The 288358-nt window shown below is 35.7% G+C and overlaps 3 protein-coding genes and 2 long non-coding RNA genes across 16 annotated transcripts; 3 read left to right on the top strand and 2 right to left on the bottom strand.

Moving 5' to 3' along the window:
* The first annotated feature begins 48864 nt into the window (after window positions 1–48864).
* Window positions 48865–88552, top strand: LOC123541113 (uncharacterized). Its single transcript, XM_045326511.2, has 2 exons — window positions 48865–48982; window positions 82846–88552. Exons 1-2 carry the CDS (start codon window positions 48895–48897, stop codon window positions 84381–84383), a joined length of 1626 nt encoding a protein of 541 aa, XP_045182446.2. The 5' UTR covers window positions 48865–48894; the 3' UTR covers window positions 84384–88552.
* A 581-nt stretch (window positions 88553–89133) lies between these two features.
* On the top strand, window positions 89134–130505 carry LOC123541011 (uncharacterized). 3 transcript variants are annotated; one of them, XR_008367945.1, is made up of 13 exons: window positions 89134–91295; window positions 91596–91770; window positions 92839–92897; window positions 93140–93388; window positions 103861–103947; window positions 107320–107487; window positions 108062–108240; window positions 109338–109489; window positions 111820–112113; window positions 112512–112790; window positions 115768–115951; window positions 121188–121403; window positions 121891–130505. It is a non-coding gene; the product is annotated as an uncharacterized LOC123541011 (long non-coding RNA). The 3 variants fall into 3 exon arrangements; XR_008367943.1 differs by having other exon boundaries at window positions 107320–107492; XR_008367944.1 differs by lacking the exon at window positions 103861–103947 and having other exon boundaries at window positions 107320–107492.
* Window positions 130506–138251: 7746 nt separating this feature from the next.
* On the bottom strand, window positions 138252–242436 carry LOC123541529 (transcription factor Ken-like). Of its 8 annotated transcripts, none has more exons than XR_008367942.1 (6): window positions 242271–242436; window positions 227040–227213; window positions 223466–223622; window positions 221670–222485; window positions 194773–195744; window positions 190044–191557 (listed from the first exon to the last, which is right to left on the bottom strand). XR_008367942.1 is itself a non-coding variant. In XM_053527349.1 (6 exons), the coding sequence occupies exons 2-5, from the start codon at window positions 227127–227129 to the stop codon at window positions 203636–203638; spliced, it is 1413 nt and encodes a 470-aa protein (XP_053383324.1). In that variant the 5' UTR covers window positions 227130–227213; window positions 242271–242436; the 3' UTR covers window positions 195608–195744; window positions 203589–203635. The 8 variants fall into 8 exon arrangements, 7 of the variants coding, with proteins under 7 accessions (XP_053383328.1, XP_053383329.1, XP_053383327.1 ...); XM_053527349.1 differs by lacking the exon at window positions 190044–191557 and adding an exon at window positions 203589–203985 and having other exon boundaries at window positions 195608–195744; XM_053527353.1 differs by lacking the exons at window positions 190044–191557; window positions 194773–195744 and adding an exon at window positions 138252–139019.
* Window positions 242437–242459: 23 nt separating this feature from the next.
* LOC123540642 (uncharacterized) lies at window positions 242460–257417 on the top strand. Its single transcript, XR_008367946.1, has 2 exons — window positions 242460–242513; window positions 257126–257417. It is a non-coding gene; the product is annotated as an uncharacterized LOC123540642 (long non-coding RNA).
* On the bottom strand, window positions 250516–283039 carry LOC123540640 (uncharacterized). Of its 3 annotated transcripts, XM_045325852.2 has the most exons (9): window positions 282895–283039; window positions 282699–282788; window positions 274354–274465; window positions 271143–272916; window positions 269422–269623; window positions 268183–268392; window positions 267720–267791; window positions 264747–264814; window positions 250516–257339 (listed from the first exon to the last, which is right to left on the bottom strand). In XM_045325852.2, exons 4-9 carry the CDS (start codon window positions 272847–272849, stop codon window positions 256434–256436), a joined length of 3165 nt encoding a protein of 1054 aa, XP_045181787.2. In that variant the 5' UTR covers window positions 272850–272916; window positions 274354–274465; window positions 282699–282788; window positions 282895–283039; the 3' UTR covers window positions 250516–256433. The 3 variants fall into 3 exon arrangements, with proteins under 3 accessions (XP_045181787.2, XP_053383322.1, XP_045181788.2); XM_053527347.1 differs by having other exon boundaries at window positions 282699–283014; XM_045325853.2 differs by having other exon boundaries at window positions 267738–267791; window positions 282699–283014.
* Between the last annotated feature and the right edge of the window lie 5319 nt (window positions 283040–288358).

Here is a 288358-nt window from a genome sequence, read left to right as displayed (position 1 = left end):
AATGTTAAGAAATAAAGCTTGAAAAGCTGGGTGTTAATGAGCTCAAATCTGGCCAGCAGCAAGTATGCAGTCCAGGGCTGGTCTTCATATTTTGCAACCTTGGAATCTGGTGTTTATTATAGTGCATTTTATTTGACCTGGCGGGGCGTGGTTTCGCGACGGTCCACTACATTTTTGTGCAGGGTATGTAGCGTTGAATTTTAGTCGTTGGTAACCGAAGATTACAGAATGAAACAATTATATTGCTCTACCTATTTTGCTCGTTTTTTGAGATTACCATTATTTGCATATGTCAGAGATTAGCTCTGCCCCGCCAGGTCAAATAAAACGGACTATACTTGAGATACTGACTTCCATCTTGACAAAAAGGTTCTTTCTATTCAACAATAGCATTCCATATGAAATGACATGATATTAACAGTCCTATGCACAAGGTACAATGTTCCTGAAAATATCTCTTTCCCAGCATTAAATCAGGATTTCATGGTACTGAGAAGATTATGAAAAATCTAATTAATAAGGGCCATACATTAACTGGTACCACATGGTCCATACAGTAGATTATAGACATCAGTTTGCTCACACATCTCATTTCATATCTATATAACATATTGCCATGCAGTTTTGATACTGGAGAAATAGTAGGCTTATATCTGTTGGACATGTTAGAAAAAAATTTACATTACTTAATATATAAGTACAAAGAGTTTGAATAATATGTAATGAAGAAAAACTATAATAATGATTAATATTTTTGCAGGCTGTATATTAATAAACATAATTTTTAAAATGTGGAAAGATGTGCAAAGTGTTTATAATTTGGCCTAGTAACCAGTTCTAATTCATATAATAAAAATAATTAACCCTAAACCCTAGAGGGCGTGGACAGTAGCATATGACATTTCCACTACCTTCAATGAAAGGGCTCGATTAAACCGAGCCTGCAACATTTTCATTTTTGTCATGTTGAGTAACATGTGGAGTTCCACTTCTTCTATTTATTTTATGTTTTCCAGTGAATTATATAGAGGATAATTGTTGGTTTCGGTGTAATATCACGTTATAATTTCACCGAGTGGGCACCAAAAGTGATATTTTCACGAGTGGCGCAGCCACGAGTGAAAATAACAACTTTTGGTGTTCACGAGTGAAATTACCGTGATATTACATCGATACCAACAATTTTTCTGTTTATTTTATGTCTAAAACTCTACTTTTGTTGTGTTTATTTCAATAAAATGTCGAAATTTGCGGGAAACTTTATCAGGAAGCATCGCAAAGATGACGTCATTTTAACGACGTCATCGTCATATTGTTTCCGGCTTTCAGTACCCTCGGTAAACTTTTTGACGTTAATCCGGGTATCAGATTTGATAATTTTCACTGAGTGGCCAGTGAGTTTATCAGGATATAATTCACCGTTATATTTCGATAAACCAGCGAAAAACATAAAATAAAGAATTTTCTCAGTGAAATAAAAGTGATAATCCACAGTTTTGAAACAGTAGTTATCATTTTTATTTTTCACTGTTTTTGCGAAACTAGTTCCGGTCCTCCGTCGCGACTGAAGTCAAATTGTATACCGACCGTTATGAATACTGGGGACCATAATGATGATGATGTCGTTAAAATGACGTCATTTGTGTTATGCTTTCTGTTGATCTTTCCCGCTATTTTCGACATTTTATAAATTACGCAACAAAATAAGAATTTAACACATGAAATAAAAAGAAAATTTGTTTGTGTCAGTGAAATATCAATTTTATTCCATTTGTGAGCACCAAAAAAGGTCATTTTCACTCGTGACTACACCACTCGTGAAAATATCAGTTTTTGATGCTCACTTGTGAAATAAAATTGGTATTTCACTGAAACAAACAAATATCCTCTATTTCTTTATATGAGTTATTTTGTGGAAAGTAATGAAACCTGGTATTTTTAATCATGTTTTGCACTATTTAATTACGTAAATGTGTGGAAGTGAAGTATTTGAATGTTTGTGTTTCTTTAAAGATACTATAAGAGAGATGGGTCAATTTAAAGTAATGTTAAAATCAAATGAATAGCTTTCAATCAGTTAGTAAAATGATTGTTAGGGGACGAAAATCATGTATGTGGACAGTGGCAGAAAAGTTAGCTAATATTCTAGCTCCAGCATGACAACAGCTCTGAGAAAAAGTCCGCAAAATGAATTCTCTATATTTCACTAGAGGAAACTTTAAATTTGTTATGCATTTGAATGCCTATCATAAAACTTGAAAAAAGTCTTAAAAGTAATATAATTGGATGAAAAACTCACAATTTACTTGATACTTTTTCCCCAATTTTGACAATTCGCCATGTAGAAAATTTCCAGTTTGACCAGGAGCCTTTTTTATCGGGAATTATTCCATGAGCGTATAACTCTTTGTCCTGTTGTTTAAATAAATCAAAACTGGTTCTGCTAAATATCATTTCTTTAATAACACTTATTTATACATTTGATGTTTAGATGGGTAGGCATTTTTAGCTCCACTATTTGGAGAATAGGGGTGGGGGGGGGGGGGGGGGGGGGGGGGGTCTATTCTACTCGCCCCGGCGTCGGCGTTGGCGTGAGCTTTCTTGGTTAAAGTTTTTCGGCAACCTTTGTTTTTCTGTCATATCTCTGTTACTATTGCTTATATCTTACTGTAACTTCACATAAACAATGTCCATACAAACAAAGTATATCAGGGGCTTGGTCCATTATACCCAAGGTCAAGGTCACCAAGGTGTTATACTTAGGTTATATTTAAGGTTAAAGTTTTTCGGCAACCTTTGTTTCTGTGTCATATCTTTGTTGCTATTGCTTAAATCTTACTGTAAGTTTACATAAACATAGTCCAGCATACAAGCAAAGTATATGCAAGGGCTTGGCCCATTATACCAAGGGTCAAGGTCACCAAGGTGTTATACTTAGGTTATTTTTAAGGTTAAAGTTTTTCGGCAACCTTGTATTTCTGTAATATCTTTGTTAATATTGCTTATATCTTACAGTAAGTTCACATAAACATTGTCGAGCATACAAACAAAGTATGTGCAGGGGCTGGGCCCATAATTCCCAAGGTCAAGGTCATCAAGGTGTTATACTAAGGTTATTTTTAAGGTTAAAGTTTTTCGGCAACCTTTGTTTTTCTGTCATATCTTTTTTACTATTACTTATATCTTACTGTAAGTTCAAATACACATGGTCCACCATACAAACAAAGTATGTGCAGGGGCTGGGCCCATTATACCCAAGGTCAAGGTTACAAAGTTGTTATACTTGGAATTATTTTCATGTTAATTTTTTTTTTTTTGAAAGCTTTGTTTATAGACATATCTTTGGTTCCTTTAAAAGATAATGACTTGAAATTATGTCTTTATAATGTGTGTTACAATCCCCATAACTCTAATTGTATTTTTGACAGAATTATGTCCCTTTCTTACTTAAAACATTTTCTTCGCTTTCTTGATGTTACTTTAGTACAGTATAAGATAAAGACTTGAAATGTATCTTTATCATCATCATCTGTATGAGTGCTAACAATCCCCATAACTCTGATTTGTATTTTAACCAAATTATGCCCCTTTGTTTTCTGGACATAACTTTGAAACTATATAAGGTTATGACTTGAAACTCAAAATATGTTTTTACCATCATCATCTGCATGTGTGGTAACAATCCCAATAACTCTTGTTTGTGTTCTTGACAGAATTATGCCCCTTGGTGTATCTTCCTTTTAAAGTAGAGGTCTCTTATATCGCCGAATAGTGGAGCGCACTGTCTTATGGACAGCTCTTGTTTATTTCATAGAAAAATACTGGATTGTGTCTTGGACATGCTGAGGAAGGTGAAAAGCAAATTTAATGTGCAACAGATATACCATTACTTTACTTTGTGGCTCAAATGACTTGAACAATATGACTTATATACAGAATATTTCTTTGTTATATTGTAAGATAGAAATAAATAAAGTGTATGCTCTGTTCTGTTCAACCAGATGCAAAATTTTAAAACTATATTAAAATAAATAACCAGTGAAAGCTATTTTGATCATGTTAAACAAATTTTCTTTAATTTTTATGTTTTAACTAAATTTTACACACGCTGTATCGGCTATAGTTTCTTATGGGGAAAAGTTATAATGATATTTTTACTATATTCACAGTAAGAACTGAAAACATACAAATGTGGCAGTTAATTAAAAGCAGTAGGGTAAACAGTATCACAACTTTCCACAGTCTACCCAGTGGGAGATCATTCATCTGCAAGTGTTTTATTGCCTGTTAATTATTAATCCCTTATTATCAGTTATTATGCATATTGGTTACACTTGCTATTTTTTAGCAAGGCAGTGAACCTTGTGCAAAGGGGTATTAAGTAAAATATCTGATCAAATTTTGAGCCTCTATTTTTAGACTAAATATCACGTCGATGTGACGTCAACATATCATCATTGTTATTATTTAATCATTGCTAGTTATATAAGAATTAAATACCTTTTTATACATGGATCCAGCCTAAAACAGGTCACTTAACTACACTTTTATTTGAAGAACCAGGAGCAGAAACAAAGTTTTGTTCCAATATATTATCATATCATATCTTCAAGATATTTGTGCATGTATTTGTCTTTTTACCCAAATAAGAAAACAAGAGGGCCATGATGGCCCTGTATCGCTCACCTGAGTACCACTGCTCAAAAAGATATGATCAAGTTTTGACAAAGAGCACATAGGCATACACATTAAATATCATCAGGATAAACATTTTCTTGCAACAGTCCCTTTTGACCTAGTCTGGGCCAATTTCCATACCAAGTTTGAGGGTCCTAGGCTCAAATGCTGCATTTTTGTAACATGACTATTCCTTACCCTGGACGACTTAAATAATATTTAAAACCAATTTTTAGATGCTGCTGATATATATTCGTTTACATAGAATAAAGGGAGGTAATCTGTCATATATTCAGTCAAAAGTTATCTACCCTGATTGTCCGAGTCCATCTGATGGCACAAATGACATTTCAAATCTGTATCTTCATTGGTTACCCATTTTAATTTGAAACAAAGGGAGGTAATTTAACATAAAATCAGTCCATAGCTATCTACCCTGATTGCCTCAGTCCAACTAAAGACAATAATGAAATTTCAAATGAGTTCTATAAATATTTACCGAGATAAATCCATTTTTATTAAAATCAGGGGAGGTACTCATGCATTGGTATATGCATGTCGAAGATACAGAGTACAAGCCTATTCAACAATATATTAGTAAAGTATTCATATCGATAAATGTTCAATCAAGAGTTATCTAATATGACTATTTCTTACCATGGAAGACATAAATAACGTTTCAATCCAATCTCATTAGAAGCTGCTAAGGTGTATTCATTTAGATAAAAAACAAGAAACGCGGCAATGCCACGAAACCAGGTTTTCAACACTTTTCATAAGAATAAACAAGAGTGCCAGAATGTCACAATATACGCCTGTCACAGCAAATTTCTTTACTCTAGCACCTGTATTTGCAGATGTAATTTTAATTTTGTGGTTGTTTAGTAATCATTGTAATTCTTTTGTTTTTCTAAGTCCACAAAAAACTCCTTACCAGGTAGAGATACCTTAAAATACACCTAAAATTAGAAAGTAACAACTATGTTGTACCACAGAAAAGTGGTCTTGGTTTTTCCCTACGGTCAATTATAAAAAAGTTACAATATAAGTTATTTATAGTAACAACTAAGGGAAGTTAATCTTAAAAAAAAAAAAAAAAAAAATACAAAAAAAAAAAATTGTAAGTCCACACAGAAATCCTTACCAGGTAGAGATTGGTCAAAATACACCTCAAAATTGGATGTAACATGCATGTTGTATTACAGAAAAGTGGTCTCGATTTTTCCCTACGTCTAGTAATGAAAAAGTTACAAATAAGCTATTTATAGTAACAACAAAGGGAAGTAATTCTAAAGAAGGGAACTGCGCAAGACACTTCGTCTCATGATGGTGTATAATTGTGCCAAGTTACATCAAAATCCCTCTATGCATGAAAGAAGATATGCTCCGGACAAAGTTTTCATTCTTGTATCCTTTGACCTCTAAGTGTGACCTTGACCTTAGACCTAGGGACCTGGTTCTTGCGCATGACACTCCGTCTCATGATGGTGAACAATTGTGCCAACTTTCATCAAAATCCCTCCATGCATGTAGAAGATATGCTAACCCTAACCCTAACCTAACCCTAACCCTATTTTTAGTAACAATGACCTTGACCTTGATCCCAGAAACCCCAAAATCAATCCCAAGCTACAACTTTATATAGGTTTTCTATACACCAAGTTTCATCATGATAGCTCATTCCTAAATTAAGTTATTGACCGGAAACCCTATTTCTATTTTAAGTAACAGTGACCTTGACCTTGACCCCAGAAACCCCAAAATCAATCCCAGCCTTTGTCTTGATATAAGCTACATACAAACCAAGTTTTATTCAAATATCTTTACCGAAACAAAAGTTATTGACCGGAAACCCTTTTTCTATTTTAAGTAACAGTGACCTTGACCTTGACCCCAGAAACCCCAAAATCAATCCCAGCCTTTGTCTTGATATAAGCTACATACATACCATGTTTTATTCAAATATCTTTACCGAAACAAAAGTTATTGACCGGAAACACCAGTTTGACGCCGCCGCCCGCCCGCCCGACCGACATCTACCCCAATCTAATAACTCAGGTTTTCGTTGAAAACCTGGTTAATAAAGGGAGGTAATTTGTCAAAAATTCAGTCAATATGTATCTTTACTGATTGTCCAAGTCCATCTGTTGACATTATTGAAATTTCAGATCAGTATCTTCATTAGTTACGGAGATATACCCATTTTAATTTGAAATAAAGGGAGGTAATTTGACATAAAATCAGTCCATAGTTATCTACCCTGATTGTCTCAGTCCAACTAATGAAAAAAATGAAATTTCAAATAAGTCCTATAAGTACTTACTGATATAAATCCATTTTGATTACAATCAGGGGAGATAATCAGATATAAAATAACTCTGGAACCTATGATTGGATCTGACAGATTCGTCATGGAATCCAAGATTTATTGTTGTTGAAGATATTTTTGAAGTTTGTACCAAATCAAACCATAAATGAAGTCTCTGTATGGCTGCAAAAGCCAAAATAGCAAATTTTGGACCTTTTAGGGGCCATAACTCTGGAACCCATAATGGAATCTGGCCAGTTGAAGAAAGGAACCAAGATCTTATGGTGATACAAGTTGTGTGCAAGTTTGGTTAAAATCAAATCATAAATGAAGCTGCTATTGTGCAGACAAGGTCAAAATAGTGAATTCTGGCCCTTTCAGAGGCCATAACTCTGGAACCCATAAAGGAATCTGGCCAGTTCAAGAAAGGAAGCAAGATCTTATAATGATACAAGTTGTGTGCAAGTTTGGTAAAAATCAAATCATAAATAAAGCTGCTATTGTGCAGACAAGGTCAAAATAGCTAATTTTGGCCCTTTCAGGGGCCATAACTCTGGAACCCATGATGGGATCTGGCCAGTTAAAAAAAAGGAACTGAGATCTTATGGTGATACAAGTTGTGTGCAAAATTGGTTAAAATCAAATCATAAATGAAGCTGCTATTGTGCAGACAAGGTCAAAATAGCTAATTCTGGACCTTTCAGGGGCTATAACTCTGGAACCCGTAAAAGAATCTGGCCAGTTCAAGAAAGGAACCAAGATCTTACAGTGATACAAGTTGTGTGCAAGTTTGGTAAAAATCAAATCATAAATAATGCTGCTATTGTGCAGACAAGGTCAAAATAGCTAATTTTGGCCCTTTCAGGGGCCATAACTCTGGAACCCATGATGGGATCTGGCCAGTTCAAGAAAGGAACCAAGATCTTATGGTGATACAAGTTGTGTGCAAGTTAAAATAAAATCATAAATGAAACCTCTATCGTGCAGACAAGAAATTGTTGACAGACACACGGACGCACAGACGACCGACAAAGGGTGACCACAAAAGCTCACCTTGTCACTATGTGACAGGTGAGCTAAAAACAAGAGCTGTCCATTAGATAGCCAATGCTGGACTATTCGAAATATTGTCCCAGAAGCAGGAAAATATTACCCAAAATATTAAAATATCAAAAGAGTTTTAAGTTCAAAAGGGGACATAATTTGACCAAAATGCGCGTCAGAGTTATGGGACTTGATGCAATCAACTAGTTTTATAACCCCAAAGGCACATGTGAAGTTTCAACATAATATCTACATTTTGTTCTGCAGATAGTAACTTGCATGTGAAACTTTAACCAGAATTTTCTAAGTCCAAGAGGCATAATTTGCCCAAAATACATCTCAGAGTTATGGGACTATAATAATGACTTTATTTATTGAGGCAACACTATTAGGCATGTCCAATCTTCCAAGTGGGCCTCAAAGTTACTGGTATGTACAATATTTACAAATAGATTTCAAATACAAATTTGACAATAGCATGATTACAACATTCTAAGCATATGTTATGTTGTTTCCAGTTTGTTAAATAGGATCTTTTGAACTGCTCAAGACTGTTAGAATTTTTTACTTCAAGAGGTAATGAGTTCCAGATTTTTGGTCCTGAGTATTCAAGGGATTTTCTGTACAGTTCTAAGTTTGGTTTAGGTACTTCAAGACATTTATTTGATTCTGATCTTAAATTAATGTAAGGATTATGTACAAATTTAAATTTACTTTGAAGATAGGATGGACTAAGATTGTTAATTGATTTAAAGACTAAAATTGCTTTCTTATAATGCAGTCGTTCATAGAATTTCATCCAGTTCAGCTCTTTAAACAAATCTTCAGATGGAAAATCAAAACATTTATCAAGGATGATTCGAGCTGCTCTTTGAAATTTTGTAATTTTTCCATTGAATCTCTGTTGCAATTACCCCAAATCGTGCAGCAATAATCCAAGTAGGGTAAAATATAAGCATTAAAGAAAAGTTTTCTCTGGGGAATATCTAGGTAGCATTTAATTCGTTGTAAAAGATAAAGTAAGGAATTGCATTTCTTTAGTGTGTTATCAATAATTATGATCTTTCCAGCTTAAGTTATTACTGACATGTACACCTAATAGCTTTTCTGATTCTGTATATTCGACAGTTTCATTGTTGAATGTAAGAGGCGATGGGTTCAAAGTATCTTTATTAGTCCCTCTTGATGAGATAAACATTGCTTTGGTTTTTTGTACATTAGCTGTCATATAATTATGCTTGCACCAGTCCTCAATTTTAGAGAGTAGAGATTGCAATTCAGAACTGATTTCTTGTTTGGTGTTTCCAATGACAGTTAAGGTTGTATCATCTGCAAAAATATCAGTGGAACAGTCTTTCAGATGTTGGGGCAGATCATTTATAAAAAAAAAAAAAGCAGAGGGCCAAGCACAGAGCCTTGAGGGACGCCAGACATTATTGGCTTTGATTCAGATATTTTTCCAGAAATACATACTTTCTGAAATCTATTACTTAAATATGATTTAAACCAATCTAGTGATTCTTGACTAAAGTTATATATTTTTAGTTTTTGCAGCAGTACCGAATGGTTGACTAGGTCGAATGCTTTATATAAGTCTAAGAATATTGTACCAACTAGCTGTCCATTGTTAATTGCATTTATCCATTTATCAGCTATAGATGTAAGGGCTGTTTCACAGGAATGGTGACTCCTAAATCCTGATTGATATTCATATAAAAACTTATTGCTTTCAAGGTAGGCTTTCAAACTGTCACTGACATGACGTTCAATGACCTTTGATAATACAGGCAAAACTGATATTGGGCGATAGTTTTCTTTTTCTGATTTAGACCCTTTTTTGAATATTGGAGTTATTTTAGCTAGTTTAAATTGATCTGGGAAAATACCAGTATTAATGCTAAGATTTATTATAGTCTTCAGTGGTGCTGCAATTATTTTGTAAGATGACTTTAGAAATCGAGCACTTATGCCATCTAGCCCTGTTGCTTTTCTAAGGTTAAGAGTTTATAATACGCAAATTAGACTGACCTTATATGGATTTTGAATTTAAGTTGAAGTAACAAGATTAGAAAAGACTACTAAGATAACTATAGTGTTACTTTTGTTTGTTTGTTTTGGGTTTAACGCCATTTTTCAACAGTATTTCAGTCATGTAACGCCGGGCAGTTAACCTAACCAGTGTTCCTGGATTCTGTACCAGTACAAACCTGTTCTCCGCAAGTAACTGCCAACTTCCCCACATGAATTATCAGAGGTTGAGGACGAATGATGTCAGACACAATGTCTTTTATCAAATCGTCATGGAGAACATATGTCCCTCACAGGGACTTAACTTGCGGCACTGTGATCCATACAAAAACACTCTTCCTACTGAGCTAAGCGGACTATAGTGTTACTAAAAAGTGTATATGTCAAAAAAAAATTTATGTTCCTCCTCTTTGTATACCTTTTAACCTGGCGACCATTTTGTGCAGGGAATTTGGAACATGTTCATGATATGCTCAACTAGGCTTGGTATTCATCACTTCTGTACAGTTTCCTTGAAATCTGACCAACAGTTTAACCTGATAAAGATGGACAAGATTTTTCTATTTGTTTAGGTCTGGTTGCCAATTTGTGCAAAGAAGCAGAACGTGCCAGTAATTCGCACAACTAAGCTTGGTACTGATCGCTCTAGTAAGTTTAAGATTAATCTAGCTAGTAATATGACCGGTGAAAGCCGAACAAGACTTTTCCATTTCTAGCTCTGGCAAACATTTTGTGCAGGGAAGCAGAACGTGTTGGCGATATGTTTAACTGAGCTTGGTACTGATCAATCCTATAAAATTTCATCAAATTCAAGCTAGCAGTCTGAACTGTGAAAACCAGACAAGAGTTTTCTCTTTTTAGCTCTTGTAGTCATTTTATGCAGGCAGTATACACAACTACTTCAGCAGCTATTTCCCCAGCCAATTTTTTTTTATGGTTTTTGGTGGAACCATTCAACATTCCAGTTGTGAACTTACCTTAACCTGGCACAACTGAATTTTGAATTACACACATTGTCTTGATAAATATAATACTACTAATATAAGTATAATACTACAGCCAAGTCAAATTAAAATCCTACAAGGGGTTTAAGGATACAGAACAAACATAAAATGGATGGTTCAAACCTCTGACATAGAGTTGTGACCTTAACCTTAAACTGACTAGGCTGACTCAATAATTCTGCCTATTGTGTAGATGAAATGATAAATTCACGCAAGTCTCATATAATTCCTTTGACCTTTATTTATAACTTTAATCTTAAACCCATATGTACATGGTCTTCATGAAGTTATCATTTCACCAAACTTTCATAAAATTCCTTCAAGAGAACTAGGACGCATACAGCAGCCATTAAATAGAAGGCTCAAACCTTTGACCTCAACTTGTGACTTTCACCTTGAGTCAACATAGTTACCCAGTAGGCTCTGCACATTGCCTTGATAAAGTAATTAATTAACAGAAGTTTCATGATTATTCTTCAAGGACTTTTGAGAATACACAGTGGACAAGAAAAAAACCCAGATGAAACCTTTCACCTTGACTTGTGACCTTGAGCTTGAACTGACATGGTGGACTTACAGGATCTGCACATCCCCTTGATGAGTTGATCATTTGACATAATTTTCAGGATTATCATTCAAAGGCTTAAGGAGATACAGAGCAAACACAAAATGTTAACAGACAGACAGACAGAAGAATGGACAGAAATTTTTCCTGTAACACCCCAAAATTAATGGCGGGGTATTAATAAAAGAGATATAGTAAAAATGTTTCAAAATTTAAGTAAACAAAGGGGCGTACTTTATGAAAAATTGGTGCCAGACTAATCCACATTTTGTCAATTCATCTGTTGGTAATATGAAAACTTTTAACTTTGAATAAAATTTAAATTGTAATAACTATGATTGTCTGAAAGTACATGAAAACAGAAGTGGGGATAATTAATGAAATATTTGTACAAGAGTTATGACCCTTGTGGCATATGAAGTGAGTGATGATGATGTTGAACAACTAATTCATGTTTGATTCTATTTCATTTTGTAATGACTAAGATATAGTAAAACTGCATCAAAACTACGCCCTAAAGCTCTCTGTATAAGGGGTGATAATTAGTAAATATTGATAACGGGGTTATGGGCATTAGGGCATATAATACCAGGATTATGGGCATTATGTAATATAATGATATGGTGTAGACTGACTGCTTTCGTTTTGAATAAAATTGATTTAGGAAAACTGAGATAAGTGAAAGTGTATCAAAACTAAGTGGAAAAAGGGATGATTTATAAAAAAGTGGTAAGAGAGTAATAGCCTTTTTGCCAAATGATGTGGTTGTTGATGAGGAATAACTATTCTAATTCAATTAAAACCATAAGGAGAAAAAAGATAATTTAAAAGTGAAAATAAATTAAGGAAGGTGGGGACAAACAGGAAGATGGCAAAGTCGGTGCTGGGGTGAGTATGACATATCTCCACTTACTTCAACAAGAGGGCCATGAAGGCCCTGTATTGCTCACCTGACCTACTGACCTAAAGATTATCAAGATAACATTCTGACCAAGTTTCATTAAGATATGATCATAAATGTGGCCTCTAAAGTGTTAAATAGCTTTTCCTTTGATTTGGCCCGGTGACCTAGTTTTTGACCCCACATGACCCAGATCGGCCCTGATCTAAAGATCATCAAGAGTAACATTCTGACTAGTTTCATGAAGATACAGTCATAAATGTGGCCTCTAGAGTGTTAACAAGCTTTTCCTTGATTTGACCAACTAACCTAGTTTTTGACCCCACCTGACACAGATTTGAGTATGACCAATAGATTATCAAGATTAACACTCTGACCAAGTTTTATTAAGAAATGGACATAAATGTGGTCTCTACTGTGTAAACTAGCTTTTCCTTTGATTTGACCCGGTGACCTAGTTTTTTACCCCACATGACCCAGATTCCAACTTGACCTAAAGATCATAAAGATTAAAATTCTGACTATATTTCATGAAGATACAGTCATAAATATGACCTCTACAGTGTTATCAAGCTTTCCCTTGATTTGACCTGGTGACCAAGTTTTTGACCCTAGATGACCCAATATCAAACTCATCCAAGATTTTATTGAGGGTAACATTCTGACCAAGTTTCATTAAGATTGGGCCAAAATTGTGACCTCAAGAGTGTCAACAAGCTTTTCCTTTGATCTGACCTGGTGACCTAGTTTTTGACCCCAGATAACCCAATATCAAACTCGTCCAAGATTTTATTGAGGGTAACATTCTGACCATGTTTCATTAAGATAAGGTCAAAATTGTGACCTCTAGAGTGTTAACAGTCAAATTGTTGACGACGGACGGACGACGGACACAGGGCGATCACAAAAGCTCACCTTTGAGCACTTTGTGCTCAGCTATGCTAACAAGAGCTGTCAGTGGACAGGGCACTCGACTATTCTAAGTGCTTGATATAAAACTTTTACATTTCAATAAGCATATTCTAAGTCGAAAAGAGTCATAATGCTTGATAGAGTTGCCTCCTCCTTTTCACAGACTGAGGTCATGATGGTTAACAAGTATGCAAAATTATGAAAGCAATATCTCGATGGACTTTGACAATATTTGGGGTGGTACGAAAACTTTAACATTTATTCTAAGTCAAAAAGGGGCCATAATTCAGTCAATATGCTTGACAGAGTTGTCTTCTCCTTTTCACAGACTGGGGTCATGATGGTAAACAAGTATGCAAAATATGAAAACAATATCTCAATGGACTTTGAAAATATTTGGGGTGGTACACAAACTTTTAACATTTGTGTGACACTCACGCTAATGCCAATGCTCATGCCGACGCTGGAGTAGGATAGCTTCCCTATTCTTTGAGTAGTTTAGCTAAAAACTGAGATAAAGTAAAAGTGCACAATAACTATAACCTGAAATTCTAAGTAAAAAGGCAGAGGTAATTCATCAAATATTGGTCAAGAGTTATGTCCCTTGTGCCAGATGATGTGGGTGATTATGAGGGTTAATTTTTAAGTTTGAAGCAAATCCATCATGTGCATCAATACTTTAACTAAGGAATAAAGGTGGAAGGACGGCAACGTCGGCAAAAGGGTGATTTTGATAGTTTTCCATATACTTTTTATAGTAAAGCTAAAAATGTCACTGAAAATGTTGCCTATATAGAACACATTTACAAAACTTACATTCTGGTGTTGACGATACAGTTGACAGTGATGGTGGGAAGAATGTGGATCCTGAATGTGTTGAAACCCCTACTGCATACTAACAGTGGAACCAGCCGGTGTTGGGGAAATTGTCATTTCTGATAGTTGTAAAGATAAAGGAAATACTGTTAATCCTGTAGACAGAGATGGTCACACATCATTAACAACACCTGTTGGTAAAGTTGGTGGTGTAATGAAGGCAGTAGTATCATTGGCTGTATGGGTAACATGGGTAACAAGAGCTGTCTGTATGACAGCGTACTCCACTTTTTGGTGATTTGGCAGTAAAACTAACCTAAATATAACACCTTGGTGACCTAGACTTTGGATATAATGGGCCCTGCCCCTGCACATACTTTGTTTGCATGCTATTAATTGTAATGTGAAGTTTCAGTAATATATAAGCAATAGTAACAAAGAACAAGAGGGTCATGATGACCCTGGATCGCTCACCTGAGTAATATGAGCTACATGTTTCAAATGTCAAACTGATGATAAAATATTAAGAAAGTCAGTAGGTCACATTCATGGTCAATGAAATTCAGTTTTACGATTTGTGTACAAACAGGTGTAAGTCATCAATATTTTAAGGCTGTTTCTTAAAAAACAAAAAAGTAAGTCAGTAGTTCAAGGTCACAATCAAGTGACATCATATTACTTGGGGTCGTCAGGTAATTATAATTAAATAGTCTTGGAAATAGCATCAGATGATTTTTTAAGTATTTTTCCTATATAAATCACTAAGTGACCACAGGGTGGACCTCTTTTAACCCCAGGTGCATAATTTGAACAATTTTGGTAGAGGACTACTAGAAAATGCATCATACCAAATATCAAAAGCCTAGGTCGTATGGTTTCTGACAAGAAGATTTTTAAAGCTTTTTCCTATATAAGTCTATATAAACTTGGGACCCTCAGGGAGTTGTGGTTTCAGTCTATGTAAAACTTGCGACCCCCGGGGCCATATTTAACCCTATGGGAATAATTTGAACAATCTTGGTAGAGGACCATTAGATGATGCTACATACCAAATATCAATGCCCTAGGCCATGTGGTTTTGTACAAAATTTTCAAAATTTTCGCCATATAACTCTATATAAACCATGTGACCCCCGGGGCAGGACCATATTTGATCCTAGGGGGATAATTTGAATAATTTTGGTAGAGGACCACTAGATGATGCTACATACCAAATATCAAAGCCCTAGGCCATGTGGTTTTGTACAAGAAGATTTTCAACGTTTTCCCTATATAACACTTTATATAAACCATGTGACCCCCAGGGCAGGGCCATATTTCACCCTAGGGGAATAATTTGAACAATCTTGGTAGAGGACCACTAGATGATGCTACACATCAGATATCAAAGCCCTAGGCCCTGTGATTTTAGACAAGAAGATTTTTAAAGTTTTTCCTTTCAGTTGCCATGGCAACCACAGTTCTGCATGGAATTCAATTCTTTGAACAATTTTGAAAGGGGGCCACCCAGGGATCATTCCTGTGAAGTTTGGTGTAATTCTACCCAGTGGTTTTCAAGAAGAAGATTTTTTTAGGAAATGTTGACGGACGGGGAAGACGCACGCCAGACATTGAGCAGTCACAATAGCTCACCTAGTCTAACCATGAGCCTTTGGCTCAGGTGAGCTAAAATCAAAGGTTGCTGAAAAACTTTAACCAAGAAAGCTCATGCTGGGGCGAGTAGAAAAGCACCCCTATTCTCAGTGGAGCTAAAAATACAGTTTGGTTCCTTGCAGCATAATGTGCTACTTAGGCTAGGTACCAACATATATTCTGCAGGCAGAGCTGGAAAACTGGTACAACTGATAAACAAACTGATCATAGAAATTATTAAATATCATAACTGCGTATGTCTGTCAACTAATGTCACATACTACACCATCTCAATTTTTCATATATATTGCATAAGTCCCTGACATTTTATTATATACAAGGCAGTCTGAAAGACAGCTAAGTCCCCTACCACTGTTATGGATAGTGAAAGGGTACACCTTTGACCTTGAGCTATGACCTTACCTTGAACTGACATGGCTAACTCATGAATTCTGCACATTGTCTTGATGAGGTGATCATTTGACACAAAATTCATGAAAATCCTTCAAGTGGTTTAGGAGACATAGAGCTCAAACCTTTGACCTTGTGTTGTGACTTTGACCTTGAGTTGACATAGCTGAAGCATGAGTTCTTGATAAAGTGGTCATTTGACCAAAGTATGATAAAAATCCTTCAAGGGGTTTAGGAGATACAGAGTGAACACAAAATGGTAGGCTCAAACAACTGATCCAAAGTTGTGACCTTCACCTTGAGTCAACATGACTGACTCATGAGTTCTGCACATCATCTTGATAAGGTAATCATTTGACCCAAGTTTCATGAAAATCCTTCAAAGGGTTTAGAAGATACAGAGCAGACACAAAATGGAAAGCTCAAACCTTGGACCCTTAGTTGTAACCTTGACCAGCCAGAGCTGCCTCATGAGTTCTGCACATCGTCTTGATTGGGTGATTGTTTGACCCAGGTTTCATATGGATCCTACAGAGCAGACACAAAATGGAAGGCTCAAACCTTTGACCCCCGAGTTGTGAAAAACATGGCAGACTCATGAGTTCTGCATATCGTCTTGATAAGGTAATCATTTGACCCAAATTTCATGAAATCCTTCAAGGGGTTTAGGAGATACAGAGTAAAATGTAAGGCTCAAACCTTTGACCCTAAATTGTGACCTTGACCTTGGGCTGCCACAGCTGACTCACAAGCTCTGCACATTGTCTTGATAAGGCAATCATTTGACCAAAGTTTAATAAAATTCCTTAAAGGGATTTAGGCGATACAGAGCAGACACGAAATGGAAGGCTAAAACCTATGACCTTCAGCTGTGACCTTGACCTTGAGCCAACATGGCTGACTCATGAGATCTGCACATCGTCTTGATAAGGTAATCATTTGACCCAAGTTTCATGAAAATCCTTCAAGGGGTAAAGGAGATACAGAGCAAAATGGAAGGCTTGGGCCACCAAAGCTGATTCATAAGCTTAGCACATTGTCATGATGAGGCAATCATTTGACCAAAGTTTTATAAAATTCCTTCAAGGTCTTTAGGAGATACAGAGCAGACACGAAATGCGAAATGGAAGGCTAAAACCTATGACCTTGAGATGTGACCTTGACCATGAGTTCTGCACATCGTTTTGAGGTGATCATTTGACCGAAGTTTCATGAAAATCCTTCAAGGGGTTTAGAAGATATGGAGCGGACATGAAAGTGTTACAGATGAACGGATGGACAGCAGAACAGATGGGGACTATTCCTATAATTATAGTTATGAGAATTGTGTCTCTGTGTGTAGACTTTGATAGTAAATAACTATTTTGAGTTTCAAGTCAAAAGCTTTAATAGTAACAGAGATATTTGACTTTATCAAAACTTTTTAACAAAAAAATCTAAGTTAAAAGGGGCATAATTCTGTCAAAATTTAAATCAGAGTTATTGGGATTGTTTCTCCTGGTGTAGACTTTGATGGTAAATAAGTATTTTAAGTTTCAAGTCAAAAACTTTGATAGTAACAGAGATATTTGACTTTATCAAAAAACTTTAACTAAAAATTCTATGTCAAAAAGGGGCATAATTCTGTCAAAATTCAAACAAGAGTTATAGGAATTGTGTCTCCTGGTGTAGATTTTGATAGTTAATAACTAATTTGAGTTTCAAGTCAAAAGCTTTAATAGTAACAGAGATATTTGACTTTATCAAAAATTTTAACAAAATTTCTAAGTTAAAAAGGGGCATAATTCTGTCAAAATCAAATCGGAGTTATGGGGATTGTTTCTCCTGGTGTAGACTTTGATAGTAAAAAGGTACTTTAAGTTTCAAGTCAATGGCTTTGATAGTAACTGAGATATTTGACTTTATCAAAAACTTTAACCAAAAATTCTAAGTTAAAAAGGGGCATAATTCTGTCAAAATTCAAATCAGAGTTATGGGGATTTTTTTCTTCTGGTGAAAACTTTGATGGTAAATAAATATTTTAAGTTTCAAGTCAATAGCTTTGATAGTAACAGAGATCATTGACTTTATCAAAAACTTTAACCAAAAATTCTAAGTTAAAAAGGGGCATAATTATATAGTAATAATTATAGTTATGGGGATTGTTTCTCCTGGTGTAGACTTTGATAGTAAATAAGTATTTTAAGTTTCAAGTCAATAGCTTTGATAGTAACAGAGATATATGACTTTATCAAAAACTTTAACCAACGGCGACGCCAACACTGGGGCAAGTGCAATAGCTCTACATTTTCTTCGAAAAGTCGAGCTAAAAAGCCAATATTTCTTATTACATCATATTATGTCAATCTAGACTATATGTTCAATTGACTAAATGAGAAACATACTCTTGTCATTCTGAAACAAATGAAGATACTATTTTGTAAGTAAACATCACAGTGTACAGACTCTCTGTAGGCCCAAACGGAAGTCGCCAATAACTGGGCATTCACATTCGTTTTTCAAATTTTTGGAATCTATCAGTAGTGAGCATTTTTATGTGTTTCTGTGGCTATTTGAAATAAATATTCTTGTTGTATATATTTTTCAATGTATGATAAATGTCTCTACAACAAACTGCCGTTAAAGAGACATCAACACATGAAATTAAAACGTATTTTCATCCAAAACCCAGCAGGTTGAAGCAAAAGACGATGTATTTAGGCTAAAAATGCCCATTATTTAGGAACTGCGAGTGAAATACGTGTCAGAACCGCTTCTGAATGTTAAATTATAAATCCATGCAAATGAGTTTATACCTACAAATATGAATTTACAATCCTGAATAGTTTAAATATTGTTTAATTCAACATGCATCTGAATTATGCACTGACCGCCTAGTCGCAAAACTTTATAAAAAAACTGTCCCACTATCCGCCAAAACACTACGCCTATTCAATAAAGAAATGACAATGTGTTTGGGCTTGTAGGCTCTATACACTGTACTTACTGAATTTATAAATATAAGTTTTGTATTGTATTTTACTTGCGACAGTGAAATTGATCTGTTTCACCAAACGATGCCCTTGTCTTGGACAAGAAATAGAATCTGTATACGAGTTTACGTTAACATATGAGAAAAATATATATTTATTCAGCTCAGCTTGACAGGACACTTTGTTTTGTTTTTGTTTTTTCTTTGTATTTTAGCTCGATGATTCAGGGAATAGTGGTGCTATTCTACTAGCCCCGGCTTCGGTTAAAGTTAAGTTTTTCGGCTGCTTAGAGATTGTTGAGTATCTAATGGGTAATAATGAATAATTTAAATGTTCTATCTTACAATTGCCGTGGATTAAATGACATTAAAAAAAGATGTGATATTTTAAACTAATTAAAGGGTCAGAATGCTGATATCTGTTGTTTACAAGACACGCATTTTACTAAAGAAATGGAGAAAAATATATAAAACTAGAAAATGCTTTTGTAAAAAAGCGCATGTCTCCCCCAATGCAAAGTCCTATAGGCACGAAGTCAATAGGGGTCAGGAGCGAAAGTCAAAGAGACACTGATGGTTGGCTGCAATAGGGATCATCTACTTGGCATGTCCAGTCATCCCGCTAAATTTCAACACTAGTGGCCTAGTGGTTCTCAAGTCACTGTTCAGGCTCCTGTGACCTTGACCTTTGATCAAGTGACCTCAAAATAAATGGGGTCATCTACTCTGCATGTCCAATCATCCTATTAAGTTTCAACATTGTAGGTCAAGTGGTTCTCAAGTTATTTCCAAAAAATGATTTTACATGAACAGGCCACTGTGACCTTGACCTTTATCAGACTGACCCCAAAATCAATAGGGGTAATCTACTCTGCATGTTCAATCATCCTATGAAGTTTCAACATTCTGGGTCAAGTGGTTCTCAAGTTATTGATCAGAACTGGTTATTAATGTTCAGGCCCCTGTGACCTTGACCTTAAACGGAGTGACCCCAAAAACAATAAGGGTCATTTACTCTGCATGAACAATCATCCTATGAAGTTTCAACATTCTGGGTCGAGAGGTTCTCAAGTTATTGATTGGAAATGGTTTTCCATGTTCAGGCCCCTGTGGCCTTGACTTTTAACAGAATGACCCTAAAATCGTTAGGGTTCATCTACTCTGCATGACCAATCATCCTATGAAGTTTCATCATTCTGGGTCAAGTGGTTCTCAAGTTCCTGACCGGAAATGGTTTTCAATGTTCGGTCCCCTGTGACCTTGACCTTTCACAGAGTGACCCCAAAATCATTAGGGGTCATCTACTCTTTATGACCAATTATCCTATTAAGTTTCAACATTCTTGGTCAAGTGGTTCTCAAGTTACTGACCGGAAATGGTTTTCAATGTTCAGGCCCCTGTGACCTTGACCTTTAATGGAGTGACCCCAAAATCGATAGGGGTCATCTACTTTGCATGTACAATCATCCTATGAAGTTTCAACATTCTGGGTCAAGTGGTTCTCTAGTTATTGATCAGAAATGGTTTTCAATGTTCAGGCCCCTGTGTCCTTGACCTTTGACGGAGTGACCCCAAAACAATAGGGGTCGTCTACTCTTTATGACCAATCACCCTATCAAGTTTCAACATTCTGGGTCAGGTGGTTCTCTAGTTACTGATTGGAAATGGTTTTCAATGTTCAGGCCCCTGTGACCTTGACCTTTGACGGAGTGACCCCAAAAAAAATAGGGGTCATCTACTCTTTATGACCAATCATCCTATGAAGTTTCAACATTCTGGGTCAGGTGATTCTCTAGTTATTGATTGGAAATGGTTTTCAATGTTCAGGCCACTGTGACCTAGACCTTTGATGGAGTGACCCCAAAATCAATAGGGGTCATCTACTCTTCATGAGCAATCATCCTATGAAGTTTCAACATTCTGGGTTAAGTGGTTCTCTAGTTATTGATCGGAAATGGTTTTCAATGTTCAGGCCCCTGTGACCTTGACCTTGACCTTTGATGGAGTGACCCCAAAATCAATAGGGGTCATCTACTCTTCATGATCAATCATCCTATGAAGTTTCAACATTCTGGGTCAAGTGGTTCTCTAGTTATTGATCGGAAATGGTTTTCAATGTTCAGGCCCCTGTGACCTTGACCTTTGATGGAGTGACTCCAAAACCAATAGGGGTCGTCTACTCCAGCAGCCCTACAACCCTAAGAAGTTTGAAGGTTCTAGGTCAAATGGTTCTCCACTTACTGCTCGGAAATGAAGTGTGACGTACGTACGGACCGACGGACAGGGCAGAAACAATATGTCTCCTGGGGGAGACATAATTATGCAGTTTGGGAAGGGGAATGTTTTTATAGTCATGGCAAATCAAATGCTAGGGGTGTTTGTATATCAGTTAGAAAAAATTTAAATATCAAAGTAAACAGTATAGAAAAAGATAGCAATGGTAATTTGCTGGCTTTAGATATTTCATTTGAAAATAATAGATTTACTTTAGTTACACTATATGGGCCAAATATAGATAGTCCAGACTTTTATAACTATGTTTTTAATGTTATAGATAAAATTGGAAATGATTCTTATGTAGTATGTGGAGACTATAATTTAGTTTTAAATCATGAGCTAGACTATTGCAATTACAAATCTAGAAATCATAATGTAAAGGCTAGAAAATTATCGTTAACACATATTGAAAACAGAAATTTGGTAGATCCTTTTAGAATATTACATTGAGAGAGTAGAAGATTTTAATCCTTTACAACAAGCCAGACTAGATTTTTTTCTAACAAGGCAGTCTGAAAGACAGCTAAATCCCCCGCCACTGCTATGGATAGTGAAAGGGTAAACCTTTGATTTTAGCTGTGACCTTGGCCTTGAACTGACATGGCTGACTCATGAATTCTGCACAACGTCTTGATGAGGTGATCATTTGACCAAAGTTTCGTGAAAATCTTTCAAGGGGTTTAGGAGATACAGAGCTGAAACCTTTAGCCTTCAGTTGTGACCTTGACCTTGAGTTGACATGGCTGACTCATGAGTTCTTGATGAGGTGATCATTTGACCCAAGTTTGATGAAAATCCTTCAAGGGGTTAAGGAGATACAGAGTGGACACCAAATGGAAGGCTCAAACCTTCGACCCTTAGTTGTGACCTTGACCTTGAGCTGGCATGGTTGACTCATAATTTCTGCATATCATTCTGATGAGGTAATCATTTGACCAAAGTTTTATAAAATTCCTTCAAGGGGTTTAGGAGATATAGAGCGGATACGAAATGGAAGGCTCAAACCTTTGACCTTCAGTTGTGACCTTGACCTTGAGCCGACATGACTGACTTATAGGTTCTGCATATTGTCTTGATGAGGTGATCATTTGACCCAAGTTTTATAAAATTCCTTCAAGGGGTTTAAGAGATATAGAGCAGACACAAAATGGAAGGCTCAAACATTTGACCCTAAGTTGTGACCTTGACCTTGAGCCGGCATGGCTGACTCATGGGTTCTGCACATCGTCTTGATGAGGTGATCATTTGATCCAAGTTTTATAAAATTCCTTCAAGGGGTTTAGGAGATATAGAGTGGACACAAAATGGCAGGCTCAAACCTTTGACCTTGAGTTGTGACCTTGACCTTGAACCGACAAGGCTGACTCATGGGTTCTGCACATCGTCTTGATGAGGTGATCATTTCACCCAAGTTTCATGAAAATCCTTCAAAGGGGGTTTAGGAGATATGGACCGGACACGATTTTGTTACAGACGGAAGGACGGACGGAGACCATTCCTATAATCCCTTTGCCACGGCGGGGGATTAATTACTGAAAATATGTTGAATTTTGTTAGAAGTTCAGATATTTATATTAGTTACAGATCAGATCATTCTACTGTAAATACTTCTTTATGCTTTGAGGATGTCAAACATGGTAAAGGTCTGTGGAAGTTTTAACAATTCATTGTTGCATGATATAGAATACTTAGAGTGTATAAATAATAAAATAGAAGAAATAAAGAAACAATACTGTGTACCAATATATAATTTTGAAAAATTGTCAGACATAGATGATAAGAACTTACATTTTACCATTAATGACCAATTATTTCTAGAGACACTTTTAATGGAAATACGTGGTAAAACAATATCATATGACAGTTTTAGAACTAAAAATAACAAGAGGGCCATGATGGCCCTATATCACTCACCTGTTATCATTGCACTTGAGGACAAGAAGGTCCTCAGAAAAAATATCTAAGTCCGAAGGACAGGAACAACAAAGGGAAGAAAGTTAACCAAAAAGAAAAAAAAATCTTACAAGGTACAGATATGTCAAAATACACCTAAAAATTGGAGGTACCATCCATATTGTACCACACAAAAGTGGTCTCGGTTTTCCCCTATGGCCAATAATAAAAAAGTTACTAAAAATAAGCTATTTATAGTAACGTAAAAGGGAAGTAATTAAAACAAAAAAAATTATTGTAAGTGAACAAAAGAAGGATCTGCCAAATAAATCTGTTGACATAAATGAAATTTCAGATCAGTATCTTCATTAGTTACGGAGATATACCCATTTTAATTTGAAATAAAGGGAGGTAATTTGACATAAAATCAGTCCATAGTTATCTACCCTGATTGGCTCAGTCCAACTAATGACAATAATGAAATTTCAAATAAGTCCTATAAGTACTTACTGATATAAATCCATTTTGATTACAATCAGGGGAGGTAACCTGATATAAAATAACTCTGGAACCTATGATTGAATCTGATTTGTCATGGAATCCAAGATTTATTGTTGTTGAAGATATTTTGGAAGTTTGTATCAAATAAAACCATAAATGAAGTCTTTATATGGTTTCAAAAGCCAAAATAGCCAATTTTGGACCTTTAAGGGGCCATAACTCTGGAACCCATGATGGAATCTGGCCAGTTCAAGAAAGGAAGCAAGATCTTGTGGTGATACAAGTTGTGTGCAAGTTTGGTTAAAATCAAGTCATAAATGAAGCTGCTATTGTGCAGACAAGGTCAAAATAGCTCATTTTGGCCCTTTCAGGGACCATAACTCTGGAACCCATTATGGGATCTAGCCGGTTCAACAAAAGAACCAAGATCTTATGGTGACACAAGTTTTGTGCAAGTTTGATTAAATTCAAATCATAAATGAAGCTGCTATTGTGCAGACAAGGTCAAAATAGCTAATTCTGGCCCTTTCAGGGGCCATCACTCTGGAACCCATAAAGGAATCTCGCCAGTTAAATAAAGGAAGCAAGATCTTATGGTGATACAAGTTGTATGCAAGTTTGGTTAAAATAAAATCATAAATGAAGCTGCTATTGTGCAGACAAGGTCAAAATAGCTAATTTTGACCCTTTCAGGGGCCATAACTCTGGAACCTATGATGGAATCTGGCCAGTTCAAGAAAGGAACCAAGATCTTATGGTGATACAAGTTGTGTGCCAATTTGGTACCAATCAAGTCATAAATAAAGCTGCTATTGTGCAGACAAGGTCAAAATAGCTAATTTTGGCCCTTTCAGGGGCTATAACTCTGGAACCCATAAAGGGATCTGGCCAGTTCAAGAAAGGAACCGAGATCTTATGGTGATACAAGTTGTGTACAAGTTTGGTTAAAATAAAATGATAAATGAAACCACTATCGTGCAGACAAGAAATTGTTGACGCACGGACGGACGCACGGACGTGCGGACTGACGACGGACGAAGGGTGATCACAAAAGCTCACCTTGTCACTATGTGACAGGTGAGCTAAAAATAAACAAGAACAAATATTGTTAGAGGAAATAAAGAAATTGGAAAACAATTTAACAACTGAAAACAAAGAAACATATTTAAATTTACAAGATAGATTAAATACACTAAGAAATGAAAAAATAAGAGGATACATGATTAGATCACGTTCTGTTTGGATTGAAGATGGTGAAAAAGCTTCTAACTTTTTTTGTAATTTAGAAAAGTATAACTATACAAGTAAAGTAATTCCCTTTATTGAAACAGAAGATGGTTCATATATATATAACCAGGAGAAAATTTTGAAAGAAACTAGTAACTTTTACAAAACACTGTATTCTCAGTTTAATACGTTAGACAACTATAATATGGATGAAGATCTAGATAAATGTAATGTTCCTAAGCTGTCACCAGAACAGTCTTCAGCATTAGAAGGTTTATTGTCATATGAAGAAGTCTCTAACACTTTGAAAAACATGAAAAATGATAAAAGTCCAGGCTCCGATGGTTTTACAACAAATTTCTTTAAAGTGTTTTGGAAGAAGTTAGGTATATTTGTAGTGAGAGCTTTAAATTATGCTTTTCACACCAGCAGTTTTTCAGTTACACAAAAGCAAGTTATAATAACATGTATTCCGAAAGAAAATAAACCAAAACAGTTCCTGAAAAATTGGAGACCGATTACATTGTTAAACATTGTTAAACATTGTTTATAAACTGGCTTCCGAATAAGACTAAGATAGTATTGCTAACAGAATAAAATCTACGTTAGATAATCTAGTTGCTAGAGGTCAAACTGGCTTTGTTAAAGGACGTTATATTGGGGAAAATACCAGACTTTTGTATGATGTAATTAAGTACACTGAAGATAATAATATCCCAGGTCTAGTTATGTTAATCGACTTGAAAAAGCCTTCGATACTTCATACAGAAGACTTTTTCCTTTTTTAATTTTGGTCCAATGATTAGAAAATGGATCACAATGTTCTTAAATAATACACAATTATCAGTACAGTTAAATGGATTTTTTATCAAATTTTTTCAGCTGCGGCCGTGGTTGCCAACAGGGTGAGCCAATCTCATCTTATATTTTTATTCTCTGTGCTGAAATACTGGCTATAAAAATTAGAAATTGTTCAAATATTAAAGGTATAGTTATTGATGGAACAGAATATAAGATTTCTCAATTTGCAGATGACACCTCATTATTATTAGATGGTTCGGAGAAATCTTTGAAATTAGCACTTGACTTATTGCATGATTTTTCTCTTCACTCAGGATTAAAGGTTAATTTTGATAAAACTAATGTTATTTGGATAGGCACAAGCACAAGGTCAATAAAAAGAAAATGGAAACTTTTGTGGGGTACAACTAGGTTTAAACTTCTGGGTATTATATTTGATGTTGATTTAAACAAAATAGTAGATCTTAATTTTCAAGATAAAATCAGTAAAATTGTAGAAAGTATATCATATTGGAAGAGAAGAAAACTAACTCCCATTGGTAAAATTATAGTTGTTAAATCATTGTTACTTCCCTTGTTGACACATTGATATTGTGATCAAGTCTTACAGGAAATTAATAATATTTTTTATGATTTTGTATGGGAAGGTAGAGTAAAAATCAAGAAAACAGTTATCATTAAAGACTATAAAGAAGGAGGTCTGAAAATGATAGACATATTTTCATATACATACAGCTTGAAAGTCTCATGGTTCAAGAAATGTGTTAATGGAAGTGAGAGTAATTGCTTTAGATTAGTTAGAACCTTGTTTGATATAGACAAATTATTTAATACTGGTAAACTGTATGCAGAATATACTATAAGAAAACTCACAAATAAATTTTGGATTGATGTTTTAAAATGTTTTATTAAATTAATAGAGTGTACACCAATTGATACAGCTGAACAATTGTTAAATATGCCACTATTCTATAATCATGAAATTCTCTCTGGTGGAAATGGTATCTTTATAAAACCACTCTATGATAGAGGGATTCAATTTGTTAGTGATATTATGTCAGATTCTGTGTCTTTTCTTAGTTTGCAGTATTTGGAAACAATTGCTGGAAGTAAAATAAACTTTTTACATTATGAGATATTAAAAAGAAGTGTAAAAAGTTTTATATTAAGTAAAAATAACAACTTTGTTATTGATTACAATGTGATACATCCTTGTATCACATGCTATTTAATGCCTGTAATTCTGAAAAACAATAAAACTATTTATAGTATATTTATAAAAAATAATGAAAAACCAACAAGTCAACTAAAATGGAACACTTTGTTTAATATTAGTCTTTTAGACTGGGAATATATATATAGCTTACCTTTCAAATATACAAGAGATTCATATATTCAGTGGTTTCAAACTAGAATAGTACATAGAACTTTAGGTACAAACTTTTTGTTGTATAAAATGAATATGAGAAACGCTAATTTATGTACATTTTGCAGAATGGAAGAAGAAACTTTATTACATTTATTTTGGAATTGTCATGTAGTTCAAGAATTACTTAGCAGAATAAAAGACATATGTACAAATGTTAATATAAAAATGGAATGTATGAAAAAAGAATGTTTTTTACTTGGATCCTTCAGTTGTAAACCCAGAAATGTTGAATATGATATTTTGTTTCTGGAGATAAAAAGATATATATATATTTGTGCAAAAGAAAAGGAATTATACCAACTGTTACTGGAGTTAAGAAGAGCCTTTCATTAGCATGGGAAATTTATAAGAATTTGAACATTACAGATTTAGAAAAACAAAACTGGTCAATTGTAAGATTATTCATCAGATAAATGTTTGTAATTAGATATTATTACAATTATACTTCATAATACTAATCCTCAGTTTGTGCAAGCTCGCTCTGCATCATTATATATCATACATGTATAACTGCTTTTTCTTTTTTTCACCTTTTTGATATGGTTTTGATAAAAATAATGTTCCTTGGGTACCCGTTTATGACTTTTTATATCATACTTGTAATAGTATTGATAGTATTGTAATATGAAAATATTGATGTTTAAAATAAGTACAATATTATAATATGTTGTGATATGTTGTGTGTAAGGTTAATTAGGGATGGTTCTCCGACCCTATTTATACCTATGATGGGGAAAATAAACAGGGTTACCCATTTGGGGCCTCAAAAAAAAAACAAGAGGACCATGATGGTCCTGAATCGCTCACCTCTTCCCACATGACCCAGTTTTGAGTATGACGTCGTTTTTTCTATTATTTGACATAGTGACCTAGTTTTTGAGCTCATGTGATCCAGTTTTGAACTTGACCTAGATATTATCAAGATAAAAATTCTGACCAATTTTCATGAAGATCCATTGAAAAATATGGTCTCTAGAGAGGTCACAAGGTTTTTCTATTATTTGACCTATTGACCTAGTTTTCGAAGGTACGTGACCCTGTTTTGAATTTTGCTTAGATATCATCAAGGTGAACATTCTCACTAATTTTCATGAAGATCTCATAAAAAAATATGGCCTCTAGAGAGGTCACAAGGTTTTTCTATTTTTATACCTACTGGCCTAGTTTTTGATTGCACGTGACCCAGTTTGGAAAATGACCTAGATATCATCAAGGTGAACATTCAGATCAATTTTCATGAAGATCCATTGAAAAATATGGCCTCTAGAGAGGTCAAAAGATTTTAATAATTTTAGACCTACTGACCTAGTTTTTGACCGCAGTTCACCCAGTTTCAAACTTGACCTAGATATCATCATGGTGCACATTCAGACCAACTTTCATACAGATCCCATGAAAAGTATGGCCTCTAGAGAGGTCACAATGTTTTTTTTATTATTTGACCTACTGACCTAGTTTTTTAAGGCATGTGACCCAGTTTCAAACTTGACCTAGATACCATCAAGGTAAACATTCTGACCAAGTTTTATGGAGATCCATTCACAAGTATGGCCTCTAGAGAGGTCACAAGGTTTTTCTATTTTTAGACCTACTGACCTAGTTTTTGACCGCACATGACCCTGTTTCAACCTTGACCTAGATATCATCAAGATGAACATTCAGACCAATTTTCATACAGATCCCATGAAAAATATGGCCTTTAGAGAGGTCACAACGTTTTTCTATTATTTGACCTACTGACCTAGTTTTTGAAGGCACGTGACCCAGTTTCGAACTTGACCTAAATATCATCAAGATGAACATTCAGACCAACTTTCATACAGATCCCATGAAAAATATGGCCTCTAGAGAGGTCACAAGGTTTTTCTATTATTTGACCTACTGACCTTGTTTTTGAAGGCACGTGACCCACTTTCGAACTTGACCTAGATATCATCAAGGTGAACATTTTGACTAATTTTCATGAAGATCTCATGAAATATATGGCCTCTAGAGAGGTCACAATTTTTTTCTATTTTTAGACCTACTGACCTAGTTTTTGACCGCACGTGACCCAGTTTCAAACCTAACCTAGATATCATCAAGATGAACATTCAGATCAACTTTCATACAGATCCCATGAAAAATATGGCCTTTAGAGAGGTCACAAGGTTTTTCTATTATTTGACCTACTGACCTAGTTTTTGATGGCACGTGACCCAGTTTCAAACTTGACCTAGATATCATCAAGGTGAACGTTCTGACCAATTTTCATAAAGATCTTGTGAAATATTTGGCCTCTAGAGAGGTCACAAGGTTTTTCTATTTTTAGACCTACTGACCTAGTTTTTGACGGCACGTGACCCAGTTTAGAACTTGACCTAGATATTATCAAGGTGAACATTCTGTTGAATTTTCATGAAGATCTTGTGAAATATATGGCCTCTAGAGAGGTCACAAGGTTTTTCTATTTTTAGACCTACTGACCTAGTTTTTGAAGGCACGTGACCCAGTTTCGAACTTGACCTAGATATCATCAAGGTGAACATTCTGACCAATTTTCATGAAGATCTTGTGAAATATATGGCCTCTAGAGAGGTCACAAGGTTTTTCTATTTTTAGACCTACTGACCTAGTTTTTAAAGGCACGTGACCCAGTTTCGAACTTAACCTAGATATCATCAAGATGAACATTCTGACCAACTTTCATAAAGATCCCATGAAAAATGTGACCTCTAGAGTGGTCACAAGCAAAAGTTTACGCACGGACGGATGGACGCACGCACGGACGACGGACACCGCACGATCACAAAAGCTCACCTTGTCACTTTGTGACAGGTGAGCTAAAAGAAAAAAAAAGTTTTTCGGCAACCTTTTTTCTGTCACAACTTTTTTTTAACTTTTGCTTATACCTTACTGTAACTTCACATAAACATTGTGCAAACAAAGCCTTTTTATGCAGGGACTGCCCATTATACCCAAATACCCAAGGCGAAGGTCACTCAAGGTGTTGTACTTGCAATTATTTTTTGAATTTAAGCTCCGCAAACAGACAAACACGCTGTTTACATGAAAACTTTGTACAATCAAAGTGTCCAAAACGACTCCGCTAATCTATCTTCCAAGACGGTGGTTAGTTATATGTGTAGAACAACTGATGTAAACGTTAGGAGCCAGGTCATTTTCCGCTTATTCTGTAGCGATTACTGCAATAATTTTTAATGCAAACGAACAAGAATTGGATACTAGCTTCGATCTGCTTGATTTTGACTGATATCAGCGGTTATTTGGAGCCGGATATTAAAATAAACAGAAATTACAAATAACTGCGCCAAAGGCAGCTGTTTCTTCTGTGAATGATAATAAAGTCCCCGTCATAAAGTCCGAACAAGTCTCCGAGATGCCAGAAATGGATCAAACACTGAGTTGTGCCACGTAACGATTATATGAATGATGCCTTAGTGTAAAGAATCTAGTCATTTTATTACAAAAATAATTTCAAACATTATGCAGGTTAGAGTTTATTAGTACGCATTTACTGCAGCTGAGCCGTGCTAGACTAATTAATTTGATAATTACTAACTAGTAAACACTAACCTTTACAAAAAGTGGATTCGAAACTGCAATAATAACATATAAACTGGTCCGTGACTGTTACGAAAACGAAAGAAATTATAACTAGAAAATGCTTTTGTAAAAAAGCGCATGTCTCCCCCAATGCAAAGTCCTATAGGCAAGAAGTCAATAGGGGTCAGGAGCGAAAGTCAAAGAGACACTGATGGTTGGCTGCAATAGGGATCATCTACTTGGCATGTCCAGTCATCCCGCTAAATTTCAACACTCGTGGCCTAGTGGTTCTCAAGTCACTGTTCAGGCTCCTGTGACTTTGACCTTTGATCAAGTGACTCAAAAAAATAGGGTCATCTACTCTGCATGTCCAATCATCCTATTAAGTTTCAACATTGTAGGTCAAGTGGTTCTCAAGTTATTTCCAAAAGATTTTAATAAGCCACTGTGACTTGACCTTTATAACTGACCCAAACAATAGGGTCATCTACTTGCATGTCAATCTCCATGAAGTTTCAACATTCGGTCAAGTGGTTCTCAAGTATGATCAGAACTGTTTCAATTCAGGCCCTGAGACTTGACCTTTAACGAGTGACCCCAAAAACAAAAAGGGTCATCTACTCTGCATGTCAATCATCCTATAAGTTTCAACATTCTGGGTCAGTGGTTCTCAAGTTATTGATCGAAATGGTTTTCATGTTCAGGCCCCTGTGACCTTGACCTTTAACAGAGTGACCCAAAATCATTAGGGTCATCTACTCTTTCATGATCAATCATCCTATAAGTTTCAACATTCTGGGTCAAGGGGTTCTCAAGTTATTGCCCGAAATGGTTTTCAATATTCAGGCCCTGTGACCTTGACCTTTAATGGAGTGACCCAAAACAATAGGGGTCATCTACTTTCATGTACAATCATCCTATGAAGTTTCAACATTCTGGGTCAAGTGGTTCTCAAGTTATTGATCAGAAATGGTTTTCAATGTTCAGGCCCCTGTGCCTTGACCTTTAGACAGAGTGACCCAAATCAATAAGGGGTCATCTACTCTTATGACAATCATCCTATAAGTTTCAACATTCTGGGTCAGTGGTTCTCAAGTTATTGATCGGAAATGGTTTTCAATGTTCAGGCCCCTGTGACCTTGACCTTTGACAGAGTGACCCCAAAATCAATAGGGGTCATCTACTCTTCATGACCAATCATCCTATGAAGTTTCAACATTCTGGGTCAGGTGGTTCTCAAGTTATTGATCGGAAATGGTTTTCAATGTTCAGGCCCCTGTGACCTTGACCTTTGACAGAGTGACCCCAAAATCAATAGGGGTCATCTACTCTTCATGACCAATCATCCTATGAAGTTTCAACATTCTGGGTCAAGTGGTTCTCAGTTATTGATCGGAAATGGTTTTCAATGTTCAGGCCCCTGTGACCTTGACCTTTACAGAGTGACCCCAAAATCAATAGGGGTCATCTACTCTTCATGACCAATCATCCTATGAAGTTTCAACATTCTGGGTCAGGTGGTTCTCAAGTTATTGATCGGAAATGGTTTTCAATGTTCAGGCCCCTGTGACCTTGACCTTTGACAGAGTGACCCCAAAATCAATAGGGGTCATCTACTCTGCATGACCAATCATCCTATGAAGTTTCAACATTCTGGGTCAAGTGGTTCTCAAGTTATTGATCGGAAATGGTTTTCAATGTTCAGGCCCCTGTGACCTTGACCTTTGACGGAGTGACCCCAAAATCAATAGGGTTCATCTACTCTTCATGACCAATCATCCTATGAAGTTTCAACATTCTTGGTCAAGTGGTTCTCTAGTTATTGATCGGAAATGGTTTTCAATGTTCAGGCCCCTGTGACCTTGACCTTTGACGGAGTGACCCCAAAATCAATAGGGGTCATCTACTCTTCATGACCAATCATCCTATGAAGTTTCAACATTCTGGGTCAAGTGGTTCTCTAGTTACTGATCGGAAATGGTTTTCAATGTTCAGGCCCCTGTGACCTTGACCTTTGACGGAGTAACCCCAAAAACAATAGGGGTCGTCTACTCCAGCAGCCCTACAACCCTATGAAGTTTGAAGGTTCTAGGTCAAATGGTTCTCCAGTTATTGCTCGGAAATGAAGTGTGACGTACGGACAGACGGACGGAAGGACGGACGGACGGACAGGGCAAAAACAATATGTCTCCTAGGGGAGACATAACTATTACTTTTTAACTGTCGGTTGTCATAAAACAAAGTCAAATTATGGAAATATATGAATGAAAAGAAGTTCTGAATAGGCGTACAGTTTTTCGACTAAGCGTTCAGTCTGGATTTTAGAAATTGCGATTAGTGGGCCAGCAATGTATGGACTAGTGGGGCAGTGTAATCGGCATATATGTCTCAGAAAAACACATTTTCCTAAAAATGCATTTGTTACCATAGAGCCATGCTAGTATTTATCGATGCGTAAGATATTTATCTACGAAGTAGCAAAGGTTTCAATTCTTTGCAAAAGCTCAATATACATGTATTTCAAAGAATTGATAGTTTCATTACAAAATCGAACAAATACCCACACGTGATTTGACTTGAAATGAAGTATAATAAGAGTTTTAATAGGCGTGTTTGGTATCTACGTAAACAGTAGCTCACAAACAATATGTAGATAAAAAATACACTTACTTTATGCCATATTAACAAAATAAACAATGAAAATCTAAGCCATCCGCGACAGCAAAAATTTGTGTTTTGATTTCTGAATGCCTAATTTTTGGCGACTTCCGGTTGGGCGTACAGAGAGTCTATACACTGTGAACATGACTTTTATAATAATATTATCTCACTGCCAATTCAAAAAGTTTTACCAAGTTTGTAATAACAATTAATGTTTATAAGAAAGTAGTTCTGGATTGATTTTAATTACAATATCATAGGAATTTTTGCTGATACATTACTTTGTGGTCTCTGTGTTGGTACTGTAGTCATGGGCAGAAGTCCTGGTCCCTTTTCTGTTGTTAGGGGAGATGGTGTGGGGCTACAGGTCGGGATTTTACAGCAGGGTTCGGCAGTGTTATTATTATTATTATCATCTCTTACCAGCTGACAGTTTGATGGCAAGTGGTGGGCATCTGAAATGAAACATAAAATTACATACAGTACAGGAGATAAGATCTTGCAACATTATGGGAGTTACTTCCCTTGGTCCAAATCAGTTAATGTAACTTTACACAAGTTCATTTCTCTGTGGCCAAATACTACATACAATTTGCCAACAACATATGTCAAAGAAAAGTGGGGGGTTCAGTTTCTTTTGTTTCTACTAAAACACGTTAAAAAAGACTTTTTTCCAAACTTATCAACCAGCTCAACATGGGCTAAAAGGATGAACTTTAAGAATTCCTAATAGTTACTGAGACTGCAACTTTTAAGTTCAGATATTTGTAAATTTAGGAATATTCCAAAGATTCTGTTCATTCTTCTGGTTTCCATTGAACACACCTCAATTTTATTTCAGCAATTTGTTTATTTAGATGACTACAAAATTTCAAACAGATTCAAAACAAAAATATGCAATATAAATGTATGTCACTTACAAAATTTATGAAACATGTAACAAAAACAGAGTGAAAGTCGTGTTAAAATGCAAGCATATTTTCCTAAAAAGGGCTTATTTATTATAGTGTCAGACCTACTGAAAGGAAAGGGTCAGCCAGTTATAAGAAACCTTTATTGTGCATACCAATTAACTCCAAACTCTTACCACTATGCCAGGCACTAGGCAGATAGAAGTCAGTAACCATTCATTTAACTAGCTCGCGGCTCACAAACCGGCCTTTTTGGAATGAGTCCCATGACAAATATCCCCTGGACAAAAGCTCCCCATGGGGTTTGAACCTTCGGTCTCCCGATCCTCAGAGGGATGCCTTAACCACTGGACTGCGGTGACCTATCTTGTCATCAACACACTCACAAGTCCATTCACAACTATCATCCCATTTCTCAGTGCAGTTTGTACTTGTGACCTTTGAACTCCCAGAATTCTAAAAATAAAATGCATTATCATACAATATGCCATAAAAACAATTTTGAGACTTTGATTATGTATAAATTGTAATGCTATAAACAAACAGTGTTGGGATAAAAGGATTTTGTTGTTTTAGAGTTTTCATGTTTATTAAGGGCAAAGACCTATTAAAATAAATAGATCGGCAAGTTCACTTGAAAGGCATATAGAGCAAATTTAGCAAACATCCCGTGACAACTGAATGAGATCTCGTTTACCGGAAGTGATGCATTCTCCACGCGCCATTTTGTATGAGAAAGCAATTATTCATCGGTAAATTAATTATCACCGTATGACTACACTTCTTTTGATGGCAAGAAACATGTACTTTGTGTCTTAAGACTATTTCACATTAAGCTAATTGTTGTTTTAGAAGCTAACACGTATTTTAAATGTAGTTTTAAAGGTACAAATTGTAATTCCATGCTCGCCAATGTTTGTTTTTGTACTAAGATAACGCCGATTCGCGCTCTGACACGAGATCACATGAGATTAGCCAGTTGCCATTCTGTGTATTTTATACTTCTTTGTTAAGGGTTAAAGTACAAGACAACAGTTTACTCTGAGAGGGGTTTCTACTTCTTAAAGGCCATAAATCATATTCAAGCAACAGTTTATGTCACTTTCTAGCCTTCCAGTATTGCCTTGCAAAAAAATGTAGATGAAAAGAAGAAGGTCCCTGCACAAAAAGTAGTAAAAAAAAAAACTGGTTTGTGGACAAAATAGTAGGAAAAACAGGAGGTAATTAAGGCCTAAAAAATTCATTGTTTCTGGTAACATACTAAAAAAGATAATGGTGCTAAAGGTAGGTCGAATTTTTTTTAATTTTATTTTTACGTTCCGGCTACCTAAACTAAAGGTCTAGGTAGCCAGCTCTATATACAGATATCTTATATGAACATGTAAGTCAAGGTAGCCGGATTCAATAAACTGTATTATAAAGAATCATAATATTAGTTAAACGAATTACATTTCTTGTAATTTATTATTTATTATTTGTGTTTTTAAAACCTGTACATTTCGTATTTACGCGCTCAAATCATATCAGGCGACATTTTGTTATGTTAAAACGTACTCGATACATATTTGAGATACCGTGATTCATTCTTAAAACAAAACAAAAGTAATAAAGGGCAAAACAAAGAGCATCAATGTACATTTAATGATGCGGCTCAACTGAACATACTGGCATTTGATCGTTCCCTTTGCCCGTTTAAGTGATAATTGTAAGTGATCATCACTTTGCACCTCTATGTGCGTCTTTAATTAATTAATTACTACATAATTTCTCCGCCACTTTCTTTATTAGTCAATAATCTTGATTGGTTCTATTTGTTTGTTTGAACATATGAGCTCTTTATCTAAGGCAACATAATATACTAAATACGAAAGATAATTAATAACTGATGACCTAATGCTAAAGGATCACGGACAGTTGACATCATCATTCCAAAATGTTTTTCAATATATAACAAATTATGTACAAAAAATCATTAAAAATGATTTAAGAATTAATGAAGCGCCATTTAAACTCGCCAATGACAATAATGACATGATAAAACAAGAGGACCATGATAGTCCTGAATCGCTCACCTGTCCCAACATGACCCAGTTTTGAACTGAGTATGACGTTTTTTTTTATTATTTGACATAGTGACCTAGTATTTGAACTCATGTGACCCAGTTTTGAACTTGACCTAGATACCGAGATAAAAATTCTGACCAAGTTTCATGAAGATCCATTGAAAAATATTGGCCTCTAGAGAGGTCACAAGGTTTTTCCATTATCTGACCTAATGACCTAGTTTTTGAAGGCAATTGGCCCAGTTTCGAACTTGACCTAGATACCATCAAGGTAAACATTCTCACCAATTTTCATGAAGATCTCATGAAAAGTACGGCCTCTAGAGAGGTCTAAAGGTTTTTCTATTAATAGACCTAAGGACCTAGTTTTTAAAGGCACGTGACCCAGTGTCGAACCTGACCTAGATATCATCAAGGAGAACATTCTGACCAATTTTCATGAAGATCTCATGAAAAGTATGGCCTCTGGAGAGGTCACAAGGTTTTTCTATTTTTAGACCTAATGACCTAGTTTTTGACCATACGTCATCCACTTTCGAACTTGACCAAGATATCATCAAGGTGAACATTCTGACTAATTTTCATGAAGATCCATTGAAAAATAAGGCCTTTAGAGAGGTCACAAGGTTTTCCTATTTTTAGACCTAATGACCTAGTTTTTGACCGCACGTGACCCAGTTTTGATCTTGACCTAGATATCATCAAAGTGAACATTCAGACCAACTTTCATGAAGATTCATGGAAAAATATGGCCTCTAGAGAGGTCACAAGGTTTTTCTATTTTTAGACCTACTGACCTAGTTTTTGAAAGCACGTGACCCAGTTTCAAACTTGATCTAGATATCATCAAGATGAACATTCTGACCAATTTTCATGAATATCCATTTAAAAATATGGCCTCTAGGGAGGTCACAAGGTTTTTTTTATTTTTAGACCTACTGACCTAGTTTTTGACCGCACGTGACCCACTTTCGAACATGGCCTAGATATCATCAAGATGAACATTCTGACCAATTTTCATTAAGATCCATTGAAAAATATGGCCTCTAGGGAGGTCACAAGGTTTTTCTATTTTTAGACCTACTGACCTAGTTTTTGACCGCACATGACCCACTTTTGAACATGGCCTAGCTATCATCAAGATGAACATTCTGACCAATTTTCATGAAGATCCATTGAAAAATATGGCCTCTAGGGAGGTCACAAGGTTTTTCTATTTTTAGACCTAATGACCTAGTTTTTGACCGCACGTGATCCAGTTTCGAACTTGACCTAGATATCATCAAGATGAACATTCTGACCAATTTTCATGAAGATCCATTGAAAAATATGGCCTCTAGAGAGGTCACAAGGTTTTTCTATTTTTAGACCTACTGACCTAGTTTTTGACAGCACGTGACCCAGTTTCAAACTTGACCTAGATATCATCAAGATAAACATTCAGACCAACTTTCATACAGATCCCATGAAAAATATGCCCTCTAGAGAGGTCACAAGGTTTTTCTATTATTTGACCTACTGACCTAGTTTTTGATTGCACGTGACCCAGTTTCGAACTTGACCTAGATATCATCATGATGAACATTCTGACTAACTTTCATGAAGATCCATTGAAAAATATGGCCTCTAGAGAGGTCACAAGGTTTTTCTATTTTTAGACCTACTGACCTAGTTTTTGACCGCACATGACCCAGTTTCGAACTTGACCTAGATATCATCAAGATGAACATTCTGACCAATTTTCATGAAGATCCATTGAAAAATATGGCCTCTAGAGAGGTCACAAGGTTTTTCTATTTTTAGACCTACTGACCTAGTTTTTGACAGCACGTGACCCAGTTTCGAACTTGACCTAGATATCATCAAGATGAACATTCAGACCAACTTTCATACAGATCCCATGAAAAATGTGACCTCTAGAGTGGTCACAAGCAAAAGTTTACGCACGGACGGACGACGGACGCTGCGCGATCACAAAAGCTCACACTGTCACTTTGTGACATGTGAGCTAATAACAAAGTATCGACTGATACAGGGGCTTCGGAAGGTGTTTGATATTGGGGCCACAAGGGGGGGGGTAGGTACGGGAGGGGGCATCCCCCTCCCGAAAGGGGGGTAAGGGGGACCTCCTCCTGAGTTTTTTTAAAACAGGATCATAAATGGCGAGTTCTGGTGCATTTTAAGGGTACTGAATCGCATCTCAAGTCTCCAGTATTTTCTTACTATTTACATGACTATAAGCAAAATAAAATTCAATAAACTCTTATCAGAATTAATAATGTATAACGCAATACAAAAAATGCATGTATGTTTTTTGGGGATTTTTTTAGTTTTTTTTGTATTTAATGTATTGAACAATAATCATTCATGTTACATTCATTTCTTATTTTTGTTTGAAATATCCTTTTTTGAGTAAAAACAATTTATGTAATTAAATCCTTACATCTTAACAGTGTGATAAATCTTAACACTTACCTCTTTCATTAAATAAAAACATGATAATTTTTCTTCTGAATTTTATAAGTTAATACCTTAGATCTTTGCGGCTGGGTTAACATATTCCATTGACTAAAGACATGCCAATTAAAAACATGCTGATTTGTTCATGCGTAATTAAGTCCAATCACGGACACGTGTGTATGACTCCAGTTAACACCCCCGATCGTGTCACCATCACCACGATAACACACTAATCTGGACAGCGTGTATTGTTTAACGCGAAGCAAAATTTAATATACTATACAAAATATTGGGTCCACGGACCTGCAACTCCAACTTATGAATTTACAAAAAATCGTTTTTGGGCAAATTATTGGGGCCCCCTGCGGCCCCACTTCCGACGCCCCTGCGATATGATATAAACTTACACTTTTGCGAAATAAACAAGTAAATCACAAATAGTATATATACTTTATGTATTTACAGAACCAGCTACCTAGACCTTTAGTCTAGGTAGCCGGAACCGGCTATGTAGACTAAAGGTCTAGGGAACCGGCTACCTAGCCACTACCATCTGACCATTCCGGAAAGGAGCTGCATGAAGGGGCCACAATTCTGGACAGTTCAGCGCCTTTAAAAACTCTACAGTTTTAAAAAGCTGTTACATGTCTTCGTTTTGATGCATTTGCAACATCGTGCCGGTGTACAGTACAGTGCTTTAGGGTATAGCGGATTTTAGGGTATTGAGGAGAGAATGAGAAATTTTATATTTAGACTTGAATTATTGTCTAAATTTTCATATCATTCTTTTACTGGCATGCAAACAGACATTCTGATATACATTTTAAATATTTGCTTGTTGTGTTATTTTTCATATGTCATCAGATGTAAAATAAAGCTATCCCCTATAGACTGAATCAGTGTATATGTTAAAAACGTCAGTGCATGAAAAGTATTTGATAGAAGCTGAATGTTTTTGAAACGAGAATACATTATTATTCTGATTTATAGTAAATCAATTTTGGAAAGTTTGTTAAGATGTGGATTTTAAACTAATAATGGAAAAAATGACCAGAGCTATACTGTACGCCCTAAATCTGCGCATATGTAAACAATGGCATGGAGAGAAAATACACAAGAATTTCTATAAAAGCTGAATGTTTTAAGGAGGTAAGTTACCTTGTTACCAGAGTAAATTCAAATTAGTTGAACCGCAGTGATTTTTTGTATTTCGTGTAATTTAATGTTTTAACTGCTACAATCTCAGTTCCGTTTATCTCTGTCCCTTCAAGTACAATTTTTATCCAGGTTTGAAGTACATGACCCTCTTAAGGTATTTTATATAGAAAGAAGAAGGAAAATACGGATATTTAACACTTTTCAGTGTATTTTGGTTTCATTGTTATCCGTAGAAGTCTGGATAATTAATAGTTTTACTAGTATGCGCATTTGCTTTCTAATAAAAGCTTAAAATGTAGATGTCGCGGGGCTCATGTTTCCATGGTAACGCATTTTCTCTCAGTTTTCAACAATTATGTATGAAAACGGGTTTTTCGACGGCTTCAGTGCCATTCTGTTATTGACCAACATGGAATATTTGGGTAATATGATTAGCAAAATACCAAGAACTTTACATGGTACTATATTTTTCTTAAAGTTTAGAGTAACCATGGCAACAGAGATGTTTAAAATAGCTTATATGTTGCTTTTTATCGAAATTTCTTATAAAAAAATATTATATAAAATTATTTTTCTTGTTAATGTAGCTTTAAAACATCTTATTTCTAACGTTAGTAATATTTTCGTATGAACTGCAGTTAATTTAACAAATTTTACAGCTTAAAATACTTACAGCAGTGCCCGTCGTCTGACATTTTTATTGAAAAATCGTTCTGCATGCTGCTATTATTCTCATGGATATTGTTGAAATGAAAATAAAAAGCCGAAGCTGTGTTTCTTAAATAGACCAGTGTCAACGCTTTTGAATTTTACAATTAGACATATAGGTCACGGGCTTTGTTTCCATGGTAACATCAATTAAATTCAAGACACCACAATTTTATACTGAAATTTGAACAATTTTAGAGCTTAGTTTTAGTATTTAAGTAACAAATTATCAACGGAAACTGGGAAATAGATATAACAAATCAAACTGCCCAATTTTTATTTGTAAATGACCGTAATAAGTTACCTTTCAGCCAACTATATTCCCAATCACATCAGTTACCATCATCCATTTTCTTACATTCCGCATAACATTTCAATATAATTACATAAAAGAAGCAAAATATTGATCATTTTTCAGAGCAAAAGACTAATAAAAAGTATTTCAGCAAATAACGGCTGTTTAAAAATAGTTCAAATAAAGAAAAAGCACAGAATAACGCACTTTCAAAATAAAAGCTATTAATTTTGCGCGGTAACTGACATGTAACGTCATGACGTCAATGACGTCATTTTAAGGCAACAATGTTTTGAAGCGTTTCTGTGGCAATTCATTCATTATTTCTGCATTATTAAACCATTAAACATAAGATCGGAGGCAGGTTCAAGATTTATTTCCAGATAAATGGATATACAAACACATTTAGTTTGTCGTAAACGTCGTCGTAAATCGTCACGTTAGCTTCCGGTTGGACATGCGCACTTACAAATATCAAGGTAACCTACCTCCTTAAGAAGAATAGATGTTTTCTGTCTGATATACTGAAAAAAAAACTATTATTTTCATTTCTTTTTAAAAACTGGAATGCAGGAAAAATTAGTTAGCTATCCGCTATACCCTAAAGCACTGTACTGTATGAAGAACGTTTAGATCTTTTGAATATGTACAGTTTGAAACAAAGGCGTTTAAGAGGCGACTTGATTGAAACATATAAGTTTTTGACTGGTAAATACAATTCTTATCCTGACAAGTTTTTCAAGTTATCAGATATTTCATCTACTAGAGGACATTCACTCAAGCTTTATAAACCAACTCTTAAGAAAGGGCTCCTTCTTCGAAAAATTTTTTTCTCCATCAGAATAGTAAATGCATAGAATGGATTGCCGGAAAGGGTTGTAAGTGCTCAGACAGTTGAAACATTCAAAAAGATTAGACCACCACTGGAATGTAACTAAGAGACATGGGACACAAGAGACTTTGCCTAAACCTTAAACTCCCATCAAAACTGTAAATGTAAACGTAAATGTAAATATTTGACTTGACGACTGTTTACATTTATTTCTTTACAAATGGCATTCTTATTTAAAGGGGAACAACTCATTGTACTGTACACCCTAAATGACCATATGTGAAAAAAAACACATGAATTTCTGTCAAAAGCTGAATGTTTCGTCTATGTGCCCCGATTATGACCAGCCACTGGGTCAGTTGTTTACTGGAAATGCATGGTGAAATCATATGTTCACGAGTGTAGACTACAGTACAGTAATCACGAAAATCCCCGTAATTCACGTGCAGAACTATAAACCGATTCTCCTAAACATTTAAAACAAATATTTCAAATATCATCCATCTAAATGTAACATAACTGATACAGCTGTAACTTTTTTTCATAATTGTAATATGTTTACAGCGTTTTCATAGAATATTAATATAGATCTAGATACATTCAGAATAAAGGTACTACTTTTCGCAGCGAATTGATTGTGAGGTTCGGTTTGGGTTACATTACAGGTGCGTATATATAACGCACCCTTATACTAAATTACTAAATGTCCCCCTGATAGACATATCCTTTTTTGATGACAATTTTAGACACATCCTTTTTTGATGACAATTTTTAGTAGATGTAGTGATCGATGTACACGCTCTTTCTAACTATTTATTAGTAAATGAACCCTTACCCTCCATTTATGCATCGATAATTGTTATCATTTAACATTGTTTCTTGTGTCTGAACCATTCTATTGTTTATGTTGCATTTATACTATGACATAAGAGCTATACCCATGTGGTATTGCAAAATGCCTGGATGAAATAAAAGAATATGTTCTGTTTTGTTTTTGTTCAGTCAACACTGTTTCATTCGCTGATGGGTAACGCTCAAATCTTTCATCTATGATTCAACTCTATTATGTAATATAATGTACTCTTCTAGCCACTAGGTGTTATAATGTAGGTGAATATAAAGTAGACAAAACTATATATGTACAACAAACACACAAGTATGAGAGTGGTCAGTGGGTGCTTTTCAGTGGATCTGACAGCTGTGATTCACGAAAGGACGAGTCTATAATGCAACAGCCACAGAGTCTTGTTCAATGCAAGTTTTTTTTAATTAATGCGCATATTTTGATTACTATAAGGACTTCTGATTTTAAAGAATTTCGATCAATTTTGTGGACGACCCTCGATTACGTTTGCATATAGCGTAAGTATGACACAATCAAACAACAACTTCAAGTGCCAAACGTTTGGCACAATTTAATTAAAGATGTGCTTTCTAAGTTCAAATACTCTGATATAACAGGATCTCTTCTTATCTGTTTCAAACAGATACTAACGTGAGCTAAATCCTCATGTGCTCTCCTACGGACAGGCGTTCCTCAGGGATCAATTCTTGTCCGTTTAATCTTTCTTGTCTTTATAAATGACAACATCGGTGAAATCAGGTATTATATTATTATATTAGTCTGTTTTCGGACGATACAAGTCTCTAACGAACTGTTAACCCCACCCTCCTCTCAATCAGCATATAAGATACTCCAACATAAACATCTTGGAATCTTTCTGTCAAGTAACTGTTGCTGGCACTTCTTTGCAGAAAAAATATGGAAGAGGGTTAGGTTAATATTATGCGCAAACTAAAATTCTCAGTAGACCGTCGATCTCTTGAAACAATATAAACCTCTTTCATAAGACCTATCCTCAAATACGCTGATATGGTATTGAGTAACTGTGCTTAATATACGATCAAAACACAAACTGAATATGCACGCAACGCCTCAGGTACTACCGGACTTGTTTCCTTGGAAAATCTATGTATGGAGAAGTAACTTGGGAAACTCTCTCAGACAGACGATACAAAAATATACTAATTATGTTGTTTAGGATGAAGTCTAATATTACACATACTTGCCTATCATCTTTCGTCCCTGAGAAGGAGGACTCAAGTTTCTGTTAGAACAACTTTAGATAATAATTCCTTTCTACCCAAAGCTGTTCGAGAGAGAAACTATGGCACCACCAATCCGCATCACCGTTTAAAAACAACTTAGATAAACATAAACAACTTCGCACTAAATGCAATTCACTTAAATCTCTTCTTAAAAACATAGAATAGAATAGTGTAGAAAGATCATGAATTGTATATCATGCTATGCTCATGAATCTTGTCATGTTTATGGCATAATAAAATTATTCCATTCTATTGATTTTCTTTATCGTTCATTCTCTCTCTTCTTTTTTCCGTTTTTCATTTTTTTTTGTTCTTCTCTTTTACAATTTTATCAACTCATTATTTTTTCTAGGACCGTATTCCTTGGAATTATCAGCAAAATCAACACTGAGGGAGTATAAACCTTGTAGTACACAAGTCATACACTAAACGAGTCGTCGCTTGAGGTGTGCAATGTTCAGTGTCTGACTTTATGGAAATCTGGCGACTAAATGTTTACAATTTTCATGTCATCTGGTATCCATGTCAAAAATCTTGAAAAGACTGTCTTCTAAACTGGCAGTTAAAATCTTGGTTTGATTAAATACACAAGTACAATTAACTGCTCATATTGGTCAAAATATGAGTATTATTTTGAAAGTAAACATTTCTGTTTTATTTAAAAAAAAAAAAAAAAAAAAACAGCATATATTTATATAAATCTAACATAAAGGGATTGATGGTCATGCTAACTTTGTCGGAAGATATATTTGAACATGTACCGGCACTAACCCATTATCACACCCGTTAACCGGTTGCGAGCAAAACAGTTTATTACTGACAAAACAGTTATGGCGAGTTAAAAGTGTGATTTGCTTAAAAAAAATGCGAAAACAAAAGTTTATCTTTTGATATTCCAATATGTCTTCCTTTCTCAATCATCAGTTGATGATAAGAAGACCTAAAGGCTGCAATACTACGCCTGAATTTCACAGTATCAATACAATCTAGGTATATTTCAAAATCAAAACTGCTTTTAAAGTTTCTATATAATATTAATTTCCTGTTTTCAAAACATTTATTACTCCCAACTTTTCATATACAGTATTGGTCTTTTAATCTAATAACGTAAATTGAAATAAATAGATTTGGGTTTTCTACTTTTTGTCTCTCCCATATATAACCAAAACCATTCTTATATAGATTTAATGTAGTCACCCAATTTTTATATCCATGTTCATCTAAGCGCTGAAGCATAAGATAGCATTTCTTAACATATCTATCATTAATCATAAACAACATTCTTATCCAAAATTTAATACATCTTTTATATATATATATACTGGGTATCTATCGCAATCACCTATGACAGCTGCATTGCATGAATTCAACAAAGAAACATTCATGAATCTCTTGCAATATATATAATACATTCATCCGTTCAATACAATCTCTTACTTCCAGGCGCCATATATCTGACACGTATAACAACATTAAACATACCTTCAAGTCAAAAATCTTGAAATATGTTTTATGTGACATTGCTAGTAAATTATATATATTTTTCAAAAGCATTACTAATACCTTTTTAGTCTTATAGCCATTTGTTCAGACAATGTTAATTTACAAGTAAAATAGAGACCAACATACGTAAAAGCATTTGTAGTTTCAATAAGTTGATCATTATAAAACCACTTTTCCCTTCTAGAGAGCTGACCACCATTTTTAAAGACAACAATTTTTGTTTTATCAATGTTTACATTTAACTTCCATTCCAGACAATATCGCTGTTGAGAATTTAACTGAGACTGCAAGCCACCAATGGTGTCAAAAATTAATCCTACATCATCAGCAAACATCAAAAGGAATATTTCAACTTCGCCTTGTGCTTTTCGTACTACATGCTTTACTCGCGTTCTTATAAAGAAATCTAGTTCATTTATAAATAAACAAAACAGTATAGATCTTAGTTTACAGCCCTGTCTCAGCCCAATAGGACATTCAAAAGTATCTGTATTTGTGATATTATATCTTATACATTTTTTTACTGTTTTATGTGCACTTTGTATAGACATAAGCAATTTACCTTGATTCCCTGATGGAACAATGCATTTAAAGTTTAGATCTATTTACAGAATCATAGGCCTTCTTGAAATCTATAAAGGCGACATACCCTTTTTTCCTTTTCATACATAAATATTTACTTACTATAGAATGCAATACAAATCCACTGTCAATGGTTGAATACCCAGAACGAAATCCAGCCTGAGCCTCTGTAATTTTAGAAAATCCCTCGGAATAAAAAGTTACACATGTAGTTAATATGCTTATGTACAGTTTACTAAAAAATCTGCAAGTGCAATGCCTTTGTACTTATCACAGTTATTAACATGCAAAAATAACACTCCCCTAAGTTAAAACATTTTTTATCAACGCGGAAAAATGTTCCATACTCATGACATTTACAAAAAACGGCTAAATAGTGCTGAAAGGCTACTTTCAATATAGAAACTATAATAAAATCTGTAAAAAGATCCTTTGAAAGCAAAGAATACAACCAAGAAGAATAATAGCAGACTCGGTTTGATTGAGTCTGTAACTGTTCATGAGAGGTAATGAAATGTTGAATGGATTCCATGATCACAAAAGACCAGAAAATATAACAATACTGAATCCATGTACGGGGAGACTTTTTACAGCCGCCTATTTTTCTGCCACCTTTTTCGACATCTTTGCATTGCAAACATAACAAGTATAGTTATTCAAATAATACTGGCTTGAATCTGCATCATTAACCCAACTTTCTATTAGACAGATTCTGTCAAATGTTTTTAGATACTCAATAAAGTCAAATTTATTTACCTTTTCTACGAAACCACATATATTTCAGAATAAAATGTTCAAGTTATTATAGAAACGTGCAGAGCTTTGACCTCCTCCCTAGTCATTTTTTGAAGAACTCCATTTCTGTAAAACATTTTTCCGTCTGAGTTTAAACTTCCGTAATTCTAGCTTCCATGCTAGCTTCTGCTCTGTTTCAATGCCATCGACTTTTAACTTAATTTCAAACACTTGATTTTTTACCTCCACTGGTTCAGATCTAACAGCCAACACTTCACTTCTCACCTGTTCAGTTTTGTAGTTTGATTCGTTAATTGCATCAAGTATTTACTGGGTTTCAGTTGCGGGTCCGGATTACGCTCAATATATCAGAGGATAAAAGTAATAACCTCTGTATATATTAAGAATATATAAAGATTCTGACTGGGGCCAAACAACTGATGACATCGTTAAAAACCCAATATATAACAATTTAGTTTATCACCGATAGCAGACCTAAACTCCCCAAAAGCATAATGATTATTACAACACATCATGCAAAGACACGATCTAAGGAATAACATTACCATCTCATAGCTTACTGTCTTTTATATAATTTCTGACATTTGCTGTCCGTGACAATATAAAACAGACTGTACGATTAGTTCACTTATGCATAGTCATTCAGCGCATTTGTTAGGTCAATAATGATGCTATATACTATTTAAAAAAATAACAACATTTACAGACAGTCCAGGACCCCAAAATAATTCCAGCACCTATTTGCTAGAGCTAGAGTATATACAGATTGATTGCTTCAATCAGCCCATCCAGTTTCCTTATAAGTTACATGGTCAAACATCATCCTAAGTTAAGGTTGCAAAATAGCTTGGTGTCAATATCAGCAACAACCTCAACTGGAACATACATTTCAACAAATGCAAACAGAACACTAGGTTTTCTCAAACGCAACATCAAAACAAAACACGAAAAGGTCAAAGCACTTTCATACAAAACACTGGTCAGATCACAATATCACAATAAGAATATGCATCATCCCCCCTCCCCCCGACACACACACACACACACACACACACACACACACACACACAGAGGTTAACATACATAAGCTGGAAATGGCCCAGTGACGTCCAGTGAGATGGGTCAAAAATGATTATTCACGATGCACAAGCGTAACGAACCTACAGAACACTATAGACTGGAGAACACTTGAGAAGAGAGGTATAGACTCCAAACTGATCATGTTTTACAAGATTTATCACCATCTTGTAGCCATCCCCTCCCAACTTACTTAGAAGTCCCAACCAAGTTAACCAGACAGATGCATCCTCTCAGACTCCGCAAAATTCACGTCAACTCGGACTTTTTTTTAATTCTCCTTCTTCCCCCACACCACAGTCCTGTGGAACCGGTTACCCCCGCATACTGCGACTCTGTCTGATATTGAATCCTTCTTGAAAGCAGGCAGTGGTCCTGTTCCAGTATTAAATTGAGTATTAAATATAGCAGCTGTTTTTAACCTTCGTTTATTCTACTGTTTTTAACGTTTTAACAATCATGCTAGATCTATGTCTTATATTCATAGATCTACTATGCCTGGAAGTCTACTTCCAGTTTTACTTTTATCTTCACAAACACCCGGCGTGATTCCTGCCTATAATACTCACAACAGGGTGAGGCAGTAAACATAGATAAGATCAGCATAATTGACCAATTTAAAGTTTATACGCTCTGTTCAGCTCACGGTTTTGTTTGCCAGTGACATTGTTGCGAAAGTCTGCTTCTGACTTCTTCAAAGGGGTGAATTTATCCATATAACCCGTGCCGCCACTGCTAATCTGGTCACGTGATGGTGCCTATATATAAGGGGCTTGTCGACCGGAAATCTTTGAATGATACGAGCTTATAAAGTCGGTTACGCATTCAATTTGAAAATGGCTTGCATGAGTTTTTTGAGTCGTGCTTTTCGTTTTCTTTGTTGTGGCTTCGTGCCTTCTACGCAGGAAGAGCTTACGGACCTCAGTAAGATTGATATGGTTTCTTTTTTTCAGCTGCCAGAAATCTCTTAAATTTTTTTACCCCAACACCCCACCCACCTGTAACGATGTTCCCGCCCAAAGTGGTCAGCCCATTGCCACCTTCTGAAGCAGTCATGCACTGGGTATATCAATAGTTCTGGATGTGGCAGGGTCGATGTTGCTAGTGATCTAGTTCAGAGATTGTGATTGAATTTTATTTAAGCAAATTTTGTTTTGCCAATATCGCACTATGTACCCAGATAATCGCAACTCTGTTCAGCGACCCAAACTCAGTGCCAACATGGCGAAAGTAAAGCTGATACAGCTTTGTTTTCTGTGTGACTTTGATGTAAAAAGGAATATTTTGGTTGTTATATCTGTTGGTTAATGGTCGGTTAAAAAGCTCATCAGAGCTTATCAGGTCTAGGAAAGTGGAGTATTTACAGATAATCTATAAATTTACAGATTGTGTGTATAGAAACTGATTAAATTTCATTTATCCTCAAAACCGCAGCTTGGAATTAATTGGTTTATTTACAGCCTGCATAAATTAAGGTCATTTGTGGGTTTCAGCCATTTTTGTTGACTTTGAGTTTTTGGCATTTTAAGAAAAATCAAAGTCAACATAAATGACTGAAAGTTACAATTGACCTTAATTTATACATACCATAAGTAAATCAATTAATTTCAAGCTGCGATTTTGTGTCAAAGTATAATTTTAGCAGTTTTCAAACTGTGAATTTACAGACTGGATAATCTGTAAATACTCCACTTTCCTAGACCTGCTTATGTTTCATATGTTTGTGTCTTGCCGACTTGAAATAAAACTTATTGTATTGTATTGTCCCATTGATCAAGTGTATTAAAGAGGGTGCTCATATTTCCAACCAGTATCTTATACCGAACAATTTTCTAAACTTATTGATATTGGCTAAATTTCAATTGATTTCAATTAAATAATACCATCACTTTCTCCACAAATCCTGCCTCTTGTCTAAAAGTCATTTTTAATTGGCAACACGTTATCTATCCGTGAAACATACGTCTGACTTGTGGCAGCGAGTTCAGGTATGTAAATTTACAAGTTTGCTAATTTTCGCTGCAAATTGTTGGAAGATTGTAGTGCCATTTTATTTAATACAAAATGCTGTCCAAACACAATTTTGGCATATAAATACATATCTTTCACTATTCATAAACAGGTAATGATGCTCTGACATCAAATTACTGAGAGACCAAGGTGGTCGGATTTAGATACAAAGTCCTGATCAGTGAATCTATTTCCGAACATATGCAAAACCTTTTTGCCTCTTTTAAACTGTCCTGGCCCTTGTCTGTTTGGGACTGCCAATATTGGTCAGTTTGAAAATTTTGAACACAAAAGAACATTTTCTAGAATATTTAAATGTCTGGCTAAGCAGAAACACCAAAGCAAAACCTGACAAAATTTTATAAGCCAGTCTGCCCCGACCCGCCTCTCAATCCTGGAACCAATTAAAATAGAACCAAATTAATACAAATTTTATCCCAACAACTCAAATGGCTATGCTTGCCCTACTCCAACTGCTTATCAAGTTCAGCATTTATGCATTATTTTGTTTCAATAGCAAATTTAGCCTCCTGTACTGTAATACCCGACCACACTACCTCCATTATTGCATGTCCAAATGCATCCAGTATCCTGTTGCCACAAATTCCTTTTCTCTTGTACTGCAATAGTCCGCTGCAGCATTAATTACATTCAATTCTCCCTGATACCATTCGACCCTTTTACAATAGGAAGTTCTGTCAGCTCTATGAAGTTAACTGCTTTTTCCAGTTCCTTGTTAACTGCTTTTCTAACAACCATATTACCTGTTGTATCATATCCCGTGTTATTCCGGTGGCGCGTGTTACATCCACTGCTGCCATGAGCACTGAGCCCGCCTTTGTTGCTACCATACCTACTGAATTAAGCACTTGGGTGTCAACTGCTTGTGTTACTATGGTACAACTTTTCGTGTGTGCTGCATTACAACTTAACATTAATTTAGTGAAAGACTCGAGTCCGACATTTTTCTCTGCTCCTGTGTTTCTGTTAGCATATTTCCTCCAACTAGTTTGGAAGTAGCATTCACTCTGGATGATATGGTATCGCATGCAGTGAGTTCAAAAATTTCTGTTGTATAAAAGCAAGGATGAATATCTAACAGGGAAATGTTCTAAACAAGCAGCCTCTAAAGTCTGGCAAAAATCGCTGTTTTGCAAATTTTTGTGAAAAAGGTACATAAAATAATTCTGCAAAAGCTAAATGATGTGCTAGGGTATAGGCAATTTATATCGAGGGATAATGAGCCAAATACTTCCAAGAAGTAAAGGATAATCATATGTCCATGTTTTTCACTCTTTTTAAAAAAATCTGTAATGTTCGGAATTTGAAACACATTTGTTCGGAATCTAAATCACTGTTCGGAATAACAAACATCAGGTCTTTTGATATTTTTTTGCTATATTTTTGTAACTAAAAGGCCCCTATAGTTTGTTAATACATTAAAGCATTGCTGAATAACAGTTTTACCAAATACAATCAAAATAATAATAAGTGAATCTTTTTCCGAACAGTGTTACATTACGCTTAAGTGGTCGATAATATATTAGCACCCGCTCTACATTTATTTCAATGAATCATGTGTAATTCAGTAACCAGGTAAAATTTTAAAATAATTTCCTGAGACTTTGCTCTTCATGGTCTGCTTTACAATTGGTTATAATATCTTTTAAATGTATTGAATATATTTGAGTTTGACTGCACGTAAAATTGCAAACTTTTGTCATTTTGACCAGAGAAAAATCAAATAAAGGCATAATACAGGTAGTGAAATGCACATCCTTTTACTTAACATATTTTCACATAGATATTTTGAACATAATTATGCAGGGTTTCAGAAATCCCATGTCCGGAGCTCGGGGGCTCCCAGAAAATTCTTTTGGGGCTACTAAATTTTTTCAGAGCGTGCCCGCCGGATTACCTTGAAACTCCGTATCGGGTAGCCCGGAAATCAATAATTTAGTCTTCAAATATAGTTTTGATAGTTGTCTATAATCCCCTTGTTTATCAAGAGATACACGCCCGAGGCTTTAAAAATCTTACCACCTACTGTCACAATTGGCAAACAATTAACCGTTTAATCGTACCTGCAGGCAAATGTTTGCAAAAACATGTGCACAAGTGATTTTAGACTGATCCAATAACATCAAAGTAGCTGATCAGGTATTGTTTAAAACAATATGCAAACCAGTCTTAAAATTGCGTCATTTTAGTGTTATATATGCGCTTCTAGTCTGTTTATTAAACCAGACAGATGTTTATAAATTTGCAGATTTCTGAAACCCTGAATTATGACAAAATAATTGACTTTATTGTTACCACTAAGTAATCTTTTATTTTTATGAAAATTTGCATGTAAAATTTTGAGTAAAATGACCGCCACTGTGGTGATGTCTTAATTGAAAAAAGTCGGCAATTTCTTTCAGAATATGTGAGTCTTAGGCAATTTCTTACGGAATATGTGAGTCTATTCCAGTTTGTTTAGTTCTGCTCAAGGTGTGAAGAGGTTCTTGCAGTTTTGTATATATAATTTTTGTGGTTCATTACCGTTTTTTTTTTTGTCTTCTAAAGAACGAACAACCATGTTGCAGCAGATTTCTTCAAATGAACATTGTTGGGATCTTTATGAAAGTTGGTCAGAATGTTCATCTTGATGATATCTATGTCACTTTTAAAACTAAGTCACGTTCTGTCCAAAACTAGGTTATTAGGTCTAAAAATAGAAAAACCTTGTGACATCCCAAGAGGCCATATTTATCAATGGATTTTCATGAAAATTGGTCAGAAAGTTTATCTTGATGATGTCTTGGTCAAGTTCGGAACTGGGTCTCGTGCGATCCAAAACTAGGTCAGTAGGTCTAAAAATAGAAAATCCTTGTGACCTCCCTAGAGGCCATTTTTTTCAATAGATCTCCATGAAAATGGTCAGAAAGTTCATCTTGATGATTTCTAGGTCAAGTTCGAAACTGGGTCACTAGTGGTCAAAAACTAGGTCAGTAGGTCTAAAAATAAAAAAACTGACCTCTCTAGACGCCATATTTTTCAATGGATCATCATGAAAGTTGGTCTGAATGTTCACCTTGATGATATCTAGGTCAAGTTAGAAAGTAGGTCAAGTGCGCATGGCATCCATCCAAGGCTTTCAAGTAGTCCTACTTTTTCCTACTTTTCCTACTTTTTAGGTCTGTTCCTACTTTTTTTTTAAAAAAAAAAACACTACTATTCCTACTTTTTATGCCCCCCTTTGAAGAAGGAGGGGTATATTGTTTTGCAGATGCCGGTTGGAATGTAGACCAATCTGTTTCTAGATGATAACTCAAGAACGCTTGGGCCTAGGATCATGGAAGTTGATAGGAAGGTTTGTCATCACCAGCAGATGACCCCTATTGATTCTGAGATCTGTATATCAAAGGTCAAGGTCACAGTGATACTGTAAGGCAGAATAACCTTCGGCATACGCTTCGATTTGACAACAGCATAAGATAAGATAAATGCCGCATTCCAGTCTCAGGGTTCGCACAGGCCTTGAAAAGTCCTTGAATTCGATGGTAGTCCTTGAAAACTCCTTGAAAATAACAAAAACCCTAAAAAACCTGGAAAAGTACTTATTTTGAAAAAAACTCCTTCAATTTGACCTTTCACTCCTTGAAAATATTCTTTCCGTAACTTTGCTTTGCAAAAAGAATTTAAGGCTTAAAATAAATTGGAGAAAATGAAAATAAATTCGTGAAATTGCAGGATCGGGTCACTCGTTTGCTATTAGAGTGGTCTATGGCCACACTTTATCGATATTTACAGAGTGCTATTTCTGCTGTATCACCATTTGCATGTTTCCGTTTCCGTTTAAAAAAATACAGGGAATAATAACACACAATTTTTAGCTATTTGCGAGTGTTTCCAGTGAATTAAAATGAGTAAGAAAAATGTGACAAAATTTTGAGGTGTCATTAGTAGGAGTGCACTAAAAATCACAAGAAAAGCGTTAAACCTCAGCAAAGTAGTGGATCACATCAATCTAATAATTGAATTACGTCATTTTCAAAGGTGTGACAAGTGATGGTTGTTTTATTTTTGCATTACATAATAAAAGTTGTTCAGATTAGGTCGTGGTTTTGAAAAAAAAATAGTGCTTGAAAAATTGTAAAAAGTCCTTGAAAAGTACTTGAATTTTGTCTCTGATATTCTGTATGAACCATGAGTCCCCGTATTAGATGCTCCATCCATGAGTCAAAGAAATATAAAAAAACACAGAATGGCAACTGGCTGTAATGATCTCACGTGATCTTGTGTCAGAGTAAGAACAAACATTAAGTATGGAGTTACAATTTGTACCTTTAAAACTACATTTAAAATAGGAGAGATCGTGTTTGTAAACAAACCGACGCTTTTCCGGGCATGCGCACTATGCTGGTGGGCAAAACAAACAACAATGGATGACCTTCTGTTGACACATAAAAGAATCGATCCATTATCTGATGAAATTAATCTGTCAGATTATGTAAAAAAGTTACCCCTGGAGGCAAGACAGAGATATAGTCAGATATGGTATTAAATTACTTTATGATTTCGGTCAGTGTATGCTTCCAGAACCATTGCTTAAATTTGTTTGTAGTATACTTGTACAATTTATTATGTTGACTCGCCAGTGCTATCGGTGTATTGATTTTCTGCCCACCAGCGGTGTTTACATAAATAAATCGGGTGCGCGTGATGTCACGGTGATCTCTCCTATACATGTTAACTTCTAAAACAACATTAGTTTAATGTGAAATAGTCTTTAAGACTTAGTATAAACCAAACCAATTGCTTTTGCATACAAAATGGCGCATGGAGAAAGCCTCACTTCCCGTAAACAAGATCTCATTCAGTTATCCCGTGATATTGGTGAGATTTGCTCTATAAGCCTTTCAAATTGCCAGTCTATTTGTTTTTAGCTTGACTATTCGAAAAATAAGTAGAGCTTTCCTACTCACCACGGCGTCGGCGTCACACCTTGGTTAAGTTTTTCGTACCAGTCCACAGTTTGACAAAGTCTTTTGAGATAAAGCTTTGAAACTTTTAACACTTGTTTACCATCATCATGGCCAGTTATAGGCAAGAGTACTTAACTCCATCAAGGATTTTGGCTGAATTATGGCCCCTTTTGACTTAGAAATCTTGGTTAAGTTTTTCGTACCAGTTCATTTTTTGACAAAGTCTTTTAAGATAAAGCTTTGAAACTTTCAATACTTGTTTACCATCACAATGGCCAGTTATAGGCAAGAGTACATAACTCTATCAGGGATTTTGGCTGAATTATGGCCCCTTTCCACTTAGAAATCTTGGTTAAGTTTTTCGTACCAGTTCATATTTAGACAAAGTCTTTTGCGATAAAGCTTTGAAACTTTCAACACTTGTTTACCATCACCATGTCCAGTTATAGGCAAGAGCATATAACTCCATCAAGGATTTTGGCTGAATTATGGCCCTTTTTGACTTAGAAATCTGAGTTAATATTCCGTACCAGTTCATATTTTGACAAAGTCTTTTAAGATAAAGCTTTGAAACTTTCAACACCTGTTTACCATCACCATGTCCAGTTATAGGCAAGAGTACATAACTCCATCAAGGATTTTGGCTGAATTATGGCTCCTTTTGACTTAGAAATCTTGGTTAAGTTTTTCGTACCAGTTCATATTTTTTGTAAAGTGTTTGACATATGGCTTTGAAACTTTTATCACTTGTTTAGTGTAATACAGTCTAACCTGTCTTAAGCAGCCAGCCAAGGGAAGCAGAAAATTTGGCCGCTTAAGCCAGGTGACCGCTGATCGGAGGTGCAGCCAGTATATGTATTTTTCAGACTTCTGACCAGTCTATAGCCTTTAGACCCATTTCTTTTGGGTTTTCTATTATTATTTTACCAGGATACAATGACGTGCATTTGCCTTCGCAATACGAATGGTATTCTTAGCAATCTAAAACTCCGGCGTGGTTTTTTTACTAAAAAAATTGTTACAGACAATTTTCCAACTTCAAAACAAGTTTGTTTACAATTTTCGCCATTTTGGTAAGGGAAGCTACTCTCGGCGCTTATTGTCTACGCTAAATCTAAGATTGCCGTTACGTTCCGTAAAAGATAGAGTGGTTTATATTTTTTTAAAACACATTTTCATATAAATTTAATAGTATTTTGATGACAAAAGTATAAAAAATCACAAATATTATGCTACTTATTAGTTATCGAGTATTATCTTTAACCGAGGTCAAACTGTGAACAACAAATTTGACACGAGGTGACACGTTAATTGCCGATAATTATACTGGCCATTTGATCATAACAAAAGGGGATTACACCTTTGGTTATCAGTTTTAATTGAGAAGCTCATGTCATTTTGTTGTTCTTGTGGTGAAGTCACGCGAAACTTAGCAACCACGTGCTCCTCAAAATCGGGTATCTTCGGCGATTATTGCCTAAAAATAATTGGTTTTGGAAGAAAAATGGCCGCTGAAAGGGGTCAAATACGGCGGTCGGGAGGCAATTTCGGTGGCCGCTGGCCGCGGACAGCAGGTGGCCGCTGAATAAAGTGATAAAATAGAGGAAAATCCGTCGGGGGCGTCATAAAATGGCCGCTGAACGGAGGTGACCGCTGATCGGAGGTGACCGTTAGTACAGGTTAGACTGTAGTCTCTATTCTGTAGGAAAGAGAACATTACTCTGTCATCTGTTTTGGCTGAATTATGGCCCTTTTTGGACTTTGAAATTGGTTCTGTTTTCATACAAGTCCATGTTTTGTTAAAACTGTTTGACATATGGCTTTTAAACTTTGAACACTTGTTTATCATTATGATTTCCATCTGTAGGCAAGAGTACATAACTATTTTGACTGAATTATGGCCCGTTTTGGACTTTGAAATTGGCTCATACATTGCCATTTAGTGCAAGACTGATCGAAATACAGGAACATTGTTTGTCTAATCTATTTATTTCTTTTGTCTGAATATCCGTGGATATATTTTGACCACATTCTTCAATCAATGCTTCGAATAGTCGAGCACGCTGTCATGAGACAGCTCTTGTTATAGCTTTTTGTCTGAGGGTCAAAAATGCTGATTTAGCTTTAAGACAATTCGATTTAGTATGACCCAGGTTTGGACATACTCCAGTTAGTATGACCATGGTTGAGAATTAGCTTAAAGCTATTTCATTTTGTACGACCCAGGGTCAGACAGTTTCAATTAGTATGATACTAAATTGAATTAGTACAACCCTGAATTAAGATAAATCTATTTAGCTCTTAAGACAATTCAAATTAGTATGACCATGGGTCAGACATATTCCAATCAGTATGACCCTGGGTCATTCATATTTACAATTTGTATGACTCTGGGTTGGACATATTCCAATTAGTTCTAAGACAATTTTGAATTAGTACAACCCTCAGTTATAGCAGCCATCTTTAGTATGGCCCTGGGTCAGATATATTCAAATTAGTATGACCCTGGGTCGGATATATTCTATAAGGCTAGCTTTAAGACAATTCCAATTTAGTATGACCCTCAGCAGTTACAGCAGCCATCTTTAGTGCGACCCAGGGTTGGACATATTCCAATTAGTATGACCCTGGGTCGTACTAAATTGAAATAACTTAAAGACATATTATTTAATTTTAAAACAATTGAATTAGTATGACTCTAAATACCAGAATGTAAGAAATTCACTGAACAGTCAGGTGTTACATTTTCTTGTACATAATCGTCTATATTTAGAGGCCACCTTAGGTAAAATGAAATAAAATCTTGAAATCTTGAAAACAGTTATCATAAAATGTCGCTTTCAGGTTTATTTGATCGTGTGAGGAATATAGTATATGGTGTACTTTTAATATGCATACACAAAATGGTGTAATTGATCAATCTATTGATTATTTGCTAATGAGGCTTAATTAGCTGCTTTAAAACATAAATGCGCATATGTACCAGGTTCCAAGCTTATCAGATGGCCAGGTTATCTGATCCTTAAGCAGTGTCCGACAAATTTATAATTTTACTGGTAGCCCACTGTGCTACCAGAATTTTTTTCTGGTAGCCCAGCATTTTCTTGTAGTTGCCCAGAAAATTAACCATGAAAGTACTAACTTGCTCTATCCGTACCCGACTTACTGAGATGTGAGAATAAGATTGGTCTTTAAGGTAACTTGACAGAGAAAACCAAGATGGCGTCACGAAATTAGGGTTGGTCACATTATTTACTCTTATAGACGATATGCTGCTACAGGGGTCTAAAGATGCATTTTAATCATTTAACACACACAAAAACACTTGTGAAAATGCTTTTAACTTATAAAAATATATAATCAAATGTTCTGAAACTCACCATGAAATCTAGTCAATTTTTGTGCGCATTTTGCAGAAAAGTTATGTATCCAAATTGAAAAAAAATTATATCCTCATATCTTAGAATGTGTCCTTCAGGTGCTCCACCTATGAACAAAAGAACTTATCCACTGAGTTTTATGCTATTTGCTCTGGAATTTCATCAGTAAATTATAAATTTCTATATTTTACACCCTAAAAAGTTGAAACCTGCTTGCAGTATGAGGGTCGTTAAAAAAATTCAAAGTACATGTAAGTTTACTTTGTCCCTATTTCTGAGACTTTACATCCTCACATATTAAGAGTTTTGAGTGATATGTTCATTTCTTAGTAATTCTACATTGTTTGTATTTAAATTTTATAAAACGTTTACAATTTTTTCAACCTTTGTCCTAGTTGAAATGTGTTTGCTACTGTTTGAATAACCCTCAATGTCAAAACTTTACTGACTTGCATGGAAATCTCATGGAAAGTGTGGATCTTAGGCCATACTAAATTAATGTATGTTTAATCTAATTGATAAAGTACATTTTCTTGATTTTCTGTTGCCTCCAAAAAGTACAGAGACAGTTTAGATAAGGATTTTTTTTCATTTGAGCATAAAAGGGTAATAAAGTATAATGTAATATACCCAAAATCAGCTATGTTTAGGTTAATTTTCCATTCATAGGACTGGGTGAGTTTTACAATAAACATATTTTTGGAATTGCATAGCCCCTTGTTACTGAATTTATTTGCAACAAAACATTGAAATTTATAATTTACTGATGAAATTCCAGAGCAAATAGCATAAAACTCAGTGGATAAGTTCTTTTGTTCATAGGTGGAGCACCTGAAGGACACATTCAAAGATATGAGGATATAAATTTTTTTCAGTTTGGATACATAACTTTTCTGCAAAATACGCACAAAAATTGACTAGTTTTCATGGTGAGTTTCAGAACATTTGAATTTATAATTTTATAAATAAATGCATTTTTAAATTGTTTATGTGTGTGTTAAATGATTAAAATGCATCTTTAGACCTCTATAGCAGCATACTGTCTATAGGGGTAAATAATGTGACCAACCCTAATTTTGTGACGCCATCTTGGTTGTTCATGTCAAGTTACCTTAACAATATTTTGTTAATAACAGAAATCTAAAAACACAAAGATAAACATTTCATTCTCTTTAATCATAATATAGAAGTACAAGTTGAAGTTAATACAACATCTTATTAAAGAAACATTTTCACACAAGTATCTCTTAGTTTACAACTTAAAAGTCTTAAAATTGTAAATTTCTGTCAGTATTGAGATCAACTTGAGTATTTATACTTTCTATACCGATAATCACAAATATTATTAGATGTTCACAAAATGTATTTAAATTGCAAGTCACTGTCAATATTCACAGGTGGCAGTATCATTGATTGGTCACCCCTTCCCCACCCTAAGACCCCTGATACAACCCGGAAAAAAATTCTGACATTCTCAGGTGTTCCTTAATATCCCCACCCTACAAGACCCCTGATACAACCCTGCAATTTTTTTTTTCAACTATCAAACTACTGTTTTGATAGTTAATTTTTTTTCAGGATTGTATCAGGGGTCTTGTAGGGTGGGAATATTAAGGAACATCTGAGAATGTCAGAATTTTTTTCAGGGTGGTATCAGGGGTCTTAGGGTGGGGAAGGGGTGACCAATCAATGATACTGCCACCTGTGTCAATATTGAGAACAACTTGAATACTTGCTAATTCTATAAACATTCTATAATCTCTAGTTAAACGTTCACATAATCATGAACTGGTATTGACCAAAGAAATCGGCATTATACAAAAGACTCGTGTAGTAAATTGACAGTTTTTATGTTTTACGTGTTTTTCGCACATGCTGACAGACATGTTACTAATGACTCATTTTACGCTGGTTCCCAGCCTTTGAACTGTCGAAGCAGTGAAAGCGTGGTACCTATCATAATCAGTCGTCGGTAATGTACGAGAGGATCCGATTGAATTTAGAGATTTTGACTGGTACATCGGTCATAATTAACTATCGTTAAATCGGTCGGCTTTGATTAGTCCAGCGGAGACCAGCCCACGATAGTTTGCATATTTGATATTGGTAGGCGGAGACTACTTCTGCAGCCACAGTCGAAATTATCGATAAATGGGCGGGGTTTAACTAATAGGACGGTTTAAGACCCGTTAATCAGTACACTTGGAAAGTTGTTTATTGCAAGTTACAATCGAGTAAACGACCGGATGTTGATGATTTTGTTGGGGAGTTTTGTAAAATATACAATTACCGGGCTACTGATGCTTCAAATTTCTGGTTGCCCGGCGGGCTTCCGCCAGTATTTTTTTGGTAGCCTGACGAAAATTTCTGGTAGCCCGCGGGCTCCGGGCAATTGATTTGTCGGACACTGCTTAAGGTAGTTCTGCATCAACATTTTTTCTACAATGTAGAATTTGATTAAACGCTGATTTTTCAAAACTTCAGAATATACCTAGAAAATTTAGCAAATAAAAAAGATAGGGTCGTGTGCATGATTTTTTGCTAGACTGATTTGAAACTTGCACAGTATTTCATAATGGGAGTCTGTGGGAAAATCATAAATTTCATAACATTTTCGAGAAGAGAAATTTTTCTACAATGTAGATTTTGATGAAACTTCTCACAGTTCTAAATAAACACATGATCTATAATTTGGTGAGATAAAATGTATATGTCTATGTGGTTATTTTGGAGACATTTGACCAAGATTAATGTGAACCAGACATTTCACGCTAATTTTAAGACATTTTTTTTTAATTTTTAGCTCGACTATCCATAGAATAGTAGAGCTATTGGACTCGCCCATGCGCTGGCTGCCGCGTCCGCGTCCCGATTTGATTAAGTTTTTGTATGTAAGCTGGTATCTCAGCAACCACTTGTGGGAATGGATTGAAACTTCACACACTTATTCACTGTGATAAACTGACCTACATTGCACAGGTTCCATAACTCTATTTTGCTTTTTTACAAAATTATGCCCCTTTTTCGACTTACAAATTTTTGGTTAAGGTTTTGTATGTAAGCTGGTATCTCAGTAACCACTTGTGGGAATGGATTGAAACTTCACACAGTTATTTACTGTGATAAACGGACTTACACTGCACAGGTTCCATAACTCTATTTTGCTTTTTTACAAAATTATGCCCCTTTTTCGACTTAGAATTTTTTGGTTAAGGTTTTGTATGTAAGCTGGTATCTCAGTACTCACTAATTGGAATGAATTGAAACTTCACACACTTATTCACTGTCCTGATCTGACATGCACAAAGCAGGTCCCATAACTTTATTTTGCTTTTTTTCAAAATTATGCCCCTTTTTCAACATGGAAATTTTTGGTTAAGTTTTTGTATGTAAGCTGGTATCTCAGTATCCACTAATGGGAAAGGATTGAAATTTCACACACTTGTTCACTGTCATGATATGACATGCAATGCAAAGGGTTAATAACTCAACATCGCATTTTACAAAATTATGCCCCTTCTTCAACTTAGGAGTTTTTGGTTAAATTCCTATATGTTAGCTGGTATCTCAGTACCCACTAATGGGAATGGATTGAAACTTCACACACTTGTCCACTGTCATGAGCTGATAAGCACTATGTAGGCATAACCCTATTTTGCTTTTTTACTAAATTATGTCCCTTTTTCGACTTCCGTATTCATTCAGTCGACAAGGCTGTTGAATAGTCGAGCATTGCTGTCCTCTGACAGCTCTTGTTTAACATGTCCTGTCAACAAGCCTGAAATTTCCAAATTAAAATTGATTCTCCAGCTGTAGACCCTTGTCCTAGAACTGGAAAGGTTAAATGACTTAAGCCAGTATCTGAAGAGAATGCATATATAGCCGTGTACCTGATTACTGCAACAAAATTTATCACTATAAAGATTAAGATTATCATTGGTTGCAAAAAAGGAAAAATGTTACATAAGCAAGATCAAATTAATAGCATGGAATACAAATACAAAAAAATTATATATAATAAAACATAACGTTTGTTATAATACACTGAAAAGAAAAAAATGCATTATTTACTTAATATTTAGTTTGATGTCTTTTCATCAAATTATTCTAGAATATAGCGGTATTACATCTTTCATTCTTTTTGAAATTGAAATGAATTAAGAAAAAAACTTAATTTCATCTTTTTTGTCAATTTGAAATCTGGTTTTATATTTGTTATGCAATGACCTGGGGTCTTGTCCTCCACCATCAAAGCTGGACAGTACGACCTATAATTGTGTTGGTGCGATGTTAAACTCATCAAAAAAAAAACATTCTGTAGTCATGCGGCCAAATTTGTTTACTTCAACTATAAAACAATTGCATGTATTTTATGCTTATCAGTAAACAAGAGGGCCATGAAGGCCCTGTATCGCTTACCTGACCTATTGACCTAAAGATCTCTGACCAAGTTTCTTTAAGTTATGGTCAGAAATGTGATCTCTAAAATGTTGACTAGCTTTTCCTTTGATTTGACCAGGTGACCTAGTTTCTGACCCCACCTTACCCAGATTTGAACTAACCTAGAGATCATCAGAGCTCCAGATAAGCTTTTGGTGCAGTTGGGTATCTACCCATTACTTTCTGTCCGAATTGGGTATTGGGAATCTGAATTGGGTAAAATAATATCTTTACCAAGCCTTTTCAGAAGAAATTGGGTATTTGCTATATCCAGTTGGGTATTTCACCAGTCTTGCACAAACAGTTGTCAGAGTATCTTTTCTTGTGGCTTAAATTAAGTTGTGTACGCTTACTGTATACATGGTATATATCACAAACCATGAGGTTTAACTAACAACATTAGTAGTTTAATGGCACCCTTCAATGTTTAATACGAAAATTTTTTAAAATTGTAATGAAATTTGATTAATTATATGTAAAACGGTATATCTACTCTCTATTAAAATTGGTTTCTAGCACCACTATTTGGAGAATTGAGGGCTATACTACTTGCCCTGATGTCAGCATCGGCATGACCCTTCTTGGTTAAAGTTTTTTGGCAGCCTATGTTTTTCTGTCATATCTTTGTTACTATTGCTTAATATCTTACTGTAACTTCACCTAAACATTGTTCAGTATACAAACAATGGATGTGTAGGGGTGGAGCCCATTATACCCAAGGTCAAGATCACCAATTTGAAACTGTTATACTTAGGTTATTTTTATGTTTAAAGTTTTTTGGCAACCTGTTTTTCTGTCTTTTTCTTTGTTGCTATTGCTTATATCTTACTGTAACTTCACATAAATATTGTCCAGTATGCAAACAAAGTATTTCTAGGGGCTGAGCCCCTTATACCTAAGGTCAAGGTCACCTAGGTGTTATACTTGGGTTATTTTTAAGGTTTAAGTTTTTTGGCAACCTTTGTTTTTCTGTCATATCTTTGTTACTATTGCTTGTATTGTTCTGTAACTTCACATAAACATTGTCCAGTATGCAAACAAAGTATGTGTAGTGGCTGAGCCCATTATACCCAAGATCAAGGTCTTATACTTGGGTTATTTTAAAGGTTAAAGTTTTTTGGCAACCTTTGTTTTTCTGTCATATCTTTGTTACTATTGCGTGGATTGTTCTGTAACTTCACATAAACATTGTCCAGTATGCAAACAAAATATGTGTAGTGGCTGAGCCCATTATAGCCAAGGTCAAGGTCATCAAGGTCTTATACTTGGGTTATTTTTAAGGTTAAAGTTTTCGACAACCTCTGTTTTTCTGTCATAACTTTGTTACTTTTGCTTATATGTTACTATTAATTCTCATAAACATTGTCCAGCATACAAACATAGTATATGCAGGGGCTGGGCCCATTATACCCAAGGTCAAAGTCACTGAGGAGTTATATTTGGAATTATTTTCAATTTAAATTGTTTTGAAAGCTTAATTAATAGACATATCTTTGGTACTTTAAAAGATAATGACTTGAAATAAAAAATATTTGTTTATAATCATCAAATGCATATGTGGTAACATACCTCATAACTCTAATTGTATTTTTGACAGAATTATGCCCCTTTTGTACTTTTTTTCCCACTTTTCGCTTCCTAGGATATTACTTTAATGCAATATAAGATAAAGACTTGTAACTTAAAATGTATCTTTATCACCATCATCTGCATGTGTGGTAACAATCCCCAGAACTCTGATTTGTATTTTTGACCAAATTTTATTTCATACTTAATTTTTTTTTAACAAACTTTGTTTTCTTGACATAACTTTAGTGCTATATAAGATAGTGAGATAGTGACTTGAAACTCAAAACATATCTTTACCACCATCATCTGCATTTGTTGTAACAATCCTAATAACTCTAATTTGTGTATTTGATGGAATTATGCCCCTTTGTGTATCTTCCTTTTCAGACATATATTCATTTTACTGTCAAATCCCTGAAAAGTAGAGCGCGCTGTCTTACGGACAGCTCTTGTTTACATGCTTGTAAGCAGTGTAAACATTTGTATTTTAATTTGTAGTACCAGAAATGCTGGATTTTTTTCTTTCACTTTAAATGCAGCCGGAGATCAATATCCCGATGTGTTCACCTGTTCACAGCAATATGCTGTTCTCCCATAAGATGTCATCCAGTATCTGTGACACATCGTCACTAACAGATAACTCTCTTTGTTGAACTGCAAAATATCCCACTTGTGCTGCAGCAATGCTTTTTGCGACCTCTTTTATCCCCTCTTAAATCACTCTATCAAGCATTTTGACTGAATTATGGCCCCTTTTCGACTTAGAATATGCATATTATAATGTTAAAGTTTGTGTACCACCCCAAATATTTTCAAAGTCCATTTAGATATTGCATTAATATTTTGCATACTTATTTACCATCATGACCCCAGTCTGTAAGAAGGAGGAGGCAACTCTATCATGCATTTGACTGAATTATGGCCCCTTTTCGACTTAGAATATGCTTATAAATTGTAATGTTAAAGTTTTACTCATAGCTTATATTATATTAGGTATTAAATAGTAGTTTATTTTTGCCTTAAACAAAATTAATTTTATATAAAGTTATGTATTTTGTGGAAATAAATATGAAAGATTGTATATAATATAATACTAATAAAAGATCAACTGTCGTCTTTAACTGTTATCAAATTGTGAACAACAAAACTGGCAGGAGGTGTCACGCTTATTGCCCATGATTACTGGCCATTTGATCTGTAAGTTTAACAGATTGTAACAAAAGATGATCACACCTTTTGTTATAGGTTGATGTCATTTTTTGTCTATTTCATTTTCAAGTTGGTCGCTTGATAACAGGTAAATGTAATGAATGGGAAGTAAAATAAATGGTGGCTGGTCGCATTTTACGGGAGGTCGCTTGTCTAGGGTACATTATTGTTGAAATTGTAAGGGAGGAATTTAAAGTGGTCGCTTAGGTCAGGAAGTCACTGTACTCTGGTTGTTGCAAGGGCAGGTCCCACTGTAGTGCGCTTGATATGTATAGTATCAAAACAAAAACTTATTAAAGACTGTTGAAAAGGTCAGGCTTGTGTTTCATGTCAGTACGCCATCGTACACCTGCATCATCGGGATTCCTGGTTAAACAAAAGAAATATTCTTGCATCTTAGTATTTTTCGTTCAACATAAATCTTTTACTTATTTTAAGATACAAAATGTGGTAGTATTATGACGTGTTATTGGTACTGTTTAGTTTCTCAACATGACCATTTCGGCCTGGGTGATTCCAATACTCCCGCTTTCATAGCCCTTGGTATTGTATAATCACCCCTTGGATATGGTGCCTGCTTTTTAGCTCGACTATTCGAAGAATAGGGGAGCTATCCTACTCGCCCCGGCGTTGGCATGAGCGTTAGCGTGGGCGTCACACAAATGTTAACGTTTGGGTACCACCCCAAATATTTTCAAAGTCCATTGAGATATTGCTTTCATATTTTGCATACTTGTTTACAATCATGACCCCAGTCTGTAAAAAGGAGGAGGCAACTCTATTGAGCATTTTGACTGAATTATGGCCCCTTTTCGACTTAGAATAAATGTTAAAGTTTGCGTACCACCCCAAATATTTTCAAAGTCCATTGAGATATTGCTTTCATATGTTGCATACTTGTTAACCATCATGACCCCAGTCTGTAAAAAGGAGGAGGCAACTCTATCAAGCATTTTGACTGAATTATGGCCCCTTTTCGGCTTAGAATAAATGTTAAAGTTTGTGTACCACCCCAAATATTTTCAAAGTCCATTGAGGTATTGCTTTCATATTTTGCATAATTGTTTACCATCATGACCACAGTCTGTAAAAAGGAGGAGGCAACTCTATCAAGCATTTTGACTGAATTATGGCCCCTTTTTGACTTAGAATATGCTTATTGTAATGTTAAAGTTTTACTCATTGCTTATATTATACTATCAAGTGCTGTCCACTGACAGCTCTTGTTAATTTTGTCTTTTGACAGTTCCTGTGATACGCAGGCTCCATAACCTCAGATCCCCATCCTAAATTCCAGTTTGTTTAGTTCTGCCTATTGTTTTCTCGTTTTGGGCAAACCCATTATTTTATCTGGGGACAAACGCCGCTCTTTATGGAATTACACGCCTCAACACATGTATCATTGAAGGTTCCATGTTCACCCCCATTTGAATACATCTGTGGATGTCTCTGAATTGCTTTTTGTACTTTTAGCGTGTGTAAATGTTGAGTTCTGCTCAACCTGGGGCTAGAGGGCATAGACGGTAGCATGCAATTACACTACCGTCCATGAACAGGCTCAATCAAACCGAGCCTGCAACATTTTTGTTTTTGTCATATTGTGTGACCTGTGAAGTTTCCACTTTTTTCTATTTTGATAGTAAACTAATTTTCAGCTTGATTGTTGACAGTTATAATTAGTCACACACCCAAGTAAATAAGCTGTAATGTGTCAAAATGGTCATTAGCATACAGCCTGTCTGTGCATAATGCAGAGAGCCTGCCTGTGCATCAAAAACTGATATGCAGAGAGTCCGCTGGTGCCCCCAACAAAACGGAAAGTGAAGGGGTTTTGAATAATTCCATTTACATTTTTGGCCTATTTGTCAGTTTTTATGCAAGAATATTGAAAATGAATATGAATTATGCGCTTGATATGTTTGATATCAAAAAAAACTTGTTAAAGACTGTGGAGAAGGTTGAGCTAATGTTCCATGTTGGTACACCATCAATTAATTTCATCTAGTTTCCGAGCAAAATCACTGATAATTAAAAAGTAAACACTATAATACATTGTGAAGACATTCTAATGTTCTGTGACTTACTTATTTTTGGGCAGCATACCTATAATCATGAATGGTAGTTAGATTTTTCACCTCATCTACTGGCCTGGACATTGTTTATTCCAAAGAATAGTCGAGGCAAACGCAAAGAAACTGCTGAAATAATAGAATTCGTAAAGTGTCCGCCGATTTTGATATGCACCGTGATTTATGTCCTTTAAAAATAGGCGTAAATGAAACAAGGCAGTCTGAAAGACAGCTAAATCCCCCGCCACTGCTATGGATAGTGAAAGGGTAAAACCTTTGATTTTAGCTGTGACCTTGACCTTGAACTGACATAGCTGACTCATGAATTCTGCACAACGTCTTGATGAGGTGATCATTTGACCAAAGTTTCATGAAAATCCTTCAAGGGGTTTAGGAGATACAGAGCTGAAACCTTTGACCTTCAGTTGTGACCTTGACCTTGAGTTGACATGGCTGACTCATGAGTTCTTGATGAGGTGATCATTTGACCCAAGTTGGATGAAAATCCTTCAAGGGGTTAAGGAGATACAGAGTGGACACCAAATGGAAGGCTCAAACCTTCGACCCTTAGTTGTGACCGTGGCCTTGAGCTGGCATGGTTGACTCATAATTTCTGCACATCGTTCTGATGAGGTAATCATTTGACCCAAGTTTTATAAAATTCCTTCAAGGGGTTTAGGAGATATAGAGCGGACACAAAATGGAAGGCTCAAACCTTTGACCTTCAGTTGTGACCTTGACCTTGAGCAGACATGGCTGACTCATAAGTTCTGCACATCGCCTTGATGAGGTGATCATTTGACCCAAGTTTGATGAAAATCCTTCAAGGGGTTTAGGAGATATAGAGCGGGCACAAAATGGAAGGTTCAAACCTTTGACCCTAAGTTGTGACCTTGAACTTGAGCTGGCATGACTGACTCATGGTTCTGCACATCGTCTTGAGGAGGTGATCACTTGACCCAAGTTTTATAAAATTCCTTCAAGGGGTTTAAGAGATATAGAGCGGACACAAAATTGAAGGCTCAAACCTTTGATCTTGCTTTGTGACCTTGACCTTGAGCCGGCATGGCTGACTCATGGGTTCTGCACATCGTCTTGATGAGGTGATCATTTGACCCAAGTTTTATAAAATTCCTTCAAGGGGTTTAGGAGATATAGAGCGGACAGAAAATGGCAGGCTCAAACCTTTGACCTTGAGTTGTGACCTTGACCTTGAACCGACAAGGCTGACTCATGGGTTCTGCACATCGTCTTGATGAGGTGATCATTTGACCCAAGTTTCATGAAAATCCTTCAAGGGGTTTAGGAGATATGGACCGGACACGATTTTGTTACGGACGGAAGGACGGACGGGACGGAAGGACAGACGGACGCAGACCATTCCTATAATCCCTCCGCCACGGCGGGGGATTAATAAAAAGAAATAGGCGTAAATGAAATAAAAAGTATCTACTGATCAGTCTTTGCGTCTAATAATTAATCCCCCGCCGTGGCGGAGGGATTATAGGAATGGTCTGTGTCCGTCCGTCCTTCCGTCCGTAACAAAATCGTGTCCGGTCCATATCTCCTAAACCCCTTGAAGGATTTTCATGAAACTTGGGTCAAATGATCACCTCATCAAGACGATGTGCAGAACCCATGAGTCAGCCATGCCAGCTCAAGATCAAGGTCACAACTCAAGGTCAAAGGTTTAAGCCTTCCATTTTGTGTCCGCTTTATATCTCTTAAACCCCTTGAAGGAATTTTATAAAACTTGGATTAAATGACCACCTCATCAAGACGATGTGCAGAACCCATGAGTCAGTCATGCCGGCTCAAGGTCAAGGTCACAACTTAGGGTCAAAGGTTTGAGCCTTCCATTTTGTGTCCGCTCTATATCACCTAAACCCCTGGAAGGATTTTCATCAAACTTGGGTCAAACGATCACCTCATCAAGGTGATGTGCAGAACTTATGAGTCAGCCATGTCGGCTCAAGGTCAAGGTCACAACTGGAGGTCAAAGGTTTGAGCCTTCCATTTCGTGTCCGCTCTATATCTCCTAAACCCCTTGAAGGAATTTTATAAAACTTGGGTCAAATGATTACCTCATCAGAATGATGTGCAGAAATTATGAGTCAACCATGCCAGCTCAAGGTCAAGGTCACAACTAAGGGTCGAAGGTTTGAGCCTTCCATTTGGTGTCCACTCTGTATCTCCTTAACCCCTTGAAGGATTTTCATCAAACTTGGGTCAAATGATCACCTCATCAAGAACTCATGAGTCAGCCATGTCAACTCAAGGTCAAGGTCACAACTGAAGGTCAAAGGTTTCAGCTCTGTATCTCCTAAACCCCTTGAAGGATTTTCATGAAACTTTGGTCAAATGATCACCTCATCAAGACGTTGTGCAGAATTCATGAGTCAGCCATGTCAGTTCAAGGTCAAGGTCACAGCTAAAATCAAAGGTTTTACCCTTTCACTATCCATAGCAGTGGCGGGGGATTTAGCTGTCATTCAGACTGCCTTGTGTCATTTAATGTTGAACCCTTTGTGCTAATATGTTTTTAGTATTCCATTAGAAGGAAAAGGAGGGGGCTGTGTTGGGGTGTGTAACTCGCTATCCAACCTAATTCTATAATAAATTGGCCATCTCTTGGTTTTACCAAATGGGACCGTTCTGTCTAGCATCAATACACTTTACTAGAATGACTTGATACTAATGCAGATATAACCTTAGACTAGCCACTAGACTGATAATAACTATATTTCTATATTTTTCCTTTTTTGACAAATTCAATTTCATAGAGACAAAAGCCAGTCTATTTTAGAGATTTTCACACAGGACTGATGTTGAAATTATCATGATATTGGACATAGGATATAGACTGGCTCAGTTCACTACATTCAATCATAAAAATGTAAAAAGATATATCATAGTCTAGGAGCTAGTCTAATATAACCTGTAACCATTCCTCATCTTCAGACATCACCTAAACTCGGTTTGACCTTGACCTTGACCTCATTTTGGACTTCGGTTGCTTTATATGGGCCGCCTCTTGGTTAACCAAATCGGACTGTTTCGTCAAGCATCAATACCCCTTACTACAAAGACTTGATACTAATGCAGATGTAACCTATTACCATTCCTCATCTGCAGACATCACCTGGCCTCAGTTTGACCTTGACCTTGTTTTGGACTTAGGTTGCTTTGTATCGACAAGGATGCCACCGGGGGCATCAAGTGTTTATTGAACGTAGCTTCTTCAACGGTTTTTAGCTCGACTATTCGAAGAATAGCTAGTCTACTCACCCTGGCATCGGCGTCGGCGATGGCGACGGCGTCACACCTTGGTTAAGTTTTTGCATGCAAGTACATACAGCTATTTCTAAAAGACATATAGATTTGAAACTTATTTTTTCTTTTTCTAGATCAATTACCAACCTTACTGGGTCAAGACCCATAACTCTGACATGTATTTTGAGCAAATTATGCCCCCTTTTAGACTTAGAAAATTTTGGTAAAAGTTTTACATGCAAGTTACTATCTCCAAAACTAATGCAGATATTGATTTGAAACTTCACATGTGTCTTCGGGGTTATAAAACTAGTTGATAGCAGCAAGTCCCATAACTCTGACCTTCATTTTGGCCAAATTATGCCCCCTTTTGGACTTAGAAAATTCTGGTTAAAGTTTTGCGTGCAAGTACATACAGCTACTTCTAAAAGGCATATAGATTTGAAACTCATTTTTTCTTTTTCTAGGTCAATTACCAACCTCACTGGGTCAAGTCTCATAACTCTGACATGTTTTTTGAGCAAATTATGCCCCCTTTTAGACTTAGAAAAGTTTGGTTAATGTTTTACATGCAAATTATTATCTCCAAAACTAATGCAGATATTGATTTGAAACTTCACATGTGTCTCCGGGGTTATAAAACTAGTTGATAGCAGCAAGTCCCATAACTCTGACCTTCATTTTGGCCAAATTATGTCCCCTTTTGGACTTAGAAAATTCTGGTTAAAGTTTTGCGTGCAAGTACATACAGCTCCAAAACTAATGCAGATATTGAATTGAAACTTCACATGTGCCTTCGGGGTTATAAAACTAGTTTATAGCAGCAAGTCCCATAACTGATTATTCCCTCTTTTGATATTTAACCTTTTTGGGTAATATTTTCTTGCTTCTCGGACAATATTTCGAATAGTCGAGCTTGGCTGTCTTACGGACAGCTCTTGTTACTTAAGACTTTGATTAAGATTTTATTTAAAACCCAATATTTCGGATGCTATCAAAGGTATTGACTTGAAACTAGGAATATTTCGCTTCTGTCAACACCTACATAAGCAGGTCAGTCCTCGTAACTATTTTTTGATCTTTGAAATTTTTGTTTGCAAGTTTATATCTACTAATAAACTTTGATAATGTGGCAGTTGACCTAAATACAATCAACACTGTTTAATTTCCAATACAGGTAAATCCAATATTTGCTTTACAAAGATCTATGATGGATTATCATTGAATACCCCTGGACTGATAGGACTCAACTGCCACATTATCAAAGTTTATATAAATGTATGTACAATACTATAGTAAGTATGGGATTGAAACATCGCACATGGTCTTCCATGTAAATAGTCAGTGTCATTATAATAAGACCCATAACTCTCTCATGCAAGTTTCCTAAATTATCCTGAGTTTGTTTTGACAGCAGCTATTGAAGCTATTTTAAATATCAGTTACAAAATTAATGTCATTCACTTGTTCAATGGCTGGGAAATAATTTTTGTCCATGGGACAATGGCCCATCATACACAATAAATTATGAGATATTTAAAAAATTCATGTGACATTCAGAAATTTCTATGGGACAGTTTTGACTTTCGTACCAGGAATTGGCACTGTAGTATGTATTTACTTCAAATTAAAGAAGCTCTTAATTAAATACAAGTGTATAACTGTAATAGCTCACAGCGTTAATGTCAATAAAGTTCAAAGCAGTTTACATTCCCTTGATACTGGGTGATTCGGAGTTCGTTTACTCTACTTTCCTGGTAGAACTGAACAGTACTCCATTATACCACTGATAATAAATGTAAGTCTTTCAAACAATGCTCTAATCATACACTGGATAACATTCTTAACCCATACCCTGCTAAATTTCTACAATGAGCTCATCCATCTTTCAATTTGGACAGTACCATTAACTGTGAAAAGGAGTGCTTACCAAAATATACTGACTGAATGGCAAACAGTGTAGATCATGATCAAACTGCAAGGATGTGCAGGCTGATCAGTGCAGGCTGATCATGATATACACTGGTCACAAAGGCAAAATCAGTTGGTTACATTTCTTTACATATGTTTTGCACTATTAAATAGTTGCAACCTTTTGCATATAATACAATTCAGCCATGTGACACAGGGCTCATCAGCACTTAAAACATATGTGACTTTTATTTTTATGTGACTATGGCTCATGTCTCCTGGGTTTCCCAGTCACTGCTTGTTCCAGTTATTTGTTTCCCTATTAGAAAAAATTATTTGTTTCCCTATTAGAAAATCAAAGCGCTGATAGCACAGAAAGGTTGAAACCCGCAAACCACTCCGCTGTAACAGTTCAAGTTACTTTCATGAAACAGTATAACATTCAAACATACTAGAAATTCTGCTCTGACTAAAACCATCAAGTGTCTTGAAACACACTGACAAGTTGGGTAAGGCAACTCTTCATCGGCGTAATTAAAATTTACAATAATGATACCAATGAGAAATACAGTGACTGTTTCATTGAAAACACAAATATTCATAGAGAATATAGATAACAGAAATATTAGATATTCTAACACAACTCCGATTCATTTTCCTATTAAACAAAGAAGGTTGAAAACAGTGAATTATTATACAACAAATCACTGTTCTGACGTCACAATTATTACGTCATGACGTCAAACGGCATAGTGGCGTGCTGGAAAAGAAACCGATTGAAAACGGGCAAATATTTAATGAATGTCGTCAAGGATGTATTTAAAAATCCTTGGTAACTTGTTAGAATCAGAATAATAAATCATTGTTTGTCGTTCAGGTGCGTATTATTATATCACTTGGGCTGCACCTTCATGATATAATTCCTTCGCATCTGAACTCCAAACAATGATTTATTCAACGACAAATCACTGGATGAGATATATTATTTCTTAAGTAAATTGCTAACAATTTTCTGACGTCATAATTATTACGTCAGAGCGTTAGACGGCATAGTGGCGCGCTGGGAAAGAAATGAACACATATCAGGCACATATTTAACGGATATCGTCAAGGACGTACATTATAATCCTCAATAACTTGTAAGAATAGAAATAATATATCTTAAACAGTGATTTGCTCATGAATAAAATCATTGTCGTTTAGATGCATATTATCATAGGCTTTGCCCTCGCCGGCGATATAATTCCTTCGCATCTAAACCGCAGACAATGATTTTATTTAATTACAAATCACTGTTTGGGCTATATTACTTTTTAATTCAAATTTAACAGTTAAAGGCACTGGCTTCCAGATTGTTAGACAACAACAAAAAAAGAAAAAATTTTAGATATCTGAAAATAAATGCTATATTTCTTAAGAATGCTTTGAAACTTGGTTACTGACAGACTACTAGTATATGTTACGGAAACAGATGAGAATAAATTGTTTTTTACTACTTTTTACGATGAAAATTGAGAAGCGTTTATAGCGCTCTACTCCATGTCTATTGTCAGTAAACAATCTTCTCAGTGGAAACGACAGGCTTTCATCTCGTAATCGTTGATGTTCAGCTTATCATTCTCGCAACAAAAAGTCTTAATATTTCGGAAAGTTTTAATACTTCCTGCTCTGTTGTTTTGCATCCCCCGCGAGTACATAATCGGTTCATGCAACACTCTGTTTCATTTTACAAAATTTAATTGAAACAAATAACATTGCAATTATGTTATACTATCCTTATTTGCCACATAAAAGTTATCACTAGCCATGATTCCTGACAATGTGGTTTTTGATGAATTGTAATTATTTCCAACATGGAGAGGCTTTTATATAAGTTTTAAATAACTTGTTTTCCAATTCATTAATTTCGTGCAGTTATTGTTGTATACCATGTATGTCAAGTTTGTTGAAGTAAAGTTTAAACTAACGCTTTACTCGGAGTAAACTGTCTTGATTATAAATATCTATATTTAACACGCATTAAACACTAAAGCCTCCATAGCTCTATTGGTAACGACAGCCGGAAAACGTCTTTATTGCGCGGCGGTCCAGGTTCGATTCCCGACGCTTTTTCTTGATTTTGGCATTTTTAAAATAGTTTAGAAACAAAAACTCATATTCTGATGTTCATATTATGACAAAGAAACATATACTTTTTAGCTAAAATCTGGAAGTCAATGCCTTTAACAGTTTGAAAGATATAAATGTTACTTTACGCTAAAATTCTACAGAAAATGCTATTTTTTAACTGCCAGTGTGTCATAGTTTCTCTTTCAATTTTCTAAAGTTATACACCATAAGAAAGCTTGTGATCTGAGCTTGTCAAAGATGTTTAATTTGGTATATTTTCTTTTATCATTTGCATTGAAATGATTGTTAAACCTGACCAGGAACTTTTACATAGAAATTATGTAGAGAGATAAGCGGTCGGTATACTCGTAAATAATCAATACAAGAGGACCATGATGGTCCTGAATCGCTCACCTGTCCCCATATGACTCAGTTTTGAACTGAGTATGACGTCGTTTTTTTCTATTATTTGACATAGTGACCTAGTATTTGAGCTCATGCGACCCAGTTTTGAACTTGACCTAGATACCGAGATAAAAATTCTGACCAAGTTTCATGAAGATCCATTGAAAAATATGGCCTGTAAAGAGGTCACAAGGTTTTTCCATTATCTGACCTAATGACCTAGTTTTTGAAGGCACTTGACCCAGTTTCGAACTTGACCTAGATACCATCAAGGTGAACATTCCCACCAATTTTCATGAAGATCTCCTGAAAAGTACGGCCTCTAGAGAGGTCACAAGGTTTTTCTATTAATTGACCTAAGGACCTTGTTTTTTAAAGGCACGTGACCCAGTTTCGAACTTGACTTAGATATCATCAAGGTGAACATTCTGACCAATTTTCATGAAGATCTCATGAAAAGTATGGCCTCTAGAGAGGTCACAAGGTTTTTCTATTTTTAGACCTAATGACCTAGTTTTTGACCACACGTCATCCACTTTCGAACTTGACCTAGATATCATCAAGGTGAACATTCTGACTAATTTTCATGAAGATCCATTGAAAAATAAGGCCTCTAGAGAGGTCACAAGGTTTTTCTATTTTTAGACCTAATGACCTAGTTTTTGACCGCATGTGACCCACTTTCGAACTTGACCTAGATATCATCAAGATGAACATTCTGACCAACTTTCATGAAGATCCATGGAAAAATATGGCCTCTAGAGAGGTCACAAGGTTTTTCTATTTTTAGACCTAATGACCTAGTTTTGGACCGCACATGACCCAGTTTCGAACTTGACCTAGATATCATCAAGGTGAACATTCTGACCAATTTTCATGAAGATCCATTGAAAAATATGGCCTCTAGAGAGGTCACAAAGTTTTTCTATTTTTAGACCTACTGACCTAGTTTTTGAAGGCACGAGACCCAGTTTCGAACTTGATCTAGATATCATCAAGATGAACATTCTGACCAATTTTCATGAATATCCATTTAAAAATATGGCCTTTAGGGAGGTCACAAGGTTTTTCTATTTTTAGATCTACTGACCTAGTTTTTGACCACACGTGACCCACTTTCAAACATGGCCTAGATATCATCAAGATGAACATTCTGACCAATTTTCATGAAGATCCATTGAAAAATATGGCCTCTAGGGAGGTCACAAGGTTTTTCTATTTTTAGACCTACTGACCTAGTTTTTAACTGCACGTGACCCACTTTCAAACATGGCCTAGATATCATCAAGATAAACATTCTGACCAATTTTCATGAAGATCCATTGAAAAATATGGCCTCTAGGGAGGTCACAAGGTTTTTCTATTTTTAGACCTACTGACCTAGTTTTGGACCGCAGGTGACCCAGTTTCGAACTTGACCTATATATAATCAAGATGAACATTCTGACCAGTTTTCATGAAGATCCATTGAAAAATATGGCCTCTAGAGAGGTCACAAGATTTTCCTATTTTTAGACCTACGGACCTAGTTTTGGACAGCACGTGACCCAGTTTCAAACTTGACCTAGATATCATGAAGATGAACATTCTGACCAACTTAGATACAGATCCATTGAAAAATATCACGGGTGGTAAACGCGCAATCCAATTCCCGCCGGGAATACGCTTAAAATGGGTTGCGCAACGTCCGGTGCTGGTGTTGCGCGTAAAAAAAGACGAAATTGAGGTATGTGAAGTTATGATTTTGCTTAGTATGAGACAAGAATAAATTTTCTCGAAAAAAGCAAAATGCTATTCGACACAGATATGATAATACATCATATGTGTAAAATATCTGGTTTGTAATTTATGATTCGGCTCTATTATCACAAAAACTCTGGCGACACGAAACGTGAAAAAAGTATGAAATCAACAAAAATGGCAGTTTCTGACCTCATATGCCTAATCTGAGGACATTGATGCTTTTTATGATAACTCAACTGTTATAAAGTAACGAATATCCAAATTATTTGTTTCAAATCCTGCTTACGGGGACATAATTGACAAAATAATCATCGGGAATGGGGTTGGGCACCGGGAATGGAGTTGCTCATATACATCATAATGTGTATAATGTTTACGCGCAACTCCATTCCCGGGGCGCAATCCCATTCCCGGTTATTTTTTTGCCAGTCTTTCCCCAAAAGCAACATTTCATTCAAGTGTATGTAATATTCATGACTGTTTTACACGTGTTTGATTATTCGAAGCGTCACATTTCCAGAAAGAAGGCACAAGAGTTAGAAAATTTGCATTTTTCATGTTTCCATGCTTTTTTGACAGCTCGAGCCATCAGAGTTTTCGTGATAACAGAGCTGATTCTTAAATTAATAAGTTGGTATTTCACACATATGATCCTTATTCATTTTTGTGTCGAATAGCATTTTGCTTTTTTTCGAAAGCACTCGTAAATGTGTAATTATTTACAAAAACAAAAACCCACCTACCTTGATTTTGTATGTATTGATGCGCAACACCAGCACCGGAAGTCGCGCAACCCATTTTTAGCGTATTCCCAGTGGGAACTGGATTGCGCGTTTACCACCCGTGAATATGGCCTCTAGAGAGGTCACAAGGTTTTTCTATTATTTGACCTACTGACCTAGTTTTTGATGGCACCTGACCCAGTTTCGAACTTGACCTAGATATCATCAAGGTGAACATTCTGACTAACTTTCATGAAGATCTATTGAAAAATATGGCCTCTAGAGAGGTCACAAGGTTTTTCTATTTTTAGACCTACTGACCTAGTTTTTAACCGCAGTTGACCCAGTTTCGAACTTGACCTAGATATCATCAAGATGAACATTCTGACTAAATTTTATAAAGATCCCATGAAAAATGTGACCACTACAGTGGTCAAAAGCAAAAGTTTACTCACAGACGCACGCACGCACGGACGACGGACGCAGCGCGATCACAAAAGCTCACACTGTCACTTTGTGACATGTGAGCTAAAAAGTAGTGCGGAAATAGAAAGGCGGATTAATCTGCGTTCAGTGAAAACTGACAGTATTAGATTTTTGCAGTATCCAGAATACGGTCATAATAGGTTTCAACCGCTTCGCGGTTTCAACCTAAAAATGCATGTGCATGCCTATACTCCAACAAGTGTAGCTCTTGACAAAAATTTTAGACCTGGAAACCAGTATGCTATATTAAAATAGATAATAATAATTTTCAAACATTCGTGAAGATCACTGTATTTAAGCATAATATGGTAAATTAAAAGAACCTTTGACAATTCAAATAGGTTTTTGACACTAGAAATGACCGCACTACATAAAAAGATCTTTGACATTGGCACTGAATGCTTCACTCTTTGTGGCTGTGCTGTACAGCCCAGGAAAAGACTTAAAATTCAAACTCTGACACTTTTTCATCGTGTCAAAATTTATCACACAGTTCTACACCAAAAGTGAAAGTATAAGATTATTTTAACTCTACACCACTGCCTTGATATGTCCTGAGATTTTCTTTCACTCTGCAAATCTGCAATACAAACACATTTCTATTCCCAGTTCATTTGTTTATGTCATATGATATACTTCACTGACCCCAATATCACTCAGGTGGGTGATACAGGGCCATCTTGGCCCTGTGGTTTCCATTTGTCTAAAATTCCATGGTAATATTTTGACCCCATACTTCACCTCTTGTTTCATAGACATTAAAGTGCCGGCTTGAATTCAGTATTTATTAGCTCACCTGAGCCAAAGGCTCAAGGTAAGCTTATGTGACTGCTCAGTGTCTGTCGTCCGTTATGCGGTGTCCATCATCAGTCGTCCTTCTGTCAACAATTTCTAAATAAATTTTCTTCTTAAAAATCACTGGGCAGAATTACACTAAACTTCATAGGAATGATCCTTGGGTGGTCCTTTTTCAACATTGTTCAAAGAATTGAATTCCATACAGAACTCTGGTTGCCATGGCAACGGAAAGGAAAAACCGCAGGTCATAGGACTTTGATATTTGGTATGTAGCATCATCTAGTGGTCCTCTACCAAGATTGTTCAAATTATTCCCCTAGGGTCACTCGTTATATGAGTTATATAGAAAAAAATACTTCAAAAATTATCTGATCATATGTCCTAGTCTGTTTAATTAAAATTACATGATGACCCAAAGTAGGGGTCGTTTGACTGTGACCTTGACCTAATGACCTACTTTTTTTTTTCAAGATACAGCCTTGAAGTTTGGATGACATACACAGTTTTGCGCACCAATCTTAAAACTGACTTTTAGCGACCATGAATGTGATCTACTGACCTAATTTTTAGCTCACCTGAGCCTAAGGCTCATGGTGAGCTTTTGTGACCACTCAATGTCTGTTGTCCGCCGTGGAAGGCTCATGGTGAGCTTTTGTGACTGTTCAGTGTCCATCGTGCGGTGCGTTTCCCGTCAGCAATTACAAAATTACACCAAACTTCGCAGGAATGATCCAGGTGGACCCTTTCAAAATTGTTCAAAGAATTAAATTCCATGCAGAACTCTTGTTGCCATGGCAACTGAAAGGAAAAATTTTAAAGATGTCTTGATCAAAACCATAAGGCGTAGAGCCTTGATATTTGGCTTGTGACATCATCTTATGGTCCTCTATGAAGATTGTTAAAATTATGTCCCTGGGGTGAAAAGAGGCCCCTCCCTTAGACTTGTATAAGAAAAACATTTAAAAATCTTCTTGTCTAAAACCACAAGACCTAACCTTTATTATTTGGTATGTAGCATTACCTTATGGTCCTCTACCATAATTACTCAAATTCTGCCCCTGGGGTGAAAAGAGGCTCAGCCCCTAGGGGTCTCAAGTTTTACATAGATTTATATAGGAGAAATTTTAAAAATCTTGTCTAAAACCAAAAGACCTAGGCCTTCAATATTTGGTATGAAACATTACCTTGTGGTCCTGTACCAAAATTGTTCAAATTATGCCCCTGGCGTGAAAAGGCCCAGCTGCGGGGGTCTCAAATTTTACATAGACTTATACTTGAAAAAACTTTAAAGATCTTCTTGCCTTAAACTGCAAGGCCTAGGCTTTTGATATTTGGTATATTGCATTGCCGTGTGGTCCTCTACCAATATTGTTCAAATTACGCCACTGAGGTGAAAAGAGACCCTGCCCTGGGGGTCCCAAATTTAACACAGACTTGAGAAACATTTTTATTTTTATTTGACAGATCCTTCTTTTGTTGACCTACAATAATTTTTTTCAGTTACTTCCCTTTTATCTTACTATAAATAGCTTACTGTAAAGTCATTAATATTCGTGGGGGACTAATTTTCATGGTTGAGTCAATCCACGAAATTTAATCCCAACGAACAAGTAAAATTCCCATTCATTTTATGTTCAAAAGTTGAAATCCACAAATTCATATCCCCACGAAATTACCGTTTTGACCAAAACCACGAAATTTCGTGCCCACAAAATTAAATGATTTCAGAGTATTAAGTAACTTTATTGTTATTATTAGCCGACCGAAAAACCGAGACCACTTTTCTGTGGTACAACATGGATGGTACCCCCAATTGTTAGGTGTATTTTGACATATCTGTACCTTGTAAGAATTTTTATAATTTATTTCTTTTTGGTTAAATTTTGCACTTTGTTGTTCCAGTTCTTTGGACTTAGATATTTTTTCTGAGGACTTAGATTTATTTTTAGCTCACCTGAGCAATGAGTTTTTGTGATCGCTCGATGTCCGTAGTCTGTCAACATTTAGCTTGTGTATGCGATAGAGGCTGTATTTTTCAACTGATCTTAATGAAATTTGGTCAGAATGATTACCTTGATGAAATCTAGGCCGAGTTCTAAAATGGGTCATCTGGGGTCAAAAACTAGGTCATTAGGTCAAATCAAAGAAAAACCTTGTGTATGCGATAGAGGCTGTATTTTTCAATTAATCTTCAAAAATTTTTCTCAGAATGATAACCTTGATGAAATCTAGGCCAAGTTCGAAAATGGGTTATCTGGGTTAAAAAACTAGGTCACTAGATCAAATCAAAGAAAAACCTTGTGTATGCGATAGAGGCTGTACTTTTCAATTAAGCTTCATGAATTTTAATCAGAATGATTATCTTGATGAAATCTAGGCCAAGTTTAAATATGGGTTAACTGTGGTCTAAAACTAGGTCACTAGGTCAAATAAAAGAAAAATCTTGTGTATGCGATAGAGGCTGTATTTTTCAATTAATCTTCATGAATTTTGGTCAGAATGATTACCTTGATGAAATCTAGGCCGAATTTGAAAATGGGTCATCTGGGGTCAAAAACTAGGTCACTAGGTCAAATCAAAGAAAAACCTTGTGTATGTTATAGAGGCTGTATTTTTCAATTAATCTTCATGAATTTTGGTCAGAATGATTGCCTTGATGAAATCTAGGTCAAGTTCGAATATGGGTCATCTGGGATCAAAAACTAGGTCACTAGGTCAAATCAAAGGAAAAGCTTGTATATGCGATAGAGGCTGTATTTTTCAATTGCTCTTCCTGAAATTAAGTCAAAATGATAACCTTAATGAAATCTAGGCCGATTTTGAAAAGAGTCATCTTAGGTCAAAAAGTAGGTCACTAGGTCAAATCAAAGGAAAACCTTGTGTATGCGATAGAGGCTGTATTTTCAGTTGAACTTCATGAAATTTGGTCAGAATGATAGCCTTGATGAAATCTAGGTCAAGTTCGAATATGGGTCATCTGGGGTCAAAAACTAGGTCACTAGGTCAAATCAAAGAAAATACTTACTTATACTCTAGATTTTTGCTCCAATTTTAATGATAGTTGGTCAGAATATTTTCTTCCATGAAATCACTAGGTCAAACATGTTTACTCTGTTTAATATGTTGTGTTATGGTGTGTTTCTCAGGTGAGCGACCTAGGGCCATCTTGGCCCTCTTGTTAATTTCTTCCCTTTATTGTTCCTGTCCTTCTGGCTTCATCAGTCAAAATTTTGCTCGATGTAATCCTTCGGGCATGAAACTACTGGCCTGATTTGAAAATAATTTTATTTGAAGTAACTTTAAGAAAATTTCAACTATATTTTCTCATGATTCTTTTGATTGATCTTGATTATGATTTTTTAACCTTCTTGTCCTTAAGTGCAATGATAACAGGTGAGCGATATAGGGCCATTTTGGCCCTCTTGTTTAAGATACAGCCTTGAATTTGCACATCAGTCTTAAAACTGACATTTAGTGACCATGAATCTGACCTACTTTCTAATATTTTAGCATCAGTTTGGCATTTTCAACATGTGGCTCTTATTACTCAGGTGAGCGATTCAGGGTCATCATGACCCTCTTGTTTGATATTTTAGTATCAGTTTGACATGTAGCTTATATTACTCAGGTGAGTGATCCAGCATCATCATGACACTCTTGTTCATAGTTCAAGGCTGTGTTTTATCTTTTCAGGCTCTGAGCCGGTGCCTGTCATCGTGACTCGAAGTGAGATCCAGGATGAGGATGAGGAGCCCACTCCTTCCATGGCTGTGGAGTGGATGACAGATGATGAGCCAGCAGAGGTTGTGTCCTTGGTGCAGCGGGTGCCAAGTTGTGTGGGGATGGTATTTTCTTTTTCTAATCCTATGGTTGAGACCTCTTCTCCGGTGGCTGTTGAGGTCCAGCCACAGGATGTTGGTCAGGCTGTGGTGGAGAAGACTTGCCCCGCTTTCCTGTCTGTGAGTGAGCCACAGCCCCTAGAGTACATTCTACCTAGAACCACCGATCAGCTCTTGATGGTGCAAGAGCAGCCAGGTCCCGTGTTTGTTGCGGAGTTGCTCCCAACACTGGCTGTTAGTTTCCTTGGCCCAGATAAGGAACTAGTTGGTGCGGACAAGGATGGGAACGGGGACCGTGGCAGGTATGGTGTAGGTGAGACATTTTCTTCTTCTTATCCTACGGTTGAGACCTCTTCTCCAGTGGCTGTTGAGGTCGAGTCGCAGGATGTTGGTCAGGCTGTGGTGGAGGAGACATGTCCCGTTTTCCCGTCTGTGAGTGAGCCACAGCCCATAGAGAACGCTCTACCTAGAACCACAGACCAGCTCTTGATGGTGCAAGAGCAGCCAGGTCCTGTGTTTGTTGCGGAGTTGCTCCCAACACTGACCGTTAGTTTCCTTGGCCCAGATAAGGAACTAGTTGGTGTGGACGAGGAAGGAAACGGGGACTGTGGCAGGTATGAAGGTGTAGGTGAGACATTTTCTTCTTATCCTACGGTTGAGACTTCTTCTCCGGTGGCTGTTGAGGTCGAGTCGCAGGATGTTGGTCAGGCTGTGGTGGAGGAGACATGCCCCGTTTTCCCGTCTGTGAGTGAGCCACAGCCCATAGAGAACGCTCTACCTAGAACCACAGACCAGCTCTTGATGGTGCAAGAGCAGCCAGGTCCCGTGTTTGTTGTGGAGTTGCTCCCAACATTGACTTTCAGCTTCCTTGGCCCATATAAGGAGCAAGTTGATGTTAAGGAGCACGGACACGGGGACTCTGGCAGGTATACAGGTAAAACTGACTTGGAGCAGGATGATGGTAAGAGTTGTGTTGGGTATGAAGGTACAGCTACAGCAGAGGATGACCAGGTTGTTTGGGATCGAACCAATGTCTCGGAGCTGCTTGATGTAGGAGATGACAGCAGATTGGACACTACGTACGTGATAGAGTCGACAAACGAGGACTCTGTGGAGGAGAGTCTGAACACCACGTACACGTTAGTGTCGTTGGAGGACAGATTAGATAGGACGTTCACTGTTGACACTTGGGAGTGTTTGAACAGAACGTTCATTAATGATGAGTATACTGTGTATTTCTCAACAGATGGTGATGAACCTCCAGTGTTTCCACCAGTTGTTGATCAGGTCTCTGATTTTGATGATTTGCTTAGGTGGTATCTTAGGGAATGGAACGGTGATGTGCTCAGAATGTATCCGTCAAGAACAAGACAAAGAAGGGTTATGTGTTAAGATACTGATTTACTCTTCAGACTTGGTATGCCAGATATGTATACTCAGATCAAAGGTGTCATAACTTTTTAATTGATATTTCAAGGTTAATTAGGGACTCTAATATACAAATATGTTCTACGTTCTACTCTTCCTCCACAAACCTAGACATGACTATATCTAGATGACCAGGGTACAATCACTAACCTGCTATAAGCCAACTGGATGTCTTCCTCATATATCTTTAATGTTCATCATTTAAATATCATTATTCTTCCAATCACATTTATCCATTCTCTCATTATTTTTACTTTTGAATTTTGAATTACTGTTAGAAATAAAATTCAGAAATTAATAAGTACATTTGTTTCTATCATTAAATTTTTGAATTTTTAATATTATTGAAAATTTTAGGGTTTTTGTTGGGTTGATTCGATGCCTTTTCCTTTGTTATTATCTATTAATTGGATGTATGCCCCCACATGCATTGTTTTAATAGATAATTTCTGACTGTGAGTCACCCATCATTAATCCATTCTATTATTTTTAAACTGTTAGAGCATTAGGACTAAGTTTCAGAAATTAATTAAGTACATTCATGTTTATCTTTAAATTTTTGGTATGTTTGAATTAATTTTTATAGGCAAGACTCGGAAATTAATAAGTACATTTGTTTCTTCATTAAATTTTTGTATTTCCAGTATTATTTAAAATTTTGGGTTTTTTGTTGGGTTGATTCGATGCCTTTTCCTTTGTTATTATCTATTAATTGGATGTATGCCCCCACATGCATTGTTTATTAGATAATTTCTGACTGTGAGTCACCCATCATTAATCCATTCTTTATTTTTAAACTGCTAGAGCATTAGGACTAAGTTTCAGATATAAATTAAGTACATTCATGTTTATCTTTAAATTTTTGGTATGTTTGAATTAATAATTTTTATAGGCAAGACTCAGAAATTAATAAGTACTTTTGTTTCTATCATTTAATTTTTGAATTTCCAGTATTTAAAATTTTAGGGTTTTTTGTTGGGTTGATTCGATGCCTTTTCCTTTGTTATTATCTATTAATTGGATGTATGCCCCCACATGCATTGTTTAATAGATAATTTCTGACTGTGAGTCGCCCATCATTAATCCATTCTTTATTTTTGAACTGCTAGAGCATTAGGACTAAGTTTCAGAAATTAATTAAGTACATTCATGTTTATCTTTAAATTTTTGGTATGTTTGAATTAATAATTTTTATAGGCAAGACTCAGAAATTAGTAAGTACATTTGTTTCTATCATTAAATTTTTGAATTTCTAATATTATTGAAAATTTTTGGGTTTTTGTTGGGTTGATTCGATGCCTTTTCCTTTGTTATTATCTATTAATTGGATGTTTGCCCCCACATGCATTGTTTAATAGATAATTTCTGACTGTGAGTCACCCATCATTAATCCATTCTTTATTTTTGAACTGCTAGAGCATTAGGACTAAGTTTCAGAAATTAATTAAGTACATTCATGTTTATCTTTAAATTTTTGGTATGTTTGAATTAATAATTTTTATAGGCAAGACTCAGAAATTAGTAAGTACATTTGTTTCTATCATTAAATTTTTGAATTTCTAATATTATTGAAAATTTTTGGGTTTTTGTTGGGTTGATTCGATGCCTTTTCCTTTGTTATTATCTATTAATTGGATGTTTGCCCCCACATGCATTGTTTAATAGATAATTTCTGACTGTGAGTCACCCATCATTAATCCATTCTTTATTTTTGAACTGCTAGAGCATTAGGACTAAGTTTCAGAAATTAATTAAGTACATTCATGTTTATCTTTAAATTTTTGGTATGTTTGAATTAATAATTTTTATAGGCAAGACTCAGAAATTAGTAAGTACAATTGTTTCTATCATTAAATTTTTTAATTTCCAGTATTATTTAAAATTTTGGGTTTTTTTGTTGGGTTGATTCGATGCCTTTTTCTTTGTTATTATCTATTAATTGGATGTTTGCCCCCACATGCATTGTTTAATAGATAATTTCTGACTGTGAGTCACCCATCATTAATCCATTCTTTATTTTTGAACTGCTAGAGCATTAGGACTAAGTTTCAGAAATTAATTATGTACATTCATGTTTATCTTTAAATTTTTGGTATGTTTGAATTAATAATTTTTATAGGCAAGACTCAGAAATTAATAAGTACATTTGTTTCTATCATTAAATTTTTGAATTTCTAATATTATTGAAAATTTTTGGGTTTCTGTTGGGTTGATTCGATGCCTTTTCCTTTGTTATTATCTATTAAATGGATGTATGCCCCCACATGCATTGTTTAATAGATAATTTCTGACTGTGAGTCACCCATCATTAATCCATTCTTTATTTTTGAACTGCTAGAGCATTAGGACTAAGTTTCAGAAATTAATTAAGTACTTTAAATTTTGCTATGTTTGAATTAAATAATTTTTATAGGCAAGACTCAGAAATTAATAAGTACATTTGTTTCTATCATTAAATTTTTTAATTTCTAATATTATTGAAAATTTTTGGGTTTTTGTTGGATTGATTCAATGCCTTTTCCTTTGTTATTATCTATTAATTGGATGTTTGCCCCCACATGCATTGTTTAATAGATAATTTCTGACTGTGAGTCACCCATCATTAATCCATTCTTTATTTTTGAACTGCTAGAGCATTAGGACCAAGTTTCAGAAATTAATTAAGTACATTCATGTTTATCTTTTAATTTTTGGTATGTTTGAATTAATAATTTTTATAGGCAAGACTCAGAAATTAATAAGTACTTTTGTTTCTATCATTAAATTTTTGAATTTCCAGTATTATTTAAAATTTTAGGGTTTTTTGTTGGGTTGATTCAATGCCTTTTCCTTTGTTATTATCTATTAATTGGATGTTTGCCCCCACATGCATTGTTTATTAGATAATTTCTGACTGTGAGTCACCCATCATTAATCCATTCTTTATTTTTGAACTGCTAGAGCATTAGGACTAAGTTTCTGAAATTAATTAAGTACATTCATGTTTGTCTTTAAATTTTTGTTATGTTTGATTTAATAAGTTTTATAGGCAAGACTCAGAAATTAATAAGTACATTAAATTTAAATTAAATTAAATTTAAATTAAATCACATTTATCCATTCTCTCATTATTTTTACTTTTGAATTTTGAATTACTGTTAGAAATAAAATTCAGAAATTAATAAGTACATTTGTTTCTATCATTAAATTTTTGAATTTCTAATATTATTGAAAATTTTTGGGTTTTTGTTGGGTTGATTCGATGCCTTTTCCTTTGTTATTATCTATTAATTGGATGTTTGCCCCCACATGCATTGTTTAATAGATAATTTCTGACTGCGAGTCACCCATCATTAATCCATTCTTTATTTTTGAACTGCTAGAGCATTAGGACTAAGTTTCAGAAATTAATTAAGTACATTCATGTTTATCTTTTAATTTTTGGTATGTTTGAGTTAATAATTTTTATAGGCAAGACTTGCATATCTAGCAATAAGTAAGTAAGAAAACCTGAGTCTACTAGGTATACACGTTCTGGACAAAACAACTTGACAGGTCTCCTACATCACACTGACCTTGGGCTACTAGACTGTAATTTCCAAACCAAAAAAGATAACTGCATGAATTGTTGTTTATAAATATATATGCATAGGTTTCTTACATATATGTTTGTTTGATTTCAGCAACATTTTTAATCCCCCGCTACTAAAGGTGAAAGGTTTACCCTTTTACTATCCATAACAGTGGCGGGGGATTAAGCTGTTTTTCAGACTGTCTTGTCCTGTGTAGCCATGCAGAGAACCTACCATGTGCTGGGATCAAATATGTGACCGTAGCCAGGCAGAGAACCTACCGCTTGGGCTGGAATCAAATCTACCATTTGTGCTGGAATGGAACCTATGACGCCCACCCACTTAGCTAAATAGATATAGCGTTGGTCTATGGATCACGGGGTCGTGAGTTCGATCCTCGGGTGGGGTGTATATGTTCTCCGTGACTATTTGATAAACGACATTGTGTCTGAAATCATTTGTCCCCCACCTCTGATAATTCATGTGGGGAAGTTGGCAGTTACTTGCGGAGAACAGGTTTGTACTGGTACAGAATCCAGGAACACTGGTTACGTTAACTGCCCGCCATTACATGACTGAAATACTGTTAAAAAAACGGTGTTCAACCCAAAATAAAACAAACAAACAAATAATTCCAGTTGTAGGTGTTTTTTTATTGGTTATGTCAATATTCCTCTTTCTTGCTGTTCCCCCAGAATGTGAAGCCTAGGATAAGTATTAGCTCACCTGTCACATCATCACCTCAACGCAACGGTCATATCTTATTATAAATTTATAATAAGATACAACTTAGTTGCGTTGAGGTGACGACATAATGACAAGGTGAGCTTTTGTGATCACCCTATGTCCGTGTCCTTTGGATAGGGAACTCTGCATTTGCAGAGCCATTCTTAGGTGCCCTTTTCTCTTTCAGCTAGATAGGGAACTAAATTATGTAGATAAGGGAAGATCTCTCAAGTATAAGGTTATGTAAGTATGCAGGCGGATAATGCGTCTCCTTTGGAATGGCATTTGAAGCCTGCTAAAAAATAATATAACTGGTCTCTAGAATCAAATGGGTGGTGTCAAGAGCAGTAAGTAATTGCAAGTTGTGAAAGAGGATTAGGACATTACATTGGACAGGCTCACATTTTGGCGGACAGTGAAAATTGTTTAAGCTAAATCTCAAGCTACTGGGTGTTTGGGTGCCTGGCAGAGAACCTACCACTTGGGCAGAGATCAAACCTACCACTTGCGCTGGAATCGAACCTGTGACCGTAGCCGGAGAGAGGAACTACCACTTGCGCTGGGATCGAACTTGTGAGCGTAGCCTGGCAGATTTGTTTGTTTGTTTGTTTTGAGTTTAACGCCGTTTTTCAACAGTATTTCAGTCATGTAACGGCAGGCTGTTAACCAAGGGAGAAACTACCACTTGTGCTGGGATAGAACCTACCACTTGCGCTGGGATCAAACCTGTGACCGTAGCCCGGCAGAGAACCTACCACTTGTGCTGGGATTGAACCTGTGACCATAGCCCGGCCTAGAACCTACCACTTTGGCTGGGATCGAACCTACCACTTGTGCTGGGATCGAACCTACCACTTGTGCTGGGATCGAACCTACCACTTGCGCTGGGATCAAACCTGTGACCATAGCCCGGCAGAGAACCTTCCACTTTGGCTGGGATCGAACCTACCACTTGTGCTGGGATCAAACCTACCACTTGCGCTGGAATCAAACCTGTGACCATAGCCCGGCCGAGAACCTACCACTTGGACTGGGATCAAACTTGCCACTTTCGCTGGGATTGAACCTGTGACTGTAGCCTGGCAGAGAACCAACCACTTTGGCTGGGATCGAACCTACCACTTGTGCTGGGATCAAACCTACCACTTGCACTGGGATCGAACCTGTGATCGTAGCCCGGCAGAGAACCTACCACTTGCACTGGGATCGAACCTACCACTTGTACTGGGATCAAACCTGTGACTGTAGCCTGGCAGAGAGCCTACCACTTTGGCTGGGATTGAACCTACCACTTGCGCTGGGATCGAACCTGTGAACGTAGCCAGGCAGAGAACCTACCACTTTGGCTGGGATCGAACCTACCACTTGTGCTGGGATTGATCCTGCAACTTGTGCTGGGATCGAACCTGTGATCGTAGCCCAGCAGAGAACCTACCACTTGAACTGGGATCGAACCTACCACTTCTACTGGGATCGAACCTGTGACCGTAGCCCAGCAGAGAACCTACCACTTGGCTGGGATCGAACCTACCACTTGCGCTGGGACCAAACCTGTGAACGTAGCCCTGCAGAGAGCTAAGAACTTAGGCTGGGATATAACCTACCACTTGCGCTGGGACCAAACCTGTGACCGTAGCTGGGCAGAGAACCTACCACTTGGGCAGGGATCGAACCTACCACTTGCGCTGGGATCGAACCTGTGACTGTAGCCCGGCAGAGAGCACAGCACTTGGGCTGGGATTGAACCTACCTCTCGCTGGGATCGAACCTGTGACTGTAGCCCGGCAGAGAACCTACCACTTGGGTAGGGATCGAACCTACCACTTGCGCTGGGATCGAACCTGTGACCGTAGCCCGGCAAAGAACCTTACACTTGCGCTGGGATTGAACCTACCGCTTGTGCTGTGATCGAACCTGTGACCGTAGCCCGGCAGGGAACCTACCACTTGGGCCAGGATCGAACCTGTGACCGTAGCCCGGTAGAGAGCCTACCACTTGCGCTGAGATTGAACCTACCATTTGCGCTGGGATCGAACCTGTGACCGTTTGATCTTGCTGTCCTTCAAAGTGTGAAACTAAAGCTACAAGAAAGTATTGTTTTTAGTTTGGATTGGAACTCTGCATTGACTTAGCCATTGTTAGATAGATGCCCCTAGATAGGGAACTCTGCTTTGCCAGATCCATTCTTAGATGCCCCCTTCTCTTTCAGGTAGATAGGGAATTAAATTGTAGTCTAGAGAGTGGTTTGTGAGTGAGTTACCAGTATGATAGAAGCTTGGCCAAGCTAATATTTTGGTGTGTGAATTTTATGTTACAGGCATCTGGTGATTACAGGGAAGCAGAGAACCAACTAGTCATGTTACTGTTTGGATTCTGGCTCTGATTGGTTAATGTTTGAATTGTATATTACAGGCATCTGGTGATTACAGAGAATCAGCTAGTCATGTTACTGTTTGGATTCTGGCTCTGATTGGTTAATGTTTGAATTTTATATTACAGGCATCTGGTTATTACAGGGGAGCAGAGAACCAACTAGTCATGCTGCAGGATGTGGATGCCTTTGTTATCATTGAAGTCCTCAGACAGTACAGAGCAATGAGTAAGTGACCATAATCTAATTTTCTTGGTATTTCATTCATTACTGGAATTGCTTAATTGCTGCAATAACAGTGCATCTGGTGTATACCAGTTGTGCGAGTATTTCTGTCACATTAATTGGTCTGCCAGTTGCAAGAAAAATGAGTAGATTGAAATGATGGACTGAGCTGATTACAGGCATCTAGGTTCTTAATTTTGTTATGGAAATGTTAATGATGATTTGTCATCATTAGATTAAAGTTCACATTGTCCCTTGGCTCAGAATTGTTTTCTTACGGAGATTGAAACAATTCTTTTTCAGTCCTTGGCTGTTCATGACTGGCTGAGGCACAGAATGAGAAAGAGAAGATTGAGAATAAAGAAGAGTCTACAAGCCCTTCAGGCAAGAGATAAAGAGGGAGAGGTCAAGGAGAGATCATGGAAGGAAAAGTCAAGTCGCAGCAGACATAGAGGCCATGGATACAGATGACACATAGGTAAGAGGTTAATGATCGATATGTTCGCAGAGCAGTGGGAAGTATTAAGAGCTTATATGTGTAAATCAAACGGAATGAGCAGGTGATACAATGAAGGGCAAGCTTAGGAGAGGACAGACTGTTTGGTCATCGAAATACAAAGGTTTGGTTTGATATTTGCATCTGCCATGATCATTTGATGCATTGAATTATTAGTCCCCTACCAGTTTCAGGGACTATAGGAATGCACTTTTCCATACGTCTGTCCATTCAAAATTTCATGTCTGGTCCATAACTCTGTCATTCGGAAAGGGATTTTAATATTACTTGGAACAAGTGTTCCCCATGATGAGACAATATATCATGCATATGACCCGTACCCCTGGCTCAGAAGTCAAGATCACAATAGGAGGTCAAAGGTCAGCAGGGCCTTTTTCCTGTCCAGTCCATAACTCTGCTATCCATGAAAGGATTACTTGACACAAATATACCTCATAATAAGACGATGTTTCATACAAAACTTTGAGACCCCTAGCTCACACTTGGCAGTCAAATGTTTACATGGCATAAACAGGGTCTGTTTCGTGTCCAGTTCATAACATTCATGAAGGAATTTAAGTATTACTTGGCACAAATATTTCACATGATGAGACGATGTGTCATGTGCAAAACCTGAAGCCCTAGCTCAAAGGCAAAGGTCAAGGTCACAATTGGGGGTCAAAGGTCGACCGTCATAAATATGTAGGTCTTATAAAATACTACTACGATTTCTTGCAGTGAGAAATACAGTGGAAAGCATTTTTGGAAAACAAGGGATTTCCTTGTTTTTCATTAGATGAAATTAAATCCACTCAAACAAATAATGGTCACATTGCTCCTATCCATAAAATTTTAAAGCTACCTATCAGTGTTTCAGAAATTAGTTGTATTGGTCAAAACAAGCAATTGTGAATGGGGAACAGTGCAGACCATGATCGAACTGCACAGATGTTCAGACTGATCTTGATCTGCACTGGTTGCAAAGTTGGAACAACTTGCCGCCAGCAGGCTTAGGGTTTAACGATAATTGAATACCAACTTCTGTTTCAGGACGAGGTTCATTTATTGTCTGATGAAAGAGGACCATTTTTAGAATCTCCTATTGACAGGTATGTTACTCCAGCTGGTAACACTGATTGTTCTATAAAAGAAGTGGCAAAATAGAATTCAGGTGCTGCAAATGATTACATGTTCGAGATTCATGTAAAAAGTGCTACTGATAAGCATTATATATGGCGGACTTCTAAGCAGAAAGTTTATGTAAAAGCTGAAAATGTGCAGAAATTTTTAAGAAAATATCTCATTTAAAAAAAATGAATGAATTTTAAAACTTGTAAATTTCAACCTTCAGAAAGATGGAAACTACACAAGAAGATGTACGACTTGTTGGTCTCGGTGCCATCTACCAAACTACGAGGATGCAGCAACCTTCCTGAGCTTGGAACCGTCTGAAAGTCTGCACTTGTCCGACAACAGTTTCCGGCCTGTACCACTAGAACAACAGTTTATCGATAAAACAGTGTAGAAACCAGTGAAGAGATTCCAGATAAGGAATGAGATTGTATATGAAAAGGTTATGGAGCATGCAGGCAATAATCAGGTAATAATACAGTGTTTTGGGGGCAATTTTAGGGACCCAGATTTGATATCATTCCCCTCTCCAAAAAGTATGTTTTTCCCCATTAATCATATTGTGATGGAAAACATTATGCAGGACATTTGTTTTGATGTGCACTGATAAGAAGTTTAGAGAATTAGTTACAAAAAAAAGTTGCTTCTTACAGCAAATTAAAAAAAATAAAAATTAAAAATAATAAAAAATAATAATAAAAAAATGTACATGTATTAGTAGGGTGACTTTCAAGGCAAAAATGGACATGGAGTGGTCACAGACGTACGACAAAGGATGTTATACACCAAAGTGTTGCAAAATGTCTGAATTGTATGATTTTGGCAAAAACATATTTCTTAAGCTAGTGTGGGCCATGAAATCGAAGATGACGTCCAAGATGGCTGCCATTTTTGTCCGATATGATCAAATTATTCTTAAAGGTCCATTACTGAGGGAAAGTGAGTTGGCAATTTTTTTCATAGCCAGTGCATAGACTTCAGCAAGACACTAAATAATGAAGATTGGCAGGTCAAAATTTACAGAAGGTCTTTGGAACTCAAAGAAATGTAGGTGTATTATGTTGAAATTTCAATGAATCGACAGAATGACCCCCCAGGTCTTTTTAACTTTCTTCATACTTCATAGAAAAATAATTGTACATATACTGCGATTTATTTCGAATTTCTACATACCAACTTTCATTTTCCAATAAAATGAAATAGTTTCTGTGCTTTTTAAAAGAAATTAAAATGTTCACTTTCCTTAGTATTGGACCTTTAAAGTATTTTTTCTTTTAAATATAATAAATAGCTTTTATTATATACCTATATAAATTCTGTAAAAAATCGGCTTGTATTTTACAATTAAATATGAACAGACAGACAAAAATTCTTTAATGTACCTTTTAAATTCCGTATTGTACCTTCCGTATTGCATGCTACCGGACTATTTTCATTAATATGCATGACCTGACAAATTTCTATAAATAGCGCACATAAAAACTTCACTAAGTTCCATTTATTATCGATAAATATTGAAGATTTCGTTCAAGAACAAAACAAGGATCAAAACGGTAAAGGTATATAATAAAAGGGTCATTATAACAGTAGCTGGATCTGGGACTTTGTATTCGGCTCTCGTGGATTTTGCAAGGTTGGATCACACTTGGCGCTTGCGCACCTCGTGAGATCCGATCCGGCAAAATCCACTCGAGTCGAATACTGCATCCCAGATCAAGCTACTGTTACAATAACCCTATTATATTTCATATTATATCAATAAAAAAGTTAAAAATGAATAAAAGCTCAAGAAAAAAATACTAAAAATATTTCAAGGTCAGACCTGAAAATCAGTAATTTTTAGGTACACATCATTGCCCATATTTTAATGCAGTTGGAAAAATGTATTATTTATTGTCAGTTGAAGAAACACTAACAAGTATGCTATAATACATTAATAGCAGAAATCAAACAAAATGATTGCAAAAGGAAAATCAAAGATTGTGTCAAGATGGCCGACATTATCTTTAAAAGCAAAATAATTACTCTAGTTCATAGGGTTCTCAATATCTCCATGGTCAAAGTCTATCCGTTCGTCTGTCTGTACAAGGTTAACCAATGGGACCGTTTTGTCTAGCATCAATACCTCTTACTAGAATGACTTGATACTAATGCAGATATAACCTGTGACCATTGCTCATCTTCAGACATCACCCGACCTCATTTTAAACTTTGGTTGCTTTATATGGACCGTCTCTTGGTTCACCAAATGGGACCATTTCGTTTAGCATCAATACCGCTTACAATCAAAGCACTGAGAGTACTGATGGGGTGGTGCATTTCAGCTGTTTTTGTAACATTCTTAGATGAAAGTCAAATATTGAGATAGGAACCTGTGGTTTGCGCAAGAGACTTCGTCTGACCGACGATGACACTCATGCCAAATATAAGATAGATTGCATGATAAAATGTGAAACACCACATTTTATCAATTATATTCAAAGAGTTTAATAAATTCAACGCGGATAGTCACAAATGTAAGATGAATTCTTTTTATCACATGTTAGCCTTTCTTGTCGAAACACCAAATATTCGACATTCTTCTGCTATATAAACAAGTCAATTTGACCGACGTCGCCTATACTATAAATCACGTCAATGTCAAAGCTTTATTACAACAGTGTAGTATCGTTTTTATTTAATGGCTGTATTACACTCCTGCAACGCCATTTATGTAATAAATAGAGAATATTAGGTTACTGTCATATAAATTTAAATTTATTAAGCGAGTCAGAGAAAATATAAACAAGAGGGCCATGAAGGCCATGTATCGCTCCCCTGAGCTACTGACCTAAAGATTATCAAAATTAACATTCTGACCAAGTTTCATTAAGATATGGTCATAAATGTGGTCTCTAAAGTGTAAACTAGCTATTCCTTTGATTTGACCCGGTGACCCAGTTTCTGACCCGACATGACCCAAGTTCGAGCTTGACCTAAAGATCACCAAGATTAACATTCCGACCAAGTTTCATGAAGATACAGTCATAAATGCGGCCTCTATAAGCTTTTCCTTTGATTTGACCTAGTGACCGAGTTTTTTACCCCACCTCACCCAAATTTGCACTTGACATAAAGAATATCAAAATTAATATTCTGACTAAGTTTCATTAAGATATCTTCATAAATGTGGCCTCTTTAGTGTAAATTAGCTTTTCCTTTGATTTGACCTGGTGATCTAGTTTTTTTATTCTAGATGACCTGGATACAAATTGGACCTTACGATCTTTAAGATCAACATTCTGACCAAGTTTCATGAAGATATAATCATAGATGTGGCCTCCACAGTGTTAACAAGCTTTTCCTTTAATTTGAAGTGGTGACCCAGTTTTGACCCAAGATAACCTGATATCAAACTCGTCAAAGACTTTATTGAGGGTAACATACTGGCCAAGTTTCATTAAGATTGGGCCCAAATTGTGACCTCTGGAGTGTAAACAAGCTTTTCCTTTAATTTGAACTGGTGACCTAGATTTTGACCCCAGATGACCAAATGTCAAACTTTTCTAAGATTTTATTGAGGGTTCCATTCTGACCAAGTTTCATTAAGACTGGGCCAAACATTTGACCTCTAGAGTGTTTACAAGCTTTCCCTTTGATTTGACCTGGTGACCTAGTTTTAGAGCTAAGATGACCCAATCAAGAACTCATCAAAAGTTTTATTAAGGGTAACATTCTGACTAAATTTCATTGAGGCTTGCTCAAAAGTGTGAAAATTTCTGCGCGATAACTGTTCAGATTGGGAAAAAATGCCATTTATCAGGGTTCGAATTTAGCCTGATTTTCTACTTGCATTTTTTCGCAAGTGGTATTTTTTTAACTTGCTAAATGAAAAACAACTTGCATTTTCCGCGACATGTTACTTTATTAGAACATTAACACAATCATCCACGTGACAAGTCCAGCCAATCGTAATTGCGCTATATAAATATTAACTTATTAATAGATTACCAAAAAACCCACCGGATGCGGTAAACGTCATCAAAATTGGCGCAGGTACTTGTCAGCAGTTGAAAAGACATGCGCACGGGACATGTATCGAGTGTAAATGTCCTTTTACGACGAAAGATGAAAGAGTGCTCCGAAAGAAAGAACAGTGTAAGATCGAGACGACCGTTAGAAATGCACATTATTCGCCCAAACATTTTCACTAGCAAAAAAATGCTGGTGTCTGAAATCTCACCTTGCAGTTTGAAATTTGCACTCGCATTTCGCGAGTATGCGAGCTTAAATTCGAACCCTGTTTATGGAAAGAAGTTGTTAGTGTAAAATAACTTATGGTGTCCTAAAAGTTGAGGGCATCTACAGCGCTATTTAAATCATACGACATTTAAAATGGTTATTCAGTTTCAAAAGATATTTGAATAACGAAACAAGAATATCGTTTTTCATTGTACACTAATAGAATGAGGTCCAATTGATTGGATACCAATTTGTAAAAATGTGCGTTTTGTAATATTATTAAACCGAATGCGACTTGAGCCGTACACCTGTTGACTTTCAAAGAACAACTACCTTTGGCGATGTAATTTAATGCTCGTTCATGATCATCATCAAATACATTCGACTACCCAGGGGTGGCAAATTCAATTGTCCGTATTGCCCAGGTTGTCCTAAAGCTTGTACGGACGAGTCTAATTTGACTAGAATTTACTGTATACATGTAACTACTATACGGACAAGTACAAAATAGCAACTGACAAAAAGGACAAACAAGTCAAAATCAGATTTTGCCACCCCTGCTACCTTGCATAAAAATCTGAAGATTAATACGTCAAACCGTTACAGTGTACGGAATTCAGATTTGAATCCACTAGCCCGAATTTCACTAGCCCGAACTTTAATACCTTAAAATTAGGGATGTCAACGGATATCCGGATATCCGGTTATTCGGTCACGGGTCCGAATATTCGGATCTAATTTAAGTATTCGAATATTCGGTAGTACTATACAGATTACTGAAATATTTATTTTCATGTTCATAGCATTAGAATTTTTCGTCATGTAGATAGCGTGTCAAAACGTAATACACAGTCGCCATGGCGATGACACCTACCCGACAGGTGTGCGAAACATACTTGTCATCTTAGCTAGTCCTGACTGTTTAATCAAACAATGCAATTATTGTCAATTAATAATTATACATAATTTAAAACACGTGTTTACAAATCGTCGGCAAATATTGCAGCTTTAAAGAAAAGACGCAAGAGAGTGCAAAAGTGATAATTAGTACACGTGCATTATATGCTCTTTTATTGACGCCGGCTGTAACAAACATTTGACGATAAATATCGCCGCTGCACTTGATAATGTGTTTGTGTAATTAAAGAAACAAATCCGTCTTTTCATACTGAGTTTGCCATTATATAAAGCCTATTTTTGAAAGAATATATTTTGGACCCGGACTTATATAAATAATTACATATTTCTGACAGAAGGGATTCGAATCCTTCCAATTTGCATAATAAAACTAAACCGAAAGTAGAAAAATCTTGTCAGAGTTACCTTTCTTCCATTTCAAAATGGCGACCGCTAATTTATTGCAAGTACGACGGGTCCTAGAAAAACGTTATAAGCCATTATATAGATACGTTTAGGTCATCAGAAAAAAGAGGTTATGTGCGGGAACGAATATCCGGATATTCGTTCGGATGGTTGACCGAATATTCGGATACCAGTTTTGGTATTCGTTGACATCCCTACTTAAAATGTCATAATTTTTGCACCATATAACATTTTGTTTTACAGACATCTCTATGCATGTTTGAAGTAATAAAAAAGACATACAGTACATGTCAGAGTGCCATGTTTTTGAAAAATTTTAACTCTAAATACTCCAGTCCAGATCAGCATCGTCAGAGTCCAAAAGCATCGGACATGACACTCCTTGCCAAAACAAAATCTAAACTGTTACGCCCAATTTTTTAGGATCCGCACTCGCCAATTACTGCAACTCGGACTGTTGACAATTTGCAAGATGTAATAACGAGTGCTGAATATACATTTACACACACGCTGATAGCATAATTTAAGCTCCGCCTACTGCAGGTACTTGTGAGATTTTTGCGAGAAGTATGAAAGCTAATCAAATTATCCGTTACGCTAGAGGTGATTGTATTCAGCCAATTAGCGCTGCGGTTACGTCTTTGACACTGTGTTTGATTGTCAACACGTGAGAGTGCAAAACCAACAATAATTCCATAAGCGTTTCTCAGTCTGGATGCAGTACTCGTTTAATTAGCATGATTTTTTAAACAAATTAGGAAAATTCGGTAGCCTGGTCGGGCTTGTACCTGCGGCAAATCGGTAGCCCGAGCTGAAATTTGGTAGCCACAGGCTGTCAGACTACCGCGAATTTCGAACACTGCCATTATCTATCTTTATGCTGCATTACCCCTCTTTACGAGTATTATGTGCAGCTGCGCACCTGTACAAGAAATTTAAAGTAGAATTGACAGTAGAATACACAAACAGCTAAATTATTGAATAGAGCCTTTGAAATAAATCAAAAATATTATAAAATAAGAGTAGTCCAATGTACATGCTCATTTTACCTTCAACATTCATTATTTTATATTTCATTTTTAATCTGCATTGTAACGTCTAAAAGGGCCCTAATATGTAGAATGTAGCATTTTCTCAAACGTAAAATATATGATGTACGCAGATTTAAACAGTTTAGCCTACCGTTATTTATCATATTCTAGTAATATATCGTTTAAATTTACCTTTAAAAACCCTTATATTCAAGGTATGCCAATTGTGTAGAGTTTTCAATACACATTCCGCCATTTTTCAAGCATATGCAGCAGGTTAAAATAATAATATATTTAGATGCGACTTAGACGAAAAACAACGTGAACTATTTGCCAACTGATTTAGAGCGAAAATATTTCGTCTAAAATTGATTCTCAAAATAAATTGTATTTACACAACATTCGGAATAGACCGGCAATGTTGCACACCATAACACAGATACACAGCGATACATACAGTTGAAAGAAACAACTCTATATTTAACATGAAAAGTAACTTTTATTTTGTAATTATTCACATATGCAGTTGAAAGAAGGATTATTTTCGGTGTAAATAGTGTTCTTTCACTTTGGACTGGGTTATGTTGTTCGTAATTTGAAGAATAAAGGCGACATGATGTGTATTCACTTCTGGCTACATGTTATAAATGGCGATCCGGTAAGACCAGACATAACAGATAGACGTCAAAATGTTAAAATATGTTATGTCGGGTCTTATTGATAGGACTAAAAATATGAGCTGATAAACAAATGCTAACCTTGTTTAACTTTTTGCCCGACCTCTCTGTTCTGCTTAACATTCTTGAATAATTTTGATTTGCTGCCATGCAAAATTTTGTCCGAAGTTCAGTTGTTTACCAAATTACCCATCTTCTCCAAGCAAACAAATGACGTGACTTATACACACGCCATTATGCCGCTTGACAGAACAAATAGGCAACCCGTATCCTCGATGATTTTATTCAATAACACTCCATTCCAGATGCAATATCTTCCTAATTTGAATTGCAGAAAGCTAAACAGCTAAAATCCTGAACAAATGCTAACATGAGTCACTTTCCGTTTCCTCAAGCGTTTCCGTTATAAAAACTTTTATGTAGTAATTGCAAATACGGTATGCATACACTATACATTTGTACCATGGTCTCACGAACCTAATAAAAGTCCAGTTTATAATAATAATCGCGTAGATATGTTTTTTTTGCAGTTATTGGAAAGAACAAGATGGCGTCGTTTTAAGAAAAAAATTAAAAAAGTAGTCCGCCAGGCTACAAGTCACTGACTTGTATATATTTTTAGACAATTCAGATTAAAACCAAGTGGGGTTTTCCCTCATGACGTCAGAGTGTAAAAATAGTCTGGTTTACCTGCCCCTCCTTCACTGTCGTACTAAAATACATAGTACGACGGGAACCAGACAAGTCTAAAATAGCCGCAATATAGGTCATATTCATCCGCTTTGTTTTCGGTGCTCTTCTTTATGAGAGGATGTAGAAAGTGGATGCGCTTTGCCGTTTTGCACTAAGAAGTGACGGGCTTTCATTTTCCCATCTTAATTCCATTGGAGGCGGAGCTTACGCACCGCCCCAAAAATGAATTGATACTAATACAGATGTAACCTGTAACCATTGCTCATCTTCAGACATCACCTGACCTCAGTTTGACCTTGACCTCGTTTTGGACTTGGGTTGCATTATATCGACAAGGATGCCACTGGGGACAGCAAGCGTTTATTGAACACAGCTCCTTGTTTCTTGAATACTATAATTCATACCTTTAATATGTTCATAGCAAGTAAATACATGTAACTGTTTACCATTGTTGTTGTTGAAAGCAACATCAAAAAGAGTGAAAAAAAAACTTAACAGTAAATTCTACAGAAAAATCTAAGATGACGTCCAGGATGACCGACATTTTTGCAAAGATATTTAAGTATAGTAAAATATATTGTTGTTTTTAGCTCATCTGATTTTTTTGAAAAAAAATTATGAGTTATTGTCATCACTTGATCGGCGTCGGCGTTGCCTGGTTAAGTTTTATGCTTAAGTCAGCTTTTCTCCTAAACTATCCAAGCTATTACTTTGAAACTTAGAACACTTTTCACCATCATAAGCTGACCCTGTACAGCAAGAAACATAACTCCATCCTACTTCTTGCAGGATTTATGGCCCCTTTTGTACTTAGAAAATATCAGATTTCTTGGTTAAGTTTTATGTTTAGGTCAACTTTTCTCCCTAAACTATCAAAGCTATTGCTTTAAAACTTGCAACACTTGTTCACCATCATAAGCTGACCCTGTACAGCAAAAAACATAACTTCATCCTGCTTCTTGCAAGATTTATGGCCCCTTTTGGACTTAGAAAATATCAGATTTCTTGGTTAAGTTTTATGTTTAGGTCAACTTTTTATACGCCTGAAGGGACGTATTATGTTATGACACTGGTGTCCGTCTGTCCGTTAGCAAATGTTCACCACACCAAGACGACGTGCAGAGCGCATGTTCCGGATGACTTGCTCCAAGGTCAAGGTCACACTTAGGGGTCAAAAGTCATATCAGTTTGTTTTGTGTCCGCTCTGTAACTCTTGAACTGCTGGAAGGATTTCAAAGAAACTTGGCAGAAATGTTCACCACATTGTAACGATGTGCAGAGCGCATGTTCCGGGTGACTCGCTTCAAGGTCAACGTCACACTTAAGGGTCAAAGGTTGCTTTGTGTATATTGCTCTGCATTGCAGTGGTCGTTTTTATTTGGCAGATCTCTTTTGTATTTACAATAATTTTTTTTTTTTTTTAATTACTTCCCTTTTATGTTACTATAAATAGCTTATTTTGAAACTTTTTTATTATTGGCCGTAGGGAAAAACCGAGACCACTTTTCTGTGGTACAGCTTGGATGGTACCTCCAATTTTAAGGTGTATTTTTACATACCTATACCTGATAAGGATTTTTTTTGTAGACTTTGATTTTTTTTTTTGTGGACTTAGATTTGTTTTTTGAAGTTTTCCTTTTGTTGTTCCAGTCCTTTGGGGGCTACAACAGTCAAGTTCTTAAAATTTTGCTCAAATCCTATGATGTAAGCCTTCGGGTGTATATTGCCCCGCATGGCGGCGCTCTTGTTCTCTTAAACTATCAGAGCTATTGCTTTGAAACTTGCAACACTTGTTCACCATCATAAGCTGACCCTGTAGATCAAGAAACATAACTCCATCCTGCTTTTTGCAATAATTACTGCCCCTTTTGGACTTGGAAAATCAGTTTTCTTGGTTGAGTATTATGTTTAAGTCAGCTTTTCTCATAAACTATCAAAGCTATAAACTATCAAAGCTATTGCTTTTAAAACTTGCAACAGTTTTTATACGCCCATTTGAAAAACGGGACGTATTATGGGAACGCCTCTGGCGGGTGGCATCCACAGACCTTGTCCGGAGCATATCTTCTACATGCATGGAGGGATTTTGATGAAACTTGGCACCATTGTTCACCATCATGAGACGGAGTGTCATGCACAAGAACTAGGTCTAAGGGCAAGGTCATACTTAGAGGTCAAAGGTCAAATTAAAGAATGACTTTGTCCGGAGCATATCTTCTTCATGCATGGAGGGATTTTGATGAAAATTGGCACAATTGTTCATCATTATGAGTCGGAGTGTCCTGCGCAAAAACCAGGTCCCTAGGTCTAAGGTCAAGGTCACAGAGGCCAAAGAATATAAGAATGAAAAATTCAAGAATGACTTTGTCGGGAGCATATCTTCTTCATGCATGGAAGGATTTTGATGAAGCTTGGCACAGTTGTTCACCATAATGAGACGGAGTGTCATGCGCAAGAACCAGGTCCCTAGGTCTAAGGTCAAGGTCACACTTAGGGGTCAAAGGATACAAGAATGAAAACTTTGTCCAGAGCATATCTTCTTCATGCATGAAAGGACTTTGATGTAGCTTGACACAATTGTTCACCATCATGAGACGGAGTGTCATGCGCAAGAATCAGGTCCCTAGGGGTAAGGTCAAGGTCACACTTAGAGGTCAAGGATACAAGAATGAAAACTTTGTGCAGAGCATTTCTTCTTCATGCATTGAGGGATTTTGATACAACTTGGCACAAAAGTTCACAAGCATGAGACGAAGTGTCATGCACAAGAACCAGGTCCCTAGGTCTAAGGTCAAGGTCACACTTAGAGGCCAAAGGTCAGATACAAGAATGACTTTGTCCGGAGCATTTCTTCTTCATGCATGGAGGGATTTTGATGTAACTTGGCACAATTGTACACCATCATGAGACGGAGTGTCATGCACTGGTCCCTTCTTTTGAATTACTTCCCTTTGCTGTTACTATAAATAGCTTATATTGTAACTTTTTCATTGCAGGTCGTAGTGAAAAATCGAGACCACTTTTCTGTAGTACAACATGCATGTTACATCCAATCTGAGGTGTATTTTGAGAAGCTCTACCTGGTAAGGATTTTTATATGGACTTGTAATTTTTTTTTCTCTTTAAAGATTAACTTCCCTTAGTTGTTACTATAAATAACTTACATTCTAACTTTTTGATAATTGACCATAGGGAAAAACCAAGACCACTTTTCTGTGGTACAACATCGATGTTACTTTCAGATTTTGGATGTATTTTAAGGTATCTCTACCTGGTAAGGATTTTTTTTGTGGACTTAAAAAAATAAAAGAATTACAATAATTTCTTAAAAAAAAACAAAAAACATTGTAAACAACTAGAAAATTAAAATTCCATTTGCAAATACAGGTGCTAGTGTAAAGAAATATGCTGTGCTTATATTTTGACATTCTGGCACTCTTGTTCACCATTATAAGCGGACGCTGCACATCAAGAAACATAACTCTATCCTGCTTTTTGCAAGAATGATGGCCCTTTTTAGACTTAGAAAATCATGGGTAGGACAATATTTCTATTACACAAAAAATCAGATGAGCGTCAGCACCCGCAAGGCGTTGCTCTTTTTTACATTCATCAACTGTCAGATATTTTAGTTAAAATTGCAAATGGGTAGAATTATTATTGAAGTCTTGCCATTAATAATTGTAAGAAAGTTATAGGTCAAACTTTTAAATAGTTCTGGCTTCCAAACTTAATTCATGCTATTTTTAGCTCAACTTCAAAGAAAAAGTAGAGCTTTTGCACTTATGTTGGCGTTGCCATTGGTTGAAGTTTTTGATAAGTCAAATATCTCTGTTTCTATCAAAGTCTAGACCAGGAGAAACAATCCCTATAACTCTGATTTTAATTTTGACATAATTATGCCCCTTTTTAACTTAGAATTTTTGGTTAAAGTTTTTGATAAAGTCAAGTATCTCTGTTACTATCAAAGCTATTGACTTGAAACTTAAAATATTTATTTACCATCAAAGTTTTCACCAGAAGAAAAAAATCCCCATAACTCTGATTTGAATTTTGACAGAATTATACCCTTTTTTAACTTAGAATTTTTGGTTAAAGTTTTTGATAATGTCTAATATCTCTGTTACTATCAAAGCTTTTGACTTGAAACTTAAAATACTTATTTATCATCAAAGTCTACACAAGGAGAAACAATATCCATAACTCAGATTTGAATTTTGACAGAATTATGCCCCTTTTTAACTTAGAATAATTTTTTGTTAAAAGTCAAATATCTCTGTTACTGTTAGAGCTTTTGACTTGAAACTCAAAATATTTATTTACTATCAAAGTCTACACCAGGAGACACAATTCCCGTAACTCTGGTTTGAATTTTGACAGAGTTATGTCCCTTTTTAACTTAGAATTTTTTACTGGCAAAGCTCTAATTCAAAGTCTAGCACTGAGAAAAATCAAGCGCTCTTGTTATATTTGGATTAATATATACGGATCACTACGTTTCTATCCATGGCTAGACGTAGCTATCCACACCATATGTGTGACTGGGGTATTAAGGAAGGCTCTGTGTCAACAGAAACATTACGAATGAATGGGAACATGTAAAAAACTAGAACCTTTTAAAAGACCTTCCACCTCACAGCTTTGCTATACATCATGCTGGCCTGAATAAGTATGAAGTTGATGAAATTTAGTCAGAATGATTGCCTTGATCAAATCTAGGTCAAATTCAAATGTAGGTCATCTTGAGTCAAAAACTACGTACTAATTAAGAGACCACATGTTTGGTCCAATCTTAATGAAAATTGGTCAGAATATTTGTTTCCGTGAAATCACTAGGTCAGACATGTTTACACTGTTGTGGTAGTTTCTTCAGGTGAGCGACCTACGGCCATCTTGTTTACAGTTATGTTTATGGTATCCCTGGCTGACAGATTTTATTACCGTAGATACCCATGTATAATGCGCAGTTTTTTGACCCCCGGGACCACCTCCGAATCGTGGGTGCGCATAATATACAGGTATAGACAATTTTCCTACTTCAAAACAAGTTTGTTACCGATGTTCGCCATTTTGGTAAAGGGAAACTACTCCCCGCGCTTACTGTCTCCGCTAAAATGTAAGATTGCCGTTACGTTCCGTAAAAGATCGAATTGTTTATTTTTCTTTGAAACAAAATTAATTTCATATAAATTTAAAAGTATTTTGACGAAAGAAATGTTTATAAATCACAAAAAGTATGATACTAATTAAAGATCGAGAATTATCTTTAACCGAGGTCAAACTGTGAACAACATAATTGACAGGAGGTGACACGTTAATTGCCGGTAATTACTGGCTTTATGATCGTGACAAAAAGGCTATCACACCTTTTGTTACCAGTTTGAATTGAGAAGCTCATGTCATTTTGAAAGATACCATTCCGACATATTGAATCAGCTGCTATTTATTTATTCAAAATAGTGAACTAAAAAAGGTAAAACAACAAATATAACAATAATTTACTGGTTTTATTTTCGAGAAAACAAAAATCGATAGTACCGTGAGACTGATGCTGCTCTCCGCCGCGGAGATAAAATTTATTACCGGTGTCGATGTAAACTCTACTTTCGTTTTCCATCCACCTCAAAAATTGACCAATTTTTTTTTTTTTTTTTTTTTTTTCCAGGATTTTGGACTAAGATCGGGGGTGCGCATTATACACGGGTGCGCATTATACATGGGTATCTACGGTATGCACCCAAAGGGACATATTATGTTATGAAGCTGATGTCTGTCCGTCTGTAAGCAATTTTGTGTCAGCTCTGTAACACTTTAACCCCTTAAAGGGTTTTGAAGAAACTTGACACAAATGTTCACCACATCAAGACGTCATGCAAAGCGCGTGTTTTGGATGGCCTGCTTCAAGGTCAGGTCAAACTTAGGGGTCAAAGATCATATGACTTTGTTTCATGTCTGCTCTGTAAGTCTTGAACTGCTGGAAGGATTTTAAAGAAACTTGGCATAAATGATCACCACATCAAGACGACATGCAGAGCCCATGTTTCTGATGGCTTGCTTCAAGGTCAAGGTCACACGTAGGGGTCAAAAGTCATACCTTTGTGCATATATTGCTCCACAGTGCTGTGTTCTTATTGAATATGAAGTATTGAGGATACTTTAAATTGCTGAAATTCCTTATCATACAAGTCTTCTTGTAAAATTATGAAAGTAGTGTCTTGCAAAATGAGGCAGATGATTGAATAATAAAGGTGACACATACACTGAATCAGTGTAACAAGTGCCACTTTTATGACTGAAAAATGCTGGATTTTACTGAGCAATCTAGAGGGTTGTCTATACATTTCTGTCTGCTGCAGAAAAGGTTGATTACAGTTCTAAGCTTTGTAGGTATCAGAACAGGTGAGACAAATTTTTACCCAGCTTGAAGTGGTATATACATGTATTTGTGTTTGTAGATGTTTGGACGTGCCGGAAGAACTCAGGATGTAATGTTGATCAATCACAGTGAGTTACAGTACTACCCGTCATTGATGAATCAATTGGAGAGGCAGTTTATTTGCATAATGGCTGACAATTTGAATGCAGAAGTAACAGTGCATTCTAGTCAAAGAAGCAGTAGATTGGTTAGGTAAGTCGTGTGACTTTTCATACAATGTTTTGCAGAAATCTGCTGAAATTAATTTAGTACCTTCGAGGTAGTAATATCTAAACTTGATATCAGTTTGAGAGGGATTGTGAGGTCAGGTATTTTAAGCATGATGGTATATCAGGGTGTTTCTTAGCATTTTAATAAGGAGGTCTAAAATGTATTTCAGAACTTTTGTAAGTATGGTCAAGGAATTTAAAAGAAATCAGATTAAGAAGTCTTAGCAAAGTCAGTTTGTTTTGGGTTTAACGCCATTTTTCAGTAGTCACGGAGAACATAATACCCCACCCGGTGATCCAATTCAACGACTGTGATACGTAGACCAATGCTCTCACTACTGAGATATGCGGAAGTGCTCAGTTAACATAATATTATAGTCAGACAATCAGTGACTTATTTGAGAATTCTTTTCTTTTTGAGATTAGTAAACAATTTTTTACACATGCCCTGTATCCAGATACATACTCAAATCTTGGCCTGTCTGTAGTAGTTATCCTCTGCTCAAGGCTAAAACTATACCACAATATATTTTTGTCTTTTTATGATTTAAGGCTACACATATTTGTATATCCATATGTTACGTCACCCAACACTGTATGGTGTAAGCCATGACCAGATCAAGGATGATCCGTTGTTACATCAGCGACGTAAAGATCTCGTTCATTCAGCAGCTTGTCTTCTTGACAGACATAACTTCATCAAGTATGACCAAAAAACTAGCAGTTTTCAGGTATGATTTTATCATGCTAATCAATAATATTAATTTCCAAACAAAAGCGAAAATCATTGCATATCAGATTTTTTGAAAATTGTTTGTCACAGAATATATCTACAACACACTGGATAACTGGCTATCCTGACACCCGCTGGAAATGTAACCCAGCAGTAAATCTGTATGTAAAGTTTTTCATTTATTTCTATTAAAACGAAGCCAGTTCTTGCAAATCAACTTGACAGTTTTGTCAAGGAATGACCAAGGCTTACATTTATAATTTCTGGGCCAAAAACGATTGTTGTGTTTTGAGATATTTTCTAACAATTTCTTCAGTTTGAAAAATCGAGCAAAAATCCAAAGTTTAGTGCAAATTGTTTTGTTTATGAACAACCTGTGAAAACTTTTATCATCTGGTTTAACAGATGTGTCCTTTAGGAACACCTGTGTGAAGTTTCCCAGTTCTACATTATTCTTGAAAAAGTATATTAGCCGTTAAATAGGCATGGTCGAGAAAAAAAGACTGTCGAAAACGGCCACTAGTTGTTGATTGCTAAAAAAACCATTAGTATTGCGATGATAAATGCATTTCATTGTATCCTGGCAAAATGATGAGTAAAACAAAAAAGAAACAGCCTAAATTCTGTTTCCCCTGACTGGCTGCTTAAAACAGGTTAGACTGTATCTGACTGGTTAAGGTATGGTATAGATTTATAGACAAACAGATTTGTTCCAACCGTTTTAAACAACCGCTACGTGCTCGAGTTTATGTTCTTTGTGGTATTCGCTATTCAGGTGACCTTTAATCATTTCTATGAAAAATCTTGATTAAAGTGTATAAAAATGTACATCATTTCTTAATGCCTCTAATTAGCAAATTGTTGAAACATTCAAACACTTCTGGATTATCTTTTTGGACACAAAATCTTTAAAGTGCAGTGGAGATCAATAAACTATGTATGCCATGTGAAGATTCAGCAAAAATGGAACATTATTCATGCAGAATAATTTAAAAACTTTTAATTATTCCCTTTCCTTCTTTCTTACCTACATGCTTGAAATTATGAAGGAAATCTTAGTGTAACTCTTAAAAAATTAACCAAATTTTATTTTAGTCGGAAGGTTTTGTGTTGATAGCAGATATGGTATATGTGACACAGACAGCCAGTCGACTGATGAGAGCTGTGTTTCAGATAGCATTACACAGAGGCTAGGCACAGCTTACAGACCAGGCTCTTGCACTCCCTAAAATGGTTGATAAAAGAATGTAAGTATCTCCCTTCTGTCAACTGAAATAGTATCATAGTTGAAATGTTATGACTATCACTTGGGTTTGCATTTTTTTTTTTTTTTTTTTTTTGAGAAAAGTTTTTTTTCAGTACTGCTTTCTATTAGTTTAGATCTATAACTGAAATTAGGATGAGTTTAAATCTGATGGACTTTAACTTGTTTTACAAGTTAAAGCATACCAAAAGTTCCTTCTAGGGCGCATCTATATAAATATAAAATGACCATCTTGTAAAATGTTGGTTGCAATGTCTGTTTTATACTGCCAAAAAATATCAGGTAAGTATTTACGCTAGTTATTTAACATAAATTGTTAAATCCAACAACAAATTAAATCTGTTACCTCTTTCAGTAGAGTAAATACGGCAAGACATTTACCTGGTCAATCTATTATGATTCGATGTGTGAATTCATTGCACATAATTATAAATATACTTTGACCTTCAAAGATGACCTTTGGACGAGTTCACTAAGGTGGATCTGGTATTCGGATCATCTCGGCTGATGATTTACGTCATAAATAAGTATATAATGTAAGAAATTAACCGAGTTACGATCAAAGACAATGCACAGTGTATTGGTAAGTGTGATTGCCCCTGATACATGGCATGCACGCAACCTGTGGGTTCGAACCCCAACAGAATTTCATTTTATTGTCTTATGAATTATAATTCAAAAAGTACATATCATATTTTATTGCCTGGACTTCAAAATTTACTGTTTTGAATTATTTTCTTTATTTTTCCCATTCGTTTTCTTTTATATTTTTTCTCTCAAAATTTATTTCATATCAGAAAAAATGTTATTTCTATTCACAAACAAGGTTAATCCTCAGATTCGCTGGCAGTGTCAGTTTCTGAATCGTCCGTTGAATCATCAACGTTAACAACGACTTTCGTGAAAAAAGCTGGACATTAAACAAAGTAGTTATCAGAAAAGAAAAAAAAACACATCTTTTTTTTTTTTCGGGATTGGAACCCACACCTATTACATAAAGCGACGTTCATTCTAACCTACTGTGCCAACGTGACAAGCTTAGTATGTTCAATTGGTTGATGTCTTTTAAGTATAAAATATGCATTCAGTATACTATAGCACTCCTTTATTTGGATTAGTTCAATATTAAAAGTACATTTACGCCCGAATGCACAAAGTATATCTATAGAGGGTCACAATAGGGTTTGTTTTCACATATTAACCATGCATTTGAAGGTAACGATAATATTTGGTTGTTTACATTTAAATTTGCTGATATATGTCTATCTTGTGAATGTCCATATGTTATGTTCAGGAGGAAATAAAAGAACAGAACAGAACATACCTTTATTAACTCAAAAAAACCAGTACAGGTATATGAGTATACAATGCGATACAATTATACAGATTCACATGACATGGTGATTGTTGTGTGTACATTGGAAAGAAGAAAAAAGGTTTACATATAGCATGGTACAATTTGGAGAAAGAAAATAAGACGCATTAAGTAACAATCAATTGCTCAAAGTAACTGAGTGAAAAAATTGAATGCTTGCAGAAGGAAACTATGTAATAAGAACAGAGAATCAATTAATCATCCTCAGGTTTAGTATTGTGTAATCCATGGAGTCGCCTCAATTGAGAAAGAATAGTTTAACTGAGGTTATTTCTAAGGTCACAGAGTTTAATTGGCCAGCTTGTAATTACAACAGCTTTCGACATCAGTAGCTCAGTAAAGTGTGACTTATTGAATTAAGATATTCCTTCTCAAGAGAAGGAATAATAGGGTCGTATAATTATGTTTGTTTGAAATATTTGAGAAATATTTATGTTTAAACAAGTACATGGTATATTTTGCTGACATCATTATTCTCAGAGAACTGAATTTTGCACTTGAGTCAATTCACAAAATTAAATCCCAACAAACAAGTAAATTTTTACCAGTTATTTAATTAATATTAGAAAATGGTAATCCACAAATTGATGCACCCACGAGATAGCTGTTTTGGCTCAAACCATGAAATTTCTTGCCTATTAAATTAAATAATTCCACAGTATTACTATAATAATTGACAACACAGATAATTCTTTTTATAGATACGTTGTTGTAACACTCTTTTTTTATATTTGACAGGTGGTGTCTCCCCGGTATTGGAAGTACTTCCAGGTTGTTGAATCCTAGGAAGTAGTTCTTTGAAATTCTGAAGTTTCCAATTTAACGCCTATTTAATGCTATCCCTACTTTGACATGTTAAATTCCAAATGTATTTGATACTGTGTACATTTTTTGTCATTTCTGATGTCTTTAACAGTTGTTTTATGTGTGTTTTTCAGGACTACATTCCAGTGTGGAAGGATTAAAAAACTACACCAGACTGGCGGCCATGACAGATGTCAGTGGGAAATTTAAACATGGACTAGATACTTTTAATGTGTAGCAAAAAAGTTCATCGTTGATGGTGGTGTTTTTCTGTGATATTGACTGGGATAGTATTACTCTTCAGAAATACAGAGCTGTCAATGCTGCAATTTTGTTGTGAAATTCACAATCCATGTCCAAAAGTGCTTGTTTTACTATACAGCAAAGGAGAAATTGTACTGGGCCGACACCTTCTGACAAGTGGATAGGTGAGTTAAACAGTTCTGGTTTAACACTGATGACAACTGATTATACAAAACAAGTCATTTGCTTTTCAAGAAATAAAACTCCAACTTTGAGAGTGTTAGTTATGAAACCATTGTACACTGTATCAGAAGATAGAACACATCAGTTTTTAGTAGAAATTTACTCATAGTAATTTTATAAAAAAAAACATTAAATTTAAACTGCATGGATGTGCAGACTGATCAAGATCTACACTGGTCGCAAAGGCAGAGCAAATCCAGTCCAGCATGCTAAGGGTTAAGGGCATATGTGAAACGGGAGTTTTATTTTGATGTATTATTAAATTAAATCTTGAGCATGATAGAAGATGAAAAACATTATGATGCACAATATGTAGAGTTATATTTTCATTTAATTGTAGGAGCAGAGACATTATTACCAAGTTTCAAGTTTATTTTGAAGTCGAGGCCCTCATGGGCATCGGACAAACAAAACAAAACAATGCAACATACAACAACATAGCATATGGAACAAGATGTCATTATTGTGAACAGTGTACAAGGAGGATGAGAACCAGTTTCATTCCGTCACCTGATACTGCCGGAGAAGTATACCCCACCAACAAAGTTGTTAGATCTGGGCTTTGAGAAATCCCAATGCAGTGAAAACTTTACATTCTTCAGCCCACTACTAACACAAGGTAAATTCCAACAGTGTATTTTTCTTAAGTTTGGAATGATCATTAAATTTAAATCTCAAAGCAGGGTCACATTCACATTGTTGTATATCTCTTTGACCATTTGTTCAGTGTAAAAAGTAGGGATGGGAATGAATATTCGAAAATCGGCTGAATATTTGAATATGAAAATCAAATTCGAATATTCGTAAATTAGTGTATAGTTTTGTTTTTCAAAATAAGTATCATTTATTTTGGGCAATATAAGAATGCTAATTCTGCAGAATAAAACAGTTTGTTCTGCAGTGTTTGTTTATCATGTGTCAAAAGATGTTCAATTAACAAGAAAATTGCAATGCATAATTGGCAGGGGCCACCATTATGGATTAAGAAACACAGTTTGCAACAGGCGTAAATGTGATGCATGTCAAAAATTATCCCAAGAAAATTGCAATGCTAGTGTAACCAATAGTGGGAATGGATAACCTTGATGAAAGCTAGGCCGAGTTCGAAAATGGGTCATCTTGGGTCAAAAACTAGGTCAAATCAAGGTAAAACCTTGTGTATGCGATAAAGGCTGTATTTTTCAATTGATCTTCATGAATTTTAATCAGAATGATTACCATGATGAAATCTAGTTTAAATTTTAAAATGGGTCATCTGGGATTAAAAACTAGGTCACTAGGTCAAATCAAAGAAAAACCTTGTGTATGTTATAGAGGCTGTATTTTTCAACTGATCTTCATGAAAAATTTTCGTAATGATTGACTTGATGAAATCTAGGCCAAGTGTGAAAATGGGTCTTGTTGAGTCAAGTTTGAATATTGGTCATTTTGGGTCTAAAACTAGGTCACAAGGTCAAATCAAAGAAAAACCTTGTGTGTGCAATAGGGGCTGCATTTTACATAGGATCTTATGAAATTTGATCAGAATGTGTGTCTGGATGAATGTAGGAGTAATTGAATATGAGTCATCTAGGATCAAAAACTAGGTCACCAGGTCAAATCAAAGAAAAACCTTGTTTATGCAATAGAAGTTGCATTTTACACTGGATATTCATAAAATTTAGTCAGAATGATTGCCTTGATGAAATCTAAGTAATGTTAGAATATGGGTCATCTGGGGTCAAAAACAAGGTCATAAGGTCAAATCAAAGAAAAACCTTGTTTTTGCAGTAGGGACTGTATTTTTATGCCCCCGAAGGGAGGCATATAGTTTTTGAACCGTCTGTCAGTCTGTCGGTCTGTCAGTCTGTCCGCAGTTTTCGTGTCCGGTCCATATCTTTGTCATCGATGGATGGATTTTCAAATAACTTGGCATGAATGTGTACCACAGTAAGACGACGTGTCGCGCGAAAGACCCAGGTCCGTAGCTCAAAGGTCAAGGTCACACTTAGACGTTAAAGGTCATTTTTCATGATAGTTGGGCGTGTCCGGTCCATATCTTTGTCATCCATGGATGGATTTTCAAATAACTTGGCATAAATGTGTACCACAGTAAGACGACGTGTCGCGTGCAAGACCCAGGTCCGTAGCTCAAAGGTCAAGGTCACACTTAGACGTTAAAGGTCATTTTTCATGATAGTGCATTCGTGTCCGGTCCATATCTTTGTCATCCATGGATGGATTTTCAAATAACTTGGCATAAATGTGTACCACAGTAAGGCGACGTGTCGTGCGCAAGACCCAGGTCCGTAGCTCAAAGGTCAAGGTCACACTTAGACGTTAAAGGTCATATTTCAACATAGTGCATTGATGGGCGTGTCCGGTCCATATCTTTGTCATTCATTCTTGGATTTTAAAAATATTGGGCATGGATGTGTACCACAGTAAGACGACGTGTCACGCGCAAGACCCAAGTCCGTAGGTCAAAGGTCCTAAACTCTAACATTGGCCATAACTATTCATTCAAAGTGCCATCGGGGGCATGTGTCATCCTATGGAGACAGCTCTTGTTCAATTGATCTTCATAAAATTTGGCCAGAATAATTGCCCTGATAAAATTAAGGTCAAGTTTGGTCATCTTGGGTCAAAAACTTGATTGCTAGGACAAATCAAAGAAAAATGTATGCGATAGAGGTTGTATTTTTCAGTTGAGGTTGATGAAACTTGCTCAGAATGATTGCCTTGATCAAATTAAGGTCAAGTTCAAATATAGGTCATTTTTGCTCAAAAACTAGGTCACAAGGTCAAATTGAAGAAAATACTTGTTTACACTTAAGACACCACATTTTTGGTCCAATCTTATTGAAAATTGGTCAGAATATTTTGTTTCCATTAAATCACTAGGTCAAACATGTTTACACTATTATGGTGTGTTTATCAAGTGAGCGACCTTGGGCCATCTTGGCCGTCTTGTTTCATTTATCTACACGTGAAGTTGTAACTTACTGCTCATTAGTCAGGATCAACATAACATACATTTATTATGTACACTGTCTTAAAACATTTGTTTTCTGTTAAATTGTTCTTGACTAATGAAATTATTTGCTTCTTAGTAAATCCTTAACTTTTTGTAGGATATATTTTTTGCCATTCCTTACCACAAACTCTTTCACCAGGGGATACCAAGTCATTGAATTTGCTTGTTGTTTTTGAAGCTTTATCGCTTACCATGCTAAATTTCTATAATAATTTTATCCATCTTTCACTTTGGACAGTACTTCGGGCTGTTAAGAGGGGTGCATACCAAAAAAAGATACTGACTGAATGGAGAACAGTGCAGAGCATGATCAGACTGCAGGCATGTGCAGGCTGATCAAGATCTACACTGGTCGCTAAGGCAAAATCGCTTGTGTCCAGCATGGTAAAGAAATTTGTTCAAACAAGCAACTAAACTCAGTCGAGCGATTAAGAGCCATCATGGCCCTCTTGTTCATGTTCAGATGTTGAAATCTGTGAATTCATATACCCACAAAATAGCCATTTTAGTCCAAACTGTTAAATCGAATGCCCACGAATTGAATGATTTTACAGTATACAACTTTATTTGAATGTTTCAGCTACGAGTGACAGCATTGGTAAGCCAGTGCAGATGAATAATTTTCATGTCAACTCTCGACATTCAACCAATTGTTAACTCAAATTTAAAAAAAAAATGGAGAGAAGGGCTGGTGACATTGTAGAAAAAGTTGCCCAAGAGTCTGCTGCAGCTGCAGCAAAGGATGCTTTTAGAAAAGAGATGGAGTAAGTAACTTATGTATTTTAACCTTTACCCTGCTAAATTTCTACAATGGACTGGTCCATCATTCAATTTGGGCAGTACCACTTACTATTTGAAGGGGTGTTCGCTGAAAGTTTACTGACTGAAAACAAAAGCAGATTCACTTGCCGCTAGCAGGCTGAAGGTTAACTGAGTGTGAGGATGATAGAGGATATTTGTTTGTTTGTTTTAGTGCAAGATCAAAATATATTTCACTGAGTGAACACAAAAATGCAATATATTCACAAGTGGCTCTGCCATGAGCGAAAAATGTAAATTATGGTGAAATATATTCTATCTCACAAGAAAACAAATTTTTCTCTTTATTTTTATACCTTTTTAGCTCGACTATTCGAAGAATAGTCTAGCTATTCTACTCACCCTGACATCCGCGTCAGCGTCACACCTTTGTTAAGTTTTTGCATGCTAGTACATACAGCTATCATTTAAAGGCATATAGCTTTGAAACTTATTTTTTCTTTTTCTAGGTCACTTACCAACCTCTCTTGGTCAAGTCCCATAACTCTGACGTATATTTTGAGCAAATTATGCCCCCTTTTGGACTTAGAAAATTTTGGTTAAAGTTTTACATGCAAGTTACTATCTCCAAAACTAATGCAGATATTGAATTGAAACTTCAAATGTGTCTTTGGGGTTATAAAAAACTAGTTGATAGCACCAAGTCCAATAACTCTGTCCTTCATTTTGGCCAAATTATGCCCCCTTTTGGACTTAGAAAATCTGGTTAAAGTTTTGCATGCAAGTACATACAGCTATTACTAAAAGGCATATAGATTTTTTGAACTTAAATCTCTTTTGATATTTAACCTTTTTATACGCCCGTTTGAAAAACAAGACGTATTATGGGAATGCCACTGGCGGGTGGGCAGGCAGGCAGCGTCCACAGACTTTGTCTGGAGCATATCTTCTTCATGCATGGAGGGATTTTAATGAAACTTGGCACAGTTGTTCACCATCATGAGACGGAGTTTCATGTGCAAGAATCAGGTCTCTAGGTCTAAGATCAAGGTCACACTGAGGTCAAAGGTCTAATTCAAGAATGACTGTCCGGAGCATATCTTCTTCATGCATGGAGGGATTTTGATGAAACTTGGCGTAGTTGTTCACCATCATGAGACGGAGTGTCGTGCGCAAGAACCAGGTCCCTAGTTCTAAGGTCAAGCTCGCAGTTAGAGATCAAAGGTCAAATTCAAGAATAACTTTGTCCGGAGCATATCTTCTTCATGCATGGAGGGATTTTGATATAACTTGGCACAATAGTTCGCCGTCATGAGACGGAGTGTCATGTGCAAGAACCAGGTCCCTAGGTCTAAGGTCAAGGTCACACTTAGAGGTCAAAGGAAACAAGAATGAAAACTTTGTCCGGAGCAAAGTTCACCATCTGGTTCATCAGTTGTTCACCATCATGAAATGGAGTGTCATGTGCAAGAACTAGGTCTAAGGTCAAGGTCACACTTAGAGATCAAAGGTCAAATACAAGAATGACTTTGTTTAAAGCATTTCTTCTTCATGCATTGGGGGATTTTGATGTAACTTGCCACAATTGTACACCATCATGTGACGAAGTGTCATGCGCAGGTCCCTTCTTTAGAATTACTTCCCTTTGTTGTTACTATAAATAGCTTATATTGCAACTTTTCCATTACTAGTCGTAAGGAAAGATCGAGACCACTTTTCTGTTGTACAACATGCATATTACATCCAGTGTTGAGGTGTATTTTGACCTATCTCTACAGAGTAAGGATTTTTGTGTGGACTTAAAAATATTTTTTTGATTTTTTTTGTTTTTTTTTGTTTAAAGATTAACTTCCCTTAGTTGTTACTGTAAATAACCTATACTGTAACTTTTTAGCTCACCTGAGCACAAAGTGCTTGGGATGAGCTATTGTGATCGCTCACCGTCCGGCCACACTTTCCTTTAAACAACATCTCCTCCTAAACCAACAGGCCAATTTTGATGAAACTTCACTGGGATGTTCCTTGGATGGTCTTCCTTAAAAATTATTCAAAGAATTGAATTCCATGCAGAACTCTGGTTGCCATGGCCACCGAAAAGAAAAACTTTAAAAATCTTCTTCTCAAAAACCAGAAATCCTAGAGCTTAGATATTTGGTGTGAAGCATTGCCTAGTGGACCTCTACCAAGTTAATTCAAATCATGACCCCGGGGTCAAAATTGACCCCGCCCCAGGGGTCACTTGATTTTACATAGGAAAATCTAAAAAAATCTTCTTCTCAGAAACCAGAAGCTCTAGAGCTTAGTTATTTGACATGTAGCATTGTCTAGTGGACCTCTACTAAAGTTGTTTTAATCATGACGCCGGACCCCTCCCAAGGAAAATCTTCCAACAAATTTAAAAAATAAACCAGAATGCCTAGAGCTTAGATATTTGACTTATAGCATTGCCTAGTAGACTTTTACAAAATTTGTTCAAATCATGACCCCCGGGGTCAAATTGACCCGATCCCATGGGGTTATTTGATTGTACATAGAAAAATCTTCAAAATGTTCTAAAAATAAACCAGAAGGCCTAGAGCTTAGATATTTGACATGTAGCATTGCCTAGTGCACCTCTACAAACTTTGTTCAAATCATGACCCCCGGGGTCAAAATTGACCCCCACCCCAGGGTTCACTTGATTTCATATAGGAAAATCTTCAAAAATTTTCCTAAAATAAACCAGAAGGCCTAGATCTTAGCCATTTGATATGTAGCATTGCCTAGCAGACTTCTACAAAATTTGTTCAAATCATGAACCCCGGGGTCAAATTTTGGTAAATTGATTGTACATAGAAAAATCTTCAAAATGTTCTAAAAATAAACCAGAAGGCCTAGAGCTTAGATATTTGACATGTAGCGTTACCTAGTGGACCTCTACAAACTTTGTTCAAATCATGACCCCCGGGGTCAAATTTGACTCCCACCCCATGGTTCACTTGATTTTATATAGGAAAATCTTCAAAAAATTTCTTAATATAAACCAGAAGGCCTAGATCTTAGCTATTTGATATGTAGCATTGCCTAGCAGCCCCCCGCCCCCCCCCCCCCCCCCCACGGGTCAAATTGACCCAGCCCCAGGGGTTACTTAAACCAGAAGGCCTAGATCTTAGATATTTGATATGTAACATTGCCTAGTAGACTTCTACAAACTTTGTTCAAATCATGACCCCTGGGGTAAAATTAGCCCCGCCCCAGGGGTTACTTGATTGTACATTGGAAAATTTTCCAAAAAATTTCTAAAAATTATCAGTTTGACATTTGAAACATGTAGCTCATATTACTCAGGTGAGCGATCCAGGGTCATCATGACCCTCTTATTTATAATTGACTGTAGGAAAATACCAAGATAACTTCTCTGTGGTACAACATAGATGTTACTTTCAAATTTTAGGGGTATTTTAAGGTATCTCTACTTGGTAAGTGTTTTTTTTGTGGCCATAGAAAAACAAAAGAATTACAATAATTACTAAACAACCACAATGTTAAGATTCCATTTGCAAACACAGCTGCTATTTGCTAATCTGCTGCGACGGTTTCAAAGTAGGCCTTGAGAAACAAAAATCAAACACCAAATCATAGAAAGAAAGAGTTGTTTGACATGAAAATTGAACAGCATGTAAAACATGTATATTATTTTTCGAAACAAGTGTCAGTATACTGATATAAACTTAGAATTCCAGAAAATGACTGCCTATAGGGGCCCCACTTCCGGACAGTCCAACGTCTTTAAAAACTTACCATTTTCAAAGAACTGTTACACATGCGAGTGGTGAAATTTCAAGGTGGAACTTAGTTTTCAGCAATTGTTTATCTTTATTTCTTTACAAATTTTCAAAGGAGGACAACTTTTTCTGATTATTTTAAGTACAAATGGCATTCATTTTCAAAAGGAGACAACTTTTTCTGATTATTTTAAGTACAAAATGGCATTCATTTTCAAAGGGATACAACTTTTTCTGATTTAATCAGAAAAAGTTGTATCCCTTTGAAAATGAATACCATTTATAAAGAAATAAAGATAAAAAAATGCTGAAAACTGTGTTCCAAGCAGAACTCTGGTTGCCCTGGCAACCAAAAGGAAAAACTTTAAAGATCTTCTTGTCCAAAACCACAGGGCCTAGGGCTTTGATATTTGGTATGTAGCATCATATAGTAGTTCTCTACTAAGATTGTTCAGATTATTTCCCTAGGGTCAAATATGGCCCTGCCCCGGGGGTCACATGTTTTATGTAGACTTATATAGGAAAAAACTTTAAAAATCTTCTCATCTGAAACGACAAGACCTAGGTCTTTGATATTTGGTATGTAGCATTGCCTTGTGGTTCACTACCAAGATTGTTCAAGTTATTAACTTGGGGTGAAAAGTGCCTTGGGGGTACCAAGTTTTACAAAGACTTAAATAGGAAAAACTTTAAAAAATCTTTTTGTCTGGAACTGCAAGGCCTAGGCTTTTGATATTTGGTATGTAGCATTGCCAAGTAGTCCTTTACCAAGAATACTAAAAATTATGCGGTGAAAAGAGGCCCAACCCAGGGGGTCCCAAGTTTTACATAGACTTATTTAGGAAAAAAACTTTAAAAATCTTCTTGCCTGAAACTGCAAGGTCAAGGTTTTTGATATTTGGTATGTTGCATTACCTAGTGGTCCTCTACCATAATAGTTCAAATTATGCCCCTTGGGTGAAAAGAGGCCCTGTCCTGGGGGCGCCAAGTTTTACATAGACTTATTTAGGAATTTTTTTTTTTTTAAATGACCATGACCTTTTCAGTAGTATTTTTACTGTTTGAAAAAGCGATATTATCTATTTTTTTATTGATAAATTTTAGTATTTCACTGAAGAGCATGAAATAAATTTTGTTTATTTTTATGCCCCTGGCATCTACTGATGCGGGAGGCATATAGTGATTGTCCTGTCCGTCCATCCGAGTTAACCAAATGGGATTGTTTCTTCTAGCATCAATACCCCTAACTAGAATGACTTGACACTAATGCAGATGTAACCTGTGACCATTCCTCATCTTCACACATCACCTGACCTCAGTTTAACCCTGAACTTTACCTCATTTTGGACTTGGGTTGCTTTGTATCGACAAGAATACCACCGGGGCATCAGGTGTTTATTGAACGCAGCTTCTTGTTTTTTAATAAATTGAGTTTTTAATTGACAATTTGTGTATTATTTGACCATTTTCTTATCAGGGATGTGGAGCAAGTAGAAACTATTCTTGTGTAGATGACAGCAGTGACTGTATCTCTTCAAAATGAGGAAAAAAGGTCAACCCAGTCATCATCAACACTCTGTCAACATAACTGCTGTCAGAACAAGGAAAAAACGGTTTCCATGCCAAACTAGAACTGGAATGTCATGTGCAGTAGACACGGCTTGGCACAAAAGGGGATTTGACAGTTTAACGTGTAAGCTCTTATTCTGTAATAGTGTTATCCAGTCTGTTCAGCTCAATGGGTGAGAGTATATTTATCTAGGAGTTGGTCACGAGGACACAGTTGATGTTGAGAAGCTGCCAGATCCTGTTTCAAGAGGAGAGTTCAAGTCTGTAACCCTGGTTCCTGGAGAGCCAACATTCATTACATTTGATCTGGAAACTACCAATCTCAGTAAATGTTTCTTGCAAAATATCTTTGATATTTGTAAGATAAAAAACATTTGAATATTTCCAATTGAAACAGCACAGACGGAAGTAGAGAATCATAACTATGATAGAAATTTTTTTTATTGTAACTTGACAAAATGTAACTTTACATATTTAGGCACGTATGTTTATATTATTGAATGACAATTATTGACATTTGATAGGTAATTACAGTATAACCTGTGCTAAAGACTGCCAGAGAACAGACACAATCTGGTTCCTATCATATTTTATTGTTGTTGTCTTTGCAGTTCAAGGCGGACATTTTCCTCATATCACACTGATAGCTGCTGCAGAGCTGAACAGCCGGACAGTTTCCTCATATCACGCTGATAGCTGCTGCAGAGCTGAACAGTGGACATTCCTTCAATACATACGTTTACCTAAAACACTGATCACCTCAACAGCCCAACAAGTTACTGGCATTGTAATGTCGGGACGTAAATCTATGTCAGTAATTGGAATGCCAGTGGAAGCGGAATTTATAACTCCATCACTGGACAAATTTTGTAAATGGCTAGAACAATTTGACAGTGTCATTCTGATGGCCCGCAGTGGCAGAAGATTTGACTTTCCAGTTCTGATGAAAGCAGTAGCTTGTTGTAAAATTCTTTTTTTAAATGTGTGTCTGGATTTGTTGATTCTCTAACAGTTTTACGCAAACTTTTTCCTGGCAGTTTCGCATAGAAGCAAGATCTTGTACAGGAAATTTTGAGTGAAAGTTATGGAGCACATTATGCCACGGAGGATGTTAAAGCATTAGGAAATCTTTTAAAAACGTGACAATATCGCCTAAAACAATGCTTTCATTTAATTATTCTCCAAAATCTGTACATCAGATATTCAGGCCTCAACCTAAATCATTTGAAAATAATTGTCAAGCACAAGGGAGAAGATGGGCTGAAGAACACGTACATTGTTGATATAGTGAAGGACAACCATGTGTTACAGACACAAAGAGGGCATTAGAGACGGTTACTCCAAACCTTGTGGAGTATTTAAAAATTATTTTATTATATCTCATAGCTTATGCCCCATATTTTAATTTTAAAAGAGTAAGAAATGTTCAAAAATGATGCGTCTTGATCTGTATGTCAAGTTTTATGCTTTGATTTGGTTATCTTTTTTGAACTATTAGAACATAATTATTATTACATGTATATGAACATTTTACTTTATTAAAAAGATTATTACTATATTTATTTTTATGTACAAGTGTTACATGCATTTTTCATTAATAGAAGCAAAATAATGGGAGTTCTTTGTTTTAAAATCCTTTGAATTTAGGTTTTACAGTATAAAGCTTTTGTTTACATTTTACCCCTACTCTAAAACAAGGTATTTTTAGAAATTCAGATGGTAAAAGTAGATATTCTTTATGTATTTGTTTCATACAATGATACAGATAATTTGTATTTAGTCACTACACATGTAACATTTATAACTTTAAAAAAAATGTTTTTTTTCCTGAAAATTGCCAGCTTTACGACTGACTGTATAGGAGAAAAATATTTCAAATAAATTCTTGTACAAATGTATGTCATAAATCTTTATATATATTTATTCAACATTGTTTTAGTAGTGAACTTACACTGAAACTGTTGTATTTTGATAAATTTGAAAAAAAAAATATGTAGAATTTCACGTAGTTTATTTCATTTTTTAGTCAAATCTGCATATAAGGGGTTATGCTCTTTATGATTTTATATATATATATATATATTTTTTTTTTTGAATGGTTAAAATCATTCAAAATTTTAGAAATAATTCAGCCAAGTGATACAGATAATAAAAATAAAAAGCTTGGTTAGATTTGAAATGTGACCATTTAGGGCCCTAAATCCTTCATTAACTCATTTTGGATGTGTCTGTTCATGATGCTGTGTGGAACCTATGTCACTGTTACAGTGTCCTCCAACCTGCCCTTCCATGTTTCTAGCTACTTGTGAACAAGTGGCAAAATGAGGGTAAACTGTCCAGTCAGTTTCCTGAAAACTTTAAATTACATTTCTTGTTTTCAGTTTTTTTGCTACAGTACATTTTTATAGTTTTAAATTGTGCAAACTAAAGAGAAAAAAAAAGATTTTTGGCATTTTTGAAGAGTATAAACATAATTAAAAACGTGATATTTGTCAGAAATAACTGTAGTATCCTGATTTTTTTTCTATGTTATCAGCACAAGGTGAAAGCTCTTTACTAGTGATCTCTGTGTGACTAAGTTGTCTTATGTACATTGTTTAATATGAGCTTTCCAAGTTCTAGCTGCCAAGTCTTGAAATTTTGAAATCAAGTTATTGCAGTATTAACCCTTACCCTGCTAAATTTCTATTATGAACTTGTTCATCTTTCAATTTGAACAGTAAGTATTGTAAATGGTTTATTTCCTGATGCTCTCAAAGAGGCTTGTGTTCTCCCAATATTCAAAGGTGGGGATGAAGAAGACCCTTATTCTACAGGCCAATATCTATGTTGCCTAAAGTTTCTGTTTCTTCATAAAGAAAACTTAACATCATTCACAAAACTCAATCAGGATTCATGCCATACAGCACTACCTACTGGTAGACTATTAGAAGCATGGCTTTCAGATATAGATTCTGGTAAATATATTGGAACTGTTTTATGGTTTTAGATCTATGAAAAGCTTTTGATCTTTATGACTATAACATTTTATTGCATAAATTGAAACCATCATTTTTCAGATAAAAGTGTTGAATTTTTCAAAACATCTCTTTGAAACTGAACCCAAATGATAAAAGCGAAAAACTCCAAAATCTAAGTGCTTGTAACCTCTGGAGTTCCTCAAGGTTTAGTTCTTGACCCACTTTTATTCTTACTTTATATCAATGATATCGCTTCAGAGAGTGGCAATATAGACCTCTATGCTGATGACTCTACTAAAAATCAGATTATGATTTAGATAAGTGCAAACTAAACTCCAGCAGAATTTAGATCTTGTGCAACAATGGTGCAATTTAAACAATATATGTCACTTCATCCAAAGAAAACAAAATGCATGGTTTTGTTTACTAAACAAAAAGTAACGACTGTAAAGAACTATTTTTAATTATTTCCAAGTAAGTAACATAAATTGTCAAGGTGCAAAAATTATGTTGTGTTTATATAGACAACACGTTGTGTAATGTTCAAACTGAAACAGTTTGCACTAAACTTGATTCAAAAGTAGCATTGTTGAGACATATATTGTAATATATGACATACTGTAAAATCATTTAATTTCGTGGGCATGAAATTTCGTGGTTTTGTCCAAAACAGCAATTTTGTAGGGATATCAATTTGTGGATTTCAACTTTTGAACATAAAATGAATGGGAAATTTACTTGTTCGCTGGGATTAAATTTCGTGGATTGACTCAACCATGAAATCCACGAAAATTAGTCCCCCACTAATATTAATGATTTCACAGTATGAAATGGAAAAAATTACTTTATAATGCATATCTAATGTCAATATTTGATTATTGCTAAATTGTTGCAAGCTTTGTAAATAAGGAACATTTTATTCAAAGTAATTTTTTGCAGCTATACCTTAAATTTTTTTTAAAGAACTGTTATTTTCTTGACACCATACAGTACATCTCTGAAATTTAATTGATCATGCACTTTGGTTTTGTAAAGACAATGAAAATAGGAGGGAGTGTCTGATATCTATGCTTTACAATATTATGGGTCTAGTAGAATTGATTCAGTTTCAAATTTTGTCAGTTAATGAACAGTCATCTACTGTTGTGCTGCTAGCTATTGAGACAAATGATGAATTGGTATCACTCATGCTCCCTTGCTAAGATGTATCTGCAGCATGATTGGCTGATCTGTATTTACCGTACATATGGTTATATGTGTTTTTTTGCACACATCGTGTCAAGCTTATATTTGTATATATGTGAACTGTTACACATGTTAACTTAGACTTAGTGACAACCGCTTTGTTGTGAATGTCTGGTTCTGACATTAATTATGAACATGTTTATTCATTTATTTTTTTTCATTGTTGTTCCAAATTTTAAATTCAAAACTTACTTTTGAGATCTTACATGTGTCTATTCCTTGTAAAACATTTCGTCTTATCAGAAGAATGCAAACGAACGTTGGTAACCACTAACTCAGCTTTTATGATATTTTGTTAAAGAAAATCGTTCTTCATCTGTTATTCGTTCTGCTATTTTGATTCATGTGTTCCCTTTTTCTAAGACCTGCAATCATGAGTTTTGCTTTTGTTTCAAGGTTTAACAGGTTTTGGAAATAAGTTGCATGATTACTTTGGAACTTATATAAATACTCTTTGGAATAATCCGGCATATCTTCATTCCTGTAAATCTTGTTTATCTTGTACATTCGCTCAAGATTTGCTGATATGTATGAGGATTAATAGAGTAATACATTTGTTGTTTTTGTTTTTAATATGTAATTAAGTAATTTCAGTTGATGCACTCAGGGTCACTTGTTAAGGTAAACTAATTAAGGATTATTTTGTGGTTGCCCATGTTTCTTTGTCACCTCACTTGAAATCAGGCTATATGTCTCTCGAATTAGGAATCAATATTTTCGTTTTCTTGTGAGCAGTATTATGACACTTTAATTTAATTAAAATGAAATAATTTTGTTTAAATGTTCATGATATTGATATTGCTTTTTCTGCCTTGAATGTTTGTACTATGTAAATAATTGTAAATGTGTTATGCTCTTCACAACTGGAGGAATAAAAGTATCTATCTATACCCTTTTCCAGCAATGAAACATACAATCTAAGATCTGCTGCTCATAATGACATCATTGTACCTTAACATCATACAAATCATGGTAAAAAAAAAAACTTTTGTTATTATGGTGGAATTCAGTACCAAATGAAATTTGCTCAGCATGTTTTCTAACATCTTTTATAAAGAAATATAAAAAGTATGTCTTGCATTTGACTCCTGAAGAATCTCTTTGTTTATATCAGCTGAATAACAACTATGCCATTATGATATAATTAATATGCATGTATATATTATGTCACTAATTGATTGCCTAAATGGATACTTAAAGGTAATATCTATTTTAAGGGGTATTTGTCTAGGAATGAATGTGATATTAATTAGCATATGTGGTAGTGTAAATTTTATTTGGTTGTTGTTGTTGTTGTTCAGAAGGCCACATTTAAAAGTAAGAAGTATCATTTGTACTTTCCACTAATCTTTATCTTCATTTGCTACCTTCTATAGATAAAGATGTTATTATTATATAGAGATAGACCCTAAAATTTTCAATGATAGTAATACATTAAATAAAATCTAGAAATTGATTTCTAAGTCCTTGAAATAACCAAAAATGATTTCACAAATGTGAAGTTTATGATGAGTTTTGTTAATATCAATAACAGAAGTTTTAATTTTTAATTTAAAATTGTGATCCACAAAGAATGACAACTCTTGCCTTTGGCTAGTACTTATAAGCAAAGATATCTATTAGTTTACTTCCCTTGCAGTTACACAATTGAATGGAAAATGAAAACTGTTTTAGACACAAAATCGTACTTTTTTTGCACAACAAAAACATTAAGGATTTATTCATTTGTGTTTGATTTACCGCTGAAAACATGGTTCCTATGATTCTGTCAACTTGCACATGGTAAAAAATTAACTTTTAACAAGCCAATAATAAAATGAAATACCAGCAAGTAACTAACAGTGCAGATAATACAGTTTTGCTTGTATTAAAATGTTGCAATAGAACAATTTTTATAATACAGAACACCTGGTAGGATTAGTAAAGGTGCAATTATATTGATCTCTATTTCCTATGCCTATATTACAACTGAAGACAATCCACATTTTGTCTAGGGTTTTCTTTGGCTGCTTACTTATGCCTTAAACTGTAATATTATTCTGTCAAGCATTTTTAGGGTGTGTGTCATACAATGTGTTTCGCATTGTTTCAAGTACTTATTCTGTATGCATGCCAAATACACATCAAGTTGCAAGATTTAAGGGTATTCTTACTAAACATTCTCAGAGTTGGGCATGCCCCTCACCCCACTAAAACTTTAGCACTCCAACTAAACCAAAATTCCGGATCTGCCCCTGAAAATTACAAACTTAGCGGCAGCTAGTTTTCACATATAATAACCTGTGTGATGGTTCAGGCAAATTCTTTCAGCTTCATTACAAAAGCAATGTTTAATTTTAGTCAATTTCTGAATCTAAAGAAAGTATTAATTCTTTGTTCATAGTGTGTTTTTCAGTACTGAGTAGTTCAATAAAATCTAATGGAAGTTGTTCATAGTCAAAGAAAAAATATTTGTGAAATTGTGAGGGTAATGTTCTGAACTACTTGTAGTAGCCAGAAGTCAAGAATTTAATTATTGGTGGTTTTTTTTTTTTTTTTAACTTTTTCTACAGTTTGAAGGGAAATGCTTAAGGATCTATTTTCTACTTTGCTGAAATCTGGACATCTATTTGTCAGTTGTGTTTCAAGTGTCATAGATGGAAATTAAAAATAGATCCTGTTTTGCCAAATATAAAATTAATGCTCATTAACTAGAAATAGAAGTAGGCAGATACAGTAAAACTCCTTTGGAAAACAGGTCATGTAAGTACTGTGACTCTAAGGAGATCGAAGATGAACCACATTTTACTTTTAAACTGTCTCAAGTATTCCACTCTTAGGGTTTATTTCATCAAAAAAGTTTTTGAAAAGTGTAAAAACTTTTCACTTCAGTCTGGTATGAATAAACTAATATTTCTTTTAAGTAATGATGTGTCCATTTTAAACCTGTTAGCCAGATTTATATATGACTGTTCTTTAGCCAGATTTATGTAGGACTGTTTTTAGCCAGATTTATGTAGGACTGTTCTTTAGCCAGATTTATATATGACTGTTCTTTAGCCAGATTTATGTAGGACTGTTTTTAGCCAGATTTATATATGACTGTTTTTAGCCAGATTTATGTAGGACTGTTCTTTAGCCAGATTTATATAGGACTGTTTTTGCCTTAGAGCAGTGAATCCATTTAAATCATCCAGTCTCATAGTTTTCCTCATGTCTTTAACCCTTACCATGCTAAATTTCTATAATGGACTGGTCCATCTTCCAATATGGGCAGTACCATTTATCATTTGAAGGGGTGTTTACTAAAAATTTACTGACTGAATAGCGAACAGTGCAGACCATGATCAGACTGCACGGATGTGCAGGCTGATCTTGGTCTGCACTGGTCGCAAAGGCAGAACCACTTGCCGCCAGCAGTCTAAGGGTTAATGTATATGATTCCTTGATATTACTAGCCATGATATAATATTGTACTAGTCATAATATTATATTCTGTTATATAACTAGTCCTAATATTATATTACAATTTTCTGCCAGTATTACATTACTATTTATTATTACTATTATATTTTTACTGTTGATTTGTAGTGTTTTAAACTTTGTGTATATATCAGAATTGTCATGTCTGAGTGCGCCCAAAACTGAAAATAAAAGACATTCTAAACTATGAAAAATTGAAGGCCTACCAAGGGTTACAAATGTTAAGAGAATACTGGAGGTAGATGTCATTCCAAATTTGGCAGCATTTTTCAACCAATGATTACTATATTTTTCTTTTTGGTACGTACTTTATGGTTCTTTCTCGTTTTTTGTTAAATTTGGTTAAAATTTACGCACAAAGTTATCACGAGTTTAGCGTGGCCTTTAGTTCATTCGAGGTTTACTACACAAAGCGATAACACGCAGGTTGGCCAAATCCTGGCATAGTATTTGCAGAAATATGAGGAGATGGTCTCATGTCATTTATTCTGTAAAACATAACTGAAATATTTCTGTAAGAAATTCATCGATTTATAATTGGACGACAGTTCAAGGACATTACCCAGTTTTTCATATTGTTTTTGTTCTGTTTGGCACAATTATTTTATCTACTAGAAACATTGATGTTAGTAAATACTCTGAAAGCAGGGGGTGGAGAGAGCCTTTTCGCTGGTCAGAGCCTCGGATTCTCCCTACCTCCCCCCTCGTATATAAAAATATTATAAAAAATAGAAAAGAGTTAGGGTTGGGGAAGCCGGCTCGCAGCATACGATTAACCTTTCTTTCTGGGTAGTTTTTAGACGAAATTTTAAAAAAAAAATGCGTAAAGATAAGATAATATGACAAGTATTTATATGATATGATAAGTAACATATTAATGTGTAAATTTCACTGTGATGATATTATGGTTTATGGATGTTTCTGTGAAGTTTATGAAGTAGAATTTATATTATTTAAGTAACTTGTTTTACAATCTATTCCATCAATATTTTCTTTGTAAAACATGTATTTTGATTGATGTATGTTTTTATCAAACTTTGTTAACTTAAATGTACTACTTGTGTTTGTAAATATAATTGTGGAAATAAATACAGCTAGAAAAAAACATTCAGCATTTACTATTGTGTGGCCAAATGGTTATTGTTACTGGGAACAGGTGCCCTCTCTTATAGTAGGGTGAAAAACTACAGTACAACTTGCATAAAGGACCACCAATGGAAAGGCAAAAACACGGTCTTTTAATATAACATAAATTGTTCTTTGATACTGCAGGTAGTCTCTAAATATAAGTGGCCTCTTGAGCAAGTTGGACTGTATTTGAAATATACATGTAGAATTCTTTCATGTGAAGAACTCCTTCACTTTGTTTACAAAAGTTTGATGATTCTACCAAAGTATTCCTCATGCACCCATAAAATATGAATGTTTTGGTCTTGTTATATAGTGGCTTGAAACTTTTAATGTTCTTGAAACTTATTTTACTTTATGCTTTTGTGATGCAAATAGTATATTGTCCTCGTGTTTTGTCTATGAGATTTCTGTAAGTAAACTTTAAACATTATTTGATTTTAGTTTGTTTTATTTATTACCTCACTTTACATAAGTATACTCTGATTTAGGTACTGTTCATGCATGGCTGTAATGGACAGATATCTACAAATACTTTTTAGCTCCACTGTATGAAGTATGGAGAGCTGTCCTACTTGACCCAGTTTCTGTGTCCTGTGTCTGCACCTTGGTTGAAGTTTTGATGCACTTTCTTTATCATTGTAACAACTCAATGGATTTGTTTGAAACTTGAAATAGTTATTCCTCATCATCACTACATCATATGACACAAAGGTCATAACTCTCACACCAATATTTCATGAATTATCTCCCCTTTTTACTTAGAATTTCAGGTGCTTTGATGCACTTTCACACCATCTCTGTAACTGAATGGATTTGATTCAAACTAAAAGTAATTGTTTCATATCATCACCATCATCATATGACACAATGTCCGCAACTCTTGCACCAATAATTCATGAGTTATGCCCCCTTTTACTTAGATTTTCAGGTTAATTGTAACTTTTCATTATATCTTTGTCAATACTAAATGAATTTGATCAAAATTTAGATTAGTTTTTCCAGTTCATCAACCTCATCATGAATTTTGGTGCACTTTCACTCTATCTCAGTTATTACAGAGAGAATTTCATTCAAGCAGTTTTACAGTTGTTCCACATCATTTTAATTCAAGGACCATAACTCTTGCACCAATATTACATGAATTATGCCTCTTTGCTTTGAATTTCAGTAGTTCAATTTTGGTGCCTTTTCACCATGTCCCTTTAATACTTATTTAATGTTTTGATACACTTATCTTTATCTCTCTTATTACTTATTAGCTTGCTCAGTAATCAGATCACATGAAATAAAAGAAAGAGTAGAATATCTTTATTTGTAATAAGCTATGTATGGTCCATGAATAAAGCATCAATAATCATAGTATACAAGAGGGCCATGATGGCCCTATATTGCTCACCTGAGTACCATTGCTTTAACTAAAAACAAAAAGAAAAAATTCTTACAGATATGTCAAAATACGCCTAAAAATTGGAAGTACCATCCATGTTGTACCACAGAAAAGTGGTCTCGCATTTTCCATGCAGCCAATAATAAAAAAGTTACTAAATAAGCTATTTATAGTAACATAAAAGGGAAGTAATTAAAAAAATTATTGTAAGCAAACAAAGGAAGGATCTATCAAATAAAAACAAGAACACTGCAATGCAGAGCAATATTCACACAAAACAAAGTCATACGACCTTTGACCCTTAAGTGTGACCTTGACATTGAAGTGAGCTATCCGAAACATGTGCTCTGCATGTTGTTTCAATGAGGTGAACATTTGTGTCAGGTTTCTCTGAAATCCATCAAGGGGTTCAAGAGTTACAGAGCGGAAGGGAAATTGCTAACCAACACACAGACAGACAGACGGACACCGAAGCGATAACATAATACGTCCCTGCGGGCGTATAAAAAGGAATCGAGATCTTATGGTGATACAAGTTTTGTGCAAGTTTGGTAAAAATCAAATCATAAATGAAGCTGCTATTGTGCAGACAAGGTCAATATAGCCAATTTTTACCCTTTCAGGGTCCATAATTCTAGAACCCATTATGGGATCTGGCCGGTTTAAGAAAGGAACCAAGATCTTATGGTGACACAAGTTTTGTGCAAGTTTGATTAAATTCAAATCATAAACAAAGCTGCTATTGTGCGGACAAGGTCAAAAAAGTGAATTCCGGCCCTATCAGGGGCCATAACTCTGGAACCAATTATCGGATCTGGCAGGTTCAAGACAGAAACCAAGACCTTGTGGTGACACAAGTTTTGTGCAAGTTTAGTTAAAATCGAATCATAAATGAAGCTGCTATTGTACAGACAAGGTCAAAATAGCTTATTTTGACCCCTTCAGGGGCCATAACTCTGGAACCCATTAAGGAATCTGGCCAGTTCCAGAAAGGAACCAAGATCTTATGGTGATACAAGTTGTGTGCAAGTTTGGTAAAAATCAAATCATAAACAAAGCTGCTATTGTGCAGACAAGGTCAAAATAGCTAATTTTGGCCCTTTCAGGGGTCATAACTCTGGAACCCCTAATGGAATCTGGCCAGTTCAAGAAAGGAACCAAGATCTTATGGTGATACAAGTTGTGTGCAAGTTTGGTAAAAATCAAATCATAAATAAAGCTGCTATTGTGCAGACAAGGTAAAAATAGCTAATAGAAAGGAACCGAGATCTTATGGTGATACAAGTTGTGTGCAAGTGTGGTTAAAATAAAATCATAAATGAAACCACTATCGTGCAGACAAGAAATTGTTGACGCATGGATGGACTGATGACGGAAGAAGGGTGATCACAAAAGCTCACCCTGTCACTATGTGACGGGTGAGCTAATAGAAACACAATGATAATATGACCAGTCACATTACAAATAAGAATAACATTACACAAATAAGAGAAAAAAAATTTCACCTTTTCCGGCATTTGAATGCTTAAATACTCGAAAACAGTTTTCTTCTTTCAAAAGCCTTAAATATGTTTGTTGATAGTTTTCAGATCACCTGAACACAATGTGCTTAGGGTGGGATTTTGTGATCGCTGGGTGTCAGTCTGTCCACACCTTTTCTTCAAACAACAGCTCTGAAAGCATTGGATGGAAGTTGATGAAACTTGGCCTGGATGTTTCTTTGGTGGTCCTCTTTCAAAGGAATCCACTTGGATGCACATAGGGGCTGCCAAAGCTAAAAATAGAAAAAATATCTAACAGCTGCTCTTAAACTGCAGGTCTGATTTCAAAATAATTTCACACAAATTGTCCTTATGTATACCTCTGTCAAGATTGTTCAAATTATTATGATTTGTCAAAAAACATGGCTGCCATGGGCCATATAGTAAACACAATTTTACTGTTCCTATATTAATGCCTTCTACTCCATTTAAAGGTGGATAATCAGATTTTGGCCATGTAACGGATTTGTTCGAAACTTTAGCATCTGATCATTTACACTCATTTATGTTCACTTAACACTTAATACAAATTAGATTTTCACTGGAGGTATTTTTAAAATTTCATTTTCCTATCCTGGTTGCCCAACCAAGATAGAGTTATTTTATCATAAGTATAAATTTGATAAACATACTTTGCCTAAGGAAATGTATAAATATTAGACATATTGTAATATATTTGTAAAATATTTGCATTAAAAATTATGTATTTAGATGGAATTCATTAGAAACGCAAGTTTGAAAAATTATTATTACCTCCCTTTGCCTATCTTGGTTGCGCAACCAAGATAGATTGGAAATAAATGAGTTCAGAAGCTACACACAGCTTTTAAACTTGCATTTTGGTTCAGATTGTTCAATAGTTGATATGTCTATCAAATGCAAATGTAAAACTAGACATTGTATCGAAATAAAAAGAAATACCCAGCTTTTTATATACTTTCATATTAAAGGGGAGTAATTACAAAATTTTATAAAAATAATAAAATATACATTTCAAATAGGAATCTAACTCTATGTAATTGGTCTTTTTGTTCCTTAAATAATTCTCTACCAGAATATACAAAAAGTAAAAAATGTCATTAAATGTTGTTTAAATGTGATTGACCACCTTTAAAAAAAAAAAAGAAGTTTCCTCTATATCATTATTAGCCACGTGCTAAAATGAAAGATATATATATATATAAAAGCAACATTCAAATAAAATGTCTGTAATAACAAGAAAGCTTAATTCTTTGTATTTTATGGTATAGTTTCAACTGCAGTACTAAAATATGACATGATTGAAACAATATCAGAGACCTGTGAATAAAAAAGTCTTATTTGTAAAGTGAAGAATTTCCTGTTTTAGCAATATTTCATGCATATTATAAGAATCTTCCATTTGTTAAAAATGCATATGGAAATATCTGGTTCGAGGCTGTTTAGGCAGTTATGAGGCTCTGCCAAGTTACTGCAAAACAGTTACGTTCGCGGCAGATATTTCCACCTGCACCTTCATGTAGTGATGTTCTTTATCTTACATACTGTATTTTACAATTATAAAAAATGAAAAAGGCAAATGCTTTTCTTTTGAACACTGTTTTATTATAGTAGTATATGAATTTATGCATTCATTGATGAATTATACTGTGAAATCATTTAAATTCACTGGCATGAAATTTCGCGCAAACATGAGGAAGGACTGTTTTGCGCGGGCTTTATTTCGCGCATTTTCAATTTTAGCAATAAAAAATATAATGAAGAATAATAATAGCGCGGTCTTAAATTCGTGCATCGGTCCTAGCGCGAAATACGCGAAAATTTGTCTTGCACGAATAAAAATGATTTCACAGTAGTATGGGAGTCATCATATGCCCCAAAGTGCAAAAGTACTTGCCGAAATAGAAAACCATGTCAGTCATACAAAAAATTGAAACTGGACCCAGTTTTAAGAAGCTTGAAACAGCTGTTTAACTGACAGCATTTACAGACATCTTATAATCTTTAACTTACATTTTTAGCTCAACTAGTCTAAGAATAAGTAGAGCTATCCTACTCACCACCACTTGGGGCGTTAATTCTACATGTGAGGAAGCCATCCAGTTGGCTTACGGAAGGTCGGTGGTTCTACCCAGGTGCCCACTCATGATGAAATAATGCACGGAGGGGCACCTGGGGTCTTCTTCCACCATTAAAGCTGGAAAGTCACAATATGACCTATCATGTGTCTGTGGGTCGTTAAATCCAACCTACTCACCACGGTGTCGGCATCACTCCTTGGTTACGGATAACATGGTGTAAGAGGCCTCAATTTCACCAAAAGCGTACATACAACTTGATAATGTAAAAAATGTCAAACGATAGAAATAAGGTGTATATTTCTTGGACGAGTTTGATATCGGGTCATCTTTGGTCAAAAACTAGGTCACCAGGTCAAATCAAAGGAAAAGCTGGTTAACACTCCAGAGGTCACATTTTTGGCCCAATCTTAATAAAACTTGGTCAGAATGTTACCCTCAATAAAGTCTTGGACAAGATTGATATTGGGTCATCTGGGGTCAAAAACTAGGTCACCACGTCAAATCAAAGGAAAACTTGTTAACACTGTAGAGGCCACATTTATGACTGTATCTTCATGAAACTTGGTCAGAATATTAATCTTGGTGATCTTTAGGTCAAGTTTAAATCTGGGCCAGGTAGGGTCAGAAACTAGATCACTAGGTCAGTTCAAAGGAAAAGCTTGTTAACACACTATAAGTCACATTTAAGACTGTATCTTCATGAAACTTGGTCAGAATATTAATCTTGGTGATCTTTAGGTCAAGTTCGAATCTGGGTCATATGGAGTCAAAAACTATGTCACCAGGTCAAATCAAAGGAATAGCTATTTAACACTTTAGAGGCCACATTTATGACCAATTACCAAGTTTCAGAAAAACACCTTATACATTAAACATGTTAAAAGAATCCACTTCAAGTTACTGACATAATGATACTGTAAAATCATTCAATTTCGTGGGCATGAAATTTTGTAGTTTTGGTCAAAATGGCAATTTTGTCAGGATAATTGAACTCATGGATTTTAACTTTTGAACATAAAATGAATGGGAGTTCAATCTGCTCGTTGGGATTAAATTTCCTGGATTGACTCAATCACAAAAAATAGTCCCTGGCAAATATTTATAATTTCACAGTAAACAGGCCTAAATGGCAAATAAGAAATACATGTAGCATACAGTGGAACATCAGTACAGGATTATCAGAATTAGAACCAGGAAGTAGCATAGGGAATTGCTCTACTACACTCAAACTTCGTTTGGACTGACAAAATTTGTTCGAAATAACCTTTAACCTGCTAACTTCTTAAATGGACTGGTCCATCTTCCATTTAGGACAGTGCCATTTAATATTTTAAGGGGTGTCCACTGAAAATTTACTGCCTGAAATACGAACAGCTAGTACACACCATGATCAGCTTGCACTGGTCGCATAGGCAGAAACATTTGCTGGCAGCAGGCAAAAAGTTAACGGTAGAGTGAGACATGGAAAATTATACATTAAGATTTTGCATGGACCTCAAGATAAATTTGAGCAAAGGGTGGCATTTACATTACTGGTCACGGAGTGAATGAAGGTCGACTATAGTTACACTGCACTTCAGATCCTTCTTCATTTCATATAAACAATTTAATCTCGAGACCTTATTTTCAATACTAAACAAAATTTCAATGATGTTATGTATGAAACCATATATAGCCAGTTACAGTCCATAAAATAAATAAACATGTTTGTAAACATAGACAAATCCAAACAGAAGGGACGGAAACATTTTATAGAAATATTTCGATGGCAAAATACAACACATATTGTAGCCCTGACCAACCTATAAACTGGGCCAGTCTATTTTATAAGTGCAACAACACAGTTGACCCATTTAAATGAACTGTAGTATAAAATATCAAAAACAAAAACAAAAAAGGAAATATTGAGATGTTATGTAACATATAAGAAAAGAGGGTCATGATGACCCTGTATCGCTCACCTGAGTAATATCAGCAACATGTTTCAAATGTCACAGAGATGCTAAAATATTAAGAAAGTCAGTAAGTCATATTCATGGTCAATGCAATTAAGTTTTATGATCAGTGTGCAAAACTGTACAGGTCATCCAAATTTCAAGGCTGTATCTTAAAAAACAAGAAAGTAGGTCAGCAGGTCAAGGTCATAGTCAAGTGACATCATATAACTTACGGTCATCAGGTAATTACTATCAAACAGTCTCGGAAATAGAATCAGATAATTTTTCAAGTATTTTTTCCTTTATAACTCATATGATAATTAAGTGACCCCGGGGCGGGGTCTCTTTTAACCTCAGGGGAATAATTTGAACAATTATGGTAGAGTACTACTAAGCAATGCATCATACCAAATATCAAAAGCCTAGGTTGTGTAGTTTCAGACAAGAAGATTTTTAAAGTTTTTTCCTATATAAGTCTATATAAAACATGGGACCCCCAAGGCAGGGCTCTTTTCACCCCAGGGGTACAAATTGAACAATTTTAGTTGAGGACCATAAGACAATGCTACAAACAAAATATCAAAGGCCTAAGTCATGTGGTTTCAGACAAGAAGATTTTCAAACTTTTTTCTCGTATATAAGTCTATATAAAACATGGGACCCCCAAGGCAGGGCCTCTTTTCACCCCAGGGGTACAATTTGAACAATTTTGGTTTAGGACCATAAAACAATGCTACAAACAAAATATCAAAGGCCTAAGTCATGTTGTTTCAGACAAGAAGATTTTTAAACTTTTTTTCCCTATATAAGTCTATGTAAAACTTGGGATCCCTGTGGCGGGGCCACATTTGAACATAGGGGGATAATTTGAACAGTCTTGATAGAGGACCACCAGATGATGCTACATACCAAATATCAAAGCCCTAGGCACTGAGGTTTTGGACAAGAAGATTTTTAAAGTTTTTCCTTTCAGTTGCCATGGCAACCAAGGTTCTGCATGGACTTCAATTCTTTGAACAATTTTGAAAGGGGGCCGCAAAGGGACCATTCCTGTGAAGTTTGGTGTAATTCTGCCTTGTGGTTATCAAGAAGATTTTTTTGGAAATTGCTGACAGACGCACAACGGACGATGGACATTGACCGGTCACAAAAGCTCAACATGAGCCTTTGGCTCAGGTGAGCTAAAAATAAGTTATGCCATCCTTTGAAAATGCTAACATGAAATCTACTGTAGAGCAGTTACGTGTATCTGACATTTTCTGAATGAATAAAATTAAAACCCGGGACATTATGATGAATATGGCCTAGATCTTCTCTCAATACACTAAACTGAAATGTCATATCCTTATAGGGAATTGATCCTACCTATCTATCCCTCTACGGTAACATGTGATATACTGAAGGAGATATATACTATGGAATGTGTCCTTCCAGCACATGCACAGAGCATCTGACTTTGGATTTTTTGGAAGAATACGCTTTTTCCTTGTGCCATCCACACAGTTTGTCCAAACCACAACATCTTGCACATCAGTACAAATATAGGCACTACTGTTTTTATTCTAAAATATACCTTTAAAATGATACGGAATAAATGCTGTCATTAGACAGTTCTTTTCAGATCTTATGGGATGAGTTGAAGTCAGATCAATTCTCAGTTGAGGCAGAGCCTCATTTCATATCATGACTTATTATACCATATGTCATTAACACCATGGAACTACCTTTTGGACTACTTCACTTGTAACTCCTATGCAATGTAAACAGTCCTGAATAAGCACTTTCAGTTCTCTAGTGATTTTAAATTTCATAGTTCAGTTCACTTTCATATGTGTTAACATGTGAGACTTCATATGACCTTTTTGTGTAAATCCCTTATGGCATATGTCACACTCGAAAGGTCTATCTCCAGTATGAATGTACATATGTGTTTTCAGCTTGGCTTTGCAGGGAAATATTTTACCACACATGGAACATACATGCTTGAAAATCTGTGAGGTTGAAAGAGCCTGTGTACCTAGAAGAAAAAATATAACATGTTAAGAAGTTGATAAAAGATATTCAACAATGTTTTTTATTTAACCTTTGAAACAAAAGACCCTCCTGGACAAAGTTGCTCAAACTTTATCCAATGGGTATGTAGTGTAGCAGATAACTTTATACTTTACTGATACATCATAATTATATGCTGGAAATGCACAAAAAAACAGACTGATTTTGTGGTGTTTCAATTTGTGCAAGTAGTTCACACCAAAGAACTTGAGAGGTAATAAATGCTCCCATCTCCGCCACACCAAAACAACTTGAAGGGTAATAAATGCTCCTGTCCCCACCACACCAAACAACTTGAGGGGTAATAAATGCTCCCATCTCCACCACACCAAACAACTTGAGGGGTAATAAATGCTCCCATCTCCACCATACCAAACAACTTAAGGGTAATAAATGCTCCCATCTCCACCACACCAAACAACTTGAGGGGTAATAAATGCTCCTGTCCCCACCACACCAAAACACTTGAGGGTAATAAATACTCCTATCTCCACCACACCTAACAACTTGAGGGGTAATAAATGCTCCCATCTCCACCATACCAAACAACTTGAGGGTAATAAATGCTCCCTTCTCCACCACACCAAAAACCTTGAGGGGTAATAAATGCTCCTGTCCCCACCACACCAAACAACTTGAGGGTAATAAATGCTCCCATCTCCACCACACCAAACAACTTGAGGGGTAATAAATGCTCCTGTCCCCACCACACCAAACAACTTGAGGGGTAATAAATGCTCCCATCTCCACCACACCAAACATCTTGAGGGGTAATAAATGCTCCTGTCCCCACCACACCAAACAACTTGAGGGGTAATAAATGCTCCCATCTCCACCACACCAAACAACTTGAGGGGTAATAAATGCTCCCATCTCCACCATACCAAACAACTTGAGGATAATAAATGCTCCCATCTCCACCATACCAAACAACTTGAGGGGTAATAAATACTCCTGTCCCCACCACACCAAACAACTTGAGGGTAATAAATGCTCCTATCTCCACCACACCAAACAACTTGAGGGGTAATAAATGCTCCTGTCCCCACCACACCAAACAACTTGAGGGTAATAAATGCTCCCATCCCCACCACACCAAACAACTTGAGGGGTAATAAATGCTCCCATCCCCACCACACCAAACAACTTGAAGGGTAATAAATGCTCCTGTCCCAACACACCAAACAACTTGAGGGGTAATAAATGTTCCCATCTCCACCACACCAAACAACTTGAAGGGTAATAAATGCTCCTGTCCCCACCACACCAAACGACTTGAGGGGTAATAAATGCTCCCATCTCCACCATACCTAACAACTTGAGGGGTAATAAATGCTCCCGTCTACACCAAACCAAACAACTTGAGGGGTAATAAATGCTCCTGTCCCCACCACACCAAACAACTTGAGGGGTAATAAATGCTCCTGTCCCCACCACACCAAACAACTTGAGGGGTAATAAATGCTCCCATCTCCATCACACCAAACAACTTGAGGGGTTATAAATTTTCCCATCTCCACCACACCAAAACAACTTGAGGGGTAATAAATGCTCCTGTCCCCAACACACCAAACAACTTGAGGGGTAATAAATGCTCCTGTCCCCACCACACCAAACAACTTGAGGGGTAATAAATGCTCCCATCTCAACCACACCAAACAACTTGAGGGGTAAAAAATGCTCCCGTCCCCACCACACCAAACAACTTGAGGGGTAATAAATGCTCCCATCTCCACCATACCTAACAACTTGAGGGGTAATAAATGCTCCCATCTACACCAAACCAAACAACTTGAGGGGTAATAAATGCTCCTGTCCCCACCACACCAAACAACTTTAGGGGTAATAAATGCTCCTGTCCTCACCACACCAAACAACTTGAGGGGTAATAAATGCTCCCATCCCCAACACACACAACAACTTGAGGGGTAATAAATGCTCCTGTCCCCACCACACCAAACAACTTGAGGGGTAATAAATGCTCCCATCTCCACCACACCAAACAACTTGAGGGGTAATAAATGCTCCCATCTCCACCACACCAAAACAACTTGAGGGGTAATAAATGCTCCCATCTGCACCACACCAAACAACTTGAGGGGTAATAAATGCTCCCATCTCCACCACACCAAAACAACTTGAGGGGTAATAAATGCTCCCATCTCCACCACACCAAACAACTTGAGGGAAAATAAATGCTCTTGTCCCCACCACACCAAACAACTTGAGGGAAAATAAATGCTCCCATCTCCATCACACCAAAACAACTTGATGGGTAATAAATGCTCCCATCCATACCACACCAAACAACTTGAGGGGTAATAAATGCTACCATCTCCATCACACCAAACAACTTGAGGGGTAATAAATGCTCCCATCTCCACCACACCAAAACAACTTGAGGGGTAATAAATGCTCCCATCTGCACCACACCAAACAACTTGAGGGGTAATAAATGCTCCAATCTCCACCACACCAAAACAACTTGAGGTGTAATAAATGCTCCCATCTCCACCACACCAAACAACTTGAGGGAAAATAAATGCTCTTGTCCCCACCACACCAAACAACTTGAGGGAAAATAAATGCTCCCATCTCCATCACACCAAAACAACTTGATGGGATCCATACCACACCAAACAACTTGAGGGGTAATAAATGCTACCATCTCCATCACACCAAACAACTTGATGGGTAATAAATGCTCCCATCTCCATCACACCAAACAACTTGATGGGTAATAAATGCTCCCATCCATACCACACCAAACAACTTAAGGGGTAATAAATGCTCCCATCCCCAACACACACAACAACTTGAGGGGTAATAAATGCTCCTGTCCCCACCACACCAAACAACTTGCGGGGTAATAAATGCTCCCATCCCCATCACACCAAACAACTTGCGGGGTAATAAATGCTCCCATCCCCATCACACCAAACAACTTGATGGTAAATAAATGCTCCCATCCCCATCACACCAAACAACTTGATGGGTAATAAATGCTCCCATCTCCATCACACCAAACAACTTGAGGGGTAATAAATGCTCCCATCTCCATCACACCAAAACAACTTGATGGGTAATAAATGCTCCCATCCCCACCACACCAAACAACTTGAGGGGTAATAAATGCTACCATCTCCATCACACCAAACAACTTGAGGGGTAATAAATGCTCCCATCTCCATCACACCAAACAACTTGCGGGGTAATAAATGCTCCCATCCCCATCACACCAAACAACTTGATGGGTAATAAATGCTCCCATCCCCATCACACCAAACAACTTGCGGGGTAATAAATGCTCCCATCCCCACCACACCAAAACAACTTGAGGGGTAATAAATGCTCCCATCTCCATCACACCAAACAACTTGATGGGTAATAAATGCTCCCATCCATACCACACTAAACAACTTGAGGGGTAATAAATGCTCCCATCCCCACTACCCCTTTAACCTTTGCCAATGTAGTCACAAACATCTACATTTCATGGTGACCATGTCTATGTATTTTCCATTGGTCTGCTCATAAGTAGGAATTGGTTTTGTGTGAGTGAAACTAGCTGTAGTTCTTGTCTTGCAGCAGGGAAGAGAGTGATTTTGACCAAAATAAAATACATAACAAGAGCTCGTCGAACATGAAATGCCCCCCTTGAAGCATTTAGTAATTGCACAAGGAACAGAAATTATATGCTCACTGTAATCAAAATTCTACCATTCTGGTTTAATCTGACCTTGAGCTTTAACCTATTAACCTAACTAGAGATTTACAGAGTGATCGTGGCGCCATCCACTGAGCCATTTTTGAATGTTCCAAATTTCAAGACTAGCTCAAGGTCAAAATCAAGGTCAAATTTCATTTTGGTACAAAACAATATGTATGTGGTCCAAATTTGAAAGCTGTGGCTTGAGAAATGTGAAAGCAGGTCACTAGATCAATTTCAAGTTCAAAGTTCATTTCAGTAGACAGAACTATGCATGTGCTTCAAATCTGGAGGCGGTAGCTTGAGAAATGTGAAAGTAGGTAATAGGTAAAAATCAATGTCAAATTTCAATTCAGAACAGAACAAGGAGCTGCGTTCAATAAACGCTTGATGCCCCAGGTGGCATCCTTGTCGATACAAAGCAACCTAAGTCCAAAATGAGGTCAAGGTCAAAGTGAGGTCAGGTGATGTTTGAGGATGAGGAATGGTCACAGGTTACATCTGTATTAGTATCAATCCATTCTTGTAAGCGTTGTTAATGCTAGACAAAACGGTCCCATTTGGTTAACCAAGAGATGACCCATATAAAGCAACCTAAGTCAAAACTGAGGTCATGGTCAAGGTCAAACTGAGGTCAGGTAATGTGTGAAGATGAGGAAGAACAGTCGAACAGACAGACAGACGGACAGGACGATCACTATATGCCACCCACATCAGTAGATGACGGGGCATAAAAATATGCATGCAGTCAAAATTTGGAGCCTGTAGCTTCAGAAATGTAAAAGTAGATCACTAGGTCAATCTCAAGATCAAAGTTCATTACGGTACACAAAACTATGCATGTGGTTCAAATTTGAAGGCTGTAGCTTCAAAAATGTGAAAGTAGGTCACTAGGTCAATAACAAGGTCAAAGTTTTTTTTCGGTACACAAACCTATGCATGTGGTCCCAATTTTAAGGCTGTAGCTACAGAAATGTGAAAGTAGGTCACTAGATCAAGATCAAGGTCAACTCATGTCAAGGTTCATCTTGCCATTCAAAACTATACATGTGGTCCAAATGTGAATGATGTAAGTTATGGACATGAAGATTCTAAGTTTTTCCCTATATAAGTCTATGAACCATATGACCCCTGGGGCGAGAACCACTAAATGATGCTACATTACAAAAGCCATAGTCTTTGTGGTTTGGACAAGAAGATTTTCAAAGTTTTTCCCTATATAAGTCTATGTAAACCATGTGACCCCCAGGGCGGAGCCATATTTGACCCTTGGGGAATAATTTGAACAATCTTAGTAGAGGACCACTAGATGATGTCATACACAAAATATCAAAGCCCTAGGCCCTGTGGTTTTGGACAAGAGGTTTTTCAAGTTTTTTCCTATATAAGTCTATATAAACCATTTGACCCCTGGGGTAGGGCCATATTTGACCCCAGGGAAATAATCTGAACAATCTTAGTAGAGGACCACTAGATTTTGCTACATACCAAATATCAAAGCCCTAGGCCCTATGGTTTTGGACAGGAAGATCTGAAACCATTTAACTGTTCCTGGCCAATGTGACCTTGACCTTTGACATAATGACCTGAAAATCAATAGGGGTCATCTGCTGGTCATGGCCAACCTAACTATCAATTTTCCTGACACTAGACCAAAGCTTTCTTGAGTTATTGCCTGGAAACCATTTTACTGTTCCTGGTCACTGTGACCTTGACCTTTGACATACTGACTTCAGAAACAATAGGGATCATCTGCTGATCATGACCAACCTCTATCAACTTTTATGACCCTAGGCCTAAGCGTTCTTGAGTTATCATCCGGAAACCGTTTCACTGTTCAGAGTCACTGTGACCTTGACCTTTGACATACTGACCTCAAAATCAATAGGGGTCATCTGCTGGTGATGACTAACCTCCCTATCAACTTTTATGATCCTAGGCCCAAGTGATCTTGAGCTATCATCCGGAAACCGTTTTACTATTCAGGGTCACTGTGACCTTGACCTTTGACATACCGACCTCAAAATCAATAGGGGTCATCTGATGGTCATGACCAACCTCCCTGTCAACTTTAATGATCCTAGGCCCAAGCATTCTTGAGTTATCATCCGGAAACGGATTGGTCTACATTCCGACCGACGGACCGGCCGACATCTGCAAAACAGTTTGCTATATACCAAACATCAAAGCCTTAGGATCTATGGTTTTGGACAAGAAGATCAGAAACCGTTTAACTGTTCCTGACCAATGTGACCTTGACCTTTGACCTAATGATGTCAAAATCAATAGGGGTCATCTACAGGTAATGGCCAACCTAACTATCAATTTTCCTGACACTAGATCCAAGCGTTCTTGAGTTATTACCTGGAAACCACTTTACTGTTCCTGGTCACTGTGACCTTGACCTTTGACATACTGACCTCAAAATCAATAGGGGTCATCTGCTGATCATGACCAACCTCCCTATCAACTTTCGTGACCCTAGGCCTAAGCGTTATTGAGTTATCATCCGGAAACCGTTTTACTGTTCAGAGTCACTGTGACCTTGACCTTTAACATACTGACCTCAAAGTCAATAGGTTTCATCTGCTGGTCATTACCAACCTCCCTATCAACTTTCATGATCCTAGGCCAAAGTGTTCTTGAGTTATCATCCTGAAACCGTTTTACTATTCAGGGTCACCGTGACCTTGACCTTTGACATACAGACCTTAAATCAGTAGGGGTCATCTGCTGGTGATGACCAACCTCCCTATCAACTTTCATGATCCTAGGCCCAAGCATTCTTGAGTTGTCATCCAGAAACGGATTGGTCTACATTCCGACCGACTGACCGACCGACATCTGCAAAACAATATACCCCTCCTTCTTCCAAGAGGGGCATAATAAAAGCAGAGCCAAATAGAAGCAGGAGTAGGCTATCTCAACAACTGAAAACAAGAGGTTGATTCCTTGTCTGAAACTCTTAAAATCCATCTTATTCCAATACCCTATTATTATCCATATAAATTAGTTTGATAGTCCACAATAGTATTTACTTTTTTCAGTATAATGTTTAAGATCCACTACTACCCAAACGAGTGTTATATGAAAATCAGAGGTTGTAGATGAAACAAGAAGCTGCGTTCAATAAACGCTTGATGCCCCCGATGGCATCCTTGTCGGTACAAAGCAACCGAAGTCCAAAATGAGGACAAGTTCAAGGTCAAGCTGAGGTCAGGTGATGTATGAAGATGAGGAATGGTCAGAGGTTACATCTGCATTAGTATCAAGTCATTCTAGTAAGGGGTACTGATGCTAGACGAAACGGTCCCATTTGGTTAACCAAGAGATGGCCCATATAAAGCAACCTAAGTCCAAAATGAGGTCAAGGTCAAGGTCAAACTGAGATCAGGTGATGTCTGAAGATGAGGTAAGGTCACAGGTTACATCTGCATTAGTATCAAGTCATTCTAGTAAGGGGTATTGATGCTAGACGAAACGGTCCTATTTGGTTAACCTCGTACGGACGGACGAACAGACAGACGGACGATCACTATATGCCTCCCGCATCAGTAGATGCCGGGGGCATAAAAATGACCACTGCGTCGGATCTGACCAAATAATCATGAATATGTTCAAGAATAACCAACAAATAAACAAAAACCTTTTGCCTATTTCAAACCCGAAGTATGTTTTCCAACTGCTTACGAACCCATTGTGCACCTTTCAAGATATTTTGGAAGAATGCTCCGAAATGAGGCTATAATTCAAAAATAGATGCAAAGTGATGTTTGAAACCAGCATAGGTAATTCAAACTGGTCAAATCTTTTGCCGTGCGGGTACAAAACTCATTGCAGTTAATTTTGCATACAAAAAACTTCATGAAAATCATTCTTTTAATGCAGGTTATATACAGCTACACTACAACTTTTTCAGGTGGACAATTTAGGACCTTCCTGAATAAATGTGTTTTCACAAATTCATCTGCTCAAGTTTTAAGAATATAAATGAATAACTGTCTTACACCTTAGAAACAAAATGTGAATGAAATTTACCTGAATACACTGATTTATGTACATATTCAATAAAATTTTACACATAAAACACACTGTCTTGGCCTAATATATGTCACTGTCAACTTGAAACTACAATCTTGTATATCTAATATTTTTCATGCAAACCATGTATTATCACCATCATGGAAATACTAAAGAATACAGTTATTTTGTGGCACATCTTTAAACGGATATTCGTTTGAATAAATTTTGAAATCATGTGATCCCAAAGAATTTCCAGTTGGTTACAGAAAAGCAATAAACATGAAAGTAGGACAAAATGACCACCCATGTCAGTCTAAGAAAATACAAGAAAAATCATTCATTTTTCTGCACATGTTTTGACTTCAAGGGAATATTCACGTCTATCGTAATGTTTAGTAGTATCTTTCAAAATGTGTAGTCTTTTTTTAAAGATTTATGTTTTTTGTTTGTCTTTATTTGGCAACTTAAATGAATGTAGAAATAACTATAAATTATGCTGCACTCTACTCAGAACTGCAGAACACCTCATGTATATTTCTACTGATGATAATTCTTTGATAGAAGTATCCTTTGTTCCAATGCACTGACTTAAATGTTTCAGATTATCAAGTCAATGTTCTGCCTGTTCCTCAAAAACTTATTTCATTTTATGCCTTTGAGTATATGGTTTAAACGTTTCAGAGCAGTGAAAATATCAGTCCTATCTTTTAAGAGTACGGAACAGTTTACTACACCTGAGCGCAAAAGAATATGAATTATGAATATTCATAATTTCTTTGTAAAATATATTTCAATAAAGTTACTACACAATATAAATATTTACACCAACACAGATACATTCCACAGTAATAAAATGAAAAGTAATCTGGAAATTTCACACAAGCCTTTTTCAATGCTGTTTGAAAGCCTTTCCACACAGGCCTTTCACATTAATAATACTTCTCTTCTGTTTGAATGCTTTTCTGCACAAGCCTTTCTTAATTAATTATTAAACTTCTTTTCTGTTTGAATGCTTCGAGATCTCCACACAAATCTCTCTCAATTATGAAATGTCCATTCTGTTTCAATGCCTCTCCACACAAGCCTTTCACAATTATCAAATATACCTTTTGTTTGAATGTCTTTCTACATAAGCTTTTCTCAATTGTTACACTTCCCCAATGTTCAAATGCCTTTCCACACAAGTCTTTCTCAATCATTAAACTTCCTTTGGTTTGAATGCCTTTCCATACAAGCCTTTCTCAATCATTAAACTTCCTTTGGTTTGAATGCCTTTCCATACAAGCCTTTCTCAATCATTAAAATTCCTTATGTTCAAATGCCTTTCCATACAAGCCTTTCTCAATCATTAAACTTCCTTCTGTTTGAATGCCTTTCCACACAAGCCTTTCTCAATCATTAAACTTCCTTTGGTTTGAATGCCTTTCCACACAAGCCTTTCTCAATTATCAAACACACCTGTTAGAATGAATTTCCAAACAAACCTATCTCAATTATCAAACTCTTGTTTGAATGCCTTTTCAAAAAAAAACTCTCTCAAATATTAAACTTCAATTCTGTCTAAATGCCTTTCCACAAAAGCCTGTCTCAGTTATTAAACTTCCCTTATGTATGAATGCTTTTCCACACAAATCTCACATCGTTATTGAACTTCCCTTCTGTGTGAATGCTTTTCCACAAAAGCCTTTCTCAATTATCAAACACACCTTAAGTCTGAATGTCTTTCCACACAAACACAAGCCTTTCAGGTTTGAAACTTCCCTTCTACACAAGCCTTTCTAAATTATTAAACTTCCCTTCTGTTTGAATGCTTTAACACACAAGCCTGTCTCAATCATCAAACTTCCAATTTGTTTGAATGCCTTTCCACAAAAGCCTCTCTCAATTATTAAACTTCCCTTAAACTTAAATGTCTTTCCATTTTTGTACACAAAACATCTCAATAAATCTTGCCATGTTTATGCTGCCTTTTGCCTTTCAACATTATGTGTGATAAAATTGTGTCTGCTTATCAACAGAACAACTCAAAATATTTTCTTAGATGAAGTACAACAAGTTTTCTACAGTTCCACATTTCAGTATCTTTCTACAAAGGTAGTTAACAAATAGTTTTTAAGAAACTTCAGCAAATCCTTTTATAGCCCCTTTTGTTTCAAAGTTTTTCCACACATTTATACTGGTATACCAAACATATTTTTCAAATTAGCTACAACAAGTATATTTAATTCTCTTTTCGTTTTATGTCTTTCTAAGTATATTATTCCAATAAATTCTTCATATGAACTATAGCATGCCCTCTCAAAGCTCCTTTCTGTTTGAATGCTTTTCCGCACTGTGTACAAACAAAAGGTCGTTCTCCTGTGTGGATTCTTCTATGTCTTGTCAGCGAAGTGCGACTGTCAAAAATCTTCATGCAAAACTCACATGGGTAATGGTGTGGTTTATATTCAAGATTTCCTGAAAATAAAAACAAGTATGTTTAAATCTAATGTTTATTTTACATTGACTTTACAGAAATGAAGTAGGTCAAACTTAAACAACTGTCTGATCCATCTTTTCTGCAACAGGTGTACTTCCCTTTTGTCAACACCATTGGCATTACTATCGTTCTAAAGAACACCAAGAGCGGATAAGAATTGTTTAAATTTTCAATATATTTTGAACAGTTTTTTAATCTATAGTAAACAAGAGCTGTCACTGGTGACAGCATGTTCGACTATTACAAGGCTGGATAGTGAAACTGGGCACATCTGAGGAATCTGGAGCTGTCACTGGTGTAACACTAGTACTTCATTACTATTTCAATCCAAGATCATATCTCATTTAAAGTATTGTACATAGTGTTAAGAAACAAAAAGGTTTTTGAGTTGATTAATGACGATGAGGAGTAACAAATTTAAGTTTGTTTTGTTCTGATCTGTTTCAAGGGAAGTTCTCATTTTGCCTACCTGTAACAATAATTATATATAACAGCTGAAAAGTAAGGACACTGACCCATTAGTATCTTTAGAAAATTATGTATTACTAAAGGACTTCTAAAACGACTTAACAGATATTCATTTCTTCTAATTTAAAATGTGTGCACAATAGCTTGAGTCTGTGTCAAAAATAGTAATAAGAGAGGTAAATATAAAGTGTACCAAAACACTACATAACTATAATTCTAAGCAAAAAGGGGGCATAATTCAAATATTGGTGCAGGAGTTCTGCACCTTGTGTCATATGATGAGGGTGATGATGTGTCACAACTAGTTAAAGTCTAAATCAAATGCATTTCGTAATAACTGAGATATAGTGAAAATGCATCAAAATTAACCTTAAATTCTAAGTAAAAGGGGGCATAATTCATGAAACATTTGTGCAAGAGTTATGCACCTTGTGTCATATGATATGGGTGATGATGTTGAACAACTACTTCAAGTATGAATCAAATCTATTCAGTAATAACAGAGATAGAGTAAAAGTGCATCAAAACTTTAACCTTAAATTCTAAGTAAAGAGGGGGAATAATTCATGAAAAATTTGTTCCAGAATTATGCACCTTGTGTCATATGATGTGGGTGATGATGTTGAACAATTATTTTAAGTTTTCATCAAATCCATTCTGTAATAAGAGAGATAGAGTGAAAGTATATCAAAACATTAACCTGAAAATCTAAGTGAAAAGTGGGGATAAATCATGAAATATTGGTGCAAGAGTTATGGCCCTTATGTCAGATGATGTGGATGATGATGAGGAATAACCATTTCAAGTTTGAATCTAATCCATCAAGTAATTACACAGATATGATGAAAACCAAGGTGGGGACGCGAAAAGACGCTGACGCTGGGTCGGGTAGGATAGCTCCTCTTATACATCGCATAGTCAAGCTAAAAATAACTTTTTTGATGGGAGTGCATTCCACTATACATTTCAGGCATTTTTTAAACCAACTATTTTTTTTTTTCAAAAAGATGGACAAAACTTTCAGTTTACCCTAGTCAGAAAGAAGTCCATGCAAAAGAATTTTTTTCACACAATATGGCAGGATTTCATTAACTGATGAACTAGAAAAAGAATCATCCTATTTACTATTTCTTTTGCTACAGGAAGACACCTCAGGGGTACACCTAGTCTGTGTTCAGACCTTATGATTTGTTCAAAGGCGATAACTCCTGAGGCTATTCAAATTTTGTATAATTATTTTCCTTGTCTTCTCAAAACATACAAGATAATCAGAGTCAAGACTGATGAAGTCAGAATTTTTTAAAGAATTATATCTTAAAAAAAAAAAAAAAAAAAAAAGATTATCTAGTCTGTTGTCATACTAGGGTAAACAAGACCACAATAGAAAAATTCCTGCCCTCCATTCCATAATGAAACTCCTGTTGTTGCTAGGGCAAAAATACATTTCTTACAATATACTTGACATAATCAAAGTTAATTTCAAAGCTGAAAAAGATCTTATGCATTTTGGATTATAATTATATACAATGTACTTTAGACACAGATCATATTTATGCAAAATAAAGCTGCATCTTGAAAAAGTGCTATGTTTTACTGGTTTGACTCTAAACTCAAACATCTTAATGTTGTTGTTTGTAATTCTGAAATGAACCAATCACAATTTTGAAACTGTAGTAAAGCAAACAACCTGCTAATACACAATGTCATATCTTAATTAAGAACCCTTTCCTACAAATGTTTTGGGCACGGATTAAAACGCAGACGAATAACGCAGACAATATAGATATAGAGGGAAAACGCAGACGGGTATTTGAAAACGCAGACAAATACAACAATAGGAGAAACTATACGCAGCTGATGCAATGCATTTCAACAGGTTATTATCAAAGTAAATTAGACATTTTGAATTGTATTTACCAAAATAAAGAACTACAATATAAATGTATTCTATACTTATTTGGCATAAACACAGTTTTACATAGTCTTGTTTTACTTTTTTATTAGATACTCGATATGTGTAGAGTTATTAAGAAATTAAATCAATAAGTTAGCGTAAACATAGAGATTTCAGCTTGTCTTTAATTCTACAACTTCCTTGATAAATTAGAACCGTCATTTCAAAGAGAATAGTTTATCATAATTTATTCCTTAACTGCATTACGATCAGAGAACAGAACATCTCTTTTCAAGTCATTAATTCAATAGTAGAATGTTAACAGATCAAGCAACAAACTGTTGTATTATTATATTGATGCCTTTGATCACCCAATATTACAATAAATAATTGCTTATTTTCATAACTTAAACCTTGTATTGAGTAACTTCTTATCGAAGCTTTTGTGAGTTTGCAACCTGATAATTAATGCAAATATATATGTCATGCATTTCTATTTTCATTTATAACTGGAAAAACGTTTGATTTGGTTGAATATTCATATATTTGTACGCACGTGCTTAAAAATATTATTATCAGTGATTCGTATGATTTGGATTCATTTTGTTCCTAATTTTGTTTAAACATAACATAATAATGAATAACGTATGGAATGACGTAGACGTGATCATATAATCACAAAAATGCGCTAATCCTTTTATCACTCATTAAAGAACGAAATGATGGAACACAGTGGCACAGCTTGTGTCTCGATCATTAATGTCTGTCATAAAAGAGCTATACCGTAATACAAAGTAATATAGGTTTTGACTGATTAAAATGTAATAGCGCTTGACTTTTGACTTGACAAAAATAATAATAATTAATAAAAGAAATAAAAAAAGAAGCGAAAATGAATACGTATCTAAGATACCCACTCTACATATCATTAATACTGAATTATGTTTTATCAAATATCATATACTTAAAAACAAACTGCCATACTGCCACTTATCTTATTGAAATGATATATATTTATTTGGGTCTTTGGTTGTTTGTTTTTACTTTTTTTACCAATTTGAAATTAAGCAGAAACGATTAGCGACCGTCCCGTCGAAAAAAAGTGTAAAAGTTCATTTCACCATTTCACTTCTAGCTAATGTAAACGTGGGTAGTCTTAATCTGAATATCATTGAAAAAAAACAGACTTTGATCAATACCATAAATATATAGTAATTTGGATGACATATTTTTCAAATGCACTAGATTAATTTTATAGATAAATCAGATATCTGCCGGGACAATTTTTTTCTTCATATTCCGTTTTTCTAGTAAGTTTTTACTTTTTTTAAAAAAATGACTATTAATACTATTCAATAACTTTACTGGTGTCTTCTGTACATTTTTCCGCAGAGTATGCATAAGTCTGGAATAAATAGATTCTGTTCTGTTAAAAAAATCAATTATGAATTAGTAGGATACATCTAATTATTATATGTTATTCTTCGTAATCCCATTATCTGCAGGCCATTCGCACATTTTTTTTATAGATCTTGGGGGACGATGACTTTCACAGTAGGATCCCAATAAACAGGAGTCATTGTTTATTGGAAAGTCGGTCTACTTTATATTGTACCAATAAGTGAGAAGAGGAGACAGTTGATTTTATAAAATCATGAATAAATAAATTTTATTAGAAGAAAACACTTTTAAAATAGATATGCGATTACTTTGAAAATTGTGCACATATTTAATTGTGATATTCAAGAAAAGTGTGACATTTATTTTCAGATAAGTACCGGATGTGTGTATGTGTTTTTTGTTGTTGTTTTTTTTGTGCTCTGTGCTTCGTGAAAGAGCTACCGATTTTTTTTTTAATTTGATCCTATCACATTATATACCACCACCACCTATAACAACAACAACAACAACAACAATATAAAAAAAGATGACTGCGCATTTAAGAGCAAATCAGTTTCTTTTCCCATTCTTTTTGTATTGTGCATAAATGTAATGGTAAGATCAAATTCGCAGTTACAACGTGTTTCATTTGCTTTAATGACATAAGCAGATATTTTCAATGCAAAGGTCGCAGAAGTCATGGTTATGATGTTTTAACTATGGCGATGATGATTATGACGATGATGATACTTAGAAAATGCTGATAGTCCGCAGACAAAAAAGTTTGAATTACGTATGTGAGATGAAAACGCAGACACTGTATTATTGGCGAATATAAGTTAGGAAACGCAGACAAATACGTTTATTTATAGAAAATGCAGACGACAGAGTCGTAGTATGTATGTGAAAACGCAGACACCATATAACGCAGACAATATAGTTTGGCGGTTGTATGTTAGAAAACGCAGACAATATAGTTATATAGGGAAAACGCAGACGATAGAGTATGTTCATATAAAGGTAAGTAGGCAAGTGCGTAAGTAAATGTTTTTATGTATGTTAGAAAACGCAGACAATATAGTTATATAGGGAAAACGCAGACGATAGAGTATGTTTATATATAGGTAAGTAAATAAGTGAGTAAGTAAATGTTTAATGTAAGTTAGAAAACGCAGACGATATAGATATATAGGGAAAACGCAGACGATAGGCCTAGACTATGTGCATATATAAGTAAGTAAGTGAGTGAGTGAGTGAGTAAGTAAATGTTTTTATGTATGTTATAAAACGCAGACGATATAGTTACATAGTGAAAACGCAGACGATAGAGTATGTGCATATATAAGTAAGTAAGTAAGTGAGTAAGTTAATGTGTTTATGTATGTTAGAAAACGCAGACAATATAGTTATATAGGGAAAACGCAGACGATAGAGTATGTTCATATATAGGTAAGTAGGTAAGTGCGTAAGAAAATGTTTTTATGTATGTTAGAAAACGCAGACAATATAGTTATATAGGGAAAACGCAGACGATAGAGTATGTTCATATATAGGTAAGTAAATAAGTGAGTAAGTAAATGTTTAATGTAAGTTAGAAAACGCAGACGATATAGTTACATAGTGAAAACGCAGACGATAGGCCTAGACTATGTGCATTTATAAGTAAGTAAGCAAGTAAGTAAGTGAGTGAGTAAGTAAATGTTTTTATGTTTGTTAGAAAACGCAGACGATATAGTTATATAGTGAAAACGCAGACGATAGAGTATGTGCATATATAAGTAAGTAAGTAAGTAAGAAAGTGTTTTATGTAAGTTAGAAAACGCAGACAACATAGTTACATATAGTGAAAACGCAGACGATAGAGTATGTGCACATATAAGTAAGAAAGTGTTTTATGTAAGTTAGAAAACGCAGACAATATAGTTACATATAGTGAAAACGCAGACGATAGACTATGTACATATATCAGTAAGTAAGTAAGTAAGTAAGTAAGTAAGTAAGTGTTTTTATTTAACTTTAAAAAACGCAGACAATATAGTGAATATATCAGTAAGTAAGTAAGTAAGTTAGTAACTAACTGTTTTATGTCAGTTAAAAATGCAGGCAATAGTTACATAGTGAAAACACAGATGATGTACATATATCAGTAAATAAGTTAGTAAGTCAATGTTTCATGTAAGTTAGAAAACGCAGACAAACTATTTATATAGAGAAAACGCTGATGATAGAATCTATGCATATATAAGTAAGTGAGTAAGTAGATGTTTTTATGTTGTTAGAAACCGCAGACAATATAGTTATTTAGGGAGAACGCAGACGATAACACACTGACTAGAAATTATATATATTTTCCGCAAGTTCATTTGATTAATATTTGTACATTCAAACATAGGCCTGTGTTATTAAAAATTCATATTTCATGTTTTGTTATTTCTTTTTTTAAATAAACGCTAGATTTCTATTTATTTTTGCATTCGAAATACAATATACAACGTTGCTTCAGGAGAAAACAAAGTCCATGTCCAAATTGCCCCCTTAAAAATTCCCGCGAATCTTTGTATGTCTAATTATCTTTTCTCAGTTAATATATAAACAAATGAATTAATAATTTTATCGATTATTATCATTTTGTTGAACTTCCTTTTTAAAAACACCTCTTTCATGCAATTAAATATTGTTTTATTAGCCCGTCTGCGTTTTCCAAAAAGTCGTCTGCGTTTCCCTCTATAACTATATGGTCTGCGTTATTCATCTGCGTTTTATACAGCCCCAAATGTTTTCTCTGATTACATTTTGTTCAGTATGCTATACTGTTATCATGTATGGTGACTTGTTATCAAGATCATCTTGAAGACATGTTTAATTTTGTTATGTTAACAGGACTAGGAAAATATGTCCAGCAATAGTAACTAAAAATCAATTTGGACAGTCTGACAGATGCAAATTAAACTTAAATCATAGTCTTCATCTGTCCATCCTGATTTTGGCTGTATGTAAATTTGAGTAATAATAACTGTATATTTCTAAAACCTTACCCAGCTGAATTTCTAAAATGGATTGGTCCATCTTTCAATTTGGACAGTACCATTAACTGTTAAAGAGGTGCTTACCAAAAAAACACTGAATGGCGAACAGTGTAGACCATGATCAGACTGCACAGATGTGCAGGCTGATCTTAATCTGCACTGGTTGCAAAGGCAAGAAATCACTTACCGCCAGGAGGTTAAGGGTTAGTATATCTCATCTAAATTTCCTGGATTTCGATTATATAATAAATATATCTTCTTAATTACTGGAATGTTATTTCTACTTATTTGCCATGAAAATGTTGTCCTCTGATGAAATGAATTAATTAAAATGTTTTCATTTAAATTGTGGCTATGAATCAGAAAATTAATCAAAACTCTTTGCTTCCAGGAAAACAACCTCTGTTCAACTTTTGTATAGAATGTCAACTGTTGATTTCACTGTTGCAATATTACTGATATCAAAGAAAGGACTATTGTGATTCTTTTGAGATTGCAGCATATTACTGTGATACTATTACGATAGATGGTGGCATTTCCAAATTCTTAAGATGAGATGTTTCAGTTTGTATACTCTAGGCAGTACTACTGCACTAACCCTATCCAGACCTCTAACAAGGCATCCACATTTCTTTGATTCTAAAACTGTTATTAACAAGTCTTAGGCTAACTAATGAAACCAACCCTTAGCAGGACCACAGGGTGAGAAATGATACATTACTGAGACACCCAACAAGACATCCATCCACTCGATGTGTAAATTTTTTATCAACAAGTCTTAGACTTACTCATGAAACCAAGCCTTAGCAGGACCACAGGGTGAGAAATGATCTACAATAAAGAGACACAATTTTCTTTATTCCTCCAGGTTTGGCTTATTTTCTTTCTAAAACGTGCATTTGCTTTGCCTCAGTATACTTCCTACCAAAGTTTTGGAACTGTATTAAATTTTGGTGACCAAAATGCAAACTTTTCATTGATCATTTTTAAGCCTGAGTTCACAATCAACCTATCAGATATTGAGACTGAGACATTCTCAGTGAAGAAAACTGGTTTTTAGACTGGCAATTTATTCACCAGACTATTATAACCATAAATCGAGTTTCCACAAAGTTCAACAAAAGTTCAAAGGTGCTGAGACTGACAACACAAAATATAATTCCATGCGCAATTCAAATAGTTCACCACGTTTATCAGTTTTGCCATAGAGTTGTATACAGATTGTTAAACTTACCTGTTTCAATAAATCTATTTGCTTTAACATGTTATAATAATGTTTTATTTTTCTAACGGTAAATACTTGAAAGATGATATTAGAAAATATTGCATAATGATGGTAAATTAATTCGCCCCTAAGAATGAAATGTCTGTATGAATGGAACTTTTTCGTAACTCAACACTGTTGACCGTTTCGGTATAGATTATGACCCCGGTCTGTAAACAGCTAATTAAACAAACTCTGGTTCAAGAAACAATTGTCGATATGAGTTATACTGTGCATTATTCGATGACCTGACATAACATGGAAAATAAGAAATATGGAATATCAATTAAATGAACTTATAGTAATATGAGTTATGTCAGGTCTTATATTTAGGGCTAAAGTTTTAAGAATCTATTCTTTCAGATCATTTTCTATAGGTACTATGGGATGTAATCGCTGCGTGGAATTGCTACAGTAACGTGAGAAGAAACAAATGACCACTTTCTACGAGTTGTATACCTAAAGAGCGTACATGCTATATATTTTTTGGCTATTTCTATACTAAATTCATTTTAGAAACATTCTGGCGAATGCTGAAAGATATAATAATAATAATAATAATAATAATAATAATTTTATTTTTGCACTTCATGTCAATACAAATTACATAGCATAATAAATTATCACAGTATTTCACAGAATATCACAGTTGTAGTAGTAAAGTCATCCAGGGTTCTCGGAAACGCCGAAATCGGCATCCCTGTACGCATAATTGGTCCCGGTATACGCGTGTTTATTACAGCTTGGGAGTCCCCGGACACACGTTTCTGCAGTGAGACGCAGTGAAAATTAATTGATTACATAAATTGCGAATACACAAAGTTTGGCTCGAGAGCAAAATATGTGGGCGGACTTACTCGCTTGTCACTGATAGCCGCGTACAGCCAATCAGCGTTGCCCGTTTCCACTTCACCGCGAGACAGATCAACTCGAATACATGTGATTGTCGGTGTGATTGCATAAGTGACAATTTCTAATTGCTAACGACGGATTACGTACTGTTTGAAGTAACTCCGATTGTTTTCTCACGTACTAATTACCAATTTTAAAGAACTTTTTAGAACCTTTTTAAGAAAGTGATAATTAGGCTTAATTATGAATGTCCGAGTAATTTTATGATGCTGTCGATGCCGGTCTTAGTAACGTGATTATTTTCCTGCAAAATCGCTGATGTTATTTCAGGAAGCATTTATTAATATGTTGATCATAGACATACTGTGCATTCTTGTATTTTAGACACGTTGTGCTCTTAATGAGTATTAAAATAAAAGTAGTAATTGTTTATATATTTTCTTTTTACTGTATGTTTATATACTTTTCCATTCTGAAATAAAAAGGTACCAGTAAAGAAAAAATTATCAGGAGCGATTTTTGGGCAACTTGATATTTTCACAAGGGGGATTTTGTCCAACTTGATAACTTCACTGGGGGATTTTGTCCAGGAAGATCAGAAGCAGCAGGGGTGTGGGGGGGGGGGGGGGGGGGTGTTGTCCAGGGGTGATTTTTTCCTACATTAATTTTTGACTACATGTGACCTATTTTATCTTTACTTTTTACCACACCTTAACAATATTTGTGTGAAGAATTGTGTTTACAAAATGTCTGTCGGCCTACACTTAATTTGACAGTACAATAGAGGCCTGTGATTTGACGAAACGTTTAAGTCTGTACGTCAGTCTAGTCAGTAGTTGGGACTGCAACTTTTTCAGCTTTGGGAGTCCCAGGACTGCAACTTGAAATGGCTAGTGAGAACCCTGGTCATCTATCATATAATATTATATATATATTATCACAGGATGTTATTCTTGTTTTGAATTTATAGTTACTGAAACAAAAAATGTAAAAGATATCGGTATCACCTCTAGATAGTTGTAATACCAGTATTTATAATTTCAAATAGAAGATAGTGCACTGGATTGCCCGTAAAGCTTTGGCATTTACATGCAAAAACTTATTTCCAACGGGGTCCATGCTGTCACATTTAGATCTTAAGTGACTAATTACTCTTCTTAGAACTGTCACATGATGGTATAAAAATGATAATGAAATCTTACGTTGTCATATTACATATTATAGAGTGGTAGATATACATTCCATTTTAAAACAGTATTCCTTTTTTGAATTCGATTGTGTTAACAAGTCATGATCTTATGAGTAACTTTAAAGATTTAGGTGTATGTGTCATAAGCATATTATATAGGTCTTACAAAATCAATGACACCATGATACAAACATATGCAGAAACTAAGAGGCTAATAACTTTCTACACGAATTGACATGATAACACAAATACTAAACACTAATTTCATAAAAATACCATAAAAATGTTAAAACAAAACCAGTTAAAAATATATATATAAAGATTTCTCATCTCTTTCCATTTCTGTTAATAGATGTTTCTTTAAAAGTTTCTTAAAAGTAGCTTTGGACTTTGCTGATTTTATGTCAACTGGTAACTTATTCCAGTCCCTAATTGCATTGTAATAAAATGAATTTGATGTAAACCCATCAACTTGTAGCGTATAAAAATTTAAATGTGATCTGCTCCTGCATTTTGTAAAGTGTTCATGCATGTAACTGGGAGACTTGTTATGGAAAATCTTATAGACATGATTCAGTCTCAGTTGTCTACATCTGAATTCAATATTCAAAAAACCAAGATCTTTAAAATCTGCGAAGCAAAGAGATGTTCTACTATGGTAATTGTGAATAAAACGAATTACTTTGTTTTGAGCCACTTGTAGTTTACTCTTCAGCATTTTAGTAAAACCACAGTACCACGAGGTTGATGCATAATCTAAATGGCATTGTATCAAAGAATTACAAAGAGTTTTTCTGAGAGATTTTTTTTTAAAAACTTTGTTGATGATATAAAAATTTAATCCTATTATTCACTTTTTTCACAATATTTTCTACAATGGATGTGCCGGACAAGTCTGCATCTAAAAACGAACCTAGGTACTTAACTGAAGTTTGAGACTTGATCTCGTGACCTTTACATTTAATGCTAAAGTTTGGGACTTTACTGAGTTTTCGTTTGGATCCAAAAAGAATACATTCCGTTTTCCCAAGATGCAAAGAAAGTTTATTGTCAATCAGCCATTTGCTACAGTTTTCTAATTCTTTGCCAAGGACATGACTGATATAAGAAGGATCTTTATGAGAAAACAAAATGGCGCTATCATCTGCGTAAAGAATTAGTTTACAAAAAGAACTTATGCTTATTTTCATATCATTAACATAGGCTAAAAACAGTAAAGGCCCAAGCATACTACCCCGAGGAACACCACAAACAACCGAGCTGAAATCAGACTTTGCTCCATTCACATGAACGGACTGAGTTCTGCTGGACAAATAAGAGCGGTACCACTCCACCAACTCCACGCCCATCTCCCGAAGCTTCCGGCACATGATATCATGGTCCACTGTGTCGAAAGCTTTCTGCAGGTCCAGCATTATCATACCAGTAAACAGGCCCTTAGAAGTCTGCTCACGGATATGATCTGTAAGATGGATGAGACAGGAGTCGGTAGAGTAGCTCCCCCTGAATCCACTCTGATATTCATACAAAATATTGTTCTTTACAAAAAAGGCTTCTAACTGGTTGTATACTGCGCACTCAAGAATTTTAAAAACGATTGACAAAATACTCACTGGTCTATAGTTACATACTTCTGATCTATCGTTCTTTTTGAAAAGAGGTTTAACTTTGGCACTTTTCATGTCATTTGGCATGGTATGGTTTACAATTGAGCTATTAATTAAGAACGTTACATGAATTTTTATAAAAGATGCTGAGTCTTTCAAAAATCTAGCCGGTATTTCATCTAATCCAGTACTTTTTGAACAATTCAATTTACACAATTCTTTATAAACAAAAGATTCGGAAACTGTATGAAGCTTAAAACTTTTAGAATCTGGACTTCTTATTTTGTAAAAGTATTTAAATGCATCGGCCGCAACATTAAAACAATTTGGAGCTGCAGGGAGCTTGTCTACCAACACAGAAGCTACAGTAGTGAAGAAATGGTTGAAATGGTCAGCTATCAATTTTGCTTCGAAACAAAGACGGTCTTTTATCTTTAGAACAACATTTGGTGATGATTTGCTATTATTACTGTATCCTAAAGTTTTTTATTGCGACCAGAGAGATTTCGGGCTGTGCTTATTTTCTTCCAGCTGTTCAGAGATATAGTTTGCCTTTGCCTTTTTAACAGCTCTTTGTACTTTTTTCCTATAAGAACAGAATTGTTTATAAAAATGTTTGTCAAAGTGCTTTGTCACCATTTTGTTTAAAGGGTGGGGGCGTAGATGTAAGCGATTTTTGTTTAAACACATGTTTTCAACTGTATTTTCAGGTTATATTAAGATAGTGAACCCATAACGGTAATGTTTAACAAATGCATTAATTGATACAGTCCTGAAGTTAACATTGTTTCGAACTGTGTTGCATCTTTAAACGACTATTACCGTGTTGTTGTTGTTTGATTGTTTTTTATTTGTTAATCTTGTATAAATTATGTTTTTTCCTCCAGCTGAAACAGAGACAAAATTCAAAGTGATAACCATTGCGCAAAACGATCGCAGAGAAGTCATTTTACCTCAAACTTTTCTAAATGAAACTTTCAAATATTGCGTAACAATTATACAATAGGGCCGTGATGGCCCTATATCGCTCACCTGTTATCATTACACTTAAAAGGACAGGAACAACAAAGGAAGAAATTTAACCAAAAAGAAAAAAATTCTTACAAGGTACAGATATGTCAAAATACACCTAAAAATTGGAGGTACCATCCATGTTGTACCACAGAAAAGTGGTCTCGGTTTTTCCCTATGGCCAATAATAAAAAAGTTACTAAAAATAAGCTATTTATAGTAACGTAAAAGGGAAGTAATTAAAAGAAAAATATTGTAAGTGAACAAAAGAAGGATCTGCCAAATAAACCTGTTGACATAAATGAAATTTCAGATCAGTATCTTCATTAGTTATGGAGATATACCCATTTTAATTTGAAATAAAGGGAGGTAATTTGATATAAAATCAGTCCATAGTTATCTACCCTGATTGGCTCAGTCCAACTAATGACAATAATGAAATTTCAAATAAGTCCTATAAGTACTTACTGATATAAATCCATTTTGATTACGATCAGGGGAGGTAATCAGATATAAAATAACTCTGGAACCTACGATTGGATCTGATTTGTCATGGAATCCAAGATTTATTGTTGTTGAAGATATTTTGGAAGTTTGTATCAAATAAAACCATAAATGAAGTATCTATATGGCTGCAAAAGCCAAAATAGCCAATTTTGGACCTTTAAGGGGCCATAACTCTGGAACCCATAATGGAATCTGGCCAGTTCAAAAAAAGGAACCAAGATCTTGTGGTAATACAAGTTGTGTGCAAGTTTGGTTAAAATCAAATCATAAATGAAGCTGCTATTGTGCAGACAAGGTCAAAATAGCTAATTTTGGCCCTTTCAGGAGCCATAACTCTGGAACCCATTAAGGGATCTGGCCGGTTTAAAAAAGGAACCGAGATCTTATGGTGACACAAGTTTTGTGCAAGTTTGATTAAATTCAAATCATAAATGAAGCTGCTATTGTGCAGACAAGGTCAAAATAGCTAATTCTGGCCCTTTCAGGGGCCATAACTCTGGAACCCATAATGGAATTTCGCCAGTTCAAGAAAGGAATCAAGATCTTATGGTGATACAAGTTGTGTGCAAGTTTGGTTAAAGTAAAATCATAAATGAAGCTGCTATTGTGCAGACAAGGTTAAAATAGCTAATTCTGGCCCTTTCAGGGGCCATAACTCTGGAACCCATACTGGAATCTGGCCAGTTCAAGAAAGGAACCAAGATCTTATGGTGATACAAGTTGTGTGCCAGTTTGGTAAAAATCAAATTATAAATAAAGCTGCTATTGTGCAGACAAGGTCAAAATAGCTAATGTTGGCCCTTTCAGGGGCTACACTCTGGAACCCATAATGGGATCTGGCCAGTTCAAGAAAGGAACTGAGATCTTATGGTGATACAAGTTGTGTGCAAGTTTGGTTAAAATAAAATCATAAATGAAACCACTATCGTGCAGACAAGAAATTGTTGACGCACGGACGGACGCACGCACGAGATGCACAGACTGACGACGGATGATGGACGAAGGGTGATCACAAAAGCTCACCTTGTCACTATGTGACAGGTGAGCTAAAAACACAAAATAAAATTGTCGATAACAATTTTTCTTGGGAGCCTCGAATAAGAGAATTTAATCAGATAGAAATTAAGCTCCAACTCTTAAGAATTATAGCCTTGCTCTCCGCATTCAAAAAGAACCATAAGGCAGAAGTAAAGCCTACCTACATTTCTTCCAAACTTTGTAAACTTAAGAATAAATGCAAAATCGAGAACTTTTACAAAATGTAACAAAGTATTTTCAAAGATGTCTAAACATTCACCCTTCAGGCTAAATTCAATTTAAACAGCAAGAACTGGCTAATCAAATGAAAAATTTCCGCTTTTGTACGACAAATCAATGATAATAAGTATTGAAAAAAACACAGTTTATCTTACTTGAAAAAAGAAATATAATGACAAAGTTTGGTCCTAGTGGGGCTTGAACTTGCGCCTTCCTGAAAAATTAGTTAAAATAGTTTTATGGTAGGAATGGAAGACTCTTCAAAAAAGGAGGTACACTATTACGAGTCCATCAATTTTCCTAATCATCGTATTAGGGAAGGAACAAGACTAGACCATAATCATTAACAGTCCGGTTTGTAGCGGGTTTCCCTCATACTGACAAGAAACTCACCCCATCTGATCAGTGTTTATACATTCATACATGATGTGTTTGTGTGTGTGTGTGGGTGGGGGGGGCTTTGCATATCGAAATATAGATGTTGTGTCTGTTACCTTTATACTTTATCTGATATTATGTCCCTCAATGATTATTACTGCTTCTTTATAAACAAATATAAATGGTTATGACAAGCCAACTGACAAATAATAATGTGAACCCAGGTTCACGATCGAAAAACTAGAATTAACAATCAATAAAGTAGGATTTTCGAACGTAAAACCAAGTTTTTTGAATACTTACCCATATTTTCGAGCGAAACATAAGATAACGGGCGTTGTTCATAGTTTACGCCCGTGAACCCAGGTTCAAACTAGATTTTTTTTTTCAACTGAACTATGAATTTCGGTCGTTAATCTAAGTTCACGAGTGAACCTATGTTTACGGTCGTAATCCAGGGTTCACGAGTGTAAACCAAAGTTTACGAACGTTAACATATGTTAACGATCGAGAACTTAAATTTACGACCATGAAAATGGGTTTACGACCGTAAACATAGGTTCACGCTCGTGAACATAGGCTTACGACCAAAAATCAGTTTTATTCGAGAAACCAATTTAATTGAACGTTAACCAAAGTTCACGTTTGTAAACTATGGTTCATCTCGTACACCCAAGTTCATGGTCGTAAACATAGGTTCACCCCGGTAAAAAGTGGTTCGCGGCAATCCAATAATCCAATAATTTCATTCTTGGTAAAAAAACTAGGATTTCTCGATTGAACTTTAACTTGGGTTTACAAACGTGGACCTATGTTTACAAGTGTGAACTATGGTTTACGACGTTATCCTTTATTTTCGCTCGAAGGAATAGGTTTAGATGCTTTTAAGTTTGAAAACCTAGTTAATCCATCGTTAATACTAGTTTTTCGACTGTGAACCTCGGTTCATGTAATTATTGGACGATTTCCATACATGTCATGTCTGTAAACTATGGGTCAAGATCATAGACCTAGGCTCATGTTCGTGTACAGGGGTTTAAGATTCGTAAACGCAGGTTCACACCCAAAATTCATGTTTGATTTTTGAATCCTAATATGTCAACCGTAAACCATGGTTTACATTTGATAAACTACATTTCTCGAATAAACTATGAGTTTCGTTCATTATCCTATGTGGTTTGATTGGATTACGTTCTCGGAACCTGACTTTTTTGTAAGATATTAATCTTTGTAGTTTCAGATTCTCAAGTGAGCATTATGTGCCGTTTGTCTCACTAATTATGTTATCCCCAATGAAGCAAACACAATGTATTTTTTTCACCATCTGTAGTCTGTAATATTCTTACATTACCTTCGCAAGTTAATCAAGATGGTTCATCACATGAATACCCTATTATTGCCTTAGTTTGATATGGAAAACCTGTAATATCTAAGATTTTGCAAACATCTTTCCCGCACAGATTTCATCCAGTGTATAAGGTAGCCAGCCTTTCTGTACTTTCAGTACTTTGATTAATGTTGTCAGCAACGACAAATATGTTCTTATACAGACCACTTAGTTTGTACACATTTTTCTTTAACAAAAATAAAATAAGTTAAAAAGATCCTTTGGAAGCAAAGAATGCAACCAAGAAGAATAATAGCAGACTTGGTTTGATTGAGTCTGTTCATGAAAGGTAATGAAATGTGCAACACCTCTCATGCTCCCAATGAATGAACTCCATGATCCCAAAGAACTACAAAATATAACAACACTGAATCCAAGTATGGGGAGACTTTTTACAGCCGCCACACGGCACTAGGTCAGTAACAATATGCCCATTAAGTTGGAGTACCATTTATTTTATTAATCATGCTTGTATATTGTTAGATGTTCACTACTACTACCAACTGCTAAATAAACCATTTTCAATTGCAGAGGAAGCAGGTATGTGACGTAGAGTGCTGGTCCAAGGCTTACAGTTAGCAGTTGGTAGTATAGTGGACATCTAACATATACTAGTCTGATTAATAAAATAAATGGTCCTCCAACTTAATGGGCATATTGTTTTTTACCTAGTTGCAAAATTGATGGCCAACACTATTGCAAATATATATATCTCTGGAAGAGAAGTGCGCCAAAGAAAACCGGCAGGATTTACACAACAACAACAACAACAGCAACATCTGGGACCAATGTTAAGAAATAAAGCTTGAAGACTGGTCTAAAAGCTGGGTGTTAATGAGCTCAAATCTGGCCAGCAGCAAGTATGCAGTCCAGGGCTGGTCTCCTGGCCAGCAGCAAGTATGCAGTCCAGGGCTGGTCTCCTGGCCAGCAGCAATTGAAAATGAACATCTGGAATACCACTGGAACTTCAACTGGAATTCCATCTCAGTTCCACTGGTATTTTTCAATGGAATAGTGTTGGTATTCCACTGGAATAGCGATTATTTTCCAGTGGAATTCATTTGGAATACCAGTGGAATCCCATCAAAATACCATTGAAAAATACTAGTGGAATTCCACCAGATACCAGTGGAATTCCACCAGAATACCAGTGGAATTCCACTTAGAATACCAGTGGTATACCATCAAGATTCCAGTTGAATTCCATCAAGTTTCCAGTGGAATTCCACTTAAAATACCAGGGGTATACCATCAAGATTCCAGTTGAATTCCATCAAGTTTCCAGTGGAATTCCATTTGAAATACTAGTGGTATACCATCAAGATTCCAGTAGAATTCCATCAGGTTTTCAGCGGAATTCCACTTAAAATACCAGTGGTATACCATCAAGACTCCAGTAGACTTCCATCAAGTTTCCAGTGGAATTCCATCTGAATACAAGCAGAATATCATCTCAATACGAAATGCTGACGGCCCCCACCCCTAAAGGCAGTGGAAATCCTTTTTGTTCTAGTTAAATTACATCCACAACTCTCATCTGGAAGAATTCTAATGGAAAATAAATGGTATTTCAATGGTAAGTCAATGAAAAAAAATGGTATTTTAATGATATCTAATGAAAATCAATGGTAAATCAATGAATATAAATGGTACTAATGATATCTAATGAAATTCAATGGTAAAAAATGCACTGCATGGACAGCATTTTTCCCACTGCAACTGGCAGGCATTCAAGGGACACTGGACAGATGACGATTCTGACAGATGGCCCTGTCTGTCAGTGGATATTCATTTATCATGTGACTTAAATCCTTGCGTTAAGTAAATATATATCTTGCAATGTTGCTTTTAATTGGATGTTGGTGTCATCATCATGTGTAAAATAGGAGATGTGCAAGTTTGGCATACTACAAAACATGGAGTGGAGTCGTGGAGTGGAGTCATGGAGTGGAGTGGTGGCGTGGAGTCAAAATTGGAGTGGAGTCATGGAGTGGAGTCAAATTTGGAGTGGAGTGGAGTCAAAATTGGAGTGGAGTCATGGAGTGGAGTCAAAATTGGAGTGGAGTCATGGAGTGGAGTCAAATTTGGAGTGGAGTGGAGTCAAAATTGGAGTGGAGTCATGGAGTGGAGTCAAATTTGTTTTATCAATAATATTTATTTATTGATATTTTTATAACTATTCAACATAATAATGCTTTTGTCTTACATTGATTGTAGCCACACGGAACAGAGGGCCTGGTCAAATTGTTAATTGTCAGTATATTTTATCTCATTGTTTTTGAAGAGATTTTAAAGCATCACATAGATATGAAATACAAATTTATTTATTTGAGAACAGTTGTAAACAAATCAAAAGGCGGTCAACCCATGGGAACATATTCAAATAGACCACAGTATAAAATACTGGTAAAAAGTAATAACCAAATTTCCAAAACTAAGTTCCAACTGAACAACTGTAGGAGCATGTTCTAATTACTACTTGATGTATTCTCTGATGGGTTGGGTATAATAATAGACATTATTTTTCATAACCTTTATCAGTGGAACAAATATAACACTCCTCATCAGTGTTTTTTTTTTTTCATTGAAGTTTGTTGTTTTTGTTGTTTTACTTAACAAATTTTTCACTTGGCCTTAGATCATTTTCAAAACTTGTTGACAGATTTATTATGAGAATCTTTCAGTCCCATTCTAAATACCAAATATCAATATCAATTTACAAGTTTAATTATCTTATTAGATGAATTATTTCAACAGTATTTAATTTAAAATAAACAAGAGGAATTTATGAGTCAGATAAAATTTAGATATTTAAACTTGTTACATAAATAATTTAATATTTGTGATTATGCATTATTAGTGTTTGAAATTGTTTATGTCCACTGATATTGCAATATTGACTACCGTTTAGCTCGGGTAAATAAAAAAATGAGTAGCATGCATGTTGGTGTGTTAAATTCATTAATTTTATTCCTGACAAAATGTCTATTGTATCAACCCGCGACCTGCAGTCCGAAAGCCCGCAATTTTGTGTACATGTATATATTTTGCGGGCTGCAGGTTGCTACAATGAAACATTTTTCCATTATAGCAACCCACAATTTAGTGTTACTGTATTAAATGGTTGCACATTTTTACTCGAAAAATGAGGAGTTGAGTACAATAAGCCTCTGCAATTTTGTCAGGTGTGATGTTGATCGTTGAAAAAATTCTTGTATTTTAAGTTTACACTAATTTCTTTATTTTCGATTGCGAAACAAAACAAGTTCTTACAACTTAAGATAAATCGCTAGCGAGACTCATTTCAGATGGAATTAACCTCGAGTTAAGATGTTTTAGTTGTCTTGTAAAATGAAAAACGCAGTAAGTGTTTAAAAACAAACTCAAACTCATCACAAATTGCTGTATCTCGTACAAAAATGATAGAATTATGGGATTTCACAAGTTATTCTGTTATTCTGAGACCTGGATGCCCAGGTCAAACCGAAGTTATGATTATTTTTTGATATGCTCCAGTAACCAGCGTGTACACCTCATTCAAATAATTATTTTTTTATAATTTGGCTTTAACGATTTTTTTTTTTCCAATGTTACTTTGTTCCCAAAAAATTGCTATACAGTGTAAAACCGCACTGAAAAATAACCACCAGTTAAGGAACTACACATGGAGTAGCATTATTTATTGAACGACCCTCGTATTTCTGAGTGTCAAAAAGTTAGCAATTTTTGAAATCCATCAAATTTTAGCAAATTTCTGATTTCCTGACTTATGTAATGATAACACATTGTTATGGTACATTATAACTTTATTTACAAATATTAGCGAATTTTTACAATTTGCCAAAATTTCCACCTTGCTAAGTTTACCACTTCTACGGTATGTTTCTGCGCATCCAAAACTGTCTATTACTTGGATTTTTCATTGATTTTCACCATTCTGTGTTTATCACAGGTAGCTAAATACCTTCTGGAAATATATTGGGCAAATAATTTAGTTAATTAATCCCCCGCCGTGGCGGAGGGATTATAGGAATGGTCTGCGTCCGTCCTTCCGTCCGTCTTTTCGTCCGTCCTTCCGTCCGTAACAAAATCGTGTCCGGTCCATATCTCCTAAACCCCTTGAAGGATTTTCATGAAACTTGGGTCAAATGATCACCTCATCAAGACGATGTGCAGAACCCATGAGACAGCCTTGTCGGTTCAAGGTCAAGGTCACAACTCAAGGTCAAAGGTTTGAGCCTTCCATTTTGTGTCCGCTCTATATCTCTTAAACCCCTTGAAGGAATTTTATAAAACTTAGGTCAAATGATCACCTCATCAAGACGATGTGCAGAACCCATGAGTCAGTCATGCTGGCTCAAGGTCAAGGTCACAACTTAGGGTCAAAGGTTGAACCTTCCATTTTGTGTCCGCTCTATATCTCCTAAACCCCTTGAAGGATTTTCATCAAACTTGGGTCAAACGATCACCTCATCAAGGCGATGTGCAGAACTTATAAGTCAGCCATGTCGGCTCAAGGTCAAGGTCACAACTCAAGGTCAAAGGTTTGAGCCTTCCATTTCGTGTCCGCTCTATATCTCCTAAACCCCTTGAAGGAATTTATAAAACTTGGGTCAAATGATTACCTCATCAGAACGATGTGCAGAAATTATGAGTCAACCATGCCAGCTCAAGGTCAAGGTCACAACTAAGGGTCGAAGGTTTGAGCCTTCCATTTTGTGTCCACTGTATCTCCTTAACCCCTTGAAGGATTTTCATCAAACTTGGGTCAAATGATCACCTCATCAAGAACTTATGAGTCAGCCATGTCAACTGAAGGTAAAGGTCACAACTGAAGGTCAAAGGTTTCAGCTCTATATCTCCTAAACCCCTTGAAGGATTTCCATGAAACTTTGGTCAAATGATCACCTCATCAAGACGTTGTGCAGAATTCATGAGTCAGCCATGTCAGTTCAAGGTCAAGGTCACAGCTAAAATCAAAGGTTTTACCCTTTCACTATCCATAGCAGTGGCGGGGGATTTAGCTGTCTTTCAGACTGCCTTGTTTATTACTATTTCATCTATGTACACACATATCAAAATAAAATACAATGCACATGTAATCTTAAAATCTCAGCCAAGTTTGATTCTGGGCTACACCTGTATACTGTAAGTCAAGAGTTGTTGGCCCTTCAGTATAACATAATTTGTTACATATCACCTTGTTAGATCTAGTACATTACATGTATCTTGATTTCTTTTGGAATCCTAATCATATTTATATACAATATGAAGTGATCTTAAGATCTAGATCTAGATCTAGATCAGGAGTGATTACAAGGCAAATCAGACTAAAAAGTCTAGCAGAGTCAGAGCTATAAGGCCTTGATCTATAAACAAGAGATCACAGAGTGATCTTGGCGCCCACCAATGTGCCATTTTTGAGTGTTCCAAATTTCAAGACTTATTGACTAGCTCAAGGTCAAATTTCATTTCTGTACACAACACAAATCTATGCATGTGGTCCAAATTTGAAGCCTGTACCTTCAAAAATGTGAAAGTAGGTCACTAGGTCAATGTCAAGGTCAAAGTTTGTTTCGGTACACAAAACTATGCATGTGGTCCTAAATTTGAAGCCTGTAGCTACAGAAATGTGAAAGTAGGTCACTAGGTCAATCTTAAGGTCAAAGTTCATTTCGGTACACAAAACTATGCAAGTGGTCCAAATTTGAAGGCTGTAGCTTGAGAAATGTAAAAGTAGGTCACTAGGTCAAAATCCAGGTCAAATTTTACTTCGGAATACAAAACTATGCATGTGGTCCAAATTTGAAGCCTGTACCTTCAAAAATGTGAAAGTAGGTCACTAGGTCAATGTAAAGGTCAAAGTTTGTTTTGGTACACAAAACTATGCATGTGGTCCAAATTTGAAGGCTGTAGCTTGAGAAATGTAAAAGTAGGTCACTAGGTCAAAATCCAGGTCAAATTTTACTTCGGAATACAAAACTATGCATGTGGTCCAAATTTGAAGCCTGTACCTTCAAAAATGTGAAAGTAGGTCACTAGGTCAATGTAAAGGTCAAAGGTCATTTCAGTACACATAACTATGCAAGTGGTCCAAATTTGAAGGCTGTAGCTTGAGAAATGTAAAAGTAGGTCACTAGATCAAAATCAAGGTCAAATTTTATTTCAGAATACAAAACTATGCATGTGGTCCAAATTTGAAGCCTGTACCTTCAAAAATGTGAAAGTAGGTCACTAGGTCAATGTCAAGGTCAAAGTTTTTTTCGGTACATAAAACTATGCATGTAGTCCAAATTTGAAGGCTGTAGCTTGAGAAATGTGAAAGTAGGTCACTAGGTCAAAATCAATGTCAAATTTCATTTTGAAACAAAACTATGCATATGGTCCAAATTTGATGCCTGTACCTTCAAAAATGTGAAAGTAGGTCACTAGGTCAAAATAAAGGTCAAAGTTTTTTCCAGTGCACAAAATTATGCATGTGGTCCAAATTTGAAGGCTGTAGCTACAGAAATGTGAAAGTAGGTCACTAGGTCAAAATCAAGGTCAACTACTGTCAAGGTTCATCTTGCCACTCAAAAATATACATGTGGTCCAAGTTTGAATGTTGTAGTTACTGACAAGAACATTTTAAAAGCTTTTCCCTATATAAGTCTATATGAACCATGTGACCCCCGGGGCGGGGCCATATTTAACCCTAGGAGGATAATTTGAACAATCTTGGTAGAGAACCACTAGATGATGCTACATTACAAGTATCAAAGCCCTAGGCTTTGTGGTTTGGACAAAAAGATTTTCAAAGTTTTTCCCTATATAAGTCTATGTAAACCATATGACCCCCAGGGCGGGGCCATATTTGACCATAGGGGTATAATTTGAACAATCTTAGTTGAAGACCACTAGATGATGTCACATACAAAATATCAAAGCCCTAGGCCCTGTGGTTTTGGACAAGAGGTTATTCAAAGTTTTTCCCTATATAAGTCTATATAAACCATGTGACCCCCAGGGCGCGTCCATATTTGACCCCAGAGAAATAATTTGAATCATCTTGGTAGAGGACCACTAGATGATGCTTCATACCAAATATCAAAGCCCTAGGCTCTGTGGTTTTGGACAAGAAGGTTTTCAAAGTTTTTCCCTATATAAATCTATATAAATTATAGAAATAAACAAAGGGCCATAACTCACTCATAAATTGTTAAACCAGTCTGATTTTCAGGGGGACACAACTAGGGTACCAATACAACATTTTGACAAAGTTTGGTCAAAATCCCCCCACTAGTTTCTGAGGAGATGCGATAACGAGAAATTGTTAACGGACGGACGGACGGACGGACGGACTGATGGACGGACGGACGGACGGAATGACGGACGGACGGACCACGGACGCAGAGTGATTTTAATAGCCCACCATCTGATGATGGTGGGCTAAAAATAAAATGATTCCCACGTTTGCACTTTCATTTCTGCATCAGTCCAAATGATATGAAGAATTAAAATCTGGTGCAAGTGTGATAGTAAGATCGTTAAGAAATGGGCTGTTGCTTGTAATGTTTAAAAGAAAATTCTCTTCAAATGGTCACATTGACCTAATGATTCCAATAGCCCCTTCATCCGAGTGGTCTCAAATGCATTTCACAGATAAGAAACATGTATTTTATAAAGTTTCACCTAAAAGTCTGTTACTTTTAATATTAACAAGAAAAAAAAAACAAGAAAAATAACATGTTATCTCCATGTGATAAACATTTAATATATAAATGCAAATGCCATTTCAAATTTAAATAATAAATCCAGTGCTACATCATAAAATGCTACAATTTTTTTTCATCATTTTTAATTGGAATTGACACCACTATGATAATGCACGTCCTTTCTCCTGTCACGTTAAACGAAAATTAATGTAGGCAACAACCATCCAATATACCCTAATAAAACCTTTAAATATTTAATCAACCGCATGGTAGGTGTTAGAAATACATGGAACTAGAACATAGATATAGACACTACATTTATTTTTTCAGAAATATATAATATATAAACTGACTCGCATTTTCTCTAAAGGGCAATAAATCAATTATTTTGTTAACAGGTATTTAGATGGAGCTTCACATGCTTAATACAACATTTCAAAATTTTGACTCAATGACTCCACTCCAAATTTCACTCCACTCCAAAATTTGACTCCACTCCAAATTTGACTCCACTCCACGACTCCACTCCAATTTTGACTCCACTCCACCACTCCACTCCACGACTCCACTCCATGTTTTGTAGTATGCCAGTTTACAAGGTGAAAATGTGCATTTTGTCACTATTTTAGGGGCCATAGCTCTAGAAATAGGCGATGGCCACGAAACGTAGGAGGTGACCGGAAGTTCATATCATGTTATAGACTCATGCAAGGTTTCATTAATCTATAAAAAATTATGAAATTCTTTTTGAGGTAGGTGCATCATCACAAGATGAATATGTGCATTTTTCACTATATCAGGGGCCATAACTCTGGAATTTGCCAGCTGGAAAATAGAAATAGGAGGTGCACAAGATCATATCATAATAATTTAGACTCATCAATTTATATCAAATACTTTTTGAGCTTGGTGCGCCACAAGGTGAAAATGTGCTTTTTTGACTATTTCAGGGGCCATAACTCTAGAAATAGGGAGCAGAGACAGACGAAAAATAGGAGGTGCACACGTTCACATCATGTTAAAGACTTATGCAATATTTCATCAATTTTTATTAAATACTTTTTGAGCTAGGCGCGTCACATTTTTTTTTCCTACACACATACACACAAACGGATGGACGTACAGATGCATGGACAACACTAGACTAAAATTATATGCCCCCACCACTCATAGTGGGGGCACAAAAACATATTTTGACAAAGTAAGAAGCATGGTGCTATTTTATTCACAAATCATGAAATTCAGTTGAGTGGAATTCCACTTGTACTGGTATTCCAAATTCAAATTCCAGTGGAATTCCACCTGTACTGGTATTTCAAATTCAAATTCCAGTGGAATTCCACCTGTACTGGTATTTCAAATTCAAATTCCAGTGGAGTTCCACCTCTACTGGTATTTCAAATTCCAGTTCCAGTGGTATATTTGGTAATTCCACTGGTATTCCAGTAACATAGCAGATTCCAGTGGAATTCCATTGATTTTTTCACTAGGGATATATAAGTATGCAGTCCAGGGCTGGTCTCCTGGCCAGCAGCAAGTATGCAGTTCAGGGCTGGTCTCTATATTCAGTTTTGCAACCTTGGAATCTGGCATTTATTACTTGAGATACTGACTTCCATCTTGACAAAAAGGTTCTTCCTATTCAACAACAGCATTCCATATGAAATGACATGATAGTAAGTAAAATATCTGATCAAATTTTGAGCCTCTATTTTTAGACTAAATATCACGTTGATGTGACGTCAACATATCATCGTTGTGATTATTTAATCATTGCTAGTTACATTAGAATTAAGCACCTTTTTATACATGGATCCAGTCTAAAACAGGTCACTTATCTACACTTTTATTTGCAGAACCAAGAGCAGAAACAAAGTTTTGTTCCAGTTTATTATCATATCATATCTTCAAGATATTTGTACATGTATTTGTCTTTTTACCCAAATAAGAAAAAAACAAGAGCTGTTTATTAGACAGCTAATGCTCAATGCTCGACTATTCGAAATATTGTCCCAGAAGCAGGAAAATATTACCCAAAATGTTAAAATATCAGAAGAGTTTTAAGTTCAAAAGGGGACATAATCTGACCAAAATGCAATCACCTAGTTTTATAACCCCAAAGGCACATGTGAAGTTTCAACTTAATATCTGCATTTGTTCTGCAGATAGTAACTTGCATGTGAAACTTTAACCAGAATTTTCTAAGTCCAAGAGGGGACATAATTTGCCCAAAATACATCTCAGAGTTATGGGACTTGACCCAGAGAGGTTGGTAACTGATCTAGAAAAAGAAAAAATAAGTTTCAAATCTATATGCCTTTTAGTAATAGCTGTATGTACTAGCTTGCATGCAAAACATTCAAAAGGATTTTCTAAGTCCAAAAGGGGGCATAATTTGACCAAAATGCAGATCAGAGTTATTGGACTTGATAATATCAACTAGTTTTATAACCCCGAAGACACATGTGAAGTTTCAATTCAATATCTGCATTAGTTTTGGAGATAGTAACTTGCATATTAAACTTTAACCAGGATTTTCTAGGTCCAAAAGTGGACATAATTTGCTCAAAATACACATCAGAGTTATGGAACTTGACCCAGTGAGGTTGCTTATTGGCCTAGAAAAAGACAAAATTATAAGTTTCAAAGCTATTTGCCTTTTAAATGATAGCTGTATGTACTTGCATGCAAAACTTTAACCAAGGTGTGACACAGGCCCCGATGCAGATGCTGATGCCAGGGCGAGTAGAATAGCTAAACTATTTGAATAGCCGAGCTAAAAAACATATCATTTTTATAAAGTTTGATATTTAACACTGAGAACCTCAGCTGTAAAAGTGCTGGTGTTTCTTTCAAAACTCCAACTGAGTAATCTGAGACTTACACAATGACAGGTTACCAAACACACCAAATTTTATAAAACTATGTAATGTGATAGTCAAACCCTAACCACAATTCTGCAAAAACATGCAGACTATAATGACAGATACATACAAGTCTCTACAGATTACTGCCAACATCTGATGTACATTACTCAGTTGATAAAGAAGCCTTTAAAATAAAACAAAATTTCTATCTTGTCCAATATTTAGTGACAAAAAAATAGCTTTAGATCACAGTTCCTATATACAAACAGTAGAGTGATAACTTTAGTTCATGAACCAACACACCATTTAGAAAACACTACTTAGTAAATTACATGTAACTGTCACATTTGTCTTTGAATATCCACAGGTGTCTGAAGCTCAATCAATAAAATATATATGCAGGTTAGATCTCAAAGTATATTAGGTGGGTGGGGTATGGTAATGCATATATCTATTGATAGAGCTTCAAGCGCCTGTGGAATATCTAATCATTTGTTTCTTCAAAGAATGTTTTTTTCAAACAAACAATTATCATTACAAAATATTAATGTATATTATTATTTTGTGTGAATATTGAAGCAATAACTCGTCTAATAGCTACAAGTCTAAGCAATGGACAAAAAAGTCTTATCGAAAGGCTGGACTGGCTTATCATTTTCAAGTTTTATAAATACAGTCAAACATCATTAACTCAAACTCAGATAATTCGTACACCATCCTTCTCTTGAACTCATCGCCAGGTCGCCACAAAATCCCTCTATAATGAATTATGTTTGATAACTCGAACAACCTATCACTAGAAAAAATTTTGTTGGTCCAATTAAGTTTGAGTAAACGAAATTCGACTGTAGACATTTTGTTGTCTTTTCAAATAAAATAAAATAATTTTATATGTAATTTATTGTATTAGAAGGTTATCACAAATATAGTACAATGCGTTAGAAAGATATGTTTTGTTCACATCAAAAAGTTGGAGAATGTTTGTAGAAACTGCTTGTTTTCAAGCACAAATTGGATTGTCTTTCATGATAATCAACAAAAGTCTGCCCGACATCGCACTGTGTAACATTTTTCATTTGCAAGATGCAGTCTTAAACATTACATTACAGTTGTGATTAATTACTGTGTGGTTTAAGTAGGAGAGACTGCCCCCCATTCATCTCCACCCCCATGTTGCTTCCTTATTCTGAGACATTTTTTTTTTTGAAGAAGCAATAAAAATGTAAAAATGTTTTAACCATACACTTCTATCCCCTTACCCTTCAATTTTTATTGCAGTTTTAACATTTTTATGTTTTCCATTTTCAAGAACAATGTGTATCACTACACCAATAGTGTGTGTATATTCAATTAAATGGTCTTCAAAGAATGTTACCTTATTAATGTCACACAGAAAAAAGTGCCTTAAATCTCCCATTTCTTTAAGTACAGATAAAGGTAAAGGTAAATTTTATTTATTGTCACTTTAAAACAATGAACAAAAGCTCTGTAGAGGTTTTGAGCGACCCTATTTTAAGAACAGTTAAAACCAATTATACCTTACCCCCAGCAATTTGCTGGTACCCATTTACAGCTGGGTCTATGATTTCTGTAAATGATTTAATTAACTGACCTCCAAAGAATATTTTTTAGAAATATTCACAGCATTAAGTAACTGCCATGTTTACTGTTTCTGTGAATGTTAACATTAAGCCAATTGGCGGTAAGTGATTCAGCCTTTACAACCGCTGCAGACCAAGATCAGCTTGCACATCCATGCAGGCTGATCATGGTCTGCACTGTTCACTATTCAGTAAATTTCCAGTGAATACCCCTTCAAATTACAAATGGTATTGCCAAAATTGAATGATGGACCAGTTCATTTTAGAAATTTAGCAAGTTCAAGGTTAAATTAATTGACAGTCAAGAATTAAAAAAGGCAATGGGCATTTCAATTTATTTTGCCATGAATCTTTAATCACTGTTTCCTCAATAACTACCAACAAAACAAGTTGAATTTACAGTTTCTGTGGATGTTTTAACAATTGGTGCCTTTTCAAAGAATCCTTTCTAGAAAAACATGTTTCACAAAAGTCACATTTATATGGCCTCTCTCCAGTATGAATTCTCATATGTCTCTGTAAATGAGCTGATGACTGGAAAAACTTCTGACAAAACTGGCACAAGTGACTGAACAATCTGGGATGAGGTGTAAGTGTATCAGGTATGAGTTCTCCACTCCAATCATCTGAAAACAGGAAAGAAATTTGTTGAAACACTTATGTTAGAATTTGGAATGTCACTGCAGCAGAAAAACTGCAAATGGTTCTTCTACAAGTGTTTACTGTCATAAGAATGCAACCATTTCATCTATCTGAAATACAATGGAACGTCATTGCAAGTTAACCCTTATCATGCTGGACACAACTGCTTCAGCCTTTGTGACCAGTGCAGATCATGATCAGCCTGCATATCTGTGCAATCTGATCATGGTCTGCACAATTCGCCAATCAGTCAGTATCTTTGCAACCCTTTTAACAGATAATGGTACTGTCCAAATTGAAAGATGGACAAGTCCATTATAAAAATTTAGCAGGGTAAGGGTGTGCCAATTAATCATATGATTATATGTTCCATGCTGTCATTGTCAACCAAATATTTCATCACTGACCTAATTTGACATCCTAGTAGTGCCCAAAACATAAGCCTAATCTAGTACCATTGCTATTCTTCAAAATTAATGTGTGCTTAATCTAGTACCATTGCAATTCTTAGTAAGCAGGCAGATTGCTTTCAATCTACTAGTATTCAAACCAAGATCAGCAGAAAAATAAAGTTACTTAATAAAACTATGAAATAAATACTTCAAACTGCAATTTATTGCACTGTTAAGAAGTGATTTTTTACATTTCTCCAACTCCCTGTTATCTTTGAACTCTGAAACGTTTTCATATGGGACAGAAATGCTAAAAAATCTGGTGCATTTCTAAATGTCTCCTGTGACTTCCTGTATATAGATAATCTGTAAACTCTTCGCATTTCACTTACTACACACTGACAAGTCTCTAACCATATCATCAGATGCTGGCAACATACTGACAACACACTAACAATAACAGTATCTAACTGTGTCATCAGATGCTGGCAACAACTGGCAACACACTAACAATAACAGTATCTTACCGTGTCATCAGAGGCTGGCAACATACTGACAACACAGTGTCAATAACAGTATCTAACCGTGTCATCAGATGCTGGCAACATACTGACAACACACTAACAATAACAGTATCTTACCGTGTCATCAGAGGCTGGCAACATACTGACAACATACTAACAATAACAGTATCTGACCATGTCATCAGATGCTGGCAACATACTGACAACACACTAACAATAACAGTATCTAACCGTGTCATCAGATGCTGGCAACATACTGACATTACACTAACAATAACAGTATCTAACCGTGTCATCAGCTGCTGGCAACATACTGACAACACACTAACAATAACAGTATCTAACCGTGTCATCAGATGCTGGCAACAAACTGACAACGCACTAACAATAACAGTATCTAACCATGTCCTCTGATGCTGGCAACATACTGACAACACACTAATATCAGCATCTAATTGTGTCATCATATGCTGGCAACATACAACACACTGCACACAAGGCAATTCATATGCTGTTAATACATGATTTTTATTTTTGAAATACTTTCCCAGGGATGTATATGTATTTCTCCGCAGATTGATATCAGGTATCTGTGCCTTGTTTCATCCATAATAACCTCTTTTTGTAGCATAAAAGCCGCAATCTAATCCACAGAATGTTTTGCTCTATCAGTTACCAACGCTAAATGCACAGCCCCCAACCATGTTCGTACTCACTTCTCCCCTTGTTTACTCCCCTTTTAGAACTTGGTGTCATTTCAGTTTTTATAGATAACCATGAATGTTTAAGAATCACGTGTAACTTGTGCAACTGTTTATTTTAAGGAATCATATTAATGATTTTGTTAAGTATGTTTTTATCTAATTTCTCGAAGAATTTATATTTTGATTGCTTGTCACTACATTCGTACTCATCCATACGGGAAATGTGTTTGTACTCAAAGTAACTCAAATGTAAAATTCTTCTTCTTATGATTGTGCTCCTGTTTACCAATTTTTAAGAAAAATGAAAAATTATTGGTAATATCATGTTTGTAATAACTAGAGATAAAAAAATCATTTAAAAACCTTCAGTATGTGCTTTTTGGTAGTAGTGTTGTTGATTTCTGTGCCCTGGATATTGATATTTATAATATGTTATTGTTTCCAAGAACAACAGAATGGTAATTAAACAAGAGTTGTCAGATGACAGCGGGCTTGGCTATTCGAAGAATTGATGGAAAAATGGGGTCAAAATATTACAAAAGATTTCAGACAGAAGAAAAAATAGATAAGATAAACAATATTCATGTACTTGTAGATTTGGATATGTCTTGCACTATAATGGCAATGTATGACCATGATGGCAAGCAAGTGTTCAAAGTTTCAAAACCATATATCAAACAGTTCAGACAAAATATGGAATGGTATGAGAAACATAACTAATTTCTATGTCAAAAAAAGGGCTAAACTGAGCTAAAGTCCTTGTACCCAAGTTATGAAGTCTTGCCTACATATGTATAGACTATGATGGTAAACAAATGGTCAAAGTTTCAATGCCATACGACAAACAAGTGAGGCAAAATACGGACTATTATGAAAAATTTTACTGATTTCTAAGTCTAAAAAGTGCCACAATTCAGCCAAAATAGTTGACTGAGTTATGTACTCTTGCCTACAGATGGAAATCATGATGAAAAGCAAGTGTTCAAAGTTTCAAAGCCACATGTCAAATAGCTTTGACAAAACGCTGACTTGTACAAAAACTGAACCAATTTCCAAGTTCAAAAAGGGCCATAATTCAGCCAAAATAGTTGTCACTTATGTACTCTTGCCTACAGATGGAAATCATGATGATAAGCAAGTGTTCAAAGTTTAAAAGCCATATGTCAAATAGATTTGACAAAACATGGACTTGTACAAAAACTGAACCAATTTTTAAGTCAAAAAAGGGCCATAATTCAGCCAAAACAGTTGACAGAGTTACGTACTCTTGCCTACAGATAGAGGCTGTTATAATAAGCAAGTGATAGAAGTTTCAAAGCCATATGTAAAATACATTACACAAAATATGAACTGGTATCAAAAACTTAACCAAGATTTCAAAGTCAAATGGGGCCATAATTCAGCCAAAATCCTTGATGGAGTTCTGTACTTTTGCCTATAACTGGACATGGTGATGGTAAACAAGTGTTGAAAGTTTCAAAGCTTTATCTCGAAAGACTTTGTCAAAATATGGACTGGTACGCAAAACTTAACGCTGATGCCGACACCGTGGTGAGGATAGCTCTACTTATTCTTTGAAATAGTCGAGCTAAAAATGTACTGGAATTGTAAAGTCATCACATATGAAAACAATACATTTAGTCATCGTGTAATTTTTTTATGCAAGACCTTTGGTCTTGGTCACAAACATTCCTACGGACTTCTACAGACGTTAATACACAAAAAGTGTGTATTATCCCTACATTCATATTATACCAACACTGGGTTGGTGCTAATTACCCTAGCCTTCACTTATCACTTGCATTCAAGGGGTGGCTTGATACTGTTCATCAACAATACTAAATCATCGAGTTTTCTTTTTTTTTTTTTTATTAAGACTATACTGTTCCTACCTCCCAGGCTATCTACTACGTCAGCATTAAGTACAGTAAAATACCGATCCCACAAGGCCGTAATAGGAAGGACAAAATGTTTGAGTCATCTAGGCTTTTGCGCAAAAATCAGGGCTAAAATGATAATATATAAGGAATTTATTAAAATTTCTTAGATATTTTCAGACTAAAAGTAAGAATTTTTACTAAAATACAGATCTTCAGAATTTATGCCTCTATCATCCAGTCAAAGCCAATAATAGACAGAACCCAAGGAACTACTGGTCGGTTGATTATAAACTGGAACAAGAGCACCACCTTGCAGACACTCATCTGATTTTTTTGTCTTCGTATAATAGAAATATTGTCCTACCCATGATTTTCTAAGTCCAATAGGGGCCATAATTCTTGCAAAAAGCAATGTAGAATTACAGTAGTTGCTGTGCAGCTTTTAATGGCACGAATAACTGCTCCAAGTTTTAAAGCAATAGCTTTGACCGTTAAGGAGAAAAGTTGACCTAAATGCAAAACTTATAATAACCAAGAAATCTGATGATTTCTAAGTCCAAAAAGGGCCATAATTCTTGCAAAAAGCAGGATGGAGTTATGTTTCTTGCTGTACAGAGTCAGCTATTGATGGTGAACAAGTGTTGCAAGTTTTAAAGCAATAGCTTAGACAGTTTAGGAGAAAAGCTGACCTAAACACAAAACTTAACCAGGCGAAGTCATCGCCGATCAAGTGATGACAATAGCTCAATTTTTTTTCTCCAAAAATCAGATGAGCTAAAAACTGCTAGCACTGAATAAGAAGATCTATAAAACTACATTAAAACATATTTAGCATGAAGTATTTTCCAAACTCCAATTTTATATTTAAAACAAAATAGGAATTTATGGGGAAAAAGTGGGGCATTTTAAGGAATTCTTTGATTTTTCATTTTTCTAAACTGGAAAAAAGTAGGAAAAAATAGGAATTTTAGGGACGCTGGACAGCCCCAGCAATCCAAATATAGAAAATATATGGAATGTTGTTAGGAACCACACAAACTGCTCAAGCTGGGTGCAGGGTGCTTGATTTATTACTGCTTAAGCCAGTCATTTTTCATTGTACCAAATGTTTAAATTTCATTATAATTGATAAGAACTGGCAATCAGTTACAGACTTGTGTTTGATAGAGTTACTCCAAAAACACTACCAAAAAAAAAAGTAATCTTTAAAAATCTATGCGAAAGGTCAGCTGAACAAAATAAAAATTTTTGAATAAAATCTTTGTATATGAAGATTTGTGTTGGAGCCTAGACTAAACCTCTCGTCTGATTGATCAGTATCACAACTGCACTGTGGACTTACTGGTCAGTAACATAACTGGGCTCTGGACTGATTTGTTATTATCACCAATGGGATCTAGTCTGACTGGTCAGTCTCGGGACTGGGTTCTAGGACCAGTCAGTATCATGATTGGGCTTTGAATCAATCAGAGGCCAGGCCCAAGAGCATAAAAGTGAGTTTGTAGTCCAGTAGGCAGTGCTTATCAACTACAGACTGTTCAATGTTATTCAATTATTTGTATGCTTATGAAACTTATTACTTACAGCAAATTCTTAATATATTAGCTTATTACAATAACCTAAAAGAAAATCAACAGAAAACATTTACTGTAAGTTGTATTTTATAAACAAGTTTTCTTTATTCAGTATGACATGATGGAAGTATTATTACAATATAACCAGATTTTAAGTCACAATTATGCAAACAAGAACAAAAAAGTACAATAATTTGAACACAATCATTGACTTTGCAAACTGTTAAACAGTGACAACAATACAAAACTCACATATTTTATGTCTAACCTCTAACTGTTACTGCAATTTACATAAGATGTCATTGTAATAATTAAATAAATATTTACATGAAAATCATATAATTTAAAAGTATTTTCAAGACAAAGTCTTATACACACAGCCTGAAACAATACAGCTTTGTAGGGAAGGTACTGCTTTAGCACCTTGTTAACATTTGATCATATGTTCTCTGCATGTGGATTCCAGGATGAAGAAATATTAAGTGAAGAAGAAAGTGTTGCTAAGTACCACCTTATTGACATTTGATCATACATGTATATTCTCTGCATGTGAATTCACTGTTCTCTAAACATAATTTGTCTTTTGATACACTGTGATGTTGTGATGTTTTTAGCCTTAATAAACTTTTAAATAAAAACTATAAATCATTGTTTCAATCACCAATGATAACTTAATTGTTTTATAAGTTGTCCCTTATTTACAATTAGCAAGTCAGTACTGATATAGTACTAAGGAACCTTGATTAGTCAGCAGAAGTGAAAACTTCCAAGAAATAAACTATTGGTTGGACTGCTTGAAGCCAAGTAGGTCCTTTCTACATCTACATTTCTGCACCAATTCCAAACAAAATTAATTTTGCAATATGTTCATAGCATACTTTTTATCAGTAACAATATTTTTTAATCAATTTAATTTTCTATCTCCCCTTGGTTTTGAAAAAAATGCATTGCATATATCTTTATATTTTGAAGCAAATAATTAATGCAACAACAGCTGTTGGAGGACAACAATGCTCGACTGTTCAACAGCCTTGTCAACTGAATGAATACGAAAGTTGAAAAAGGGGCATAATTTTGTAAAAATGGGAAAAAGGGTTATGGAATCTTCAAAAATGCTAAGTAGAGTTATGGGACCTGCAAATGACAGTGAAAAAGTGTGTGAAGTTTCAATCCATTCCCATTAGTGGGTACTGAGATACCAGCTTACATACAAAACCTTAACCAAATCGGAATCAAGACGCCAACGCTGAGGCAGACGTGGACGCATGGGTGTGTCCAATAGCTCTACTATTCTTTGAATTGTTGAGCTAAAAAGCATGCTACAAAGACGTTTTACGATTTTTACAAACTGATGCTAAGATTAAGAATCAGAGTTTGGAGACCAATCTGTTAGCAGACATAGCTCAAATTTGTATTTGTGTATCTGTGTGTGTTCTGGTTTATTTCAGTACCACACCCATCTAAGTCTATGAGCAGTGATTCATTGTCGTTACCATTGCTTACAGGGAGTGACATAAATAACTGCATGTCACCATATCGAAAAAAATTAAGGCCTGATGGGAAACCTGGTCAAGTTATTGTTTGCTTTGTATCACGGTATAGTGTCTCACAAGAAAAAAAACTTGCATCTATTGATGAATTCAAGAATGTGTTTATCACCGATGATCTTACTCGGCTTTAACTGAAAATGAAATCTGTGCTGAGGTGACTGAAGTCTACTCAAGTGATGGTTTTTCATTAATTTTCACTCATAAAAATGATGGTGTCTACTTGTAGCTATGAGCATAATGCCCTCTTTATAGTGCTGCTTTACTGGAATACATCACGATGTAGACACGTGACATGATACCCTAGCCAATCACATTATAACGACAACTGGTTGACAAGTCCTAGAACTATCCTCTCAATACTGAGCACCAAGCGAGGAAGCCACTAGTACTACTTTCATGCCTTTGGTAAGACATGGACAGGGAGTGAACCCAAAACCTTCCACACACAAAGCTGGCCTTGGTTTATCACTAGGCTACCATGGCGACAGATAGCACAAATCTGAAATTGACCAATAACAAGATTTGAATTCATAGATTTATCTCCAGTTTCACAACCTCATACAAAAAGATCTCATTTGATGAGATCAAACTGTCATGGACTGAGGCCCTGGCTTAAGCACTTGAAGTCTTTTCTTACTTCCTGTTCTTATTAAAGAATTAAGCCACTTTTGTATTTTCAAATTCCATGTAAAGGTCTGGATGTCTGCGAAACTCATGTTTTTTCCTGTCTTCCTTTCGAGAGCTTCTAAACATACAAAATCTACACTTAAACGGTTTCTCGCCAGTATGCGTTCGCATGTGCCGCCGTAAATGTGCTGGCGACCTCTGAAGACACTGGCAAAATGGACATGTATACAACTTTGTGCTTCCTTTTCTCTGCTGTGTACCCTCATAGTAAATTGTAACAGCCTCAGTGACAATATTATCTGCAAAAACAAAACAAAAAAACTTTAGCTAACGGTAAAAAATCTTTCTGTAATATATAACCTATCAAAAATAATAAATAAGCTGTTAACTGGAAAGGCCTGCATCTAAAAAGAATTTCTCTCTCTCTGTTCTAGGGGCTTCATCTCACTCTGTCCCTCTGGTCAGATTGCTCCGTGTCTGTGCTAGTCGAGGATGAATTTGTGTGGCTGCATTTGCACTATGTAAACTGCCTTTGAACATGTTTATTATGAAAAGGGCGTTAAACAAAGCTGGTATAATAATAATAATAATACAGTCACATAAAAATTTTTTTTTTCTGTTTATATTTTGTTTTAGCCCAAAATAAAGCAAATTTACATTTTCCGTATATTTTGTCTATCTCTTACTAAGAAATTATATGAAATTGTAACAAATCTACCACTTTTATTCATATGACCTTTGAAAAGGTTTTTTGCAGAACCTGTGGGAAACATTTTAGGCCCTTACCATTGGGACACAATTGATTCTGCCTTTGCGACCAGTGTAGATCATGATCAGCCTGCACATCCATGCAGTCTGATCATGACCTGCACTGTTCGCCATTCAGTCAGTATGTTTATGAGAAACACCCCTAATAACAGTCAATGGTACTGTCCAAATTGGAAGATGGACAAATTCATTATAAAAATTTAGCAGGGTAAGGGTTTAAACTAAAACACTGAGCATTAGTTATATAATCAATACTGCTTTCGAAGTATATGCCATCCTTATAAAATCATTGCCCAGGAATCAGTATATACCAGGGAAATCTTCATTCCGTACCAAAGTTTTATTTGTTAATAAGTGTATACAACTTTACATCAAATCATTGATACTGCAATTATAACACAGAATTCAACTGTCAGGCAAAACTTTTCCCTACCATATTCATTTTTGAATAATGAGCACAACATTCGTTGATAAAGACATAATTATCAAATACAAAACATGAACAGTCTAACTGCATTCGCTCTAACTTGAAAAATTCCAGCAACATCCTTCACTCAAACTCATCTTAAGGTCCCAGCAAAATTTGTATATAATATGTATTGTTCCAACACACAAAATACCCTTAACTCGACCTAATTTTGCCTGTCCCGTCGAGTCAACCTAACAAAGTTTGACTGTATATTTCTAGATAACATTTAACTAAATTTATAAGAATCTATCAGTGGTTGTAGCTGCAGATAGGAACATCCAGCACAAGGGTATTTGTTTAGGTTAACTCTTACCATGCTGGACATGATCGATTCTGCCTTTGCGATCAGTGTAGATCATGAGAAGCCTACAAATCAGTGCAGTCTGATCATGATCTGCACTGTTTGCATTTCAGTCAGTATCTTTTTGGTAAACATCCCCTTTAACAATTAATGGTACTGTCGAAACTGAATGCTGGGCAATTTCATTACAGAAATTTAGTAGGGTACGGATTAAAGTTAAGCTATAGCCAAACAAGTTAACAAATCTAAGTTAAAAAGGGGCATAACTCTGTCAAAATTCAAATCAGAGTTATGGGGATTGTTTCTTCTGGTATAGACTTTTATAGTAAACAACTATTTAAGTTTCAAGTCAAAAGCTTTGATAGTAACAGAGATATTTGACTTTATCAAAAACTTTAACCCAAAAATTCTAAGTTAAAAAGAGGCATAACTCTGTCAAAAACAGCTGCACATTCCCATCCACAACCAGTGATCTATAAGATTCTTGCAAAATAGAAGAATGAAATCAAGTAAATGACTTTCCTTTCAAAAAAGTTTAAGAAATCATTCACTGTAAGCACAAGCCATTCTACTCACAAGGGTTTAAAGACGGCATGAGCAGTGAAAACACCAATAAACCTCTGTCTGGTTTACAAGAAATAATTATCTTCCTATCTTTAATATTAGGTAAACAAATCAGAGATGGGCCTTTTCCTGCTTTTAATGGACATATTTTGCAGGTTGCTTTTATCAATATTCTCCTTAAAACTTTTAATCTAAATCAAACCCTCTTATTATTTTATGAACATACATTATAAACAACAACATTTCTGCACCTTACTATACATTTGTACTTTCAATTCTAAAAAAGTAATAATAAAGGAAAAACAACACCAAAGTCAAAGTTAAAAAACAAGAAAATAAACTGCTGCCAAACACAACATCTTAATCTAACAACATCAAACTGGACAGCTATAAAATTTCACTTAAATGTCCAATGTATGTATAATGAAAATAACAAGAATGGTGTAAACATTGTAGGACACTTCTCTTTAAAAATGTTTGATAAAATGAAAGTGGTGAACTCCATAAATATGTGACACAGGAGTCCCAACACAATCTGTATGTTTGTTTCATGGTTACCAAGTTCAATGGGAATCAGATGGAAACTGTAGGACTGCACAAGGCATAGATACAGCTGTAATACGGGTTAAGACCAAAAAAGTGGCATGACTTAAAAAATAACAAGAGCTCGTAGAACATGAAATGCCCCCTTGATGCCTTCAGTAACTGCACAAGGAACAGAAATTATCTGATCACTGTACACAAAAGTTCTACTGCTCTGAGTCAATGCGACCTTGACCTTTGTCTTACTGACCTCAAAATCAATAGGGATCATCTGCTGGTCATGATCAACCTCCCTGTCAACTTTCATGATCCTAAGCCCAAGCGTTCTTGAGTTATATATAACTGTTTAACTGTTCCGGGACACTGTGATATTGACCTTTGACCTGCTGACCTCAAAATAAATAGGGGTCATTTGCTGGTCATGACTAACCTTTCTATCAACTTTCATGATCCTAGGCCTAAGTATTCTCGAGTTATCATCCGGAAACTGTTTAAAGAGAATTCCTATAGTTTTTTTTCTTTCATAGAATTTTTTTAAATTCACATATATGATAGGAAAATTTGTGCTGAAAACAATGAACATATAAAAACAATAGGTCACCAGGCTTGTTTTTGTGAAAAATTGTTTTGAACACACCCACTGTTGCTGAAACTGCCAGCGATTTTTCAACATTTTCTTAATTTTCTGCTTTTTTATAGATACCAACCAAAATATACATCCAGGCAGCACAATACGTTTTTTTCTTTTTACAGATTTCATTATATACTTATTTGATATCATAGTCATATTTGTAATACTCTATCCTTACAGTAATGGGTACAAATGAAAAAAAATATTGTTTCATATTTACTTTTGTGAACTTTTTTCAATGAAAAATATCCATAGTGAAGAATATATTTTTTTAATTTTGAAAAAACTCTTTCATAGAATTTTTTCTTTTTCTTCTTGTGTATAGATAATTGTTTTGTGAGCATAAAAATGGCTAAAAATGTATGGGTCACCAGGCTAAATTTTATGTTAAGACCGCTAGAATACAACACCTGTCCGGACGGAAATTGCGCGAACCTGGCCAAATTGATTACATGTATGTTTGCTAAAACTCTAAAAAAAGTTTTAAAAATTCTTAATTCTTTCTATAATTGAATACTAAATAATCTGAAAGGTGATATTGTCTTATCAGTACTAAGTCAATTATCTTACATTATATGAACAACACTGTCTTTGTACTAATATGCGATGTGAAAACACAACCACAAAAACAGCTAGATACCTGTCAGGCATGATACTTATCAATACAACATAAACCAGTATCAACATTTGATTACTGATATAACTTATCAAAAATGTTATTTCATTCAAAATTCCTCATATTTCAGATTGTCTGTAACATGTTTCAACAAATGTTGACTTCAGTTCAGATTTCCATAGAAAGTGTCGGCTGCGCAGAAAGATGCGCATAAAAAACTATAGGAATTCCCTTTAACTGTTCCGATTCACGGTGACCTTGATCTTTGACCTATTGGATTCAAAATCAATAGGGGTCATTTTCTAGTCATGACCAACCTCCCTGTCAATTTTCATGATCCTAGGCCCAAGTATTCTCGAGTTATCATCCGGAAACCGTTTAACTGTTCCGGGTCACTGTGACCTTGACCTACAGACCTCAAAAGCAATAGGGATCATCTGCTGGTTATGACTAACCTCCCTACCAACTTTCATGATCCTAGGCCCAAGCATTCTTGAGTTATCATCCAGAAATGGACTGGTCTACATACCGACCAACAGACCGACCAACAGACCGACCGACTGACCTACCGACAGACAGACATCTGCAAAACAATATACCCTTCCTTCTTCGAAGGGGAGGGGGGGGGCATAATATTTAGAAATGAAAGTTAAAGCAGTAGCTTTGACCGTTAAGGAGAAAAGTTGATTTACACACAGAACTTAACCAAGAAATCTGATATTTTCCAAGTCCGAAAGGGGCCATAACTCTTGCAAAAAGCAGGATGGAGTTTTGTTTCTAGCTGTACAGAGTCAGCTATTGATGGTGAACAAGTGTTGCAAGTTTTAAAGCAACAGCTTTGATAGTTTAGGAGAAAAGCTGACCTAAACACAAAACTTAACCAAGAAATCTGATTTTCCAAGTCCAAAAGGGGCCGTAATTCTTGCAAAAAGCAGGATGGAGTTATGTTTCTTGCTGTACAGTGTCAACTATTGATGGTGAACAAGTGTTGCAAGTTTTGAAGCAATAGCTTTGATAGTTTAGGAGAAAAGCTGAATTAAACATAAAATTTAACCAAACAATGTCAACGTCGACGTCAATCAAGTGATGACAATAACTCTTTTTTTTTTCTTCAAAAAACCAGATAAGCTTTAAACAGATTGTTGGAAGCAGGAAATGGGTGTAGCCAAAATAAAATTAAAAGATATTTGAGGCTGGTGGATTTCTGCAAGAGTTATCAATCTTGTGTCATATGATGTGGGTGATTCTGTTACAGTTTGGATGCATTTCCTATTGCTAGTTGACATAAATTTAAAATATTTGATTATTGGCCTTCAAAAATGGCCTTGACCTTGTACTTACTCTTTTCCATATGCTGCCATAGAGTCTGTATAACAAAATTAAATTTTTGAAGATAGGTTAAACCTAACCCTAACCTTTAGTCAGTATATTTTGGCGTGTATACCTGCTGTATGGAAACATTTCATATTGAAATAAGAGCGTTTCCTGGACTTAGCCACCTGGTTTGTCCACTCTGCATGTTTCCTGGACTTAGCCACCTGGTTTGTCCACTCTGCATGTTTCCTGGACTTAGCCACCTGGTTTGTCCACTCTGCATGTTTCCTGGACATAGCCACCTGGTTTGTCCACTCTGCATGTTTCCTGGACTTAGCCACCTGGTTTGTCCACTCTGCATGTTTCCTGGACATAGCCACCTGGTTTGTCCACTCTGCATGTTTCCTGGACTTAGCCACCTGGTTTGTCCACTCTGCATGTTTCCTGGACTTAGCCACCTGGTTTGTCCACTCTGCATGTTTCCTGGACATAGCCACCTGGTTTGTCCACTCTGCATGTTTCCTGGACTTAGCCACCTGGTTTGCCCACTCTGCATGTTTCCTGGACATAGCCACCTGGTTTGTCCACTCTGCATGTTTCCTGGACTTAGCCACCTGGTTTGTCCACTCTGCATGTCATCTCAACACCAGGTTAATATTTAATGCTAGTTTTATGAAAATCTTCCCAGCTGTCAAAAATGATATGAAGCTGCCATGATGGATGGACAGATAGACAGATGCATGACTAATATGGCCCCCATATACTTTGTCTCTAAAGGTATAATAAAAGAGTGCACCAAATAACATTAAATCTTAAGGTAGTTCTGCACGTTTGGATCGAAATTTTTTCTACAATGTAGAATTTGATTAAACTCTGATTTTTCAAAACTTCAGAATATACCTAGAAAATTCAGCAAATAAAAAAGATAGGGACGTGTGCTTGATTTTTTGCTAGACTGATTTGAAAAATTTGAACTTCATGAAATATTTCATAATTGGAGTCTTTGGGAAAGTCATAACTTTTATAACATTTTCGCGAATAGAATTTTATCTACAATGTAGATTTTGATGAAACTTCCCACGGCTGTAAATAAACATATGAAATAAAATGTATAGGTCCACGTGCTTATTTCTGAGATATCTGACCATAATAAAATTGAATCGGACATTCCACGCTAATTTTAACACATTATTTTGAATTTTTAACATGTCGTATGTTTTAATTAAGAAATAATAAATCTGTTCGTATATTTTATCAGTTAACAAGAGATCACAGAGTGATCTTGGCGCCCACCAATGTGCCATTTTTTGAGTGTTCCAAATTTCAAGACTTATTGACTACCTCAAGGTCAAATTTTCATTTCCGTACACAACACTGTGCATGTGGTCCAAATTCGAAAGCTGTAGCTTGAGAAATGTGAAAGTAGGTCACTAGATCAATTTCAAGGACAAAGTTCTTTGTACACAAAACTATGCACGTGCATCAAGTTTGAAGGCTGTAGTTGGAGAAATCTGAAAGTAGGTCACTAGGTCAATCTTAAGGTCAAAGTTTATTTCGGTACACAAAACTATGCAAGTGGTCCAAATTTGATGGCTGTAGATTGAGAAATGTGAAAGTAGGTCACTAGGTCAAAATCAAGGTCAAATTTCACTTCAGAACACAAATCTATGCATGTGGTCCAAATTTGAAGCCTGTACCTTCAAAAATGTGAAAGTAGGTCACTAGGTCAATGTCAAGGTCAGTCTGTTGCGGTACACAATCCTATGCATGTGGTCTAAATTTGGAGCCTGTAGCTACAGAAATGTGAAAGTAGGTCACTAGGTCAATCTTAAGGTCAAAGTTCATTTCGGTACACAAAACTATGCATGTGGTCCAAATTTGAAGCCTGTAGCTTGAGAAATGTGAAAGTAGGTCACTAGGTCAATGTTAAGGTCAAAGTTTGTTTCGGTACACAAATCTATGCATGTGGTCCAAATTTGAAGGCTGTAGCTCGAGAAATGTGAAAGTAGGTCACTAGGTCAAAATCAAGGTCAAATTTCATTTCGGAACACGAAACTATGCATGTGGTCCAAATTTGAAGCCTGTACCTTCAAAAATGTGAAAGAAGGTCACTAGGTCAATGTCAAGGCAAAGTTTTTTTCAGAGCACAAAACTATGCATGTGGGCCAAATTTGAAGGCTGTAGCTACAGAAATGTGAAAGTAGGTCACTAGGTCAAAATCAAGGTCAACTCATGTCAAGGTTCATCTTGCCACTCGAAAATATACATGTGGTCCAAATTTGAATGTTGTAATTATTGACAAGAAGATTTTAAAAGCTTTTCCCTATATAAGTCTATATGAACCATGTGACCCCCGGGGCGGGGCCATATTTGACCCTAGGGGGATAATTTGAACAAACTTGGTAGAGAACCACTAGATGATGCTACATTACAAATATCAAAGCCCTAGGCTTTGTGGTTTGGACAAGAAGATTTTCAAAGTTTTTCCCTATATAAGTCTATGTGAACCATATGACCCCCAGGGCGGGGCCATATTTGACCCTAGGGGGATAATTTGAACAATCTTAGTTGAAGACCACTAGATGATGTCACATACAAAATATCAAAGCCCTAGGCCCTGTGGTTTTGGACAAGAGGTTTTTCAAAGTTTTTCCCTATATAAGTCTATATAAACCATGTGACCCCCGGGGCGGGGCCATATTTGACCCCAGGGAAATAATTTAAAACATCTAGGTAGAGGACCACTAGATGATGCTTCATACCAAATATCAAAGCCCTAGGCTCTGTGGTTTTGGACAAGAAGATTTTCAAAGTTTTTCCCTATATAAATCTATGTAAATTATAGAAATAAACAAAGGGCCATAACTCACTCATAAATTGTTGAACCAGTCTGATTTTCAGGGGGACACAACTAGGGTACCAATACATCATTCTGACAAAGTCTGGTCAAAATCCCCCCAGTAGTTTCTGAGGAGATGCGATAACGAGAAATTGTTAACGGACGGACGGACGGACGGACGGACTGACGGACGGACGGAATGACGGACGGACGGACCACGGACGCAGAGTGATTTTAATAGCCCACCATCTGATGATGGTGGGCTAATAAAATATGGGCAGGAGTTTGGATGCGTAATAATTAAATCACGAGTGCGCAGCACGAGTGATTTAATTATTCGCATCCAAACGACTGCCCATGTTTTATTAATTGATAAAATTATTGGAACATATTTATTATTTCGATTCTAACAACGCTAATAATTTGCATTTTACAGTACTACATTTTCAGCGTAATACGTCATTCGGGTCATATGCTGTTACAATTTACCCCCTATGGTTAGAAAGTGTTGCACAGCCAATGGAACGTATATATATTTGTTTCTTTTTTATCAGAATTTTGAGAAGTATTTATAAATTAGTAATCTAACAGCTCGCAAACTAACTATGAACAGAATCATCAAAATAGGTGAGTTGACTCTGTATTACGAGTGACGAGATTAACTTTTATATGACGTCACATCATTATGACGTCATACTTTATGTCATACATTTATGACGTCACCGCTGAATCATAATGAAGCTAATTGAATTCGCTCGTAGAGATCAGAGCATGTTTTACGGACCTACACATAGGTCAGTATGACATTTTATTATATTTATGTTTTTGAAATGCTGTTTTCAACGGTTTGGCCCTGAAATAATTCGTATGTAATGGAACTGAAGTATAATCTCTTATGTTACAATCATAGGGGGGTGAAATGTAACAGCCATCTATATTTTATCGTAGATTCATGTATAGGCGATTTCGCTATTGTTTATATAGCAATTGCTGCGGATCGTGTTAGAATATCATATTTTGACTTTAGAAATATAGCAACAGTGCCATTGTAATTAATTAACTCACATGTTTCAATTAATTCATAAATTGAATTTCATTTCCGTACGGTGAATCCAGGCTTTATTCTACGTTTTCCGGTTAAATAACGTTACGCCATCACTTCCGGTTTTTAAAACGTGCAGAACTACCTTAACACAGACATGGGCACCACAGTAATTAGGGTAGCTCAAACATGTTGTATCTTCAATATACAGACAAAGTAACATTGACTCAATATGACATTTTGTGTCTACTGTGTCAAAATTAAGAACATTGCAATTTTGACCACTCAGATTTTGACAAACACACTCAAAACAGAAAAGATACTTTGAAACCCAATTTAGCCATCTAAAACAGTTAAAATTACAGGAGAAACACCACTTTATTTATTTCAAGATCAGATCCTTTACAACAAGACAAGTAAACTTATATCTTGCCTCTCTGTTACCTCAACATGTCAATACCCTGTTCAACCTGTTATCTCAACATGTCAATACCCTGTTCACTCTGTTATCTCAACATGTCAATACCCTGTTCATTCTGTTATCTCAACATGTGAATACAATGTTCACTCTGTTATCTCAACATGTCAACACCCTGTTCACTCTGTTATCTCAACATGTCAACACCCTGTTCACTCTGTTATCTCAACATGTCAACACCCTGTTCACTCTGTTATCTCAACATGTCAACACCCTGTTCCCTCTGTTATCTCTACATGTCAACACCCTGTTCACTCTGTTATCTCAACATGTGAATACCATGTTCACTCTGTTATCTAAACATGTCAATACCCTGTCCACACATCTCAACATGTCAATACCCTGTTCACTTATGAAGACAAGCCTTGTATTCCTGGCAATGTTTCTTTATCTCATGTAGTCTCAGGTAATCTTTCCTTGCATTTCGAAATTCACAGAATCTACATTTATATGGCTTTTCACGTGTATGAGTTTTCAAATGCCTCTCAAACCGTGCCTTTGTTGGAAATATTTTTCCACAAGCATCAACCTGACATGTGTATAGAGGAACACCATCAGTATGTATGATAATATATGGCTGCACAAAACTTTCAGTGGTGAATGCACTATTTTCTACAAAGGATCCTGGCTGTTCCATAACTGAAAAATACACAAACATATTGCAGTAACCAATATTTCAATTAAATTTTAAACTGATCTAAAAATTAGCTAAGCAGACAGTAAATGCAGGACTGTAAAAAGTTCTAGCTATTACTTCAAGGTTGGTAGTTCTAGCCCATATGTTAAGGCTGTACCTGAAGATCAGGGTTTAATCTGCACATGAAGGTTAATAGTGCTGGCCCGTACCTGAATTTTGGTAGCTCTAGGCCACCTGCACATGGGCGGTAATGAGGCTTGCCGAGGTAATGCACAGGTGCCCTCAGGACGGATATTCTATACGATTTGTAAATACATCACAGATATTATTATTTCACATAATATTATATTAAAACTAGAAGATGCTTTTGCAGACAAGACAAGGCAGTCTGAAAAACAGCTAAATCCTCCACCACTGTTATGGATAGTGAAAGGGTAAACCTCTGACCTTGAGCTGTGACCTTGACCTTGAACTGACATGGCTGACTCGTGAATTCTGCAAATCGTTTTGATGAGATGATCATTTCATCAAAGTTTCATGAAAATCCTTCAAGGGGTTTAGGAGATACGGGAGACAATCAAAATCCCCTTGATCAAAATCCCCTTCACTGAAAACTGACAGGGTGTTACAAAATCCCCTTCATACTTTTGCAGGGGGTATCATAATCCCCTCTGTGATTTTTACTTATTTCATCAAGTTCAAATGCAACTATACACAATTTAAAAGTCTATTGCATAAAGCACGTAAATACAATGCCTTTAGCAAACATAATTTAATTTGGAGCACTGATATCTATATATCTATAGTGAAAATCACAGAGGGGTTATGAAACCCCCTGCAAAAGTATGAAGGGGATTTTGTAACACCCAGTCATTTTTCAGTGGAGGGGATTTTGATCAAGGGGATTTTGATATACACTCAGGAGATACATAGCTCAAACCTTTGACCTTGAGTTGTGACCTTGACCTTTAGTTGACATGGCTGACTCCTGAGTTCTTGATGAGGTGACCATTTGACCCAAGTTTGATGAAAATCCTTCAAGAGGTTTAAAAGATACAGAGTGAACACAAAATGAAAGGCTCAAACCTTTAACCCCAAGTTGTGACCTTGACCTTGAGCCAACATGGCTGACTCATAAGTTTTGCACATTGCCTTGATGAGGTGATCATTTGACCCAAGTTTGATGAAAATCCTTCAAGGGGTTTAGGAGATACAGAGCGAACACAAAATGGAAGGCTCAAACATTTAACCCCAAGTTGTGACCTTGACCTTGAGCTAGCATGGCTGACTCCTGAGTTCTTGATGAGGTGACCATTTGACCCAAGTTTGATGAAAATCCTTCAAGAGGTTTAAAAGATACAGAGTGAACACAAAATGAAAGGCTCAAACCTTTAACCCTAAGTTGTGACCTTGACCTTGAGCCAACATGGCTGACTCATAAGTTCTGCACATTGCCTTGATGAGGTGATCATTTGACCCAAGTTTGATGAAAATCCTTCAAGGGGTTTAGGAGATACAGAGCGAACACAAAATGGAAGGTTCAAACATTTAACCCCAAGTTGTGACCTTGACCTTGAGCCAACATGGCTGACTCATGGGTTCTGTACATCATCTTGATGAGGTGATCATTTGACCCAAGTTTTATAAAGTTCCTTCAAGGGGTTTAAAAGACACAGTGCATACACAAAATGGAAGGATAAAACCTTTGACCTTGAGTTGTGACCTTGACCTTAAGCCGACAAGGCTGAATCATGAGTTCTGCACATCGTCTTGATGAGGTGATCATTTGACCCAAGTTTCATGGAAATCCTTCAAAGGGTTTAGGAGATATGGAGCAGACACCAAGTGTTACCGATAGATGGAAGGACTGACGGACGGACAGAGACCATTCCTATAACCCCACCACTCGTGGCGGGGGAATAAAAAGCACAATGCATAAGCACAATGTCTCCCCCAATGCATAGTCGTATAGGCAAGAAGTCATTAGGGGACAGAAGCAAAAGTCAATGTTCAGGCCCCCTGTGACCTGGACCTTAGCTCAAGTGACCCCAAAAACAGTAACGGTCATCTACTCTTTAAGTCCTATCATCCTATGAAGTTTGAAGGTTCTTGGTCAAATGGTTTTGAAGTTTTTGATCAGAAACAGTTTTCCATGTTCAGGTCCCTGTGACCTTGACCTTTGATCTAGTAACCACAAAAGTAATAGGGGTCATCTTCTCTGTAAGCCCCATCACCCTATGAAGTTTGAAGTCTGTAGGTCAAATGGTTCTCCAGTTATTGATATAAAAATGGAGTGTGATGGACAGATGGCTCCTTAGACCTTGACCTTTGGTGGAGTGATCCCAAAAACAATATCTACTCTGTAAGTCCTATCAACCTTTGAAGTTTGAAGGTTCTAGATCAAATGGTTCTTGAGTTATTGACCAGAAATGGATTTCTATGTTCTGTCTGCTGTGCCCTTGAATTTTAATAGAGTGACCCCAAAATCAATAGGGGTCATCTACTTTGCATGTCCAATCATCCCATGAAGTTTCAACATTCTAGGTCAAGTGTTTCTCAACTTACTGATCAGAAATGGTTTTCCGTGTTCAGGCCCATGTGACATCCTATGAAGTTTGAAGGTTCTAGGTCAAATGTTTCTCCAGTTATTGACCAGAAATGAAGTGTAACGGACAGACGGAAGGACAGACGGACAAGGCATATTTTGATGTGGGTGTTTCTGAGAAACTTGCCTTTTGTGATGCAGATACAATGTCAAACCCAGACAAAAAGAAAAAGATGACAGCAATAACTCAAAAACTTTAAAATACAGCCAAACTTTATTTGATCGAACTCAGTGTTTGTGGAAATTTGTTTGAGCTATTGAAGCGCACACAAATCAAAATTGAATAAAAATTTGATATTGACTGCCCAACTGTTATTTTTAAAACATTAAAATGTAAAAGCACACGGACAACACAAGCAAAATGAAATGTAAGGATTCTCAATGGACAGCCTGACAAGATATTTTAAATAACCTTACATGCAGCTCTGCAGTAAAGTTCTTCATTACGTATTACTCCTCATTCGCCATTATGACAGGCTATTTTTAGCTTTTTTGCAATATCATAATTCTATGCAGTGTTTTCAATTACAAATATCATAATTTATTTTTTGAAATGAGGGGCCGTTATAGACAATTAGAAACCATTATTTCATATTTCATAAAAAAATATTTTTTTCAAGATTCTAAATTTTCACAGTTTAACACATACAATGTTATTCACAAAATGCATAAAAATAATCCCTCCTTTCCTCATTTTTCCATTAAAGGACTGTGAACACTTAATTTTTGCCACTAGAAATATTTGAAGGTGGTTATCAATTTTAAAATGTCAATTTCCATGCAATTAATATTTTCATTCAAAGTTTTTGTCATAAATTAGTAGAAATAATCTGTAAAACAATGCAAAAATACGCCAGGACTGTATAATAATTTACCCTTATCATGCTAAGCATGACTGATTCTGCTTTTGCAACTAGTATAGATCATGATCATATTCATGCAGTCCGATCAAGTTCTGCACTGTTTCCCATTCAGTCAATATCTTTTTGGTAAGCACCCCTTTTAACAGTTAACGGTACTGTCCAAACTGAAAGATGGACAAGTTCATAATAAAAATTTAGCAGGATAAGGGTATAACAAGGTAAACAATCCAGAAACAGTAAAAATAGGACCTCACTGACATTCAATATAATTAGAACCAAATGGACCTTAGTCTCTCATCTAAGGACAATTTGAGCTTGCTTCTGACCAAGTTTGGTGAACATCAATTAAACAGTGAACAAGAAGCTGTGTTCAATAAACGCTTGATGCCCCCGGTGGCATCCTTGCTGATACAAAGCAACCTAGTCCAAAACGAGGCCAAGCATCACACAACAGAAACTGCACTTCTCAAAGTTCAAAATGACATTCTTCAATCCCTGGATCAAATCGAAATCACAATCTTGGTAATGCTTGACTTATCAGCTGCTTTTGATACTATCGACCATGAAACGTTGCTTAAACACCTGGAAAAGGACTTCGGGATCATTGGCAAACCACTACAGTGGATGAACTATCTACTCCAGTCCATATGAAATACAGTGTACCACAAGGATCTGTCCTAGGACCGAAAAACTACATCATGTACACAAAACCTGTTGGTTCAATCTGCAGAAGCCATGGACTGAATCATCACTTTTATGCCAATGACTCACAACTATACTTATCGTTTAAGCCAAAAAATATTTTCCACCAACACGAAGCCCTATCTCGGATTGAAATCTGTCTCAACGACATAGTCTCTTGGATGCATCAGAACATGCTGAAGCTCAATACTGACAAAACTGAGGTCATTTTGTTTCACACAAATCACACAAAAATACCCGAAAATATCTGCGTGAAAGTAGGACCCTCTCAGATTAAACCATCAATTTGTGTGAAGAATCTCGGTGCTAGAATGGATTCAAACATGGTCATGACACAGCATGTTAACACTCTCTGTAGAGCTAGTTACGCACAACTTCGGCAAATTGACCACATCAGGCAGTACATCACAGCTGATGCTACCAAGTCTCTTGTGAACTCTCTGGTTACATCGAAAGCAGACTACTGTAACTCACTGCTGTATGGAATTTCCAAAGACTCACTGCAAAAACTTCTATGTGTACAAAACACAGCGGCCAGCATCATAACCAGGACTCCAAGATATGAACACATCATGCCGGTCTTGAAGGAGTTGCATTGGCTTCCTGTTCAGCACCGCATTGACTTCAAAATCTTGACACTTACATACAAAGCCATGCACAATGAATCTCCTAAGTACATTGTCGATATGCTGGACATGTACAAGCCTCGTAGAGACTTAAGGTCGGCATATGGCATAGTGTCTTTGGTTGTACCGAGGAGTCGAACAATAAAGTATGGTGACAGAAGTTTTAAGCATGCAGCTCCAAAGCTTTAGAATGCCCTCCCAGCAAGCATCAGAGATTCAAGCTCACTGTCCGCATTTAAAAAATCTTTGAAAACACATCTCTTTCACATAATTATGTTATAAATAAATAACAAAATCTGAAATACTGTTGAAAATAGTGTTAAAGATGTTTTTCACAATTATTTCTAGCGGACAGAATTTTTTGTAACTTTGCATATTTATAGATTGATGTATGACAAGTTAAAATAAAAAATAAAAATAATAGGTACCCGTGCTTCTTTTTTCAATATTCAAAGTTTATTAAGAACACCAAATCGATATTTTTGTCTGAAGAAACAGTACAGACATGTCATAATAAAACTACTGCAAACAATTATTTATTCGAAGTTTCACTCTGATGTTACTGTGTATGCATCCAAATTAATAACACCTTTATAACTATGCATAAAATGTCAACATATAGATATATTAACTCAGAAAAATTACTCTTGACAGATGTCGAAAGTATCTGAAACTGAGAAAAACACAAAGTATTTCTTAATGATATGAAAAATCTAGCAGACAGAATTTTTCCAAATTTTATATTATGTAAGCTAGAACTAAGACAAAAAAATCTAAACCAAAAAAATAATATCAACCCGTGCTTGTTTTCAAGAAAAATTCAAAATTATTCACTCCACCCACAAAAGTATTTTTTCATTACCCCACCCACCTAAAAATTATGAACATTTTTTTTCTTACAAAACAAATTGCGCAATGTTGTTATCAGTTCCTTAACCAATATTCTTACTCACATGCGGAATAATGCTCCTTTATAAGGTTGCATGCCTCTAGGTTCAATACTTTTTGAGATACGTGCTACACAAGCTTTCACATCCCATTTACGTATATATTTGACCACGTCAAGGGACATAAATCTGTTTTTATTGAGTGAAACCTCAAATAAAAGCACTGGTGCACTTCGCATGCTGAATTTAATTCTTGTATGGTTTCATGACTCTTGGCGCATATAATTTTGAGGTACATGCGACACAAATGTTAGACCTTTTAAGTACAATTTGACTATCAAGGGCCATAACTCTGATCTTACTACGTGAAAGGCGGGATGGGGCACAAAAAGTATAACAACATTTTTAGGAAGTCACATCTGAACTTGAAGGAGATATATCTACGTTAAGATTTTCTGGAATTTTATTTGACTTGGAGTCGGCTGCATCATTACTGGACGAAATAGTTTACTTTCAAATTGGCTGTCCACAATGTATTTGATTCGAGCACTTCTTACAACTACTCCTCCAATAAAACACCATCACTTTTAAAGGTAAAATATGGATGCACGACCTATATTGTCAGTACATACGATATATTTTGTGCGAGTGCGCTGCATATCCGACAATTATGCACTTTCGGCGACAAATTCTGAACTTTACAGTGGAAATCGCTTGCTGCGCGATTGAGCTGCGCACAAAATATTGTGATGAACTCCTTTAAACCAAAAACCATGAAAGGTTTGTTTCGTGTTTAGAAAGGGATTGGTCTTGTAATGTAATTAAACGTTGAACATAATTTATGGATGATCTTGTTTTAATTACTATTCACTTTAATCTTTTACCAGTATAATTTCATGTATGTATGTGTATGTATGTGTTCTTTATGTTTCTGTAAAGCACTCTTGAATGTACAGCGGACAAACAGACGAACGAACAAACGGACAGGACAATCACTATATGCCTCCTGCATCAGTAGATGCTGGGGGCATAATTAAAAACTAACTTAAGGTTTTCTATTCTATATTTTACTGTGACTGCCCAAAAATATGTAACATAAGAACAAATTTCATGATAAGAACTTGTCTATAGAAGTTCTTCAAGACAATTTGATGAAAGACATTGTTTCTAAAATCAATTGTCCTCCACCTCTATTTCATGTGGAGAAGTTGACAGTTACTTGCAGAAAACAGCTAGGTTAGTACTGGTACAGAATCCAGGATCACTGGTTAGGTTAATTGCCGGTCATTACATAACTGAAATACTGTTGAAAACAGGTGCTAAATCCAAAACAAGAAGAAACTTTCTTAAAAAGTAATTATCTATTTTTAGCTCTACTGGCCCCTACAATGGACAAGCTGAACCACTACACTGATGAAAGTGACCAAGTTTGATGAAGATCCATCAAGCAGTTCATCAGATGTTGTCATTTAAATCTCTTTTTTTTTAATTCTTGGGACACTTTAAAGGGGAAGGCAATGTTGTTCTCATGTTAATTCCATCTGCTAGAATTTCTTAAATCATTTAAAGAAGTGAAAGAATTTTCAAAATCTGCTTAAAAATTAGAAAGTTATGAGCATTTAGATATTTTATCAAAATGTCAGCCATTTTGTTTCCATAGCAACAAAAAACAACATGGCTGCCTCAGCCATTTTCTTAAATTTCAAACTGTTATATCTTTTTCACTATTTATATTAAATGGTCTGATTTTAAAAATTATTATAGTGTTCGAATGGTTTGAGGATGGTTTTCATATAAAATTAACTTATTGTCAGGCATTCCTTGCCCTTTAACTTAAAGGAGCTAAGGGCCCTCATTTAAGTAAAAGTTGGACAGGAGCTTACTATCATGCTACTGACCAAATTTGATTAAGATCCATCTAGCAGGTCATGGTAAGATTGGTCATTTGAAGGTTTTTCAACTTTTAGCTCTGGCAGTCCCTAAACGGGGTTAAGTTTAACAATTTGAATAATTTTGATACAGGTCCATGCAAGGATGCTTGTTGATGCGAGACACTAGATGACGGACCATCAACCTATACATATACATGTAGCTCATCCTGAACAGAGTTGAGATCAGCTAAAAAATGACAAAACAATGAAGGCAGCATGTTAAAAGTAGTACCTTTACAACACAGTCAACAATATCTGTGCATAAACTCTGAAAATGTCTCAAGGGAGATTAAAGTGGTGTTTTATTTCATGTATCCTTAGGTGGTCTTTCCTTGAACACTTATATGTACAAAATCTACATCCAAACGGTTTCTCCTTCGTATGGACTCTAATATGTCTCAACATTGCTCGAGGAATCTTGAACATTTTCCCACAATCCTTAAATCTGCATACATACAATGTAGTACCACAATGAAATCTTTCATCATAAAACTCAGAATATCTGTACAATGTCTTTTGGTCACTTTCTGACTTGGGCTCAAGCAAATCTTTGCCTGTGAGCAGATCTTTGCTTGCTGGGTCATATCCTGCTGACTGATCCAAGTTAGCCAAGTCAAATGCTGGGAAGCCTGAAAACAAGAATAAAAAACTGGATTTTTAACTTTTGAGATATTCAGTACCCAGCATCATTATTGAATTTTAATTAGAACTTAACCTAATAGATGCTATTGCTAAACCTTTTTGATGAAACTCAAAGAAAGTATCTGTTCAGTAAGATCTTATATTGTAGGCTTTTTGTAGGAATGAATGTTTTATCAATGTAACTTTCTAGCTTGCTTCAAAAAGTAGACCCAATTGTGCCACTCCAGTCATTATTTCAGGCAGGCACAAACATACATCCAAAAACCTTCAGTAAGTCAGCTGGAATTACACTACCTGAGTGGGGTTGGATACACTGATTATGAAACGCACTACATTGGAGGTCAGCGACCCATCCTTTTGTCTGCCAGGCCCAACTGGACTTTTATCAAAATAATTTATCAAGCTTACTGGTACTGATGATAAACCCGAACAGAAAATGAGGTTTTTTACCTGTAACTTTTTTATTTCTGCAAATTGTAATCAATGGTAGGTATCAAAATAAAGCTTAACCTTTACTGAAAACTTTACATGATTCAAATTTATGTTCAGTAAGCAAACTCACACGAAGTGAGGCCCTGAAAGGGGTATGTAAAAAGGGGACTGTATGAACGTTGACTGATGATAAATTCGAACACTTTGTCATTTACAAAATTTTCTTGGTATTATTATACTAAAACTTTTCCCAAAAAGCTGCAACAGTCATTCCTGATCAAGTAATGAAAAGTTACCAAATGTCAGGCCTTCATGTTTCGACAGTGAGCATGCGCAAAAAAACACCCTCTTCCCCAGTAACTTTGGATAAATATTTTTTATACAAATTTACGTAAGTCATTTATTTATACAGAATATTTACCAATTTTGTTTTTGTTTACACCAGCTGGTGTTGTAAGTGGAAACTATAAGATGGCGTGTTCAATTTTATAAATAACTGATTGCAATCGAATATTTCCAAGGTGTTCGACTTTATCATCTGTCCGGGTTTATCATCAGGACCAGTATGCATTCTTTAACAGTGATGGCATTTTTTCAGGGATCGAAAGTGTTCACAATAATTTTCTATGCATTTAGGACATACAATAACACACAACTGTTACAACTTGTTGGGTATTTTTTCATTTTTTTATAAAAAATATTTCCTCTTGACTGTGATGAAAGCTATATTAAGCTTATATGAATCACTCTCAGGTCTACTTCCCAGAAAATCCAGCAGTGGTGTTATACAAGGTGCAGTTGCAACCCCAGTAGGGATCTAACACACAATTTCCAAGTTGAGTGGCCCACTAGATCACCAATGGCTTTGAGTTTGACATATCTTCTGTAATAACTTCCACTACAGATGTAGAAAACTACAATCTTTGTAATTTATAGAAGGACAAGCATGAATGACTGTGTGGTACCATTATGTTTAACAAAGATGAACAAAATAGAAGATGACAACAAAGAATCTGCTTCCCGTCCTGTATTTGTAACTTCATAACAAGCAAGGTTCACAGCATATTTAAAAATGTTAACACAATAACAGATATAAATTATGACAATACATAATAAAATAGCACAAAAGCTTTTTCTCATATATTTTAAGATTTTCACTGTTCCTGTTCAGGACAGTAACTTGAGTTCTGAGACCAGTCTAAGAATGCACGTTTTTGATTGGTCAATACAAAACTGTGCTCAATAACATGCAGTTAAATGCTGAAAGTTTCGGACAGGTCTACAAAGACAGTTTTATAACTTTGTCCACTAGATAATAAATGAAAGAAATGGTTTTCCTACACTTGACACTTAAGTTTCTTGTTTAACGTGGGTAGTCAACGAAAGTCCTCACCCAGAATAGGAAGAACAGATTATTTCCAGCTGAGACCACAACAGATGTCATATTTACCTCCAAAGCTTCCAGGCTATGCCCAAATTGCTCAAAACAGTACCAATATAAGTAAATTACCCTGCACTGAACACTAGCCAGGATATCAGTTGTGACCAGGAACTGAGTCTGGATCACTAGCATTGTCGTCAAAAATACTAACCACTGCACAACTGACTCCCTTGTCTTGAGACAGCTACTAAAGTCAAGAACCAGGCCCCGATTTCACGAAAAAACTTAAGTAATTACTTAGCTAAGTCTGTTATTTCAAATGCCTGTGTTTGCTCTTTATGTGTCTTTAATGTTGACTTTTTCAGCTATAACAGAACCGTATGTGTCTACTTCATTAATTAAAAGACAACAATTATGAATTCTAAAGAAAACAGAGTATAAAAATAAAAAATATACTTAAGAAAATACTTAAGTTCGTTATATCGTGCTTAAGTAGAAATGTGATATTTGCTTGACTAAAATAAGTACTGCAGACAGAAACTACTAACCATAGTATAATTTAGCTACAAATAAATTGTTATAGAAAAAATCAACATGAAATAACAAGAAATTAAGCAATAGCATAATTTTGAAATAACATACTTAACTAAGTAATTACTTAAGTTTTTTCGTGAAATCGGGGCCAGAGTTTGGAGACTAATCCCTTATCTCAAGCATTTAAAAGGTATCTCAGAACATATTTTAAATTAACCAGTGGTAAGGGTGCAGGGCTTTTATTTATCTTTGATAACTAGTACCAATATTCAACTACTTCTGAATCAAAAATTGGCACATTGCTTCCTCACAAGATTTAACCATCTGTTTTATGGGGATATGAATGTGTGGATGTCATGTTTTTGAACATAAAATGAATGGAAATATAACATGTTCCTAGGAATTTCATTTAATGGCTAGGCACAAGCAAAAAATCCATGAAAATTAGTACCCCACCAATATTTCACGATACTTGTTAATGTAACGTTTTTATTAAGTTACTAATTTTTAAAAATTATCATCCTGCTCATAATCATCCTCTAATTTCCCAAAACTATAAGTCAGAACAATTATTTCCCAATTTCCGGGAAAGAAGCATTTGATTTGAATTACTACAGGTTTTCAAACAGTTTCATAACCTAAGACCGAACATCTCATTTGTCCCTTTTAAATTAAACAGACTGGTCTCTAAAATCAATGTTATATTCCTGAATTCTTGGCTTTCCTGAAAACTGAACTTCTGATATAACCATTCTGGTTCCTTCAAGTTTTAAAGCAACTTATTAACACATTTTTAAGGCAATGTTTTCTCTCAGTAATCCATAAAACATATACAACCTTTTGCACAATATTTTTGATAGTTTATTTGACTATCTTGCAAAATTGTATGTCAATCAGTTTGTACCACTGGTCACTCACAAAAATGTTGTGAAAAAGGTTGTAAACCTCTACAATGCTTTTGAAACAAAGGAGAAAATTCTCATTCTTCCTGCTTTTTTACCAATAACCTCTGCAATGCTTGAAAACAATAGAGAAAATTCACATTCTTCCTGCATTTTTAGCAATAACCTCTACAATTCTTTTGAAACAATGGAGAAAATTTGCATTCTTTCTGCTTTTTTACCAATAACCTCTGCAATGCTTGAAAACAATGGAGAAAATTCACATTCTTCCTGATTTTTTACCAATAACCTCTGCAATGCTTGAAAACAATAGAGAAAATTCGCATTCTTCCTGCTTTTTTTACCAATAACCTCTGCAATGCTTGAAAACAATGGAGAAAATTCACATTCTTCCTGATTTTTTACCAATAACCTCTGCAATGCTTGAAAACAATGGAGAAAATTTACATTCTTTCTGCTTTTTTACCAATAACCTCTGCAATGCTTGAAAACAATGGAGAAAATTCACATTCTTCCTGCTTTTTTTACCAATAACCTCTGCAATGCTTGAAAACAATGGAGAAAATTCACATTCTTCCTGCTTTTTTACCAATAACCTCTACAATGCTTTTGAAACAATGGAGAAAATTCACATTCTTCCTGCTTTTTTACCAATAACCTCTGTGATGCTTGAAAACAATTGAGAAAATTCACATTCTTCCTGCTTTTTTACCAATAACCTCTGCAATGCTTGAAAACAATGGAGAAAATTCGCATTCTTCCTGTTTTTTTACCAATAACCTCTGCAATGCTTGAAAATAATGGAGAAAATTTGCATTAATCTTTCTGCTTTTTACCAATAACCTCTGCAATGCTTGAAATCAATTGAGAAAATTCTCATTCTTCCTGTTTTTTTACCAATAACCTCTGCAAAGCTTGGAAACATTCGCATTCTTCCTGCTTTTTTACCAATTACCTCTGCAATGCTTGAAAACAATGGAGAAAATTCACATTCTTCCTGCTTTTTTACCAATAACCTCTGCAATGCTTGAAAACAATGGAGAAAATTGACATTCTTCCTGTTTTTTTACCAATAAACTCTGCAATGCTTGAAAACAATGGAGAAAATTTGCATTCTTTCTGCTTTTTTACCAATAACCTCTGCAATGCTTGAAAACAATGGAGAAAATTCGCATTCTTTCTGCTTTTTTATCAATAACCTCTGCAATGCTTGAAAACAATAGAGAAAATTCGCATTCTTCCTGCTTTTTTACCAATAACCTCTGCAATGCTTGAAAACAATGGAGAAAATTCACATTCTTCCTGATTTTTTACCAATAACCTCTACAATGCTTTTGAAACAAAGGAGAAAATTCTCATTCTTCCTGATTTTTTACCACTAACCTCTGCAATGCTTGAAAACAGTAGAGAAAATTCACATTCTTCCTGCATTTTTACCAATAACCTCTGCAATGCTTGAAAACAATGGAGAAAATTTACATTATTTCTGCTTTTTTACCAATAACCTCTGCAATGCTTGAAAACAAAGGAGAAAATTCACATTCTTCCTGCTTTTTTTACCAATAACCTCTGCAATGCTTGAAAACAATGGAGAAAATTCACATTCTTCCTGAATTTTTACCAATAACCTCTACAATGCTTTTGAAACAATGGAGAAAATTCACATTCTTCCTGCTTTTTTACCAATAACCTCTGCGATGCTTGAAAACAATGGAGAAAATTCGCATTCTTCCTGCTTTTTTACCAATAACCTCTGCAATGCTTGAAAACAATGGAGAAAATTCTCATTCTTCCTGATTTTTTATCAATAACCTCTGCAATGCTTGAAAACAATGGAGAAAATTCACATTCTTTCTGCTTTTTACCAATAACCTCTACAATGCTTTTGAAACAATGGAGAAAATTCACATTCTTCCTGCTTTTTTACCAGTAACCTCTGAAATGCTTGAAAACAATGAAGAAAATTCGCATTCTTCCTGCTTTTTTACCAATCACTTAGTGTTATATAAGTCTTATAATATCTATTTTCAGTGTCATAATTATACATTCTCTGCAAAACTTGATGGAAATGAAAAATGTATCCATGAATGTAAGCAAGAGCTTTAAAGGTTAAGTCAATATCAAATAAATTTGACATAAATAATATTACACTTTTCCATTTTTTTTTTCTTATTCTTGTAATTCTGTAATTTTCAAGGGACTAAACTATGTTTCAATTCATGCACTTTTAGGTTATCTTTCCTTGAGCACCTGTAGTTACAATATCTACAGCTGAATGGTTTTTCTTTAGTATGCGTTCTAATATGCCGCATCATTGCTCTACGACATTTGAATGCTTTTCTGCAATCTTTGACTTTACAAACGTGCACAACTGATCCATCGAATTTACATGTAGAATAAAATTCTGGAAAGTTCTGAAGAGCCTGGGCGTCTGTTAGTTTTCCTTCTTCATTGTAGTATGTACTTTCACTCTGGTCTATAGCCAGTACCGAGTTTAATGCCCCACTCAAATCTATATCTGAAACAGAAAATGGCTATCTGTGTGTTCAGTAAAACTTCATTATAGATGCAACTGATATATTTCTCCTAAAAGAAAGAAACAAGACCAAACTCAATTTTATAATATGTTTAATTTTGTTACATTTCAGTTCAAATTACGACTACATAATGTGTATTAATTCACAACAAGGCAGGACCACATGCGTGCTATAGGCTGCATTTTTGTTGGAAGATTTTCCAGCTTTAAAAGGAGGAATATCCTAAGTGTCCATGCTAGCAGTATTTTAGGCATAGGTGGACACCTGGGCGTAGCTATGAACCTTTCACATAAAGAACTCTATATCTCTTGTAGAGTTTGGAATGATTGGAAGTGATGCAGCCAGCCGCTGACCTTAACTTCTTGGCCACAGGTGCTACTAGCAACACATATGTAAAGTTCAGAAGTTGATACGGCAGATATAGCTCCTTAGGTTGTGTCTGGAACTCTAACCCGGCCACATATACACCAAAATGTCCATTTTTGGCAGTCTGAATAATTACAAAACAATCTAACCAATCTTATTGCTTGTATCAAGTCATAGTTCATTAATCAGTCAATTACTAAGATATCTGAAATTTAAGAGAAACCTCATCAACAATTGCCTACTGCTATCAGAAGAAAATTTCTGATAAACTAGTCAGCTTTTCTATAAACATTGCAAAGTAAATATGAAATATAAGGAACATTATATGCAGTAACCTGTTTCATAAGGATACCATAAACATAAAGCCAGTTCTTTTATAATGGAAACATAAAAATGTAGTGACAAAATCATAAAATGATAATGACAAAAGCTCATAGAACACAAAATGCCCCCCTGATGCATTCAGTAATAGCACAAGGAATAGAAATTATTTGGTCACTGTGCACAAAAGTTCTAGTGTTCTTTGTCAAAGTGACCTTGACCTATGACCTATTGACCTCAAAATCAATAGGGGTCATCTGCTGGTCATGATAAACCTTCCTATTAAGTTTCGAGATCCTAGGCCCAAGCATTCTCAAGTTATCATCCTGACACATTTTAAATGTTTCTGGTCACTGTGACCTTGATCTTTACTTACTGACCTCAAAATCTTTAGGGGTCATCTGCTGGTCAGGACCAACCTCCCTTTCAACTTTCCTGATCCTAGGTACAAGCGTTCTTGAGTTATCATCAAGAAACCATTAAACTGTTCCTGGTCTCTGTGACCCTGACCTTTGACCTACTGACCTCAAAATCAAAAGGGGTCGTCTGCTGGTTATGATCAACCACCCTATCAACTTTCAAGATCCTAGGCCAAAGCGTTTTTGAGTTATCATCTGGAAACTGATAAACTGTTCCTGGTCACTGTGACCTTCACCTTTGACCTACTGATCTCAAAATCAATAGGGGTCATCTGCTGGTCATGACCAACCTCCCTATCAACTTTCATGATCCTAGGCCCAAGTGTTCTTGAGTTATTATCCGGAAACCATTTAACTGTTTTGGCTCACTTTGACCTATTTACTGATCTCAAAATCAATAGGTTATCTGCCGGTTATGACCAACCACCCTATCAGCTTTCATGATCCTAGGTCAAAGCGTTCTTGTGTTATCATCCGGAAACGGATCGGTCTACACACAGACCGATCGATCAACATCTGCAAAACAATATACCCCTCCTTCTTCAAAGTGGGGCATAAAAATGTACTCAACTCTTCAATAAAGAAAACATTAAAATGTTGACTCCCTTCTTCAGTAAGGGGAAAAGTTAGGATAGGATAAAGTATTAAGATATTCAATAAAATCACTGAAAGATAATCAAACCTTCAGCAATCAAGGTATCAGGAATACGGTAAACCAATTATCCCTTTTGTGACAGAAACATGGGAAGTGATGGTGGTGTAAAATATCCCTAAAATAATTCTGAAACTGTCATTGACTATGCTAGTTAACTTGTGACAAAGTTTCAGTGTAGCAAATTTTCCAACCCAATCTGCCATAGTAAGCTGGTGGTGCGAATATAAATTAATAAAGTGGACTGCAAACCAAAGTTTTTCCAATCCAATCTGCCATAGTAAGCTCTGGTTCACACACTGGTGTGAATTAAATTAATAAAGTGGACTGCAACCAAATATTACTTATCAGATCCACTTCAACAACTGTAAATAAGTCTAAACTACATAGCAAAGTAGACCGCAAAGGAAGTTTTAGCCGGGGATCAAGTCTTACAATTTCTTTTTTTCTATCTGAAAACTGATAATATCAGAAACTCAGTGAATGCCAATTAACACTAATAAGTGCAAATTTAGTGGGATATTTAATGTATAGATATTAGGTATGATTTCTTCTGACAAAGCAGAACTTAGGCAAAGGAAGTTTAACTAGAACTGTCTCAGGAGAGACAAATACCCCCACAATACTGTCTTCTCACAGAAGAATGGCAACCATAAGAAAGACATGGCCACAAGAAGGTGCAATTTACATCGACCTTGACCTGTAATTAATGATGTTACACCTGTGTAACAAAATTTATGTAAATCTGTCAAGCCTTTCGTGAGTTATTGTCCTGCAACCATGAGTTTGACAAATTTTAAGTTGGAAAGAGGCCATAACTACATATGAGCCATGCCATGAGAAAACCAACATAGTGGGTTTGCGATCAGCATGAATCCAGACCAGGTCAGGATCCATGAGGAACCATGCTATTTGCTAACCGTTTCTCCAATTCCAATAGGCTTTAAAAGTGAACAGCATGGACCCTGACCAGACTGCGTGGATGCGCAGGCTGGTCTGGAACCATGCTGGTCGCAAAGCCACTATGTTGGTTTTCTCACGGCATGGCTCATATAAAATTGGTGGTTTGTAGCCAAAGTCGAACTTTACCTCTATTTTATGATGTTACACCTGTGTACCAAAAACATCTAAATCTGACAAGAACTGTCACTGGAGTGTTTAATGACTCCAATGGTGGATGAATATTGCACAATAGGTTGAGTCTGTGTTATAAAATATTAAATAATAAGAGAGGTACAGATAAAGAGTATCAAAACACTATATAAGTATAATTATAAGCAGAAAGAGGGCGTAATTCAGGAAATATTGGTGCAAGAGTTATGCATCTTGTGTCATATGATGTGGGTGATGATGCGGAACATCTATTTTAAGTTTGAATCAAATCCATTTAGTTATAACAGAGATATAGTGAAAATGCATCAAAATTAACCTTAAATTCTAAGTAAAAGGGGGCATAATTCATGAACAAGAGGGTCATGGTGACCCTGGATCGCTCACCTGAGTAATATGAGCTACATGTTTCAAATGTCAAACTGATGATAAAATATTAAGAAAGTCAGTAGGTCACATTCATGGTCAATGAAATTCAGTTTTACGATTTGTGTGCAAAACTGTGTATGTCATCAAAATTTCAAGGCTGCATCTTAAAAAACAAGAAAGTAGGTCAGTAAGAAAGTAGGTCAGCAGGTCAAGGTCACAGTCAAGTGACATCATATTACTTTGGGTCATTAGGTAATTATAATTAAACAACCTTGGAAATAGGATCAGATGATTTTAAAGTATTTTTTCCTATATAACTTACATAATAACTAAGTGCCCACAGGGTGGGGCCTCTTTTAACCCCTGGGGCATAATTTGAACAATTTTGGTAGAGGACTTCTAGACAATACATCATACTAAATATCAAAAGCCTAGGTCGTATGGTTTCAGACAAGAAGATTTTTAAAGCTTTTTCCTATACAAGTCTATATAAAACTTGGGACCCCCAGGGCAGGGCCTCTTTTCATCCCAGGGGTACAATTTGAACAATTTTGGTTGAGGACCTTAAGACAATGCTACAAACCAAATATCAAAGGTCTAAGTCTTGTGGTTTCAGACAAGAAGATTTTTAAACTTTTTTTCCTTTATAAGTCTATGTAAAACTTTGGACCCTCGGGGTGGGGCCATATTTGACCCTAGGGGGATAATTTGAACAATCTTGGTAGAGGACCACTAGATGATGCTACATAATAAATATCAAAGCCCTAGGCCATATGGATTTGTACAAGAAGATTTTCAAAGTTTTCCCTATGTAAGTCTATATAAACCATGTGACCCCCAGGGCGGGGCCATATTTGACCTTAGGGGGATAATTTGAACAATTTTGGTAGAGGACCACTAGACGATGCTACACATCAGATATCAAAGCCATAGGCCCTTAGGTTTTGGACAAGAAGATTTTTAAAGTTTTTCCTTTCGGTTGCCATGGCAACCAGAGTTCTGCATGGAATCCAATTCTTTGACAATTTTGAAAGGGGGCCACCCAAAGATCATTCCTGTGAATTTAGTGTAATTCTGCCCAGTGGTTTTTAAGAAGAAGATTTTTTTAGAAAATGCTGACGGACACACAACGGACAACGCATGACGGACGACAGACATTGAGCGGTCATAAAAGCTCACCATGAGCCTTTGGCTCAGGCGAGCTAAAAACTGGTGTGAGTTATGCACCTTGTGTCACATGATGTGGGTGATAAGGTGGAACACCTATTTTAAGTTTGAATCAAATCATTAAGTAATAACTGAGATATAGTGAAAATGCATCAAAATTAACCTTAAATTCTAAGTAAAAGGGGGCATAATTCATGAAAAATTGGTGTCAGAGTTATGCACCTTGTGTCACGTGATGTGGGTGATAAGGTGGAACATATATTTTAAGTTTGAATCAAATCCATTTAGTAATAACTGAGATATAGATTTCTGGGAGTGACGCAATGGGACGGGACAAAACTGACTCCTATATAGCACCCCACAAACATGTTTGGTGGGGGTATAACAATCCATACACATCAAGACCACCTGAAAAGGTAAACCATTCAATGAAATGGCTCCAAATGTGTTTTCTGTCTTCTGCTGTGTGAACAAAGGAGGAACCTGTAAGTCCTGCTTTAACAAATACAGCTGGAATTTTACTGAAAACATTAACAGTAAAATAAATTTTCTCTCCAGTGTTTGAGGTACAAACAGTTATCAGAGCAACATGGCAAAGGACCATTAAAAAATTTATATACATTTGTTTCTCTTTCCTTTGTTTGAAACTGTTAATTACAATCATAAATACCATCAGGACCCTCTATCAAAATGTCTGAGGGAAAGCCCTGGATTTCACTTACAAGTAGTATTTATAAATGAAAACATAAAGTATAACACTTCAAATCAATTTTATCATTTAATACCTCAACTTTCAGTCACAAACTGTGTGTGAATATGCTGCAAGTGAAAGTGCGAGTTTCATTTACAAGCACTTAAAATAACAAGAGCTGTCCATAAGACAGCACACTTGACATTTCTCAGTGCTCGACTCTGTATTAGAGCTTTGCCAGTAAAAAAATCCAAGATAAAAAGGGACATAACTCTGTCAAAATTCAAATCAGAGTTATGGGAATTGTGTCTCCTCGTGTAGACTTTGATAGTAAATAACTATGTTGAGTTTCAAGTCAAAAGCTTTAATAATAACAGAGATATTTGACTTTATCAAAAATTTTAACAAAAAAAATCTAAGTTAAAAAGGGACATAATTCTGTCAAAATTCAAAGCAGAGTTATGGGGATTGTTTCTACTGGTGTAGACTTTGATGGTAGACAAGTATTTTAAGTTTCAAGTCAATAGCTTTGATAGTAACAGAGACATTTGACTTTATCAAAAACTTTAACCAATGGCGACACAGATGCCGGGGCGTGTACAATAGCTCTACTTTTTTTTCGAGCTAAAAACCACCTGTGTCACACTGATAATTATGTCTACTCTAAAGATGGCAATCCATTTGTGCCACTGTGAGTGGTCTACAAATTACTGACAATTTTAATTATCATGTATCTAAATAAATATGGGTAAATGCTCCTTGCATGTACTTTATATTTCAAAATCTGCTAAAGAAATTTTAACATTTGCCATTATAATCCAGTGCAACATCCAACCGAAACTTTTCCTGGTCACGGCACCAAACACATGATCCAAAATTTATTGACTTTTTCCTAATATATAGCATTTTTAATTGAGAATTTTATCATATTTTCCATATCTTATTACTGTTTCATTCCATAATATGATATTAAAAGCAAAGAAGTATTTACTATACAATACATGTATTTGTTCAACGAAAAGATGGTTTTATTTTGATAATACTGTTAACAGAATTAATGAACTTCTTTAAATATATATGGAGCAATTACATTTCAAGAAAAAATCTCCAAATGTTTGCAGTAATCCATCTCTAGACTAAGCCTTGAGAAAAAGTCCCCGAGCTTTTGATAATTTCCATGACAAGTATCAAATTCCTTGACCTTAGATAAATTCTAATTTCCCTTGCTTTTCCCTGACATGTGGGAAGGGCCAATCATATACACAACTCATCTGCCAGTACTAACTGTTCACACACAGCTTAGTCAAAGATAGGTCAGCTAAGCTAGGAAAAACAAGTCCTCAAACTCTAAAAAAAATAAATACTAATTTAGGCAAAAATCAATCTACTAAACATTACTTAAAAGGGACAAAGGTTGTTAAACTCTGCTCAAACTGAAGACAACCATGAATGACGAAACTTGACATGGTATTAACTGTTCATCAAATGTTCATGAAGCCCAATAGCCATTTGCTGTTCATGGGATTATTCATGAACCAAAGCTCATCATTTATGAACTTTGGTTCATGAACAAATGATGAACTTGGATCATGAACTGTTCATCAATTGTTCATGAACCAAAGTTCATGATGTGGCCATTTGCTGTTCATGGGATTGTTCATGAACTTTAATTCTTGATTTATGAACTCCAGTTCAAGAATTATTCCATGAACTGGTCTCTATTTTTCACAGGGGAAATCATGTTTATAAAGTTTTACTGATGTCCAGTCATGAGAACAGCAACACAGTTTTGCCTGATCTGTGTTCTTTTAAAGTATTACCTTTCAACCACTCAACTAAAATATGGTACATAAGTAATCTTTTTACAGATATGTCACATTTACTATTCAACACATAGTCCCGCTCGTGATCTACAGACAGACAGACAAACAGAAATACTATGGTTGCTTTATCTATGTGCAGAAGTCATGAAAATAGTAACAATGTTTACATTTTTAACCTAAGTAAAAATACAAATTTCCTCAATGCAAAACTATGTCACTTGATTCTTAAAGAAGAAATAATCAGCTAAGCTTTTGAAAAACAAGTTCTTGTAAGTGCAAAACTACTGTAACTACATTGTATATAAAATAAAGAATCAAGTACCATAGTTTTACATCGAGGAGGTTTGTATTTTCTGTTAAACAGATAAAAAATTTCATTTGCATATGAACATGATTCTTTTTACCTGTTATCATTTGCGTATGAACATGTAATGGAAGCTAAGTACCTGAAGTTTAATTTAAGTGACTAAATGCATTAAAATTGTTACATTAAAGTCTGAAGATGCAGAGGTGAGATAACAAGACAAGATGAAATAACAGCTGTTCAGTTACATGGACAAGTGAACCCAAAATTCTGGTTGTTCTCCATCCCTCCCCCACCAAGAAGAAATGTAAGTATAAACAAGACGGCCAAGATGGCCCTAGGCTGCTCACCTGAGCAACACACCATGACAGTGTAAACATGTTTTACCTAGTGTTTCATGGAGACAAATATTCTGACCAATTTTCATTAAGATTGGACCAAAAAACGTGGCCTCTTGAATGTAAACAAGCTTTCCCTTTGATTTGACCTGGTGACCTAGTTTTTGACCCCACATAACCCATTTTCAAACTTTATCTAGAAATCATCAAGACAAACATTCTGACTACCGGTAAGTTTCATAAAGATTAAGCCATAAATGTGGCCTCTAGAGTGTTCACAAGCTTTTCATTTGATCTGATCGGGTAACCTACCTTTTTTACCCACATGACCAAGATTCGAACTTGACCTAGAGGTGAGCTAAAAAGTATGTTAGAAACTAAGTATAGGGGGTATATTTTTCCTAATTTCCAACAAGAGATGAACATTGTCTGAGCAAATAAAAATCAAATTGTGTAAGCTCCTATTGATGTTCTTTGGAACAGAACAATCTATTAAACTAAATAAGGTGCAAATATTATTTCATGGACAATAACCATGTTAAATTTTAGTGATGGGCAATGACTAACACAGGGTATCCCAGTAGCTCACCTTGAGCACTTTGTAAGTCCAGACAATAAGCTCATATCTACTTCACATGCTGATGATGTATACCCTTTGTATAGGTAGGCTACGTATAAACTTCATTTCAGATGGATGGAAACTGAAGATGAGTACAAACTGAAGATGAGTACAAAAAGAACATGTACAGATGTTTTCATATTTCAAATTCTAGAAATCACTCAAGAAAAATTGTCCAACATGGAAGTCCTAAAAATGATGTATAACCAAGTTTCATTTCAACTGGATTGCAACTGTGAAAGTAATTGAGTTGAAAAGAAAATCTGACAGACCAACTGACAGGAAGTCAGACAGTTCAAACGCTGTATGTTTCCCAGGTTTTCAACATAAAAAAATGAGGAACTTTCTGAACTTTCTGAACATTTTGCCTCTGTGTATGCTTCAATTCTGCATCTTCTAAAAGATTATCAACACAGGTCAATGTGATGCTCTTTCATTACAAGACTGTTACAGATCACTGGTCCATGGTCTGTGCTATATGACCAGTCTTTAGTTCAACACCATATTTTGTTAAGCTAAAGTCGAAACTTGAAAAGATAAGTAACTGAAATTTATTCTAACACCATGTAATAAAACACTTCTAAAATGGCCTGTTGGTCAACAGTGAAAACTACCCAGACCTCAGGCAATAGTTTTTACTACTGACCTGACACCAGCAAGCCATTCAATAAATGAATAATATTACAAGTTCTCAAGTTACTTGGCAAAAGTAGTTTTCAATGTTCAGGACCTTGTGACAAAAGCAACAGGGGATTTCTACTGCATAAACAAAATCATGATAAAAGTCAAGTTTAATGTGGATCTTAAGTTATTGTGTGGAAAATGGTTTTCAAAGCTCAGGCCTCTGTAACCTTAACCTTTGACTTACTTACTCAGAAAATGACAGGGGTCATCTACTTCATAAGCCAAATCATGCTGTCAAGTTTTAAGGCTCAGGGTCAAGTTGTTCTCATGTTACCATGCAGTAATAGATTAATGTTCGAGTCTTGATGTTGACTTCTGAATGACAGACACCAAAAACAAAAGGGGTCATTAACTTCATAAGTCCAATCATGCTATCAAGATTGATGGTTCTGGGTCAAGTGGTTCTCAAGTTACTGAGCTTAAGCAATTTCCAAGGTTCATGCCCCTGTGACCTTGACCTTGACTTACTGAACCAAAAGATATTAAGGGTCATTTACTTGATAAGCCAAATTATGCTATCAAGTCATAAGGTACTGGGTCAAGTGGTTCTCATTTTACTGAGCAGAAAGAGATTTTAAAGTTTGGGTCCCTGTGACCTTGACCTTTGTCCCCCATAAAAAAAATGTGGTTATCTATTTTATAAGCCCAATGCTATGAAGTTTGAAGGTTCTGGGTCAAGTGGGTCTCAATTTATTGGGTGGAAACCATTTTCAAGCTTCAGGCTCCTGTGACCTTAGCCGTGACCTTAGCCTTTGATCTACTGACCCAAAAACCAATAGGGGTCATCTACTTCATAAGCCCAATCGTTTTGAAGGTTCTTGGTCAAGTGATTCTCAAGTTACTGAGCGGAAACTGTTTTCAAGGTTCAGCCCCTGTGACCTTGACCTTTGACATACTGACACAAAAATCAATAAGCCCATCCATGCTACCAAGTGAGAAGGTTCTGGATCAAGTGATCAAGTTATTGGCGGTAAACCATTCGTTTTACAGACGGACAAACTAACTGACGGGACCAACAGACGCAAAGCAATGTACCCCCATCTTCAAAGGGGAGCATAAAAACTCAATTTCATGGACAAAGATGTATGCAATGTTACACCTTTACACTCGCAAAACTTTTAATATTACAAGTAAATTCGGTAATTTATATATCCCACCTAATAGGGTGTTTTGTGAATGAGGGGACTATATTTTGAAAGATATTTAATTTTGAAATATACTGGTACCCGAGTTATGTACAAAAGGACTGTGCAATGGCTTGTTGGTTCCTATTTTTCACATAATAATACAGAGGCAAAACTCTGCTCTACAGTGATCTGTATTCATATTAAGTTTCATGAAGATCCAACAATAGGTTACTCTGTTTTGTGGGAAATTATGAATTTTAGAACAATTTAAGGACAATTACAGTGTACTTATTGAAGAGATCCTGATGAAAGAAGAGCATTTACATGTGCCCTGTAGTAAACTATATTTGTATTACATTTCATGAAGATTCATCAATCATTTAATGGATTTCTTTGTAATGTGAGAATTTATGGATTGTAAAACAATTAAAGGGCTATAACTCAACCTAATGAAATTGTGTGTGCTACCCTCCCAACCCTATAGTGATTTACATTTGTGTAGTTTCATGAAGATTCATCAATAAGTTACTTAGATACAGTAAATAATCCCTATCATTTACCAAAACAAGGGCAAAAACTCTTGCTTTTTCTGGGTCAAGGGGATAACACAATGTGTGAGCAAAGGTCATGTGCTACTTAAATCATTTTGTGAGGTTTGATGATTCTACTTAAAATACTTTTTTAATTGTAAGCATTTTAAGCTTTTTAACAAAATCAAGGGGGCAAACTCTGCTTTTAAAAATACTTTTTGAATTATAAGCATTTTTAATATTTTAACCAAATCAAGGGGCAAACCTTTGCTTTTACTGGGTAAAAGGGGATAATACAATAAGTGAGCAAAGGTCACTTACTAATGAATAAATATGTGAGGATTGGTGATTCTATATGAAATACTTTTTGAATTATAAGCAATTTCAATTTTTGAGGGACAGACGACAACAAAACATTAATGTTAAGTAAATGAAAATGGTATTACTAACAAATTGCATGTAGACATGGGTTTAAGAGCATCAGACCTATGTTGGTTATCTTCCCAAAATGACCATCTTTCAATCCTTAAAAATAATAATCTCAATAGATTTTGTTTGCTTTTACCAGCATTTGTTTTGCCTAAATTTTGCAGACCTGTATTTTAAACACTTTATAAATAACAACAGACATGTTTATTGTTTCAAATACACACCCACAGATCTATCAAAACAAGGCAGTCTGTAAGACAGCTATATCCCCTGCCACTGTTATGGATAGTGAAAGGGATGATGGTATTGGGTGGAAGCATTGACACTGTTAAGTATGTTTTATAGTCTATCAATGAATTTGAAAATCCTTCAAGGGGTTTAGTAGATACTTAGTGGAGACAAAATGGGAGGCTCAAACCTTTGACCTTGAGTTGCTTTGTGAAACTTAAAATTTACAAAGAGGCTATAACATATGGCCAAATTCCGTCACTAGGGAAGATTCCCGAAATTTTGATAGAATGATGGTCTTTATTATTCATTGTCCGCTAATATAATATTTAAGTAGAAGGTGTTTGATTATTATTATTGATTAAATATATGTTTGTGTGAAATAACTTTAAATGTTTTTAAATAGATAAGAATGCACGTAAACTAACAAAACACATTTTACATTATTGTTTTATTAAACATCTGTAACAGCATGCTTAAAACAGATCCCTTAAAAAGAATATTTAATATGCGCTAGAAGGAACCATTTGGTAAGCTAAATCTTGTTTTTGAACAATAAGTTACATCTGATTTGAAAACCTTGATAATAGTTTGACATCAATCTAAAGGCAAAACCATTTAGTGGGTGGCAATATAAATTTTGTATCTCCAAAGTGAAAATAAGATTGAAAGATGGTCTTCACAATAAAGAAGGAAAATAGCACTTACTGTATCCTTGAGCTGTGACAACATCCTGATTCCCAACAGCACCTTGAGAGGGGTCAAAATTCATCCCCATAGAAACATTAGGGTCCCAGTTATCCTGGGGTACAACAGGTCTACCAGGCTCTACGCCCGTAATTTCAAGCTCCATCTCACTTTCAGTTAATGCCTCTATTTTAACAGAAACATTTGGGTCCATTTCACCACTTTCACCACCCTGTATGTAACTAGGTCCTGATATCACATTTGACAAGTCTGAATCTAAACTAAGTCCTTCTGCTAGAGATTCATTTGGAATGGTAGTATTGGCGGATTCTAACTGGGCATCATCATCCTTTTCACCTGACTGAGATCTACTATCAGACTGAACGCTTATCTCTCCTGATTGTGACTGGTTCAAACTTTCAAGTTTACTGTGATTTATAGCACCATTTTCACTTTGATTTGAGGCTTCATTATCACTTCCTGGTTCTATTTTTATCACCTGTCCATCAAGTTTATTATCTACCCTAACAGGGCTTGAACCTGGTCCTGAAGCAAGATTTCTACCAGAGTCAAAGTTTAAAGGGGCTCTCCTTGGTGAGTGAGAAACTGTGTAAGGCTCGTGTCTTACACCAGGAGACCTGATCAGACTGCCAGGTGATGCTTTATGAATCCCTACTGGATGAACGGAACCCCGACCTCTGTGTGAAGGAAATCTGGCTGATACGGCTGTGTAAGGGCCAGGCGTGCCTCCATACTTGCCTGGACTGGTCTGCATACACTGCTGGAATAATTCAGCTGCTCTACGTTCTTTCTCTGCTTCTTTTCTTTTTTGGTGACCTGAAGATGTACAACAAAATATCTTTTAATCAGTACAACGTGTGACATGGCAAATAAATCAAATTGTGAAGGGAAAAAATTAAAATCATAATAGATACTACAGAAACATTTTTGTCACTTTTCATTGACAGGCATACTTAAGATTCACACAAATTAATTCTTCCTTTGAAGGCATGTGTGCACCTCTGACAAGGCATATGTGGCCCCTTTAACATCACATAGTGCTGGCAACTAACAACTGGCAAAGTGGGTACTGTAAAAGCACATATTTTTGCTGGGTCAAAATTTCGCGAATTTGAAATTTTGAGTATGTTCGAGAGGTTTTATATTCGTGACATTGTAAAAATGGTATCAGTCTTGAATCTGAATTATACTAATGGTGAATATTTATGCCAGGATTAATTTTCGCGAGATATACTACGATATAGGGCCTCAGGAATATTAAACCATCGCAAAAATTTCTGTAAGTTAAAATGTCTTGATATACAGCATAATTATTTAGTAATTACTACAACTCTATCACCTTGATCTGCTAACTGTTTAAGAAAATATCTGCTCATTACATTACCAATCACTTTTGCAGCATCAGGATTCGGTCATGGTAAATAGTGCATCTCTGCTGCAGAATTTGTACGTATTTCGTAAAACAAATCTATTGAGAGTTACCGAGTTTCAGTAAATAAGAGGAACTAGTGGAAGGGAGGTTAAAGGAGCCAAATATGTCTTGAGCAGAAAAATCAGGGGTATAAAGTCACCCGCCCCTCCCACATCACAAACACACTCCCCTTTGTCCCCTTTAGAACAACTACAGGATTTTGTATCCCTTCTCAAGCACTGCCTGCTGACTGAAGTGCCATTCCAATCCTAATTTTGCCAGTCTTTTAACTACCAGTGGTAAATAAAATGCTCAGAAAAGTCTATCTGTACATATCAATTCTTTATATACAACGTACTTGCTCAGCATAAAAAGTATTACATACTCTTAAGACAGAAACCAAGAAACTGTGATTTGATATCTTCATGATCTTCAAGGAAACCTTTACCGGACACAGAGCCAAGGTGACTGAGTGTACCGTCAGCAACACTTGCTGTGAGAATCACTGACTCCTCATCAGTAGTGGAGGCTAGTTGCTCAACCTGGAAAAAGAACATACTGTGAAATCATTTAAATCAGTGGGCATAAAATTTCGTGGTTTGCTGAAAAAAAGCAATTTCATGTGGTCGTAAATTCATGGATTTCAGTTTCCATGTCAAAAAAAAATACAGGGTCGTAAATACATGGATTTCAATTCTTGGTAAAAAATACCATATAATATTCCGCAACTGTGCTGCTAACTTGATGAGAAAACCAGTGATGCGTTGCTATGGTAATTAGCCTACCCGTCTTCTCAATTAATAGGTTTTAAGTGTCAATTACACCTCATTATCTGCTCCGCAACTTCTTGTTTGATGAAATTAAATGTGTGTAAAACACTGTCTCTATGAATTTAAATATGTGAAAAATGCCAGCCTTTCATCTGTGATGGTGCTACCTTGAATTAAAATTAGAACCTAATAAGCGTTTCGTTTGCAGCATGGTAGTTAGTGCAACTATAGTCAAATAAATTTACAGTTTATTAATAATATGTCAGGCTATCAATGTTCATTTCTAATTTGGTTTTCCTGTCTCTTTACATGTAACTGTATTAAATTTATAGTTATGTTGCTACTGCTAGACATTCATCCAAATGTTTTTTACAAAACGAATGTGCATCTGCATCTAAAATAACAAGCTGTTGAACTTGTGCATGTGTTATTTCCTGCCAAGAAACGTGTAATGTGAATTGGGTAATGATGCATCGGACACAAATCTAGCAATTAATTTATAATATTTAGTAGTTCCTAAAGTACTAGTAGTTTACTACATGTCAGTAAAAATAAAGGCAAGTGGATAAACATTTCAGAGCCAGGCTGAATAAAAGCAAAACACAGCGACAGCACAGTGTAACATCAAACTACTACTTTTAGTATTAACTTTTACTGTGACGAGTATGTCGTAAACAAACTATGGGTAAATGTCTGAATGAAATAGCTGGTTTTGTTCTGACGCATACCTATGTTTATTGTTGATGGAGCCTTCATAAACTACATGAAAGCTGCAGGTCAGTACTGTCGATTGCACACAACTACGGACCAGATCGACGGCTATGGTGTCTTTTTTGCTGGCATTGAGTACAATTTACATTACCTTGGGCAAAATTTGTTCATTGGGACTTAATTTCGCAGATATGCTGAACCACGAAATCCAAGAAAATTAATCCCCCATAGAACAAGAGGGCCAAGATGGCCCTAGGTCGCTCACCTAAGAAACACTCCATAACAGTGTAAAACATGTTTGACCTAGTGATTTCATGGAAACAAATATTCTGACCAATTTTCATTAAGATTGGACCAAAAAATTGGTCTCTTGCGATAAAACAAGCATTTTCTTAGATATGACCTAGTTTTTGACCCTAGATGACCCATGTTCAAACTCGACCTAGATTTTATCAAGGCAATCATTCTGACCAAAATTCATGAAGATCAACTGAAAAATACAGCCTCTATCACATACAGAAGTTTTTTCTTTGATTTGACCAAGTGACCTAGTTTTTGACCTCAGATAACCCATATTCAAATTCGACCTAGATTTCATTAAGGCAATCAACCTGACCAAATTTCATAAATATCAACTGAAAAAAACAGTCTCTATCGCATACACAAGATTTTTCTTTAATTTGACCTAGTGACCTAGTTTTTGACCTCAGATAACCCATATTCAAAACCGACCTAGTTTTCATCAAGGCAATCACTCTGACCAAATTTCATGAAGATCAATTGAAAAATACATCCTCTATTGCATACACAATGTTTTTCTTCGATTTGACCAAGTGACCTTGTTTTTGACCCCAGATGACCCATTTTCGAAATCAGCCTAGATTTTATCAAGGTAATCATTCTGGCTAAATTTCATGAAGATCAGTTGAAAAATACAGCCTCTATTGCATACACAAGGTTTTTCTTTGATTTGACCTAGTGACCTAGTTTTTGACCCCAGATGACCCATTTTCGAACTTGGTCTAAATTTCATCAAGGCAATCATTCTGACCAAAATTCATGAAGATCAATTGAAAAATACAGCCTCTATCGCATACACAAGGTTTTTACGCAATATGACCTAGTGACCTAGTTTTTGACCCCAGATGACCCATTTTCGAACTCGGCCTAGATTTCATCAAGGTAATCATTCTGACCAAAATTCATGAAGATCAATTGAAAAATACTGCCTCTATTGCATACACAAGGTTTTTCTTTGATTTGACCTAGTGACCTAGTTTTTGACCCGAGATGACCCATTTTCGAACTCGGCCTAGATTTCATCAAGGCAATCATTCTGACCAAAATTCATGAAGATAAATTGAAAAATACAGCCTCTATCGCAAACACAAGGTTTTTCTTTGATTTGACCTAGTGACCTAGTTTTTGACCCGAGATGACCCATTTTCGAACTCGGCCTAGATTTCATCAAGGTTATCATTCTGACCAATATTCATGAAGAAGAATTGAAAACTACAGCCTCTATCGCATACACAAGGTTTTTCTTTGATTTGACCTAGTGACCTAGTTTTTGACCCGAGATGACCCATTTTCGAACTCGGCTTAGATTTCATCAAGATTATCATTCTGACCAATATTCATGAAGATTAATTGAAAAATACCACCTCTATCGCATACACAAGGTTTTTCTTTGATTTGACCTAGTGACCTAGTTTTTGACCCGAAATGACCCATTTTCGAACTCGGCCTAGATTTCATCAAAGTTTTCATTCTGACCAATATTCATGAAGATTAAATGAAAAATACAGCCTCTATCGCATACACAAGGTTTTTCTTTGATTTGACCTAGTGACCTAGTTTTTGACCCCAGATGACCCATTTTCGAACTCGGCCTAGATTTCATCAAGGTTATCATTCTGACCAATATTCATGAAGATTAATTGAAAAATACAGCCTCTATCGCATACACAAGCTAAATGTTGACAGACGACGGACGACGGACGACAGACGACAGACGACGGACGACGGACGCCGGACATCGAGCGATCAGAAAAACTCACCTGAGCATTGCTCAGGTGAGCTAATAATAATAATTTCACAGTGTAAGTTTGTTTGTTTTAGGTTTTTAACCCATTGTTCAACAGTATTTCCATTATATAATGGCAGGCAGTTAAACTACCCAGCGCTCCTGGATTCTACTCTGGTACTTAGTCTATCTGATCTCTGTAAGTAATTGCCAACTTCTCCAAAATGAAATCAGAGGTGGAGGAGGAATGACTTCAAACACAAAACAATGTCTATCATCAAATCATCATGAAAAAATGATATGAGTATAAAAATGGAGATAATTTTTAAGTTATTCAAAATAGTGTTATGGTCTATAATTTATGCTTTTCACATCCTCTTGTTACCATCAATATGAGAGACAAAGTTATTGTCTTAAAAGGGGAGGGGGATTCAGGAATTTGTTATACATACCAACTGTTGAATCTGACTCTTGATCACTGCCTTCAGTATAACCTTGTAGCCTGGTATATCTTTGATTACATCATAATCTGGTGCTGCCATTCTCTTTACTTGTTAAACTTCTTCAGACAAAATTGTTATCACTAGTACTCCTGTACCAAAATCATATTTTGGCTTCAGTGGTATCTGAAATGGGAAAGAAAGATTAAATATAAACTAGAAGGTGTTTTTGTAACAGAAACATATGTCACCCCCCACCCCTATGTATTCTGAGGATGGAAGAGGGTCACAGATTTTTCTATCTTTAGCTATGCCAGCCATTTTGTGCAGCAAAGCAGACTGTGCTGGTGATATGCAAAACTAGGCTTGGTACTGACTGCTTCTGTGAAGATTTGTCAAAATCTGTCCATCAGTTTGACCTGTGAAATCAAGAGAAGATTTTTCTATTTTTTGCTCTGGCAGGCATTTTGTGCAGCGAAGCGGAACATGCCAGCAATATGCACAACTGGGATTGGTACTGATCACTCCTGTGAAGTTTCATCAAAATCCAGACAGCAGTTTGACCTGTGAAAGTCTGATAAGATTTTTCTGCCTTTAACTCTGGCAGCCATTTTGTGCAGCAAAGCAGAAAATGTCTGTGATGTGCACAACAAGGCTTGGTACTGATCACTCCTGTGAAATTTCTTCGAAATCTGTCCAGCAGTTTGACCTGTGAAAGCCGACCAAGATTTTTCTATCTTCAGCTCTGGTGGCTATTGTGTGCAGCAAAGTGGAATGTGTTGGCGCTATGCACAACTAGACTTGGTGCGAAGTTTCGTTGACAGCAGCCTGCAGTTTGACCTGTGAAAGCCGGACAAGCTTAATGCGGATGGACGGAGAGACGACGGCTAAGGCAAAAACAATATGTCTCCCCTACCAATGGGGAGACATAATTACCTGAGCACACTAAGTATCACTGATGGTGTAATAGTAGTAATTGTATTCAATTGTAATCAATTACATTTTGCCAAGAAATCAACAGTAATCAGCAGGGGTTCCATTTGACCCGGGACCCCGGGTCTGGACCCGGGAGATTTTCAAAAGATGCTCGAAGGACCCGGCATGATAATTGCCTGTGCGTCACTCGGGACCCGGAGGCACTTTCCTTTGATAATCCTTCCTCTTATCATTCATTTCCTACAGTAAAACTATGTCCACGATAAATACGTGTATTCAAAATAAACACTCGCGGTCATGCCCTCCTGCCTTTGATCTTCTGCTAAATCCCGCCCTTTATCCTGTGGACATGCCTGGCTGATTTTTCTATATCAGCAAGTTACGTCACGGTGAGTGCACATAGGTAATGAGAATCAATGAAGTGTTGAAATTAATTGATAATGTGTATTGATTGTGTACTGTCAAAAGGGCGCCAATTATTAAATTATCTGTATTAAAGCGACCAGCTGATTACCGAGCATGTGAAAAGTGCCCTGCAAGATTTCTTCATGCAAACTTTAAATTAGACCATTGTTTAGTGATCGTACGTTAATTTCAACAAGAAAATCCACAAATTTTAATGAATTTGGAAAGCAAAAATAAGTTTAGAATGTCTGTTCACGATTCTAATTACACCCGATGACATGCAATTTTTCCAAAATTCACTAAAAAAAACTGACTTTCAATGCAATTTTAATGAAAAGCAGCATCATTATTTGAGGAACTATCTCTGGTTTACCTTAGTGAACCAAGTTAACTGAGCAAAAACAACATTTCAGACGACATTCCGAAAGTGTACCAGTATCCAGATAGTACGTTTTGGATACAGTTTTACAGAGTGTTTTAGCACTTTTCTGCTAAAAAATAAAAATACTGAAGAAAAACCTCATCTAATTAATATGAATTTTAATAAATATTAATTTACAATATGAGATTATGACCTGAAACAGACACTGTTATTATGCTGTAACATGTTCTTGGTTTTATTGTTTTATTAGCTATTTATTACATAGTACATGTATTACTATATAAGAAAATATAGTCAATTGTATCGACGTGTTGGGACAGGACTCTTGTATTTTGGAAAAGGACCCTTCAAAATTTGGACCCAAGGGTCCTGGGACTCTTGGGTTTTCAGGTCTAGTGGAACCCCTGATCAGTAATTGAAGTAATTTTGAATTAATCGTAATCGTAATATAATCAATTACAGACCTAACGCTTGGTGCAATCAGCAATTACAGTTTTGAACACTTCCGATTACACTGATATTCAGAGGTCTAAAAAAATTTAAAAAGTAACTTAAAGTTAAGTTTTGTTTATTTGTTTACTTGAGTTTCATTGTTGTATCAAATAAAACATCCATAAAAGCACAATGCCTTTCATTATATTGATTATAAGAGACTACAAGGTAAAACATTAAAATTACACATCCCTTTTCAGGGTTGCCAGCACTCTGGGTGAATAAAATTCCCTGACTTTTCCCTGACCAATTCATGTTTTTCACTGACCAAAACCGCCAAACATTTAAACGGCCTCCTGACCTCCCCTATAGCCGTCCAATCCTCCCATTATTTTTTTTCCCAAATGTTTTGTATTTATTTTCCAATATATTAAACATAAACATCAAACACAATGATAATAAACATGGTTTTCTTTCTTGTATGACTGTTTGGTGGTCAAGTCAATGAAACATAATTGTGATTATTGGTCAGTGAAACCTAATTATTAAGAGATACATATCAAAAGCATCTTTGCAAGACATGTAACTATCAAAAATCTAACATCTTTTAAGGTACACTTTCCTCATGGTAAAAACAATGAAGTATGGTTAATAACAAGACCATTGGAACACTGCTAGTATTAGCAAAATATCATTCTCAAAAATCCAAGATCTGTTATTATACAGTTTCCTAGAGGCAAAAACAATAAAACACCATGACTAATAGCAACACCATTGGAATCATATTGACAAAGCATCACTCTCAAAATCCAAGATCTCTTAATATACAGTGTCCTAGTCACTGTGGCAAAAACAATAAAGCATCATAACTAATACTGTAGTAGCAAGACTATTGGAATCCTATTGGCAAAACATCTCTCTCAAAACCCAAGATCTCTCAATAGTTTCCTAGTGGCATAACAATAAAGCATTGATAATAACAAGGTTAGTTGGTTAGTTTGTCATGCTAGTAGGGAAGTGCCTGAAATAGTAACTTGTTTATAATACATGCCATCAACAATGTACTTAGATGTGTATGTTATGATATTATTTAACAAACAGAAACCCCCTGGAGTACCTACAACAAAAAAAGTGTATTAGAATAATGTTAGCTGTAGGCTCTCTTCATGTGTCACTTTCCTACAAAATAACAAAACAAGAGCTGTCGGAGGACAGCAACGCTCGACTATTTAACAGCCTTGTCAATTGAATGAATACAAAAGTTGAAAAAGGGGCATAATTTTGTAAAATGCAAAGTAGAGGTATTGAACCTCTGTACTGCATGTCATATCATGACAGTGAACAAGTGTGTGAAGTTTCAATCCTTTCCAATTTGTGGATACTGAGATACCAGCTTACATACAAAAACTTAACAAACAAGAGCTGTCGGAGGACAGCAACGCTCGACTATTCAACAGCCTTGTCGATTGAATGAATACGAAAGTCGAAAAAGGGGCATAATTTAAAAAAAGCAAAATAGGGTTATGGAACCTGCATAGTGCTTATCAGCTCATGACAGTGGACAAGTGTGTGAAGTTTCAATCCATTCCCATTAGAGGGTACTGAGATACCAGCTTACATATAAGAATTTAACCCAAAACTCCTAAGTTTAAAAAGGTGCATAATTTTGTAAAATGCAAAGTTGAGTTATTGACCCTTTGCACTGCATGTCATATCATGACAGTGAACAAGTGTGTGAAGTTTCAATCCTTTCCCATTAGTGGATACTGAGATACCAGCTTACATACAAAACCTTAACCAAAAAATTCTAAGTCGAAAAAGGGGCATAATTTTGTAAAAAAGCAAAATAGAGTTATGGAACCTGCTTTGTGCATGTCAGATCATGACAGTGAACAAGTGTGTGAAGTTTCAATCCATTCCAATTAGTGAGTACTGAGATACCAGCTTACATACAAAACCTTAACCAAAAAATTCTAAGTCGAAAAAGGGGCATAATTTTGTAAAAAAGCAAAATAGAGTTATGGACCTGTGCAATGTAAGTCAGTTTATCACAGTGAATAAGTGTGTGAAGTTTCAATCCATTCCCACAAGTGGTTACTGAGATACCAGCTTACATACAAAACCTTAACCAAAAATTTGTAAGTCAAACAAGGGGCATAATTTTGTAAAAAAGCAAAATAGAGTTATGGGACCTGTGCAGTGTAAGTCAGTTTATCACAGTGAATAAGTGTGTGAAGTTTCAATCCATTCCCACATGTGGTTGCTGAGATACCAGCTTACATACAGAACTTAACCAAATCGGGACGCGGACGCGGACGCCGAAGCGGACGCCGACGCATGGGCGAGTCCAATAGCTCTACTATTCTATGAATAGTCGAGCTAAAAACTGCTAAGTCAAAGGGGCATAATTTTGTAAAAATGCCAAGTAGAGTTATGGGACCTTCACAGTGCATGTTAGATCATGACAGTGAACAAGTGTGTGAAGTTTCAATCCATTTCAATTAGTGGATACTGAGATATCAGATTACATACAAAAATTTAACCAAAAACTGCTAAGTTGAAAAAGGGGCATAATTTTAAAACAAAAGAGAGTAGAGTTATGGGACTTGCTTAGTGCATGTCAGATCATGATAGTGAACAAGTATGTGAAGTTTCAATCCATTCCCATTAGTAAGTACTGAGATACCAGCTTACATACAAAACCTTAACCAAAAATTTCTAAGTCGAAAAAGGGGCATAATTTTGTAAAAAAGCAAAATAGAGTTATGGAACATGTGCAATGTAGATCAGTTCATCACAGTGAATAAGTGTGTGAAGTTTCAATCCATTCCCACAAGTGGTTACTGAGTTACCAGCTTACATACAAAACCTTAACCAAAAATTTCTAAGTCGAAAAAGGGGCATAATTTTGTAAAAAAGCAAAATAGAGTTATGGAACCTGTGCAATGTAAGTCAGTTTGTCACAGTGAATAAGTGTGTGAAGTTTCAATCTATTCCCACAAGTGGTTACTGAGATACCAGCTTACATACAAAACCTTAACCAAAATCGGGACGCGGACGCCGATGCGGACGCCGACGCATGGGCGAGTGCAATAGCTCACTATTCTATGAATAGTCGAGCTAAAAATGTTAGTTAGCTCTGGAAGCAAGGGTTGCAAAGCCTTTCAGTCTTCAAGCAAAATCAGTGTTTAAAGAAAAATGGGGGATTTAAACAAATTAAATGCATGTTACAGTATTACATCATTAAACTTTGTTTTTAATTACTTAAATTTAATGCTTGAAGGCTGCCATAGCCACAAAAGTTTAAAATGATTAACTTCATTTTTCCCTGACTTTTCCCTGACTTTCCAGGATTTTCATTTTTCACTGACCAAATTTCAAAATTCCCTGACAATTCCCTGACCTTGAAAAAGAAACCAATTTCCCTGACTTCTTAAGACTGCTGGCAACCCTGCTTTTAAACATCATATCTACAAAACTGATGCTAACCTTGAATATATAACATATTAGCTATAACCCTAAAAAAAGAAGAAAATTAAACTTTTATAATTGTAAGATGTGGAGAAAAATGTAGGCAAAAGTGTTCACTTATTAAATGACAAGTATAACAATCATGATCCTAGGCCCAAGCGTTCTTGAGTTATCATCCGGAAACGGATTGGTCTACATACAGACCGACCGACTGACATCTGCAAAACAATATACCCCTCCTTCTCTTATTGAAGAACTAAGTCAAGTCAAGTTTTTTTTGCAGTTCACATAAGTTTGCAAAAGGACATGAGCAGAGAATAAGGACGTTTTATCTTACGGACAGGGATATGAGCAAAATTACCTAATTCTTGCAAAACTTGGTTAGACAGGTAACATGCAATAGAGCTGATATTGCATGTAGCAGATTCTGTAAGTAATATTCTGTGGCATATAAACTTTCTGCATTTAGTTAATCAGTACATGGACAAATTGGTCGAGAGGGCTACAACGTTTTCCTATGGAGGTGAAGGCCCCGGGTTCGATTTCTTGCTATTCCCATTGGGCAAGGCACTTACTGTAAAATCATTTAGTTTCGTGTTATTATTCGTGTGTGATTAATTTTCATGGATTTCATGGTTTTGGTCAAAATGGCAATTTCGTGGGGATATGAATTTGTGGATTTCAACTTTTGAACATAAAATGAATGGAGATTTTACTTGTTTTGTTGGGATTAAATTTCATGGATTGACTCAACCACGAAAATAAGTCCCCCACGAATATTAATGATTTCACAGTAATCATGTTTACCTTGTAGGAGTCATTCCATGATGATGCTTATGGTATGTGTGAAGATTTAAAGTATTTGGCCGAGTATTCTTTGAAAATCCTACTTACATACACAGATACCAGCGAGGACGATGAGTGACGAAAAGGTGATGAAAGGCTCTACTATTTGAAAACAGACTAATCACCCAGTATTTAACCATCTACCTAGTTCATAGTTCATTTCTCCTTTTTACTAGTGTCAAAGCTGAAAACAGGTGCAAAGATAAATACAACGTACCAGGTAGTATTATTATTGGTGTCATCAAGGATGTAAACTGACATAGATATTTATGTCCTTGGTGTCACTGACTGATCTCTAGTACAATATTGCCTAGAATTTTTTCATTCAATAATAATGTAATTTTTACTTCCAACTGCTTGTACAGTGCTACAGTTGCTGAATGAACTGCTTGTACAATGCTACAGTTGCTGAATGAACTGCTTGTACAATGCTACAGTTGCTGAATGATTCAATGAACTGCTTGTACAATGCTACAGTTGCTGAATGAATTGCTTGTACAACGCTACAGTTGCTGAATGAACTGCTTGTTCAATGCAACAGTTGCTGAATGAATTGCTTGTACAATACTACTGAATTAATTGCTTGTACAATGCTACAGTTGCTGAATGAACTGCTTGTACAATGCTACAGTTGCTAAATAAAATGCCTGTACAATGCTGAATGAATTGCTTGTACAATGCTATAGTTGCTAAATGAATTGCTTGTACAATGCTACAATTGCTGAATGAATTGCTTGTACAATACTACAGCTGCTGAATGAATTGCTTGTAACAATGTTATAGTTGCTGAATGAATTGCTTGTACAATGCTACAGTTGCTGAATTAATTGCTTGTACAATACTACAGTTGCTGAATGAATTGCTTGTACAATGTTACAGTTGCTAAATGAATTGCTTGTACAATGCTACAGTTGCTAAATGAATTGCTTGTACAATACTACAGTTGCTGAATGAATTGCTTGTACAATGTTACAGTTGCTGAATGAATTGCTTGTTCAATGTTACAGTTGCTAAATGAATTGCTTGTACAATGCTACAGTTGCTGAATGAATTGCTTGTACAATACTACAGTTGCTGAATGAATTGCTTGTACAATATTACAGTTGCTAAATGAATTGCTTGTACAATGCTACAGTTGCTGAATGAATTGCTTGTACAATACTACAGTTGCTGAATGAATTGATTGTACAATGTTACAGTTGCTAAATGAATTGCTTGTACAATGCCACAGTTGCTGAATGAATTGCTTGTACAATACTACAGTTGCTGAATGAATTGCTTGTACAATGCCACAGTAGCTGAATGAACTGCTTGTACAATGCTACAGTTGCTGAATGAATTGCTTGTACAATACTACAGTTGCTGAATGAATTGATTGTACAATGTTACAGTTGCTAAATGAATTGCTTGTATAATGCTACAGTTGCTGAATGAATTGCTTGTACAATACTACAATTGCTGAATGAATTGTATGTACAGTGCTATTACTTGCTGGCTTAAGTCTTGGAATATAGTTGAACCTGCCTTGTAGAAGTAACCTGTATTATGCAACAACTTCTTAAGCAGCCAGTCAGTTAACTTCTCAAGTTCACTTTTCATTGTATTTTCAACATGTTTAAGGCAGCCACCTGCTTGAAGCAACCAGATTGTATGACAGACTGCATATCAAAATCAGGGGTTGAAAGTGTTTTCTGCTTCTTATGTGAAAACATTGTAGTTTGCAATTTAAAATGGCAATATCTGTTTACTTTTTGACAATCAGAGGAAAAAGTATCTGAGGTTGGTGCTTTTAAAATATGTGTTATAATCTAACAATAACCAAACACCCAGTTGGTGGCCAAATAAATTATCTTCCCTCTGTTTTTCAAGGTTCATACAGGACATCTGAGCCAAATCCAAGTACTTTTCGAGAACTTTTAGCATTTTTCACTTTTTTGGGGACTATTTTTTCAAGAAACCATGTCTTGAAATCTTAGTCAAAATCTTCACCCCAAAAAGGTGTTACAGTAGAAATTGTATTCTGTGTAAATCATCGTAAAATGCAGTCAGTGGAAGCTTCTGGTGCATACCTCGATAGATAATTTCTTTTAATATTGTATTTTATATCATATACTTGGGATCAAGCTTTCAAGACAAATAGCATTCCTTTCAAAGATATTTTGGGTCTAAACCTTTCTTATTCCAAGTCAAAGCAGTGAAACTCATTGACATTCAAATGTTTTTCAACTTTTCTATTGAATTATGCTTTCCTTGAAGATATATCTCATATTTATTTAGAAATAAATTTCAGTTATATCTGTATTTTGTGGCATAATTCATTCAGAAAGAAAACTTTTGTCCATATTAATGAAAACAGCAGTCATTAATTACTAAAAACTGCTTCGTTTCATGTGTAATGTTTTTTTTTCATCTGAATCACAATGAAAACTTAATTGTTAATTCTAATATGACTCAAAATGCTTTAATCATCACAACAATATTATGCTGACATCATGTAAATGTGATATTTAGCGCCATGTACGCATCGAGAAATAGCGCTTTCAAATTTGATCAAACAGTTTACTTAAAAACATGTTTAAAGCATAACAGCTACTGTCTTAATTAATTCACACACGCACTAAGTTGGTTATTCACTGTGTAGTACAATTCACCATCATTTGCACCCTAATGGAACTATTCTGCAAGACGTATGACCATTTCCGGTCCTGGCATGTATAAACAAATGTGCCAATTAACAGTTCTATCATATCTAATCTAAATTTTATAATAAAAGATATATCAGAATCTAAATAATTCAAAGCAAAACCATGTATGAACACTATTTATACACTCTGGCAGTTATACGCTGTACAAATTTATTTCACTCAGACTGCGCCCTTGACAAATGTACTTTATACTTCTTTGATAGGAATCAAAATAATTTATAGCAAAACTGTGTTTTAACACTATTTATAAACTCAGGCAGGTATACATCGTATGAAATAATTTCACTCGGGTTGCGCATTTGTATTTTACACTTCTTTAATAAAAATCAAAATAATTTATTGCAAAACCGTGTTTGAATACTTTTTATATACTTAGGCAGCTATATGTCATACAACATAATGTCACTCTGGGTGCGCCCCCGTATTTTATACTCCTTTGAATCAAAATAATTTACAGCAAAACTTTGTTTGAACAGTATTTATACTTGCGGGCGGTTGTACGTCCAGGGGTGTGGAAATTCCAATATTTTTGTGACATAAAAATCCACTTGCCCGCAGTCAAAATTCACTCGTCAAATTTTCAACATTAAAACCTGCACTAAACTGCCAATAATTCATTATTTCGGGCAACTGTTTTTATGGTCTACAGGTAGACACAAAAGCAAACATAATACTGTGTATTACAGTAACTGTGACAACAAAAAGCTATCAACACTTTTGCCTGTATACAAGGCTGAAGTTGTATGCGTGAGGCTGGGGAACCTTCAGCAGATTCAGTAAAACAAAAATGCCATGCCAAAACATTGCCCCTGCGAGGCTGGCTGAAACTCTGGAAATGATATCGTACTCGCATTCTCTCTGTGCTTTTGACTTTTGTTATTACCTGACTATCGGCGACCAACAATTTGTCCAAATGTTTACGAGGATTGTTTACGTTTCCGGTTTCTATCCATAGAGTTACCGTGTGCAAAATAATGCGAGACTGAGACCAAGAGCCAGTAAGAATGCAGAAAAAGATGCTAAATTTAGATGCAAGTGTATGGCAGCAATCAAGAAGCCCTCAGTGGGTAACACAAGGATTTCATAGTTCTATAAATAAACGTCGGACTTCAATATTTTACGATTTTGACATTTCATACAGTCTGACATTTTATCGAAGTATGAATTTCACGGTAGAGCTTTCCGCAAAAATTCTTGCGGAAGGTTTTACAAGTTCACGGTGGAAGTGAATAAAAGGCGATAGCTAAATACCAACAACGGACAAAGAAACCTATTTTACACATCTATTGAACATGTCTTACTGAAAATAATGAAGATCTGCCGACACTTTGAACGTGAAATTTACATCCATTCACTTTCGCAACACATGAAACTGTCAAATCTTCTTTATAATAAAGAATGATTTTAGATGAAAAAATATTCTCACGGTTAGATTTTATTTAAAATGCGGCCCTTTACTAACATATTGTCTATGTAGTATGCATATGTTTATAATCGATGGGTGTAACAAGCATTTATTGGTTGTAATTTAATTAAAAGTTATTTAAATAATTTATTATAAGCTCATATTAAAGCAGTTTAAAAGGCTAGTCCACATCCATTCGGCGGTATCCATGCGTGAAATAATGACTGCAGATTTTTTACTAGTGCCGTAGGCTGAACATACTTGTTTTCGTCTATGCATGTATAATTGATTCTATATATTTATTCAGGGTTGTATTGTTCATGATACTTCATTAAATTATGCTAGAAGAGTTTGTGTAATGTGTCGGGGAAGTAGGGATTTTTCTAGACCTCTAAAAAGGGCAGTGTACTGCTAAAAAGGGGCATGGTGCATTTTGCGCGTTGCACACCTTTGTCTACGAAAATCATAAGGTTCCATGGTAACTGGTTTTTGTTGTAATGTCTACATTGTAAGGTACTACAGAAAGATTTGCAATGAATCTGAATGTCAGGAAAAACATTAATACCTGTGTCGTAACCTGTTTGTCTATATAACATGCTTATCATTTATAAATACATGCAGTTTGTTTTATGTTTGCATACATTATTTTTGCCTGGAAAGTTTTCTTGATTAGAAATATACCATAAAGATACTATTGAATAATTTAATAATTCTGGTGCAAATCTGTCATTATACATTCATTATATTACTGAATGTACCGTTGATACTCGTGTATAAATGCACAATATTGACACGAGGTGCCACGCTAATTGCCGATAATTACTGGCCATTAATCGGCATTTAATAAGCAGCAGACTTTGTTTTAAGATGTTTTTTTCTCCTTTTAATCTGTTTTGCAGTTTGCTTTAATTGCTGACCTATCCAATTGTTGTTTGTTACGATTCGGTCGGTCGTCGTCTGCATAACGATACTGCATACATGCCTCGGGCAAATACACAGCACCTGTGTATAGTCGGTGCGTGTCATAACTTCGTATCGATTGACAGTTATCTGGGATGGTATTTTGACAGATGATTGATGGGCAGTTCGTTTAGAAATAATTAATGGTCAAAGGGGCGGTGCTAAAAAGGGAAAAGGGGCGCTGAAGAAAGGCAAAAGGGCGGCAATTTCGGGCAGAAGGGCTGCGCTAAAAATGGGCAGGGCGCTGCGCCCTGCTATTCCGCTCTAGAAAAATCCCTAGGAAATGATTGGTGGTGCAGTTTTAGTTACAGTAAACAAAGAGCTATAAGGTAAACCAATGTATCATGTGTCTGAGAGTTTCCCTACATTACACTTCAATAAAATAAGGTCGAAATTTGTGCTATGCAAATGGCTGTCATTCGATCAGGGGTTCCATTTGACCCGGGACCCCGGGTCCGGACCCGGGAGATTTTCAAAAGACGCTCAAAGGACCCGGCAGAATACTTGCCTGTGCGTCCTTCGGGACCTGGGGGCATTTTCCTTTGATAATCCTTTCTCTTATCATTAATTTCCTTCAGTAAAACTATTTCCACGATAGACACGTGTATTCAAAATAAACACTCGCGGTCATGCTCTACAGCTTTTGATCTCTGCTAAATCCCGCCCTTTCTCCTGTAGACATGCCTCGCTGATTTTTATCAGCAAGTTACGTCACGGCGAGTGCACATAGGTAACAAGAAATCAATGAAGTGTTGAAATTAACTGATAAAGCGAATCCTGTGTACTGTCAAAAAAAGGCGCCAATTATTAAATTATCGTAAGCAGCTGATTACCGAGCATGTGAAAAGTGCCCTGCAAGATTTTTTCATGCCAACTTTAAATTAGACCATTCTTTAGTGATCATATCATAATTTCAACAAGAAACTTCACAAATTTTGATGAATTTCGAAAGCAAAAATAAGTTTAGAATGTCCGTTCACGGGTCTAATTACACCCGATGTCATATGCATATTGTAACGATTACTGAATGCATAAAGGGAAGTAATTCCATTAATATGCAAATTTGTAAACCTGTCAATTGTCATTGGAGTAAGATGACAGTATATATGCACATTAAATCACCTTTGGTGATGAGCTAGCTTTTCACCGACGGGATTTGTGTGGCTGAAACGTTACAAATGGTGGCAGCGGTGGGATGAAGTCAACTGCCGGACTGGAGTTGCCTTACCCATGTATTTCCTAGGCCAAATCTCGGGACGAGATTTCTCGGAGGGGAAAGTAATGTAACGATTACTGAATGCATAAAGGGAAGTAATTCCATTAATATGCAAATTTGTAAACCTGTCAATTGTCATTGGAGTAAGATGACAGTATATATGCACATTAAATCACCTTTGGTGATGAGCTAGCTTTTCACCGACGGGATTTGTGTGGCTGAAACGTTACAATATTTCCAAAATTCCTAAAAAAACCTGACTTTCAATGCAGTTTTTTATGATAAGTAGCATCATTATTTGAGGAACTATCACTGATTTAGCTTAGTTTGCCAAATAAACTGAGCAAAAACTACTTTCCGATGACATTCTGAAAGTGTAATAGTATTCGGATAGTACATTTTGGATACATTTTTCTAGAGTGTTATAGCACTGTTCTGTTATTAAAAATGAAATGAAATATTGAAGAAAAACCTAATTAAAATAACATGAATTTTGATAAATATTAGTTTACAATATGAGACTATATGACCTGAGACTGACATTTTTATTATGCTGTAACATGATCTTGGGTTTATTGTTTTCTTCTAGGTAAAGATCTACGTATTACTGAATAAAAAAATATAGTAAATTATATTGACGTGTTGGGACAGGACTCCTGTATTTTGGAAAAGGACCCTTCAAAATTTGGGCCCAAGGGTCCTGGGACTCTTGGGTTTTCAGGTCTAGTGGAACCCCTGTTCGATTAAACTTGACACAGGGACATGTTGAACGTCCAAATATTAAAAGGCGCCCTGTGCAAGTTTAATGTTATTGAACAAATGGATTTCGTAGATAACATTATTTGGTCACCACCATTAACTTCTAGCAACATCGTTACTAAATCATTCTTGCTTTTTGCACAATTTGTACCTGAAAATGTATGCTTGCATGTCCGCAGCCAAACGGAGTGAAAAAATGCACTTGTCCACTGGCAAAAAGTCCCGAGTGCGGACATAGGAATTCCACACCCCTGACGTCATACCAAATAATTTCACTTGGGCTGTGCACTGTGAAATTATGCGCGAAATAAAACCACCAATCCTGTATAAACAGTATTAAAACAGGGTTTTGCTATAAATGTTTTCTTAAGTCAAAAGTCAATTGATACAAAAGATATCATTCAAAAGTAAAGCTATTGCTTCATATCCCTTTCACTGGTCGCCCTTATGGTTTGCAGGTGAGGAGGTAGATAAACACAAACACACACATATATATCCTTTCATCAATGTACCTACAGTAAGAAATATTTAAATCTGAAAATTGTCCGATAACTGTTCCTATCCATTTGCTACAGCACATAAGTGAAAGGCAGTGGCTACGATTACGGTACCGTAATCCTAGCCTCCGGTTCTAGGATTACGCAAGTTCCGTATTCCTAGACAACCCTATGAGAATAAGCTAGGATTACGGAAGTATTTAAGAGACATCAAATTTATGTCAGGACACACATAAATGACATTGTAAACTTACTCATTTCACTAATTTTTCGTGCTATCGATCGGCCGTTTTCGGTTAGTATAATCTTAATGGCGGTGCCCGTAAATATTAATTATTATAGAATTATCTATGTTTCGTATATACCTGCATTTTTTTTCCATCAAGTCAACACAAATAACATACAATATGGTTTTAAATCATAAAATTCAAAGTACAGAATTTTTTTTTAATCTAACTTTGACACTCATATTTCTAATATATCCTTGACTGACGGGTTTTCGATACTGTAAGGACGTAATGGCGACTATGACAGAAAAACAACCGTAATAGCCACTGCCTAAGTGAAAGGAAGTGTCTAGGGGTACGGATCCGTACCTCTAGAATCTGATTCTAGAGGTACTGATCCGTACCTCTAGAATCTGATTCTAGAGGTACGGATCCGTACCTCTAGACAATCCTGTTAGGGGTTTTCTAGGGGTACGGACCTCCTTTTTCTAGAGATTTATTATCATCATAATTCACCTTAAACTTAAACCTAAATGGTTTACAGACAACACCGTTCACCCCGATTTGTTACATTTTCTTTCGAAACGTAAATAACCGAGGAACACCAAATAAATCATGAGGATTAGAACTGGCAGAAAAAAATACAAAGATTAAACAAAATAATGTTAAATATGTTGGGGAAAAAACTATTTTTAATGATAATTAACCCTTAGGGTATTTATGTTTTCCACACATTTGGTAGCCGTTTAGGGTCATTTACATTTCAAATTTTGTTGAAAATGAAATAACAAATTCATTATAATTATTATTATTATTTCATTTTCAACAAAATTTGAAATGTAAATGACCCTTAATCTCTAGAAAACCGGAGGTCCGTACCCCTAGAAAACCCCTTACAGGCTTATCTAGAGGTACGGATCCGTACGTCTAGAATCAGATTCTAGAGGTACGGATCCGTACCTCTAGACACTTCCTAAGTGAAAACCGTTTCTAAAATCTCACCTATAACTCTGTCACAATCAGAAGTGAAGGCTTTTGTAGTAAGTTAAGAGGTAATCTAAAATAATGCGATATTCACAACTGCTTCAATATTAAAGATATAAATAAAGATTCGCCAGTGAAGCAGATTTTTGTTGTTGTTGTTGTCGTCTTAATTGTTTTTCGATAAAGTCCGGTATTCGGTATGCGGCGAAAAAAAAAAAAACGACAGCTGCGTGAACTGTTGTTACAGGCAAAGAGTTTCAGGTTACATTTAATATAAATAATACTAAATGATTTTAATATGACTTGGCTATAATATTCCCTTTATCAAGACAATGTTCACCCAGCCAGCTTATAAATGGTCAAGGTCATTACTCAAATGTTTAATCATGGTTCCACCCAATACCATCATCCCTTTTTGGCGGGGGATATAGCTGTCTTTCAGACTGCCTTGTTAGTAATGTTAATGGGAGGACAGTGCAGGATACAGAAGATGTTTAAATTCCAGAAGCTTACCTGGTTCTTTTGCATACTAGGTGTTAAACACCCACATACAAACAAAGAAAAATATCAAACAGGGAATGCCACGCACCAGAAGCGCAGCCTCCTCAAAACAAACCCCCCCAGCACGCAAACGCGCGCACCACACACACACACACACACACTCAAAGCTTACACATCAGGACAAAACGAGCTACACACACACTCAAAGCCAACACATAAGGACAAGACGAACAATAAGCATACACACACGCGCGCACACAAAGTCAACCAACAAGGACAAAACGAACAAACAAAGGAACACAGTGGGGCACCGCCTTGGAACGGTCAGTGGCAAAAACACCACTGGGGAGCTGAAACCGGTTTATGGTGCGCACCCAACCTCACTCTTACCCCCACCATGTTCCAAAGACATGGGACAGTGTAAATAAAAGTAATCCCCTCCAGGTGAATCTCTAACACATGTAATGGAAACAAAAAGGCATGGCATGTAAAACACAAAAATGCTCGTGTATAAATATATAAAAAGCAAACCTTAAGAACCAAAAACGTATGTACTCAATGCCTTTTCAGAAGACAGAGCAACAAGAGAAACACCCTTAAGGGCCCGACGAAACAGGCCAGAAGACAAATATCAAAACAGTTCAGTCCTGGTAGGATTTAAAAACTGCTCATCATAGAGTCCTCCCCCTCTTCCGTCAGACGCAATCAAAGAGGGAAGCGTAGTGTCCAACTGTAAACGGGTTGAACACTAAACATGCGGTATGTCTCAAAACAGTTGGGTCGTAACCTCTTTTAATAAAACGTTTGATAATCTTTCCAAATACATTTGGAAAATTACCAGGACCCAAGATCTTACGAAGTTTGTAAACCACATCCCCATAAAAAACGGGTTTAGAAATACCTTCTCGCAGAAGTGTCTTTAAATTACTATTGAATACAAGACTCTTATCCTAATGTTAGTAAGTTTTAGTTGGAGGAGCTCATGACTCCTGGTTTTTTAGTCAGACAATGTTATAAATGGTCCACTGTGTCCACTCTAATGTCTGTAAAGTTTCTGTCCCCACTTATGTATTAACACAGTTTCTAGTATGCTTGCTGGTGATGTTGGTTTTAATATGTATCTACCCAGTTCTTCAATGGTCTAAATTAAAGGACAATAGATGGCGCAATGAGTGGCTTCTTCAGGCTTGAACATGGTATGCGGCATAATGCCTGCTACAACAATTTCAGCACTGGCTTCAGTATCAATTTGAGAAGCATCATCATTATCCTTTTGTTATAATGTTGACTCTGCTGTAGGGGTTTGAATTGCAGTCCCTTCTTACAGCAACACAGTTGTTGACAGGCACAACTTTCCTTTCAAATACTAATAGTTTGGAACAGGGTCATGGAACATATGCACAGATGCTTTTTCGTGACTGGTTCTCATTTTGGTGACGAGGAGGTTTTGGTGGTCTGATGCTGGTGGGTTTATTTAAAGATGGAGTCCTAGCACACTGTGGAAATATCAGAATTCAAGATGTATCCTTAAATAAACTGGAATGAAAATTGGGAAGACTGCAATTACAACAATACTAGCCTGTTTCACTGTTTTCTCATGTGTCATATAGATGAGTGTACTCATCTTCACACATCTGTTTGGTACTTGAGTTCATGGTTACCATAGGCTACTGAGTGTACAGACTTAGACCATTAATATGTTTCTACTGCATATCTAGCATAAGTACTTGTGGGTGTACTTTGGTCCCGAGTTTTGATGTCGTGCAAATTCTTGAGAAGGATAGGATAAGTACCACCTGTGTTCCTTATAACTTCCCCTCAGGCTAGAGTGATTTGTGTTTGAAATAGAGAAATGCCAAGTAAAATTGTAAAAGAGAGTGGGGTTTCATACAGCATCATGCCGACTGAATACCTGTGAGATTTAGTAAAATTTGACGTTTAAATAATCATAAAATATGTAAACTTTCCAACTGTATACTTTTAGACATTGTTGAACATTAAAGACTTGTAAAATTGTGACTTTGCTGAATGGTATTGTCAGGGAATAGATTGTCCCAGTTACCCATTCTATGGGAATAAATCTATGTATCTTCCTTGAAATTTTGGCTTAATTAGGTGACAACAGATTTGAAAATTATGAAAATAAGACATAAACGTCTTTTATCTTGATCATGAAATCTTAAAAGTTTTTTGTCTTAAAATGTAATCATTTGGTAACAAGTAGATATATTGTGCAAATCAATACCTCTTCCTTCAAAATAACAATTTTATTGACTTCCAAGTAGAGCTATGACCTTGATCTTTGGGCAAAGCCGAAGTCTTGTGAGCAGAACGTCATTATACCCAGTTTACTTTAAAATACCCTTATGTTTTCAAGAGTCAGCATGATGGTTGAAGAATACTGACTTGGACCAGACACAACTTCAATTACTTTCAATGTATTCATCACATAATGGTTACAATTATTACAGTTTGGTTTATTACGATTACATCTAATCCTATTTTACTGGATGTTTTCAATTACATTCGATAGCAGTTCTGATCACATTAATGTTCCCACAACAATATTTAGTTATACAATGAATCTTTATGTTCGTAGGTCTTGGGTGTCACCAATAACTAGATCAAAAGACATTTCAAAGCTGAAATTGAGCACGAAATTGACTTGTGACATGAAAGAATGAAGTTTATTCATAATTATGAATTATCCAATAGAGTTTCATTTTTGCAAGTTAAAGTGTAATTCTGTCATTGATAACAAAACACTTTTACCTGCTTTGGGCATGTGACCAACTAAATCTCCACAAATTTGAAAACTTTTAATCACCGCAAGAAATAATTGAATAGTTTTATGGGTATGTGCCCGTGTATTCTTTAGATGTTGATTAAAATATCGGAACCAAGAGTCAGTGTGTTGCTGATCCTTGGTCTGTAAGAGTCAGTGTGTTGCTGATCCTTGACCTACAGTATTTCATATATAAGCAGCAATATTCTATGATATGGTATAATTCAGTAGGCTCGAGCTTCTCCAGTTGCTGTTAGAAACCATTTTCAAAGTAAGGGCCGAGGTGACCGTGACATTTGAGCAACTGATACTAACCTTTATTAATATTTTTGGCTACCACCCTGTGAAGTGACCCAACCAGTCCCATATTATTGCCAGGAAACCATTTCCCCCCTTTGAGTCAGCATAACAATGCCTTTTGATCTACTGTTCCAAAAATATAACAGGATTAATGAACACTCTTGGCCTAGTGATTCCTTAATTTGTAGATCTCATCTACTGCCAATAGCCTACCCTCATATGAAAGATGCCTCTAGGCTCATGGCTTCTTGGGTTATTTACCAGAATCTATTTTCCATTTATCAGCCAGTGTGGTGTTGAACAATAATGTCTATCTACTGTTCACAAGCAAAAATTATGACACTGTGAAATTTTATGCTTCTAGGTCAACACTTTCTGTTTCAACAAAGTGCCTGTTGTCTTGATCTTTGACATACTAGACAAAAAATCTATAGATCATCCACATGACTTTCACGTTATGAACATATGAACAGAAATAATGCTAGGCTTCCTTTGCATATTCCGAAGCTAAAGGCATTTGAGCCGTGCCATGAGAAAATCAACATAGTGGGTTTGCGACCAGCATGGATCCAGACCAGCCTGCGCATCCGCGCAGTCTGGTCAGGATCCGTGCTGTTCGCTTTTAAAGCCTATTGAAATTGGAGAAACTGTTAGCGAACAGCATGGATCCAGACCAGACTGCGCGGATGCGCAGGCTGGTCTGGATCCATGCTGGTCGCAAACCCACTATGTTGGTTTTCTCATGACACGGCTCATTTAATCATTTACTTCATAAGACTTAGCTGGAATACCTCTAGGTTCATGGGTACGGAAATACGCATAACAAACAAAACTGACAACTAACAACTTTGACAGCTATTGAAAATATGCCTTTATTTATCACTGAAAATGAGAATGCAACAGACAAGATAAAACAATAAATAATTTATATCACAATGAGTGTACAATAAATAGTACATGTTGTGCTCATAACAACAATTAAAGCAATACCAGTAACGACGCAATTAATATTGCTGCAATCTTCCCAAAATCTATACAAAAATCATGTTGCTTGTCTTTGCAACAGTTTTAACGGGCTATAAATTTGAAAGTGTTAAGCAAAAGTTCTTTGTATATGATGAAAACCTCTTAGCATTACACCCTACATGTATAATTATAACCATTATAAATTCTGTAGGATAACCTGCAAATTTTCTCATAATAATAATCAAAAAAAATAAAAAACTGGATGGCCTTGGCCATTATTTTCAAATAAATATTCAATAATCTTTCTGACCTATTATTATTATGGGTAAAAAATCTGTCTAAAATTAGAATGTCATTAAGCTCAGCTTGTCCAGCAAAAAACTTGTAAAACCTTCATAAACAGAATTTGATACCAAATGTATACTTGACACTGAAATATGATTATACAAATAAAAACCAGTTTTAAATACATACTTATAATTACCCCTGCAGAATGCTGAGTTTCTTCATCATTTCAGAAGCATCTCAGATGTTTTCATCCTTTAAAAACATTACTTCAACACTTTACAAGGATACTTTACAACAAATACATATGCCAATAGTATTTTAATTTAAAACAATATCACTCAAAAAATACAATTCTAAACATATTCTCAAATATACAAACATAATGCAACCAAAAACATAATCATTGTTGTATTATGCATTTAAAATGCTTAAATCACAATAAACCCCATTTGTTACAAAATATCATACATGTACATCAATATCAAATTGCTATTTAACAATACTGAAAGTAGTTCATCTTAAATATAAAATTCACTTACTTTTTTGTTTACTGGAAAGCATTTTTTTCTCTGTTTGATTTTTACACACCTATTAATAGGTTATATGCTTTTTCATCATGAATTCTGTAGGGGAGATATTCCTCCGCTTAGAGCAGCAATTCTAATTTTCAAAACAAAAAATAACAAGAGATCACAGAGTGATCTTGGCGCCCACCAATGTGCCATTTTTGAGTGTTCCAAATTTCAAGACTTACTGACTAGCTCAAGGTCAAATTTCATTTCCGTACACAACACAAATCTATGCAAGTGGTCCAAATTTGAAGGCTGTAGCTTGAGAAATGTAAAAGTAGGTCACTAGGTCAAAATCAAGGTCAAATTTTACTTCGGAATACAAAACTATGCATGTGGTCCAAATTTGAAGCCTGTACCTTCAAAAATGTGAAAGTAGGTCACTAGGTCAATGTAAGGTCAAGTTGTTCGGTACACAAAACTATGCATGTGGTCCAAATCTGAAGGCTGTAGCTTGAGAAATGTAAAAGTAGGTCACAAGGTCAAAATCAAGGTCAAATTTTATTTCGGAATACAAAACTATGCATGTGGTCCAAATTTGAAGCCTGTACCTTAAAAATGTGAAAGTAGGTCACTAGGTCAATGTAAAGGTCAAAGGTCATTTCAGTACACAAAACTATGCAAGTGGTCCAAATTGAAGGCTGTAGCTTGAGAAATGTAAAAGTAGGTCACAGGTCAAAATCAAGGTCAAATTTTATTTCAGAATACAAAACTATGCATGTGGTCCAAATTTGAAGCCTGTACCTTCAAAAATGTGAAAGTAGGTCACTAGGTCAATGTCAAGGTCAAAGTTTTTCGGTACACAAAACTATGCATGAGTCCAAATCTGAAGGCTGTAGCTTGAGAAATGTGAAAGTAGGTCACTAGGTCAAAATCAATGTCAAATTTCATTTAGAAACAGGAAACTATGCATATGGTCCAAATTTGATGCCTGTACCTTCAAAAATGTGAAAGTAGGTCACTAGGTCAAAATAAAGGTCAAAGTTTTTTCCAGTGCACAAAATTATGCATGTGGTCCAAATTTGAAGGCTGTAGCTACAGAAATGTGAAAGTAGGTCACTAGGTCAAAATCAAGGTCAACTCATGTCAAGGTTCATCTTGCCACTCAAAAATATACATGTGGTCCAAGTTTGAATGTTGTAGTTACTGACAAGAACATTTTAAAAGCTTTTCCCTATATAAGCCTATATGAACCATGTGACCCCTGGGGCGGGGCCATATTTAACCCTAGGAGGATAATTTGAACAAACTTGGTAGAGAACCACTAGATGATGCTACATTACAAGTATCAAAGCCTAGGCTTTGTGGTTTGGACAAGAAGATTTTCAAAGTTTTTCCCTATATAAGTCTATGTAAACCATACGACCCCCAGGGCGGGGCCATATTTGACCCTAGGGGTATAATTTGAACAATCTTAGTTGAAGACCACTAGATGATGTCACATACAAAATATCAAAGCCCTAGGCCCTGTGGTTTTGGACAAGAGGTTATTCAAAGTTTTTCCCTATATAAGTCTATATAAACCATGTGACCCCCAGGGCGGGGCCATATTTGACCCCAGAGACATAATTTGAATCATCTTGGTAGAGGACCACTAGATGATGCTTCATACCAAATATCAAAGCCCTAGGCTCTGTGGTTTTGGACAAGAAGGTTTTCAAAGTTTTTCCCTATATAAATCTATATAAATTATAGAAAAACAAAGGGCCATAACCCACTCAAAGGGCCATAACTGATTTTCAGGGGGACACAACTAGGGTACCAATACATCATTCTGACAAAGTTTGGTCAAAATCCCCCCAGTAGTTTCTGAGGAGATGCGATAACGAGAAATTGTTAACGGACGGACGGACGGACGGACTGACGGACGGACGGACCACGGACGCAGAGTGATTTTAATAGCCCACCATCATCATGATGGTGGGCTAAAAAGTGCATATTTCACAATGCATAGCTATAATCTTTAAACTGAGTAAAACTGAAAATACCAAATTTCATTTTCTTAACGGCAACAAAAATTACATGGTAAATGACAATAATTAACTGGTCAATAAAGAAAAATACTGACCTTTCCATTTCTTTGTAACGTAACAAAGTTAAAAAGTAAACTATAGTCAACCAGCTCAGAAGTACAAGCTAACAAGTGTAACTAATAAATTTATATTTCTTTTTTATTTTAATTTCTCAAAAAAAGTCTCATTTGTGATGCAAATAAAACAAGCGACGAAAATGTCTGAACAATTACATGCTTACTGCCAATAAAAATTAAAGTTGTTATTATAACTGTGTGTTATCGGAGATAAATTTAGAGTTGTTGCCATTGGTTCTACACATAAACCTCTTACTTCATAGCTAACAAGAAATAAATTGGATCTGGGTAGTTTGACGGTAGAGTGTCATGGGTCACAATCTCAACCTTTAGCCTGCTGGTGCAAGTGATTTTGCCTTTGTGACCAGTGCAGACCAAAATCAGCCTGCACATCTGTGAACGCTGATCATGGTCTGCACTGTTTTATATTCAGTCAATTTCCTGTTAACACACCTTTGAATAATAAGTGGTACTGCCCAAATTGAATGATGGAGCAGTCCATTTTAGAAATTTAGCAGGGTAAATGGTAACTGTAACATCCAATACTGAAGAGTCATTTTCATACGTGAGAAACTAAACTTTTTTTGTGTGTTCTGTCCTTGAAAATAAATACCAACAAACATAATTAATTATCTGACTTTTATGTCATCTCCACAAAGTCATGTCCTAATGAAATAACTGCTTCAGCAGAAATCATACAATTTAATGACTATGAAATTAAATGTTTTTTTATTTGTTTTGTTTTTTTTTAATTGTGCTATGTACATTTCAGTTGTATTATAAGCTAACTATAGACTTTTTTACCAGTGGAAAAAAAGCCCATTTGGGGCCTTAGTTAAATCTGCACAAGAACACTGGAAATACAGAATGCAACCGGAAAAAATTTCCTGTTAAAATCATTATAAAACTTCCTGCTATACATACATGATGAAAGACAATACATTTGTTTTTGTACTAATATACCTTAATATGCTGATGACATCATTTTAAAATCTGACACATGTTCAGAAAACAACACTTTGAAACAACAAATAGATGAATGACTGTACTATTCATAAAAGCTACACTGTGACAGTAGTTTGAGTCATATTTGTGATAGTTTATATTTTTGCTCGTATACTATTTACAAACTATGCATACTGAAAATTAACATCAAACAAAAAATTTAACTGGAACTATGTTGAATAACATAAATCTACTAGTTACAAATTCTTAACATGACAACTTAAAGTGCTGGCTTTTAACACCACAAAATAAAAGATTTGAGAAAATTGCCAACTTACAGTAAATGTTAGCTAAACAGATTTCAACATGATTGATATTTGTACTGAATGATCCTACATTTATTAATACAGTAAATACACAAACACAGTGACATTGTGTCGACTTTCTTATACAGTAAACACTTGCAAACAGTGACATTGTGTCGACTGTCGACTTTCTTATACAGTAAACGCCTGCAAACAGTGACATTGTGTCGACTTTCTTATACAGTAAACGCCTGCAAACAGTGACACTGTGTCGACTTTCTTATACTGTAAACGCCTGCAAACAGTGACACTGTGTCGACTTTCTTATACTGTAAACGCCTGCAAACAGTGACACTGTGTCGACTTTCTTATACTGTAAACGCCTGCAAACAGTGACACTGTGTCGACTTTCTTATACAGTAAACGCCTGCAAACAGTGACACTGTGTCGACTTTCTTATACTGTAAACGCCTGCAAACAGTGACACTGTGTCGACTTTCTTATACAGTAAACACCTGCAAACAGTGACATCATGTTAACCTATTAGTAGTGACCAACAAACAGTGCTTCTATATTTCATTTACTTTTACATAATTGAAATAATATACAGCAGAAGTGTGTTTTAATTGATTTTAACATTCCATATCATACTGCATGGGATAATTCTTAATTATATCAGAGAATGTATGCCCTTCATTGTGTTTCACTTCTGCTTTGTATTATTTCTCAGCAAAGTGAGCAAGTCTGCGTACTATTAACCCATATCATGCTGGATGCGATTGATTCTGCCTTTGTGACCAGTGCAGATTATGATCAGCCTGTGCACATCTGTGCAGTCTGATCATGATCTGCACTGTTCGCTATTTATTCAGTATTTTTTTGGTAACAATCCCTTTTAACAGTGAATGGTTCTGTCACAACTGAAAGACGGACAAGTTCAGTATAGAAATTCAGCAGGGTAAGGGTTAAAATGCTAAAAAAAAAACAACCTACAGTATACCTCAGCTTAGCATATCTGAGCATGATTCTGTGGTGATATTATCTTGATATCTTTAACACAGGGTTAAACATATACTAACAGGGAAAAATATCATAAAAAGAATAAATTATGCACCTGCAAATGGCTAGCATATACATAGCTTTATTCTAAATTTCCTTCTATACCATATTTCACATTTACTTCCTGCATCACAGATACAGAACAACTGTAAAATTTGTATTAATTATTTTCCTCTTTACCATCTGATGATTCATTGACAAAAAATATATAATTGTTTACAATATAATAAATCAAATACAGACTTTATTCTAATGTAAACAGAAAGACCCGGATAAGTTGCGAGTTACAGCAATTTCAATAGGTTTTTTTTTTTTTTTTGAAAGGTGAGAAAAATGTGCAGCCAGGCTGAGGCTCATTTTGAATCTCTTTAAAAATCATAATTAAGTCCAATGCTGTGATAAATTTCCAAGTTAACTGAAATTTGTCCTCCAGTTTTTGTGAGTAGTATAAATTAATTAACAAATAAAGTCAAATTATCATCGTACAAGGTTTAGCACCAAAATTTTTAATCTCTTTGAAAATCAAAGTGTTTTTTTAACAAGTTTATAACTACAGGATTGACTAATATTTTCCACAAATAATATTTGTACCCTTTGATCCATTCCTGGAAATTATCATTTACTACCTTAGAGAATTATATGTAATATATATATACACCAATAGTGGCAGCTGATATGACAAAACTGACAGGAATGTTACAGCACATATAACGCGTCTAACAGTGAGTGAGTGGAATATAAAAACAACATTGACTTCATGATATACATACATAAAATCAAAATGAAAAACCAGTCATTTCATAAACAAAAAGTATAACATTTATAAAAAGAATTCTGTCCTATTTCAGTCACATAATGGAAGTGGTGAAAAAGATATTTGTAAAAGATCTGGGCCAAAGGTTATAAAAAGGTTGTGGACCAATCAAAAACTCCAACATCTGATTGGTTGATTTTGAGCTCAGTATTGAAACTGACCAACAGTAAGCTTGTATTTTGAGACTGGTCTCCAGACTAAAGTTTTTAAATCTTAGACCCAGACAAGAATAAAGGCTACCAGTCTACAAATTTACCAGTAAATGGGTGTCCTCAAGATTTGTGTTTTCAAGATAGCACATCATTTTTTTTTATTGTATAAATTGAATTACTTTCAGTAGTACACTTGGAACTCCTTAATGGTCATGGATTTCATGCTTGCATCATCAACAATTTAAATCTCAACAAACAAATATATTAAACTCTCACTCTTTTCATCTTTAAGATGAAAATTCTAATCCACAAATCCATATCCCCATGAAATAGCAAAACAAAATCAAGAAATGTCATTCTAACAAAATCAAACCATTTAACAAAAGGCTATTTCCTTCTTTTACATAGATAATAACAAAAGCTCGAGTGTCTTTGAATCACTCTTGAGTAAATTTCCTAGGAAAAACTATTTTTGATAATAATACAAAATTGTGTGAATTTAACTTTTACTGTATGTCATGGAGTATACAAGACCATCTTCCCAAATGACCTTTAGTTGGTAAATTAATTTTAAGATAATTTGTATCATGCGTTTCCAGAAACACTGCATCAAGAGGAAAATGCATAATTTCTCATTGATACTTGACTAAACTCATATGAAAAATCCCAAATAATGAACATTTAAAACAAGAGATCACAGAGTGATCTTGGCGCCCACCAATGTGTCATTTTTGTGTGTTCCAAATTTCAAGACTTACTGACTAGCTCAAGGTCAAATTTCATTTCCGTACACAACACTGTGCATGTGGTCTAAATTCGAAAGCTGTAACTTGAGAAATGTGAAAGTAGGTCACTAGATCAATTTCAAGGACAAAGTTCTTTGTACACAAAACTATGCATGTGCATCAATTTTGAAGACTGTAGTTTGAGAAATTTGAAAGTAGGTCACTAGGTCAATCTTAAGGTCAAAGTTTATTTCGGTACACAAAACTATGCAAGTGGTCCAAATTTGAAGGCTGTAGCTTGAGAAATGAGAAAGTAGGTCACTAGGTCAAAATCAAGGTCAAATTTCACTTCACAACACAAATCTATGCATGTGGTCCAAATTTGAAGCCTGTTCCTTCAAAAATGTGAACGTAGGTCACTAGGTCAATATTAAGGTCAAAGTTTGTTTCGGTACACAATCCTATTCATGTGGTCTAAATTTGAAGCCTATAGCTACAGAAATCTGAAAGTAGGTCATTAGGTCAATCTTAAGGTCAAAGTTCATTTCGGTACACAAAACTATGCAAGTGGTCCAAATTTGAAGGCTGTTGCTTGAGAAATGTGAAAGTAGGTCACTAGGTCAAAATCAAGGTCAAATTTTATTTCGGAATACAAAACTATGCATGTGGTCCAAATTTGAAGCCTGTACCTTCAAAAATGTTGAAGTAGGTCACTAGGTCAATGTAAAGGTCAAAGTTTGTTTCGGTACACAAAACCATGCATGTCGTCCAAATTTGAAGGCTGTAGCTTGAGAAATGTGAAAGTAGGTCACTAGGTCAAAATTAAGGTCAAATTTTCTTTCGGAATACAGAACTATGCATGTGGTCCAAATTTGAAGCTTGTAACTTCAAAAATGTGAAAGTAGGTCACTAGGTCGATGTAAAGGTCAAAGTTTGTTTCGGTACAATTACCATGCAGGTGGTCCAAATTTGAAGGCTGTAGCTTGAAAAATGTGAAAGAAGGTCACTGGGTCAAAATCAAGGTCAAATTTCATTTCGGAACACGAAATTATGCATGTGGTCCAAATTTGAAGCCTGTACCTTCAAAAATGTGGAAGTAGGTCACTAGGTCAATGTCAAGGTCAAAGTTTATTTCAGTGCACAAAACTATGCATGTGGTCCAAATCTGAAGGTTGTAGCTACAGAAATGTGAAAGTAGGTCACTAGGTCAAAATCAAGGTCAACTCATGTCAAGGTTCATCTTGCCACTCAAAACCATACATGTGGTCCAAATTTGAATGTTGTAGGTTATTGACAAGAAGTTTTATAAGCTTTTCCCTATATAAGTCTATATGAACCATGTGACCCCCAGGGCGGGGCCATATTTGACCCTAGGGGGATAATTTTAACAAACTTGGTAGAGAACCACTAGACGATGCTACATTACAAATATCAAAGCCCTAGGCTTTGTGGTTTGGACAAGAAGATTTTCAAATTTTTTCCCTATATAAGTCTATGTAAACCATGTGACCCCCGGGGCGGGGCCATATTTGACCCTAGGGGGATAATTTGAACAATCTTAGTTGAAGACCACTAGATGATGTCACATACAAAATATCAAAGCCCTAGGCCCTGTGGTTTTGGACAAGAGGCTTTTCAAAGTTTTTCCCTATATAAGTCTATATAAACCATGTGACCCCCGGGGCAGGGCCATATTACACCCCAGGGAAATAATTTGAATCATATTGGTAGAAGACCACTAGATGATGCTTCATACCAAATATATCAAAGCCCTAGGCTCTGTGGTTTGGGGCAAGAAGATTTTCAAAATTTTTCCCTATATAAATCTATGTAAATTATAGAAATAAACAAAGGGCCATAACTTACTAAAAATTTGTTGAACCAGTCTGATTTTCAGGGGGACACAACTAGGGTACCAATACATCATTCTGACAAAGTTTGGTCAAAATCCCCCTTGTAGTTTCTGAGGAGATGCGATAACGAGAAATTGTTAACAGAAGGACGGACGGAATGACGGACGGACGGACGGACGAATGGACGGAAGGACGACGGACGCAGAGTGATTTGAATAGCCCACCATCTGATGATGGTGGGCTAAAAATATGATCCATTTAAACATGACAACATGAATTTACCGAAGTGTCAGCACATTTCAAGCCCAGTTGACAAATACTTATAATGGCTGTCACTGAGGGCACAATATCATCATGTGTATTATTAAAAATGGTCAGAAAAATATTTTCAAAACAGTTCACTGCTCAACATGACCGTAAGTAATGCACTATATACCTCACTTACAACTTTTGGCGTAATCAAATTTTTGAATATTTTATCCAAAATGCCTAGTGGTGAAATTTCTACTCACATTTTTTTCAGGTACACTTTAAACTCTGGTAAGGTTTTCAAAAAATTCAATTTTCGAATCCTTATTAGGCCAATAATTTACCATATACAAAATATCCCCAGTACCATAGTTACCTCGTTTCAAGGACATGCCAAGGTTATGCCATGCACCTACTAACTACCCATTTTTGTATTCTTCAGAATTTATACTACTATAGCCACAGTCCTGACCTAAATTCCCTGTACATTGTATATATTTGAATATCTTTATTTTACTACTGATATATAGAAACAAAATCCACTGAAAAATACTCATTTTTTTGTTTTTTGTTTTATCTTTCTACAAGGCAGTTGTATCAGTTTCGGTGGAAACAAGACCCATATAAGCATCTTTCTCTATGACTTTGACCCCATTATTCTGACCTACATTCTCCAAATTCTCTTTACTCTTCAGCTCTGCTTCCAAGGCACATGACACCACATCGGGACATGTGGACCTATCTCCCAGATTTGAGTCTGATTTAGACGACAGCTGCTGCTTCTCCTTTTCAATCTGATTTTGATAATTATTTAACTTCTTTCCTAAGAGCTTCAAAAAGCATCCAGACTGATTCAGATTTTCTGCTTCAGAATTTTCATCCACGTCAGTGGAAGCTTTTTCTGATATATTCAAGCTTTCAGACAGATCTTGACTACATGGTGCAGCAGGCTCTGGTGAATCAGTTTCACTGACTTTTCTACCAGATAAGGACTTTAGGCGCCACTTTCTAGAAATAGAACCAAAGTCCTGTTTCTTCAAATTTTTTCTAACACTACCTGTGGAATGTGCCCTTCTGTGAACTTGAGCAGACTTGGGCCTATTTTCTAAGTTCTGGGGAGAGCTAAATTTAGAAAAGTTACTTGAATCATTGACATCCACTTTAGTTTCAAGGTCTAACTTTGTTACATCTGGCTTCTCAACATCTGTGTCAGTATTTACTGTTGTTTCATTTTTTTCACCAGTTTGATTTCTTGTCTCTTTTTCATTTTTAGGGTATGACGTCTTAACATGGAGAACAATTTCCGCTTCTGAGCCGTCACCTGCACTGGAATTATGGGAAATTTCTGCAGTTGTAACAGTCACATGTCCACGTTCATCAGTGATATTCATACGTATTTCAGAGTTCTGTGTATCCTCACTGGCTACCAAAGCATCTGGCTGGTACGGATTATGAACAGTAACATCCACCTGTTGAGACTGGCCAGTCTGAAATAAAATAAATATTTTCTGTTAAGTTTTAAGAATAGGTGTCAGTGATTAAAATCAACTGCCAGCTTTTTCAAAGAGTTCTGCAACAGGGTTTTATTCCACAATAAACATTTTAAACTTTTGAGATAGGCAGAAAACATCAAGCAGATGTAACTGACTATAAAGCAGCTATGAGAACTTGACTCCCCGTTTATAATCATTTTTGAAATAACTTGGAACTAGGTCAATACAAAGATGAAGTACATCAACAATCAAGTTTACGCATGTAAAAGTCATCTAAAATATTTTTTTATTTTAAAATCTAGGAGCAATTTTATGTTCACTGAAGTCATGGCTTCACAACTGTTGATGGGATAATGTAGAACTGAGCCTTGTTATGGGAAAACCAACATAGTGGGTTTGCGACCAGCATGGATCCAGACCAGCCTGCACATACGCGCAGTCTGGTCAGGATCCATGCTGTTCACTTTCAAAGCCATTGCAATTACAGAAGCTGTTAGTGAACAGCATGGATCCTGACCAGACTGCGCAGGCTGGTCTGGATCCATGCTGTTCGCAAACCCACTATGTTGGTTTTCCCATGGCATGGCTCAACTGTAGAACAAATCGTGTATCCAACAAACAAGAGTTAAACATGTCATGGATAAATTCTAGACCAATTTTGTTAATCAGTAAACTCAAAACCAATCAGTATGAATTTGAATATTAAAAAGTCCCTAAGCCAACTTATATATATTTTTTGAATGCCTTAAATATCAGGAATTTCAGAAAGAATTGACAACTAAAGCTTGCTTCAATATACAGTAAAAGTTGAATGCAGCAATCTTGCGTACAGAGAAAACTCGGATACAAAATACCAATATTTCATTCTTTGATTTTTCCCCCTTTTTGCATTTCAACATCTTTGGATACATTTAACTAGACTTGGTTATAGGGAAAACGTGGTTAGAAGATACACATTCAATGTCCAAAGATGTGTGTGTGCGTGCGTGTGTGTGTTCGGGTGTAATGTCTTTTTCAACAATTTTTCAGTCATATAAACGACGGTGTCTACCTGTAGCAGTGAGCACAATGCCCAACTTTATAGTGCTGCCTCACTGGAATATAACGCCGTAAACACTTGACATGATACGCCACCAAGTCACATTATACTGACACCGGGCTGACCAGTCCTAGCACTACCCTCTTAATGCTGAGCGCCAAGTGAGGAAGCTACTAGTACCATTTTTTATGTCTTTGGTATGACGCGGCCGAGGATCGAACCCTAACCTCCCGCACTCGAAGCGGACGCTCTACCACTAAGCTACCGAGGCGGTCTAATGTCCAAAGGTAGTTATTAGCATCTCATATGTGCTTTATATGAAAACAACTGGTTTTCTTTAACTTAATAAATGCATAGCATTGAAATGTTTTCTTAGAAGACATGCATAATTGTAAATTACATGTGTAACAAAACATACAGAAATTCCAGCAAAAAATTTTATATGACTGATGTTTTAAATATTTTTCTAGTGTTATATCAGTCAGTATGTACAGTCGGTACGTACAGTCAAACTTTGTTCGCTCAAACTCGGATAATTCAAACACCGCCCTTCATTCGAATTTATCGTCAGGTCCCAGCAAAATTCCTATGTAATGTATATTGTTCAATAAACTACTATAATTCGATCAAATTCAGTCAGTCCTGACTAGGTAAAGTTAACAAAGTTCGACTGTACTATAATTTTAGATAACTCTGAAAACTTGTTTGCAAATGTGAACCTTTTGTCACATGGAATGTCAAGATGCCATTACTTCATAATTTCCAATTAAATATTTTTTCTGATCCGATGGGAGTTGAATACAGGGTTTTGTATACAGAGAAATACATTCTGCTTTTGAGACAGAAAATTTGTAGGTATATACCGGTAATAAAAAGTAGTATCTAACTGTAAATGATTTGATCCTACATAAAATGAATAAGTACATACTAATGGCCGTATATAACACACTTTTGTTAAATAGATACAATAAACCACATATCAGAGTTTTACTGTATGTGAACTGAAGAAAAACAGGAGCTGTCTATTGACAGCACCCTAGACTATTCGAAGAACATATGGAAGTATGGGGTCAAAATATTACCAGAGATTTTCAGACAAAAGAAGAACAAGAGGACCATGATGGTCCTGAATCGCTCACCTCTTCCCACATGACCCAGTTTTGAGTATGACATCGTTTTTTCTACTATTTGACATAGTGACCTAGTTTTTGAGCTCATGTGACCCAGTTTTGAACTTGACCTAGATATTATCAAGATAAAAATTCTGTCCAATTTTCATGAAGATCCATTGAAAAATATGGTCTCTACAGAGGTCACAAGGTTTTTCTATTATTTGACCTATTGACCTAGTTTTCGAAGGTACGTGACCCTGTTTTGACATTTACCTAGATATCATCAAGGTGAACATTCTCACTAATTTTCATGAAGATCTCATGAAAAATATGGCCTCTAGAGAGGTCACAAGGTTTTTCTATTTTTAGACCTACTGGCCTAGTTTTTGACCGCACGTGACCCAGTTTCGAAACTGACCTAGATATCATCAAGGTGAACATTCAGATAAATTTTCATGAAGATACATTGAAAAATATGGCCTTTAGAGAGGTCAAAAGATTTTCCTAATTTTAGACCTACTGACCTAGTTTTTGACCGCAGTTGATCCAGTTTCAAACTTGACCTAGATATCATCAAGATGAACATTCAGACCAACTTTCATACAGATCCAATGAAAAGTATGGCCTCTAGAGAGGTCACAAGGTTTTTTTATTATTTGACCTACTGACCTAGTTTTTTAAGGCACGTGACCCAGTTTCTACACTGACCTAGATACCATCAAGGTGAACATTCTGACCAATTTTCATGAAGATCCATTCAAGGGTATGGCCTCTAGAGAGGTCACAAGGTTTTTCTATTTCAAGACCTACTGACCTAGTTTTTGATCGCAGCTGACCTAGTTTCAAACCTGACCTATATATCATCAACATAAACATTCAGACCAACTTTCATACAGATCCCTTGAAAAATATGGCCTCTAGAGAGGTCACAACGTTTTTTCATTATTTGACCTACTGACCTACTTTTTGAAGGCACATGACCCACTTTCGAACTTGACCTAGACATCATCAAGATGAACATTCTGACAAAATTTTATTGAGATCCATTCACAAGTCTGTCCTCTAGAGAGGTCACAAGGTTTTTCTATTTTTAGACCTACTGACCTAGTTTTTGACCGCACATGACCCTGTTTCGAACTTGACCTAGATATCATCAAGATGAACATTCTGACCAAATTTCATACAGATCCCATGAAAAATATGGCCTTTAGAGAGGTCACAAGGTTTTTCTATTATTTGACCTACTGACCTAGTTTTAGATGGCACGTGACCCACTTTCGGAATTGACTTAGATATCATCAAGGTGAACATTCAGACCAACTTTCATGAAGATCTCATGAAAAATATGGTCTCTAGAGAGGTCACAAGGTTTTTCTATTATTTGACCTACTGACCTAGTTTTTGATGGCACGTGACCCAATTTCGAACTTGACCTAGATATCATCAAGGTGAACATTCTGATCAATTTTCATGAAGATCTCATGAAATATATGGCCTCTAGAGAGGTCACAAGGTTTTTCTATTTTTAGACCTACTGACCTAGTTTTTGACCGCACGTGACCAAGTTTCGAACTTGACCTAGATATCACCAAGATGAACATTCAGACCAACTTTCATACAGATCCCATATAAAATATGGCCTTTTGAGAGGTCACAAGGTTTTTTTATTATTTGACCTACTGACCTAGTTTTTGATGGCACGTGACCCAGTTTCGAACTTGACCTAGATATCATCAAGGTGAAGGTTCTGACCAATTTTCATGAAGATCTTGTGAAATATATGGCCTCTAGAGAGGTCACAAGGTTTTTCTATTTTTAGACCTACTGACCTAGTTTTTGACGCACGTGACCCAGTTTCGAACTTGACCTAGATATCATCAAGGTGAACATTCTGACCAATTTTCATGAAGATCTTGTGAAATATATGGCCTCTAGAGAGGTCACAAGGTTTTTCTATTTTTAGACCTACTGACCTAGTTTTTGATGGCACGTGACCCAGTTTCGAACTTGACCTAGATATCATCAAGATGAACATTCTGACCAACTTTCATAAAGATCTAACAAAAAATGTGACCTCTAGAGTGGTCACAAGCAAAAGTTTACGGACGCACGGATGACGGACAACGCGCGATCACAAAAGCTCACCTTGTCACTTTGTGACAGGTGAGCTAAAAATAGATAAGACAATGTACCTGTATTTGTAGATTTTGATAAGTCTTGAACTATATGGCAATATGTGACCATGATGTTAAGCAAGTGTTCAAAGTTTCAAAGCCAACTATCAAACAGTTTAGACAAAATATGGAATGATATGCCAAACACTTAACTAATTTCTATGTCAAAAAAGGGCCATAGCTGAGCAAAAGTCCTTGTCCTAGATATGTAGTTATGCCTACATATGTAGACTTTGATGGTAAACAAGTGGTCAAAGTTTCAAAGCCAAAAAACAAGCAGGTTAGACAAAATATGTACTGGTAAAAAAAAATCAACTGATTTCAAAGTCTAAATAGGGCCATAATTCGGCCAAAATGGTTGACAAAGTTATGTACTCTTGCCTACAGACAGAGATCATGGTAATAAACAAGTGTTCAAAGTTTCCAAGCCACATATCAAACAGTTTTGACAAAACTTGGACTTGTACGAAAACTAAACCAATTTCCAAGTCCAAAAAGAGCCATAATTCAGCAAAAATACTGGACAGAGCTATGTACCCTTGCCTACAGATATAGATAATGATGATAAACATATGTTCAAAGTTTGGAAGCCAGATGTCAAATAGTTTTACAAAACAAGAGGACCATGATGGTCCTGAATCGCTCACCTCTTCCCACATGATCCAGTTTTGAGTATGACGTCGTTTTTTCTATTATTTGACATAGTGACCTAGTTTTTGAGCTCATGTGACCCAGTTTTGAATTTGACCTAGATATTATAAAGATAAAAATTCTGACCAATTTTCATGAAGATCCATTGAAAAATACGGTCTCTAGAGAGGTCACAAGGTTTTTCTATTATTTGACCTATTGACCTAGCTTTTTAAGGCGCATGACCCAGTTTCAAACTTGACCTAGATATCATCAAGGTGAACATTCTGACCAATTTTCATGAAGATCCATTCAAGGGTATGGCCTCTAGAATTCACAAGGTTTTTCTATTTCAAGACCTTCTGACCTAGTTTTTGATCGCAGTTGACCCAGTTTCAAACTTGACCTAGATATCATCAAGATAAACACTCAGACCAACTTTCATACAGATCCCATGAAAAATATGGCCTCTAGAGAGGTCACAAGGTTTTTTTATTATTTGACCTACTGACCTAGTTTTTGATGGCATGTGACCCACTTTCGAACTTGACTTAGATATCATCAAGGTGAACATTCTGACCAATTTTTATGGAGATCCTTTCACAAGTATGGCCTCTAGAGAGGTCACAAGGTTTTTCTATTTTTAGACCTACTGACCTAGTTTTTGACCGCATATGATCCTGTTTCGAATCTGACCTAGATATCATCAAGATGAAAAATTCCGACCAACTTTCATGAAGATCCATTGAAAAATATGGCCTTTAGAGAGGTCACAAGGTTTTTCTATTATTTGACCTACTGACCTAGTTTTTGATGGCACGTGACCCACTTTCAAACTTGACCTAGATATCATCAAGATGGACATTCAGACCAACTTTCATACAGATCCCATGGAAAATATGGCCTCTAGTAAGGTCACAAGGTTTTTCTATTATTTGACCTACTGACCGAGTTTTTGATGGCACGTGACCCACTTTCGGAATTGACTTAGATATCATCAAGGTGAACATTCTGACAAATTTTCATGAAGATTTCATGAAATATATGGCCTCTAGAGAGGTCACAAGGTTTTTCTATTTTTAGACCTACTGACCTAGTTTTTGACCGCACGTGACCCAGTTTCGAACTTGACCTAGATATCATCAAGATGAACATTCAGACCAACTTTCACACAGATCCCATGAAAAATATGGCCTTTAGAGAGGTCACAAGGTTTTTCTATTATTTGACCTACTGACCTTGTTTTTGAAGGCATGTGATCCAGTTTCGAACTTGACCTAGATATCATCAAGGTGAATGTTCTGACCAATTTTCATGAAGATCTTATGAAATATATGGCCCCTAGAAAGGTCACAAGGTTTTTCTATTATTTGACCTATTGACCTAGCTTTTTAAGGCGCGTGACCCAGTTTCAAACTTGACCTAGATATCATCAAGATGAACATTAAGACCAACTTTCATACAGATCCCATAAAAAATATGGCCTTTAGACAGGTCACAAGGTTTTTCTATTATTTGACCTACTGACCTAGTTTTTGACGGCACGTGACCCAGTTTCGAACTTCACCTAGATATCATCAAGGTGAACGTTCTGACCAACTTTCATGAAGATCTTGTGAAATATATGGCCTCTAGAGAGGTCACAAGGTTTTTCTATTTTTAGACCTACTGACCTAGTTTTTGACCGCACGTTACCCAGTTTCGAACACGACCTAGATATCATCAAGATGAACATTCTGACCAATTTTCATGAAGATCCATTGAAAATTATGGCCTCTAGAGAGGTCACATGGTTTTTCTATTTTTAGACCTACTGACCTAGTTTTTGATGGCACGTGACCCAGTTTCGAACTTGACCTAGATATCATCAAGGTCAAAAAGATCCCATGAAAAATGTGACCTCTAGAGTGGTCACAAGCAAAAGTTTACGGACGGACGGACGATGGACACCGCGCGATCACAAAAGCTCACCTTGTCACTTTGTGACAGGTGAGCTAAAAATGGACTTGTACGAAATTTGAACTATTTTCCCAGTCCACAAAGGGCCATAATTCAGCCAAAATACTTGTCAAGAGTTATGTACTCTTGCCTACAGGTAGAGACTATTATAATAAACAAGTGTTTACAGTTTCAAAGCCACATATCAAATAGTTTTTACAAAACACGGACTTGTACGAAATGTGAACCAATTTTCAAGTCCAAAAGCCCCATAATTTAGCCAAAATACATGACACAGCTATGTACTCTTGCCTACAGGTAGAGACTGTTATAATAAACATGTGTTCCAAGTTGCAAGTAATTATCTTTGGTGATATACAAGATATTACCATTTCATAAAAAATTTAACCAATGCCGACACCGAGGTGAGTAGTATAGCTGTCCATATTCTTCGAATAGTCAAGCTAAAAACAACAGCTTCTCAGCCGTTCTACAGTGGATGTGTTACCTGTATCCCAATATGAACTGTGTCATTACCCGCAGATCTTGTGGACCTTCTCATTGCCTCTTCTCTCACTGAAATATTGAATTTGTCAATTTAAGTTACCGTTCTTAAAATAATCTGTTTTAACCTGATGAAAACCAAGAGCTGTTGGAGGACAGCAACGCTTGACTATTTGACTGCCTAGTCAAGTGAATAAACATAGTTATAAAGTAAAAAAAAAATGGACATAATTTTGTAAAAATACATTGTAAAGTTGTGGAACCTGTGCACTGCATGTCAGATCATCACTGTAAACAAGTGTGTGAAGTTTCGATCCATTCCCATTAGTGGGCACTGAGATACCAGTTTACATATAAAAACTTTTACTGAATAATTGCCAAGTCAAAACAAGAGGACCATGATGGTCCTGAATCGCTCACCTCTTCCCACATGACCTAGTTTTGATTATGATGTCGTTTTTTCTATTATTTGACATAATGACCTAGTTTTTGAGCTCATGTGACCCAGTTTTGAACTTGACCTAAATATTATCAAGATAAAAATTCTGACCAATTTTCATGAAGATCCATTGAAAAATATGGTCTCTAGAGAGGTCACAAGGTTTTTCTATTATTTGACCTGTTGACCTGGTTTTTTACGGCACGTGACTCAGTTTCAAAACTGACCTAGATATCATCAAGATGAACATTCTGACCAATTTTTATGGAGATCCATACACAAGTATGGCCTCTAGAAAGGTCACAAGGTTTTTCTATTTTTGACCTACTGACCTAGTTTTTGACGCATGACCCTTTCGAACTTGACCTAGATATCATCAAGATGAACATTCAGACCAATTTTCATACAGATCCCATGAAAAATATGGCCTTTAGAGAGGTCACAAGGTTTTTCTATTATTTGACCTACTGACCTAGTTTTTGAGGGCATGTGACCCACTTTGGAACTTGACTGTTCATCAAGATGACATCAGACACTTCATACAGATCCATGAAAATATGGCCTCTAAGAGGTCACAAGGTTTTCTATTATTTGACCTACTGACCTAGATTTTGAGGGCACGTGACCACTTTCGAACTGACCTAGATATCATCAAGGTGAACGTTCTGACCAATTTCATGAGACCTCATGAAATATATGGCCTCTAGAGAGGTCACAAGGTTTTTCTATTTTTAGACCTACTGACCTAGTTTTTGACCGCACTTGACCCAGTTTCGAACTTGACCTAGATATCATCAAGATGAACCTTCAGACCAACTTTCATACAGATCCCATGAAAAATATGGCCTCTAGAGAGGTCACAAGGTTTTTCTATTATTTGACCTACTGACCTAGTTTTCGATGGCACGTGACCCAGTTTCGAACTTGACCTAGATATCATCAAGGTGAACGTTCTGACCAATTTTCATGAAGATCTTGTTAAATATATGGCCTCTAGAGAGGTCACAAGGTTTTTCTATTTTTAGACCTACTGACCTAGTTTTTGATGGCACGTGACCCAGTTTCGAACTTGACCTAGATATCATCAAGGTGAACATTCTGACCAATTTTCATGAAGATCTTGTGAAATATATGGCCTCTAGAGAGGTCACAAGGTTTTTCTATTTTTAGACCTACTGACCTAGTTTTTGATGGCACGTGACCCAGTTTCGAACTTGACCTAGATATCATCAAGTTGAACATTCTGACCAATTTTAATGAAGATCTTGTGAAATATATGGCCTCTAGAGAGGTCACAAGGTTTTTCTATTTTTAGACCTACTGACCTAGTTTTTGATGGCACGTGACCCAGTTTCGAACTTGACCTAGATATCATCAAGATGAACATTCTGACCAACTTTCATAAAGATCCCATGAAAAATGTGACCTCTAGAGAGGTCACAAGCAAAAGTTTACGGACGCACGGACGCACGCACGGACGACGGACGACGGACGCCGCGCGATCACAAAAGCTCACCTTGTCACTTTGTGACAGGTGAGCTAAAAAGGGCATAATTTTGTAACAAAAAGCAAAATAGAGTTATTTAGCTTCAGCAATGTAAGTCAGTTTATTACAGTGAATAAGTGTGTGAATTTTTAATTCATTCCAACAAGCAGTTACTGAGATACCAGCTTACATACAAACTCGGTAGTTAACACCGATGCACAGGTGAGTCCAGTAGCTCTACCTATTCTTCGAATAGTCAAGCTAAAAAACTGACTTAAATCCCACTGAAGTGTATGTCAAGGGAAAAATAGAACTTTTGACTGATGAACAGGTGCGTGCTAAGCTGGGTTTTGAGTCGAAGGATTAATTTTTATTTATCTACATGCTCCACAGGTCCTCTAAATGTTTGTGATTTCTTTTTTTACATTGCAAGAATCAAATAAAAGATATATATTGTAGTAAACTATTTAAAGCCATAGAATCTCTAAACTTTTGAAATTTATTTTTGTACTTTACAAAAATAACATACTAGATATCATAGTAAACAAAGTAAGAGCCATAGGTCCTCTAAATATTTGTGATTTCTTTTTTTTTGCACTCTAGAAAGAAGTAATAGGCTGTGACAGTAGAATGTTTTATAGTGTTCGGCTGCTGCACTTTTTTCAAGAACATTTCAGTTTTATAAGGCAGGCATCTAACCTAACCAGCACTTCAGTCTTTTTAAAGGATCTCCCTACAAGTTGTATGACAAAAAAGTCACAAGAAAACCCCAGTTAAATAATATCATAATTAATAATAAATAATTGTGTGAAATGAAAAGAATTCATCATAGTAAAATGATCACTGGTTTCCCCAGTTATATGTGGTTTTCCCTTCATACTTGTTCTTAACAATATAAGAATAATCCTGACTATGTATTGTAGTGTTCCCACATCCTGAATGAATTAAAGCCAAAAGTTCAAAGGTCAAGTGCATCCTGTATCTAAGTAGATTTGTGGTTTTTATTTTGTCTTTTCTGGTGTGTTTGATACCAGCATTACAATTTAATTTACCAACTAAAAGAGATGAACCTAGAGTTTCCCAAAGACTTTCTCTCTCTCTCAACGTCCTGGGGTCAAGCATATCTGAAATAGAATAAAAGAAAGTATGTTTACAATTTTGTTTAACAGAGACAACTGTATCATTTCCATTTCAAATGAATTCTTTGTAAATTTTGAAAATTTTAAAGTAGAATCACTTCTCTTTTTAAGATGATATATATATATATTTAAGGTGATATGAATGTGTGTTATTCATTTGCTATTCTGTCATTGGCATGTGACTGAACGGAGGGAGTACGATAACATGGTACAAAAAATATAACGTAACTGTCACACTGCATTAAAAAAATGGGAATTTGCGATTTTGGTTGGTTGACCAGAATACAGCAAATAAACATTTTTTTAAGGATAGTCTCATTCTGCTAGAAAGTCCTTTTTAATGAGATAACAAACAAATAAATAAAACATAACATACAAGGTCTTTCACGATGTAATTCCATCATGGCATTCTTTGATCTCATTTTGATGAGTTCCTGTTGCCGTTTCAGACGTCGCTTGAACTTTCTGTGCCTTCGGTACTTGTATGCTCCAAACGCTGGCAGTATGACAACACTGGCCCCCAGCAATACACCAACAGCCGCAACTCCAAGACCAACAAGAAACACACCTCCAAGAAGTTTAGCTCCTGTAAATAACATCATAACAGTTTGGTTATATTCTTAATCTTAAGCCTGCAGGCAGCAAGTGATACTGTCTTTGCAACCAGTGCAGACCAAGATCAGCCTGCACATCTGTGCGATCTGATGAGCCTGCACATCTGTGCAATCTGATGATGGTCTGCACTGTTCGCTGTTCAGTCAGTAAATTTTCAGTGAACAACCCTTCGAATAGTAAATGGTATTGCCCAAATTGAATGATGGACCAGTCCATTTTAGAAATTTAGCAGGCTAAGGGTTAAATAACTCTTATTTGACCTATCATCTGCATTTATCAGAAAAAGGGAAAACAAGGATGCCATACCAAACAAGGACAAAAGTTCAACATTCAAAGAATGCAGCCATCCATACAACACTCCACATGGCAATTTGGAAATGTGTAAATGTATATACTTGCACACAGATTACCTTTGTTCATATACATAAACAGGAAATGAATGGAAGTGGCACTGGATAACAAGCGGGTTATTTCAGAATTATACATGATGATAACAACGAACTTATTGCACTGGCAATGGGGTTAGTTGATAGCTTGTTTAAGTACACAGCTAAACAGTATATCTCAACAATCAGATCCATTTTATTTCCATATCGGAGAAAACTAAACAGAAATCTGCATTTAGGCAAACACTGGCTAATTGGACTGGTTTCAAATTTTCAAAACAAGAAGGAGTTTAGAGACACCTAGCATAGCACAGTGGGTTTTGTTATGCTTCTCTTGGGTTTAGAGTAAAACCAACACAATTTAGGCGATATATAGCGAGGTATCAAGGTGACAGAAGACCCCAGGTTCCCCTCCTGACATTATTTCATCACAGACACATGCCTCTGCAGAACCACCAACCTTTTGTAAGCCAGGTGAATTCTTCACACAAAGCCAGGTTTTGAACCTGCTGTAGTGAGTGGCAAGTGATTCAAAGTCTGTGACCTTACCACTCTGCCACAGAGGCCCTTTCTAGCCTAGCGGAAGAATTGTAACATTTAAACTGCAAACTTACCAAATACAGATCCTCTAATCAAACGTCTCAGTACTGGTCTGTCTGGCTTGTAGTTATATTTACATCCCAGTGGACTGTATCGACTCAGATGATTTCCAAAGAATTTCAGATCGAGATAACGTCCACCGCACTTGTAACAGAATCCTGTGTCGCATTTACTACATATCATGTGATCACAACCTCCCTTACGCTCAATGAAGATCTATAAATGCACAAGAAAATATTATCAAAGTAATGTCTTTCTAAGTTCAATTTCCTTCAATGTCCTACCTGTGTGTTTTTTGTGATATTTTCCAAGTCCAAAAATTCTTGCAAAAGGCAGGATGGAGTTATGTTTTTTCCAGTACAAAGTCATGAACAACAGTTGCAAGTTTTAAAGCAATAGCTTTGATAGTTTAGGAGAAATGCTGACCTAAACACCGAACTTAACCAAGAAATCGCATTTCTTAAACACCAAACTTAACCAAGAAATCTGATTTTCTGAGTCCAAAAGGGACCATAATTCTTGCAGAAAGCAATGTAGAGTTAGGGTACTTGCTGTGCAGAGTCAACTTTTAATGGCAAATATCTACTACAAATTTTAAAGCAATAGCTTTGACCATTAAGGAGAAAAGTTGACCTAAACACAAAAAATAACCATGAAATCTGATATTTTCTAAGTCCAAAAGAGGCCATAATTCCTGCAAAAAGCAAGTTGGAGTTAAGTTTCTTGCTGTACAGAGTCAGCTATTGATGGTGAACAAGTGTTGCAAGTTTTAAAGCAGTAGCTTTGATAGTTTAGGAGAAAAGCTGACCTAAACATAAAACTTAACCAGGCAACACCAACGCCAATGCTGACACAGATCAAATGATGACAATAACTCATAATGAGCTAAAAAGACTGTTACAAGTTCTTTCTTGCCACTGTAGCAACACAAGTCCTGAAAATCCACTCATTTTAGATATCTTGGTAAAATGTTACAAAACAACAATGCCTGCAAAGATTTAATAAAATTAACATATTGATTTCAGAAGAGATTTTATTTTAAGGTATTCAGCTGACATACAAGATGTGGACAGACTACAGACTGGTTGATCACCAAAAAGTCTTCATAAGGTTGGCTAACAAAGTACAACAAAGTCTAACAAAGTAAATAAAATGTAACTAGAGGTGCTTTTGAGAAATGCGCATGTCTCCCACAACTGCCTAATCATCTAAATAGTAAGTCAGTCTTTATATACTGTTTACTTAATCCACATGTACATGCGCTTTCTTGACACCAAAAGGACGCCTATACTACTAGTAGTATAGGCGCCGGTTTGGGCGCAAAACTGCGCAAGAAATCTGAGTGTTTTTGGTAATTCAAGGGCCATAATTCCGAAGTGCCTAGGCCGATTTGGCTAGTTATCGTACTTGGCCGAGCACTTATTGGCAGACACATTTTATTGAAGTTTGGTGAAGATCGGATGAGAAATGTTCCACTTAGAGTGCGGACAAGCTTTGTGACAGACAGACAGATACACACAGACAGACAGACATATAGACAGACAGACTGGAGTAAATCAATATGTCTCCCACACCACTGTGTGGTGAGAGACATAAATATATAGCCAGGCCTAGAATCAAGCTAGATTCCCTGGATTCCAAAGATAATCAACCGATATTTTACAATTTAACAGTACCTGTGAAAGAAGTCATCAAGCAAAGTTAAAATAATGTGTAAAAATTTACAACTACTGACCTTGCACTTCGGACATTTTTGTGCGTTTGTTGTGCCATAGTGTTTCTCTTTTGCCCAAGACTTGACGAGTTTATCTCCCTTCCTAAATTCTTTACATTTGATGTTTTTGTGCCATGGCGCCTGACACTCGAAGCACCATTCTAGACGACATTCTGGACACGTGACTAATAAACCGTACTTTGTTTTCTGTTGAGAATCCTCGTCAGAAATTTTTAGAATATTGCTACACCGTGGGCAAGTTTTAACCTTCGGATCCTTATTTGCATCAACCAAGAATTTGTAATATTTATCTTTCATTGGCACGGAAAGCCTTCCTAAAATCTCTTCTCGGAAAAGAAATGCGTCACATGAACTACCAAGACAGGGAATTTTGACTACACCCTGCTCAACGTTTGTTTCAATATACTGCTCTATACAAGGATCGCATGCTGGGAAGTCACAGCAAATTCTTTTATGTAATTTCACCTCATCGTAACAAATATTACATTCAGTTTTGATTTCAATTCCTCTAGCAAAGGTAGGTTCAATGTTTTTCTCACCAAACTGCGGTAGTTCAAAATTAAATCCGCCAAAGTCGTCAAAGTCGAGATAATCTTCCGGATCAAGCAAAGCTTGCTCAAGGTATCGGAAATCCATAATAGCCGTCTGCAGTTCATCTAACTGCATCTGATCAGGATCAGGATAAGTGCTGGCAAGAGGGACAAATCGCCTGAGATTGTCGATCATAATTCTTAAATGTTCTCGAGCAACTGTTAAATCTGCATCATGGGTGACATCCGAAGCATATAAACTGTCGTTTTCTGAATTACTTGGTCCTGGCGATTGTTGTTCTTCACTAGTAGATTGTGTTGTTAATTTTGGTCTTACAATCGGGCTCTTTGTAAGAATGCCTCTACACGACTGAGGTAGAGGAGGTGGGGTTGGTGGAACAGGGGGAGTTGAGGATCTTTGTGTTGGCAGTGATCCATGTGGCAGTGAACATGACCTCTGGAGAGAGAGTGGCAGTGGTGGGGGAGGTGGGGCACAGTTTGGAGGGGGTGGGAGATTCAAAGGATCATCTGTTAGTGGCTCCGGTGTATCTCTACTTTTAGCTAAACCTGCCAGCTGCAACAGTGTAGGCTGTAACAAATTATCACCTTGGTCCCTTGGCTGCTTATCAAAGTCATCCTCGTCACCATCCTTATAACCACCATCATTACCATTATTTGTCAATTCATCTGTCTTACCAGACACATTTAACACTAGTGCTTGTGCTGGCTTTTTCACATAAGAAACATCTGACACTTTTTCCTTCCTTTTACTGTAATTAACAGTCTTAGGCTTGTTATGTAAGTCGTACAATTTACGCTTTGTTCGGCTGTAAATTTCATACGTTTCTTTCGAACTACTTTCCATCCATTCTAAAGTTTTCATATAATCCATCTCACTGGCTGAACTTTGTTTCCCTTTCTCCACTTTATGAATCTCTGACTTTTCTCCTGGCATAATTCCAAGCTGTTTTTCTTTCCCTATGCTAGCAGACGCTCCATTCCCTTTTTCCCTTTTACTTTTGTCTGTCAGCTTTCTTTTACCTACACTTAAGCTTTCTGCGCTGCTGCTTTCACCTTTATTATTCATAGTGTTGTTTTCCTCCTTTTCACACTTGCCCAAATCTCCACATGAAGCTACTGCAACCTTCTCATTAAAATGGTTACCATCTTCTTCCATTGTTGTGAAGGCCTTTAATTAACTCAGCAAGCTTCTAACTCACTCAGATTTGAAGAAAATCCAACACCTAAAAGATATGTACACTGTATTTTGGTATGAATAATACTGCAGTTATACAGTCAAACCTGCACTATAGTAACCACATGTTAACCAAGGCCACTTCGCTCTACAAAACATCAGTTTCATTCCAAAATACTGTAAAATCATTTCATTTCGTGGGCATGAAATTTCGTGGTTTCGGTCAAAACAGCAATTTTGTGGGGATATGAACTGCAATGTTTGAACATAAAATGAATTGGAATTTTGCTTGTACATTGGTATTAAATTTCGTGGATTGACTCAACCACGAAAATTAGTCCCCCACGAATATTAATGATTTCACAGTATATTGTAACTTCTGAATAAAGTAACAGATAAAGACCATTGCTTGGTTCCTTGCTTTACCGAACATTGGTCTGAGACCATCGCTTGGTTCCTTGCTTTACCAAACATTGGTCTGACAGTCAAAACATTAATATTTATGGCAGACTAATTAACATAGATTATGTTGTCGAGTCAGTAAACAAAATTAAATCCCGAAGAATGAATAAAATTCGGATTAATTTTATCATCAAAAGGTGAAATAATCAAATTCATATCCCCATAAAACGTGGTTCTGGCTAAAACCACAAAATTCCATGCCCACGAAAAGGAACAATTTCACAGTACTAACTTGACATAAGATGACACAACTGCTTACTTCCTGTATTTAAGTGTTGAACAAAACCATAAAATATCTCAATAAACAAAGGATTTTCTCTTTTGTTGTCGTTTAATTTCCATTTTGAATAGCACACTTAAGACAAACTTTCTTTATGAGTTTCTTTAAAACCTCAGCTTCTATGTTCTTGTAAATTTAAATTTTTTACAAATTTATACTAGTACTGGTACAACATTTAAGTAACCTTATTTCATGAAGAAAAATCCTGAGAAATTGTAAATGCGACAATTGTTTTCATGATTAAAAAGCCTCATATAAAATTTAAGACTTTATAGAATTCATGCTCACTAATCACTATGCAATATTAAATTCTTCAGTATTTAATCAGTTTTATTCTATGATAAAAGAGCTCTTAAAATTGTAAATACAAACATATATGTCAAATATTTTCATGGCTGTAAGGAGTGATATAAAGTCTCAATAATAACTAAAACTTTTCTCTTCCATACTTGTTTGTGAAGACACTCTTAAATTAAAAATGTTTGAAAAAAAAAAAAATTTGCCCAGTCTTGCTCACGTTTACGATAAATTCCTTTATGTAGATGCAGACTGGCATCTTCTGAAGTAATCAGGATCTACTGTTTGATATATATATATATATAGAACCAACCATCCTTCATCACAGTAAAATATTATTTACATTGTTACCATGAAAACCTGTCACAGACATAATATTTATTAGCATGCTGTTTAACAGGTCTGAATCGAAATAGTTCAACAACATATTTCAAAATTTTTATTAACCTGTTGAGGAGCTCTTTTTCTTTGCTATATCTTCTTGAATGTTACCAGTACATATTTTCCATGCCTGTTGCTCTGCTACCAACAAGTATTAAATAACTCCCGAGGTCTGTTTCTGAAAACATAAATACAAAGATGTGTTTATTCGTTATAATAGTGTCTGAAATATACCACCATGCCATCAGTCCAGAATAATTGCTGATGACAACTATAAACAGACTGCCTCCTTCCCAGGAGGAATGGGTAAGTTTGCACCACATACTGCCATGGTGTGATAAATACTTGTGCCTAGCTGAAATAAAAAATTGTAAAACTGAGCCAACCATGTGTCGGGTCACATACCACAGAGTGACAGATCACAAGAGGACTTCTTCCAAATGTCAGGGTCTATATTATAATCAGTGACAACTCTGTAAGTCATTGATGATCTAGCATGCAAATCTTAATTCTTTCAATTTGAATCGCAAAGTTGAAGAATGAGCAGTTAAGGTTTTGGTACTCAGCGGTATCCAAAAGGAAACATGCTGAAGTCCAAGTTGAGTCAAAGGTCATAAAACTTTTGTTTGGAAACCAGTCTAAAATCTTCAGGGTCTGATTGGTTAATTCTGAGAATTGTTTAAATACTGACCAATGAAACTGTGGCATTCCAAGACTGGTATCCAAACTCAGGTTTTATAACATGTCAATATTTTCATATTTTCAACAAGAGTGCCAGAATGTCACAATATAATGCCCGTCACAGCAAATTTCTTTACACTAGCTCCTGAATTTTAATTTTGTGGTTGTTTAGTGATTATTGTAATTCTTTTGTTGTTCTAAGTCCACAAAAAACTCTTACCAGGTAGAGACACCTTAAAATACACCTAAAATTTTGAAAGTAATATCTATGTTGTACCACAGAAAAGTGGTCTTGGTTTTTCCCTACAGTCAGTTATAAAAAAGTTACAATATAAGTTATTTATAGTAACAACTAGGGGGAGTTAATCTTTAAAAAAATAAATAAATAAATAAAAAAAATCCAAAAAAAATTTGAAAGTCCACACAAAAATCCCTACCAGGAGAGATAGGTCAAAATACATCTCAAAACTGGATGTAACATGCATTTTGTACTACAGAGAAGTGGTCTCGATTTTTCTCTACAACTAGTAATGAAAAAGTTACAATATAAGCTATCTATAGTAACAACAAAGGGAAGTAATTCTAAAGAAGGGACCTGCACATGACACTCAGTCTCATGATGGTGTACAATTGTGCCAAGTAACATCAAATTAACTCCATGCATGAAGAAGAAATTCTCCGGACAAAGTCATTCTTGTATCTGACCTTTGGCCTCTAAGTGTGACCTTGACCTTAGATCTAGGGATCTGGTTCTTGCGCATGACACTCTGTCTCATGATGGTGAACAATTGTGCAAAGTTTCATCAAAATCCCCCCATGCATGAAGAAGATATGCTCTGGAGAAAGTCTGTCGAGGCCGCCTGTCGGGCCATCCATCCATCCTCCCACGCATCCGCCCGCTAGGGGTGTTTCCATAATAAGTCCTGTTTTTCAAACGGGTGTATAAAAAACAAGCTCGACTATTCAAAGAACTGATGGGAGTATGGGGTCAAATTGGTTGACAGATATAATAAACAAGTGATAAAAGTTTCAAAGCCATATGTCAAACAGTTTACACAAAATATGAACTGGTACGAAAAAACTTAACTTTGTAAGTTAAATGGGGCCATAATTCAGCCAAAGTCCTTGACAAAGTTATGTACTCTTGCATAAAGCTTTATCTAAGCTTTATCTCAAAAGGTTTTGTCAAAATGTGGACTGGTATGAAAACTTAACCAAGATTCTTCGAATAGTCAAGCTAAAAACTTTTGACTTTTTCAATAATCTTGATTGCGTTTCTATAACTGGGTAGAAAGCAGGTGTAGCAGGAATGAAAAAATATGGCCATTTCATGCAGTAATTCAAAGAAGAAATTTCAAATTTGGCAGATGGAACCAAACTGACTGTCAATGGAAGGTGATTGCTTATGAAAGGTGGCCATTAGCACAAGTTGGTCTGTACACATTTTAAAAACAGGAAGTAAATGCTTCATCTCATGATCATATTACCAATGTATATAATTACCAAACACTTTACTCCTTTCCTAGTATTAAACTTGAAGAAACATTTCGTATGATAGTGTCACAGGATGCATTAACACTTAACCTGCTATATTTCCGTAATGGACTGGTCCATCTTTCAATCTGGACAGTACCACTTATTACTCAAAGGGGTTTTCACTGAAAATTTACCGACTGAATAGCGAACAGTGCAGACCATGATCAGACTGCACGGATGTGCAGGCTGATCTTGGTCTGCACTGGTCGCAAAGGCAGAATCATCTGCCGCCAGCAGGCTAAGGGTTAAATAAATTATAAGTATCTTGTGTTTGTGTATTTATATAAGTTATTCCCTATGACTCTTCATCATCTTCTATTAACCTCACCCATTAACTCTTAAACTGGAGATGTGTTTCATTTAACGAACAAGGGCCACTGTTTGTCTGGCCAATAGGTAAGACAATAAATAATTGGCTAAGATTTTAATGTGCTGTCCAACCAGAAAAAAACAAGCTTTTAGTCCTTTCTCTATATAATGTTCTACTTAAATTAAAGAGATCATAAATCTGGTCTCACTGAGCGTAATCCAAGACTGAACCAAAGGTGCACAACTTCAAATGCTGAATTTACATCCTATAAAGATGACACATAAGCCACTCTGTCGAATACTTATGGGGATCTTTCAAGCGCTTTTTGGCTATTTCAAGGTCTTCAGTCTGAATTTACTGAGTGAAATTCCAAAGAAAACTCAGGTGCAAAACTTTATGTACACACTTTCTGAGATTAGTGACACAAATTAAATGGGACTAAGCAGTCCATTAGCAAACAGCTAGGTTAAGTTAGCTGGACATGCCTGTACTGGAAAGATTTTTCTCTCTCTCTAAATCCGGGACTTCAACACAGTATATATCCCTCTGGTTAGATTTTGTGTAGACCTAATTTAAAGAGCTTAAGACCTGTACACAACATCTCAGCTGACCAAATCTTGGACAGTACCAAAATAGCTTCATGCTGACAGAGATTTTAATTTTAACTTAAAAACAAAATCATTTTGGATCAAACCGATGCAATGACTAATATTTATTAAGTAAATTTAAATTTACTGTAAACAACATTGCTAAATATTCAATGACTAATAATTAAGATAACAACATTGCTAAATATAGAACTTTTCTCAAGGGTACAGCCCATGACTGAATCAAGATGTACAATTCATGTGACTACTAGGATATATATATATTTATTATGCCTTCTAAAGTACAGTTCATATAAAGAAGAAATTGTTATTTGTAGCATTACTGGTGGAGAATCATGCAATATATCACAGTTAAAGCTTAGAGTGGCACAGTCTGGTCATCATCAGCACCAGGAATATTGGTAAGGTTAATTAACAGCTAATGTTGATAATAAACAAGAGAGTCATGATGACCCTACAATGTATATCGGACACCTGTTAAACTTGGTACTGGAATCATCAAGATAAACATTCTGACCAAGTTTCATCAAGACAGGGTCATAAATATGGCCTCTAGAGTGATAACAAATTTGATTTGAGTGGGTTACCTAGCTTTTAATCCCACATGACCCAGTTTCGAACCTGGCCTAGGAATTATCAAGATAGACATTCTGACCAAGTGTCATTAAGATAGGGCCATAAATACGGCCTCAAGAGAGTTAACAAACTTTTCCTTTGATTTGAGCGGGTGACCTAGTTTCTGATGCCACATGACCTAGTTTCATGAAGATTGGGTCATAAATGTGGCCTCAAGAGTGTTAACAAGCTTTTCCTTTGATTTGACCAGGTGACCTAGTTTTTGATCCCCATATGAATCAGTTCTGAATTTGGCATAGGAATCATGAAAAAAACATCCTGACCGAGTTTCATGAAGATAGGGTCACAAAATTTAATGTGGCCTCTACGGTGTCAACAAGCTTTTCCTTTGATTTAACCTGATGACCTAGGTTTTGATCCCACATTACCCAGTTTCGAACTTGGCCTAGATATCATCAAGATAAACAATCTGTGCAAGTTTGTATCAAATAAAAGCATAAATGAAACCTCTATATGGCTTAAAGGGCCAGTGTAAGTGTGATTAAACAACAAGAGATCACAGAGTGATCTTGGCGCCCACCAATGTGCCATTTTTGAGTGTTCCAAATTTCAAGACTTACTGACTAGCTCAAGGTCAAATTTCATTTCAGTACACAACACTGTGCATGTGGTCCAAATTTGAAAGCTGTAGCTTGAGAAATGTGAAAGTAGGTCACTAGGTCAATCTTAAGGTCAAAGTTCATTTCGGTACACAAAACTATGCAAGTGGTCCAAATTTGAAGGCTGTAGCTTGAGAAATGTGAAAGTAGGTCACTAGGTCATGTGACCCAAGGGCGGGGCCATATTTGACCCTAGGGGGATAATTTTAACAAACTTGGTAGCGAACCACCAGGCGATGCTACATTACAATATCAAAGCCCTAGGCTTTGTGGTTTGGACAAGAAGATTTTCAAAGTTTTTCCCTATATAAGTCTATGTAAACCATGTGACCCCCGGGGCGGGGCCATATTTGACCCTAGGGGGATAATTTGAACAATCTTAGTAGAAGACCACTAGATGATGTCACATACAAAATATCAAAGCCCTAGGCCCTGTGGTTTTGGACAAGAGGTTTTTCAAAGTTTTTCCCTATATAAGTCTATATAAACCATGTGACCCCCGGGGCAGGGCCATATTAGACCCCAGGGAAATAATTTCAATCATCTTGGTAGAGGACCACTAGATGATCCTTCATACCAAATATCAAAGCCCTAGGCTCTGTGGTTTTGGGCAAGAAGATTTTCAAAGTTTTTCCCTATATAAATCTATGTAAATTATAGAAATAAACAAAGGGCCATAACTTACTAAAAATTTGTTGAACCAGTCTGATTTTCAGGGGGACATAACTAGGGTACCAATACATCATTCTGACAACGGAAGGACGGACGGACGGACGGAAGGACGCCGGACCACGGACGCAGAGTGATTTGAATAGCCCACCATCTGATGATGGTGGGCTAAAAAAAATGTCACTTATATTGTGTTCACAAGGTATAAATTAACAAATTTTGGCTCTTTTAGAGGTCAATTAGGGGCCGTAACTCCGGAACGTATGATTGGATCTGAGAATTCATCATGGAATACAAGATCTATTGTCGTTAAAGATATCTTGCAAGTTTGTAAGTTTGTATCAAATCAAACTATAAATGAAGTCTCTGTATGGCTACAAAGGCCAAAATAGCAAGTTTTGGTCCTTTAACTCCGGAACCCATGACTGGTTCAAGCCAGTTTTCGAAAGGAACTGAGATACTGTGACAATACATATCATGTGCAAGTTTGATTAAAATCTATTGCAAAAAGGCGGTTTCTATCGTGTCCACAAGAAAATGTGGACGGACGAAGGGCGATCACAACAGCTCACCTGTCACGTAGCTAACAAAAATAATGACATTTAATATTCTCTCCAGTTTAACCGAAGATCTTTGAGTCTGATTGAAATCACAAAATAGAATCTCTTTTAAAACCTCCTCACAAACTGATCTGATTTTGGATTCTTGATTTTATAAACATTTAGGGGATTGATTAAAAGATCAGGATGATACCTGATTTCTCAAGAAAACAATGTTTCTTCTACATCTACATTTAAAGAATAATCTGCACATATAATGGTGCAAAAACCAAACACCTTAAACCATAATTCCCTTAAATTAACTACGAAATATATATACAAATAAAGGAGGACATTAGTAGGGTTAAAAACAAAAGTAAAGCAATAAGTTTTGTACTGGAAACACATTTTCATACCAAAATATCCACTTTGAAAATTGAAATTTTAAAAGACTTAGGCGGGAGAGATACGATCAAATTATCAATTTAAGGGAGGTAATTCTATGACTCAGACACTGTTCGACTACTTTCCCTTGGTTGAAAATAAAGTTAATGCAATGTTGAATGCAAATTGAAAATCAATAAAGTGACAACTCATTGTCTGTGAACATGGTACTGTTTGACCTTAAAACAACATGATTAGGTGGCCCTTCGTTCAGGCCCCAAAAAAGTACTTGACCTAATTTTAGAAGTAAACAAGTTAGCTTTTTAGTTGGGAGGATTACCTAGCTTTGTTCATGTGAAATTTCAACCACTAGATATATCTATCTTCCGATTCATCGTGTAAAATATGCCATGAGTGTCCGATTGTAGGACGCTAGCCGGTATATTACTGTGAATGTCCTGTTTTGATATATGCCAGAAAATGCTAAAATTCCCCATCACTTTTCTTTGAACGACAAAAGTGGAAACTTTACCTAGTGTTTTAAAGTTTAAAGCTAAAATATAAATTAATTAAACAGAATCAAATTTTAAATATCCTTTTATACAATCATTTTGTTTTAAATAGAGTCCAAGACTCATAGTAATTGGGTGTACCCAGTATTAGAGGCCAATTACTTAGTTTATCATCAGAATAATTACCGATAATTGTTTATGTTCTTTTTTCACTTTCAACACAGGTCGGGTGGATGATGATTATTGTGTCCATATTTTGGGACACTTTTCAAAATAATTATTTTTTGGGATAACAGGTTGCTACAGTCTTCCATTTTTAATTATTTTAGAAATAAGTCCTGTTTCTTTGAGTCATATGAAGTTATAACGTCTACAACATCACAATTTATGTGATAGAATTGGAGGTCCACTAAAGTTTGAGCAGGTCTACTAGATTTTAGCAGTTGGTGGACCTGCTGGCAAAAGTTAAGGTCGAAGCCTGTCAGAAAACGCTAACTATCTGGAGGATTGTGAAACTGTTTTGTACTCATTTGGATCTAAGGAAGACTCCACTATAAATTATGGAGATAATACGACGGATTCGTTCGTTTTTAAAGACAAATCTGAGGAGGATAGTACATGTTTTGCAGATGTATTCAAAGACGTTTTTTCAAATATTTGAAAAAGAAAATATGAAAAACAAGTTTATGTCATTGCCCCAAGAGTCTGTGAGTATTTTGTTCTTAAGTTTTGGGATAGAGAATGCTTCATAAAGGTAAATAAACTATGATTGTATTTTTCTTTCTTTAATAACAGAATTCTTGCAGGAAAATTACCAGTTAGAGAACATTGGTGTTTGTTTTGTTTCAGATGCATCAGCAATTCATATTATTGAATGCCGTCACAGTGCCACCACTACTGTATAGCGCCATCACTGGAGTGATAGCGCCAGCACTTCTAAAACCCTGGTATATATTTCTTCTAACCCCAGATTCTATTAATCATGGTATGTGCGTATATAATCATTAATCATTTCTACACCATTTGCATGCGCAGGTATGTTCTTACAGTGTGTCTATTCATCCAAAAAAATGGTGTTCAAATACTGGCCGATATGAAAATGTGCCACTGTCAGATTCAGGAGAAAACAGGGCTTCCATTATGATTCAATTTCATGGAGTCAGGACTGCCTAACATTCAGATTTTGGAGTCCCTCTTAAATTTTCTTGGAGTCCTAGTAGGCTACGTAGTATCACTTTGTACAATGACCTTCAATGTCATCATCATCATTACTATCATCATCATATCTAAATGGTTCAGAATAATGTGTAAAGAAATAGAATTTAGAGAAAAGGACCAGTAGAATGATTAGAAAACATTTTATTATACAGAAAAAATATTATACGTATAGCAACAGTCAGCATTTTTATTAAAAATAACAGACTTACTATTGTTCAGAGCTCTACTGTACATAACGAAAATCCACTTAAAAAAATCAGTACATTTTACTTGGAGTAGAATTATATTTTATGCCGGGAACCACTTAATGGAAGCCTGGCAAAAGCTCCTGCACCACAATTTGAATCACATTTTAATGAAATTACCACCAACCTGTGTTGTTACACAGCACTACATTCTCTGATTTTTGGAAAAAAGTTCTATCAATAAAAAATAGAAGATAAAATATAAATTTACTCATGTGTTTACATATAAAAACAGGCGACAGCTGCTGTACCGTGGAAATGTCAATAGCTCTTTTCTTATCACCACATTTTGGTGGTGGTACTAGCATTTAGTTAGCCGTGTTTCAGGCCTAAGTCAAACGGCAGCATCAGCTGAAGCTATGACTAGACCATAGCCCTACTCACTGCCATAAATTATGACCCATAAATTATGACAAACAACTAAACTCTACTATACAAAAGTCAAATAAAATCAAAGAAGAAGCTTATATTTACCAAACTTTATTGGCCTTTGTTATCCTACTCAGTCTTTTGAGTTTGACATTACTGACGTCAGTTCAGCCATTTCTTCTTTTTTGTTGTGGTCTAAAAATAGACAATGTCATCGATCTATTTTTAATCTAAAATGCGGACGTGTGAAGGAAACGTGAAAATAACACATTAAAGTTTATGAAAATCTGTCTTATAATACCTGAACGGGTATTCTGGATTAAGAGAATTCGTAATATTAAAGATATATTTGTGTTCATCAGAATTTTTGTTGTTTACATCAAAAATATTTTTCAAGCGCTCAATTGATCCTGATGATTCAGTATAGGTTACAACACACTATCTGTTCTTCTTTAGGTTACAACACACTAAATAGCTTGTCTTGTTAATTGACATATTTCCAATGGCCGCAGCACACATCAGGACCCATTTTAAATTTCTGTAACTTACATTTACTTCAGTGTATCACAGGCACGGGTCCAGTGTTTATTTATTTATTTATTTATTTATTTATTTATTTTTTGTTTAATATAAAAAAATCCATTTTTTTCACTCAATTAACCTTTTATATGTTAGTCAAATGAAAAAAAAAAATCGATGACAAAATACTCTGACCGGATTTTTTGTCACCGATTTTTTTTTTCATTTGACTAAAATATATAAAGTTTATTTGTGTGGGAAAAAACAACATATTTTTATATCAAACAAAAAATATAGGCCTATACTGGACCCGTGCCTGTGCAGTGTATGGGACTAATTGAATAATTAGCAGACAAGTTACCGTTTTAGACCAGAACAGAACAGAGCAAATGGCTGTTAAATGTAAAAAGATCAACTAATACATCGTCTTTATATGCTGAACTAGGTAGATTCCCACTATATGTTAATCGTTTGACTAGAATTATAAAATACTGGTTGAAACTATATGGTTACAAATAAAATAATTGTATCATAAAAAACTATTGTAGATAAACAAAGAATGGAAATACTTTCCGACCATAATGTTACAAGTTGGTCGTCAAAGGTACGAAATATTTTGCAAACCTCAGGGTTTACAGATGTGTGGCTATTTCCAGAATTAGTTAATATGAATGTCTTTATACCCTTGTTTAATACTAGACTGAAAGATATATATCAAACAGAATGGCACGTTGGAGTGGAAGCTTGTTCTTCATTGTTTCTTTATAGACATATCAGTACTGGCATATCCCGTGCTTATTACCTAAATATTATAGAAATCCCAAAGTTTAGGAATATTATTGCAAAAATAAGATTAAATTCTCATAACTTAAATACTGAAACTGGGCGCCATAGAAATATAGAAAGGAACCAGCAAATATGTATCACCAGTAATTGTGATTGTTTCTCCACGTATACACTTTGAAAGTAAAAAAAGTATTTTATGTTTCAAGACAAAAGCTTTAATAGTAACAGAGATATATGACTTTACCAAAACAATTAACAAAAAATTATATGTAAATAGGGGACATAATTGTATCAAAACTCGAATCAGAGTTATGGAGATTGTTTTTCCTGGTGTAAACTTCGATACTAAATAACTATTTTAAGTTTCAAGTCGAAAGCTTTGATAGAAACAGAGATATTTAACTTTATGAAAAAACTTACACCAAAAATTCTAAGTTATAAAAGGGGCATAATTATATCAAAATTTTAATCAGAGTTATTGGCATTGTTTCTTCTGGTGAAGCCTTCGATATTAAATAACTATTTTAAGTTTCAAGTCAAAAGCTTTGATAGTAACAGAGAAATTTGACTTATCAAACAAAAATTTTAACCTAAAATTCTAAGTTAAGAAGGGGCAAAATTCTGTCAAAATTCAAATCAGAGTTATCGGGATTGTTTTTTCTGATGTAGACTTCGATAGTAAATAACTATGTTAAGTTTCAAATCAATAGCTTTGATGGTAACAGGGATATTTGACTTTATCAAAAACTTTAACCAGAATCTTAAGTTAAAAAGGGACATAATTATATCAAAATTCAAATCAGAGTTATTGGGATTATTTCTACTGGTGTAAATTTTGATAGTAAACAACTATTATAGGTTTCAAGTCAATAGCTTTGATAGTAACAGAGATATCTAACTGAATACTTCAACTGTCCGTTGGGATTGAAACAAGGCTGTATGGCTTCACCGATACTCTTCACATTTTTCATCAATTAACTGGCCGAAATGATTCAAACAAGTGATGTAACAGGAGTACAACTATTTCCGGATATTACAGAAATCCTTATTCTTATGTTTGCTGATGATGTCGCACTGATTTCGGACACAGTCATAGGCCTTCAACGCCAATTAGACATGTTGTACGAATTTTGTTTAAGTAGTTGTTTAAAAGTGAATGTTAACAAAACAAAAATAATGGCTTTTAAAAGAGGAGGAAAACTTTCAAATTCTGAGAGATGGTACTACAATGGATACCCTTTAAGCTGTGTTAACTCATTTACTTATGTCGGTGTAACGTTTAGTCGATGTCTTTCTTACAATAAAATGGCATCTGAATTAGCAACTAAAGGGAAAAAAGTACTGATTTCATTACTAAAAACACTATACAAAGGTGGACAGATGCCAAAATCCATATTTTTCAAAATTTTTGATACCAAAATACTACCAATTTTACTGTATGGGTCAGAAATATGGGGATTTGAACCTAGAGAAAGTACAGAAATAGTGTAGTGCATAGATATGCTTGCAAACGTTACATGTGCGTATATCAAAATTCATGTAATGCAGCCGTCCTAGGAGATTGTGGAAGATTACCGTTATGGCTAGAATCTACTAAACGTGTTATAAAATACTGGTTAAAGATTTTAAAAATGCCTGAAAACAGATACGTTAAAAAGTGTTATTTGATGCAGCGTTATTATGATAATATAGGTAATGTAAATTGGGCATCTAAGGTCAAAAATGTATTGTATGAAAACGGATTCGGTTACATCTGGGATCAACAATGTGTAGCAAATGAAAACCAGTTTATAAGAACTTTCGTAGACAGACTGAAAGATCAATATTTGCAAACCTGGAGAGCAAGTCTCAACAGCTCATCTAAGCTGTTTTACTACAAGCATTATAAGTCATACTTTGAACATGAAACATATCTAGACTGCCTAACAATACGTAAATTTCGTCATTCATTTGCACAATTTAGAACTGGCGTACATGAATTAGAGATAGAAATAGGAAGATATACCAACACGCCGAGAGAAGAACGGATATGTAAACTTTGTTTGAACGCAGTTGAAGATGAACTTCATTTCCTATTGGAATGTCCTGTGTATGAAGACATCAGAACTAAATATATACCTGCTAAATATTGGCAAAGACCATCCATACACAAATTTAACATTGTACTCGCAACAAAAAATGAAAATTTGATTAAAAGTGTTGCCAGTTATATATTCTATGCTTTCACGATAAGAAAGTCATTGTTAGAATAAGAAAATATACAAGTTTGATTTACTGAATTATTTACATAATCTGTTAAACGCTCGTTAAATATGTACATTTTGTTGATGCTATTATTAACAGGGAATACAACAATTATGAATACATTTATTTATATGATAACTCAAATTAATTATGTATTTATATCTAACACTGTCATAATAACATGTAATATATGTCTGCCTATTCAAGCCTTAGCACTAGCCTTCTAATTTCGTTTCGTTTAAGGTTAGTCTAGTATCATACTATAAATATACATGTTGCTATTTGTGTAATTTTAAGCTAAAGTGCTTAATAGCAGATTTGAATATCATCAATCGTCATAGCAATAAAATGTTACGTTTAGTATGACATAAATTGCAGTTTTAAAGTACATCCAAGATGACGCTGTTTAATTGTAGACTATATTTCTGTTAAATTCTGTTTTGTAATACGCCACTGAATGGCATTTAATCTAGGGCAACGTATGTCTGTATATTTGAAGGTGTAATATCCCAACAGTCGTACTTTGTTAATTGCTATAGAGAAAAAAATCTGAAGTTCTACCAGCGATTTGGATGCTATATTTTCTGATATGTTTGTATTTAAATATTTGATACCCTTCAATTGGGGCGAAGTTTGAAACCTCATATGTATTCATGTCAAATAATGTTTTCTATGTATAACTGAAATCCTAAGGAACTCCAAATGAACATACAGTTCCGTAACTGAAAATGTTGCTGTTATATATTGTTCTAATATACATTGTATGTACTCCTGTATAACAAATAATTGTCTAGATTTTGTTGTTAACTAAAACGGTGCATTATAATTCAATTGTTTCTATTTAACATGTTATGGGCCGGAGGCCTGAATCATTTTGTAAATAAAGTTGAAAGTTGATATTTGACTTTATCAAAAACTTTTACCAACGGCGGCGCCGACGCCGGAGCGGGTGCAATAGCTGTACGTTTTCTTCGAAAAGTTGAGCTTAAAACAACCACACCCGAATTCATATCACCTACCGCATAGTGATGATAAAATAACCCAAACCCTATTGCCGTTATAAACTCTTTTTCCTACCGCGCATAATATAATCAAATTATGTTGAGACGGTCCCCTTGAAAAATCTATCGTCTTAGGTGTCCACAGTCCACGTAGACTTAATTCGCAAATGTCTATTAGCGCCTATTATAATGAACATGTGTTTGTGGGCAATTATTTAAAGAACAGCATTTTAGAAGCTTTGACGAAAGCCATTGACCACGTGTTCCCAAATGCAACGCAACTTCTCTGTACAAAACATCTTAGGGACAATGTAAACTTTTAAGTTCAGAATAAAGTAGGAATGGACAAGAATGAAAGGGATTTGGGAACAACGCAACTTCTCTGTACAAAACATCTTAGGAACAATGTAAACTTTTAAGTTCAGAATAAAGTAGGAATGGACAAGAATGAAAGGGTGGAATTGGTAAATGAAATGTTTGGACTGGGTGGGATTATTGACTGCAATATCACTGCGGATTTTGAAATGAAAAGTCATGAATTACAGACCAAATTGAGAGAAAATCACCCAAATCTGGAGCCATATATCGCTGATAAATTAAAGCCCAGAATCGAGAAATTTGTTTTTCAGCCAACAAGAACTGAAGAATCCAAAAGGAACTGGACCAACAACAGTGCTGAATCCATTAACAACATTATGAAATTGTCCGTCAATTTGAAGTCTTAAAATACCAAAGATTTGGTTCTGAAATTGTATGGAATTGTTGAGCTGCATTATATAGATTACAGGGCGGTAATACATGGACAGGGAAATTATGTCCTTGCACTGGACGAAAAACAGTGACATATTCATGATTCGGTGTTGCGGTGTAAGGCAGATGAAGAAAAGTATGCTGCCTTTGTAAATTTCTTGAAGGACACGAAAAAGAGACACAGAAATACGCACATCACATCAAAAGATGGCAAATTCACCGTGATAAATAAAGCAAAGGGTCTTGCAAAAAAACCTGGACAAAGGAAACAAAGGTTAAATGAACGAACAAAGAAGTGCTAGTTCCGTCGGTTTAAGACCCCAAGTCCTGCCCACGTGGGCCGACATGAACTGCTTCTTTCATACATAATGCTACTGGTATAGGACACCTAGTCCTGCCCACGAGGGCCGACATGCAGTGTTTTTGATGAATGATTATTGGTACCTTTTCCTACGGTCCGGCTCA

This window comes from Mercenaria mercenaria, chromosome 16 (assembly GCF_021730395.1).
Source record: "Mercenaria mercenaria strain notata chromosome 16, MADL_Memer_1, whole genome shotgun sequence".
In the NCBI taxonomy this organism is placed as follows: domain Eukaryota; kingdom Metazoa; phylum Mollusca; class Bivalvia; order Venerida; family Veneridae; genus Mercenaria; species Mercenaria mercenaria.
Note: the sequence above shows the minus strand (reverse complement) of the source record. Positions and strands in the feature narration are given on the sequence as shown.

Coding starts and splice junctions, on each gene's coding strand:
- LOC123541113 (XM_045326511.2), top strand. CDS start 48,895: ATGGCTTGCATGAGTTTTTTGAGTCGTGCTTTTCGTTTTCTTTGTTGT. Junction 48,983..82,845: donor GGAAGAGCTTACGGACCTCA/GTAAGATTGATA, acceptor TTATCTTTTCAG/GCTCTGAGCCGGTGCCTGTC.
- LOC123541529 (XM_053527349.1), bottom strand. CDS start 227,129: ATGGCAGCACCAGATTATGATGTAATCAAAGATATACCAGGCTACAAG. Junction 222,486..223,465: donor TCTTGGTTTCTGTCTTAAGA/GTATGTAATACT, acceptor GTACATCTTCAG/GTCACCAAAAAAGAAAAGAA. Junction 203,986..221,669: donor TGTCACAGCTCAAGGATACA/GTAAGTGCTATT, acceptor TCTTGTTTTCAG/GCTTCCCAGCATTTGACTTG.
- LOC123540640 (XM_045325852.2), bottom strand. CDS start 272,849: ATGGAAGAAGATGGTAACCATTTTAATGAGAAGGTTGCAGTAGCTTCA. Junction 268,393..269,421: donor GATTAGAGGATCTGTATTTG/GTAAGTTTGCAG, acceptor TGTTATTTACAG/GAGCTAAACTTCTTGGAGGT. Junction 267,792..268,182: donor ATTACATCGTGAAAGACCTT/GTATGTTATGTT, acceptor ATTCTATTTCAG/ATATGCTTGACCCCAGGACG.